Here is a 212,115-nt window from a genome sequence, read left to right on the forward strand (position 1 = left end):
TTCTTTTTTTTTTTTCTTCTTTTTTTGGCAGTACTGGGGATTGAACCCAGGAGCATTCTACCTCCGAGCTACACCCCCACCCCTATTTTTTATTCTTAATCTTGAAACAGGGTCTCAGCAAGGTGTGGAGGGCCTCACTAAGTAGCTGAGGCTGGTAGCAAACCTGTGATCCTCCTCTCTCAGCCTCCCAAGTACTTGGATTATAAGCATACACCAGTACACCCAGCTCAGAACTCACTATTAAAAGTAGGTTCTAAGTAGGACATGGTGATATACACCTGTAATCCTGGTATTTGGGAGGCTGAGACGAGTGACACACTTTCAAGGACAGCTTCAGAATGTAGTGAGACTCAGCCGGGCGTGGTGGCGCACGCTTGTAATTCCCGCGCTTGGGAGGCTGAGACAGGAGGATCGCACAGGTTCCAAGCCAGCCTCAGCTACTTAGTGAGGCTCTCAGCAACTTAGTGAGACCCTGTTTCCAAATAAAATATAAAATAGGTCTCGGAGTATAGCCCGGAGGTAGAAAGCCTCTGGGTTCCACCCCCAGTACCACCAAAAAAAAAAAAAAAAATGTAGTGAGACTCTAAGAAACCCACTGAGACCCTGTTTCAAAACAAAATATAAGAAGGACTGGGGGAGCTGGGCATGGTAGCACACGCTTGTAATCCCAGCATTTGGGAGGCTGAGACAGGAGGGTCCCACAGGTTCAAAGCCAGCCTCAGCTACTTAGTGAGGCTCTCAGCAACTTAGTGAGACCCTGTTTCCAAATAAAGTATAAAATAGGCCTGGGAGTGAGCCTGGAGGTAGAAGGCCCCTGGGTTCCATCCCCAGTACCCCCCCCACACACACACACACACAAGGACTGGGGTGTATCTCTCATATAGAATATGCCTTTGTGTTCAACGCCCAGTTCCTCACCCCACTACCACCCCCCCCCAAAAGAAGACAAAGTGTGTGCATGTCCTGGAACTTCATTGTTGCTAACCAACCAGTGAGGCTCCTGTACATCTAGGTGTGAGAATCAGTTGAAGTCAAGTCTCTGTGCCCTTACCATGCATCATAACCTCCTGGAGAGGCTTTTACAATAAAGATGTAAGACTGCACCCCAGAGACTGAGTTAGGCTCTGATTTTGATCATTCAAAGACATATTTTCAAGTGCCGGGCATAGTGGTGCACACTTGTAATCCCTGTGCTTGGGAGGCGGAGACAGGAGGATTGCGCAGGTTAAAAGCCAGCCTTGCAAAAATTTAAAAAAAAGGGGGGGGAGTGGTGAGTTGGTCCGGGCCACCCTCCCCCCTCAGGCCATTTTGGCATGAGGCTGTAACTGTTTTCTGTATTTCTATTTTCTGTATTTCTATCTTTTTTTTGTGTGTGTGGTATTGGGGGTGGAACCCAGAGGCTTTCTACCTCCAGGCTATACTCCCAGACCCATTTTATATTTTATTTGGAAACAGGGTCTCACTAAGTTGCTGAGAGCCTCACTAAGTAGCTGAGGCTGGCTTCGAACCCGTGCGATCCTCCTGTCTCAGCCTCCCAAGCACGGGGATTACAAGCGTGCGCCACCACTCTTATCTTTTTAATAAACTTTTTTAAATCTTAAAAAAAAAAAAAAGCCAGCCTTGCTGGCTTAAGAGACCCTGTTTCCAAATAAAAATATATTTTAAAAATGGGTCTGGGAGTGTAGCCCAGAGGTAGAAGGGCTTCCAGGAACCCCAGTACCACCAAAAAAAAAAAAAAAAAATTCAAAGCCAGGTGTGGTGGCACACGCTTATATCCCAGTATTTGGGAGGCTGAGAGGAAAGATCACAGGTTCACAGCCAGCCTCAGCTACTTAGTGAGGCCCTTTGCAACTCACTGAGACCCTGTTTCAAAATAAAGAATAAAAAATAAGCTGGGAGTGTAGCTCAGAGGTAGAATGTCCCTGGTTCCATCCCCAGTACCACAAAAAAATAAAAAAATAAAAATAATAGGGTTAGGGGTGTAGCTTGGAGGTAGAATGACTCTGGGTTCAATCCCCAATACCACACACACATACATCTTTTCATGCTAGATGTGGTGGCACATGCTTATAATCACAATACTTGGGAGGCTGAGACAGGAGGATCCCAGGTTCAATGACAGCTTCAACAAATAGACTCTCATCATCTTAGCAAGACCCTATTTAAATTAATAAAGGGCCAGGCATGGCCCAGCACTTGGGAGGCTAAGACGGAGGATCACAGGTTTGCAGTCAGCCTCAGCTACTTAGTGAGGCCCTCCACAACTTGGTGAGATCCTGTTTCCAAATAAAAAGTAAAATAGGTCTGGGGGTATTTCTTGGAGGTAAGAGGCCCCTGGGTTCAAGCCCCAGTACCACAAAAAAAAAAAAAAAAAATAATAGGGCTGGGGGTGTAGCTCAGAGGTAGAGTGACCCTGGGTTCAATCCCCAGTAGTGCACCATACACACACACACACACAATAAAAATAGAAACCTTTCTCTGGAGTAGCCAGAATTGAGGACTGCAAAGGTCCAAATGGAAGAGCAAGGTGAATGGTGCTGGGGCAAGCAGCTCTCGCCAGAGAGCAGAGTGTGGTGATGGACTTCACTAGTGGCCAGGCCAGGCGCTCCGGTAAACACTTCATCTTTTTTTTTTTTTTTTCCGAACTACGCCCCCAGTCCTGTTTCTTTTTATTCTTTAATTTAAAACAGAGTCTCAGTTGCAAAGGGCTTCCCTAAGTAGTAGCTACGTAGTAGCTGAAGCTGTCCACGAACCATAGTCCTCCTGTCTCAGCCTCTCATGTGCCACATGCCCAGCTTACCTCTTTTTTTTTTTTTTTTTTTGCGGTACTGGGGATGGAACCCAGGTGAACTCAACCTCCAAGCTACACCCCTTGTCCTATTTTTTTTTTGAAGGGGAGTAAAAGGTTTATTGGAAGCAGCAGGGAATGGGGAAGGGTGGCTGAACACCCCAAAGAGGCTGGAACTCTGGGTCCAGCAGCTGCCTTCAGGACAGTACTTGAGAGTAGCCCAAGCCGAATTGCCTTCAGGTGCAGGCTGCTTTCTTCCGGAGTCCACGCGATCTGCCAGAAGAGAATAGGAAAAGAGGCAGAACACCACTCGGGCTGTCAGATCTTCTGGTGTCCAGTAGTTGCCTTTAGGTCACTACCCGAGTGTCGCCCGAGCCAAGTGCCATCAGTTGCAAACTACTTTCTCCCAGAGTCCACACGATCTGCCAGAGAAGAGGTGCAGGTCACCCCTAGGGGCCCTGGTCAGTCTTGATGTCCAGCAGAGCCCTTCGGGTCACTACCCGAGAGTAGCCCGAGCCACGTGCCCTCAGTTGCACTCTGCCTTCTCTCAGGCTTGCCCTATTTTTTATTCTTTATTTTGAAACAGTCTCACTGAGTTGCAGAGGGCATAAGTAGCTGAGGCTGTCCGCGAACCACGATCCTCCAGTCTCAGCCTCCGGAATGCTGGGATTACAAGGGTGCGCCACCACACCTGGCTTACCTCATCTTGAGATGTAGTTATCCCCTCCTCTTCCCTTCTCTCCCCACAGGTAGAGAAACTAGAGTTCAGGGAATAAGTGTACCAAAGAGAACCCTGGCTTGCATTCAGGCCAGTGAATCCTGAGTCCAAATGGCCGCTGGCTAGGACAGAGAATGGGAGCCAGGGGCAGAAGTGCTGGCCTCATCCTGCTGCACTTGCTCTCCTCCCCAGGCTCTACCCCCAATGCTTGCCCCAGGAGCCCAGGTCCCTTCCCTAGGCTGGGAGTGGAGCCAGTGTTATTCTCCAGGGCAGCACTGTCTGCATGTGGCTAGCCTGTCAGCAGCTCTGCTGGTACCATTCTAGAATCTTGAGGTATTCCACGGTGGCACATGGCTGCTGCTGCCTCAAGCCATTCACCTGCTCCCAGCCAGTCCTGCCAAGACCAGTGCCCTTCTTCAGCCCTGCTCACCAGTGTCTGCCCAGGATGAGGTTAGCTGCTTCTCAGCACCTGCCAAGTGCTGAGACCAATTTATGTAGGTCTGTTGTTTGACTTGAGGGTGGAAACGAGAGATCTGAATCTGGGACTGCTTCTGCTCCCCAAGAGAGAGGTTGTGTCCACGGTGAGGGACACGTCAAGCTTAACTTAAATCATCCTTACCAGATTCTTGGGCAGGGAGACGTGTGCCTAGGACCCCTTAGTCTCTTAGGATACAGGATCTTGCTAGGTTGCTAAGGGTTTAAGTTGCTGAGGCTGATCTGTGTGTGTGTGTGGTACTGAAAGTTGAACCCAGGGGCATTCTACCTCTGAGTTACACCCCCAGCCCTATTTCTATTTTTTATTTGGAAATAGGGTCTCACTAAGTTGCTGACAGCTTCACTAAATTGCTGAGGCTACCTTTGAACCTGTGATCCTCCTGTCTAAGTCTCCCAAGTTCTCAAGTACTAGGATTACAGGCATGAGCCACTTCTGGCTATCCCTCGTGTGTGTGTGTGTGTGTGTGTGTGTGTGTGTGTGTGTGTGTGTGTGACTAAGGATTGAACCTAGGGGCATTCTGACTCTGAGCTACACCCCCAGCCCTATTTTACTTCTTATTTCGAAACAGAGGCTAAGTTGCAGAAGGCCTTTCTAAGTTGCTGTACCTCGCCACAAAGCTGCAATCCTCCTCTCTCAGCCTCCCAAGTGCTAAGATTACATGCATGTCTACCCTTTTTTTATTGGGGAGGGTGATACGAGGGACTAAACCCAGGGATATTCTATCCCTGAGCTATACCTGTAGCCCTTTTTAAAATTTTTGTTTGAAACAGGGTTTTTTAGGTTGCTGAGAGCCTCATTACATTGCTGAGGGTATCCTTGAACCTGTGATCCTCCTGTCTCAGCCTCCCAAGTAATAGGATTACATACATGTGCCACCACAACCCAGCTATCCCCCATCTGTGTGTGTGTGTGGTACTGGGGGTGGAACCCAGGGGCTTTCTACCTCCAGGCTATACTCCCAGACCTATTTTATACTTTATTTGGAAACAGGGTCTCAATAAGTTGCCAAGAACCTCACTAAGTAGCTAAGGCTAGCTTTGAACCTGTGCGACCCTCCTGTCTCAGCCTCCCAAGTGCTGGGATTACAAGCGTGCACCACCACGCCTGGCCCTATCCTCCATCTTTAACATCTTTCTTACGGTATTCTAAATTCTAAAGAAAGAGCCAGATGTGGTGGCCCACACTTGTAATCCCAGTGCTTAAGAGACTGAGACAGGAGGATCACACAGGTTCAAATCCAGCCTCAGCAGCTGGGCGTGGTGGTGCATGTTTGTACCACAAATAAATAAATAAGTAAATAAATAAATTCTAAAGAAAGCCCTCTGTAATGCCCTCTCTCTCCTCAGCTCAAAAGGTTATGTATTTATCTAAAAAGAAAATGCAGATGCTTGCCCTGAGGTTAACTGTGAGGTGAGGCTTAGAGACAGCTGAGATCGCCGGGTGTGGTGGTGCACGCCTGTAATCCCCGCGCTTGGGAGGCTGAGACAGGAGGATCGCACGGGTTCGAAGCCAGCCCCAGCTACTTAGTGAGGCTCTCAGCAACTTAGTGAGACCCTGTTTCCAAATAAAGTATAAAATAGGTCTGGGAGTGTAGCCCAGAGGTAGAAAGCCCCTGGGTTCCATCCTCAGTACCACCAAAAAAAAAAAAAAAAAAAAAAAGAGAGAGAGAGAGAGAGAGAGACAGCTGAGCTGACACAGAAAGATCCAGGTTTGTAGAGAGCTTCAACTACTTAGTGAGGCCCTTTGCAACTCAGTGAGACCCCATTTCTTTTTTTTTTTTTTTTTTTTGCAGGTCTGGGGATGGAACTCAGGTGAAACCCAGGGGCATTCGACCTCCAAGCTACACTCCCTGCCCTATTTTTTATTCTTTATTTTGAAACAGGGTCTCAGTAAGTTACGGAGGACCTCACTAAGAAGCTGAGGCTGTCCATAAACTGCGATCTTCCAGTCTCAGGCTCCTGAATGCTGGAATTATAAGCATGCGCCAACATGCCAGGCTTGAGACCCCATTTCAAAATAAAGAACAAAAAAATAGGGCTGGGGGTGTGGCTTGGAGCTAGAATGCCCCTTGGTTCCATCCCCAGTACTGAGAGAGAGAGAGAGAGAGAGAGAGAGAGCGCGCGCGCACTCTCTCTGAGCCATCTCAGTACTTGGGAGCTGAGTCAGGAGGATTGTACATTTGCAGCCAGCTTCAGCAATTTAGTGAGACCCTGTTTCAAAATAAAAGAATAAAATAGGGTTGGGGTGTAGTTTGAAGATAGAATGCCTCCTGGGTTCCATCCCCAGTACTGCAAACCAAAAAAGAAGAGCCCTGGGTGTCTGGCCACTATGATGTTCTGTCCAGTTTCACTTGACCATCCAAGCACTCAGAAGCCACTGCAGCTGTGGTCCCAGTGGACCGAGCTGCTTCTCCAGCCAGCAGCAGACCTTGGTGCCAGCCACAAGCTGGTGTTTGTTCAGGGGCACAGTATGCAAGAGTTGGTTTATGGAGGCTTCCATCAAGATTTCAAAGGAGGGCTGGCAGGCCAGGAGGGCCAGGGGCTCTGCACACAGCCCTGGGAGGGCCATGAGGAACCTGTGAGAGTGAAGTCCAAGCTGCAGCGAGATCCCAGGAAGGTAAAGATGCCAGGAACCTGGACTGCCTGCCAGGAAAGCTGTGGGCAGTGTGCAGAGGCCCTGCGAGGGGCTGTGTGGGCCGTAGCCCGCAAGGCCAGTGGGCGCCGCTGCCCGGCCCAGAGCCTCCCATCACCAGGTCCTGGATAAGGAGCACGGAATGTGGTGTTTGCCCTGTTGGATTTTAGTCTTGGTTTGGTCTGAGCCTTGGTATTCTACTCCTCCTTTTTGGAATGGGACTATTTACCCTGTACCATTGTGGAAGTACATTATTACTTATTTTTATGGGGGCTCTAGCTAAGAGTTTTCCCTGAGTCACAGAGGAGATTTTGAACTTGTTTTTTGTTTGTGATACTGGGGCTGGAACCCAGGCGCATTCTACCTCCAAGCTACACCCCCAGCTGAGGCTGGCTGTGAACCCAGATCCTCCTGTGTCAGCCTCCCAGATGCTGGGATTATAAGAGTGTGCCACCATGCTGGGCTTTTTTCCCTTTTCTTTATGGTGGTGGTACTGTAGGCTGGAGCCCAGGGACCCATGCATGCCAGGCGTGCTGTCACTGAGAGGTACTGGAGATTGAGCCCAGCAGCACTTTACCTCCGAGCTACATCACACCTGGGTTTCTTTGTTTTTGTTTTTGTTTTTTGGTACTGGGGACTGAACTCAAGGACATTCTACCTCCAAGCTACACCTCCAGTCCCCCTTTTTTTGCGGTACTAGGGATGGAACTCAGGGGCATTCTACCTCTGAGCTACACCCCCAGCCCCAGCCCTATTTTTTTTTTTATTCTTTATTTTGAAACAGGGTCTCACTGAGTTACAAAGGGCCTCACTAAGTAGCTGAGGCTGTCTGCAAACCATGATCCTCCTGTCTCAGCCTCCCAAATGCTGGGATTACAAGTGTGTGCCACCATGGCTGGCTTTCTTTTTTTTTTTTTTTTTTTTTTTTTTGGTGGTGGTACTGGGAGTAGAACCCAGGGACCTTCTACCTCTGGGCTACACTTCAAGACCTATTTTATATTTTATCTGGAAACAGGGTCTCACTAAATTGATAAGAGCCTCACTAAGTAGCTGAGGCTGGCTTCGAACCTGTGGGATCCTCCTGTCTCAGGCCACCACGCCTGGCTTTTTTTTTTGATTCAGGGTCTCACTAGGTGGCTGAAGCTCTTGCTAAGTGCTGAGGATAGCTGTAATCCTGTTTCAGCTCCCAAGTTCTGGGATTACAGGCATGCCCCACCATGCCTGCCTCCAGCCTTTTTTTTTTTTTTTAATAGAACTGGAGATTGAGCCAGGTGTGGTGGTGCACACTTGTAATCCCAGCATTTGGGAGGTTGAGACCCAAAGGATCGCGGTTCGCGAACAGCCTCAGCTACTTAGTGAGGCCCTTTGCAACTCAGTGAGACCCGGTTTCAAAATAAAGAATAAAAATTAGGGCAGGGGGTGTAGCTCGGAGGTTGAATGCCCGAGTTCCATTCCCAGACCCGCAAAAAAAAACCAAAAAAAACCGGCAGGGGGTGTAGCTCAGAGGTCGAATGCCCCTGGGTTCCATCCCCAGACCCGGTTAAAAAAACAAAACAAAACAAAAACAAAAAACTGGAGATTGAGCCCAGGGGCATTCTATCTCCAAGCTACATCTGCAGTCACCATTTTTTATTCTTTATTTTGAAACAAGGTCTAAATTGTGGAAGGCCTAAGTAGCTGAGGCTGGCCTCAAACCTGCAATCCTCCTGTCTCAGCCTCCCAAGTACTGGGATTACGTGTGTGGTATGTATCACAACGCCCAGCCCTTCAGCTTATTTTTGAAATGGTCTTCCTAAATTATTGCACACTCCTGCCCTTGAACCTGTGATCCTCCTGCCTCAGCTTCCTGAGTAGCTAGGATTACAGGTGTGCACCTGCTGGACTTGGACTTTTGAGCAATCCTGTTAGGCCTGTGATCACTCTTAGACTGAATGCACTTTGCCTTGTTCAATGAGTGTGAGTTTTGGGGTCAGAAGCAGAATGTCAGGGTGTGGATATGGACTGTCCCCAAAGGCGGGGACCAACCTCTTGGAAACCTTAGGAGGCAGGGCCGTGCTGAAGGAAGCAGGTCCCCGGAGGCCTGCCTGAAGAGCGTGTGGGGCCTGGCTCCTTCCTCTCCCTGCTTCCTGGCTCCTTCCTCTCCCTGCTTCCTGGCCACCATGGGCGGCAGCTCTGGTCTGCCACGTGCTCCCCACCGGGATGTCATCTCACCACAGGCCCAGGGTGATGGGGCCCCGCAACCATGGAGTGAAACTATGAGCCAAATAAACCTTTCCTCCTTTTAAGCTCTTTATCTCAGGTACTTTGTCACAGCAACAGAGGCTGACTCACACACCCCATAAGGCAGAACAGGAGCAGTCAAGGTGCTTTGGTCCATCTGGGAGCCAGGGGACCCTTGTCCCAACCTAGATGTCCACCCAGGAAGGGGATGCTGCTGAAGTCTCACTCCTGGGGTGGAGAAGTGGACATGGGCCAGGAGCCCTAGGCTCTAGAGTCCTGGCCCTCCCTCCTCTGACAAACCCCTTCCCCACTTCCTCCCTGCCCGTCCAAGGAATCCTCTGAGGAAACAGCCTTCCTCAGGGTCAGGGCTGCAGAATGAGCCTGGCCCCAGGGAACTGTGGGGTCAGGAAACAAAGTATATAAATATATAGGCTGTGTGTATATATTAGAAACGTATCTATATATGTATATATGTACATGCACAGCTGGAGGGTGGTGTTCAACTGTGCCCCAGGGCAGGCAGAGCGCCTCCTGGTGGCCTGGTGCAGTCCTAAGCCAGCCTCTTCCCCGGAGGCCGGGCTGCCTTGGGCCATCATTTGAAGTCCAAAGTCCTGTCGTTGGGGATGTAGAGGGACTGGGTCTGGCGGCCACGGCGGGATGTGGTGTTGAGGACGTCCATGCTCTTGCGGCTGGAGCGCACGATGTGGGCCACGAAGCTGGTGCACTCACTACAGACGTCCTTCAGGACGCAGCCATGGGCGTAGATGTGGGGGAACTCCTCTTCCACGCTCTGCCACTGTGTTCCCTGCAGGGATCTGAGGCAGGGTGGGAGTCGGGAGAGGACATCAGGGAGACGGACCAGCCACCCAGGTACCACCGGCCCTCTGGGATCCCACCCCCCGAGTTTTATGTCCACAGCCACCCCTCCAGGCTGCCTGCCCCTCCCTTCAGCATCACACCTTCATGGGATTTTGGCTCTTCCTTGAGGCACTAGAGACTTGGTCCTGACCCCCAGTTCAGTTTCCATCTCGACCCACTCTGCCTCCCAGAGCCCTCGAAAATGATCTGCATCTCAACAGCTGCCTCAAATGTCCATTTATAATTCCGGGGGGCATCTTCACTGCCCAGTTACCATCAACATCTGCCCCCCACCCCAGCAACACCCAGAGACAAAGCCAAGGAACATACTGGAAGACATCTCTCCTCTGCGACGGTGTAGGCTTGGCAGTCAACGCCTTCTGAGGGCTTTCAAAACCCAGTGTGTAGACAGGAATGTGTGCACACTTCTTGGAAGGCATCTTCATCTGCAGCAGAGGGAGGTGAGGCAAGGCCCCAGCAAGGACAAGCACACCTACTGCCTCTGGGTGGCCGCCAAGAGGCCCGAGGTCTGCGGTGGCTCCTCCCGCACTCGGGTCTGCACGCTGGGCAGGGCCTCCCTCATCACACCCTGGCTGGTTTTCTGTTTATCTAAACGGGAACTCCTCAGAGAGCAGGAAGCTTGCCTTTTATCCCACGAAGGGCCTAGCATCATGCCTGGCACACAGTTGACATTTAGCACTGACGAAGTGGAGGTTTCCCACCATCGAGGGCTAGGTTATAAAGGAGGGTCTGGAGCGCCCTTCAGCAGCACCTGACCTGAGGGGTGACTGACACCTCTCAGCATTATTGCCGGCTTTCCTCTGTGCATGCCTGCCTCATGGAACACGCACCCACATGCAAGAGAGCCTCACCAAGGAGCTGTGTAAGGACTCTTCTGCGAGGACTAGCCTACTCATGCAGTGTTTACAGCTTTTTTTTTTTTTTTTTTTTTGCAGTACCAGGGATCTGCCTCTGAGTTACACCCTATTTTTATTCTTTATTTTATATTTATTTATTTATTTATTATTTATTTATTATTTATTTATTTATTTTGGTGGTACTGGGGTTCCTGGAAACCCTTCTACCTCCAGGCTACACTCCCAGACCTATTTTTTATTTTTATTTGGAAACGGTCTCCTAAGCCAGCGCGCACGGCTGGCTTCGAACCTGCGCGATCCTCCTGTCTCAAGCGTGGGGATTACAAGCGTAATCTCTAAAATAAAGAATAGCCACCACGCCCGGCTATTCTTTATTTTAAAACAGGGTCTCAGTAAGTTGTGGAGTGCCTTGCTAAGTACCTGAAGCTGACCACAAACCTGCAATCCTCCCGTTTCAGCCTCCCAAGTACTAGGATGACAAGCATGCACCACCATGCTCAGCTTTAAAGCTTTTTTAAAAAAAGACCATTGGCAATGGTGCTTAAAAACTGCATGAAGGCTTGGAAAGTATAGGACAGGGTTCTCTGCCTAGAGGCAGGTGATAGATGAGGTGCCTGAGGGGGTGGGATTGTTCCATACATCCAAGTCCAATAGGAGACAGCAGAGCCCTGTCTCGCTTCACAGAGACCTGGAGATCTGAGGGGATCCTTACCTTTATGCTACAGGAAGTGCAGACAGCCCTGGAAGGGAAGAGAGTGCAATGAACGGGCCCAGGGGAAACACTGCTGCTGGTCCCACATCCACCCACCAGGCCCGCGTCCAACAAGCATGCTCACAGTGGCCTGGTGCCGGCCGCTGCAGAAGCTTGCTTGCTTGCTCCTTGTCTCCTTCCCAGTACACCTCTGCCCCTCAGCTTTCTCTCAGGAACATCTGCTGGATTTTCCTCATCCCTCTACACTGGTGGTGCCTGATGTCTCTCACCAGAGAAGCACCATCTAAGCAGGGGGCCTCAATCGAGATGCTAAAAAAAAATTTTCTTTTTGTTTTTTCGTTGCAGTACTGGGTATGGAACCCAGGGGCATTCTGCCTCCAAGATACACCCCCCAGCCACAATTTTTATTTTTTATTTTGAAACAGGGTCTCACTGAGTTGCAAAGGGCCTAAGTAGTAGATGAGGCTGTCCTCAAACGGCAATCCTCCTGTCTCAGCCTCCTAACTGCTGGGATTACAAGCGTGCATGAACACGCCCGGCTGAGATGCTCAATTTTTTAAAATTTACCTATGTATTCATTTATTTTGTGGTATTGGAGATTAAACCCAGATATATTTTTTAAAAAGGGCCTCACTAAATTGTTGAGTATTTGAACTTGTGATCCTCCAGTTTTAACCTCCCAAGTACTGGAATTACAGGCGTATACTACCATGCCTGGTTGAGATACTTAATTTTAAGCAGTAACTAACATTTTCTTATTCCCACACCCAGTTTTTTTGGTTGGAGTACTGGAGATTGAATCCAAGAGCTAACACTAACCTACAGCCACAGCCCTCTTTTGCACTATTGGGTATGGAACCCAGGGGTATTTTCTACCCCCAAGCTATACTCGTTTTTTTATTCTTTATTTTGAAACAGGGTCTCACTGAGTTGCAAAGGGCCTTACTAAGTAGCTGAGGTTGTCCATGAACTGGGATCTTCCTGTCTCAGCCCCCCAAACACTGGGATTACAAGCGTGTACCACCACGCTCAGCTTTCCCAGAGCTTAAAAATCATCTCTCCCTCCCTCTCTTTCCCCCTCTCTCCTTCTCTTTCTCCCTCTCTCCCTCCCTCTCTTTCCCCCTCCCTCTCTCCCTCCCCCTCTCCCCCTCCCTCCTTTTCTTTCTTCCTCCCTCCCTCCCTCTTATTCTCACACTTGACTCTGGGCAGCAGTTGAGGCACCTGGGGACAGTCTGGGCTTGCTCTGTGACTTGCCACTTGGGCCTGGGGGCGCTTGGTCCGGGGCTGCTCACTCTGCAGCCTTTCTACGTGGAACCTCATGAATCATGGTACTTTCAGTTACGGCTTGTAGAAACAGACACTCTTCTTGACCCTGAGCACGTTCCACACACCTGTAATCCCAGTACTTAGGAGGCTGAGACAGGAGGGTCACAGGTTCCAGGACAGCCTCACCAGTTTAGCAAGGTCCTGTCTTAAAACATGTATAAAATAGGGCTGGGAGTATGGCTTGGAGGTATGTCCCTGGGCTCAATCCCCATCCCATTCAGCCCCCCAAAAAGAAAGAAAAAACAACAAACACGGAGTTGTGGCTTTGGCCGCCCACCTGCAAGTCTACAAGAAGGGTAACAGACATAAGGGGGCAGGTACCATGAACAAGGGTGCCCCACATGCTGCCAGGCAAAACTCAAGAGGCTGCAGTTACCCAGCACAGTGGTACTGTTTTGTTTTTGTTTTTGTTTTGTGGTACTGGGGATTGAACCCAGGGGCATTCTACCTCTGGGCTACAAACCCAACCCTATATTTTATTATTATTTTTGTGGCACTAGGGATTGAACCCAGAGGATTCTATCACTGAGCTAAACCCCCAGCCCGATTTTATTTCTTATTTGGAAACAGGGTCTCATTAAGCAAAGGGTCTTACTAAGTTGTTGAAGCTGGCTTCGAACTTGTGATTTCCCCTGTCTCAGCCTCCCAAGTACTGGAATTACAAGCATGGGCCACCGTGCTCAGCTTGCTGGCACTGCTTTTAAGAAATGAGCTAAGGGTGGGGATTCTTTTTTTGGGGGGGCCTGGGGATGGAACCCAGGGGCATTCGACCTCCAAGCTATACCCCCTGCCCTTTTTTTTATTCTTTATTTTGAAATAGGGTCTCACTGAGTTGCGGAGGGCCTCACTAAGTAGCTGAGGCTGTCCGCGAACCGCGATCCTCCTGGCTCAGTCTCCCAAATGCTGAGATTGCAAGCGTGCCCACCACGCCCAGCAAGAGTGGGATTCTTGCTGGAGGATTAATGTATATCTTGAGCATATCAAGCATTCTGAGGATTGAGGTAGCTTCCTGAAATGCACGAAGAAAAACAAAGAAAGAAAGATGCCAAAAAGGACAGCCCTAGGACCAACTGAAGCCCAGCTTGCTCCGCCCAGGGAGGCGCACTTGGAGAAAACAAGAAGGAGCCTGAGCTGCTGGGGACTGTCCTTCTGCATTCATGGCATGAGAAACACGAGGAACCTTCAAGACTGTTCTGTTCCTCAGCTGCACTAACGATGTCTCGAGGACTCAAGAGCTACAGCATAGTGCGCGACAGAACATTCTGGTAACCAGAGCCGTTCCACCACACAGGTCAGTGCTGGCCTGGAGGCAGCTCACCTCCTCCTCGTTAATCTGTAGCCGAGTGCAGGCGGCAGGCTCACCTTTTGCAGAAGAGACAGGTGGGCGGCCAGGAGAACAGCGGGAACTTGGCTCGGCAGCAGCAGCAAATCTGCAAGGGAAGGACTGCCGAGGGCCCAGCTGCTTGGGCCCACTGAGGTCCAGCCCAGTCCTCGCCCGGCCCCAGGGTTCCCCACCAGCCCGGGAGCAAGCATGGAGAAGCCCTGCCGGCACGGGCTGCCCTACCTTCCCTCTCTTCAGGCTGCTGAAGAGCTCCTTGTCCTGGGCAAACTTCTCCATCTCGGCCTTCACCAGCACTCGGCGCACGTCCACCACCTCCTCCACAGTCAGAGCCAGGCTCTCCACAGGGTGCCGGAACTCCTGGGGTTGGGGTCCTGCTCGCTCAAGCCCAGGGCCAAGGCCCAAGAGCTTCTCTCCTTCCCCAGGGACCCTGGTCCAACAATCTGGCAACTCCCTGAACTGTGCTCACGGCTCACCCGCTCCCCACTCCCAGGAGTGGGCGTGCTCCCTGTTCTGTGAAGAGGCCCTGCTGCTAGGGCAAGCTTCCCAGACCTGCTGGCCTGGAGCCTGCCCCTGCTCTCACTGACCACTTTCCCTGAGCTGCACCCCCATCAGTTCATAGTGCTCCCTCCTGCAAACACACACCAACCAGGGTGGGCCGCAAAGCTCCCCTCCCCCTGGAAGCCTTAACTAAGGAAGCCCCCTCCCTTGCCACGCTCTCCCAGGAGCTCCTGGACACTCTGTGCTGCTTGACCCTGTGTGTGCCCTGGCCTCGGCAGGGGCATGGTCCTACTGGGCCTTTGCTCAGTGACCCAGGCTTCACTGCCCAGGGCTGGCACAAAACTTGATGTTGGACTTCACTAAGCTTCACTTTCTACGAAAAGGGGTTGTGTTTCAACTACACTGAGGTAAGCTGGGTGTGGTGGTGTATGCTTGTAATCCCAGCATTCGGGAGGCTGAGACCAGAGGATCATGGTTCACAGACAGCCTCAGCTACTTACTTAGTGAGGCCCTATGCAACTTAGTGAGACCCTGTTTCAAAATAAAGAATAAAAAATAGGGCAGGGGTATAGCTTGGAAGTCAAATGCCCCTGGGTTCCATCCCCAGACCCGCAAAAACAAAATAAAACAACTCCATTGAGGTAATACACATGATATCCTTAACATAGCGCCGGGCGCACAGAGCTTGAAATGTCAAATATTGTGACAGCTACAAGGCTGTCCCAAAGACAGAAGTTGAATGGTGCCCTTTGTCCTAGGTTGGCAGTGGGCTATCCTTGCAGGGCTCTCTGGCCAGAGGAGAGCATAGGGACCCTGTGTCCCTCTCCACCGACCAGGGGCATTGAGGCCCGTGGGCTCTAGTACCTGTTGCCAGGCCCTTGTGGCCAGGAATCCTCAGGCCAGACACAGAGGGAGCAGGGCCTGTCCCCAGAGGAGGTACAAGTACTGCTGCAGGCAGGACTGGAGACTGCCAAGAGCTTCAATTTGTTTTGTTGTTGTTGTTCTGTTCTGTTCTGTTCTGTTTGGTACTAAACCCAGGACATTCTACCTCTAAGATATACCCCCAGCTCTATTTTACTTTTTATTGTATTTTATTTTGGTACTAGGGATTGAACTCAGGGCATTCTACCTCTGAGGTACACCCCTACCCCTTTTTATTTATTTTTTGAAATAGGGTCCTGAGGCTGTCCTCAAACCTGCATTCCTCCTATATCAGCCTCCCAAGTACTAAAATTACAGGTGTGCACCCCCATGCCTGGCTTCTTTTTGGTGGTTACTGGGGACTGAACCCAGGTGCATTCTACCTCTGAGCTATATCATCAGGCCTATCTTTTCTTATTTTGAAACAGGATCTCACAAAGTTGTGGAGGGCCTCACAAAGTAGCTCAGGTTTCCCGTGAACCTGCGATCCTCCTGACTCAACCTCCTAAGTACTGGGATTAAAGGCGTACACCACCATGCCCAGTTGATTATATGTATGTGTGGGACTGGGAACTGAATATAGGGGCATTCCACCTCCAAGCTCGACCCCCAGCCCTTTTTTATTTTGAAACGGGGTCTCATCCGGTTACTAAGAGTCTCACGAAGTTGCTGAGGCTGGTCTCGAACCTGCAATCCTCCTGTTTCAGCCTTCTAAGTACTGGGATTACAGTATGTATTATCATGCCCAGCTCAGGTGCTCTGATTTTGATAACCAGGCTTTTCAGAAAGCACTTCCAAGATTTCAGAGCTAAAAGACACCATAAAACTTTTGGGGTTTCCTCCTCCTCCTCCTCTTCCTCTTCCTCCTCCTCCTCTTCCTCCTCCTCCTCTTTTTTTTTTTTCTCTCTCTCTCTCAGATTGAACCCAGGGTCTCTCATGTGCTAGGCAAGCTGGCCTTGAAATTGTGATCCTCTTGCTTCAGCCTTTCAAGGAGCTGGGAGTACAGTCGTGCACCCCTATGCCTGGTAGACTTGGGGAATGTGACCAAGATAGTGGTCCTTAATTTCCCTCCCTTGAGAATGAACTGCACTTGGTGACGCCCTCTCAGTGGGTAGTAAGTGTCAGGCTCAGACTGGGTCATGAGATTCACTATGGCTTCTTCTTGGCTTTCTCTTGCACCACTTCTCTGGAGGAAGCCAGCCACCATGTCATGTGGACACCTAAGCAGCCTGTGGAGGGTCTGAGCGGTGCGGAGCTGAGGCCTCCCACCCAGGGTACCTTCCAGACAAGGCTGCTGATGTCTGGCTGCAACCTCCCAGCTTACGAGTGACCATCTCAACAGAGAGGGTCAAGGTCTTGACCAACAACATGACCCTTGCCCGGGCTAGGCTGCTCAAGGGCTCTGGGCTGCAGTGCCAATGCGACCCAGCAGGTGGCAGCAAAGACCAACCTCCCCAGATGCAAAGGACAAAGCCAGGCCCATCACTATCCACTAGAGTCCTGGGAAGGACCATGGAGATGCTCCACATCCCCGGGGCAATCTGCACCGGCACTCACCAGCCACAGGTGCCTGGCGTTGGCGTCCGGAGCAGACACAGAAGCCTCAGGCCTGTCGGCTGGGCTGCGCTGGGTGGAGCTGGGGTCAGGTGGGGACTGAACACTCGAAGCACCGGAACCTGGAGGAAGACCTTAGGCAGTGAGGACCACTTAGCAGGAAGGCGTGTGTTCCCGTGGGTGGACAGCCAAGCTGAAGGTCAAGTGGAAAGCCAGTCAGTCACCCAGCTGGGAGCTGTGCCAGGCCTGTGTGGTCAGAGGGCACACGGGACCCTGCAGCAGGCTCTCCTCCTCTGGCCCGCACATACCAGGGGCTCCAAAGGCAGAGCTGAAGCCTGCCTAGGGCACGGGCTCTGCAGGGCCCAGGGGCAGCAGGGGAGGAAGAGACCTGGGGTGAGCCTAAGGCCTGGACCAAGGAACACTGGACACTGAATCACCACCACCCAGCTGGCATCTGAGCACGGACACAAAGCTACAGGGCTGCTTGGGTGACCCAAGGGCAGACCATGCCTGGTGAGCAGATGGCCCCTTGTCCCCAGGTTGGCCTGAGCGCCCAACCCTTCAATGGTGGACCAGCCCTGCACTGCCAGCAAGCACAGCCCAGGCCTTTGTGCTTCTGGACAGGAAAAGAGCTGTGGGAATGGTGGTGTGTAATAGGCGGGGTTCCAGCGATGCTGCAAGCCTACCTGCCCATGAGGGACTCTGGCTCTGTGCACCAGAGAAGCTCTGGAAGTCCTGGCTAGCCAGCTCTCTCCCCTGAAAGAGGTTCTTTTTTTTCCCCTTGTGGTACTGAGGAATGAAACCACAAATGTTCTACCTCTGAGATGCACCTCATCCCTATTTTATTTCTTATTTTTAAATGTTGCTGCCTCAAACCTGAAATCCTCTTATCTCAGCAAGTACTGGGATTGTTTTTGTTTTTAAAATGGAGGGGTTTTTTATATTTTATTTGGAAGCGGGGTCTCACTAAGTTGCCAAAAGTCTCACTAAGTAGCTAAGGGTGGCTTAGAACCTGTGTGATCCTCCTGTCTCAGCCTCCCAAGTGCTGGGATTACAAGTGTGCACCACCACGCCCAGCTTATACTGGAGTTTGAACCCAGGTAGAATACCCAGAGGCATTCTATCTCTGAGCCATACCCCCAGAACTATTTGGGTTTTTTTTGTTCTGTGGTCTTGGGAATTGAATACAGGGGCATTCTACCTCTGAACTACAACCCGAGTCCTTTTTTTTTTTTTTTTTTTTTTTTTGGCAGAATATGGAATTGAACCCTGGGTCATTCTACTTCCAAGCTATGCCCCCAGCCCTATTTTTTATTTTTTATTTTGAAGGAGGGCCTCACTAAGGCTGGCCATGAACCTGCAATCCTCCTGTCTTAGTCTCCCAAGTACTGGGATTACAGACATGCGCCACCAGGCCTGGCTTTCATTTTTATTTTAAAACAGGGTCTCTCTAGGTTGCTGAGAGTCTTGTTAAATTGCTGAGGCTGTCCTGAAACCTGTGATCTCCAGTCTTAGATTTCCAAGCACTGGGATTACAGGAGTGCACCACCATGCCCAGCTCCAGTATGTTGATAATACAATGTTTAGTAATCGAATCATGGGGATTTAAGTTCTTTGTAAAACTTAAGTTCTCAAGTCTAAAAGGGGATGCTTGCCCGAGGTAGGAGGGAACCGTAAACACCCTTCCCACAGGCACCCCTGGGTGCTGCCTGCCGAGGATGAGGTGCGGCTATGGCGGCACACAGCGCCGTGGGACGGCTCTGAGGGGCATGGCGGGCTGGGTGAATGGCGGCACTTGCCCTGGTTTCGGGTGCTGGGCCTCCAGGTGTGCATGCTGCCTGCTCGGGGCCGGGGTGCTTCTGTCCCTCCTGGGGGCTGAGGGGCTGGCTGCAGGCCAGAGGTCACCTCATTCCGGAGCTGGGCCAGGTCGTGCTCCGAAAAAGAGCGGTCCCGTTTCAGTGTCACGTCCCCACACGGAGATTCTTCTTCCTGCGAACATGTTAGACACAGCCCTGCCCTGGCTGTTCATTCTGCCCCACCACCTCTTGCCCAACCCTGCACCAAGGCCTCAGACCCAGAAGCGCTGCTGGTCCCCAAGACCCCAGGCTGTCCTCCACGCACTGCCGGTCTCTGGTCTTCTGGAACCTTCATAGCAAGTCCTGAACTCTTCCCTGAGGTCTTGGGAAAGCGCGGGAGAGGCCAGGCTGGGGTGGGAGGAGGCTGAGCTTTCTGAGAGGCCATGGGCTGAGGCCTCCCCCAGCCCTGAAGGGGAGGGCTAGGGCCCGCCTTTCTTTCCTTTCTTTTTTTTGGGGTTTGGGGATGGAACCCAGGGGCATTCGACCTCCGAGCTACACCCCTGCCCTATTTTTTTATTCTTTATTTTGAAACGAGGTCTCACTGAGTTACAGAGGGCCTCACTAAGTAGCTGAGGCTGTCCCCGAACCGCGATCCTCCGGTCTCAGCCTCCCAAATGCTGGGATTACAAGCGTGCCCACCACGCCCGGCTTTAGGGCCCGCCTTTCACACTGCCCGGAAGCGCTCTCCCTCCTGGCCACAGGACAATGGGTCACTTTTCTTTCCAGCTGGGAGAGGCCACTCTCCCAGAGTCCCAAGGTTCCCTCTGAGCTGCCAAGTGGGCAAGGACAGCTGCCCCGGCCCCAGCTGCCCGGTCCTGCCGGTGGCCAGATCACGGGCTCAGCTGAATGCTGCTGCCATGGCTTGGCTTCCCCCCAACCCCGCCAGGGTCTTCATGAGTCTGACCTCAGATGTGGTCATCTCTTCCATCTCAGCCAAGGTCGGTGCCTTGAGCAGGACCCGGGGCCGCGGGCGCTGTGCACCCGTGACAGACAGGTTGATGCAGGATGTAGACTTGACATCCCCGGAGCAGGCGCTGAGGATGCAGGGCAGGGAGCCAAAGCCTGGAGGGAGGACGACAGGCAGGACCCGACAGTGAGCAGGGAGACAGTGAGCAGGGAGAGAGGCTGGCAGGACATGGAGGGAACCTGAGGACTGACCAATGAGCAGCCAGCCTGAAGACAGGCCTGCCAGACACTGACCAATGAGCAGCCCAGCCTAGAGCAGGCCCGCCAGACACTGGCCAATGAGCAGCCCATCTTAGAACAGGCCCACCAGACACTGACCAATGAGCAGCCCAGCCTAGAGCAGGCCCGCCAGACACTGACCAATGAGCAGCCCAGCCTAGAGCAGGCCCGCCAGACACTGACCAATGAGCAGCCCAGCCTAGAGCAGGCCCGCCAGACACTGACCAGTGAGTAGCCCAGCCACACACAGGCAAGAGGACTCAGAGGTGCCTAAGCTCTTGAATTTACAAGGAAGGTCCAGTCTCAGTTATTTAGATAAATATCTGGTTTTTTCAAATCCAAATCTTATTCTGGCTTTGAGCTATACCCAAACCCTATTTTACTTTTTATTGTGTGTATGGTACTGGGGATTGAATCCAGGGGCATTCTACCTCTGAGCTATACTCCCAGCCCTATTTTTTATTTTATTAAATAATTTGTTTATTTACTTTTTGCAGGTCTGGAAATGGAACTCAGGGGCATTTGACCTCCAAGCTACACCCCCTGCCCTATTTTTTATTATTTATTTTGAAACAGGGCCTCACTAAGTAGCTGAGGCTGGCCAGGAACCTGCGATCCTCCTGTCTCAGCCTCCTGAATGCTGGGATTACAAGCGTGCGCCACCACACCTAGCTTTTATTCTTTATTTTGAAACAGGGTCTCACTAAGTTGCAGAGGGCCTCACTAAGTAGCTGAGGCTGGCTGCAAACCACGATCCTCCTGTCTTAGCCTCCTAAGTACTGGGATTACAAGCATGTGCCACCATGCTCAGCCATCTTACTTTTATTTTGAAACAGGGTCTCACTAATTTGCAGAGGGCCTCGCTAAGTTGCTCAGGTTATCCTTGAACATAAGATCCTCCTGTCTCAGACCCCCAAGTACTGGGATTACAGGTGTGCACCACCAGGTCTGCCACCAGATCATCCTTGTGTGCTCTTTTTTTTTTTTTTTTTTTTTTGTGGGTCTGGGGATGGAACCCAGGGGCATTCGACCTCCGAGCTAAACCCCCTGCCCTATTTTTTATTCTTTATTTTGAAACCGGGTCTCACTGAGTTGCAAAGGGCCTCACTAAGTAGCTGAGGCTGTCCGTGAACCCTCATCCTCCGGTCTCAGCCTCCCGAATGCTGGGATTACAAGTCTGCGCCACCAGGCCCAGCCCTTGTGTGCCTCTTGATAAAACTTTATGAGCTGCCAGAACTCCCTGAATCTACACTGCAGAATGAAAATGTCCTGTGTCCTCCACCCACACAGGAGCTCCCGAGGCTGACACCACTCCCTGAGCTGTGGCCTGACAAGGGAAAACTGTGTGGTGGTGGTGGGGGGGACAGGCAGGGCTGCTTGAGGGCTCACCGCGGGTGCCCAGGCGCTGGTCCCCCACTGGGCGCAGCCTCCGCTCCTGCTTGATTTCCTCCAGGATCTTCTCATGCAGGGTCCTCTGCTTCTGTGGCAACGGACGAAGCCTTCTCTCTGAGACCTGCAAGAGGATGGAGCACCAGGCAGAAGGGCAGGTGACTCCCTCCTGCTAAGAGCAGGGAGCTGCTCAGGGAATCCAGGAGGGTCAGCACTAACCCTCAGCTCAGCAGGCAGGAACCTGGCCCTGGGGATCCTGCCCCTGCTGTGGGGTCAGGGTGGCCAGCAGGGTTCTTCCTAGATGGGAGGGGCCTGTGCCAGGGCCCATGCCTAAACGTGCAGCCAAGAGAAAGAGAGAGCAGAGCCCCCTCCCGCAGCGCAGAGATGCGCTCGGACCCCTTCCCGCGTGGACGCAGGACAGCACAAGGCTCTCGGGTGCCCTGGGGAGGAGCAGAGCCAGTACCTGCTTCAGTGGAGGCCGGGAACGAATGAAGTCCAGGATGAGCTCATGTGCATCCTTCTTTACCCTGGGAGGGATGTCCCCATCCACCTGCCGGGAGGGAGCTGCAGCTCAGGACTGGGCTGGCCAGGGAAAGGGCTGGGGGGCTAGGGGCTTGCTCAGCCCCTGACACGCTCGGTCTTCACACACACCCCCCTCTGATGGCCTCTGCTGCCTGGGACAGGCACACAGCAGATACCCAGGCCACACCCTGTAGAAGCCTCAGCATCCAAGGTCTCTCACACCCCTAACCCGGCTGCCTGAGTGTTGTACACCTCAGATTCTTCTGGAAAAGAGGGTGGTAACACCTGCCTCATAGGGCTGCCATTAGAATGAAATGAACTTGTTCATTAAAATTCTGAGTGGCTGAATGTGGTGGCACATGCCTGTGATCCCTGTACTAGGGAGGCTGAGATGGGAGGATCACAGGTTGGAGGACAGCCTCATCAATAAGTGAGACTCTCATCAACCTAGTGAGACTGTGTTTCCAAGTAAGAAATAAAATTGGGCCAGGGGTTCTGCTCAAAGGTAGAATGCCTCTGGGTTCAGTCCCCAGTACCATACATACATACATACATACATACATACATACATACATACATATTCTAAGAGTGATGCCAGCCCAGGTCAAGGCCACGTGAGAATTGGTTAAATGGAAAAATCCTGCAGCCTCGATTCTCCTGGTCCCTCCTCCAAGGCCAGCCCCTGGTCCCGTGTCTTCCCCCCAAAGACATACCACATCCCCAACACAACACTGTGCTGTGGGAGGCAGGCGGCACATCTACCCACTCACATCCTACAGCCCAGCAGCTGCTCAGCGCCCAGCACAAAGCCCGGGGTGCGGGCTCTGGCAGGGGGGCGAGGCGGATGCCCGGTGCTCACCATGACCTTGCGCAGTTTGTAGTTCCGGGCACGGATGTCCTGCATCAGCATCTCAAAGGGGGTGAGCTGGAACTCTGTGGGCAAGGGGTTGAACTCCTTCTCCTGCACCTTCTTCAGCTTCACCCCGTGGCGCAGCTCCCGCATGAGCTGGACCCACAGCCGGGCCTGGCCCCAGGAGGAGATAAAATAGCCCTCAGCCCCGCAGGCCCCCGGCGGCCCGGGCGCAGCGGTCAGGAGGGGCCCCATCTTACCCAGTCCGTGTGTCCCAGGTTGTCGAGCTCGGCCAGCGGCTTCACCTGCGGTTCCTCCTCCCCCAGCTTCTGCAGCATCTGAGACCACACGTCTGGTCAGTCCAGGGGAAGAGGCCAACTTGGGCCCGCCAGCCCTGCCCAGCCGGGGCTCCCCCTTACCACATGGCCACCACTCACAGGCCTTCCGCCCCAGACCTTGGGGCTCAGAAAGGTATCTGGGGCCACCAGGTCACACCCAGGAACCACACAGAGCATGTGTCCATCTGCCGTGGTGGCTCCTCCGGGGCAGGAGCGGGTGAGAGCCTTGCACCCACGGGGCACGTCCTCCCATCTGACCCACGTACCCCAGGGAGGCAATGTCTTCACCATGGCCGACACAATATGGAGGCCCCCTTTCTGTGAGGAGCTCCCATTTTCCTCCAGATCCTCAGGGACACTGTGGCTGGGCCACAGACGTGCCCTTCTCCTTAGAGCACCCACAGCTGTTCCTCCACAGGACCTGGGCCTCGCACCCTGCTCACTTAGCCACTCCTTTGACTACCAGGCCTCGCAGTGTTGGACACACTAGGTCCTCAAATACTGGTCGAATGGTGGTGGGTGGGGTGTGAAGGGACCTGCAGGTGGCAGGAAGCAGCGCCAGGTGGGGAAGTGCATACATGGTGGTGAGAACCAGGAGGCTGGCCCGACTGTTGGGTAGCTTCTATGGTGAGAATTTGGGGGGAAAGTGGGACTTGCTGTCGCAGCTGTCCTGGGCCTCAGTGGCAGCTCGGCCTCTGCTCTAACTCCACTGCCCTGGGGAAGCATCTGCCCTTCCCACACAGCTACTCCAAGACAGAACCGGTTACCCTGGCTTTCACCCCAGCCACTTGCCAGACGGCTCTGAGATGCTCTAGAAAGCGCTGCCAACTCGGAGCAGCACACGGTGTGTGGTTCTAATAATAGTTCTAGCATGGGACCTGGCCAGCTCAGAGGGCAGAGGGCACGGAAGGTGGCTCTCCCATCCTGTCTGTCCCTAAGCAGCCCAGACTGGCCAGCTGTGCCCGTTGAGGGGCCCTGGTCTCTGTGCCCATGATCAGCACCCTGAGCTTCCGGGGCAATGCTTGGCATGCAGAGACAGTGTCCCCTAGAGCAAGGGCTCCTGTCTGGGTGAGAAGCTGACCCAAGAAAAAGCACACACCGAGTGCAAAGGACCAGAGCACCAGGACCACCACTGCTGTGGGGGACATCCCCAGGACATCAGGGAGAGCAAGGAGGGAGGCCTGAGCAGACCGGACAGGGTGAGGAGCCTCCCGATCTTGGCACATGAAGGCCGCAGGTGAGGCTGGGCTCAGGCCACCTCAGGCCCCATCAGTCAGAACCGCCCCTGCGAGCCTGGCCAGGCTCCAAGGGGCCAGAGAAGCTGTTCAGGAATCTTTCTAGGTTGGAAGAAAGACAGAGAAGGCACCAGATAGCGTCACGGTGGGATCAGAGACCGGTATCGGTTAACTCTGCGAATTCCTTCTGCCACCTGAGCAAAAGAGCAAAGCCAGTCTCCCCGCCCCCGCCCAGATCCCCTTCCTCTCACTGGGGAGGCTGAGGGGAGGCAGGGTCCACGCACACAGGAGACCCTACCCCACCGAAACACCGAGGCTCCCTTGGAGCAGGACCCAATCCTCCCGGGAGGCTGCTCCTGGACCCTCCTGGCCCCCTGCGACATGTCCCACCGTCAGCACCTTGCTGCCCTCGTTCCTGTCCACTGCTCACCTCCTTGGCCTCCCGGACCCGGGCTAGGAAGGCCCGCAGCTCCAGTGTCTCCACAAAGAGTGCCCGGCACACAGCTTGGTAGTGGGCCTGCGCGCTCCGGGGGTCGGTCAGGCGCGCCGCACAGAGCCGCATGGCCTGCGCCAAGGTGCGCACGGCTCGGGGGCCGCCCTCGGCCTCCTCCTCCTCCTCGGGGCCCCCGTAGCCCTCGTCCGCGGCCCCGCAGCTACCGTCCTCGCAGTCGCTGTTGGCCATGAGGTCGATGAGCCGCTCCAGCTGCGGGCTGAGCTCCCGCTCCTCGCTCTCGTCCAGACCCCAGTCCAGTGCGCGGTAGATGGCGAAGCCCAGGGACTGCACCATCTGCACAGAAGGGGTGGATGTCACTGCAGGGCACTGCCGAGAGGAGCAGTGGCCATGCCACAGACAGGTGGAAGGGGATCATGGCTTACAGTGTGTCAGGGAAGTAGCAGTTGTCAGAGGGCACACACTGGGGCACGAGAGGGAGCTCAACTGAACTACGTCCCCAAAAAGCACAGCCACTTTGGGAAATAAATGGGAGGATTTTTTTTTTTTTTGGTGGTACTGGGGTGGAACCCAGGGACTTTTCTACCTCCGGGCTACATCCTCAGGCCTATTTTATACTTTATTTGGAAACAGGCTCTCACTAAGTTGCTGAGAGCCTCACTCAGTAGCTGAGGCTGGCTTCAAACCTGTGCGATCCTCCTGTCTCTGCCTCCCAAGCGCGGGGATTACAAGCGTGCGCCACCACACCCGGCTTAACTGGAAGGAATTTTATAATCAAATAAGTCTCTTGCCAGGTGCAGTGGTGGCACCTGTGATTCCAGGGCCACCATGCCTGGCCACGTCTCCTCTTCCATGATTTCAGGTAGTAGTTACCAACACACCGATACATAACAAAGTCTGCCACTCACACTCACAATAAATGGGATCTATTCACTTACATGTTTTTTTTTTTTTTTTTTTTTTTGGTGGTGGTACTGGGGTTCCTGGAAGCCCTTCTACCTCCAGGTTTTATATTTTGAAACAGGGTCTCTTAAGCCAGCGCGGCTGGCTTCGAACCTCCGCGATCCTCCTGTCTCCGCCTCTCAAGCGTGGGGATTACAAGTGTGTGCCACCATGCCCGGCATTCCCTTACATGTTTTAAATGTGTGTATTTCCCAGTGTATATGAATCTACAAATATATATGAAAAATACTGACTGCTGGGTGTAGTGGTGTGTAATCCCAGTACTTAGGAGGATCACAGGTTCAAAGCCAGCCTTAGCAACTTAGTGAGGTCCTGTTTAAAAATAAAAAATAAGCCGGGCGTGGTGGCGCATACTTGTAATCCCCGCACTTGGGAGGCTGAGACAGGAGGATCGCACGGGTTCGAAGCCAGCCTCAGCTACTGAGTGAGGCTCTCAGCAAGTTAGGGAGACCCTGTTTCCAAATAAAATATAAAATAGGTCTGGGAGGATAGCCCGGAGGTAGTAAGCCCCTGGGTTCCATTCCTAGTACCACCAAAATAAATAAATAAATAAATAAATAAATAAATAAATAAATAAATAAAACAAAAAATAAAATATAGGGCTGAGACTATAGCTCAGAGGTAGAATGCCACTGAGTCAGTCACTGGTACTGCAATAAGTAAATAAAATAACATAAAGTGGGGCTAGGGGTATATCTTGGAGGTAGATGCCCCCACATTCAATCCCAGTACCAAAAAAAAAAAAAAAGATCTTCGCTCCCAGTGTCAGAGCCGTGCTGAGCCTGGCGTAGCCATCGACAGCCCACTGGCTCAGCCTCTGGTCTCAGGTGGGCATAGAGGCACAGGGAGGTCGGGCTCTTGCCATGGCTAGACTGGTTGTCGTGCCGTGCTCCAAGCTTTGGGTCTGGCTGCCAGGATAGGAGCCATGCCTTTGTCGGGGTACTGTCCACTGCCTGGGTCCACCTTGCTTCAGAGGCCTCTCCTCTCGTTTCCGAAGCCCAGGGAGTTTGAGCCATGCAAAGCAACAATGGTGCAGAGGGCAGAGCCAGGCAGGGGACAAGGGCTCTCAAACATGGCAACCCCAGAACCCACAGGGCCTTGCAAGGTCAGCCCCGGCTCGGGGCTGGTGGAGAAGCAAGGCAGCGTTGGGAGGGGGCCCTGGCCCGGGCTTCCCTCTGCTTTCCAGTCACACCTTAGAATGCAGGATCAGTGCCACAGGAACACTAGTCTAATGGCTGGTCACACTGACCCGTGATGGCAGGGCCCTGGCGGGCAGGGCGGAGCTCCCGGGCACGCAGTGGTGGGAGGCAGGCAAGAGCCACAGGGCACAGAGCCCCATGAGTTCTCTGGGGCCCCAGGGAGCGGTGCCGAAGGAGCAAGGTGTGAGGAGGAGATCTCGCTGCTCCAGGTAGCCTCAGAGCTCCCGCCGCCGGTCTAGTCAGGGCACTACATGCGCTTTCTAATGGAGTCCACGCCACCCCACAAGGCAGGACAGACGGAGGGCAAAGCTGGAGAGCCCTGCAGCATGCAGCAGCACCACGCCTGCCCCGCTCCCTCCCTGAGCAGCGCAGGGAAAGGGTTCACGGGAGTCCAACTCTTATCTGATAGCTGCTTCAGTAAAAGCTTTCCTGTGCCCCAGGTCACTGGAAACTTTCTCTGGAAGGCAACAAATGCTTGCTTTCCCATAAGGAGAGTCCTGGGCAGCTGGCCAGGCCCAGGACCTCCAGCCCTGTCTGCAAGTTCTAGGGCTCGTTAGATGCTGGGGCTCCACAGCCCGGAGGCTTGGCAAGCCAGCCTGGGAACCTGCCCTGTGTCTACAGGGGCTGTGAGGCACCCCTGTGTGAAGGAGCCAGAACCGAGACTAGATGTTGAGGAGCCCCCAAGCCTGGGGAAGTGCTCTCAGGTTAACCTCTGAGAAGGTTAGCCCATGCTGGACTCTGCCCAAATTGTGTGTGTGTGTGTGTGTGCGCGTGTGTGTGTGTGTGTGTGTGTGTGTGTGTGTGTGTGTGTGTGTGTGTATGTTACTGGGGATTGAACTCAGGGGCATTCTGCCTCCCAAGATACCACCACCCCAGTTCTATTGATTGATTGCTTGATTGATTGTGGGTCTGGGGATGGAACCTAGGGGCATTTGACTTCCGAGCTAACCCCTTGCCCTATTTTTTCTTTTATTTTGAAACCAGGTCTCACTGAGTTGCGAAGGGCCTCACTAAGTAGCTGAGGTTGTCCGTGAACCACGATCCTCTGGTCTCAGCCTCCCGAATGCTGGGATTACAAGTGTACGCCACCACGCCCGGCTTCATTTTTTATTTTGAAACAGGGCCTCATTAAGTTGCTGAGGCTGGCCACAAACCTGTGATCTTCCTGTCTCAGCCTCCTAAGTACTGAGGTTACAGTCATGTACCACCATGCCCAATTTCATACAAACATCTTTGTTATACACAACACACACACACACACACACACACATATATAATTTTGCCAGGCGTGGTGGCTCACGCTTGTAATCCCCGCGCTTGGGAGGCAGAGACAGGAGGATCCTACAGGTTTGAAGCCAGCCTTGCTGGCTTAAGAGACCCTGTTTCCAAAAATAAAAATACAAAAATAGGTGTGGGAGTGTAGCCCAGAGGTAGAAGGGTTCCATCCCCCCAAAAAATGTGTGTGTGTGTGTGTGTGTGTGTATATATATATATATATATATATATATATATATATATATATATTTTTTTTTTTTTTTTTTTTTTTTTTTTTTTTTGCGGTACTGGGGATGGAACCCAGGGGCATTGTACCTCCAAGTTACACACCCAGGCCTATTTTGTAGTTTTTGAAATAGGGTCTCACTGAGTTTCAAAGGACTTGCTAAGTAGCTGAGGACGTCCACGAAGGATGATCCTCTGTTCTCAGCCTCCTGAACACTGGTATTACAAGCGTGCACCACCACACTCAGCTGTAAGTTTTTTGGGGGTGGTACTAGGAATGGGACCCAGGGGCTTTTTACCTCCAGGCTACACTCCTAGACCTATTTTTTGTTGGTGGTACTGGGGTTTCTGGAAGCCCTTCTACTTCTGGGCTACACTCCCAGACCTATTTTATATTTTTATTTAGAAACAGGGTCTCTTAAGCCAGCGAGGCTGGCTTCAAACCTGTGCGATCCTCCTGTCTCCGCCTCCCAAGCGGGGGGGGGGGGGGGTTTGGGGGGATTACAAGCGTGCGTCACCACGCCGGCCACTCCTAGACCTATTTTATTTGGAAACAGAATCTCATTAAATTGCTGAGAGCCTAAGTAGCTGAGGCTGGCTTCAAACTTGCATGATTTTCTTGTCTCAGCCTCCCAAGTACTGGGATTATAAATGTGCACCACCACACCTGGCTCTGTAAATGTTTTTAAGACAAATTACAATGAGTATCCTTTGGAAAGTTTTTAGGTGAACTAAAGTCCTCTATTAGAAGACTCTGGACAGCAGGAGCCAGCTGCCCCCCAGGAACCAGGGGCATTCTACCTCTGAGCTATACCCCAGCCTTATTTATTTATTTATTTATTTATTTATTTATTTATTTATTGTGGTACTGAAGGTAGAACCCAGGGGCTTTCTACCACCAGGCTACACTCCCAGATCTATTTTATCCTTTATTTGGAAACAGGGTCTCACTAAGTTGCTGAGAGCCTCACTCAGTAACTGAGACTGACTTCGAACCTGTGTGATCCTCCCATCTCAGCCTCCCAAGTGCTGGAATTACAAGCGTGTGCCACCCTGCCCAGCTCTGCATAATATTTTAGATAATTGTCCCCAAAAGTCCAATGTTAAAAGCCGGGCGTGGTGGCGCACGCTTGTAATCCCTGCGCTTGGGAGGCTGAGACAGGAGGATGACACAGGTTCGAAGCCAGCCTCGGCTATTTAGTGAGGCTCTCAGAAACTTAGTGAGACCCTGTTTCCAAATAAAATATAAAATGGGTTTGGGAGTATAGCCCGGAGGTAGAAAGCCCCTGGGTTCCACCCCCAGTACCACCACCAAAAAAAAAAAAAATAATAATAATTAATTAAATAAAATATTATGCAGCAGTGAAAAAGAATGACTAACATCCTTATGGCAACAAAGATGAGTTTCGGAAACACACAGTTTTCCTCCCCCAAATTCCAAGAGCTATGTACAGAACAACGCCATGTTCACAGAGCTGACGAGCAACACTCAGCGACGACGTGTTGTCTAAATAGCAGCCTTAAGAGGTGATGGGGCCGGGCGTGGTGGCGCACGCTTGTAATGCCCGTGCTTGGGAGGCTGAGACAGGAGGATGACACAGGTTCGAAGCCAGGCTCAGCTACTTAGTGAGGCTCTCAGCAACTTAGTGAGACCCTGCTTCCAAATAAAATATAAACTAGGTCTGAGGGTGTAGCCCGGAGGTAGAAAGCCCCTGGGCTCCACCCCCAGCACCACACACAAAAAAAAGAGGTGGCGGAGGCTGCGTGGTGGCAAGAAGCTCACGGGCTCTGGGCTGGCTCTGCCAGAGTCAAGGTTCCCACCAACAGATGGTGCATCCTCTTCTGCGGGGCCTAGCTCCACCCACATGCCGCTTAGCTCCACCCACATGCCGCTTAGCTCCACCCACATGCCGCTTAGCTCCACCCACATGCCGCTTAGCTCCACCCACATGCCGCTGCGCTCAAGATATAAGTGGGGACGACATCAAAACTATGATCTAAAGAAGCAGTACCGGGCGTGGTGGCGCACGCTTGTCATCCCCGCGCTTGGGAGGCGGAGACAGGAGGGCCCCAGGTTTGAGGGCAGCCTCAGCGACTCAGTGAGGCCCTCTGCAACCTAGTGAGACCCTGTTTCAAAATAAAGAATAAAAAATAGGGCTGGGGGTGTAGCTTGGAGGTAGAATGACGTTGGGTTCCATCCCCAGACCCGCAAAAAAAAAAAAAGAAGAAGAAGAATGAGTGGAGAGATGCCATGAAGCGCAGGCGCCGCGGGCGGTGGGCAGGGCTCAGGGCAGGGGCTGGAGGCTGGGCTGCGGGCCTCAGGCATTCCTGGCAAGGGCCACTGGCTGGTTTCCTTGTTTGCCCCTGAAAGCCACACTGCCACAGGCCTTGTGCCCCGAGGCCAACGCAGCACCACTGGCTCCTCCCTCTGCAGGAACAGGCGAGGGGCTCCTGGCCACACCACCGCCACACCACCGAGAGGCCTGCCTGCCCTCTGTGTCCCCCCAGCTGCTGCAGTTAAGCTCTTGGAGTGTTCTGGGTCTTGTCTCCCTAAAACCACGGTATAACTTTATGTCTTTTTAATGTACATTAAGTGATATACGTAAGTTTTAAAGTGTATCAAGTAACTTCTAAAACTATTAGCCGGGCGTGGTGGCGCACGCTTGTCATCCCCGCGCTGGGGAGGCAGAGACAGGAGAATCACGCAGGTTCGAAGCCAGCCGCCCGCGCTGGCTTAGGAGACCCTGTTTCCAAATAAAAATGTAAAAATAGGTCTGGGAGTGTAGCCCGGAGGTAGAAGGGCTTCCAGGAACCCCAATACCACCAAAAAAACCACAAAAAACTATTTAAGTACCTGAGCTTCTGAGCTGGCTGGCGGCACCATGGTTGTAGGATCTGTAAGAGAAGACGGCAGGTCAAGTTGGTGTTAGTAACCCAGGACACTTTCCCTGAGCCCTGGGGCCCCTCTAGGACAACCCCAGTCTCCAAAGAAAAGCTCTCCCCAGGTTGGGCCATCTGGTCACCCAGACAGATGCTTTACAAGACCCCGCTCGAGCCAGCTCTGGACAGGACACCTGGTAACAGGGCCAAGAGTGACCTGGCCCCGTGAGGACTGACACTTCAGCACCCCTGCTCCCAAGTCTGCTCAGGGGGTGGTCAGGGCAGCCAGCGGGGCCCCCGGGAGGCTCCTTGGAGCCCAGAGGGAACAGCTAAGTCCCTTCTGCAAGGAATGCCCTATGGCTTGCAGCGAGATGTGCCAAAGGCCTAGAACTGAAGTTGTGGCCTCAGGTCACAGTAGCAGATGGGAAGCACCAGCTATAAGAGGACAGGCTGCTTGGCTGGGTAAGTCTATCTCCGTGAGACCCCTCGAGCTGGGGCGTTCCCTCAGCCGGAGTCCCTGCCTTGAAACACAGGTGGAAGCAGGACTCTGTCATTCCATCTGACTATGGCACCAAGCATGCCCCGTAGTGAGTGGCGTCCTATCGCTGTTCACCCCCATAACCCAATACAACCCGGGAGATGGGCGGCTCAGGCTCCCACTGCACAGAGGAAGAGACAGAGGCCCAGAGGGAGATCTTTGCTCCAAGGAGTCTCAGCTAGTGGGTGGTGGTGCTGGAGCGAGGCAGACGGGGACCCCAGAATCTGCTAGGAGCGGCTCCCCAAGACCCTTTCCTGGACTCCCAGGATGCCAGGAAGTGATGCAAAAACTCGCCCACTTCCACAGCCTCCCTGAATAATGAGCGGGTAGAGCCATGTCAGGATGTGAATTTCAGCTGTCTTAACTTTTCTGGAATGAGGTAAGACACAAAAACACAAACCATGAAGCTGTCTGCTAAGTGAACCTGCTAAGTCCACAAATATTTTCAAAATGCCATCAAGAACCAGGAAGATTGCCAAAGATAAAGGGAGGCTATGTGGTCCATTAAAGTAATGGAGAACAGTCCACCCCAGCCCAGTGAGACTGAACACTGCGTCAAGCAGGTGCCCGGCGTCCTGCCCTGGGGAACAGGCAGCTCCAGCCCCTTGGTGTGGGCAGTCAGTATAGATGGTAGCTGAGATTGGACCCAAGAATAGGAAGGGAGAAGAACGAGACCCAGGACAAGGTGCTCCTGGAAGAGGCCAGGGCCCAGTATCTCTGATGGTGGGGAGGGGCAGGAAAGGCAATGGGTGAGCTGGGCTTGGTGGTGCACACTTGTAATCCCAGCATTTGGGAGGCTGAGACAGGAGGATCATGGTTCAAGGGCAGCCAGTACCGGAAAAAAAAAAAAAAAAGGCATGGGGGCTTTCTGTGGTATTTGCGAACCGAGTGTGCCCAGTCCAGCTCTCTAGCCACAGGCAGCTTTCTGTTTGAATAGGTTTAGTTTATTTTATTTTGCGGTACTAGGGATGGAACCCAGGGGCATTCTACCTCTGAGCTATACCCTCTGCCCTATTTTTTATTCTTTATTTTGAAACAGGGTCTCACTGAATCGCAGAGGGCCTCACTAAGGAGCTGAGGCTGTCCGTGAACCTCGATCCTCCTGTCTCAGCCTCCTGAATGCTGGGATTACAAGCGTGTGCCTCCACACCGGGCTGTTGAGTAGTTTTAATGCTTGTGTCCCTGGCTTAAATAGTTCACATATTAACAACAACAAAAGTTGTATTGAGACCGGGCATAGTGGCAGAGACAGGAGGATCGCACAGGTTTGAAGCCAGCCTCGTGCGCTGGCTTAGGAGACCCTGTTTCCAAATAAAAATGTAAAAATAGGTCTGGGAGTGTAGCCTGGAGGTAGAAGGGCTTCCAGGAACCCCAGTACCATCACACACACAAAAAGTTGTACTGAAACTAAAATAATACTGGGGAGTCTGGGGTTTTGTTGAGCAAGCTGCAGCTTGGTGAGGTTTCAGGAGCGATGGGGGCATCACAGCAGGGCTGAACTCCGCAGGTGCTACACGATCAACCAAGGACGAGACCTGGTGCCATGATTCCTGCTCTGCAGTGAGGAAGCTGGGGCTCAGGCAGGTGGAGAGGTTCTCCTAAGATCACAAAGCCAAAAAATGGCCCAGGTGGCCCCACCAAGCCTGCAGACCCCAAAGCACCCTGTGTGTGTGTGTGTGTGTGTGTGTGTGTGTGTGTGTGTGTGTGGTACTGGGAATAGAGCCCAGCGGCATTCTACCTCCGAGCTATGCCCCCAGCCCTATTTTTTATTCTTTATTTTGATACAGGGTCTCACTGAGTTGCAAAGGGCCTTACTAAGTAACTGAGGCTGTCCACAAACCATGATCCTCCTGTCCCAGCCTCCCAAGTCCTGGGATTACAAGCGTGTACTACCACACCAGGCCCCAAGCCAGGCTTGGTGGCGCACGCTTGTAATCCCCGCGCTTGGGAGGCTGAGACAGGAGGATCGCGCAGGTTCGAAGCCAGCCTCAGCTACTTAGTGAGGCTCTCAGCAACTTAGTGAAACTCTGTTTCCAAATAAAATATAAAATAGGTCTGGGAATGTAGCCTGGAGGTAGAAAGCCCCTGGGTTCTATCCCCAGTACCACACACAAAAAATAATAATAAATAAATAAAAGAATAAAAAAAGAATAAAAAACAGTGCTGGGGAGGTAGCTCGGCAGTAGAATGCCCCTGGGTTCCATCCCCAGTACCGAAAAAAAAAAAAATAGTAGTAAAGTAAAAAAGAGCTAGGGCTGTAGCTCAGAGGTAGAATGTCTCTGGGTTCAATCTCCAGTAGAAGAGAGAAAAAGAAGAAAGAAAGAAAGAAAGAAAGAAAGAAAGAAAGAAAGAAAGAAAGAAAGAAGAAAGAAAAAGGAAAGAGAGGAAAGAAATCCATTTGTGCCAGAGGGCTTGGTGAATTGTGCCTGTCTCAGGGTCAAGCACCTCCTGTGGCTTTGAGCACCTTAGTTCTCAGAGCCCCTCAGTTCACTTTTAGATGCCCCAACCAGGAAAGTCACCATGAGGAAGCAAGGAAAACACGCCTAGTGTTCGGAGGCTACCAGCTGCCCACAGACATTCCTGCCTCTGTGAAGAAATGGACTTAAAATTCAGTTGTGCCCCAGGTCAGCGTCAGCCTTCAGGATCTGGCAGAGGGAGAAACACCCACAGGAAATGCAGCAGTTACAAGTCCTGTTTGTTTAGCAAACAGCGCTCTCTGGGGCAGAGGGATCCAGGCCTGCCCTCCCCCTCAGTGCCCTTCCAGCACTGCTCCTGAGATCAGCCCGACCTCCACAAACTCCCAACAGCCCACAAGGGTCGCCCTCCATCCACCAGGGCCCGCCTGAGGGGAGACGCAAGCCAGGGACTGTGCTGAGGACCTGCCTGAGCCGCGCGTCCATGCAGGTCTGAGGAGGCTGCACCTGGCTCTGCTCCTGCCGTCCCTCCACATTCATCCCTGCCCAGCACCCTGGGGACAGGAGGCCCAGCTGGTGACGGGAGGCAGCAGGTGGGGTGACGCCTTAGCTTCTGGGGTGTGCTCACCGGCTGCTGGAGCTTTTCAGGCTCCAGTTCTTGCCTTTGCCCATGATGAACCATACTATCCACGCACAGGGTGCAGAGAAGGGAGCTGGCCCTAGGTCACTCAGCTGAGACTCAACCCAGACGCAGCCCCCCCCCCCCACTAACCACCTGAGGCCTCTGCAGCCTGAAATGAGTCCCCTGGCTCACCACAAAGCTGGGCGTGGTTGTAATCCCAGCATCTGGGAGGCTGAGATAGGAGGATCCTAGTTCTCGGCCAGCCTCAGCTACTCAGTGAGGCCCTTTGCAACTCAGTGAGACCCTGTTTCAAAATAAAGAATAAAAAATAGGGCTGGGGGTATAGCTCTGAGATAGAATGCCCTTGGGTTCCATCCCAGTACAAAAAAAAAAAAAAAAAACTATAACCAAATGATAAGCCATAGTTAATAACATATGCTAAAGCATGTAGGGAAAAGTACTGCTGCACCAAAAATTAAAATGGATCTAGCAGGTGCAATGGTGCATGCCTGTGATCCCAAACTCAGGAGACCGAGGCAGGAGAATGACAAATTTGAGGCTAGCCTGGGCTAGTTATTTATTTATTTATTTTTGTGGGTCTGGGGATGGAAGCCAGAGGCATTTAACCTCTGAACTACACCCCCTGCCCTATTTTTTATTCTTTATTTTGAACAGGGTCTCACTAAATTGCAGAGGGCCTCACTGTTAGCTGAGGCTGCCCGCGAACTGCGATCCTCCGGTCTCAGGCTCCCAAATGCTGGGATTACAAGCGTGCGCCACCACGCCCAGCTTTAGCCTGGGCAATTTAGCAAGACCTCATCTGGGAGTGTAGCTCAGTGGTAGAGTGCCTTGGGTACCATCCTCAGGACCACACACACAAATCCCAGTGTAGAGCTAAGGAACAACCGGGTAGGCGGGGCCAGCAGGTAGGCGGGGCCATCTTTGGAAGGCCAGCCAGTGCAAAGGATTGCCTTCCTGTGAGGTAAGCCCTGCTCAGAGGCAACACTAAATCAGGACGACAGTCTGCAAACACAGGCTCACAGACACACCTGGCCCACACCCAGGCCCACACCCATGGCAGCTCAGCACCCAGCCACACCTCACACAACACCTGGCCCCTGCCCGCCCTTTCCCAGATGGCAGTGCTCAGGGAAAGGACACTTCAGCCATCAAGAAAAGCGCAGGGGAGCCCACAGCCCACACCCAGTCCCTTTGTGGGTCTCCCCTCCTCCCCAATCTCCTAGCTGGCAAGCCCCTCAGGAGCTGCTCGCGTGGACCCCGAATGCTGTGTCCTTTTTAGGAGTGGCCCCGGGTGCACAGGGGCAGGGTGCTGAGGCTGGCTCCCTGCCCACCGGCTCCCCTTCCCATCTGCGGAGTGCTGAGGCTGGCTCCCCTTCCCATCAGGGTGCTGAGGCTGGCTCCCTGCCCACCGGCTCCCCTTCCCATCTTACTGAGGGGTAAGCCCACATGCTCAGCGCCCGTCCTCTGAGCACCTTCAACATGGGCTCCAGGTCCCAGTGGGGATGGGAACCTCCAGCCAAGAGGGGTGGCCTGGTGTCACCCACAACCTTACGTGACCGAGCGGCCCTCAGTGCAGAGCCCCACGGCTCCCTGTATGCCCTGCAACGGCACAGCTGGTGGCACCAGCTGTGGCAGACACCTCCAGCCATGGCAAGCACCTAAGAAGCTGTGTGCGGAGCCATGAAGGAGAACCTGGTAGAACGAGCCTGTTTCAGCCGGGAACATCCTGACAGCCAGGAGGAGCCTTGGGGAGGTAAGAATTCTTCGAATGCAGAATTTTACCTTTCCAACCTGCTCTGGCTTCTCCCAGCAGGACTGAGGACACTGTGACAGTATCCCTTGAGACCTGTCTGCACACAGCTGAGCTGTTGCAAAGATAAAGGTGAGTGGTACAGGGTCTGGCCACTGGTGGAGGGTGGAGGGCAGGGCTCTGCAGCAGAGCCAGATGTGGGCTTCCTGATCCCACTGTCCAGTGACACTCCACAGGACCAGGATCCCACAGGGCCAGGAGGCTGGGAGGGAGCATCCACAGCTGGGACAGAGCCTGTTTACACGCAGTGACGGAAAAGCAGAGATGGCAGCGGGGTCCCTGGCTGTGTTTCCTGACAGAAGACACTTGCTGGTGTTCTCACTGTCCCAGCTCACCCCAGGTCACATGTGGACATGACCCTACGAGATGTCACAGCTTGCTCTTCAGCACTGCAGGGCAAAGACCGAAAGAGCACCCTGTGAAGGCACCTGTGAAGTGGTCCAGTTGCTTTTGTGCTGGGAACTCCAGGCAGCAACTGAGCAGAGCCAGGAAGCTTCCAGTTCACCAAGGAGCCCTGAAGTGAAGAGCTGGCCGCGGAGTCCGATACCACCCTAGAGGGTCTGGTGGGCAGCCAGCTTCAGACCCACAGTGCAGGAGGAGGGGCAGGTGTGAGCTGGGACACAGGAAAAGTAAACTGAGCATCAAAGTTGGCAAGGGCCAGGGGTAAAGCTGGACCGGAGATGCAACTCAGTGGCAGAGCAAGCACTCCGCAGGCCAAAACCTGGGTTTGATCCCCAGCACCAAAACAAAACAGAACAAAGTTGGCACACACAAAAAAATTAAAAATAGCCGGGCATGGTGGTATTCACTTGTAATCCCAGCATTTGAGAGGCCGAGACAGGAGGATCACGGTTCGTAGACAGCCTCAGCTACTTAGTGAGACCCTGTTTCCAAATAAAGAATAAAAAATTGGGCTGGGGGTGTAGCTTGGAGGTAGAATCCCCTGTACAGCAACAACAACAAAAAAATTAAAATATAGCTCTGTGAGCTAGGTGTGGTGCATATGCCTATAATCCCAGTATCTAGGAAGATCACAAGTTTGAGGCCAGTCTCAGCAATGTAGTGAGACATGCACCAACCTAGTGAGAACTTTTTTCAGAAACAAAAAACAAAAAGGGCTGGAAGGTGTAGCGTGGAGGCAGAATGCCCCTAGGTCAATCCCCAGTACCCGCCCCCCAAAAAAAGCAGCTGTGTGTAAATGAGCAGAGCAAGAAGCAGAGTAGAGGGAGAGAAGTGGCTGCCCTCTCCCTCTGGCCAGGACGAGCAGACCCTGTGGTCACCAGGCCCAGCCTCGACCCACCTAAGGGGCCCTTCCTGGAGGAGAGCTGGGGAGCCAGCAGGTGTGGGCCCAGGAGCTGGAGGCTCCAGGAGGTGACGCCACGCCCGCTGTGGAGAGTCTGTGCTTCAGGGCAAGGCACCTGGAACTTTGGGGGGACAGCCACGGAGAGCACTGTGGGGCCCCCACCCTGACCACGCTGTTTGAGGAACTGGCCTCACCTCAGCAACTGCTCAGCTCTTAAATCATACAGCTACACCAGATGGAGTTTATTGTCGCAGTTTAAAAAAGTAACCCTTAGCCGGGCGTGGTGGCGCATGCTTATAATCCCTGCGCTTGGGAGGCATAGGTCTGGGAGTGTAGCCCTGAGGTAGAAGAGTTCCATCCCCAGTACCACAAAAAAAAAAAAAAAAAAAAAAAACTAAACCCTTTAGCCTAGTGTGGTGACACATGCCTGTAATTCCAGTACCTGGGAGGTGGAGCTAGGAGGATAGCCTCAGAAACATAGTAAAACTCTCAGTAACCTAGCAAGACCATGTGTGCAAACAAAAAAAATTTAAAGGTCGGGGAGCTGGGCATGTAGCTCAGAGGTAGAAAACTCCTGGATCCAATCCCCACTATGATCAAAATAAATAAATAAGTAAAAATAAAAAGTAATTCTTTCCCCCTCATGAGGTTTTACTAACATCTTCTTAGAAATAATACCACATGTAAATGGTTGTAGTGGCACATACCTATAATCCCAGAATTGGGGAGGCTAAGACAGGAGGAGTGCAGGTTTGAGGCCAGCCTCAGTAATTTAGTGAGACCCTGTTTCCAAATAAAAAAATAAAATAAAGCCGGGCGTGGTGGTGCATGCTTGTAATCCCGGTACTTGGGAGGCTGAGGCGAGAGGATTGCGCAGGTTCAAAGCCAGCCTCAGCTACTTAGTGAGGCTCACAGCAATTTAGTGAGACCCTGTTTCCAAATAAAGTATAAAGTAGATCTGGGAGTATAGCCCGGAGGTAGAAAAGCCCCTGGGTTTCACCTCTAGTACCTAAATAAATAAATAAATAAATAAATAGAGTTAAAGGTGTAACTTAGAAGTAGAATGCCCCAGGTTCAATCTCCAGCACCACAACACACATACACAAAATAATAAAATAATAAAAAATAAAGCCGGGTGTGGTAGCACACGCTTGTAATTCCAGCATTCGGGAAGCTGAGACAAGGACAGCCTCAGCTATTTAGCAAGTAGTGAGACCCTGTTTCAAAAATAAAAAGATTAGCTGGGCGTGGTGGCGCACGCTTGTAATCCCCGCACTTGGAAGGCTGAGACAGGAGGATCGCACGGTTCGAAGCCAGCGTCAGCTACTTAGTGAGGCTTCAGCAACTTAATGAGACCCTGTTTCCAAATAAAGTATAAAATAGGGTTGGGGATATAGCATAGAGGTAGAAAAGCCTGTGTTTCTACCCAGTAGCACAAAAATAAATAAATAAATAAATAATAAAAATAAAAAAGACTAAGCCAGGCGTGGTGGCGAACGTTTGTAATCCCAGCACTTGGGAGGCTGAGACAGGAGGATCATGGTTTGCAGACAGCCTCAGCTATTTAGTGAGGCCCTTTGCAACTCAGTGAGACCTTGCTTCAAATTAAAGAATAAAAAATTAGGGTGTGTGTGTGCCCTGGAGGTAGAGTGCCTCTGGGTTCCATCCCCAGGACCAAAAAAAAAAAAAAAAAAAAAAAAAAAAAATCAACTGGCATCAAAAATAGATTAAAAATGCTGACAAGCAAAATGTGGCTGTTTCCCTGACTGCTATTTACAGGAAGAAACAACATGCATCTTTAGTCAACTTACTGGCCACTCACGTCCAGGAGAAATGCTGGGCTGGCCATTTCAGGGGAGATGGTCGATCTAAAGTTTCAGCTGATTCATGAAGCTCAAGGACAGAAGGGCAAGTGCAGGCCAATATGCTTTTCTTTTTAATCCTTTTGTGGTACTGGGGGTGGAACCCAGAGACTTTCTACCTCCGGGCTATATTCCCAGGCCTGTTTTATACTTTACTTGGAAACAGGGTCTCACTAAGCTGCTGAGAGCCTCACTAAGTAGCTGAGGCTGGCTTCGAACCGTGCGATCCTCCTGTCTCAGCCTCCCAAGCGCAGGGATTACAAGTGTGAGCCACCACGCCCGGCTCAATATGCTTTTCTTACTCCTTAAAGAGGCAGCAAGTGGCCGGGCGTGGTGGCGCACACTTGTAATTCCAGTACGTGAGACCAAGGCAGAAGGATCACAGTTTCATGGCCAGCCTCAGCAACTTAGTGAGACCCTTTTTCAAACTAAAAAGTAGGCCGGGCACGGTAGCACATGCTTGTAATCCCAGCATTCAGGAGGCTGAGACCTGAGGATCGTGGTTCGCAAACAGCCTCAGCTACTTAATGAGGCCCTCCGCAACTCAGTGAGACCTATTTCAAAATAAAGAATAAAAAATAGGGCAGGGGGTATAGCTCAGAGGTCAAATGCCCCTGGGTTCCATCCTCAGACCCACACACACAAAAAAAAAAAGGCTGGGGGGTGTAGCTTAGAGGCATAATGCCCCTGGGTTCCATCCCTAGTACTGCCAAAATATAATAATAATAAAATAGGGTTGGAGATGTAGCTGAGAGGTAGAATGTCAGCACCCCCCAAAAAAAGAGAGTCGGGCATGGTAGGGTACTCTTGTAATCCTAGTACTTAGGAGGCTGAGACAGGAGGATTGTAGTTTTGCAGCCAGCCTCAGCTACTTAGTGAGACAATCTGCAACTTAATGAGATCCTGTTTCTAAATAAAAATTAAAAATCGGGCTGGGATGTAGCTTAGAGGTAGAATGTCCCTGGGTCCAACCCCATACACACACACACACACACACACACACACAGAGAGAGAGAGAGAGAGAGAGAGAGAGAGAGAGAGAGAGAGAGAGAGAGAGAGGCAGGCAGGCAGCAGTGTCTGTAGTCCCAGAACTCTGGGGGCTGAGATGTGAGGATCACTTAAACCCAGGGGTTCATGAGCAGCCTGGCAGCACAGGGAATATGCAGGAGACTCGAAGAGACAGCAAGTAATAAACTCATCAACCACTGTGAAACACGTTTGTGAACAGCGACCAAACATCCTACTACACAGGAAATGAAAGTGGGTTCCTCAATCCCCAGGCTGGCACCTGCCCTTCAAGGTCAACAGAATGCCTGTGTGAGCTTTGACCCCAGCCAGGAAGTGCTCCTGGGTGTGACAGCCCAGGAGGAAGGAGCAGAGAGAGAGGAGGGGCAGAGAGAACTTACTCCCAGGGTGGCCTTCTCCATGCTCTGGAGATGACCAACAGGAAGTCAGCCTGGCTTGCCGCAGTTCAGGGAGACTCTGGGAGCCTCAGTCACCATCCACTGCTACCATGGTGCCAAACTGCTTTCCTCTGTGCCTCAGTTCCCCATCTTTATCAGAAAGTCAGACCAAGCAGGCTGCCAAGCGCAGAGCCAGACCCTGGCTTACGTCAGCTATTTCCAAAGGTTGGGTGGGCTAGGGGACAATCTCATGAGGCCAGAGCCTCAGGAGAAAAGCTCTGAATCTGCACTCCATGGCCCCGACGGGAGAGCAGCTCCCTGCCTACGCCCCTCAGCCCAGCCTTTGAAGACAGGGTAGCACAGAAGTTTGGAGCAGGAGCAACTAGTCCAGGTTCTGCCACTTTCTGAATAACTTTGGCCAAACTCAGGGCTCAGCTTACAAGAGCATAAAATGAGGAAACCCTGAGTCTCTACACTTACTGTTTCCACCTGCCACATGCATCGGTGCTTTTAATGCAAGGCATAGCAAGCTGCAGGAGCAGAGGCCTCGGAGAGCAGGATGCCGCGTGCGCACAGCAAACTCCTTTCCACCGATGCAGCCAGCCCCTGCTTCTGCCTGGCTTGCCCCTCTCCTGCCCAGCCCTCCACAGAAGCCTGCTCAAGAGGAATGCTGCAAACCCACGGCTCTCTGGGCTGGAGGGAGGCCAGCCTCCCCAGCAAACACAGCCCGCCTTTGTGCTCCCAATGGGGTATCAGCTTTGGGGTAATACCATCCTATGCTTCATACCTGTTCACGCCTGTTGTCCCAGGGAGGAAACAACTTAAAAAAAAGTAAATAACCACTTAAACTCATCACTTTGAGCGGACTTCGGAGGGCTTAATTGTTGGTTCTTAGCTAACAAAAAAGCAGGTGGTCCCCCAAACTTTACACCGGCTTGTTGCTCTCTCAATGAAACCCAGCAAACTGGTGTCCATCCCGCGCGATCCGGGCGAGCACAGCCCTCCCCCACCGCGGCAGGAGAGAGGGCCCGAGATGTCTCTGCCCTTTCCTGCCGAGCGCTGCGGTGTCGGGAGCCCGCCGGGCCGCAGCTCCCCCCGCGAGCCCTGGGCCACGGCCCGAGGCTGCGGACCCGGTGGAGAGGGGAAGGGCCGGAGCGCCGCCCCCCGCCCCCGAAGGCCCGCGGCCTGGCCAAGCCCCCTCCCCAGGGAGCGCCCGCAGCAGCCCGGCGGCCCGGGGCGGGGCTCGGCTCCTCGGCCCGGCGGGGGGGGCTCACCCGGCGCCCGCCGCGCGCCCACCGAGCCGTCCCTGCGCAGCAGGATGTCCGCCGTGTCTCGGATGCGCCGCCCGCCGCCCCGCAGCCCGCGGCAGGCCTGGAAGCACACGGCCCACGCCTGCTCCTCGTTGATGGGCTGCTCGTACACCTTCAGCACCTCCTCCAGGGACAGCTCCCCCGGCTCGGGCCGCGCCGCAGCCCCCGCGCGCTCCGGGGCCGCCGCGCCGCCGCCAGCCCCGGCCATGGCCCATCATCGCCGCCCGCGCGCGCCCCGGGTCTCCATAACAGCCGGCCGGCAGCGCGGACGCGGGGCGGGTCCTCACGGCCGCGCGCCTCGTCATCGCGCGCCCCGCCCCGGCGAGGAGCGAGCGGCCGCGGGGGGGGGGGGGCGTGCCAGGGGGGCAGGTGCAGGGGGAGGGCCGCCAGGGGGGCAGGTGCAGGGGGAGGGCGCGCCAGGGGGGCAGGTGCAGGGGGAGGGCCGCCAGGGGGGCAGGTGCAGGGGGAGGGCGCGCCATGGGGGCAGGTGCAGAAGGAGGGGCGTGCCAGGGTGGGGCAGGTGCAGGGGGAGGGCGCGCCAGGGGGCAGGTGCAGGGGGAGGGCGCGCCATGGGGGCAGGTGCAGAAGGAGGGGCGCGCCAGGGCAGGTGCAGAGAAAGGGGCGTGCCAGGGGGGGAGGGGCGCGCCGGGGTGGGTGGGCCGGTGGAGAGGGAGGGGTGTGCCGGGTGGTGGGAGGAAGGCCTAGCAGGGAGGGAGGGAGAAGCGCAGGGGTGGCGGAGCAAGGATGGGTGGGCTGGGCAGGACTGCAGAGGGGGAGGTAAGTACTGTGGGGTACGGCAGGATTGGGAGGAGGAACAGACCCGGCCCCCGGGCTTAGGCTTTCTCGGGGACTGGATGGGGTGACAGCCCCGGTGCCTCCTCCCCATCCCAGGACAGCTTCCCTCCAGGAGGGCCTCCAGCCCCAGCACACAGTGATTGTGGGGCCTTGGCAAGTTTGGGACTGGGCGGGATGCAGGAGGCTGTGAGCAGCTGCCTCCCACACTGGCTTGGGCTCCGAGAAGCGGGCAAGGCCTGCCGTGGTCTCCTTGGAGGCCCACGGTAAGACGAGCTCAGGTTGTCTGGGTGCTTACAGTGCGGTACCGCGCCTGCCAGTTTGAGGTACTTCATGCCCCTTTCTGGTGGGGGAGTGTGCCTCCAGTGTACACAGGAAGGCAGGCCAGTACTGACACCCCACTGGTCATCCCACTTGCCCTGGCCACAGCAGCTCCCTTGGGACTAAGTTTCAGAGGACCTCGCCAAATGCTGAGGCTGGCTTCGAACCTTCAATCCTCTGGTCTCAGCCTCCCAAGTATTGGAATTACAAGTGCTCGCCACCACATCCAGCTGAGATTTTAATTTTAGGAGGGAGTTTAAGAAAGATGAATTGTGAGTAAAATTTTTGTAACCAATAGCTGGGCAACTTTCATATCTTTCTCTGTTCTCCCACGCTTATGGGACACAAAGTGCCATGAACACTGGCGCTTGTAGAGGGAGACTGGGAGTGAGGGAGGCGGAGGGGGCATGCTGTGTTGTTCTGAGTGCACGTGGGATATCCTGGGGTTCAGGCTGGCTTCCCCCAGTCTTTGCCTGCCGCACATGGTGGCCAACAAAGGAGAAGGCAGAGATGTTGCGGTGCGCCTTGGAAGGCCGCAGGGGTGCCTTCCACCAGGAGCAAGCGTGTCTACCCAAGTAGTAAGGAATGCCTGGTGTGTGGGTGGCTTTCTTCGGGCCCACACATGGGGTGGTTTCTGTCTTTGGAATCCATGGGAATAAAGACTTCTCATCACAACACCTCTCACTGGGAGGTTCTCACTACCAGCTCATCAGAAACTGGGTCATGGCTCCCACTGTGGACTGAGCAGCCTCTCCCTTCCGGTGGCAAGAGCACCCTCAAGTGCAGCTTCAGAGTAGGCCGCAGCAGTATGGACAGAGAGATGGTGATCTCCGCAGTGGGAAGCCGGTTGGGATGTGGCAGGGACACCTGCCTTCTTCCTAAGGGTTTTGTTTCCCTTGCTGGCTACAGGGTTTCAGGGTCTCTTTTGATGAGCATAGGCCTCCAGCAGCTGCTGGTGAGATGAGGGCTGGGGATGACTCACACCTGGCTGCCCCTCCAGCCCTTGAGGCCATCTGTGTAGGAGGCCTGTGACCTGGACTCAGTCCCTGAGTCAAGGATCCCTGTGAACCTCCCAAGGTATCAGCCGTAAGATTTAGAACACTGGGGTTTTAAACACACACACACACACACACACACACACACACACACACACACAACAACAACAACAACAACAACAACAACAACAACAACAACTTGAAATTTGGGTTCTAGTTACTTATTTCTTGGTAGATGGGTTTATTCCCCTAGCCATGACCAAAATGAGGAAGAAGTACCAGTCAGTTCTGCAGACACTCATAGAAGAAACCATTCCTTTATTTCTGCCTAGATTGTCTGCCCACGCACCCCAAAGACATACCAGGTGAGAACCAGAAATGGACCTCAGGTGAGAAGGCAGCTTGGCTGTCAATGTCGATGTGGCAACAAGAAGGACTTCAATTTTATAGAATGGAGGCCCGAGATTGGGGTGTGTTCAAATGTAGGCCCTCACTGGGCTTAGTGGCGCACACTTGTCATCCCAGTACTTGGGAGGTTGAGACAGGAGGATCACAGGCTTACAGCCAGCCTCAGCAACTTAGTATGACCCCTGTTTCCAAATAAAAAATAAAATAGGGTTGGGAGTTTCTCTTGGATGTAGAAGGCTCCTGGGTTCAATCCCCAATACCACAAAAGAAGAAGAAAAAATGCAGGCCCTCACGCATGCTAGATAAGCACTCTACCACTGAGCTGTCTGGAAAAGGGCCTCTCCAGGTTACTCAGAGCTAAATTGCTTAGGATGGCTTTGAAATTGTGATCCTCCTGTCTCAGCCTCCCAAGTACTGGGATTACAAGCATGTGCCACCATGCCTGGCTTAAGAATGACTTTTTAAGATAATCACCAGAACTGAAGAGTAAATCCATTCAGTAACTGACTAAATTGGCCCAGGGCTCTAGTAACCAGCTGCAGCTGGGTTCTGATCTGGTTGGCAAGCATTCGGTATGATGATGAGTTCCATCAACTAGTAACTGAAGTCAGAGTTGATACTGTTACCTCCTAACTCCTGGCTAAACACTTAGCTATTTGTCCATGGAGATGAAACACAGGACCTCAGAATCAAAGAAATATCAGCTCTCCCACAACTTGAGCTTGTGCCTGGATTTTAGAAATAAAACAGCATATTCCCAGAGGTTAAAAAAAAAAAAACCTGACAGGTATAGTAAAAATGATTCTGGGCCAGTCATTAACCCATAATTTGGAAAGCTTTGGCTCCAGACCATTTCCACAATTCTTGGATCACCTGTGGCATGCTTTCTTTTCAGTAGATTAGGAAACGAGGTACCATTGGCAACCGTAAGCTGCTCTGCCTGGGGACAGACTAGAGTGACAGTGCAGTGATTAACCCATGGAACTGGATCATTACTTCATCAAGTTTAATATTCACAAAGACACTTCCAAGATAGTCACCTTAAGCTGGGAGTGGTGGCGCACGCTTGTAATCCCAGCATTCGGGAGGCTGAGACAGGAGGATTGCGGTTCAAGGACAGCCTCAGCTACTTAGTGAGGCCCTGTGCAACTCCGTGAGACCCTGTTTCAAAATAAAGATAAAAATAGGGCAGGCGGTGAGGGAGTATAGCTCAGAGGTAGAATGCCCCTGGGTACCATTCCCAGTACCGCAAAAAAAAAAAAAAAAAAAAAAGAAGTCACCTTAGATGCCAGGTGTCTGCTCACACTGCACAGCGCAGGCACCAGTGCCTTAGCCTGGAAAAGCCCAGTGAGAAGCCCCCCATCCACGTCCCTGCCCCTCTGTTAACAGAGGGAGAGCACTGGCGGGATACGACGCCACGGTGAGTGAGCAGAAGCCCCACCCGCTAGGCTTGCTTTTTCTCATGCTCTGTTTGGAGCTTTGAAAAAAATACTACTGTAAATCATGTGCCTGCTACGGCCTGCAGCAGGCGGGGCAGGGAGGAACGTGGCTGGTGACAGTGGCTGGCACAGTCTGAAGAGCTCTGGGAATTTACCTGAGCGTCTTTGCAGACGCAGAGGGTGGAGGGATCTGGTTAAAGGTTCCTGGAGGCCAAAAGTGTACGTGGGGACTGGATCCCAGGTGTCGTGTGGCTGTGATTAGAGATGATTCCAGGGTGCTGTAGTTCAGGAGTGCAGGACTCAGGACTCAGGGCCATGTAGCAAGAACAGGTGAGGTGCCCAGGCACAAAGGTCGGAGTGAGCCAGGATCAAAGCTCTGGAGCAAGGCCGGGAGCTCCTGGACACAGGGAGCACTTTACCTGCGGAAAGTGGAGTCCACAGGTTCTTGGCCCACACCTTGCCAGGTCCAGTTCAGCTTCAAAAGCAGGTCAGCTTCTCCCCAGGGATCCCGTGCAGCTGAGCTTCACCTTACCAGGACGCAGAGGACCCTGAATGTGCTCTTTGTCGGACTCTGTGCAGCCAGGCAGGCCCAGACCTCAGGGGTCTGAGAGGAAAAGCTGAAACCTGAGAAGCTGTGGTTTTGTGTTGTAGGTTTATTTTGGGATAACGATATGAGCCATTTATCCCAGGGGATGCCAGACAGAGGCAGGCTGTGCTTGGTCTGTGAAAGGGAACCCACGACAGCACGGAGGGAGGGCTCTGGGAAGGGGGCCACAGGTTTCTGGGCTGGCGTCTGAAGCTAGAGGTGAAATGCAGCTGGACCTGGACAGAGAGGATCCAGGGTGAGATGCGGCCTGGCGAGGTCTCCGGGCAAAGCTAAGATGAAGGGGGAAACCTGGAAGAGTGGGAGGAATAGTAGGTGGGCTTCTGCAAGACACAGACGGAGGGGGCCTATGGAGGTGCTCCCTCTTGAGGTCTCATCAGGGCTCTGCAAGTCCACGGAGGACATTCAAAGTCACTTGAAGATTTTGCGTCTGGTGTGTGTGTGTGTGTGTGTGTATGTATGTGTTACTGGGGATTGAGCCCAAGGGCATTCTACTTCTGAGCTATGACCCTAGCCCTATCTTATTTTTATTTTGAAATAATTGTGTCACTAAATTGTGGAGGGCCTCATTAAGTTGCTGAGGCTAGCTTGGAATCTGTGATCCTATTGTCTCAGCTTCCCAAGTACTGAGATTACAAGTGTGCACCACCACGTTTGGCTAAGACCTTGTTTCAAAATTTAAAAAAATTATCTGGGGGGCCAGGATGTAGCTCAATGCAGGTGCAGTGCTAAAAAATTAGCTGGGCCAAGGATGGTAGCGCATGTTTGTAATCCCAGTAATTGAAAGGCTGAGCCTGGAGGACCATAGGTTCGAAGCCAGCCTCAGCAACTTAGTGAAACCCTCTGCAATGTAGTAAGACCTTGTTTCCAAATAAGAAATAAAATCAAGCTGGGAGTAAAAAACAAGAGGTAGAATGCCTCTGGGTTCCACAAAATAAAATAAAAACACCTGAGCATGGTGGTGCACGCCTGTAATCCCAGTACTTGAGAAGCTGAGACAGGAGGATCACACATTTGACAGCCTCAGCAAGTAGTGAGAATCTCATCAACCTAGCGAGATCCTTTTTCAAAATAAAAATAAAAATAGGGCTAGGGCTGGGAGTTTCACTCAGAGGTAGAACGTACCTGGGTTCAATCTCCAGTATCTCTCACATACACACAAACGCACAGAATGGAACACATTGCCTCGTGTGGCTTAGACACCAGCCAAGAGCCTCTGGCTGTACCTGCAGGAAGCTTCGTAACAGCTGACGTTCCAGCTCGGATGGTGATCTGGGCCTTCGCTGCCTGCTTGGGGCCTGAACATTGGAAGATTAGAGGAATAATTGTGAAAACTCCTGTACAAGTTGATGTTGATGACTTTGACAGGATTTAGTGTTCAAAGGTGCAAAAAAGATATACACTGGAAGGTCCTGACCATAGTGCTGAGTTGTTTTTTTTTTTTTTTTTTTTTTTTTGTTTGGTTTTTTTTTTGGTAATGAGGATTGAACCCAGGGGCATTGTACCTCCAAGCTACACCCACAGCCCTATTATAGTCTTTATTTATTTATTTTAATTTAATTTTACTTTTTTTGGTGGTACTGGGGTTCCTGGAAGCCCTTATACCTCCGGGCTACACTCCCAGACCTATTTTTTTTTTTTTTGAAACAGGGTCGCACGGGCGGCGGGGGGGGGGGGGGGATTACAAGCGCCACTATGCCAGGCCTTATAGTCTTTATTTTTGAAACAAGGTTTCCCTAAGTTGCAGAGGGCAGAGGGCCTCACAAAATTGCGGAGGCTGACCTAGAACGATCCTCCTGTCACAGCCTCCTAAGTACTGGGATTTTTTTTGTGTGTGTGTGGTACTGGGGGTGGAACCCAGAGGCTTTCTACCTCCAGACTATACTCCCAGACCTATTTTTATACTTTATTTGAAAGCAGACTTGCACTTAGTTGCTGAGAGCCTCACCTGTGCAATCTTCCTGTCTCAGCCTCCCAAGTGCTGGGATTACAGGTGTGTGCCACCACGCCTGGCTTAGTGCTGGGTTTTTATGGACTGTTTTCTTTGGCTGCATTGGTTCCCTTCAGTTTGGGGTCTCTTCTAGCTAAATTTTCTTTTTGAGGTGCAAAGCAGTTCTAACTAGCCGTGTGATACTGCCACCTTCTGGCAGGCAGGGTGGACGACTCTGGTCCTTTGAAAACTTGAGGGTCAGGCCTGGCGCAGGCTCCTCCACTCTGGTTGGCCTTCCCTGGGAGGTAGCCTGAGTAAGGCAATGGTGGCCATTTCAGGCCTTTCTTGAGCATCTGTTTTCCTCTCGGGCTCCAAACATCTCCTCTCGGGCTGCATTCAGGAATCCGGCACTTTTATGTAACCACACCAGCCTTTTCTCTCCTACCTTTCCCCCAGCACCACTGATGAATCGTTTTTGCTGGAAAGAAAGTAGTTGGACTTCACTGGAATCCTGTGTGCGCACATGCATGCTCCATGTCTGTGCACACAAGTGTCATGTGTGCATGCTGTGTAAACACATAGTGTGTATGTGAATATTGTGTACATGTGCACGTGTGAACTGGCACTTACATACACGGTGTGTTTGTGTGTATACACTGTGGGTACGTGGTGTGTGTGCACCACACGTGTCTGCTGGGCTCTGAGCTGCAGCTTGCTCTAAGTGGGATGGGTGGCAGCTCCTACAGGGCTTCCCCACAGGCCCTCCCCACCCACCTCCACCTCCCCTAGCTCAGCTGTGCTCCAGGAATTTGGAGCAATGCAGCTTCCAAGTGTGCTTGTGAGTGGTGAGAGTCCACCCACCCATTCCTTGGAGATGAATCCTTCTAGGAAGTGTGGAGATACACTCTGCATGAGGGAGAGCGGCCTCCTGCTGTGCAGACTTGGGCCCCTCTGGCCCGGCCAGCTCCCTTTGAGTGCAGTGGGGACTCCCCGGTGGGCTTCCTGGACCTGCTCTGGATCCAACATTGGTCTGCTCCTCTAGACTTCATATACCTCCTAGTGTGGGGACGGGAAGGGCCCCTTGTCTTTATAAGGGAACCTCAAGCAGTCTGTTTGTGGGGAAGGGGTACTGGGGATTGAGCCCAGGGGTATTCTACTTCTGAGCTATACCCCCAGCCCTATTTTGTCTATTTTTCTTTTGTTTGTTGTCTATTGGCGTTGGAGATTAAACCCAGGGGCCTTCTACCTCCGAGCTACATACCCAGTCCTATTTATTTTTTTTATTTTTTTTATTTTTTGCGGGTCTGGGGATGGAACCCAGAGGCATTTGACCTCCGAGCTATACCCCCCTACCCAATTTTTTATTCTTTATTTTGAAACAGGTCTCACTGAGTTGTGGAGGGCCTCACTAAGTAACAGGGCTGTCCGCGAACCGCGATCCTCAGGTCTCAGCCTCCCAAATGCTGGGATTACAAGTATGCACCACCACACCCGGCTCCCAGTCCTATTTTTTAAATTATTTTTATTTTGAAACAGGATCTCCCTAAGCTGATGAGTCTCACTGCTTCCTGAGGCTGTCTTCGACCATGCAATCCTCCCAAGTACTGGATTACAGGTGTGCGCCGTGTGCCTGGCACGAGGTGTTCGGCATCCCTATCGGGTTCCTCCGACTATCCCTTCAGGACCACTCCTGGGTCATTCTTACCAGGAAAGAAGCACCAGGGATGTCGCGGTTTCCTCGCACTGGTACCACTGTCCCTGGGAACCGCCCAAACTCGCCACTCTACACCCAGCTCGAAAGTGCCCCAGTGGTCAAGGGGTCCTTGCGGGGTGGCCACCACCAACATGGCTGTCAGATATTTCTACCGGACGCCACTTCCAAGATGGCCGAGACGACTCCGCCCCGTGGGGTGTGGCCTTGAAGCCACCCTCCAATCAACGCGCGCCGATGTCGCAGCCAATGGGAAGGCAGCGCGGGCTTTGCGGCGCGCCAGCCGGGGTGGTAGGAGCCCTGGACATGTCCGACGCGTCAGTCCCCGGCGCGGCCCGGGCCGTGGGGCCGACTGGGCGCCGCCGATCCTGGGCCGAGCTCCTGGGTAGGGTCCCGGCCGCCCCTCCGGCGCCCCCCCCGGCCGCCCTCCCGGCCCCGCGGGTCCCGTGGCTGCCTGGCCGCCCGCGGGCCGTCCTCCCCGCGGCACCGCTGCCCGGGCCGCAGCAGGGCGGGGAGGGCTGTGTGGGACCCGAGCCGCGGGGGCGCCGAGGGCGGCGAGCCCCTCGGGATTGCTGTCGTGTTTTGAAACTGATTTCCCCCTTAGCGGGAAGGGTCACAAGGCAAAAATGCAACCCGGAAAGGGAGCCGCAGTTAAAGGAATCAGCGGTGCAGCTCCTGAGGCGCCACCAGAGCCTGCAGGACCTTCTGCTTGAGGTACGGGAAAGTCGGTTTGTCTTGCAGGCTGACCCAGGTTGGCGCTTTACGCCCAGCCCGAGGTCAGGCTTCTTCAGCAGGGCCTCGGGCAGCCTGGGTATCTGATGGAAACAAGTGTTAGGCGCTGACTAGCGGAGAAGAAGACGTGACAGTCTGTGTCTTTGAGATAAAAGCAGTTGAAAGCCGGTGTGGTGGCCCCGGGCTGTACGCCCGGTACTTGGGAGGCTGAGACTGAAGGATCCCAGCTTCCGGGGACAGTCGCAGCAAGTGGTGAGACTCATCTACATAGCGAGACCCTGCTTCAAGATAAAAAGAAAATAGTGCTGCTTGGAGGTAGAATGCTCCTGGGTTCAAACCCCAGTATCACACACACACACACACACACACACACACACACACACACACACACACACAGCAGTTGAAAAGAAATTAGTACGCCGGGCGTGGTGGCGCACGCTTGGAATCCCAGCATTCGGGAGGCTGAGACAGGAGGATCGCGGTTCGCGGACAGCCTCAGCTACTTAGGCCCTCTGCAACTCAGTGAGACCCGGTTTCAAAAGAAAGAATAAAAAATAGGGCAGGGGGTGTAGCTCGGAGGTCAAATGCCCCTGGGTTCCATCCCCAGACCCGCAAAAAAATAAAGAATTTAGTAATAATTCTCAAAGCCGGGCGTGGTGGCGCACGCTTGTAATCCCAGCATTCGGGAGACTGAGACCTGGAGGATCACGGTTCGCGGACAGCCTCAGCTACTTAGTGAGGCCCCCTGCAACTCAGTGAGACCCGGTTTCAAAATAAAGAATAAAAAATAGGGCAGGGGGTGTAGCTCAGAGGTCAAATGCCCCTGGGTTCCATCCCCAGACCCGCAAAAAAAAAAAAAAAAAAAAAAAAAAATCTCAAAAGGCTTTAGTAAATTGATTTTTTTTTTTTTTTTTGGTCGTACTGGGGATGGAACTCCGGGGCAGTCTACCTCCAAGCTACATCCCCTGCCCTATTTTTTATTTTTATTTTTTCGGTACTGGGGGTGGAATCCAGGGGCATTCTACTTCTGAGCTATACCCCCAGCTCTATTTTTTTTTTTTTTTTAGTCTTTATTTTTTTTATTTTTTATTTTTTTGGTGGTACTGGGGTTCCTGGAAGCCCTTCTACCTCCGGGCTACACTCCCAGACCTATTTTTGCATTTTTATTTGGAAACAGGGTCTCCTAAGCCAGCACGCGGGGCTAGCCTCGAACCTGCGCAATCCTCCTGTCTCCGCCTCCCAAGCGTGGGGATTACAAGCGTGCGCCACCACGCCCGGCCTAGTCTTTATTTTTTAATTTTTTATTTATTTTGTGTTGGTCTGGGGATGGAACACCCAGGGGCATTCGACCTCCGAGCTACACCCCCTGTCCTATTTTTAATTATTATTGTTTTAAACAGGGTCTCACTAAGTTGCACAGGGCCTTAATAAGTTAGCTGAGGCTGTCAGCAAACCGCAATCTTCTGGTCTCAACCTCCCAAATGCTGGGATTACAAGTGTGCGTCACCACGCCCGGCTTTTAGTCTTTATTTTGAAACAGGGTCTCACTGAGTTCCAAAAGACCTCACTAAGTAGAAGCTGAGGCTGTCCTTGAACGGCGATCCTCCAGTCTCAGCCTCCCAAATGCTGGGATTACAAGTGTTTGGCACCACGCCTGGCTCCCTGCTCTGTTTTTTATTCTTTTTTTATTTTACTTTTTTGCAGGTCTGGGGATGAAACCCAGGGGCATTTGACCTCTGAGCTACATCCCCGTCCCTATTTTTTATTCTTTATTTTGAGACAGGGTTGAACTGAGTTGCAGAGGGCCTCACTAAGTCTGTGAACTGCAATCCTCCTGTCTTAGCCTCTCAAGTACAGCGTTTATAAGCGTGTGCCACCACGCCTGGCGAGTTGCACTTTTTTTTATTTTTTTGCGGGTTTGGGGATGGAACTCGGGGGCATTTGACCTCCAAGCTACACCCCTTGCCCTATTTTTTATTCTTTATTTTGAAACCGGGTCTCAGTAAGTTGCATAGAGCCTCACTAAGTAGCTGAGGCTGTCTGCAAACCGCAGTCCTCTGGTCTGAGCCTCCAGAATGCTGGGAGTACAAGCCTGCGCCACCACGCCCGGCTTGAGTTGCACATCTTAACATAATTGAGAATGTCCAGTGGGCAAGCATTATATGATGCAGCTTGAATTTTTTTCTTCTTTGTTAAATTAATATTTTGCTGCTGTTTTTACTGAATGTGAACTCAGGGTCATTTACTACCTCTGAGTCACACCCCCAGCCCTTTTTATTATTTTATTTTATTTTATTTTATTTATATTTTATTTTATTTTTGTGATACTGAGAGTGGAACCTAGGCATTTTAACTATGAGCTATATACCTCTAGCTCTATTTTTTTTTTTTTTTTCTGTATTGGGGATTGAACCCAAGGCCATTTTACCTCTGACCTATACCTCCAGCACTATTTTTATTCTTTATTTTGAAACAGGGCCTCACTGAGTTGCTGAGGCTAGCCACAAACCTGTGATCCTCCTGTCTTAGCCTCTCAAGTATTGGGATTATAAGAATGTGCCACCATACCCTTCTCCCAGCCCTATTTTATTCTCTTATTTTGAAACAATCTTGCTAAGTTGCAGAGGGCCTCACTAAATTGTTAAGGCTAGCCACAAACCTGCCATTCCACCATCTGAGCCTCCCAAGTACTTGGGATTATAGGCATATGCCACCATGCCCGGCTTTATTTATTTATTTATTTTTGTGGTACTGGGGGTTGAACCCAGGTCTTTTCTACCTTGGGGCTACACTCACAGACCTATTTTATACTTTATTTGGAAACAGGGTTAGGGTTGCTGAGAGCCTCACTCAGTAGCTGAGGATGGCTTTGAATCTGTGCGATTCTCCTGTCTCAGCCTCCCAAGCACTGGGATTACAAACATGCGCCACCATGCCCAGTGGCTTTATTTATTTATTTATTTATTTATTTATTTATTATTTTGTAACGGGTCTTGCTAAGTTGCTGGGGCTAGTCTCAAACCTGCGATTCTCCTCTCTCAGCCCACGTTCTGAGATAATAAGTGCGCGGCACCATGCTTAGCTGTTAAATTGAATTTTAAAAGTGGCATTCTCAGCCAGGTGTGGTGGCACACGCTTGTAATCCCAGCATTTGGGAGGTTAAAACAGGAGGATCACGGTTCACGGACAGCCTCAGCTACTTAGTGAGGCCCTTTGCAACTCAGTGAGACCTTGTTTCAAAATAAAGAATAAAAAATAGGCCAAAGGGTATATCTTGGAGGTAAAATGCCCCTGGGTTCCATCCCCAGTACTGCCAAAAAAAAAAAAAAAAGTGGCATTCTTAGCCAGGCATGGTGTCTCAGGCTTGTAAAACCAGTACTTGGGAGGCTGAGACAGGAGGATCACAACCAGCTTCAGGAACATAGGCTTTCTGCAACCTAGTAAGACCCTGTTTCAACATAAAAATTTAAAAGGGCTGGGGTAGCTGGGTGTGGTGGTGCGCGCTTGTAATCCCAGTACTTGGGAGGCTGAGACAGGAGGATCACAGGATCACAGCCAGCCTCAGCTAGTTAGCGAGGCCTTCCACAACTTAGTGAGACTCTATTTCAAAATAAAGAAAAAGAAAGTAGGATTGGGGGTGTAGCTCCAAGGTAGAATGCCTTTGGGTTCAATTCCCAGTAATACACACACATACACACACACACACACACACACACACACACACACACACACACACACACGGTTGAGGGTACAGCTCAGAGGTAGAATACCCCTTGGTTCAATCCCCAGTACCAGGGGGAAAAAAGTGGTATTCTCTGTGTTTTGGTTTCAAGGTAGAAGATCCACCCTGTAAAAAATTGTGTCTCAGCAAATTGATTGATTGTGACAGTCACAAGGCCTCCACGGACCGTTCTAGTTCCTTTATAGGTAAGTTATAGCCTATCTTCTTAATTTGTTGAGTAACAGAGAGCTTTTTATTTTCTTTAATAAAAAATGGCATGATGGCACAGTACTTGGAGTACTTGGGAGGCTGGGATGGGAAGTTTGTAGTTTCTTTTTTTTTTTTTTAAATGGGTTTGGGGATGGAACCCAGGGGCATCCGACCTCTGAGCTACACCCCCTGTCCTATTTTTTTATTCTTTATTTGGAAACAGAGTCTCACTAAGTTGTGGAGGGCCTCACTAAGTAGCTGAGGCTGTCCGCGAACCACAATTCTCCTGTCTCAGCCTCCCAAATGCTGGGATTACAAGCGTGCACCACCACACTCGGCTTGGAAGTTTGCAGTTTCGAAGCCAGCCTCAGTAATTTAGCAAGACCCTCTTTCAAAATAAAAGTAAAATAAGGCTGGGGGTATGGCTTAGAGGTAGAATTCCACTGTGTTAATTTCCCAGCAACACACACACACTCATGAAACTCAAATTTCTTCAAATAGTGGCTTTCTGCTGTGTACACATCCTGTTTTTTGAGCTTGTTTTGTTCCTGTGTTTAAAAACTGACCAAACCTGGGGCTCAGAGGCACTAGGAACCAGAGTACTCCAGGGAAGAACAGAGCTGTGCAGCCGATTGTGTAAATGTGCCAGGTAATTGTCCTGTGCTAGATTAAGTAAGGAGGAAACCCAAAGTATGTTTCTAGATATGTTTTCCTTCCCCCATTTAAGTGTGAGATAGGGAAAGTTCTAGGGGGAATAACAAAAATGTAAGTTATTATCTCATCCTTCACATTTTCATTATGTAACAGCTGTTGTTTCAGAAAATTATCTTCATTCACTAATTTGTTCTAAGTTTTTTTTTTTTTTTTTTTTGTGGTACTGGGGTTCCTGGAAGCCCTTCTACCTCCGGGCTACACTCCCAGACCTATTTTTACATTTTTATTTTGGAAACAGGGTCCCCTAAGCCAGCGCGCGCAGCTGGCTTCGAACCTGCGCGATCCTCCTGTCTCTGCCTCCCAAGCGCGGGGAATACAAGCGTGCGCCACCACACCTGGCTTTGTTCTAAGTTTTAACCTTAAATATCTGGTAGCACATGCCTATACTCCCAGGACTTGGGAAGCTAAGACAGGAGGATAGAAGATCCAAGGACAGCCTCAGCAAGTAGTGCGATTCTCAGCAACCTAGTGAGACTGTTTTAAAGCAAAAAATAAATTAAGACTGGGCGTGTAGCCCAGAAACAGAACAAGGTTTAAAACCCAGTACAGAGCCGAGCGTGATGGTGCACACTTGTAATCCCTGCGCTTGGGAGGCTGAGACAGGAGGATCGCACAGGTTCAAAGCCAGCCTTAGCTACTGAGTGAGGCTCTCAGCAACTTAGTGAGACCCTGTTTTCAAATAAAATATAAAAATAGGTCTGGGAGTATAGCCTGGAGGTAGAAAAGCTCCTGGGTTCCACCCCCAGTACTGCATACACACTAAAAATAAAATACAGTACAACTCATGTTTAATTCCCAGTACAACTTTGTGAGACCTTGTTTCAGAATAAAAAGTAAAATGACTGAGGGCGTAGCTCACAGGCAGAACACCTTTGGGTTAAATCCCCCCCTCTAAAAAAATTGTGTTTGAATCTCACAAATTATGCACCATCATTTCAGAGAACCAAACTCAGCTATACACTTCCTTGTTGGGGTTTTTAATCAAGTCATAAGGACTCATATAGGAAGCCCTTTAACCTTGGCCATACAAATCTACATCGATCCTTTAACTCAAAGATTTAGTTTCCTGCTAAAGAGATGGCTACCATATTTACTTATATGAATAAGATAAAAGCTATACATAAACAAATTTTCAAAAGAGATAAATTGAAATACATGGCTAGAAATTAGTATCCCCCCCATCCCAGCCTTTCCATCATGAATTATATCTGGGCCACAGAAGGCGATCCTTTCCTTTTCCTTTCTTTCTTTCTTTCTTTCTTTCTTTCTTTCTTTCTTTCTTTCTCTCTCTCTCTTTCTTTCTTTCTTTCTTTCTTTCTTTCTTTCTTTCTTTCTTTCTTTCTTTCTTTCTTTCTTTCTTTCTTGTGGTACCAGGGATAGAATCCAAGGGCATTCTACCTCTGAGCTCCACTCCTAGCCCGATATTTTGTTCTTTGTTTTTGAAACAGGGTCTCACTAAGAGACTCTGCAGAGGGCCTCACTAAGTAGCTGAGACTGGCCATGAACTTGGATCATTCTGTCTCAGTCTCCCAAGTGCCCCTGGTTCTAATTCTTTCTTTCTTTATTTTCTTTGAGATACTGGAGATTGAACCCAGGGGCATTCTACCTCTGAGTTACACCCTCATTCCTGTTTTATTTTTTATTTTGAGAGAAAAAAATATTTTCAAACAGGTTCTTGCTAGGTTAAGTCTCATTACTTGCTGAAGTTGTCCTCAAACTGCAATCCTCCTGTCTCAGCCTCCCACGTACTAGGATTGTAGGTGTGTGCCACCACACCTGTGTTAATTATCTCATGTTTTTCTTACATCTGTGTTTTTTCTCTCTCTCCTAGAGATTGAACATTCTATCTCCGAGGTACACCCCCAGGCCTGTTTTATTTTTTTATTTGTAAACATGGTCTTGCTAGGTTCTAAGTAGCTGAAGCTGGCTTTGAACCTGCAATCCTTCTGTCTCAGTCTCCCAAGTACTGGGATTACAGGCATACACAATTGCCTGGCTTCTCTTTTCCCTTTTTTTTTGTGGTACTGGGGATTGAGCCCAGGGGCATTCTACCTCTGAGCTATACACCCCCAGCCCAGTTTTTTATTTTTTATTTTGAAACAGGGTCTCACTAAGTTGCAGAGGGCCTCACTAAGTAGCTGAGGCTGACCTCAAAAACTGTTATCCTCCTGTCTCAGCCTCCCAAGTACTAGAATTACAAGTGTGCACCGCCATCCTCGGCCTCTTCTGCCTTTTAAAGTCAATTTTCCATGACACTTCAACTTAAGAAGAGGCAGTGTACATCCAAATCTTCACCCGGCGTGGTGGGCACGCTTCCAATCCCCGCACTTGGGAGGCTGGGACAGGAGGACCGCAGGTTCACGGCCAGCCTCAGCTACTTAGTGAGGCTCCCCACAACTTAGTGAGACTCTGTCTCAAAATAAAAAAATAAAATAGGTCTGGAGTGTAGCTTGGAGGTAGAATGCTCCTGGATTCTTTTTTTCTTGGTGGTACTGGGGATGGAACCCAGGGACCTTCTACCTCTAGGCTACACTCCCAGACCTATTTTTATTTGGAAACAGGGTCTCTTAAGCCAGCTGAGGCTGGCTTCGAACCTGCATGATTCTCCTGTCTCCGCCTCCCAAGCATGGGGATTACCACCCCGGCCGGCTTCCATCTTCATTTATGCAAAGAAAAAAACCCCACAAATCTCTGGTTTAGCTTTTTTCTTACGTTTTCAGAGAAATCTGCTTTTTTTTTTTTTGTCTTTCAGGCTCTGCTCTGCGAGATCAGGCCTTGAGGCTGGGGGTTCCTGTAGGTATTCTCTCAGCCAGGATGGTTGCTTGTAGTTTGGAGCAGGTCTGTGAGGAACGCAGCCACCCTGTGCTGCTCAGCTCGGAGCAGAGGGTAAGGTGCCAGCCAGTCCCCCTTAAAGGATGACATGTTGCTCTTAAGCTCTCTGGGAAATTAGGACTTTGTTTTTTAACTATTGTTTTGGGTAATTTGCTTGTTTTTAAAAAAGATTTTATTTCTCTTTTCAGAAGAAATTGTTTCCCTTGTTAGAGATTGTTCAGTACTTATTAGCACACAGTATGTTCTCCCGTCTCTCCTTTTGTCAAGAACTATGGAAAGCACAGGTAATTTTGAGGTTGTGATTCTGACTAGTCTTTGCAAGCCGTGTTTGAGTTCTGTTGGTTTAGGTGGAGCCTATAGAGTCCCTGGATTTTATTTCCTTTCCTTTTTTTTTTTTTTTTTTTTTGTGGAACTGGGGATGGAACCCAGGGGCATTCTACCTCTGACCTACACCCCCAGCCCGATTTTTTATTTTTTTATTTTGAAACAGGGTCTCACTAAATTTGCAAAGGGCCTCACTAAGTAGCTGAGACTGGCCAGGAATCTGTGATCTTCCTGTCTTACCTTCCCAAGTACTGGGATTACAAGTGTGCGCCACCATGCCTGGTTACTAATAAACACTTTCTGGATTATTTTAAATTCATTAGGCTTACAGATCTTTTTTCTTTTATGGTAGTAGGGATTGAAACCAGGACATTCTATCCTCTAGCTGTACTCCCGGCCCTATTTTATTTTATTTTATTTTTTTGTGGATCTGGGGATGGAACCCAGAAGTATTTGACCTCTGAGCTACACCCCCTGCCCAATTTTTTTATTCTTTATTTTGAAACGGTCTCACTGAGTTGCGAAGGGCATCACTAAGTAGCTGAGGCTGTCTGCGAACCGCCATCCTCTGATCTCAGCCTCTCAAATGCTGGGATTACAAGCCTGCGCCACCATGCCCGGCTTATTTTTATTTTGAAACAAGGTCTCACTAAGTTGCTGAGAGCCTCACTAAATTGCTGAGGCTGACCTTGAAATTGTCATCCTCCTGTCTCTGCCTCCCAAGCATGGGGATTACAAGCATGCACCCCCACATGTGCAACCACACGTGGCTTAGTTTATAGGTTTTTTTTTTAGTTTAGTTTATAGGTTTTGAAGAATTGAAAGCTCTGTCATTTTGTTGCTGTGGTCAGCAAGTGTATAGAAAAAGGCCTAGGTGGTGCTCCTTGTCTTTTCATTCTTTTTTTTTTTTTTTTTTTTTTTTTGCAGGTCTGGGGATGAAACCCAGAGGCATTCCACCTCTGAGCTACACTCCAGCCCTATTTTTTAGTTCTTTTGAAACAGGGTCTCACTGAGTTTCAAAGGGCGCTGCTAAGTAGCTGAGGCTGTCCACGAACCGCAATCCTCCGGTCTCTGCCTCCTGAATGCTGGGATTACAAGCGTGCGCCACCACGCCCGGCTTGTCTTTTCACTCTTTTATCCCAAGTACAGTGCACAGCTCATTAGCTCTGTTACTTCGGGCGTTATGATCCCTGCACTTGTCGCCATGTAGCTGGGGAAAGGGCAGTGAAATGCACATGAATTGCAGTGGTACTGTGTTCACAAGTACGTAGAGGTGTGGATATGTGTATTGGGTCTGTCATTAGGAAAGCTTCCCCGGGGAGCTAGGGGCTGTATGGGGTGTGGAGGGGGGTGGGAGTTAGCTGGGTGAAGAAGGGGAGGGAATAGTAGGCAATGGGGGCCCAAATCAGCATGACCCTAGCTGTGTCCAGAAGGATGGTACAAGTTCCCACCTGGACAGGGAAGGTCCTTGTGTGGGAGAGGCTTGGCTGAGAAGGGCCTGTGTGCCACGCAGGAGAATTGGGACTCCTGCCAGCCCTGAGGAGCCGGTAAAGGCTTCTGAAGAAGAGATGGACACGTCCAGTGGGTCTCTTGGAATGCGGTGTTGACCACAGTGTGGAGAAAGGATTGGGGGTGCTTGGGGAAGCTTGCAGAAGCTGTTCAGGAGAAAGCGCAGTGGAGAGGAGAAGCCCGCGCAGGACAGGAAAGGGGCGTATCTGAGGAGTGAGGGCCGCACATGACGTGCATCCTTGGGTCATGCTTGTGACCACTGCGTTCCCAGGACGCAGGCCGCCTGGCCATCGGGATGCATGCACGGCACTCATAGCACTGTTGTTGTTTCAGAACTCTCTGTCGCTTGAAGCTGTGTGGCGTCTTCACGTGCAAAGTGTTGTGAGCCTCCCAGAGCTGCTGGAAAGGTAGTACATCAGTGACTTGGTGTCACTTTAATATTGCATGACTTGTTTGCTATCTAGTATGAATTGTTTATATTTCAAAGATTCAAAGCACCTGGAAAAACAATTGCTTTATCATTTAAAGAGAAGGTTTGTTGTGATTGAAGTCCTTACATGTGGTGTTTTTGTATGGGCTATCTGTGATGATAATTCTAAAAACTAAAAAGGTTTATCTAAAGCCAGGCATGGTGGCCCATCTTGTAATCCCAGTATTTGGGAGGCTGAGACAGGGGGATTGCGGCTGCTGAGTGAGGCCCTTTGCAACTTAGTAAGACCCTGTTTCAAAATAAAGAATAAGAAATAGGACTGGGGGTGTAGCTCAGAGGTAGAATGCACCTGGGTTCCATGCCCAGTACCTCAAAAAAAAAAAAAAAAGACTTGTCTAGGTGAATATGGTTGATAGACTCCTATGCAACTACTTTTATTTCCTCCTGAAATCCCTCAGGAGTCAAGAAAGGGACCTTATACAAAAGTACAACTCTATAAAGGCAGAAGAGTTTGAGAGGAGATAGCAGACCTAAGTGTGGATTACAAGCGTGCGCTACCACACCCGGCGCAATTTTTTAATTTTGAAATGGTCTCCTCAGTTACTGAGGCTGGCCCTGAATCTGTGACCTGCCTCTCAGCTTCCCAAGAACTGAGATTACAGGTGTGCATCACCACTCCCAGCTGGCCCACCGGACTTCTGGGGCACAAGGTTTGGGCGGTCCTGGCTCGTTCTCACTGGCCCTGGCACCCCAGGGAAGTACCTGAGAGGGGAAAGTAGCAGGGATTGGGCGCCCAGGTTGACCTGCACTTGGGTGTCTCCCCAGGCATCCCGATGTTCAGGGTGTGGCAACCTGGCTCTTCAGGAACCTGTGCCTTCTGTGTGAGCAAACGGAAGCGTCCTGCCAGTCCTCAGATGTGTCCAGGGCTATGCTTTCTGGTATGTTCATAGCAGGCGGTTCTCTGGGAAGTTCATCTTTATCAGTGGGGAATAGAACTGTCTCTCACACTATTGGTGTGGGGTCCCACATGATGTCGTCTCATCTGGGTCTGTCCTGGGCTTGCATTAACCTCAGCAGTTGGACATTGTGTAAGTCAGCCCATTGGTAGAAGCTGAGTTTTCCATTAGCATTTCCTAGCCCCTTCTGTTCTTTGAGCTGCAGACCTCTGCCTTGCTACTGATCCCTGAGGAAATGCACCAACACAGAGAAGTTAGAAGAGGCCCCCAGTGCTCCACTCAGGTGGCTCATTTTCCCTTTGCAAAAGAAAATCCTCTCTGGTAGCAGGCACGGTTTTTGATTACTGGACTCCTGTAATCTAGTTCCAGATGGGCAAAGTTTAAGTTGAGGATTAGACAGAAAGCCTCTTTAATTTCAAGTGTCTAAGCAATTTTTTTCTTTCCATATTGAGGATTGAATCCAGGGGTGCTGTACACTGAACCTTAGCCTTTTTACTTATTTTTTGCAGTACTGGGAATGGAACCCAGGGGCATTCTACCTTTGAGCTATACCTCCAGTCCTATTTTTTAATCTTTATTTTGAAACAGGGCTCACTGAGTTGCAGAGGGCCTCACTAAGTAGCTGAGGCTGTCCATGAAGCGCGATCCTCTTGCCCCAGCCTCCCAAATGCTGGGATGACAAGTGTGTGTCACCATGCCAGGCAGCCTTTTTATTTTTTTATAATAAGACAGTATCTCACTAAATTGCGCAGGCTGGCCTTGAACTTGGTATCCTCCTGCCTCAGCCTTCTAAGTAAGTGGAATTGCCTGGCAGCTCACACCTTGCCCAGTGACTCACACCTTTGTGTGTGTGTGTGTGTGTGTGTGTGTGTGTGTGATGCTGAGGATGGAGCCCAATGGCATTCTACACCCCTAGCCCTATTATTCTTTATTTTGAAACAGGGTCTTACTAAGTTATGGAGGACCTAAGTAGCTGAGGCTGGCCTCAAATCCAGATCCTCTCAAGTACTGGGATTACAAGTGTGGGCCACCACACCCAGCCAACTCATACATTTTTTTTTTGGTGGTACTGGGGTGGAACCCAGGGGCTTTCTACCTCTGGGCTATACTTCCAGACCTATTTTATATTTTATTTGGAAACAGGGTCTCACTAAGTTGCTGAGAGCCTCACTAAGTAGCTGAGTCTGGCTTTGAACCTCTGTGATCCTCCTGTCTCAGCCTCCCAAGCGCTGGGATTACAAGCGTGTGCCACTATGCTCAGCCCAACTCATACTTTTTAAAGATTGAAAGAACCAGGTACAGGTCAGGCATGGTGGTGCACACCTGTAATCCCAGTATTAGGAGGCTGAGACAAGAGCATCTTAGGTTTGTGGCAAGCCTCAGCAACTTAGCAAGATCCTGTTTCAAAATAAAAAATAAAATAGGGCTAGGGGTGTAACTCAGAGAATGCTCTGGGTTCAATCCTTAGTATCACAAAAACAAAAAATCAGGTACAATGGTGCACACCTGAATTTCCAGTGACTTGAGAGGATAAGCAGGAAGATTCTATGTTCCAGGCCAGCCTGGGCAGTTGAGTAAGACCCTGTCTCAATATTAAAAAGTGCTGGTGATATAGCTCAGTTGTAGGGTGCTCTTGGGTTCAATCTCCAGCACCAAAAATTTATAAAAAGTGAGTCTCAAGTTGGGCATGGTGTCACATGTTTGTAATCCCAGCATTTGGGAGGCTGAGACAGGATGATTGTGGTTTGTGGCCAGCCTCAGCTACTTATTGAGGTCCTTTGCAACTCAGTTAGACCCTGTTTCCAAATAAAGAATACAAAATAGGGCTGAGGGAGTAGCTTGGAGATAGAATGCCCCTGGGTTTTATCCCCAGTACCGAGAAAAAAGAAAAAGTAAGTCTCATTCCTCAGAACGTGATGCTTCTGGGTTCCTCTAGGTGGTGTTGGGGGCAGTGCATACGATATCCCTTCTGGGTCCTCTAGGTGGTGTTGGGGGCAGTCCATACGATATCCCTTCTGGGTTTTTCTAGGTGGTGTTGGGGGCAGTGCATAGGATATCCCTTCTGGGTCCTCTAGGTGGTGTTGGGGGCAGTCCATACGATATTCCTTGGAATCCACTTCTTTGTATTAGGAGAAAAAGTCCTTCACATAAGCTCCATCTAGTCTCAGTACTTCCCTCTAAACTAGGTAGAAGAAGGAACGTGGCTTTGGCAAGTACCCGCGTATTGCTGGCTGGTGGCTTTGGTGGTTCTCGAGGGCTTCCCTGGGGCCAGGTGCTCCATGTGGGCTGGTCAGTGTGGGCTTGTGCGACCTCCCCTCCCTTCCCCTGGCCCTGTAGGTCGTGTGGGTGGTTCACAGCTGTTTGGAGACTGTGGTTATGTAAACATTTTGGGTTTGTGGTCTTTCAGATTTTGTGCAGCTGTTTGTTTTGAGAGGATTTCAGGAAAATCTGGATCTGAGAACTGTGGAGACTGAAAAGATGTCCCAGGTAGGTGGAAAAGTAAAGTGAAGGGTTCAAAGAACTGCCATGGTGACAGTGGCCCCAGCCGACAAGCAGTTCTTGTCCCCTTTCTGAAGTCTCTGGGCCAGTGGCCAGCATTCTCCACCTTGGGATTTGCAGGCTTTGGTGAGGGAGTCTGTTTTGTTGTGAGTTAATCCCTGAGTAAGAGCCCTCTGTGAGTGCACAGATGGGAGGACCTTTTTGGTTTGGGTTTCCAGGGGAGGCTCTCCAGCACAGCAGTGAACACCCAGTGTGTGCTTGCTGGACAGAGGGACGGGCTGCGGTACAGCAGGCAGCCTCTACAGACCCATGTCCTCTGCTCAACAGGAGCCTTGAGAGCCAGACCAGCAGAGTATAGCCAGCCAGGGCCTCCAGGCGGTTCTGCCTTTTCAGAAGAAGTTATCTTAAAAATGTATTTTGGGCCGGACGTGGTGGCGCATGCTTGTGATCCCCGCACTTGGGAGGTGGAGACAGGAGGATGATGCAGGTTCGAAGCCAGCCGTACTGGCTTAAGAGACCCTGTTTCCAAATAAAAAAGTATAAAGTAGGTCTGGGAGTGTAGCTCGGAGGTAGAAGGGTTTCCAGGAACCCCAGTACCACCAAGAAAATAAACTTTTTTTAAAAAATTTTTTTTGCGGGTTTGGGGGTGGAACCCAGAGGCATTTGACCTCCGAGCTACACCCCCTACCCTGTTTTTTTTTGCAAGTCTGGGAATGAAACCCAGGGGAATTCGACCTTCGAGCTACACCCCCTGCCCTATTTTTTATTCTTTATTTTGAAACCGGGTCTCACTGAGTTGCAGAGGGCCTCACTAAGTAGCTGAGGCTGTCCGCGAACCGCGATCCTCCAGGTCTCAGCGTCCTGAATGCTGGGATTACAAGCGTGCGTCATCACGCCCAGCTCAAAATTTTTAAAAATAGAGAGGGGATTGAGGAGGGAGCTGGGGGAAGCCCACCAAGTGCTGTGTTCACATATGTCACTATCACCATGAACTACATTGTAATGTGAGACTATAGTACACCAGTAAAAGTATTTAAAAAGTGGGGAGGGGTGGCACACGCTTATAATCCCTGTTCTTGGGAGGCTGAGACAGGAGGATCTCAGCTTCAAGATCAGCTTCAGCAAGTATTGAGACTCTCATCAAAGTAACAAGACCCTGTTTCAAAGTAAAAATAAAATAAGGCAGGCTGGGTGTGGTGGGGCACGCTTGTAATCCCCGCGCTTGGGAGGCTGAGACAGGAGGATCACATAGGTTCAAAGTCAGCCTCAGCTACTTAGTGAGGGTCTCAGCAACTTAGTGAGACCCTGTTTCCAAATAAAAGTATAAAATAGGTCTGGGAGTATAGCCTGGAGGTAGAAAAGTCCCTGGGTTCCACTCCCAGTACCACCAGAAAAACAAGAAAAAATAAGGCTGGGGTTGTAGCTCAGAGGTTGAACACTCCTGAGTTCTATCCCAATACTAAAAAAAGGAAAAGAAAAAAAATGACTGTGACAGGATCTGTGTTCTGTTCCGACAGGTTGCCACTGATGTACTGCAGAGAATGCTGACTTGTAAGTCCAATGCTGATTTGGAGTCTGGGCCCGAGCCCAGATTGCAACTGCCTTTGCTTATTACCAACCCCAGCACTTTTCAGCCTTTCTGTTTGGAGTGGCTCACTTCTGGATGTTTCGCTGTTCAGAGCCCCGCTTCTGGGAGGCCCCTTTTGAGGTTGTAGTTTGATGGGAATTTACCCTGCACTTTTTGTTCTGTCAGTTCAGTGTGGCTTACATTCAAATTCCAGAACTATAAAGTGCTACCTACTTGTTGGAGAGGCAGCAGGTCGGTGTGTTTTGATGAATTTTAAAGCTTGCAGATCTCAGTGCATTGAGGTCGTTTAGGTGTCTTGATGGACGGGGGCCCTCTGGGGCTTTAGGCCCTTGTGGAGGCTGGTGACTTAGAAATTGGCCCCTTGTCCACATGCTCTTAGGGTGGTCTCTGGTGGGCTGTTAGCATTGCCGACACAGTTTTCTCCTCTGCTCTCTTGCCAGTTGCACTTGATGCTTTGGCTGCCGGCCTTCAGGAGGAGTCCTCAGCTCACAGGGTGGTGAGGAACTGGTACGCTGGGGAGGAGCCCTGGGCTCACCGGGGTGGCGACGCGCCTGTGTGGGGAGGACTTCCTGCTGCGTTAGGCTCCTGGTGTTTTAGGCAGAGTAGCAACAGCTCTCCTTGGGCACCCTCTGTCTGCCCCGGGGTCTGTCCTGCCTCCAGGATTCCTCAGGCACGGGGCCAAGGGTCAATGTCAGACTTCTCTCCAACCTCACGCGCTCAGCACCGGTGTCCCGGGGAACCAGTGCACAGCTCCCCTGCCCTTTCCTGCCCTCAGACGCCCCCTCCCTGCCACAAAGCTTTCTAGGACACGCTCTGTCACCACCCTTTAGCTCAGCCCTTCGCTGCGCTCCAGGGGCCTGCTTATCAGTCAGCCTTATTCTCCAGGGCGTCATGGAGACATGTAGACAGACCTGAGGGTAGGAAGGCGGGCTGTCAGGGTTGGTGTCACACTACCATGGCTAGGGCGCCCTAACGTGGAGTCTCACGGAGCCAGGCAGCGCCCATGTTTCTAGGACTTCAGTTTTACACCCCTAAACCTCCTCTTGGTTTTTTTTATATTTTTAATGTTACTTTATTTATTTTGCTGCTGGTACTGGGATTGGACCCAGGGACATTCTACCTTCAAGCAGGAACCCCCAGCCCCTATTTTAGTTTTTTTTTGTGTGTGGGTCTGGGGATAAAACCCAGGGACATACTACCCCCAGCCCTATTTTTTATTCTTTATTTTGAAACGGTCTCACTGAGTTGCAGGGGGCCTCGCTAAATAGTAGCTGAGGTGGTCTTTGAACCGTGATCCTCCTGTTTCAGCTGCCCATATGCTGGGGATTACAAGTGTGTGCCGCAATGCCCGGCAAAAATACTGCCTTATTTTCTTTTTTTTTTTTCTTTTAAATTTTTTTATTGGTGCATTATATTCAAACATATTGGGGTAAAAAACTTGTGTGTACAAACATGTACTCGTTGCTGATTTAACCCCTACCCCATTCCCACCCCATTCCCTCCCCGTCCCTCTCTCCCTTGCTTGGCTTAGTGATTGACTTCGATATGTTTAAGTACATTGTGTGTTTTAGAGATTTTCCTCTTCCCCCCTCCTTTCTCCTCCTTTAGGTTGTCTTGTTTGCTCCTCTATAGGATTTCCTCTTTCAAGAGTTCCTCCTATGACCCATTTCTCCCTAACTCTCACATATTAGGGGAAGCATCTGATTTCTTATTTTTTTTGACTGATTAATCTCACTTAGCATAATGCCCTCCAGTTCCATCCATTTCCCTGAAAATGATGTAATTGAGTTTTTTTTTTTGATGGCTGAGTAAAATTCCATTGTGTACATATCCCACAGTTTTGTAATCCATTCATCTGTTGATGGACATCTTGGCTGGTTCCATAGTTTGGCTATGGTGAATTGTGCAGCTATGAACATAGATACACATGCATTAGTCTGGTAGTTTGGCTTCCTATCTTTTGGGTAGATACCCAGAAGTGGTAATGCTGGATCAAATGGTAGATTTGTTCCCATTCTTCTGAGGATTCTCCATATTGTTTTCCAAAGTGGTTGTACTAATTTACAATCCCACCAACAATGTCTTAGAGTTCCCACTTCTCCACATCCTCGCCAGCATCTGTTGTTTGTGTTTTGAATGATGGCCATTCTAGTTGGAGTTAGGTGAAATCTCAGGGTAGTTTTGATTTGCATCTCTCTGATTGCCAGTGATGTTGAGCGTTTTTTCATGCATTTATTGGCCATTTGAATTTCTTTTGTGAAGTGTCTATTTAGTTCATTTGCCCATTTTGTTATTGGATGCTTTGTTTTCTTAGTGTTGAGTTTCTTGAGTTCTCTGTATATTCTAGATATTAGTCCTCTATCGGTGGTGTAGGTGGCAAAAATCTTCTCCCATTCTGTTGGCTCTCGATTGAGGTTCTTGACAGTTTCCTTTGCTGAACAGAAGCTCTTCAGTTTCATGCAATCCCATGTATTGATTCTCCTTTTAATTTGTTGTGCCTTTGGGGTCTTGTTGAGGAAATGTTTATCTGTGCCTATGTGTTGTAGTGTTGGACCTATGCCCTCTTCAAGGAGCTTCAAGGTCTCTGGTTTAATTTCCAAGTCTTTGATCCATTGTGAGTTTACTTTTGTACAGGGTGAAAAAGTGGGATTAATTTCCAATTTTCTGCATATGGTTAACCAGTTTTGCCAACACCATTTGTTGAAGAGGCTATCTTTTTTCCAGTGTATGTTTTTGGCCCCTTTGTCAAAAATCAATTGGCTAAAAGTGTGTGGACTTGTTTCTGGGTCTTCTATTCTGCTCCATTGGTCTATATTTCTGTTCTTTTGCCAGTACCATGCTGTTTTTATTACAATGGCTTTGTAGTATAGTTTAAAGTCAGGTATTGTGATTCCTCCTGTGTGGTTTTGTTGCTGAGAACTACCTTGGCTATTCTGGGCTTTATGTTATTCCAGATAAATTTAAGGACTGATTTTTCTATTTCTGTGAGGAATGATCTTGGTAGTTTAATGGGCATTGCGTTAAATCTGTAGGTCACTTTTGGGAGGATGGCCTTTTTTTTTTTTTTTTTTTTTGGTAGTACTGGGGTTCCTGGAAGCCCTTCTACCTCCGGGCTACACTCCCAGACCTATTGTTATATTTTTTATTTGGAAACAGGGTCTCCTAAGCCAGCACGTGCGGCTGGCTTCGAACCTGCGCGATCCTCCTGTCTCTGCCTCCCAAGGGCGGGGATTACAAACGTGCGTCACCACGCCCGGCTGGAGGATGGCCATTTTAATGATATTTATTCTGCCAATTCATGAACATGGAAGATCTTTCCATCTTCTAAGATCTTCTTCAATTTCTTTTTTCAGTGTTTTATAATTTTCTTTGTAGAGATCTTTTACCTCCTTGGTCAAGTTTATTCCTAGGTATTTTATTTTCTTGTGGGAGATCCTGAGTGGAAGTGTTTTCTGAATTTCTTTTCAGTGAATTTATGGTTGGTGTACAGGATAGCTTCTGATTTTTTAAGATTGATTTTGTATCCAGATACTTTGCTGAATTTGTTGATCAGTTCTATAAGCCTTTTGGTTGAGTTTGTTGGGTTTTCTAAATATAGTATCATGTCTTCTGCAAATAGTGAAAGCTTGAGTTCTTCTTTTCCTATTTGTACTCCTTTGATTTCCTTTTCTTGCCTTATTGCTCTGGCTAGAGTCTCTAGTACTATATTAAAGAGAAGTGGTGATAGTGGACATCCTTGTCTCGTTCCAGTTTTTAGGGGGAATTCTTGAAGTTTTTCCCCATTTAATATGATGTTGGCAGTGGGCTTATTGTAGATTGCCTTAATAATGTTGAGATATGTTCCTTCTCTTCCAATTCTCTGCAGTGTTTTTATCATAAATGGATGCTGAATTTTATCAAATGCTTTTTCAGCGTCTGTTGAGATGATTATATGATTTTTGTCTTTGATTCTGTTTATATGATGAATTACATGGATTGATTTTCGTATATTGAACCAGCCTTGCATCCCTGGGATGAACCCTACCTGATCATGGTGTATGGTTTTCTTGATGTGGTTTTGAATGCGTGTTGCTAGTATTTTGTTTAATAGTTTTGCATCCAAGTTCATCAGAGATATAGGCCTGTAGTTTTCCTTCCTTGAACTGTCTTTATTCGGTTTGGGTATTAGTGTGATGTTGGCTTCATAGAATGTATTTGGGAGAGTCCCGGTTTCTTCTATTTTGTGAAATAGTTTGAGTAGTATTGGGGTTAGCTCTTCTATAAAGGTTTTATAGAATTCACTTGGGAAACCATCTGGTCCTGGGCTTTTCTTTGATGGTAAGCTCTTTATTGCTGTTTCAATCTCTTTGATTGTTATTGGTTGGTTTAAGTGTTCTATATCTTCTTGACTCAGTTTAGGAAGGTTGTATTTATCTAGGAAGTTGTCGATTTCCTCCAGATTTTTCATTTTGTTGGAGTATAGTTTTTCAAAGTAGTTTCTGATAATCCTCTGGATTTCTACGCTGTCAGTAGTAATGTCTCCTTTTTCATTTCTTATCTTCATAATTTGGGTTGATTCTCTCTTTTTTTTAGTTAGGTTGGCTAGTGGTTTATCAATCTTGTTAATTTTTTCAAGAAACCAGCTTTTGGTTTTGTTGATTTTCTGTATTGTTTTTTTATTCTCTATTTCGTTAATTTCTGCTCTACTTTTAATAATTTCCCGTCTTCTGCTGGCTTTGGGGTTCAATTGTTCCTGCTTTTCAAGGGCTTTGAGGTGTGTCGTTAGGCTATTTATTTGAAGATTTTCTGTTTTTCTTATGTGAGCACTCAGTGCTATAAATTTTCCTCTTAATACTGCCTTCAAAGTGTCCCAGAGGTTTTGATATGTTGTATCTTTATTTTCATTTGTTTCTAGAAATTTCTTGATTTCACCTCTTAAATCTTCTATGACCCATTTTTCATTCAGAAGTGTGGTGTTCAGTCTCCACATGTTTATGTTGTTTCTCTGGGTCTTCTTATAGTTGGTTTCTAGTTTCTTTCCATTATGGTCTGAAATGACACAGGGAAGTATGTAACATTTTTTAAATTTGCTAGTGCTCATTTTGTGTCCCAGGATGTGATCTGTTTTGGAGAAGGTTCCGTGAGCAGCTGAGAAAAATGTAAACCTTGCTGTAGTTAGGTGAAATATTCTATATGTGTCCAACAGGTTCATTTGGTTAATGGTGTTCTTTAGTTCTGAGGCATCTTTACTGACCCTTTGTCTGGAAGATCGGTCTAGTATTGTGAGAGGTGTGTTGAAGTCTCCCAGTATTATTGTGTTGGGATTTATGTGTGACTTCATGTCACAAAGAGTTTGATTTATGAAAGTAGCTGCCCCTATGTTTGGGGCATAGATGTTGATTATTGTTATTTCCTCTTGCTGGATTATTCCTTTTACCAGTAAAATGTGACCTTCTTTGTCTCTTCTAATAAGTTGCTTAGAGCCTCACTAAGTAGCTGAGGCTGGTTTCTAACCTGTGCAATCTTCCTGTCTCAGCCTCCCAAGTGCTAGATTACAAGTGTGCACCACCACACCTGGCATATTTAAAAATCAGATATCTTGTTTGGTGTGGTGATGCACGCTTGTAATCCCAGCATTTGTGAGGCTGAGACAGGAGGATCTGGGTTTGTGGCCAGCCTCAGCTACTTAGTGAGGCCCTCTGCAACTTAGTGAGACCTTGTTTCGAAATAAAGAATAAAATATGGGGCTGGGGTATAGCTCAGAGGTAGAATGCCCCTGGGTTAAATCCCTAGCAATAATAATAATAATAATAATAATAATAATAATAATAAATCAGATGTCTCTTGCCATCTGGCTGTAGTGTTCCGAAGCCTGCCCTGTGAAGAACACAGTCCGGGCTGTGAGGCCAGCCCCCTGCCTGGGGTATTGCACGGGCCTCTGGATCAGAGAGGGCTGACCTCTGTGGTTGGGTGTGTGACCTTGGGGCAGCTTGTTGAACTGGAACTCATGATTCTCTCACTTGGTCGTTTGGGTACAAAGTGTCCCTTGTTGTGGGTTGAATGTCATGTCATTGCCAGGCAAAGTCTTGCCCAGCTACAAGCCACTGACAGCCCTGGGTGTCTCCAGTTCCAGGCTCTGCCCATCCCAGTTCACGCCATGGATGCTCATGGATACCTGCCGCTGATCTTACTTCCTTATCTCAAGGGGCGACATTGGGCGCTGCTGGGGTTGACCCTGTGTGCCAGGCACTGTCAGAGGCTTTGTTCCAGATTTGGCATGCCCCTAGGAGAGAGGTTAATGACTTCCTTCACGTGGTGAGGCTGGGCTTTGTGAAGTGGCTACGTTTGCTGGAACCCACCTCATCACTTTGCCCCAGTGCTTACGATCGGATGGAACCAGGGGCATTCAACCTCTGAGCTACAGCCCCTGCCCTATTTTTTAGTCTTTATTTTGAAGCCGGGTCTCACTGAGTTGCAGAGGGCCTCACTAAGTAGCTGAGGCTGTCCGCGAACCTCTGGTCTCAGCCTCCTGAATGCTGGAATTACAAGCGTGCCCACCACGCCCGGCTTTGGCCCACACTTTCTAAGCAGTTTCCAGTCTTCTCTGTGCTTCTGGTCTCTTGACTGTGTCTGTTGCTTCCTTTGTTTTCAAAACCACATTACTTGGATTCTGTTTAAAGCCTGTGGCTGGCCTGGCTCAGTGATCTATGCCAGTAATCTAAACCACTCAGGAGGCTGAGGCAGGACAATTGCAAGTTTGAAGCCAGACAGGGGAACTTAGCGAGACCTTGTCTGAAAGTAAAGAGGACTGGACTGCTGGACATGGTGGCCCGTGTCTGTAATCCTTGGGAGGCTTAGACAGGAGGATCACAGGTTCAAGGACAGCCTCAGCAACTTAGTGAGGCTGTCATCAACTTAGACCCTGTTTCCAAATAAAAATAAAACAGCGCTGGGATGTAGCCCAGCGGTAGAACGCCCCTGGGTTCAGCACCACAAAAAATAAAATAAAAAGGGCTGGGGAAGTATCTCAGTGGTAGAGCACCCATAGGTTTAATCCCAGTACCTGAAAAAGAAAAGCCTCAGTGGCCTGACTGAGAGCAGTTTGAAGGCTAGTAGCAAAGCCCTGCCCATGACCCCATTGCTGTTGGGACATGTGCTATGCAGAGGGCGGTATTTCCTGAAGCTTCCTGCTGCCTTTGCTGCCTTTGCAGGTTTGGTATGTTCAGTGCACTCCCACGTATGGTTCCCACGGATTCTCTGAAGAAGTTCTTCAGTCACACTCTGACCCAGATTCTCACCCACAGCCCTGTGCTGAAAGGTAGGCCCCAGTGCTTTGGCTGCAAGCCCCTGCACAGTCTGGGGGCAGTTCTCCGTGCCTTGGTGACAGTAATAGAGAGTACATGGACCTTTCCGCAGGTTTGTGGCTCTGCCCTTGACAGGAGCTTGGGTCCTGAGACTTGTGGGCACAATTTAATGCTCTAAGATACCGTATTATTAAATGCCCTTACATTTCAAAACAGTTTTCTGGGGTGAAGGTAGAGTATTTTCCTAGGATGTGAGGCCTTGGATTCAATCCCCAGCATCAACAAAGAAATTAAAAGAAAAAATATAGCCAGGCATGGTGGCGCACACATGTAATCCCAGTACTTGGGAGGCTGAGACAGAAGGATCTCTCAGGTTCGAAGCCAGCCTCAGTTACTTAGTGAGGCTCTCAGCAACTTAGTGAGACCTTGTTTTCAAGTAAAATATAAAAAATAGGTCTGGCTGGGCATGGTGGCGCACACGTTTAATCCCCGTGCTTGGGAGGCAGAGACAGGAGGATCGCGCAGGTTCGAAGCCAGCCGCGCTGGCTTAGGAGACCTTGTTTCCAAATTAAAAAGTATAAAATAGGTCTGGGAGTGTATCCCAGAGGTAGAAGGGCTTCCAGGAACCCCAGTACCACCACCAAAAAATAAATAAATAAATAAATAAATAAATAATAGGTCTGGCCGGGCGTAGTGGCATACACTTGTAATCCCAGAATTTGGGAAGCTGAGACAGGAGGATCATGGTTTGCAGACAGCCTCAGGTACTTAGTGAGGCCCTCTGTAACTTAGTGAGACCCTGTTTCAAAATAAAGAATATAAAATAGGGTTGGGGGTGTGGCTTGGAGGTAGAATGTCCCTGGGTTTCATTCCATCACTGCTAAAAAATATAAAATAAACTAAAATAAATTAAAAATAGGTCTGCAGTGTAGCCCAGAGGTAGAAAGCCCCTGGGTTCCATCCCCAGTACCACAAAAAATGGAAGAAAAAATAATATATATGAGACTAATTTCCTTGTTAGAAAATTCAGAGTTGAAGAGAGGACAGAAGAATTGTCATCTATTTTATCATTAATATAGAAACTTCTGGCCAGGCGTGGTGGCTTACACTTGTAATCCCAGCATTTGGGAGGCTGAGACAGGAGAATTGTGGTTCATGGCCAGCCTCAGCTACTTAGTGAGGCCCTTAGCAACTCAATGAGACCCTCTTTAAATAGGTCTGGCCAGGCGTGGTGGCACGCCCTGTTTAAAAATAAAGAATAAAGCCAGGCGTGGTGGTACATGCTTGTAATCCCTGTGCTTGGGAGGCTGAGACAGGAAGATCACACAGGTTCAAAGCCAGCCTCAACTACTTAGTGAGGCTCTCAGCAACTTAGTGAGACCCTGTTTCCAAATAAAATATAAAAAAGGTCTGGGAGTATAGCCCGGAGGTAGAAAGCCTCTGGGTTCCACCCCCAGCACCACCAAAAATAAAAATAAAAAATAAAAATAAAGAATAAAAAAGAGGGCTGGGGATGTAGAATGCCCCTGTGTGTAGAATCCATCTGCAGTGCTATTAATTAATTAATTAATTAAATAGAAACAATTTTGTGATACTGGGAATTGTTTCTTTTTATTTTTTTGCGGGTCTGGGGATGGAACCCAGGGGCATTCGACCTCCAAGCTACACCCCCTGCCCTACTTTTCATTCTTCATTTTAAAACAGGGTCTCAAAGTTGCAGAGAGCCTTACTAAGTAGTTGATGCTGTCCGTGAACTGCGATCCTCTGGTCTCAGTCTCCCAAATGCTGGAATTACAAGCATGCACCATTGCACCCAGCGTACTGGGCATTGAACCCAGTGGTATTTTGTCTCTGAGACACACACCCCCAGTCCTGTTTTATTCTTTTATTTTGAAACAGCTGAGATTACAAGCATGTGCCACCATGCCTGGCTCTAAAACAGTTTGATAAATTCTGACTTGAAGCTTGTGTTTGTTTTTTCTTCCAAAGCATCGGATGCGATTCAGACGCAGAGAGAGTGGAGCTTCACAAGGACCCAGCCTGTGCTCACTGCGCTCTACCGCAGGGTGAGTGTCCAGTGGTGCATGAGTGGACCACTGCTGCCCGGGGCTGGCCAGTTCAGGGCCTGATCTGAAGCTCTGGCTTTGTTGTCATGGTCACAGTGGCCCTTGTGGACACCCAATGCCCCTTCCAGACTACAGTCCAGGGTCAACAGACTGGACATGTCACTTGGCCAGAGTCCCTCTTCCTTCGAATGAGGATTCCTCTATCCAGTGCTGGCTACTGGCCAGGGCGTCCACTGTCAAAACTCCTCCTTGGCCAGGCGTGGTGGCGCATGCTTGTAATCCCCACGCTTGGGAGGCGGAGACAGGAGGATTACACAGGTTCGAAGCCGGCCATGCTGGCTTAAGAGACCCTGTTTCAGCTGGGTGTGGTGGCGCATGCTTGTAATCCCCGTTCTTGGGAGGCGGAGACAGGAGGATCACGCTGGTTCGAAGCCAGCCTTGCTGGCTTAGGAGACCCTGTTTCCAAATAAAATATAAAATAGGTCTGGGAGTGTAACCCAGAGATAGAAGGGTTTCCAGGAATCCCAGTACCACCAGGAAAAAAAAAAAAAAAAAGAATAAAATAGGTCTGGGAGCGTAGCCCGGAGGTAGAAGGGCTTCCGGGAACCCCAGTACCACCAAAAACAAACAAACAAAAAAAACTCTTCCTTGTATACTTGCCTGGTTGTAGAGGCAGCTGCTGTGGGCCCTGGTCTTGGAGGGAGGGAGGGAAGGGGCCAGCGCTGCCTGGCAGTGGTTGGCTCTGTATTGAAGGGAGCCGGGACTTTTGTTTTAGCTCTTTGTAGTGCTGAGTCCAGAGGAGTCGGTTCACTACTTGCAGGAAGTCTTGGAAACACATGAGGTTAACTGGCAGCGCGTGCTCTCCTGTGTGTCCACTCTGGTCATCTGCTTCCCAGAGGCACAGCAGCTGGTTAAAGGTACGCGCTGTTCTGAGCTGCGAGGTGCTGTGGAGGGCGTGCACATATGTGGTCTGTGTGCGTGCCAGCAGTGTGTGCTTGAGGGGTCCATCAGTGATGGCGGTGGCGAAGCTCCTCCTCACCTGCCTGGAGCCGGCTGCCGCTCTCTAACAGTGGAGCGTGCTCCTTCCTTTCCCTGCTCTGCTGGCTGCCTGGCCTCCTGGAAGCTGGTGTTGGGTGGGCACATCCTCCTCGCCAGACTCTGCATCAGCAGACTGCACGTTCCACCTGGGCTGCCCTCTGCCTGCTGACTATGCCATGGTCTCGTAGACTGGGTGGCCCGTCTGCTGGCCCATGCCTTTGAGAACTACCACCTGGACAGCATGGTCACGGCGTTCCTGATTGTGCGCCAGGCTGCGCTGGAGGGCCCTGCTGCATTCCCGTCCTATGCCGAATGGTTCAAGGTGAGTGACCTAGAAGAGGGTTGCCTAACCCACTGGCCCTCCTTGCTGGCTAGGCACAGGAACGGTTGGAATCCTCACCAGCTGCTGTCTGCAGTGAGGCTGAGTGAGCTTTAGGTGGTGAGCCTTGAGAGATGGCCCAGACCTTCCACAGGCATCTCCAGCAGCCTCTGGCTGTGTTCTGCTCCCCAGCAAGAGGCGCCCTGTCCCTCCTCCTTCCTCATCTGCTTGACGGAGCCTCTTCCTCTCTGGTAGGAAAGTCAGGAAACATGCTAGGCAAGAGTGGAAGCAGCCGCTGCTACTCGGCAGGACGTGCTGCTTGTTGTGTTCCTGAGTGTTTCAAGACACGCCTATTCCGAGAGGCCCTTCTACTCTCCCTTATTCTTTTTTTTTATTTCCGGGTCTGGGGATGGAACCCAGGGGCATTATACCTCTGAGCTACACCCCAGCCCTATTTTTTTATTCTTTAATTCGAAACAGGGTCTCACTAAGTTGCGGAGGGCCTCACTAAGTAGCTGAGGCTGTCCGCGAACCACAATCCTCCAGTCTCAGCCTCCCGAATGCTGGGATTACACCCACTTCCCTTGTTCTTTTGTTCTCCATAATACACCTACTTTCTCTCTGATAATTTGGAGTAGTTCCTAAGCCTAAATTGGCATCAGACTTGTGGGGGAGGAGCTTTGAAAGTGCAGGTGAAGATCAGTAACGTTTAAGTAACACCCATGTTACTTCTAAGGGTAGGTACACAGAAGAGTTGGCTGATTTTGACAGAATGTGGCCCTTTTAAAAGGGTAAGGCTGCCGGGCGTGGTGGCGCACACTTGTAATCCGAGCATTTGGGAGGGTGAGATGGGAGGATCTGGGTTTGTGGACAGCCTCAGCTACTTAGTGAGGCCCTTTGCAAGTCAGTGAGACCCTGATTCAAAATAAAGAATAAGCTGGGTGTGGTGGCGCACACTTGTAATCCCCATGCTTGGGAGGCGGAGACAGGAGCATCGCGCTGGTTTGAAGCCAGCCTCCCTGGTTTAAGAGACCCTGTTTCCAATTAAAAATATAAAATGGCTGGGTGTAGTGGTGCACACTTTTAATCACTGCGTTTGGGAGGCGGATACAGGAGGATCATACAGGTTCGAAGCCAGTCACGCTGGCTTAAGAGATCCTGTTTCTAAATTTTAAAAAGTATACAATAGGTCTGGGAGTGTAGCCCGGAGGTAGAAGGGTTTCCAGGAACCCCAGTACCACACACACACACACACACACACACACACACACACAAAATAATAATATAAAATAGGGTTGAGGGTGTAGCTCGGAGGAAGAATGCCCCTGTGTTCCATCCCCAGTACTACATTAAAAAAATAAATAAATAAAAGGTTAAGGCTCATGCTTGCTTTGGGCACATACACTAAAATTGGAACAAGATTAGGGTGGCCCCTACACAAGAATGACACACAAATTTGTGAAGCATTCCATATTTTGGGCAAGGCAAAACAAGAAAAAAAGAAAAAAGGGCACAGCTCAGGTTGCTATTCTGTTTCTCATGATGGGACCTTGTCCACAAGGTTTGAACACATCAAGTGTGCTGTGATTTCACGTGTGGTCCTATGCAGAGTTTGTGTGGTTTCTGCATGAGTTCTCATACGTGTGTTTATTTGTGGTGTATTCAAGGCTTGTGCTGACCTTCAGTCTCCTCTCACCACTCACTCCAGCATTGCCTTAGCTTGTGAAGGTAGGCTTGCTTCCGTCCTGAAGAGCTGCCTGGCCATTTTAGTGTCCTAAGGGTGACATCTTTGACCTGCGTCCTCAACCACTCTCCTGCAGAGTCCTGCCCTCTCAAGGCGGGTTTGGAAGTTAAGGTGTTCATCAATGAATGTTTGCTGAGTAAAGAGCCTCGTCAGGGAAATTGATAGATTGTGTCCCTCGGAATCACAAAAGGGTACCATAGTTGGTACAGCAACTTATTTCTGTGTTCTCCCCCATGACCCTTTTGCAGTGCTGGGGATGGAACTCTGGGCAAGTCTGTGAACCAAAATCACTCCGAGTCTCTCTTTTAGTAGCAGTTTTCTATTTGAGACAGACTGCAATAGCCCAGCCTATGCCAGATGGTGCAGCCTACAGGGTGGGAGCCCCTGAGCAGTGCAGGCCATGGGGGCTCATGTCTGTCTCTCTTCAGGCCTCCTTTGGGAGTACACGTGGCTACCATGGCTGTAGCAAGAAGGCATTGGTTTTCCTTTTCACGTTCCTGTCTGACCTGGTGCCCTGGGAAGCACCTCGGTACATGCAGGTAAGAGTCGCCTGCAGCAACCGTGATCCTGCTGCTTTCTGCTCTCCTCTTCACCGCAAGGGTCACCTACCACACATCATCTGAGCCTGCACGGCCTCTTCCCTTCCCAGGCAGCTCAGGGGGAGGCCTGGGATGTGAGTGCAGAGAGTTGACCTGCAGCCATGGAGAAGGATGAGCCAGCCAAGGTGGGAGCCTGGGAGGACTGCAGGAAGAGCAATTGTACAAAGAATCCAGTTGTGTTTTTAAGAAATGGTGTAATTTTTTTCCTTCTTTTTTTTTTTTTTTTTTTTTTTGGTACTGAGCCCAGGGGATTTTCTACCTCCAGGCTATACTCCCAGACCTGTTTAGTACTTTATTTGGAAACAGGGTCTTAGTTGCTGAGAGCCTAAGTAGCTGAGGCTGGCTTTGAACCTGTGCAATCCTCCTGTCTCAGCCTCCCAAGTATTGGGATTACAAGTGTGCACTACCACGCCCAGCACGAAATGATGTAATTTTAAACCGGGCATGATAGGAGGCTGAGACAGGAGGATCACAGGTTCGAGGACAGCCTCAGCAAATAGTGAGACTCTCATTAACCTAGTGAGACCCTGTTTCAAAGTAAACATAAAATAGGGGTGGGAGTGTACCTTGGAGGTAGAATGCCCCTGGTTCATCTTCAGTGCCCCCCCCCACGATGTATTTTTATATGTTCAAAGAGAAGAAAATGGAAGGATATACCCAAACTGCCAGTGGTCATCACTTATAGGAAAAGGAAAACAGAAATAGAACTTTACACTATCACTAGACTGTTTTTGTTTTTGTTTTGGTTCTGAGGATTGAACCCAGGTCATTTGACCTCTGAACTACACCCCCCAGCCCATTTTAGTTTTTTAAGTGGAAGGCCTTGCCGAGTTGATGAGGGCCCTCCACCTGTTGCCCAATGCTTGTGGGACCAATTTCATTGGCGTTCCTTCCTCGTTGCCCGGGGGCAGCCTTCTCGTTGTGTGATGTGATTTTGCTGTAAATGTTGCGAGTGCTCTGCTGCTGTCCCCGACAGCACCTGTAGCGGCTCTTGACTGACGCCACCACACTTCCTGTCCGTGCTCATGTGCAGGTACATGTTCTCCACCCACCACTGGTCCCCAGCAGGTACCGCTCCCTCCTCACGGACTACGTCACGCTGGCCAGGACGCGGCTGGCTGACCTCAAGGCAAGTTGGTGCCACCCTAGACCTATGGCAGCACCCAGTGCCTGTCTGTTTTTATACTCTCGTTCTTCTTTTCTGAAGGTTTCTCTGGAGAACATGGGGCTCTATGAGGATTTGTCCTCAGCCGGGGACGTCACAGAGGTAACGCTGCCTGGGGCTGCCCTGCATGTCCGGGTCCAGTTCTTTCAGCACTCATCGTTTTGTGTCTGGTTCACCTCTGAAGCAGCCAGGTGTTGGTTTTCCTGGGGTGTGTGTTCTGTGCTGTCCCACAGACTGATGGCCCTCGTGAGGGAGGAAATGTGTGCAGGAGTGCCTCAGGCCACGTGACTTTCTCCTCAGGTTCTCAGTGTGTGTAGGTTGAGTGGTCTGCCATGATTGTCCACATGAACCATAAATCAGCAGCCATGTATTATGTATGTCACTGTGTAAAAAACCCGGTTTTTTTTTGCTTTTTTTTTTTTTTTTGGTACTAGGGATTGAACCCAAGGGCATTCTGTCTCCAAACTACACCCCTAGTCCTATTTTTTAAATTTTGAAACAGGGTCTCTTTATTTATTTTTTAGTTTTTACGGTACTGTGGAACCCAGGGGCATTCTACCTCCAAGCTACACCGCAGCCCTATTTTTTTTTCTTTATTTTGAATCAGGGTCTCACTTATTTACAAAGGGCCTCACTAAACAGTAGCTGAGGCTGTCCGTAAACCACAATCCTCCTGTCTCAGCCTCCCAAATGCTGTCATTACAAGTGTGAAACAGGGTCTCTTTAGTTTGATGAAAGTCTCATACTTGCTGAGGCTGCCCTTGAACCTGTGATCCATCTCAGTCTCTCAAGTACTGAGATTAAAGGTGTGTGCCACCATGCCTGGCTCAACCTTCTGTTTCTTAAGGCTTTTTTTTTTTTTTTTGGTGGTACTGGGGTTCCTGGAAGCCCTTCTACCTCCGGGCTACACGCCCCGATTTTTACATTTTTATTTGGAAACAGGGTCTCCTAAGCCAGCACGTGTGGCTGACTTCGAACCTGCAAGATCCTCCTGTCTCCGCCTCCCAAGTGCGGGGATTATAAGCGTGTGCCACCACACCTGGCTGTTTCTTAAGACTTTTTACTTTAAAGTTGTGATTGCTGAAGAATTCTTACAGATGCTTTCATCGTAGATTCTGGCTGCTGCCAGTGTAGGTGAAAGAGTGTCATGCGATTTCCCATTCAAAACTTATTGGTGTTCATAAGTTGCCATTTCATAATTTTTTTGAATCCCAAAGATTAAGTTCTACTTCTTCTCGCCTTTCAATCTTTACTCCAACTCTTTACTCTCCCAGAAGGGGCAGCAGCAAGAAAAGGCAAGATAGCAGCTCACAGGCAGAAAAGGGAAGGGCGAGCTCTCCCAGGAGGGCAGTGACGTCTCAGAGTAGGGCTCAGCTGAACCCAGGGGCCTCCATCCCGAGCTTCTGAGGCAGAAAACAGCCAATGTGATCCCTTCCCTTTTGTGCTGGTATTTGGAGGGTTCGTGTGAATGATCCAGGTCCCCTGCCTGTCTTGGCTTTTACCTTTAATCAGTCCAGAGATTCACGGCAACAAGGGAGAGAGCAGGTCAGTGCTATCCTTAAGTCCTCGTGTTCCCCTCTTTCAACCCTTCTGTTCATTTCCCTGTTTGGAAACCAGCCCCACAACCAGGCGGCCCAGGATGTCGAGAAGGCCATCATGGTGTTCGAACACACCGGGAAGATCCCAGTCCCCGTAATGGAGGCCAGGTAGGGCTGGGCTTCCAGGAGCAGCTGTTGGCAGCAGCACACCCTAACCCGAACCCAGACCCCACCGTGATGGCCGTCAGCACGGCAGGACCTTTCACCTGCGGCCTGTGTCTGTCCTCATAGTACCTGGAGTGGGGATGGGTCCAGGGCGTGTGTGTGACACTCGGTGCCACCACGAGGCTACGGGATGGTACAGAGTGAGGTCAGAACCGTGCCCTGCCATGAGGCACCTGCTTCTGTGGTGGCATAAGGTGCCCTCCCTCCTAGAAACAGACAGCAGGCCCAGTGTGTAGGGACTGTGGTTTTTAATTAATGCTTTCTTAGTGACCAGTATGGAGCCGTGTCGGGGGGCACGTAGCAGAACACCCGTGAATTCAGTGTGATCCCAAAACATCTTAAATTCTGGCTACTGTTACTGTGGGCGAACTGATTCCAGCTTTTGGGAGTTTGAGAGCAATTTCAAGGAGAACACCCAGAACGGTCCCAAAGGACCTTTGTGGACTGATTGCCCCAGTTTCACGGCTACACTGGGGTGAGGGGACAAGGGCAGAGTCCCGAGAATGCAGAGCTGTTGCTAGTGAGACTGCCCTCCGCGTGACACATCCAGGAGAGTGCCCAGGAGCCTAAAAACATGACTGAGCATCCGAGCCTCACCCCTGGGCTGCAGTGACAGCGTGCCTTCCTTCTGTGCTGCAGCATATTCAGGAGGCCCTACTATGTGTCCCACTTCCTCCCCGCCTTGCTCACCCCTCGCGTGGTAAGTATGCATGCCTGCAGTTGCCTTTCTGGGAGCAGTGTGCCTCTGTCTGGGTCTCACTTGCTGCCTCTTTCTTCCTGCAGCTTCCAGCAGCCCCTGATTCTCGAGTGGCTCTCATAGAGGCTCTGAAGAGGTAACGCAAGAGCTGTTTCAGTGGGCGTTTTTGGATTTTGATTTTTGTTTTTGTGTTTTTTTGGTGTTGGGGATAGAACCCAGGGCCATTCTACCTCCAAGCTACACTCCCACTCCCAGCCCTTTTTATTATTTATTTATTTATTTATTTATTTATTTATTTATTTAGCAGTACTGGGAATTGAACCCAGAGCATTCTACTTTTGAGCTACACCCCCCCAGCCCTATTTTTATTTTTATTTTTTTCAGTAGTAGGGATCGAACCCAGGGGAATTCTACTGCTGAGTTATGCTACACCCCCAGACCTATTTTTTATTCTTTATTTTGAAACAGAGTCTCACTGAGTTGCAAAGAGCCTCACTAAGTAGCTGAGGCTGGCCACATACTGTGATCCTCCTGTCTCAGCCTCCCAAATGCTGGGATTACAAGCGTGCACTACCACACCCGCCCCCTGCCCTATTTATTTTCTTTCTTTCTTTCTTTCTTTCTTTCTTTCTTTCTTTCTTTCTTGCGGGTTTGGGGATGGAACCCAGGGTCATTCGACCTCCGAGTGACACCCCCTGCCCTATTTTTATTCTTTATTTTGAAACCAGGTCTCACTGAGTTGCAGAGGGCCTCACTAAGTAGCTGAGGCTGTCTGCGAACCGTGATCCTCTTGTCTCAGTCTCCCAAATGCTGGGATTACAAGCGTGTGCCACCACACCCGGCTCTATTTTTATTCTTTAATTTGAAACAGGGTCTCACTAAGTTGTAGAGGGCCTCACTAAGTAGCTGAGGCCAACTGTGAACCTGCGATCCTCCTGTTTCATCCTCCCAAGTTTGTGATTACAAGTGTGCGCCTCCACACCTAGATCTTTATTTTTTATTTTGAAACAGGGTCTTGCTATGTTACTGAGGGTCTTACTACGTTGCTGAGACTGGCCTTGAACCTTTGATCTTCCTGTCTCAATCTCCCAAGTATTGTTATTACAAAGTACACCACCACACTTCATTTAGTTTTTTTTGTTTGTTTGCTTGTTTTAGGGGTGTGTGTGTGTGTGTGTGTGTGTGTGTGTGTGATAGTGAGATACTGGATATTGAACCAAAGAGCCTTCTACTTCTGAGCTATACCCCCAACCCAGTTTTTGTCTTTTTTCTTCTTTTCTTTTTCTTTTCCTGTGTGTGTGTGTGTGTGTGTGTGTGTGTGTTACTAGGGATTGAACCCAGGGGCATTTTACTTCTAACCTATATATCCAGTCCTTTTTTTTTTTTTTTTTGAAACAGGGTCTCACTAGGTTGATAAGAGTCTTACTACTTGCAGAGGCTATCTTCAAACTGTGATCCTTCTGTCTCAGACGCCCAAGTATTGAGATTACAGGCAAGCACCACCCTGCCTATCTAGTTTTTTTTTTTTTTTTTTTTTGGTGGTACTGGGGTTCCTGGAAGCCCTTCTACCTCCGGGCTACACTCCCAGACCTATTTTTCCATTTTTATTTGGAAACAGGGTCTCCTAAGCCAGCGCGCGTGGCTGGCTTCGAACCTGCGCGATCCTCCTGTCTCTGCCTCCCAAGCGTGGGGATTACAAGCGTGCGCCACCACGCCCGGCGCTAGCTAGTTTTGATAGTGCTTCAATGAACATCTTTGGAGTGTGTGTGTGTGTGTGTGTGTGTGTGTGTGTGTGTGTTGTGTGTTGTGTGTGTGTAGTACTGGGAATTGAACCCAGAGGCATTTTACCTCTGAGTTACACCTCTAGCCTATTTAAGTTTTTATTTTGAAATAGGGTCTAAGTTGCTAAGGCTGGCCATGAACTTGTAATCCTCCTATCTTAGCCTCCCAAGTACTGGGATTACAAGTGTGTGCCACCACGTCTGGCTGGCTGGAATTTTGTTGTTGTCACACTGAGGATTGGACCCAGAGGCATTCTACTTCTGAGCTACACCCCCAGCCCAATTTTATTTATTTGGAAACAGGGTCTCGCTAGGTTGATGATAGTCTCACTACTTGCTGAAACTGTCCTCAAACCTGCAATCTTCCTGTCTCAGCTTCCCAAGTACTGGGATTAGAGGCACGCACCATCATACTTGGTGTAGGCTATTTATATTTAGTATTTTGAACAGAATTTCATTGATTTTATAGATTTAAGGACCCTGGATTCTGATACTGAGTTTTCCATCCTATAGTGTATCTTTTTGTTATAAAGATTTTGTTAAGCTGGGCGTGTTGGCGCATGCTTGTCACCCCCGTGTTTGGAAGGCTGAGACAGGGGGATCGCGCAGGTTCAAAGCCAGCCTCAGCTACTTAGTGAAGCTCTCAGCAACTTAGTGAGACCCTGTTTCCAAATAAAGTATAAAATAGGGCTGGGAGTATAACTTGGAGGTAGAAAGCCCCTAGGTTCCATCTCTAGTACCAAAAAAAAAAAAAAAAAAAAAAAAAGATTTTTTAAGCTTACTAGTAAGCACCTAGATTTTGTTGCTGTGGTGAACAGCATATTCTCTTGAAATTTTTTCAGTTTTTGCTGCGGTGTAGGTGTCTTGGTATCCGGTAACTCTGCTGACTGTAGTTCTAGTCATGGCTAACTGGTAGGTAGGGTTTCTTTGTAGATAATCACATTACCTAGAAGAACAAAAGTTTGTCTCTTCCAATTTTTATACTTCTTAACCTTTGTCTTATTAGGAAGGATTTTTAGTTTAGTAGGGAATTATAGGGCTCATAAAGTGGCATCTTTTAACTACAGTAAGCAAAGCTCAGCTACACAACCATCTGCTCTTGGTGATTTGTGGTGACTTTTGGCCCCCACTCAGTTTTGTAAATTGTTACTAGTTTAGTCGGGTATTTTATTCTTTCTTGAATCATATAAGTTTTTAGAAAAATTTCCATTGCATGAGTTTCAAATGCTTTGACCCATTATTTTGTGTACAGTGGCATAGGGTGCTCACAGAGCTGGTGTTGCCTGGTGCAGGTGCAGCAGCCACAGCACAGGAGCCAGGGGGCAGGCCGGGGGCTGTGCAGGCACCTGCACCTGCAGACGCGGGCACCAAGCCTCCATAGAGAGTGGGACCGTCCTGTGTGCATGCCTGCTCAAGAGACTTCAGTGTGCACCGCATGCTCTAGGGAACGCACTGGCAAGGCTTGAAGAAGGCCAGGTGGATGGCTGAAAGGCTGGAGCTGTGCAGCTCCCCCTTCACTGCAAACAGACTGACAGGAAGCAGAAAAGAACAAGGACACAGTCACGCTCCAGGTTAAAGCCTGATATGCGGCCAAGCACGGTGGTACATGCCTGTAATCCTAGTACTTGGAAGGCTGAGGCAGGAGGATTTCAGGTTAGACCTGCATGGGCATCATAACAAGACCCGGTCTCAAAAGTAAAAATAAAAAGGGTTAAGTCCGGCGTGGTGGCGCACACTTGTAATCCCAGCATTCAGGAGGCTGAGACAGGAGGATGGCGGTTTGCGGAAAGCCTCAGCTACTTAGCTCTTTGCAACTCAGTGAAACTCTCTTTCAAAATAAAGAATAAGAATAAAAATTAGGGCTGGGGGTATAGCTTGGAGGTAGAATCCCCCTGGGTTCCAGTCCCAGTACCGCAAAAAAGAGGGGTGGGGGAGTTGGGAATGTAGCTCAATGATAGAGCATGCCTGGATTCAATCCCCAGTGCCACACATACAAAACAGTGTCAGTGTCCTTCGTAGTATTATTCATTACTTATGACTAATGTATGGCATATTATGAAAGAGCAAGTACCATACATACATTTTAAATCATATATATGTGTTTTTCCTCTAAAACCAGGACACCAATATACAGTATTGCAAAATTTATTTAAATTTAATATGTTTATATAAATAGTCTTGGAGTTAGACACTTGAAAGTTAAGTTGTTGTTGATTTGGGGATTACTGTTTTCTGATCTAGAGCAGATAAAATTCCCCAGTCTCTCTACGCCACCTACCGCCATGCCTGTTCTGCTGCTGAGGAAAAGCCACCAGTAGGTAAGTCTCGTTTTGCTGGTGCTGGGCATTTCACCTGACAGCCACATCGGTGACCTCCATGTTCAGGCCATGTTTGCTCAGCCCAGGGCCACAGGTTCAGACACCATCCGCGGCGTTGACACCAGGTCAGTCACAGCATCTGGGGCCAGCCAGGGTGCCATGGGCTCAGGTCCTCACATTGGGGGCCTGGCGCTGCCTACCAGTGTACTCTCTGGGAGTGCAGCCTGCTGTCTGGAGCCCACCATCTTAATTGTCATCTGTGCCGTGATGTGGAGGCGTGTTGTGGTGCAGTTGTGTGCAGTCATCATCTGCCTGTTTAGACAGTTCTGCTAGTGGTTTTGGTTGGGGAAGGACTCCCGTGCCTGGGGCAGTCCTGCAGGTTGTTGCTGGCACATTCCTGCCCACCTCACGCATCAGTGCCTGGGGCTCTGCCGACTGACATGAGATGTGGGGATAGCTAGAGATGCCGGCAGGGCCTAGTGTTTTTGTGATGTCACTTCGTCAAGGAGCCAGCCCGTGGTTGTTGAAGCCATGGTGTTTGTTTGTTTGTTTTGATTTTATAGTACCAGGAATTGAACCCAGGGCCACCTTACCACTTAGCTATGCCCCAATCCTTAATAAGTTGCCCTTGAACTTGTGATCCTCCTGTCTCAGCTTCTTGAGTCTCTAGGATTACAGGTATGTACCACTGCGTCCCACAACCCGGGGGCTATAGAATGCTTTCTAATAGTTATTCAATTGGGCTTATAAATAGAACCTGTGATTTCTAGTTTTATGTGAGAGGTATGTGCACAGCAATACGTTTCTGTGTGTGTGTCTTTTTCAGATATCCAGAATTTGAACTCATTTTGTTTGTTTGTTTATTTATTGTGGTGGTAGGGATTCAACGTGGATGTAGTTCTACCTTTGAGCTCTACCCCAGCCCTTATTTTGTTTTTATTTTTATTTTTTATTTTTTATTTTTGTGGTTTTGGGGTTCCTGGAAACCCTTCTATACCTTCTACCTCCAGGTTACACTCCCAGACCTATTTTCATACATATATATATATTTTTTTTTCATATATATATATTTGGAAACAGGGTCTCTTAAGCCAGCAAGGCTGGCTTCAAACCAGCGCGATCCTCCTGTCTCTGCCTCCCAAGCGCGGGAACTACAAGCTTGCGCCACCACGCCTGGCTTGGTTTTATTTTGAAACAAGCTCACTAGGTTGATGAGGATCTCACTACTTGCTGAGGCTGTCCTTGAACTTGCAAACTTCCTGTTCCAGCCTCCCAAGTACTGGGATTATAGGTGTGCACCACTGCTTGTTTTGCCTGTGTGTGTGTGTGTGTGTGTGTGTGTGTGTGTGTGTGTGTGTTACTGGGGATGAAACCCAGGGGCATTCTACCTCCAAGCTACGCCTCCAGCTAGGATTAAATTTTTTATTTTGAAACAAGGGTCTCACTGAGTTGTGGAGGGCATCACTATGTTGCTGAGGCTGGTCTTGAACTTGTGACCTTCTAGTATATGCCTCCCAAGTACTGGGATTACAAACACCCAGCTTGTTTTGCTGTTTTGTTTTGTTGGTACTGGGGTTTCTGGAAACCCTTTTACCTCTAGGCTACACTCCCAGACACCTATTTTTTATATTTTTATTTGGCAACAGGGTCTCTTAAGCCAACAAGGCCGGCTTCACCTGCACGATCCTCCTGTCTCCACCTCCCAAGTGTGGGGATTACAAGCGTGCGCCACCATGCCCGGCTTGTTTTGCTTTTAACCATGCAGCAAACTTTCCTTTTTAATAATGAAAATAATATGTGGGAGGTTTGAAAGGTTATCTTTTACAAACATATAAATACACCTTGTTTCTTAGTGAATTTGCTAGTTGTAGGTGGAGAGCTGGTGATTATCTCTTATATTCTTGTATTCTAATGCTCAGTCTCTTGCGTTCTGTTCTAAGGACAGCCGTGTCACGTAAACTTTTGAGAACAAGGACTGTATGTCACCCATCCATACTGACCTTTACTTTTCTCGTTCTGTCCTCTTTTTTGTCTGTTTTTGGTGGTGCTGGAGATTGAACCCAGGGGTATTTTACTTCCTAGCTACACCCAGCTCTATTTTATCTTTATTTGGAAACAGGATCTCAATAAACTACTGAGGGCCTTACTAAGTTGCTGGCTTTGAACCTGTGATCCTCCTTTCTCAGCCTCAAAAGTACAAAGATTATAGGCATGTGCTCTTTTATTATTATACATATGAATTTCTTTATTGCAGTACTTAGGATTAAACCTAGGAGCATTCTACCTCTGAGCTACACCCCCTGCCCTATTTTTTATTCTTTATTTTGAAATAGGATCTCACTAAGTTGTGGAAGGCCTCATTAAGTAGCTGAGGCTAGGCGTGAAGCTGTGATCCTCCTGTCTCAGCCTCCCAAGTGCTCTGATTACAATTGTCCACCACTATGCCTAGCTTATTCTTTATTTTGAAACAGAGTCTCACTAAGTAGCTGAGGTTGGCTGTGAACCTGCAATCCTTCTGTTTCGGCCTCCCAAGTACTAGGATTATAATCATGCCCAGCTATATATGAGCTTTTGAAAGTATGGCAATGATGTGTGTAACTACTTTTTTCTTAAACTTGTTTACAAGTAGTGTGTGTGTGTGTGTGTGTGTGTGTGTGTGTGTGTGTGTGTGTTTACTGGGGATTAAGCCCAAGAACATTTGATCTCCAAGATACACCCCAAACTCAATTTTATTTTTATTTTGAAATAGCATCTCCCTAGGTTGATGAAAGTTTCACCATTTGCTGAGATTGTCCTCGAACCTGCAATCCTCCTGTCTTAACCTCACAAGTCCTGGGATTACAGGCATGCGCCACCATACTCGGCTTTGTGTTTTGTTTTTTAATAGGACACATAGCATCTAGTGTTGGAGAAAGGATCTATTTGCCTCCTCCTTGACTCCTAGGGCCTGGCACCTGCACACAACCTGTACATTAGCATCTCCACACTCAGCCATGTGAGGTTTTTCCTCTTGTGCTGAACAGTGCTACTGAGTGTGTTTGACATGTGGCCTGATTGTGACAGTTTCTCACCCCTCTCAAATGCAGCTCCAGGAATGAAGGCAGAACCTGGCTGTGCCCAGGAGCCGCTGGGGCCACTTACAGCCGCACTGGGAGAACTCAGAGCCCTGATGACAGACCCTACCCAGTATGACGGTGAGGATGGGGTATTCGTGGTGGGTGTCCATGTCTGTAAGAGTGTACAGCCTGCAGCTGCAGCCCACAGTAATGGAGACTGGGGTGTCCTCCCATGCCCAGTGATGAGCAGTGGAATTCGCTGCAGCACGGGTGGGTGCAGAGGGTGAGGGACCCTGGGCAGAAGATGAGTGTTCTGCTGTTGGCACCTCAGTAGGGCAGATGGTGCGAGGAGGAGAACCGAATGAAGCTAGTAGGAGGTGTAGTTTTATTTCTTACCCTGACTCTGTGTAGGAGTAACATTGAGCATGCCAGGTCTCTGCTGTAACCCTGCTTCTGCATGACTTCTCTAAAATAGTGTGCAGTGGTCCTCTGTGGAGTAGGAACATGTGCCGTCTCAAGGCACTCTGAGAACAGTGGCCTGCGACATAAAATACTACTTCCAGTACTTTCAGATTTTTATTATAGTGCATGTAGAATCTAAAACAAGTAAGCCACTAGATGTGGTGGCACACACCTGTAGTCCCAGTACTTGGGAAGCCGGAACAGGAGGAAGGAACGATCAGAGCCAGCCCTCAGCAATGTATTGAAACTGCTTCAAAGAAATAAAAATCACTAAGGGTGTAGCTTGGAAGTAGAATGCCCTCGGGTTAAATCCTTAATATCAAGAAATAAAATAAGCCACTTTCTTTTTTTTCTTCATGATGCTGGGGTTTGAATCCAGGCTCATTCTACCTCTGAGCTGTACCTCCAGCCCTATTTTATTTTACTTATTTTGTGTTACTTCCACAGGGCCCTCTACCTTTGGACTATACCCCCGATCTATTATATTTTTTTTATCTGGAAATAGGGTCTCACTAAGTTGATGCAAACCTCACCAAGTTACTGAGTGGCTGGCTTCGAACATGCAATTCTCTCTCAGCCTCCTAAGGACTAAGATTACAGGCATGCTCCACCATGCCCAGCTTAAGCCACTTTTTTTGTTTTGTTTTGTTTTTTGGTGGTACTGGGGTTCCTGGAAGCCCTTCTACCTCCGGGCTACACCCCCAGACCTATTTTTACATTTTTATTTGATTTGGAAACAGGGTCTCCTAAGCCAGCGCGCGTGGCTGGCTTCGAACCTGCGCGATCCTCCTGTCTCTGCCTTCTAAGCACGGGTATTACAAGCGTGCACCACCACACCCGGCTTTTTTTTTTTTTTTTTTTTTTCTTTTTTGGTGGTACTGGGTTTTCTAGAAGCCCTTCTACCTCCAGGCTACCTCCCAGACCTATTTTATATTTTTATTTGGAAACAGGGTCTCTTAAGCCAGCACGGCTGGCTTCAAACCTGCATGATCCTCCTGTCTATGCCTCCCAAGCATGGGGATTACAAGCGTGCGCCACCATGCCCGGCATAAGCCACATTTTTTACTGAGTGTTTACAGTCTAAAATACCTAGAACTAGGTAATTTTGTAAAAAAGAGGTTTATTTAGCTTCTGGTTTGTGAAACTAACAATCCATGACCAGGTGGCCCTATTGGCTTGGCTGTACCACACTCTGATGGAGGGTTAGGAGGACAGCGCTGAGAGCAGAGCGCATCACAGGCTACAGGTGCCAGGAGACCTGGGAAGCCAGGCCAGTGTCCTGTGAAGACCTCTGTCCTTCACCTACAAACTTCATCCTTTAAAGGGCCCCCTCCCAACACCACCATCCTTGGACCAAGTTTCCAGCTCCCAGCATGTGAACCCCTGGGGGATAAACCACATCCACCCTTTGTACCAAATAGCTGATGTTAATGCATGATGAGCACAGTTCACTCAAGCCAAGATAGGGCTTGTCGAGGAAATATGGACAAACCTGCAGGGCCTCTTGTCTTGCTAGGACAGCAGCTCCTCCACACACCCTCCCTCTGGCCATGTGCACACATGTCAGAAGCTGTGCTTGCTCAGAACACGAGGTCTCACTATGCTGCTCAAGCTAGGCTTGAATTCCAGGTTCAAGCGTTCCTCCTGCTCAGCCTCCCACCCACGTGCTGGCACTGCAGGGGTGTGCTAGTGCACCTTGCTCAGAATGTTTCATTCGCAGGCATTAGGAAGGCCTCTACTTCTTTTTTTTTTTTTTATGGTACTGGGGTTCCTGGAAGCCCTTCTACCTACGGGCTACACTCCCAGACCTATTTTATATATTTTTTTATTTGGAAACAGGGTCTCTTAAGCCAGCAAGGCTGGCTCCGAACCTGCGCGATCCTCCTGTCTCCGCCTCCCAAGCGCGGGGATTACAAGCGTGCGCCACCACGCCCGGCAGGCCTCTACTTCTGCAGCAAAAGATTGACAGCTGTCAGGTCACAGAAGCAGCAGAGAGGTTTGCATGCTCAGCTAGGGTTGTGGGCCTCTGGGTCATCCCAGGATCTGGCACCTGGAGGCCTTGTGCTGGGCAGATGCAGTATGAAGGGGTTTCAGATGGGGAAGGTCAGTCAGACTCTCAGCTGATCCAGAGAGGTAACAAAGACATCAGGCCTGTCTCGTCCACACCACGTGCTGCGTCACAAGCAGCAGGTACCCTGCGTGTCGATGGTCTGATGGTGTGCACCTGCAGCAAGAGCATGCACTGGTTCTCTCTCCCTGGCTGGGCCCCAGGCAGCTGGTCAGGCTGCCGCAGGCCCGCCGCCCTGCCCGCCCCGAGGAGCAGCTCTGGGTCCCAGGCAGAGAGTGGCTGCTGCCGTGTGGTTTCTGTGAGGCTGGCAGCCTCGCTGGGCATCACTCCTGGCCACATTTCACCTCTAACTGCTCTTCTGCTTGCAGCTGTATCTGCACAGATGGCTCTGGTTTCTGAAAAACTGAGTGCTGCCTTGGGTCACAGTAAGGATGACAGCTTCTGTGAGAGAACGAAGGTTCGGCTCAGCGTCCTCGCTCCAGAGCTCAAGCAGCAGGACCAGTTGGTGCGTGTGGACGCCCTAGATTCAGGCTGTGGGTTCAGCCACTTTTCACTGTCCTTTTGTTTTGTTTTGTAGTACAGGAATCCAACCCAGGGTCATTCTACCTTTAAACTACACCTTTAGCCCATTTAATTTTTATTTTGAACATGGTCTCGTTAAGTTGCTGAGGCTGGCCTCAAACCTGCAATCCTTCTGTTTCAGCCTCCCAAGTACTAGAATTATAGGTGTGTGCCACTACAACCTGCTATCCCCAGCTCTTTTTGTTTTTTATTTTGAGATAGGGTCTCATTAAATTGTATAAACTGACTTTGAACATGGTCCTTCTGCTCAGCCTTCTGAGTAGGTATGATTACAGGCCTGTGCAAACATGTTGACCTCAGTTATTTCTTTGGTTATACAAAAAGTGTGGGGTAGATGGGCGCAGTAGTGCATGCTTGTAATCGCAGCACCTTGGAGACTGGGACAAGATGATCACAGCTACTTAGTGAGGCCCTTTACAACGTAGTGAGACCTTGTTTCAAAATAAAAAGTAAAATAGGTTAGAGTTGTAGCTTAGAGAGAGAATGCCCCCGGGTTCAATCCTAATCCTAGTAACACACACACACACACACACACACACACACACACAGTGAGTTAAAGTCGGGTACTGCCAGCTTTTGGTAACTTGTTGGTACCCTGTTTCAAAATAAAGAACAAAAAGGGCTAGGGTTGTAGCTTTAAGGTAGAATGCCCCTGGGTTCAATTCACAGAACCATAATAAACAAAATATGGGGTAGATGTTGAGGGCCTGGATACTGCTCTATAATTAGGCTAGCCAGTTCATTTGTGTAGAAAAGGCCCTATTTTAGTTTAGTTTTTAAAAATTAATTTATTAATTATACTAGGGATTGAACCTAGAGGGCATTCTATCTCCAAGCTACACCCTGAGCCTGATTTTATTTCTTATTTGGAAACAGGGTCTCACTGGGTTGCTCAGAACCTTACTAAGTTGCTGAGGCTGGCTTTGAACCTGTGATCCTCCTATCACAGCCTCCCAAGTACTGGGATTACAAGTACCATGGCCAGTTTATTTTATTTTATTTAATTAATTAATTAATTAACTTTTGTGGGTCTGGGGATGGAACCCAGGGACATTTGACCTCCAAGCTACACCACTTGACCAATTTTTTATTCCTTTTTTTGAGGGGAATCTGGAAATGGAGCCCAGGGGCATTGGACTTCCAAGCTACAGCCCCTGCCCTATTTTTTATTCTTTATTTTGAAACCAGGTCTCACTAAGTTGCGAAGGGCCTCACTAAGTAGCTGAGGCTGTCCGGGAACCGCAATCCTCTGGTCTCAGCCTCCCAAATGCTGGGATTACAAGCATGCGCCACCACGCCCGGCTTTATTCTTTATTTTGAAACCGGGTCTCACTGAGTTTTGGAGGGCCTCACTAAGTAGCTGAGGCTGTCCACGAACGGCGATCCTCTGGTCTCAGCCTCCCAAATGCTGGGATTACAAACGTGTACCACCACGCCTGGCTATTTTATTTTATTTTATTTTATTTTTATTAGGGATTGAACCCGGGCCATTCTACCTCTGAGCTACTCCCCCAACCCTGTTCTTTATTTATTTTGAAACAGGGTCTCACTAAGTTACTGAGGCTGGCTCTGAACCTGCGATCCTCCTGTCTCAGCCTCCTAGGTACTGGGATTACAAACATGCACCACGACACCCAGTACCCCTAGACCTTTTTATTTTTTTTATTTTTTTATTTTTATTTTTATTTTTTTTGGTGGTACTGGGGTTCCTGGAAGCCCTTCTACCTCCGGGCTACACTCCCAGACCTATTTTTTACATTTTCATTTTGGAAACAGGGTCTCCTAAGCCAGCGCGCATGGCTGGCTTCGAACCTGCGCGATCCTCCTGTCTCTGCCTCCCAAGCGCGGGGATTACAAGCGTGCGCCACCACGCCCGGCAGACCTTTTTATTTTTTTGTTTTGAAACAGAGTCTTACTGGTTGTTGAGAGTCTGGCCACGTTGCTGAGGCTATTCTGAGCCTGTGATCCTCCTGTCTCAGCTTCCCAAGTGCTGGGATTACAGGTGTGCGCCACTGTGCCCAGGCCTCTTTCCATTAAAGAAGCACACACAACAGATCGTTTGCAGCCCCGAAGTGTAAAACTTTTTCTCTTTTGCCCTTTGTAGTCAATGTTTGCTGACCCCACTCACCTGTACACGCCAGGTTTCCAGGTTGTGCAGGATATGTGCTCTGGTGGGATCTGGCCTCTGAGGGCACCCTCAGTGCCCACTTGCGCTGTGGCCTCCTCTCTGCAGCCTGGCCTGCAGGCAGGCCCAGCGTGTAGCTAGGTGTGCCTGTGTCTCCCCAGGTCGTGGACCTCCTGCTGTCAGCCTTCTGTCAGAACCTAATGGCAGCCTCTAGCTTTGCCCCCCCAGAGAGGTAAGGGCTCAGATGGTTTGCTGAGTTGTCTGGAGGTGTCCTGGGGTGCTGATGGCCAGGCTGAGTTTTATCCACTGGGGACTTTCTGACAGGGTACTTGTCTTGGTTATGGGCAAGCCACTACCCTTGTGTCAGCCTGGATTGGTCATGGGAAGGACATGAAGGGCCGTGAGCCACCAGTGCTTTGGTCTCTGGTACCTGCAGGCAGGGCCTCTGGGCTGAGCTCTTCGTGAAGACCCTGTGTGGACACATGCTGTTCCCTGCAGTCCTCACCCGGCTCTGCCAGCTGCTGCGTTACCAGGTAGGCTTCTATTTCATGCAGGCTGTCCCTGTGGGGGTCACTGCAAGGGCCAGGCTGCTGCCCAACAGTCCTCGGTTCCTCAGGAGTCCTCCAGTTGGGTCGGGGGCTGCTGTCAGCTCTGCCACACCCTTCCTTCTTACTTCAGGGCCCAAGCCTAAGTACACCACATGTTCTGGGACTGGCTGCCCTGGCTGTTCACCTCGGGGAGACCAGCTCTGCATGCCTGCAGGTGGGTCTGGATCCTACTGGTCCTGTCAGTGACCTTCCCGTCCCTGAGTTCCTCGACAGCCTCCTGACCTGCCGCACCAGGGAGTCCTTGCTCTTCTGTCTCAAGTGAGTCTCCCCTTCCTCCGTCACTGCCCTTCTGTCTTGAGAAAAGCAAAAGTACTCCAGATACAATTATTATTTTTTGTTTATTGTGGTGCTGGGGATGGAACCCAGGGTCTTTCTACTTTCGGGCTACACTCCCAGACCTATTTTCTATTTTATTTGGAAACAGGGTCTCACTAAGTTGCTGAGAGCCTCACTAAGTAGTTGAGGCTGGCTTCGAACCTGTGCAGTCATCCTGTCTCCCAAGTACTGGGATTACAAGTGTGTGCCACCACGCCCGGCTCCAGATACAATTATAAAAACCTGGGGCTGGGGTGTAGCCCAGTGGTAGAGCGCTTGCCCAGCATGCACAATGCCCTGGTTCAGTCCCCAGTACCACATTCACACACACACACACACACACACACACACACACACACACAAACACAGATGTACAGAAAAATCAGCCACCTAAAGAGAGAAAGAACTTCTTTTTTTTTTTTTTTTTTTTTGGTGGTACTGGGGTTCCTGGAAGCCCGTCTATCTCCGGGCTACACTCCCAGACCTATTTTATTTTTGGAAAGAGGGTCTCCTAAGCCAGCACGGCTGGCTTCGAACCTGCGCAATTCTCCTGTCTCTGCCTCCCAAGCACGGGATTACAAGCGTGCGCCACCACGCCCGGCTGAGAAAGAACTTCTTTAACATTCTAGTATATATCCTTTCAGACTTACTTTTTTTTTTTCTTCAGTACTGAGGGTGGAACCCAGGGGCATTCTACCTCCGAGCTATACCCCCAGCCCTTTTTTTAAATCCTTTATTCTTTATTTTTTGAAACAGAGTCTCACTGAGTTGCAAAGGACCTCATTAACTCATTAAGCAGCTGAGGCTGTCCACGCACCCGGATCCTCCTGTCTCAGCCTCCCAGTGCTGAGATTATAAGTGTGCCCACCATGCCCAGCTTGCTCCCTTCTTCTGAAGGGCAGAGCGACGCATGTGGCTGAGGTTGTGCTCGGAGCAGTGTTTACTCAAATGCCCTTTGAGCATGGTTTTCTCTATAGTTCTGCAGATTCCTTTTTACAGTTACACAGGTAGCACAAACATGAGCCAAAAGGGCCATTTGCCTCATCCTTGGCTGTGTCCCCATCTGTTGCCCTTGTCTTCTGACTGGCCCGAGAGTCAGACTGCATGAGCGTTACGCCTTTCCAGTTGGAGCATGGCGCTTCATACATTCACAGGGAGCACAAGCCCTTTTTAAACATGTTTGCCTCTTGCTGTGCACCTCTGCCTTTGTGTGGGTGGGGACTCATTTGAGGCACAGCTTGGGCTCGGTAGAGACGGCCAAGCTGGGAGCTAAGGCTGTGTGAGGATTTTCCTAAACCAAGGTCTGATGCTCATGCCGTCCAGTTCAGAATGCACTAAATTCAATTTGGTGAAATTCAGACTTGCTTTTCTTTCCTCCTTGATTTGTGGACCTCGTTGTACATTGTCTCTGTTGTCTCCTTGCAGATTCTGTACAGCAGCGATCTCTTATTCTTTGTGCAAGTTCTCTCCCCAGCCCAGCGATGCCACCTACAGGTGTTTATCTCCAGGGCTTATCAAAAAGGTAGGTCTGGTATGCCGGGCGTGGTGGCGCATGCTTGTAATCCCCACACTTGAGAGGTGGAGACAGGAGGATCCTGCAGGTTTGAAGCCAGTCTCGCTGGTTTAAGAGACCCTATTTCCAAATAAAAATATAAAAAATAGGTGTCTGGAGTGTAGCTCAGAGGTAGAAGGGTTTCCCGGAACCCCATTACCAACAACAACAAAAAAGTAGGTCTGCCGGGTCATTTCTCTTTCTCAGGTTTGTGCAGCTTTCAGGCACTTTAATCAGCATGTGGTGTCATGATGTGTCAGGCTGGGCTGTCTGCCCAGGAGGTCACATGCTGAACACTGCTGTCTCTGCGTTTAATTGGGATATAAGGTGGCAGCTACACAAGTCTGCTCCTCTTTTAAAGAATCTAACACTGAGCTGGGTACTATTGCACACAGCTGTACTCCCAGTTCTTGGGAGGATAAAACAGGAGGATGGCAAGTTCAGAGCAAGACTTGGCAACTTAGTGAGGCCCTAGTATGTTACTTTAAGTAACTTGGTAAGTAACTTAGTAAGAACCGTTTACAAAATAAAAACTATACCAGGTGTGATGGCTCATGCTTGTAATCCCAGCATTTGGGAGGCTGAGACTGGAGGATCATGGTTCATGGCCAGCCTCAGCTACTTAGTGAGGCCCTTTGCAACTCAGCGAGTCCCTGTTTCAAATTAAAGAATAAGCCGGGTGTGGTGGTGCACACTTGTATCCCAGCATTTGGGAGGCTGAAACGGGAGGATCCTGGTTCATGGCCAGCCTCAGCTACTTGGGCCTTTGCAACTCAGTGAGACCCTGTTTCAAAATAAAGAATAAAATATAGAGCTGAAGGTGTAGCTCAGAGGTAGAATGCCCCTGGTTCCATTCCCAGTACCGCAAAAAAAAACCCTATATATATATATCTCCATCCATCCATCCATCCATCCATCCATCCATCCATCCATCCGGATGTGGTTGTACTTGCCTGTTACCCTGGTACTTAGAAGTCTGAGACAGTAGCACAGGTTTGAGGACAGCCTTAACAGATAGCATTACTCTCAGCAACCTAGTAACACCCTGTTTCAAAAAGTACAAAGGGCTGGGGTGTAGCTTGGAAGTAAAATGCTCCTAGATTCTATCCCCAGTACCCCAGCACACACACAAATAACACACACAAATAATGAAAATTTAAACAAAAAATTTTAAAAATAAAATAGGCCTGGGGGGTGTTCTAGGTAGAATGCCCTTGGGTTTAAACCCCAATACCACACAAAAAAGAGTATTTTCCTTTAAAGAAAAATTGTAATCTCGTCTAGTAAATGCTGCTACACTTAATCAGAAAGGCAGAAAGTTCTCAGTGATCATTCAAACCTAAATGCCAAAGTGAAGATAAAGTTGCATTACATGCCAGGGTTGCCCCCGCAGTCTGGCCTCCACGGCCCCGCCTACCAGTCTTGATCCTCCACAGTCTTGCCCTCAAGCATCCTTGCCCTTTGGGGCTGAACCCAGAGTCTCGCGCATGATAGGCAAAGGGCTTTACCACTGACCCATACACTGGCCCTCTTTGTACAGAATTTTCGTGGATACCTCTTCTGTATAAAATGGTGGAATTTTGTTTTTTGTAGTACTGGGGATTGAACTCAGGAGAGTTATATCTCAGAGCTGCACGCTCAGCTCTATTTTATCTTTTATTTTGAAACAGTCTTTTTTGCTGAGGGCATTGCTAAGTTGCTGAGGTTAGCCCTGAACCTGCAACCCTTCTGTCTCAGCCTCCCAAGTACTGATATTACAGACTTGCACCATAACTGCTGGATTAAGACACCGTACTTTTTTGTTTTTTTGTTTGTTTTGTTTTGTTTTGTGGTACTAAGGAAGGGACCCAGGGGCATTGAACCTCCGAGCTACACTCCTAGCCATATTTTTTAGCCTTTTTATTTATTTCTTTATTTTTTATTTTATTTTATTTTATTTTTTGCGGGTCTGGGGGTGGAACCCAGGGGCATTCGACTTCTGAGCTACACCCCCTGCCCTATTTTTTTGTCCCTTATTTTGAAACCGGGTCTCACTGAGTTGCAGAGGGCCTCACTAAGTAGCTGAGGCTGTCTGCAAACTGCGATCCCTGTCTCAGCCTCCCGAATGCTGGGATTACAAGCGTGCGCCACTATGCCCGGCTAGTCTTTTTATTTTTGAAACAAGTTCTCGCTGAGTTGCAAAGGGCCTCCTTAAGTAGCAGAGGCTGTTCACAAAACACGGTCCTCTGGTCTCAGCCTCCTGAATGCTGGGATTACAAGCGTGCACCACCACGCCTGGCTCAAAACACTGTTTTTTTATTGTAAGCTCCACATTAGATTCAACTGAAAGTCAAGACAGTCTGGCACTCCTAATCTGGAGCCCTACCCAGATCAGTTATATCAGAATTGAGGAGCAGCCCTGGGTATCTAGGCTGTACCTGTGCTTCCAGTCATCTACTTTGAGGAATATAGTCCCAGGGGCCAGGGGCCAGGGTTTTAAAGAAATACGGGCTACAGGCCGAGTCCACTCAAGTAGCCAAAGGCTCATTAACTGGGCAGTCAGACCTCCCTCACAGGTAGCTAACATGTCACTGATAAGATGCCTCTCTCCTGTGGGGGCATACGTGACAGGCCTTGGAAAGCAGCATGGATCAGCTCTGCATGGAGGTGCAGCCATGAGATGGGGTTGGGTGTGCTCAGTGTACACATGGGACTGCCCACTGGTGTGCCGCGGGCAGCTGTGAACGTGGAGACGCCGCCTCGAGGGGCTGGGATGAGGCCGCCTGGTGGGCGTGAGTGCTGGTGGCCTGTTTCTTCATGAGCATTTTCCTCACCTCTTACCTTGCACATGTCACCGTGTGTTTCAGTTCCAGTTCCTTGTGTTCAGATTGTTCTCAGAGGCCCGAGCAGCTCGCCCTCAGGAAGACAGAGCCGGCCTTCCCTGGAGACCCTTGTACCTTCCTTCCGGAGACTGGCCGACCGCAGCGCTCTCTCTGTGGAGACAGAGTAGCTTCCAAGTGCTGTTGAAGGAGAAGGAGTTTCTTGTAGGTCCCTCTCTCCTGCGCGTCCTGCCGCGTCCTGCGTCTGGGGGGTGTGTGTGAACTCTGTCTCCTGGGAGGTGTGAGCCGCGAGGTGTTTTGGTTAAAATCTTCACTGAGGCCTTGCCTCTTCATGTGTAGCCGTAAGAAGTACTACAGTCTGTGGTAGAGCGCTTGCTTAGCATGCCAGGGCCTGGGCTCAGGTCCCCGCACCAAGAAAGAAATGCTATGATGTGAGCCTGGTGGCACACCCATAATTCTAGTACTTAGGAGACTGCAACAGGAGGTTTGCAGGTTTGAGACCAGCCTCAGCAACTTAGCAAGACTATCAGCAACCTAGCCAGTCCTTTTTTCAAAATAAAAAAGGCCAGCCAGGCATGGTGGCACATGCTTGTAATCCCAGTACTTGGAAAGCTGAGACAGGAAGATCCGGGTTCGTGGCCAACCTCAGCTACTTAGTGAGGCCCTCTGCAACTTAGTGAGACCCTGTTTCAAAAATAAAGAATAAAAAATTGGGCTGGGAGTGTAACTCAGAGGTAGAATGCCCCTGGGTTCAATCCCTATTACCACAAAAAATAAAAATAAAAAGGGCCAGAGTGTAGCTTGAAAGTAGACCAAGTACTATGTAAAGATCCTGTTGTGTATTGCCCAGTTTCTCCCAACAGTGACTTTTTACAGAAAAAAAAAAAAAATTTTTTTGGTACTGGCTATTAAATCTAGGAGCATTCTACCTCCAAGCTGTACGCCCAACCCTTTTTATTTTTTTTTGAAATAAGGTCTCACTAGGCTGCTGAGAATTCTAAGTTGATGAGGCTGATTTTGAACCTACATTTCTCCTATCTCAGCCTCCCAAGTACTGGGATTACAAGTGTGCGCCACCATACCTAGCTAATAAAAACATTTCAGATGTGGCTGTGAAGCCGTGCGATGGGGTGCTGGTATGTGCATGTCCCAGCCTGTGCCTGCCACTGGAGCCCGGCCTACCTGACAGTGCTCCGCCATTGGCCCGCCACATTACTGTTTCCTTGGTGTCTGCACAGTTGAGGAGGAGAAAGATCTCACAGCTGTCTTGTGTAACTTTTCCAGGTTATTTGCCACTAGCTCTAAGTTTTATTAGGGTAGGTGGCGTGTTGAGTATTAAAACTGTGAGCCTGGGAATAGTTGTGTGCCCACTCACGGCGCAGGAGGCATATCATGTTGCTGGTTCCTTACAGGGACCCGCCCTGTCTTGGCAAAGTGGCAGCCTTGTTCTGCTTGTTGCAACACTAGTGCACAGGTCGTGAGCAGAGTACTCTTGCCTGGCTCTGGCCTTTGCCATGTAGGAGCATGCTGGCAGGGTGTTGTGTCAGGTGTTTGTTTGTTTGTTTGTTTTTTGTTGGTACTGGGGTTTCCGAAACAGCGTGATCCTCCTGTCTCCACCTCCCAAGCACAGGGATTACAAGGTGCGCCACCACGCCCGGCTAGTGTGAGGTTTTGAGATTAGCTCACATTGATTAGTAGAATTGTTGTAGGAAGAGCTGGGCGTGGTAGTACACACTTGTAATCCCAGTACTTGGATCGCAGTTTCAAGACCAGCCTCAGCAATTTAGGGAGACCCTGTTTCAAAATAAAAAAAAAATAAATAAAATCAGACTGGGCATGTAGCTCAGAGGTAGAATGCCCCTGAGTTCAATCTCTAGTAGCAAAAAATAGTATAAAAAAAGAAGAAGAAAACTGTTCCAGGACACACACACACACACACAAGCGCGCTCTCTCTCTCTCTCTCTCTCTCTCTCTCTCTCTCTCTCTCTCTCTTGTGGTACTAGGGATTAAACCCAGGGGTAGCCCTATTTTTTATTCTTTTTTTTTTTTTTTGGTGGTACTGGGGGTGCAACGCAGGGGCTTTTTACCTCCGGGCTATGCTCCCAGCCCTATTTTATACTTTATTTGGAAACAGGGTCTCGCTAAGTTGTTGAGAGCCTCACTCAGTAGCTGAGGCTGGCTTTGAAACTGTGCCATCCTCCTGTCTCAGCCTCCCAAGCACTGGGATTACAAGTGTGCACCACCATGCCTGGCCTATTTATTATTCTTTGTTTTTAAACGGTCTTACTAAGTTGCAGAGGGCCTCACTAAGTAGCTGAAGCTGGCTGCAAACTTGTGATCCTCCTGTTTCAGCCTTCCAAGTATTGGGATTAAAGTGTGCACCACTGTGCCTGGCTTTGTAGGAATTTTCAGATAAGAAATAAGCTACCATAAATATTTGAGGCAGGTTATTATATCAAGACTTACTTTCCCCCAGGCAGGGTGGCACATGCTTGTAATCCCCACGCTTGGGAGGCGGAGACAGGAGGATCACGCCGTTTCGAAGCCAGCCGCGCTGGCTTAAGAGACCCTGTTTCCAAATAAAAATATATTTTAAAAATAGGTCTGGGAGTGTAGCCCGGAGGTAGAAGGGCTTCCAGGAACCCCAGTACCACCAAAAAAAAAAAAAAAAAAAAAAAAAAAAAAGACTTACTTTCCCAACTAAAATGGCCCATAAAATCATTTCCTGGTGTTTTTGCATAGTAACCTAATGGAGTGCTTTTAGAGCTGCCACAGGTTAACTGTTCAAAACTATAGGCCACATGCAAGTTGTAAAGTACCAGTCTGCGCAGTGTTAGCTTGCTGGCTTCGTGGAGTTCATGGACAGTGTCGTAGTGCCCACATACATCAGCTTTCATTTCTCAAGGATCAATGTGAACTCCATTTCATAAAATTAACTTTTATTTTTGGGAAAGAGTGTTTTACTGGTTGAACATGCCTAACCTGAAAAATTCTAATCTGAAACACTTCTGATCTCATGCATTTTAAATCAGGGATACTGGGCCTGTGGCACTGACATCTTTGTGTTGGAAATCTTTGGGTTTCGTGCAAGGGAAATGGTATAAGAATAGAAATGTCCTTGAGAAAAACAGGGTTGGTGTCTTTCCTGTGAGACTTTTAGCTGCAATTTCATTATAACCCAGGACACAAATCTTTGTTTTTAAAATAAAATGACAAGTTTATAAACTTGACATGGGATTTATGTATTGCTTCTTATCTCCCAGTTAACTTACAGAGACTGGTTAAGGCTGGAATTGGAAATTCAACATGAAGCTGACATTCTCTCAGATACAGAAAGGTAAGTGTTTCAGGGGAGCTGCCCTCTAAAATGGTATCACTTTTGCCAGGTTTGGTGGCGCACGCTTGTAATCCCCACGCTTGGGAGGCTGAGACAAGAGGATCGCCTAGGTCCAAAGCCAGCCTCAGCTACTTAGTGAGGCTCTCAGCAACTTAGTGAGACTCTGTTTCCAAATAAAATATAAAATAGGTCTGGGAGTGTACCCCAGAGGTAGAAAGCCTCTGGGTGCCACACCCAGTACCACCAAAAAAATTAAAATAAATCCAAATAAAATATAAAATAGGTTTGGGATTATAACCCAGAGGTAGAAAGCCTCTGGGTTCCACCCCCAGTACCACAAAAAAAAATATATATATATATAAGTAAATAAAATGGTATCACTTTTGACATGGACTGGCCTTAGTCTGTCTCATCATTACATCTTCAGTGTTGGGTTAACTACAACCTTTGAGCACCATTTCAGTTAATCCTTTATTCAAGAAACATTTATTATGCTGGGCATGGTGGTGCACGCTTGTAATCCCCGCGCTTGGGAGGTGGAGACAGGAGGATCGCCAACCACACTGACTTAAGAGACCCTGTTTCCAAATAAAATATTTTTAAAAAAATGGGTCTGGGAGTGTAGCCCGGAGGTAGAAGGGTTTCCAGGAACTCCAGTTCCATCAAAAAAATTAAATAAATAAATAAATAAATAAATAAATAAATAAATAAATAAATAAATATAAGTATATATAGCCAGGTGTGGTGGCGCACGCTTGTAATCCCTGCGCTTGGGAGGCAGAGACAAGAGGATCGTGCAGGTCTGAAGCCAGCTGTGCTGGCTTAAGAGACCCTGTTTCCAAATAAAAATATAAAATAGGTCTGGGAGTGTAGCCCAGAGGTAGAAGGGCTGCCAGGAACCCCAGTACCACAAAAAAAAAAAAAAAAAAAAAAAAAAAAAAATATATATATATATATATATATATATATATATATGACTACAATGCCCAGTTTAAAAAAAAAAGTAAACAAATATAAAAAAAGAAACATTTATTGAGCCCCTACTATGCAGACATTTCTAGAATGTTCTAGAAGCTAGGGGCGGAGCGTGGGTAAAGCCAGCCTGCCTGTGTGGCCTTTCTGTACAGACAAGGCAGCTGAGGTACACAGAGGGCCCTGCATGCCAGCAGGGCTGTCGAGGGATGGTGCACTCTGTGTCCTGTCAACCAGCAGCTGGACACAAAGATTAAAGGTGGGTGAGCATTCTGAAGACGACACAGCCCTGTGAGAGGGAGTGACAGGCAAGGGGATCAGGAGCCAGGTACATCAAGGTCCTGTGCGTCCTGGTGCTGATGAGACACCTTCAGAAAGGCCAGCCTTGCTCAGTGGGAGTCAAGAGGGTCCTGGGTGTGGAGAGTTTGAGGTTAGGGCAGGGAGGGAAATGTTGCTGGTCACCACAGAGATGTGTAGAGAACGTGGAAGGCCAGGCGTGGGAGCCGGCACACCCAGCCTTCGGGGAGGACCAGCTCTGGCTAGCCTGCCTCCTGTCTCCTGACCCTGAGGGCAGGCAGTGCTGTCTCCATGCACCTGGATCAGTGTCAGATTCCAGATGGAGCACATAGAAGTCAAAGGAGAGGAGAAAGCTGAGGTGGAACAGCAGGCTGCTCTTCCCACAAAGCTGGTGCCGGTTTGCCCTCGGGCCCTTGCCAAGCTGGCTTTGCGAGGGGCTTCCCGCTCTCACTCCTGCAGTGGGAATATGGGTGCACTAGAAGAAAAGGACATCAGTGGGGATTACTCTTCTGGAATGAAGAGTCACAGTCACCTCATTCCTTTACACTCAGGTCACTGTCACCGTGAAATTATGTATAGACGTGTTCCTGGGATTTCCTTTCCCTTCTTTCCTGATTACACCAGTGAGACTCAGGTTCCAGACTCTGAGGCGACATGCCCGTGGCCATGTGGCCCGCGGCTCGCAGTTACATGGCATGTAGGGTGCCTCCCTGGTTCTTTCCCACCAGCAGGGCGTGGTCTCCTTGTTCTCGAGGCCACTCCCACGGGTGCATACAGGCAGCAGCCTGCAGTCTGTAGTGTAGAGCCGGCTTGGTGGCCGTGCCCGCTGGCGTGCTGGGTGTAACGCAGACACCCTTGTGTGGCTGAGCCTGCGCTGGTGCAGCTGTCTGCGTTGCTCATCGGGTTCGTCAGCTGCACAGCCAGCGGTCACCTTGTGGAATGAAACCCTACCTGGCCTTTGCTGGTAGTAAAGGAGGTCAGCCCGTCCCTGAGAGTGGGCCTTTCCTATGGCCCCAGGTCCCCTGCCTTGTAGCAGGGAGGCCTTGCCTCCCCAGAGGTCCCAGGCTCCTGGTTCCAGCCGCACCAGTGTGCTCGGCAGACACACACTGGGCCCATGTCCAGGTTACGGAGAAACCCTCACCATGGGCATCTCTCAGAGGTGGCTTCTGTGTCCGCTCCGCAGGCAGGACTTCCACCAATGGGCAATCCACGAGCACTACCTCCCTGCATCTTCTGCTTCCGGGGGCTGCGATGGAGACCTGGAATCGGCCTGCTCAGTTCTTGTCGACATGCTGATGGACTTCCATCAAAGGTCAGTCACACGGTGCCGGAAAACTTGATGATGATACCTCTGAGATTGCATTTTGATTCCTCTGAGTCCACTTGTATTACAAAACACATTTGGGCAGATGGTGGTGGCGTGTCTGTCTGAGAGACAAGCTCGCAGGCATGGCTGCGGCTTCACCTGCGAGCCTGTCAGGAAGAGAGGTTCTCTGCTTTGCACCTGGTGTTTAGGGCCAGCACCACCTCTCACCTTCCAGGGACTCAGCGATGTGAAGCAGTTGTGAACCGCAGTGGCCCCTCACCGGGCTGTGACCGCCTCCTCTCCCAGGGTTCCGCTCAGTGACTCGGGGTTGCTTGTGCCTGTGTAGAGCCATGGAGGCTGAGACTTCCCCAAGTTTTCTGATGTGTCATGTTACCTAATCATAGAATTTGAGTACTGTTGTCATACTGCCTAGGCAGCTGGTACTGGTGACAGTGTAGGGCAGGTGCCTTTGTCATCCACAGGGTCTGTGGAGACGCAGCGCAAACCTGCAATCCTGTCTCAGCCTCCCAAGTTCTGAGATTACATGCGTGCATCATCATACCCAGCTTATTTAGGTCCCCCCCGCCCCCATTTTGAGTTATTTTGTATGTGGTGTGAGGAAGGGATCTAACTTAATTCTTTTGCATGTGGCTATCCAGTTGTCCCAGCACCATTTGTTGAAAAATATTTTCCCCCCATTGAATGGTCTTGGCACTTTGATTAAGGAGCAGTTGACCATTCATGTGAGAACTGGATTCTCAGTTCTATCTGTTGGTTTATTTATCTTTCTATATGCCAGTTCTGCAGCATTCTAATTACTAGAGCTTTGTAGTAGGCTTTGAAATTGAGAACTATGAATCATCCAACTTTGTTCTTTTTTTGTGTGTTTGTGGTACTGAAGATTGAACCCAGGGGCATTCTACTACCTCCAAGCTACACCCCCAGCCTAATTTTTTATTTTTTATTTTTTTGCGGGTCTCGGGATGGAACCCAGGGGCATTTGACCTCTGAGCTATACCCCCAGCCCTATTTTTTATTCTTTGAGACCGGGTCTACTGAGTTGCAGAGGGCCTCACTAAGTAGCTGAGGTTATCTGCGAACCCTCCGGTCTCAGGCTCCTGAATGCTGGGATTACAAGCATTTTATTTTTTATTTTGAAACAGGGTCTCCCTAGGTTGTGGAGGGCCTCACTAAGTAGCTGAGGCTGGCCAAGAACCCGGATCCTCCTGTCTCAGCCTCCCAAGTACTAGGATCACAAGTGTGCGCCACCATGCACGCTTTCAACAGATATTCTATGGTTTCTGGTACACACGAATTATACTTTATTGGTTAATATTTCAAAGTGTTTTATTCTTTTTAATACCATTGTAAATGGAGTGAGTGCCTTAATTTCACTCCAGGTCACTCATAGTCAGTGTTTAGAACTTCAGCTGGTTTGTATGCCTTCCAGACTCAGCATTTATCTTAGAGCTCTTCTGCACAGGTTTCTTATGGTTTGCTGTATACCAGACTGTGTTATCTGTGCAGAGAGACCACTTAACTCTCCAGTCTGCATGCCTTTACTTTTTCTTTCCTATGAATCACTCTAACTAGAACTTTCAGTACAGTGTTGAATCGAGAGGGACATCTTTGTATATTTTATTTGAAGTAGAATCTCACTAAATTGCTGTGGTCCTCTTGGCTCAGCCTCCCAAGTCCTGGGGTTACATGTGTGTGCCACCATGCCTGGTTTTGTTCCCATACTTAGGGGGAGAGCTTTCAGTCTTTTCTTGTTAATATGTTATCTGTGGGTTTTTTGTAGATGTCCTGTGTCAGAAACAGGAAGTTCCTGTCTGTTCAGCTTATTTTTTTTTTTTTATCATGATAGGGTATAAAATTGACAAATGCCCTGACTCTTGGGTTTTTTATTTTGTTCTATTGTTAAATATATTATATTGAGTTTTAGATATTTAACCAACCTTGCATTCTTGAGATCAATCCTACTTGGTCCTAGTAAAAATTCTTTTACACCTGCAAGTATTTTTTTGGCTTTGTCATTGATTGCTAAGCACACAGGCCTGCTCTGGAGGCAGGGGAGGACTTGGCGTTGCAGCTGTCGGGAACCACTGAGCTGACAGTAATTCCCATCCTGTTTCATTTTCAGTCCAAGGAGTTGGGACCACTCAGGGAGCACTGACTGGATCCTTGGAGGCCGCACAGGAAATGGGGATCTTCTTTCCAGGCTGCAGGTGAGCTGGTGGACACCAAAATGCAGCTTATCCACTGCTGAGGTGTTCGTGACAGATTTCCCTGACAGTGCCTGGCCCAGCCAAGCAGAGTGGAAACTCACCACCCACACCAAGGCCGCAATCCAGAGCAGCAGTGCGCTCTGAATTTACACCACAGAAAACTCAAACACAAGGCTAGGATGCCGTAACCACCCCCAGGCTTGTGGCAAAACGCCAGCTTTGGCAAGAGAATTGCTATTCCTCCATGATCTGCTTTGTGTGTGTGTGTGTGTGTGTGTGTGTGTGTGTGTGTGTGTGTGTGGTGCGGTGCTAGAGATTGAATCCAAGAGCATTCTTTTCTTTTTGGTGGTACTGGGGTTCCTGGAAACCCTTCTACCTCTGGGGTACACTCCCAGACCTGTGTTTTATATTTTTTTTATTTGGAAACTGGGTCTCCTAAGCCAGCAAGGCTAGATTCGAACCTGCACGATCCTCCTGTCTCTGAATCCCAAGTGCGGGGATTTCAAGTGTGTGCCATCACACCCAGTGAATCCAAGGGCTACACCCCCAGACTGATTTTATTTGTTATTTGGAAACAGATCTCACTAAGTTGCTGAGCCTGGTTTCAAACCTGCAATCCCGTCTCAGCTTCCCAAGTACTGGGGTTACAGGTGTGGCCACCGTGCCAAGCTCATATCTGCTTCTTTTTTTGTTGTTGTTTTTGTTTTTTTTGTGGTACTAGGGGTGAACCCAGGGGCTTTCTACCTCCACGCTACACTCCCAGACCTATTTTATATTTTATTTGGAAACAGGGTCTCACTAAGTTGCTGAGAGCCTCATAAGTAGCTGAGGCTGGCTTCGAACCTGTGTGATCCTCCTGTCTCAGCCTCCTGAGCGCAGGGATTACAAGCATGTGCCCCCAAGCCCAGCCCACATTATCTGCTTTTAACTTGAGCTGCTCTGTTGACTGCTGGGCTCTGCGAAGTGACCAGCAACCCCCCACTCAGCAGAGGACGCGTGCGTAGAGTTGGAAGGTTGTGGCGGTCGCAGAGCACCTGAGAGGGCACAGCAGAGCTTCTCACTCCATGGAGTGGGCTTTCAGTTCCTGTCTCATGCGTCTCTGGGCCCCCTGCGGCCAAGCAGAGGCACAGCTTCCCTCCTACCTCCATGTCCACTGTGTCCTTGCTTGTGTGCTCGGGAATGTACTGTGGTTTTATTTTGCATGATTTGGAACCAGATCTGGAGGACACAGGGTAAGACAGGGCGAAAGGAGGAAGACGCAGAGAAGCTGACCTCACAACTTGACTTTTGTGTTCGTGATGATGAGGGCTTCAAGCCTAGACTGTGAAAATCAGGTTCTTCTTGGAAGAGAAATATTTGCTATGATGTATTTTTGAAGAATAGGGTATGAGATCTGAATGCAGTTCCTAAATGGAAGTCATAATTATTTTTGGCAGATTGAGCATCTTTGGCATTTGAAAAATCATGTTCATTTTCTTGAAAAGTGTGTCATGAAAAAGTCAGTCTGTGGAAACGTTCAAGTAAAGTGTGCTCACAGCTGTGACAAGAAGAATGCCACCTGACCTGGCCAACGCCATCGTGGGGCAGGCAGAAGTATGGCCACTCCATGCTGATGGGTTGGCATGGGCCAGCCTGAGACTTGCACACAGTGTGGCATGAGAGCCTTGTATGCTAATCCACCCTTGGCTTATCCCTGCATGTGGACATATACACCTGTATACCTGGGGAGAAATGCCTGCCATAGATGAAAACGGGTGAATAGTGTGTGGTAGGGCCGGTGTGGTGGCGCACGCTTGTAATCCCAGCAGACCGGAGGATTGCAATTTGTGGACTCAGCTACTTAGTGAGGCCCTTTGGAACTCAGTGAGATGCTGTTTCAAAATAAAGAATAAAAAATAGTGCTGGGGTGTCGCTCAGAGGAATTCCATCCCCAGTGCAAAGTATGTGGTATTCCCTTGAACTATTAGTTTTGCAATATTTTTTGATAGTACTAGGGATCTGCCTCTAAGATACACCCCCGGCCATATTTTATTTTTTTTATTTGGAAACAGGGTCTCAGTAAGTTGCAGAAGGCCTTGCTAAGTAGCCGAGACTGGCTGTGAACCTGTGGTCCTCCTGTCTCAGCTGCCCAAGTACTGGGATTATGGGTGTGCACCACCACATCTGGCCAGTTTTCAATTTAAAAATTATTACCAGGTGGAAGAGCTTGTCTCAGTTGTTCTCACTGTAGCCTTGGTGGAGACCTCTCTCCCAAGGATCCCTGAGTGGGCCCACCCTAAGCCCAAGGACCCTATGCCTCCATACGTGGGTCGAGTCTCACTTGGGACTGGAATTGAAGGCCAGAGCCTCTGCCCTCGCTCTTTTCCAGGAGATGGCTCTTGATGTGGCACTGGAGCAGGACACAGCCATGCGCCACAGCCCTTCCAGCTCTCGGGGACACTTCCTCTTCTCTGTGTTCCGCAGACGGCTCCAGACTCTGGGGCATGAGGGGAGCGTGGCCGCCAGCCTTCGGAGACAACAGGAGCTGCTTGTGTGCAGACGGTAGCATAGTGTTCAGGGGCCTCAGCAATCACCCCAGCACCCATGTTTCTTCTCTGTTAGTTACTTCTCTCCCCTCCTGTCTTGATGGCTTCATCTACTTGGTGGCTCCTGTGGAGAGCAGGCCTAGAGGTGTGAAAGGTGGTTTGGAGGCAAACCTTCCTCTTCAGGCTTGGGGGTCCCCCTGTCAAAGGTGTATTGGGAGGACCTTGTGTCAAAACAAGGAGAACCACGTGCTCATGGGTGTGTGTGGGTGCTGCTGCTGCATCTGAGTGTAGTGGTGTGGCTCTGTAGTCATGGGGACCGCTTCCTTACACCGGTGCACCCTCCTGCTTGGTATTTATACAGCTGTCAGCAGTCATTTTCTGGTAACACATTTTCAGTACCCACAGCAGCCTAAGCATGGGCCAGGAGCTGGGGACAGGGGCACATGTGTATTCTCTGAACACAGGCCTGGGGCAGGGGCGGGGGGAGGGGCTGCCACCGGGACTCTGGTTCCAGCAGCGGTACAGGATTCGAGGGGAGCATTGCACTCAGTCTGAGCTGGGCAGGCCTGCAGAGAGTCTCTGCCTTCAGATCTGACTGGGCCCTCTTCCCCAAGGCTCCTCCTCCGCCTGCCTCCGTCCCTTCTCCTCAGCAGCCTCCAGGCCCAGCAGCAGCCCACCACCGCCAGCTGCGAGGACTTCTTCCACTTGGTCAACTCTGAGTTGGTAGGTGCCATGTGTTTACTGTCTGGGGGAGGGGCGCTGCCGAGGGGCTGGCCCAGGGGCTTCTGAGGAAAGCAGAGCCATGTTGATGCAGAGCCATGCCCTGAAAGTAGAGCGAGAGCTCAAGCCATGCGCAAGAGCCTTTGCCCACAGCCAGGAAGGACGTGGCCTCCAGGCCGTCAGTGGTAGCTCCCTTTTTCCACAGCGTGCCTCCTAGGGATCATCACCCTCCAGCTGAACGGTTTGGACCATTGGATTTCGCATCTTCCTGCTCTCCTCTCCCTGGCTCTGCTGCAGGGCGTGTGCAGCCCTGTGGGGTACTGGTCCACCGCGTCTGCCAGGCAGCCCTGGTTCCTTAAGTCTTAGACACTGTGTTCTTACCCAGTCAACAAAAGGAGGCGCTGGCCGTGTGATCAGCAGGGGCCACGTGTCATCAGCTCAGTCCATTCTCAGGAGAGCAGCTTCTGCATCTGCAGACCTTTGTCTTAATCCTAAATCGGTACAAGTGTGACTAGATGTCAGGCTTGGGCTCTGCTTCAGCTGTGTAGCACTTCAACAGGTGACAAGGAAAGCAGAGGCAGCAGACCAAGGGGAGCTTTAAAGTCCCTGTGAGGCTGCTCACGGGGACACACCTGTGATCGCAGCTACCCAGAGGCTGAGGCAGGAGGAGCACAGCAAGGGTCATGAGTGGGGACCAGCCTGGGCAACTTAGTGAGTCTTCGTCCCAAAGAGGGATGGATCATAGCTTAGTTTCTGGGGCACTTGCCTAGCATGCCCAAAGACCTGGGTTCCTCACCCAGTACCATAAGAATTATGATTTCCTCTAAATTCTTAAAAAGAGTTGTTTCTCTTAAAGCTCTCTGAGCAGCCTGTGGGAGCCAATGTGAAAACAGGACTGTGCTTGGTTAGCAGAGGGCAGCAGAGAAACAGTGGGATGGCACTGTTGTCATCCTCAGCCCTAGAACCACCACCCAGCCACCCTCCCTGCTCCACCTGGAACCCAGGTCTGTTTGGGCCAGATTGGCCTGGGGGTGGGGGTGCAGCGGCACAGAGAAGCGTGCGGAGGCTCTGGGAGAGTACAGTGCACCCAGGACCATGGCCGGTGGCTCTGACCTTCAGTGTTGATTCACAAGTAGGTTCTCACAGCACACTACGTGCTGGGTCTCACTAAGTTGCCCAGGCTGCTGCCTCCCTCTCAGGCCCCTTCTCACTGGCCTTGATAAACTGTTTTACAGAGAAACTTCTGCTCCCAGGCAGGCGCCCTGACCCATGACATCACCGTTCACTTCTTCAGGGTAACCTGGCTTCTCCCATGTGACCTTCTAAGAGCCCCTTGGGGTGGATGCCTTTGCTGGGGGTGCCCTTCAGGGTCTGGGCTCACAAGTGTGCCCGGCTTTGGGCAAACTGCTGAGTTTCTGGTGTTTTCTGCTACAGGGGCTCTTGCATGTCTGTGTGCGTAGCCGAGAACCCTCGCTGACAGCCAGCATGGTCCTGACTGAGTGTCAGACCAAGTGCCCCATCATCCTGACCTCTGCGCTGGTAGGCCTGTGTCTCGGGGGTGCGTGAGGGGCTCTCAGCTGCCGCTTGTCATCTCTGACATCTCCATCCTGGTCGTTAGGACTCGGGAGGTGTGTGAGGAGAGACGAGGTGAGCGCAGCACAGGGTGCGCGTGCAGCAGATCAACAGGTCCTCAGCCCTCGGAGCTGCCACCCGGGCGAGTGCCTCTCATGCCTTTCTCAAGCTGTGCTCCCCAGGGCATAGCTGCGTGTCTTGTCTGACCACGCCTGGAGAGAGGTCACCTCCGCTCCTGTAGGAGGGAAGGCAGCCGTTGCCAGCTCCACTTCACCTGGTGTATTGCTCCTTGACTGGAACTCACTGGATGAGCTGTTCTCTTTAATACCAGCTCCTAGAGGGCTCCCTTGTCCTGTTCCTGAGAGCAGTCAGTGATTGTACATGAGCCAGCGCTCTTAGAAAACAGCTGATGGTGCTGAGGGCCCTGGCTGTCGGCTGTGTGGAGCGTTTCTGCCCCAGTCTGTTTACCACTGACCTTCTCTCCCTTCGAGCTGTGGTGGTCGAGCCTGGAGCCAGTGCTGCACAGTCGGTGGAGGAAATGCTCCCAGAACACGCTGCCCGGGGAGCTGCAGAAGCTGCAGGAGGCCCAGCAGTTTGCCAGCAAGTAAGTGAGGGAGAGCCTGGGCTGTTGCTGGGCGTCCCCCGACGCAGCCTCTGTGAAAGAACCAAGCTGACAGGCTCCTTCTGCGCGGACTTAGGAAGTCAGGAGCTGGTTTCAGTAGGCCTCACCCCAGCCCCATCTCCTGTGCCAGGTCTGACACAGGGCCGTTGACTGCCAGTGTCCCTCCGGCCCCCGTGGGGATCTGCTAGGGTGCCAAGCAGTCCTCAACCTGCCAAGCCTCTGACAGTTGGGCCGCCTGCCCCTGAGGCTATGCTAGTCACACCCAACCTGCATGGACAAGTCTTTATTGGTGCCTGGTTTTGACTTATGATGCCTTGGGGTTCCCTCAGGGTCAAGGACTTAAACATGCTCAGCAAAGGTGTCGCCTACTGACCCTAATTTTACAAACACCTATCAGGTTGCTTAGTTTAAGTGCCAGCATTCTGCCAAAGCGTACCCTGCTGGAATCTGAAGTTCTGTGTTGGTGACAGACTCCTCTAGGCCTCAGCCATAGGCCTGGCCAGTCATTGCCACGGGGGCCGACTCCCTTATGGTCCTGTGACCTTGTCCTCCGAAGCTCTGGCACCTGGGCAAGGTGGGCTGGCACCATGCCTGGCAGGCAAACCTCGTTTCTGATAACTGAAGCCACTCTGTGCCCTCTGTTGGAGACCCCATGCTACACGCGCACCCTGTGCTGCGCTCACCTCGTCTCTCCTCACACACCTCCCGAGTCCTAACGACCAGGATGGAGATGTCAGAGATGACAAGCGGCAGCTGAGAGCCCCTCACGCACCCCCGAGACACAGGCCTACCAGCGCAGAGGTCAGGATGATGGGGCACTTGGTCTGACACTCAGTCAGGACCATGCTGCTTGTCTGCTTGTCTGACACTCAGGCAGACCCCATGCTGCTAGACCCAGCACCATGACAGGGAACAAGCCTTGGCTTCTGTGCTGCAGCCCTAGGGTCCACAGTGACGAGTTTCTCTGTGTCCCAGCTTCCTCTCCCTGGACTCAGCTTCCTCTGCACCCAACCCAGCCTGGGTCTCAGCCGCCGCGTTGCACTTCGCAGTTAAGGAAGCCAGAAAAGAGAGCATTAGGAGACAGCTGAAGAAGCTGGATTGCGAAAGAGAAGAGGCAAGACATGGAATTCTTTTCTGTTTTTCTTTTCTGGTGTTTTTGTTGTTGTTGTTGGGTTTTTGTTTGTTTTTGTTTTTGCCGTACTAGGGATGGAACCCAGGGGCACTTTACCTCCAAGCTACACCCCCAGCCCTATTTTTTATTCTTTTCTTTGAAACAGGGTCTCACTGAGTTGCAAAGGGCCTCACCAAGTAGCCGAGGCTGGCCTCCAACCACAGTCTTCCTGTCTTGGCCTCCCAAATGCCGAGATTACAAACATGCGCCACCACGCCCGGCTAAGCTTGTTTTTTAATGAGGGGATTTCAAAGGTTTGCCTAGTTGACTGAGCCTCTCCAAGGGCAAACATGAAGTTTGAAGTTCCTGTCATTTTATTTGCAACTAAAATTGTTACTGAATTTTACTAGACTTTCAAGTTTACTGGTTTTAAAAAATAATTGTATTTTTCTTCTGAAGCGCCTCTGTTGGGCTTGCTTTTGGCCTCATCACAGCCCAGTGTAGAGCCACTGGATGGGCCATATTGTACCTTCTGTGCTCACGGTGGCAGAGCTGCGGCTCGTGCTGACGGGGCCCCAAGGTAACACAGTGAGAAGCTCAGTGCTGCAGCTCAGGGATATGAGGCAGGAAGGGCAGCCATTTGCTGCTTACCTGCAGAGGTGCTGGGATGGGGTGCATGCACACTGGGCTTTGTGCCCCCTTGGGTGGCCAGGCCCCAGCTATTCACTGCCACCCACCCCCCATCAATAGCGCCCACATGTTGTGGTTTGGGTTTTTTTTTTTTTTTTTTTGGTAAAGTATGTATGTGTGTGTATGGTACTGGGGATGGAACCCAGGGTCATTCTACCTCCAAGCTACACTCTCTGCCTTATTTTTTATTCTTTTTTTTTTTTTTTTTTTTTTTTTTTGGTGGTACTGGGGTTCCCGGAAGCCTTTCTACCTCCAGGCTACACTCCCAGACCTATTTTTACATTTTTATTTGGAAACAGGGTCTCCTAAGCCAGCACCCGCGGCTAGCTTCGAACCTGCGTGATCCTCCTGTCTCAGCCTCCCAAGCGCGGGGATTACAAGCGTGCGCCACCACGCCCGGCTTATTTTTTATTCTTTATTTTGAAACAGGGTCTCTTAACTAAGTTGCAGAGGGCCTAAGTAGCTGAGGCTCTCTGAACCATGATCCTTCAGTCTCAGCCTTCCAAATGCTGGCATTACAAACGTGCGCCACTATGCCCAGCTTTGATTTTTTATTTCTTATTTGGAAATAGGGTCTCACTAGGTTTCAGAGAGCCTCACTAAATAGCTGAGGCTGGCTGTGAACTGCAATCCTCCTGTCTCAGCTTCCCAAATGCTGGGATCTCAAGTGTGTGCCACCATGTACGGCTTCTGCACATCTCGTGACGTGTTAGGCCATGGTGGTATATATAGAAAGCCATGATATTCTGAGGGAGGGATAAAAGAGAACAGATACTGAAACCAATGCCAGAGAGGGAGCTGGGGGTGAGCCACCCTACTACCTCCTCTACTCCCTAAACACAGAAGACCCCATGTCAGCTTGCAACTTACACACTGACTTGAAAACCAGATCAAAGTGGGGCCAAGGTTTTTGGTCATTATAATATAAAAAACCTACAAGAACTCTTCTGAACTCATTTTCAGGGGGGTGTGTGTGTGTGTGTGTGTGTGTGTGTGTGTGTGTTGTTTTTGTTTTGTTTTTTGTTTTGTTTTTTGGTGGGTGTGGGGATGGAACCTAGGGGCATTAGACCTCTGAGCTATACTCCCTGCCATATTTTTTATTCTTTATTTTGAAACAGGGTCTCATTGAGTTGCGGAAGGACTCATTAATTAGCTGGGGCTGTCTGCGAACCACGATCCTCCTGTCTCAGCCTCCCGAATGCTGGGATTACAGGCATGCGCCACCACACCCGGCTGTTCTTAAGATGTGATTCAGTAGCTCCAGAGGCCAGCAGCCAGGCCCGAATGCTGATGGAGCTGTGGGTTGATCCTCAGAGGTTGTACAAACGCACTTTGGACAGGAGACTTTTAGGAGAGCAGGCTGAGCCAGTTAAGTACCATCAGGGGACGCTGCCCCCACAGTGCCTGGCACCTAGCTACCTCACTGTCTTGACTATATTAAAGGCAAATATAGAATAACTCCAGCAGTAATAATGTACTCTGTGTGGGGAGTCTGGGGATTGAACCCAGGGGCATTCTACCTCCAAGATATACCCCAGCCCTATTTTTTTTTCTTTCTTTGTGTGTGTGTGTGTGTGTGTGTGTGTGTGTGTGTGTGTGTGTGAGAGAGAGAGAGAGAGAGAGAGAGAGAGAGATACTGGGGATGGAACCCAGGGGCATTGAACCTTCAAGCTATAACCACGGCCCTAGTTTTTAGTATTTTCATTTTTATTTATTTATTGCAGATCTGGGGGTGAAACCAAGGGGCATTCAACCTCCAAGCAACACCCCTGCCCTGTCTTTTATTCTTTATTTTGAAACAGAGTCTCACTAAGTTGCAGAGGGCCTCAGGCGATCCTCCGGTCTCAGCTTCCTGGATGCTACATACAAGTGTGCACCACCACGCCTGGCTTGGTCTTTTTATTTTTATCTTTTTTTTAAGATTTAAAAAAGTTTATTAAAAAGATAGAAATACAGAAAATAGAAATACAGCCCCATGCCAAAATGGCACGGGGAGGGGAGTGACTCGAAATGAATACACCCTGGTCTTTTTATTTTTTATTTTTATTTTTTTTTTATTGTGGTACTGGGGGGTGGAACCCAGAGGCTTTCTACCTCCGGGCTATACTCCCAGACCTTTTTTATATTTTATTTGGAAACAGGGTCTCACTAAGTTGCTAAAAGCCTCACTAAGTAGCTGGGGCTGGCTTCGAACCCATGTGATCCTCCTGTCTCAGTCTCCCAAGCGCAGGGATTACAAGCGTGCACCACCACGCCTGGCAAGGTTTATTTTTGAAAGAGGGTCTGAGTTGCAAAGGGCCTCACCAAATAGTTGAGGCTGGCCATGAATCTGGATCCTCCTGTTTCAGCCACCCAAATGCTGGGATTACAAGTGTGCACCACCACGCCTGGCTAATAGTAATGTATTCTCTTTATTTTTTTTTTATTTTTTGATGGTACTGGGGTTCCTGGAAGCCCTTCTACCTCCGGGCTACACTCCCAGACCTATTTTTTAAATATATTTTTATTTGGAAACAGGGTCTCTTAAGCCAGCGCGGCTGGCTTCGAAAGGGCGTGATCCTCCTGTCTCCACCTCCCAAGCGTGGGGATTGCATGTGTGCGCCACCACACCTGGCTGTAATGTACTCTCTTTAAAGAAAGCTCTGTTTTAAGCCGGGCGTGGTGGCACACGCTTGTAATCCCCGCGCTTGGGAGGCAGAGACAGGAGGATCGCGCAGGTTCGAAGCTAGCCGCGCTGGCGTTAGAGACCTGTTTCAAAAATATAAAATCGGTCTGGGAGTGTAGCCCGGAGGTAGAAGGCCTTCAAGGAACCCCAGTACCACTAAAAAAAAAAAAAAAAAAAAAAAAAGAAAGCTCTGTTTTAGCCAGGCATGGTGGCGCATGCTTGTAATCACCACGCTTGGGAGGCTGAAAAAGGAGGATCACGCAGGTTTGAAGCCAGCCTCAGCTACTTAGTGAGGCTTTCCGCAACTTAGTGAGACCCTGTTTCCAAATAAAATATAAATGGGTCTGGGAGTATAACCCAGAAGTAGAAAGCCTCTGGGTTCCACCCCCAGTACCACCATAAAAAAAAAAAAAAAGCTGTTTTAACTGGGCGTGGTGACACATGCTTTAATCTCAGTATTTGGGAGGCTGAGACCTGAGGATCACAGTTCGTGGACAGCCTCAGCTACTTAGTGAGGCCCTCTGCAATTTAGTGAGACCCTGTTTCAGAATAAAAAGAATAAAAATAGGGCAGGGAGTATAGCTTGGAGGTTGAATTCCCCTGGGTTCCATCCCCAGACCCACAAAAGAAAAAGAAAGTTCTGTTTTAAGCCAGGTGTGGTGGCACATGCTTGTGATCCTAGTACTTGGGAAGCTGAAACAGGAGGATGGCGGTTCATCGACAGCCTCAGCTACTTAGTGAGACCCTGTTTCAAAATTAAGAATAAAAAATCGGGCTGGAGGTGTAGCTCGAAGGTCAAATGCCCCTAGGCTCCACCCCCAATACCTTAAAAAAAAAGCAAGCAAGCTGTATTTTATAAAGTGGTTGTTAGATGACTTAAAGGACCTGGGCTCTAGACGTGGCCTGGCTCAGCTGGACGAGTATGTCTGGCCTCGCCAGGGCCAAAGCGGGCTGATGTGCACTCCTGACTTTGCCTGTTCTCGTTGCAGCTGTTGGTTCCCCTCCTTTTCTTCTCCTTGATGGAGCTGCTCTCATCACATCTGACTCCAGATGTAAGTCAGACGTCACAGCTGAGGTGGCTTGCTGTGCTGGCCAGGCAGTACACCCTGGGCCCAGACCTCAGTCCTTGAGTCGGGTTCTGGGCATCTGAGGAAGTTCCATGTGTATGGATAGCTTCACTCTTGATGTCTTATTTCAGAACTTGGTGTGTGTAAGGGGGAGTCTGAGGGGCCTTTATCTGAGCCCTTTCTATATAAGTTGTCATCAATTTTAAGGTTTTGAACAAGCCGGGTGTGGTGGCACAAACCTGTAACCCCAGTGCTTGGGAGGCTGAGACAGGAGGATCACATTTGGGAGGCCAGCCTCAGCAATTTAATGTGTTTTTTTTTCTTTCAAAATAATGTTTTTATGTTTCAAAATAAAAAAGGCTAGGTGTGTAGCTTAGAAGTAGGATGGGTTCGCCATGTGTGGTAGTGCATGCGTGTAATCCCCGCACTTGGGAGGCGGAGACAGGAGGATCGCGCAGGTTCTAAGCCAGCCTCCTCTACTTAGTGAGGCTCTCAGCAACTTAGCGAGACCCTGTTTCCAAATAAAACATAAAATAGGTCTGGGAGTGTAGCCCGGAGGTAGAAGGCCCTGGGTTCCACCCCAGTCCACACACACACAAAAGAAAGTAGGATGGGTTCAATCCCTAGTACCACGCAAAGAATAAGACCGGTGGGATGATGCACTCATAATCTAGCGCTTGGGAAGGTCACAGGTCCGCAGCCGGCCTCAGCAACTTAGCAAGGCCCTTGATTTAGTGAGGCCCTGTTTCCAATAACAAGCCAGATGTGGCAGCGCACACTTGTGATCTCAGCGTTCAGGAGGCTGAGACCAGAGGATCACGGTTCGCGGACAGCATTAGGTACTTAGCGAGGCCCTCTGCAAACTCAGTGAGACCCTGTTTCAAAAATGAAAAGACTAAAAAATAGGGCTGGGATGTAGCTTGGAGGTGCAATGCCCCTGGGTTTCATCCTCAGTAGTAAAATAAAACAAAAACAAAAGTAACAAATAAAATCAGGTTGGGGGTGTGTATAGCTCAGAGATAGGATGCCCCAGGGTTCAATCCTCATACTAAAAAACAAAACAAAAAATACTAAGCGAGCAAAAAGGCACTGCCCCTTTGGAACTGAGGTTGGACCCTCATGTCCATATAAGCACAGCAGCTCTAGGAACCTAGCACAAAGGTCAGCTCTCCACTCGGCCCTGCGATGGGCTCTTCTGTGGGTCACAGGACACCGCCGGCTCCCTGAAGGCTGTGGAGGTGTGTGCTGAGGTCCTCTCGTGTCTGCAGAAGAGGAAGTGTGGCTGGCTGGTGCTCTTCCAGTTGACAGAGACAGGTGAGAAGCTGAGCTGGCAGGAGGCTGGCTGTTGGGCCACAGCTCCCCGAGGCGAAGCAGCCGTGCACTCTTCACAAGCAGCTTTCTAACTTGAGGAACACGTCCTCCTGGGGCCTCCTCCCACTCATTTTCATGAGTTTTATCTTTTTGCTGAACTTTTATTTATGTACTTACTTGAGGTACTGGGGATGGAACCCAGGAGCATTCTATCTGAGCTACAACCCCAGCCCTATTTCTTATTTTTATTTTGAAACAGGGTCTCACTAAGTAGCTGAGGCTGGCCTCAAAAATCTGTGACCATCCTCTCTCAGCCTCCCAAGCACTGGTTGGCTGAGCTCTTAAACTCCTGTTTAGGCCGGCATGGTGGCACACATTTGTAATCCTAGGACTTGGGAGGCTGAGACAGAAGGATCACAGCTTCAAGCTACTTAGAATCCTTCACGAATTAGTGAGATCCTGTTTCAAAATAAAGAATAAAAAATAAGGCTGGGGTATAGCTTAGAGGTAGAATGCCCCTGGGTTCAATCCCAGTACTGCAAAATAACAAACAAAAATACCGTTTAGTTGGGACAAATACAGTACATGCTTATTTTTTGTGTACGTGGCACTGGGGATTGAACCCAGGGGTATTCTACCTTGGAGCTACTAACCCCAGCTCTATTTTATTATTTTTAGACAAGGTCTCACTAAGTTGCAGAGCGTCTCACAAAGTTGAGGCTGGCTGTGAACCTGTGATTCTCCTGTCTCAGACTCCCAAATACTGGGATTACAGGCGTGCACCACCAGTCGGCTATACTTGTTTTAAAACCAAGAATGTTAGTCAGGCGTGATGGCACACGCTTGTAATCCCCGTGCTTGGGAGGCTGAGACAGGAGGATCGTGCAGGTTCGAAGCCAGCCTCAGCTGGCTTAAGAGACCCTGTTTCCAAATAAAATATGAAATAGGTCTGGGAGTGTAGCCCGGAGGTAGAAGGCTCCTGGGGCTCCATCCCCAGTATCACCCAAAAATAAAATAAAATAAAACCAAGAATTTTGGAAGCACTGGGAGGTCTGAAGGTGCTGCTGGTCCGGGGCAGTGGATCCACAGGTCCACTGCGTTGGTCTGCCCAAGCCATCTCTGCTCTGCATCGCCCCGTCTCCTCAGAGCCAGGGAGGAGGGCCTCTTTTCTTGCAGCTCTGACGGCTGTTCTCAGTGCAGGCCACACTCCTCCCAGAGCACAGGGCACTCCGCACCCAAAGCACCCCGGCCCTGGCACTGCGTGGTGAGCCCAAGCTGACGGGTCTTGGGTATTGCAGATGCCGGGCTGGGCCACCTCCTCCGCTTGGCCCCAGATCAGCACATCAGGTTGCTGCCATTTGCCTTCTACAGGTAACCCTTCTGCTGGGCTAGTCCATGGAAGGTGGGCTTGGTTTGGTGTGGTCAAGAGGGTGGCACTTCCTAGACATGCTGCCTGCAGCTCTGTTCCAGAGGGCTGGCTCTTCTCTGAATTGTCACTTACCTTTTCAGGATTCAAAGTCCTCTGTTGTCTTTTCTGCCTCTAGCCTTCTCTCCTACTTCGATGAAGACGCTGTGATCAGGGAAGAGGCCTTCCTGCATGTTGCTGTTGACATGTACCTCAAGCTGGTCCAGCTCTTCGTGTGTGGGGAGACCAGTGCTGTGTCAGCACCGGGCAGCAGCCTGCAGCCCCAGGGCCAGTCCTGGCTCCGGGTGAGTGCTCCCCAGCTGAGTGGTGGTCCCACCAAGGAATGCCAGGGTGCACGCTAATCCTGGGTTGGTATGCCCCAACCCACGACTGCCTACCTCCTCTCTAGGGCAACCCGGTAGAACTGATAACAGAAGCTCGTCTTTTTCTGCTGCAGTTAATACCTCGGTGCTTGGAAAAGAGCTTCTCAAATATGACAGAGGTAATACCAAGATGCCCTTCTTCATCTGACACCCTAGCTGCATGGCCACCAAACCACCAGGCTGGCAGTGTGACCTGCAGCTGTGTCCACCAGACCCCATCCCTGTGATCTTGGGGTTCTCGGCTGTGTGTCCCAAGACTATGGAGCTGAGCAGTGTGTTTCCTTCTAGCTGCTGGCCAGCCATGGAGACTGTGACCCCGAGTTGAGCAGCGCCCTCCTGAGCAGGCAGCATGCTGTGCCCAACACTGACCTCTACGAGGAGCCCCATCTCTTCTGACTGGACTGTCTCAGTGCACCAGCCTGACTCCTTTGTAAATAATTTATTGCAAGCATAACACGGAGCTCTTGTTGCACTAGAAAATGGATTACAAATCTTGATTGCTTTAGTTGGGAAAGGAATCAATTATTCATAATCTGTGTTTGGCCCATGTTACTCAGTATTGCAGGAAAGTAAACTGCTGGTCCTAGAGCAGGTGTCAGGCCACATGGCCCGTGAGCCCACTCCACTGCCAAGAGCGAGCGGCTGCACAGGGGCACAGCACCAGGCGCTGAGAAGCCCGCAGAGCGAGCCAGGGTGTGCAGGACATGAGACACCTTCGCACCGTGTCACACCTGCTGAGTCCAGGCTGCTTGTCGCGCCACCGTCCCATCTGTGGCCCTCAGGTAGGCTCTGGCTTCACAGCCCGGCCCTCCATGGTCCCCGAGGAACTCAGGGGCCCAGGCAGTGGTTCCACTTCCAAGGGCGGGCCCTTGTCCTGAGTCTGTGTCAGAGGATGGACCATGGACATGTGCACATTGAGGTTGTGGGCCTTCTCGAACCTCCGGCCGCACTGGTCACAGGCAAAGTCCAGCTCAGTCTCCGCCTTGTGTTTGGTCATGTGGTACTTGAGGGACGCCCGCTGCCTGCACTGGAACCCGCACACTTCACACCTGGGGACAGAGGCAGGTGAGGATGGATGCACGCGGGCCCCAGCCTCCAAGCCCAGCCCACACTTACTGCAGTGGCTTGGCTCCCGAGTGGCGCAGCTGGTGGACCAGAAGGTGCTTCCGCTGCTTGAAGGTCTGCCCACACTCATCACAGATGTAGTTACGCACCTCTAGAGACCAGAGTGAGGGTCAACACATGTCCCCAAACACACCAGCCCCACGAAGGACAAGGTCGGACCTGGGAGCAGTTGATGACCCAGCACAAAAACGATGTGCCCGAGCAAGGGCCTTTTGGTGCCTAACCTTCTTTACAGAAGAAAGACCCTCTCGTGAGTGTGGTGCTGAGGACTGAGCCCTGGGTCTTCCTACCTCCAAACTACAACCCACCCCAATTTCATTTTGAAACAGGGTCTCACTAAGTAGCTGAGGCTGGCTGTGAACCTACAATCCTCTTATCTCAACCTCCCAATCACTAGGATTACAACTGTATGCTACCATGCCCAGCATGAAAGACGCTTCTGATACAAAGAATTTCACAAATGAAAGCTTCTCAAGCGCTTAGAAATTGTCACATGGCCATGATTCCTCCTTTGTCAGTGATATACATTTAAAGCCTATTTGGTGTATGTGGCATTGGAGATAGAACCCAAGGGCACTATACTTCCAGCCCTTTTTATTTTGAAACAAGGTCTCATTAAGTTGCCAAGGCTAGCCTTGAACCTGTGATCCTCCTGTCTCAGCCTTCCAAGTACTGGTATTATAGGTAAGGTAAATGCCACTGCACCCGGTTTAAAGTCTTTTTTTTTAATGTATGTAGTACTGGGGATTGAAATCAGGGGTATTCTATCTCCAAGCTATATCCCCCAGCCCTTTTTAAAGGTGTTTTATTTTGAGGGGGGCCAGTTGGGTGGGGCATGCTTATAATCCCAGCATTTGGGAGGCTGAGACAGGAAGATCAAAGTTCACGGACAGCCTCAGCTACTTAGTGAGGCCCTTTACAACCCAGTGAGACCCTGTTTCAAAAATAAAGAATAAAAAAATAGGGCTGGGGATGTCACTCAGAGATAGAATGCCCCTGGGTTCTCCTCAGTACTTCAAAAAAAAAAAGTTCTTAAACAGTCTTGCTAAGTTGCTGAATTGGCTAGGCTGGCCTTCAACCTGTGCTCCTCCTATTTCAGCCTAGTACTCAAATACCAGGATCACAGGCATGTGCTACCATGCCCCAGCTTTTGAAGCCCCCCCTTTTTTTTTTGCAGGTCTGGGGATGGAACTCGGGGGCATTTGACCTCTGAGCTACACCCCCTGCCCTATTTTTTATCCTTTATTTTGAAACAACATCTCACTAAGTTGTGGAGGGCCTCACTAAGTAGCTGAGGCTGTCCGCGAACCACAGTCCTCCAGTCTCAGCCTCCCGAATGCTGGGATTACAGACGTGAGCCACCATGCCCTGCTCTTGAAGTTTTGTGGTTTTTTTTTTTTTTTTTTTTTTTTTTTTTGGTGGTGGTACTGGGGTTCCTGGAAACCCTTCTGGCTCTGGGCTACACTCCCAGACCTATTTTTATATTTTTATTTGGAAACAGGGTCTCTTAAGCCAGCACGTCTGGCTTTGAACCTGCGCAATCCTCCTGTCTCCGCCTCCCAAGCGCGGGGATTACAAGTGTGCGCCACCACACCCGGCTTGAAGCCCATTTTTTAAAGATAAAATTGAAGCACCCCTCAATTGGTCACAGATTCCTAGAGAAACTAAACCAACATGGCTTTACAGACAGCTTCTTGTCAGAAGTTCTGCACTAGTGGTCCACACTGCACAGGAGACCACTGATGGAGTATGGTGGCTTTACCCGCTCCGGAAGTCAGCTTCTCACATGAGTAGAGCCAGTGGCCACGCTGTGCACCCACTCCACCTGGGGCTGTGGACACCTAAGGCAGCTTCCTTTTTTTTTCTCCAGTACGGAGAATTGAACCCAGGGGTATTCTAACTCCAAGCTACACTCCCAGCTCTATTTTTATTTTGAAACAGGGTCTCACTAAGCTGTGGAGATCCTCACTAGTACCAAGGCAGGCTGACCATAAGCCTGCAGTCCTCCTATCTCAGCCTCCCCAGTACTGAGATCATAAGATTGTGCCCATGCCCGGCAGCAGCTCCTGAGGTGCACTCTAATGCTTCACCTACTTAGTTGGCTGTGACCACTAGTGGCTGGCTGGCCTCATACGCCGTTTGAAGCCTCTTAGCCACCTAGGCACAAGCCCAGGAGTGTAGCCAGGATGCACTGCCTAGGCCACACAGGCTTGGGCCACGCCTCACCAGCGCTGGCCTGTGACAGCAGGTACCTGTGTGAATCAGTTTCACATGACGCTGCAGGTAACGGTCGATCATGAACACCTTGTTACAGCCAGGGTGGGGACAGGGCCTCTCTCGGACCTCCTCGTGGTGCTCCTTAATATGTTTCTGCAGGAGGAAGCAGGCCAGAGACCCCAGGTGCTTGGTCTGCACAAAGTCCCAACTAGCAACCTCCCAAGGAGTCCCCTGGGCAGGTGGTGGTGGGCCCTCCTGGGGGCAGAGCCAACGTTCACCCCATGTATGACAGGGCCTTCTGGGCCTTGCACATGCTGCAGAGGGCCTCACTCAGTAGCTGAACTGGCTGTGAACCTGTGACATTCCTGTCTCAGCCTCCCAAGTCTAGGGTTACAAGTGTGGATTGTACTACGCCCAGCCTCCTCTGGCTCTTGAAACTTTACTCTTGTCACACTTTGGACCTACAGGGAGCATCTCCCCTAGCCTAGGCTCATCTGAGTCCTTGGGCAGTCTGCACCTGGCTCTGCAGAAACACCTGGTGGCTCCCAGGCTCATGCTAACACCCTCCACACCTGTCAGACAGCCAGAAGCCGCAAGCCCTCACCTTCATCCCGTCGGCCCCTCTGTACACAGCTGTGCAGCCCTGGTGAGGACACTTGTAGATGGGGGGCAGCTCCTCCCTGCAAGGCACAGCACACGTGGGGACACTGCATGGCAGCCAGGGCATCCGTGCCGCTGCCACTCACCTCTCACAGCGGGGCTTCTTTTTCCACCCAGGCTTGGGCCCAGGCTTCTTTCGAATTTTTGGTTCTGCATCCTTCTTGGCTTCTTTGCTTTCACTCTTCCTGCCAGAGACCCTGAAAACAAAAGAAAGCCCATTCATAACAATTCTTTATTTCTCCCGCTTCTCTCTTCGAACACTAGAGGGTGTTCCTGAAGCTCCTGTGACTGTGCTGCTTGTGTGCAAACCAGCTGCCTCAAACCTGCCGAGAGTCCCAAACCCAGCACAACCGTGGGAGGCTGCGGCTGCCCAAGGCGGGGCAGAGGCTGGGAAGCAGAGCACAGTGCATGTGACATGTCTGCAACCTGTCTACAGTTATCACAGCGCCTGCCTTAGCGTGCACGAGGTCTTGGGTTCAATCCCCCCCACAAAAACACACAAAATGGCACCCATTTAAAATTTAACATGAAGCCGGGCGTGGTGCCGCACGTTTGTAATCCCTGCGCTTGGGAGGCTGAGACAGGAGGATCGTGCAGGTTCGAAGCCAGCCTCAGCTACTTAGTGAGGCTCTCAACAACTTAGTGAGACCCTGTTTCCAAATAAAATATAAAATGGGTCTGGGAGTATAGCCTGGAGGTAGAAAGCCTCTGGGTTCCACCCCCAGTACCACCAAAATAAATAAATAAATAATAAAATAGGTCTGGGTGTGTAGCCCGGAGGTAGAAGGGTTCCATCCCCAGTACCACCAAAAAAAAAAAAAAATTAAATTTAAAACGGAGCCTGGTGTGGCGAACACTTGTAATCGCAGCATTTGGGAGGCTGAGACAGGAGGATCACAGTTCGCGGACAGCCTCAGCTACTTAGGCCCTTGCAACTCAGTGAGACCCTGTTTCAAAATAATAAGAAAAATAGGGCTGGGGGTGTGGCTCAGAGGTAGAATGCCCCTGAGTTCCATCCCCAGTACCGCCAAAAAAAAAAAAAAAATGGTCCGAGTTGTGGAGGGCCTCACACTAAGTTGCTGAGGCTAACCACGAACCTGCAACCTCCTGTCTCAGCCTCCTAAGAACTAAGATTACAAGTATGGGCTACCATGCCTGGTTCAATCTACTAATTTTTTTGGGGGGGAGTGGTACTAAGTTGCTGAGAGCCTCACTAAGTAGCTGGCTTTGAACCTGTGCGATCCTCCCGTCTCAGCCTCCCAAGTTCGGGGATTACAAATGTGCACCACCATGCCCAGCTAATTTTTTTCTTTTATTTATTTGTTTGTTTATTATTATTATTATTATTATTTGCAGTACTGGGGATGGAACCCAGGGGCATTTAAACTCTAAGCAACATCCCCAGCCCTATTTTTTTATTCTTTATTTTGAAACAGGGTCTCACTGAGTTGCAAAGGGCCTAAGTAGCTGAGGCTGTCTGTGAACCACGATCCTCCTGTCTCAGCCTCCCATGCAACAGGTCTTTAAATATAACGCCAAACACACATACAAAAACAGGCAAATTAGACTTTATCATCAAAATTTTGTGTATTGCCGGGCGTCCTGGCGCACGCTTGGGAGGCGGAGACAGGAGGATCACGCAGGTTCAAAGCCAGCCACACTGGCGTAAGAGACCCTGTTTCTACAAATAAAATAGGTCTAGGAGTGTAGCCCGGAGGTAGAAGGGCTTCCAGGAACCCCAGTACCACCGTAAAAACAAAACAAAAACAAAAATTTTGTGTATTACTGGATGCTACCAAGATAATGAAAAAACAAAGAATAGGATAAAATATCCATTATTCAATTAGCATAATTTAATATACAGAATATATAAAGGACTCCTACAACCTTTTTTTTTCTCCCAGCACTAGGGATGGAACCCAGGGGCATTCTACCTTCAAGCTACACTTCCAGACCCTTTTTTTTTTTTTTTTTTTAGTCTTTCTTTTTTAAACGGTCTCACTGAGTTGCGAAGGGCCTCACTAAAGTAGCTGAGATGCCGGGTATGGTGGCATACGCTTGTAATCCCAGCATTCAGGAGGCTGAGACTGGAAGATCATGGTTTGCAGACAGCCTCAGTTACTCAGTGAGACCCTCTGCAACTTAGTGAGACCCTGTTTCAAATTAAAGAATAAAAAACAGGGCAGAGGGTGTAGCTCAGAGGTCGAATGCCCCTGAGCTCAGCCCCAGTAACTAACTAGCATACACACACATACACAGAATACTTAGATTAAGGGCTGCCAGGATTTAAGGAGTAGAGGAAATCGTTGCTTCATGGGTGTATAGTTTCTGGTGTGAGGCGATGAAAAGTTTGGAAATAGTAGTGGTAGTAATGGTGATTTTGTGAATAGACCTAATGCCACTGAATTCTATGCTTTAAAATGATTATTATTATTTTTTTTGCCGAATTAGGGTTAAAACCTGAACTAGAGCTGCACCCCCATTCCTATTTTTTATTCTTTATCTTGAAACAGGGTCTCAGTTGCAGAGGGCCTCACTAAGTAGCTGAGGTTGGCCGTAAACCTTCCATCCTCCTGTCTCAGCCTCACAGGTACTGGAATTACAGGCATGCGCCACCACGCCCTGATGTGCAAGCTGCCTCTCTTCCTCCTGACCTGCTTCTCCAATACCAGGTGTCTCTTAAGCAGGAGACTCCAGAGAGCCTGCACCTCTGTTTGTGTCTGACAGTGAACACCTGTCTCCACCCTGCCTGACTGTCCTATGCCCTCGAACTTGGGTCTGGGCTGTCACTTCTGGCTGAGACCATGATGCTCTGACCAGCACATCGCCAAAGGCCCTGCTTGTTTATCCTGACATAGGACCTGAACTGCCAGACCACCATCTGAAGCCAGATGGACTTCGACAAAGAGGACTGAAGAAGCTCACTCGTGGACCAGACACACATGCCTGCTGGCTCTTGACCTCACAGGTTGCTGGTGGGGACCTAGCACCCGAGGAGCTGAGTGGCCTCCAGGTCTATGCATGTCATGGTTAGCAGAGGCCCGTGTCCGTTGCTACCTTGTCCTACCACTGAACTACCAGCAGTTTCACCATAGGCCTCTTAAAATAGATCTCAGGTATCCCAGTCCAAACCATGTGCCCCTGGGTTCCCAGAGGGGGAAATGGCCCAGCAGGGCCTGCTGTCCCATCTCAGCAACAAGGATCCAGCAGAGCAAACTCCCCTCCCAAGCCTGCTGGGAAGGGCACCTGCCAGCCCCTCCTACGCCAGTGCTGCCCACACTAGTGGCAGCAAGCGATGCACGTGCGCACTCCAGGATGTGTCCCAAGACTCAACCTGTGGAGGCCACTCACCAGGGAGCCGGCACTTAGAGCAGCCCAGGCAGCATCCAGCCATGCTTCCTGGGAGCAACAAGAGTCTCTGCGTTCTCTTGGCCCCTGGCCAGCTTTCTCCCACTCGAGCATTTCTGCTTGGGACTGTGTTCTGATTCTGAGCATTTCCCATGCCTCCTACTCTCCTATTTCTCTTAATAACAACTGTCAGAACTCACCAGGCGCAGTGGTAAATGCCTATAATCTCAGTACTTGGGAGGCAACAACAGGATGATCACAGGTTTAAGGCCAGTCTCAGCAAATAAGCAAGACTGTTTCAAAATAAAACATTAAAAGGAATAGGGGTGTAGCTCAGAGATAGAATGCCGCTGGGTTTAACCCCAGTATAAAAACAAAAACCTCTGAACTCCCTTGAAAAAAGGACACCAAGTTTACTTCTCAGATCTTTGTTGCAAGGCTTTCTTGGCTGACAGCGTGGCACCCTGAGTGGTGCTCTCTGGGTTTGCATGATGACTGGATGCCTGGCATAGGTCAGAATAAAGGGGCACCAATGAAGTGCTCTCCTTGCAGCGCCCTGTCTGCCTGGCAAGAGGAAACAAGTTCCTGCAAAGGAGTCGAAGCAAGATCACAGAAGCCACTCACAGCGAAGCCGGCAGAGGCCACCTGGCTGTGGAAATCAGCGCCAGAGAGAGCAAGAGGTCACCAGGCTGGGTCCCAGCGACTTGAAGGAGGCAGGCCCAGGGAGCAGAGTGAGCGGCTGGGTGGGTCCAGAAGACACTGGTATGCACGAGGAATGGGTCTGGCATTCCCTGGGATGGGGCCACCTGCCTCCTCACAGTGAGCACACAAGCCAGATCCAAAGCACCAGGCGAGGCATGACCAGTGACAATGGGACTGCCCTTCCAGACTTATTAGTCCACCTGGCCCCTCAAACTGCCTACTCAGAAGCCATCTCCTGGGTTTGGGAGATTGGGACAGAGGCGAAACGAAATGGTCACATGAGGCAGATGAGGAAAAGTGGCCCTGCATGCTCAACCCATCCCATCCCTTCTTGGGCAGTGATTCAGGCTCACCCCTCTGATGCCACCCGCCAGCCCATGTGGCAGCGGGGCTGTGCCCTTACTTCTTTTCTGGGTAAGGCTCAAAGGACTCATCCGAGGACTGTGCGTTTTGCTTCTTGTCACTTTCGTCTTCACTCAGGAAGTCTCTAGGAGAGACCAGAGAACCTTCAGCGAAGGCTGGCTCAGGCCAGTGATGGACCCACAACCTCCTGTCTTAACAGATCCCACAGCCCACACTCGTATCTACTGAAAATGTCTTAGGAAATCTTAAAAAACAAAACACCCAAATCTCTAATCCCATTTCTAGCAGAGGGCAAGCCAGGGTTACTGAGCCAAACAAGCCAGCAGTCCCCATGGGCCGAGTGCTTCCTACCAGGACTCAGAAAGGGTTTCCTGTGGGCCTGAAGTCTGCAGAGACTCCAATGAGGTGGGCTCCCTGGCAGGTAGACACTGAGAAAGCTGCCACCTCTCACAGTTAAGCATGGCCAGCTGTGTACTGGTGAGCTTGCTGGCAGCCACTTCACAGAGGCAGTGAAGGGGGCAGTGACCTCCACCCTAAAACATGAACTACAACCATCTGGTCTGTGTTGGGCAAAGAGAGCCATGCTAGCAAGCCCCGGTTCGCCCCAAGACTGCCACCCACTTGGACAGAGAAGGCCTGGGGGCTGCAGCTCAGGCACAGACTGCACCACACCTGGTCTCCTTACTGGATTCCAACCAAAAACTGTGCTGTCCTTCCCTGTTTGTACGAGGGATAATCTGGGTTCCAGCCAAGGACATGGGGGAGGACAAAGAGATGAACAGCAGAGTGGCTCGTCTCAGAGTTACAGGCCCTGTCTGTGCCCTTCCAAGGGAGGCCTGTCCTCACCACCGCCTGCACACCGCCTCTGCTTTAAGCCTCGAGAGCAGCACACAAAGGGCCAGAAGCCAGCAGCTTCTGTTTTGTGACGTCTGCAGCTGGCACAGAACCATGGCCTTTTGTAGGGATGAGCAAGCGGGAGCTTATCAAAGCAACCCACCCTGCCCTGGTCAGAAGCTGCACTACACTTCTTCTGCAGATGCGTCAGGACTGGGTGCCTGTGGGACACGGAGCCCCAGTCAGGAGCAAGAAGCCGTGGAAGATCCCCGCCATTCCTCTCCTCCCGACCTCAGAGGAGAACCAGAAGGGGCAGCAGCCTCAGGGGAGCCGAGTAGTTTCCGAAGAAGAAATGTGAGGCTATTTAAACCCACTCTTCTCTCACCCCTCAGAAAGGTCACTGAACTCGTCTTTTACCCGATCATCCGAGGTTGAAGATGGGACCTGCTTCTCACCCAGTTGCCCTGGGAAATAAAAACAGACTCTTGTTACCAAAACAAACCACAGGCAGTGCCTCCCTTCATCTGATGACAGAGCCTCCCTTGTAAGGAAGAGGAGTCCTCCGCCTCTAGCTCCACTTCTGGCCACAAAGGTCCTGCGCAGCCCCAAGCGCCTTGATGGAAGGCACGCACGGCACCACACATCGAAACTGAAGGGACTGCTACCATCAGCAAGCCAACCCTCCTGGACTCAAGCCACACGGTCCAAGTGGGGAAGACCCACACCTGGTGGGTGTTTGGGGCATTTTTAAATTACTGGGTCTTTGTTTGTTTTAGTGAAATGAGGTCTTGCTATGTTGTTCAGACAGGTCTTGAACTTGTAAGCTCAAATGATTTTCCCAATCAGCCTTCTGAGCAGCTGGGACTACAAATTCCACCATGCCTGACTTAAGATCATCATTATCGCCAGGTGTGGTGGCGCACGCTTGTAATCCCAGTACTTGGGAGGCTGAGACAGAAGGATCACAGGTTTGCAGCCAGCCTCAGCTAGTGAGTAAGGCCCTCCGCAACTTAGTGAGACCCTGTTTCAAAATAAAGAATAAAAAAATAGGGCTGAGGATGTAGCTCGGAAGTAGAATGCCTCTGGGTTCAATCCCTAGTTCCACCAAAAAAAAAAAAAAAAAAAAAAAAATTATCATTATCAAGCTAGGCATGGTGGCACACCCTTGTAATCCTAGTACTTGAGAGGCTGAGACTGGAAGGATGACAGGTTAGCAGCCAATCCCAGCAATTCAGTAAGGCCCTCCACAACTTAGTGAGACCCTGTTTCAAATAAAAAATAAAATAGTGCTGGGGTGTAGCTCAGAGTTAGAATGTCCCTAGATTCAATCCCCAGTACCAAAAAAATTTTTAAAAGGCTATTATCAATGGATTGGACACAGTAGTACACGCCTGTAATCTTACTCCTAGTATTTGGGAGGCTGAGACAAGAGATTCACAGCAACTTAGGGAGAAGGCCCTCAGCAACTTAGTGAGACCTGTTTTTAAATAAATGGTAAAATAGGGCTAGGGATGTAGCTTGGAGGTGAAAATGGCCCTGGGTCCAATCCCAGTAGCAAAAAAAAAAAAAAAAAAAAAAAAGGCTAATGTGTAGCTTGAAGTAGAATGACCAGGGTAAAATCCCTAGTACCCTCCTCCAAAAAGGTATTATCATTATCAAACTAGCTAAAGCACGCAGTTTACAAAGCCCAAAACCCTGACATACTCCGTCTCGAGCTCCTTCCTGGAGCTATGCTGTCTGGGCTGGGCTTCTCCATCCAGCGGAACCACCCTGCTAGCTGTGCCGCTTTCGGCCCCACTAAGGCTAGCTGCACAAGCCCACAGGTACAGGTACACATGCACACGGGAAACCAGAGGGGGACGGGAAGCTGGTCCGGCCTTCCCAACACAATGTCCTGAGCAGCTGCATGAAACCCACAGAAGGGCCATGTTTCCCATCAGCCATCAGCAATGGAGACCACCACACTGGCCCACAGGCAACTAGCTGATGCGCAAGACATGGCCTGTAACTGGCCTCAGGCTGTGGCCTTTTTCTTCCCCCAGGTCCTAGAGGAAGACTGGATACCAGATGAGAGCCTTCAGAGGCTGCTGAGGCAGGTTCTGCCTGTGAAGGTGCAGGACACGGAGCCGGCACCCCCAAGAGGAAGCACTGAGGGTGCTCCCTGTCTCTTCCTGCCAGCTCCCTCTGTCCACTGCGCCACAACCAATGCCCAGCGAGTAGCAGAGCCATTCACTTTCAACTGAAGACCCCGCCCACTGAGGAATGCGAAATCCTCGCCTAGCACAGGCCAAAGGTGCCTCCTACCTGGGGCCTCACTGGGGGGAAGGCTTGGCTGTGGTGGGGGGCCCGGGCCAGGCCCCACAGGGCTGTCATCTGAAGGAGGTGGGGCCACATCCATGCTGGGCATCTTGGTCTCAGCCCCAACTGTGGTCCCTCTGCCCTGGGAGAGCCGAGGGGCAGCCCGAGTGGGGCTGGACTCCCAGGTCTGGGTGAGTCGTGGTGCTGTTTCCTTGTCCCATGCCCACTTGACCGCCAAGGCACTGTCCAGCAAGAGGGCTCTGCAGCTGGAGTCGGTGTCCATGGTGTAGTCGTGGCCCTGATCGCAGCCCCACACAGCCTGGATGGTGCCGCAGTACTCGGAGGACAGCGTCCTCTGAAGGCTGGGCAGGGCCCTGCAGCTGGCTGCATGTCCATGCACCCACCCCACCAAGCCGTGCAGGCACCGGGGGCTTGAGGTGATCAGATCCACTGAGGAGAGTCAACAGAGACATCAGCCCACGTCTGGCCAATACCCGGCCCAAACTTGAGAGCCCACCCTCACACCAGGGGCGGACTCACCCAGACATGCTCCTTCCTCCACCACTGCTGGGGGCTGAACAGGGAGTCTGCAAAGGATCAGAGTGGCCATAAGCAGGATGAGGAGTCCAGGCCTCAAAAGGCTCCCTATGGTTTATTTGTTTATTTGCTAGTTTACTTATTTATTTTTGCGGTACTGAGGATGGAACCCAGGGTCATTCTACCTCCCAGCTACACCCTCAACCCTATTTTTTATTCTTTATTTTGAAACAGGGTCTCCTAAGTTGCAGAGGGCCTCACTAAGTAGCTGAGGCTGTCCGCGAACCACAATCCTCCAGTCTCAGCCTCCCAAATGCTGGGATTATAAGCATGCTCTGAGGCTGTGAATGTCTCACAGTAAAAGAGCATTTGCCTAGCATGCACGGTGCCCTAGTATCATATCCTATTTGGCAAAAAACAAACAAAAAATACCCCGCCTACTTTGCACAAGGTTTCCGCTGTCCTGGTGGGGAGACGTTGACTCTCAGCAGGAAGGACCTGAGAAGGCTGTGGCACTGGTAGAACTGAGCGTGGCAGTTCTTGCAGACAAACTGAGACAAGGAGGGGTCCTGGTGTACAGCCACACCCAGCAGCCGCTGGAAGTCCCTGATAAAGATGCGCTCCCCTGGGGCTGGCCTCTCTGAGCTCTCTCCAGGTACCCGGTCAGAGATGCTGCGGAGACTCCGCAAGGAGAACTTCCCATGGCAGAGGCGACAGTGCCCCATAGCAAGAACCCGGCCTGTTCCTGGGCAACACAGCAAATGTGAAGAGTCAGCAAAAAGCCCAACAGGTGAGCACAGGACATCGGTGAAAGCCTACAACCCCGAAGTCACCCAGTGTCTGGGAGAGACAGCCTCCCTGGGGCCTCCCAGATGACCGGGCACCAGAGGCAGGCTCAGGTGCTGGGCTCAGCTCAACACTCAGCCTTTGGAGAGCCACGAGTCCAGGAAACCTTCCGAAGAATTCTAAAAATCTCCTCAAGGACACAACTCCACTTCTGGTCACATCATCCTTGTGAGGCCAGAAATGAAGTTGTTGTGGCCAACTGTGCCCTCCAGAAAAGGGCTTGCTGTCCTGCCTAGGTTTCCCGTCTGCCGCTGCAGACAATGCCACGTCCTTTCCTGCCCAAGGGTGACCTAACAAGACCATGCACAGGAAGTGTTCTTAAAAAAATGGGCACAAAGCTCTACACAAACTCACAGTGAACTGCTGTGAGTACCCTAGCCAGCGACTGTTTACACACAGACCACCAGCTAACCACACCAGTGGGTCTGCCTTAACCAAAAGGAAGCTAAGGTTCAGAAAGGCTAAGTAATTTTCCCAAGGGTACACAGCACAAAGAAAGAACTAGAGACCAGACCAGTATGACTTCAAAACCTGGACACTAAGTACAGCAGGGACTTAGAGACAGGACTCTCCTAAAGGTCACAGCCATACAAGCAGCGAGAGCAGCCCCTGAGCCGAGAGCCGGCCGGGACCCGCGGCCTCGCCTCCGCCTTACCCAGCCCGGGCCCGTCCGACCCACCTGCCGCGTCCGCGCCGTCCTCGCCCGCGTGCCCGCAGGCCTCCGGCCCGTCCGCGCTCGGCCCGCGGCCTCGAGGCCTGCCGCCGCCGCCGCCCGAACCCCCAGGCTGCCCGGCCGCCGCGGGCGAAAGGAAGCGGCCGAGCCGGTCCCGCCTCATGGCTGCGGCCGCCGCTTCAGCCCGGCTCGGCTCCCCGCGGCTCTGCTCGCTCGACTCCCAGCTCCCTCGGTTCCGCTCCGCCCCGCTAGACCGCACGCTCGGCCTGCGCGGCTCCTCGGGACTCAGGTCCGTCCGGACTCCACTCGCCCCGTCCCGCTAGACTCCGCCCGCCCGCCCGCCTCTGCTCGCCGCGCTCGGTCCTCCGCACGACGCACGCTCGGCCCCGCCCCGCCAGACTCGGCCCGCTCCGTTCTGCGGGGATCGCGCGCGCCCTCCGGCTCGCCGCCGCCCAGCCCGCTCGTCGGCCGCTCGGTTCGGCCCGACCCGGCCGTTGGGCACGGCTCCGCTTTCACCCGAGGCCGGCGAAGTGGGGAGCGCGCCCCCTCCGGCCGAAGGCGGCCGTGCCCGCTGCTGCCGCCCGTGAGCTAGCCGCGGGCGGACGAGGGTCCTTACAAGTCGCGGCCAGCCCGGAGCCTGGCCCTCCCCTCACCAGGGGAAGCCGAGGCGCCGGCCGACAGGCCCAACGGCCACCGACGTCCGTAGGCGCGGGCGGCTGCACTTGAAGGCTCTCGGCAACTCCGTGCCCGGGTTCTCTCCGCCAATCCCCTCGTCCAGATGTGGAGAGGACCCGCCCCCCGGCCACTGACAGCTCCCGGCGGGCGCCACCCCTTCCCTCCGCCGGGCCGAGGTCTGCGCGGCGCGGAGGGCCCCGGAAGCGCGCGCGTCACTTCCGGCGGGGTCCGCTGCTCCGGCGGCTCCCGCGGCCCCGCGCTTCGCGTTCCGCGTTGGCGGTGCCCCGCCCCGCCCCGAGCCGCCGCCTCCCCGGCCCGGCGCCATGGCCGCTGCGGCCGGGGATGGCGCGGCGAAGCCGCTGCAGAATGCCATGAAGCTGGCCAACGGCGCCATCGAGCTGGACACCGGCAACCGGCCCCAGGTGAGGCGGGGCGGGGTCGGCGGGGGCTGCGGTGCGACCTGGGGCGGGGCCGGCCCTTCAAGGGATGAGACTCAAGCTCTGTGTTGTAAGGGGATTCGGGAGGGACGGCCTGCGGAGCAGCGCGCAAGGGTGACGTGACAGACACATTCCGTGTCTGCTTGTGTTTTTCTGGGCAGAGACTAGATTTAACGGAAGGAATCAAGATATGGCTGACTGGGAGCTCTTTTGTGACAGCGGCGGTTCGCAGTCGCCTTCAGAGGTCGCTCGGAAATGCAGGGAGGGAGGGGTGTGACTTGTCTCTCTCTGGGAATGGTTGTCTGCTCAAGGGATGGCGGCCAGGTAGAAAAGCCGGCTAAGCCACACTGGACTGCCAAGCAGGGAAGGAGTCTGCATATGCCTAGGAAAAGTACCCTGGTACCCCAGATGGCTTTCTGGGGCAACAGACTCCCTATGGTCAGAAATCCTGCCTGGAATCCATTTCGCCCTTACCTCAGAAGTGGCAGGCTTAATTAAAGATGGGTAATTTGACAACTGGGATAAAACAAAACAAGCGCAGCATGCTGTGGGTCCTGATGCTCTGAGCCCCGGCCAGAGCCTTACCACCTTCAAAGTACAACGTACAGTGTTCCAGCTCCCCTGGGAACAGGGAATACTTATTTAGTTTGATGAAGGGGATTTCCCTGAACCCAGGCCAGAAAGCAAGTCTGAGATTTGCAACCTTGCTTCCCCTCTAACTTGTCAGGAAGTGTTTTTCTTAAGCCACAGAGGAAATGATAGGAAAGAAACGTGTTGCACAGAGTGAAAAATGACACCAGCTGCTGAGGCTGCTTTCCCAGGCCCACTGGATGAATAACTTCCTTCTTCTGCTGGACAGAAAGCAGTGAGGGAGAGCTTGACACCCAGCCAGCCAGTCTTCAGCTCCCACTGCCTGTGCAGGAGTCCGAGAAGGAGGAAGTACTTTGATGGTGGTCTCCAGGGCTGACATCTTTCCCTTTAGTCGGGAACCCCAGAGACACTGTCTTTGCTCCAGCAGAACACACTGAACACCTGAGGGACACCAGGCTAAATGGCTAACACTGCAGGCTAGGTGTCTCAGGGATAACCAGGCACTGCTGCTCCTGGGTCACACAAGGCACCCAGGCCTGATGTGCCCCCCCCTCTGCTGGCCTGACCCCTGCTGCTTCTCTCCCCTGGCTACAGGAAGCATATACGGAGTACCTGAGGAGCATACACTACATCTCTCAGGTGTTACTGGAAGAAGCAGAAGTGACTAGAGGTATGTCTCAGCCTTGCTCCCCTCGTGAGGGCCATGCTGAGAGAGCTTGGCCCTGGGCCCAGGATTGCCTGTCATTCTAGCCTGGTCAGTAGAAGAAGGTGGACCATAAGCATACACTGTCAGAGTGTGATGTATGGGCAAGGGGATGAATGCTGGGTGGACAAGACACTTCCCCAGGGCAGGGAGGTGTGAGCTGCACAAAGGTGGGGGTTCCCAGCAGAGGGGCATACTAAGGCCCTGGGAAAGGAGTGGGTGTGAGCGTGGCTCTGTGGGCCTTGGTTGGAACAGAAGCTCCTGGAGGCTCTGAGCTTTGTGGGAGAAGCCAGCATGGGAAGCTTGAGGAGGCACTGCAGGGAAGACAGCAGGTCTGGGCCACAGGAGGTGGGGCCAGTGAAGGGCCTGGGATGTGCCTTGCAGGTGGGACTGGCCAGACCTGCTGGGCTGAGGGTAAGACATGGGGGCAGGGCCAGAGCTATGTGTGAGGCAAGAGTGGAGAATTCTACTGTGCACACTAAGTCGGAAGGGCAAGCAGCCTGCTGGACATAGGATCACAGTTAGGAGGAGCTAGTGGTCACCCTAGTTCCCTAAGAAGTGAGTGGGCTGTGCTGGCCCCTGGCCTTTCCAGAGTGAAGCACTGTGCAGGAGGAACCCAGGGGAGGAGACAGAAACCTAAGTGACTTGCCACCTTTGGCAAGGTGGGGATGTCTAGGGACAGTTCCAGGGGGAGCTGGGAGCTAAAACAGGAAGTGGAGTGAGGAGAAAACAGGGTGAGGGTTGTGCCGTGAGGGGAAGCAGAACAGTGAGTCTCAGAGCTGGCAGGGCCCAGGGGACAGTGTGCCTCTGAGCGGAGCAGTCCCCTGAGGGGCACAGCACAGGAGCCTCTGGGCAGGCGCGGAGTAGGGGAGGTGCGTGCCGCTCCCTCGGGGAGGCAGGGCTGTGCTGGGGCCGCAGGTGGGAGATGGGCCAGGAGAGCCCTCAGCATGTCTGCTTTGTGTGACGGCCCTTGAAGACTGCATGGCCTGGTGTCATGGCTGCAGGTGAGGCCCGCAGTGAGGATTGGCAGCCTCACATAGGTACAGCACTGTGACGCCCGGGACTGATGCAGACTGAGGCTCAGTCTGATGCTGGGCTGACAAGTTCAGGCAGGTACATGGTCATGAGCCCGGGGCGGGGCCCCATCAGGTAAGGTTTGGTTTGCCCTGCTTTTTTTTTTTTTTTTTTTTTGGTGGTACTGGGGATGGAACCCAGAGACTTTCTACCTCTGGGCTACACTCCCAGGCCTATTTTATACTTTATTTGGAAACAGGGTCTCACTAAGTTGCTGAGAGCCTCACTCAGTAGCTGAGGCTGGCTTTGAACCTGTGCGATCCTCCTGTCTCTGCCTCCCAAGTGCGGGGCCTGCGCCACCACGCCTGGCTTGCCCTGCTTTTCACTTACTCATTTTATCCTGGCTGGCAACATCTGATTTGGGGTGGAGCTAACTGTAACTGGCCTTTTTGTGCCTTCCCCAGAAGCCAGGGAAAGTGTGCCCCCCGACACCTCAAAGATGCTGAAGCTGGCTGAGCAGTGCCTGGAGCGGGCCCAGTCCACAGCTGCCAAGCTTGGTAGGTACCCAGAGAAGGAGGCTCTAGTCTGCATCTGATTTGTGGGGTGAGGCCTACCCTTCTGACCCCTAGCTATACATGGCTTTCAGGGAAGACACGCCTGAAGCCTGCTGTGCCAGTGGCTGCTCCAGCTCCCTCACCTACCAGCCGGCACCGCCGGGTGTGTTCAGATGAAGGAGGGAAGCTCTCTCCTTTCCTGCCTCCTGAGATCTTCCAGAAGCTCCAGGTGGTAGAGTCACAAAACTCCAAGAAGTAAGATGAACAAAGTGGGGTCAGGGTGCCCTGCGCCTGGGGGCTGGCATGGGAAGGCCAAGCAAAGTGCACCTGCCATGGGGAACGTATGGGGAACGCAGTTAGATGGGTCCTGAGTCTGGGGGCTGGGATGGGAGATGCCCTGAGCCTGAGGACCGGGATTGGGTTTCCCTGAGCCTAGGAACCGGGATTAGAGGTGCCCTGAGCCTGGGGGCTGGGTTTGGAGGCCAAGCACAGTGCGCCTACGCTGGGGAACATGGTTAGATGGGTCCCAGAGCCAGACATGATGGCACGTTCCTGTAATCCCAGTACTTGGGAGGCTGAGACAGGATGATGGCAGGTTCAAGATCAGCCTCAACAACTTAGTCAGACCGTCTCCAAATAAAAAATAAAACTAGGCCAGGGTGTAACTCAGTGGCGAATGCCCCTGCGTGTTTCATGTTGTCGCCAGCTGATTTTCATAGCATTCCAGAGGTCTGGCTTCTCTTGAGAAGTCAAAAAGTCCTGGCAATATTGAAGCTTGTGTTTCAGTGGATCTTAGCAAGACAGCATTCCTAGCTTACCCAGACCACCTCTGCATCTCCTTCCTGCCCCTTCACGACCTCCTGGTCGCAGAGCAAGGTCGGGAGAAATATGAGGGAGGCTGTTGGAGTCACTGGAGCACTTCTGGGCTTCCTGGAGTCTACATAGCTGCTGGTCCCCATTTTCAGGGAGCTGACACCACTAGAGGAGGCTTCCCTGCAGAACCAGAAACTAAAGGCCACTTATGAGGCCCGGATGGCCCGTCTGGACCCCAGCCAGGCCATGCAGAAGACATCGCTGGTGAGCGGGGCCTGGGGAGGACCTGGGGGAGGTTGGGGAGGGGCCCAGGGGTGGGTGAGGAGCCGATCTCATTTCTCTTTCCTCTCATAGACTCTGTCTCTGCAGAGACAGATGATGGAGAATCTGGTGATTGCCAAAGCCCGAGAGGAGACGGCATCCTTTCTGCCCACCCTAGTCAACCTTGAGAGGAGAGTGTGTGATCTTGAGTGTAGGGCAGAGTGGGGAGGAGCAGCCAGGGCCCGAGTCTGTGTGGGACTGAGAGACCTTCCAGCTGTGGGGGGATCTGTCCTCAAGGGGATGCCCTGTCCTGCTCTCATCCCTGGGCCCTCCTGGCCTCTGCGTGAGCTGGCCTCCCCTCTCCAGCACCACTGAGTCCTTCATCCTCCAGGCCTGCTAACCTGCCTCCCCAAGAGGACTTTCCTGGGAACTGGCCCCTGGGCCCCGGTGGAGCCTGGCCTCCTGGCCTTGCCCACTGCTGGACTGTACCTCTGGAGGGGAGTAGCAGCCTTCCCTACTTGCTGGACCCTGGGATGTCTCAGGGGTGTGTGGAGCAGACAAGGGATGGGGAAGGGGTGGAGGCCCTCTCAGGTCAGGAATGCTGGCCCCTAGCCAGGTGTGGTACACACACCTCTTATCCCAGTACTTGGGAGGCTGAGACAGGAGGATCACAAGTTCAAGGCCAGCCTTGGCACATAGACTCTTAGCAACCTAGAGAGACCCTGTTTCAAAATAAAAATAAAGTAGGGATGGGGTATAGCTTGTAAGTAGAATGCCTCTGAGCTCGGTTCCCAGTACCAAAAAGGAGAAATGCTGGTCCCTTGACCCTGCTGTCCCAGCTCCAGCGCAAGATGGAGGAGCGCCGGCTGCGGCTCCAGGAGGCTGCCAACAGGTGCATCTCCTCCCCACCTCGGGGTCGGGGTGGAGCCTGGTGGGGGATCCCCGTGCCCATAGGTCCAGCCCTGATCCCTCAGCTTGTCTTCTTTCCCAGGAGGTTCTGCAGTCAGGTCGCCCTGACCCCAGAGGAGCGGGAACAGCGGGCTCTCTATGCTGCCATCCTTGAGTACGAGCAGGACCACGTGAGTCCTGCTGAGGAGCGGGTGGGCGCAGGGCCAGGGTGCGCGGGCCTGCTGGTGTTGGGTCTTCCCCACACCCCAGGGGGTGGGCCCCAGCACAGCCTTGGCAGGAGATAAGGGGCGTCCCATCGTGGGAACCACTGTGCTTTCCTCCAAGGCCCCCTGTCCTGCAGGATTGGCCAAAGCACTGGAGGGCCAAGCTCAAGAAGAGCCCAGGGGACCTGTCGTTGGTGACCAGCCTTGCCTCCCACCTGCTCAGGTACCAGGGCCCACAGACCCCACCCATCAGCCTGGCTCCTCCCCCAGCTGGAGGGTTAGAAAGGGAGATTCACCCAGGCATGATGGCCACACTCGTAATCCCAGTGCTTGGGAGGCTGAGACAGGAGGATTGGAGGTTCCTGGCTAGCCTCAGCTGCTTAGTGAGGCCCTGTTTCAAAGTAAAGAATAAAAAACAAGGGCCAGGCGTGGTTGTGCACGCTCGTAATCTCAGCATTTAGAAGGCTGAGACAGGAGGAGCGCGGTTCGTGGACAGCCTCAGCTACTACTTAGTGGGGCCCTTTGCAACTCAGTGAGACCCTGTTTCAAAATAAAGACTTAAAAATGGAGTTGGGAGTGTAGCTTGGAGGTAGAATGGCCCTGGGTTTCATCCCCAGTACTGCAAAAGATAAATAAAAACAGGGCTGGGGATATAGCTAAGAGGTAAAATGCCCCTGGGTTCCGCAAAAAAAAAAAAAAAAAAAAAAAAAAGAATGATTGATGAGGACCCAGGAGTGGCTGCCAGGGGCAGGGCTCCGCAGAAGGACCGGCGCTGTTGACGCTGCCTGCAGCCCAGGCCGCGTTGCTGGAGCCAGGTGCAGGCCTCAGCGCCCCTCGCACTGGGCCGACTCTGCTGGCTTCCTACAGTCAACACGGACGGAGGAGGTTACACAGAAAACACAGGAGTCCCTTCTCTGAACTCTTGTGCAGCATGGCCTCTGTAGGCAGGAAGATGCTGCATACAGGCAAGGGCCCGCAGCCAGGGTTGAGCCTTCTCAGCCCCCAGGCCACAGTTCAGCAGGTAGATGGTGGTTATGTCCGCTGCGATGGTGGCTCTGTGGCTCACTTCTCTGCCAAGGGCAAGGACAGTGGGCAGGCCAGGGCGCAGCCTTCTTGCTGTGCTGCGCTGCATCTCGACATCAGCCCACCACTCTCCTTTCAGCCTCCCCGACCACCCGATCTCTCAACTCCTGAAGAAACTCCAGTGTGCAGTGTACAGCACGTTGTACCCTGTCGTGAGCCGGGGCGCCCTCAGCACTACGCCTGCCCCTGGCTGCTGCTCCCTGCCCCCGGACACCGATGTGCTGCTGGCTCCTCGTAGGCTACGGACCTCTCAGAGCCTCTACTGTATGCTGTCCCCTGCAGAGCCCAGCGTGGCTCCAAGGACCCAGGATGGGCCCCCAGCTGCTACTCCCCCACCCCCACTCCACTCTGGCCCCCTGGACAGAGGAGCAGATGGCAGCCCAGCTGGGCCTCCCTCACCCCTGGTAGACGCCTCATCCTGCCTGGCAGACAAGGACAGCTCCTTTGAAGACCTAGAACAATTCTTGGCTACATCTGAGAGGTGGAGCCGGGGCCCCGGGGGGCAGCCCGAGCAACAGACCCCAGGAACGAAGAGGGAGCCCTTGCCGGAGTGTCTGAAGAGCATAGCAAAGGACATACACAATGCCATCGGTGAGTCTGCGAGCCTGGTATGGGGGTGTAGGCCTTGGTCCTCGGCTGTGCCCTGGGGGCGGGTCACCCCTTTAGCCCTTGCTGCTCGGCCCTGTCCTTTCTTCTCTCTTTGTTTTTCTGTTTGTTTGTTTGTTTGTTTGGGTGCTGGGGGTTGCGCCCTGGGGCATTCTACCTTTGAGCTACATCAATCAGGCGTGGTCATGCACACTAATAATCCCAGTCCTTGGGAGGCTGAGACAGGAGGATTGCAGGTTTGTGGCCAGCCTCAGCTACATAATGAGGCCCTCTGCAATTGAGTGAGATTCTGTTTAGAAATAAAGAAAAAATAGGGCTGGAGGTGTTGCTCAGAGGTAGAATGGCCCTGGTTTCCATCCCCAGTACTCCAAAAGAAAACTTAAACAAATAAATGAGACAGGGTCTTGCCAAGTTGTGGAGGGCTCACCAAGCCGTGAGGCTGTCCTCCCCTCTCTCTGAGGCTGTGGGCAGCAGGAGGTCCTGGTTGCACCACTGGGCCAGATCCATGCTTCGCTAGCCCACACACTGCCAGTGCACGCAGCCTGCAGGTCTCTGGGCTGCCCCGCACAGGGGTCCTGGGGCCCAGAGTGCAAGGTGGCCTGTGAGTTCCTTCTAGGGATTAAGGCCTCCAGGGTTTTGGAAGAGCCAGGGAGGAAGGGCCAGGAGCCAGGCCCTGGCCATTCTTCAGAGGGACTCTGATGCTCCGCAGGCTTCTGCAGTCTTTTCAGAAGGGGTCACGCTCCCCTCTCCCTGCAGGCCTGTCGTCCCCAGGGTGGGGGGCTGGGAACCAGAGGGGGCTCCGGTCTCAGACTCCCTGGCCTGGCCCCAGGCTGCGCCACATGGGACGGCAAGGGATGGGGGTATTTGGAGGCAACTGGCAGGGCAGGCAGACCCTCCCGCCCAGGTGTGGACACGGCCTGGGGCTCGGCCACAGGCTGGCTCTGGGTTTGGAGCTGCAGAGGTGGCTGAGCTGAGGGCCCACCTGGCTACCCCACCTCTGCCCCTGGCAGACAGGCTGCTATCACTGACCCTCCTGGCCTTTGAAAACCTGAACACGGCCACCTCCAAGGACCGCTGCCTGGCGTGTATTGAAGAGCGCTTCTTTTCCCCACTCTGGCCCCTGCTACTGGCCCTCTACAGGTGTGTTCCCAACCCACTGACCACCACTCACCCACATCCTGAGTTCTGAGGCCATGTTGGGTGTCCTTGGTTTGCAGATGGCCCCATGCCTGCCTCTGTGATTAGGGTCTGGGAAATTGTTGGGCAGCTTGCTTGTGCACATTGCTGGCTCTCCCAGGACTGGTCTCCAGGGACCCAGCCACAGCCCTGCATCTGTCCCCCAGGCTGGGTCCCTGAAGTGGCCCAGCTGGCTTCTCTCTGCCCCAGGAGCGTGCACCGTACCCGGGAGGCCGCTCTGAGCAGGAGCATGGAGCTCTACAGGAATACCGCCCCCGCTGCCCTTGGCATCCCCACCAAGCTCCTGCCCCAGCAGCCTGAGGTCCAGGGGGCCTCCACCTTCCCCTACTGCACAGCAGCCCAGGAGCTGGGACTGATGACCCTGGAGAGCTGCCCCCAGAAGAAGCTGGAGTGCATCGGTACGGGGCTTTACTGGGTGGGAGATGGACCTGGTCAGGTCAAGCAGGCTCCCTGCAGAGTTGTCATCGGGCCTGTGACTTCCCCTCTGGGCTACAGACCCCTGTTACGTCAAATGTGGGAGTGATGCCCCTAGAGGGTAAGGCTCAAGGTCTTACCAGCCAGCCAGGCATGGTGGCACACATTTGTAACCCCAGCATTTGGGAGGCTGAGACAGGAAGATCATGGCCAACCTCAGCTACTTAGGCCCTTTGCAATTCAGTGAGAAAGACCCTGCTTCAAAATAAAGAATAAAAAATAGGGCTGGGGGTATAGCTCAGAGGTAGAAGCCCCTGGGTTCCATCCCTAGTACTCCCCCTAAAATAAAAAGGTATTACCAGCCTTGCACATGAGGAGGGATGGATGGGCAGTGCCAGGGAGAACACAGGCCCCTGGGTGGGCGGCAGCAGGGCTCTACCCATCCTGGGCCCCTCAGTCTCCCTGTCTGCCACGCCCTGTGCACATGCCCTACCTGCTAAAGCCATGCTTCTGTGCCACAGTGCGGACCCTGCGGGCCATCTGTGGCTGTGCAGAAGAATACTGCCGCTCCCAGGAGGCCACGCCCACGTCTGGAACCCAGGCCCCTGCTGCTGCCATGTGAGTACTAGGATAGCCAGCGGCAAAGGGGACACGAGGTGTGTGGGCTAGCAGGAGAAAGCTCTCCCTGGGTGTCCTGCAGCCCTGCCTCTGGCCAGCCCAGAGCAAGCAGGCCCTCAGGCTGAGCCAGGCTAAGCTTTCCTGGCTAATGAGGGGAAGGGCAGACTCCAGCCTCCTCGGCTCCCCACCCTGCACTCTTCTCAGAAGCTGCTGGGTTTTGAGACCTCACAGAGCTGCAGGAACACTCTCCCTGGGTAAGCAGGAACCCTCTTGATGTGGTCCCCTGCAGAGCTGAGTGCTCCTGATCTCAGCCTCCTGCAGGACCAGAACCACTCTGCAGGTTGACCCTGTGGATGAGAGGGCCTCACAGGGAGCGAGGCTGCTGGGAGAAGGACCATCCCTCCATCCTCATACCCCAGGTTCCCAGGCGCCTGTGAGCCTGAAGATGCAGGAGGGTCTACATGTTTCTAGCCCCCTCTGTCACACAGGAGCTCCTTGAGGGAGAGCCTTGCTGGAACAGGAGGTCTCCTGTCATGCTGATGGGCAGGCAGCATGGGGAGCAGCCTGCGGCCAGCCCCACCCAGCCAGCCTCCCAGGTGAGGGGGCCAAGGCTGCCCTGTGTTCTGCCCCGCAGTGGTGCCGATGACCTGCTGCCCATCCTGTCCTTCGTGGTGCTGAGGAGTGGCCTCCCCCAGCTGGTGTCAGAGTGTGCGGCTCTGGAGGAGTTCACCCACGAGGGGTAGGACATCCCAGCAGGGAGGGCGGGGACGAGGGAGCCGCACCCATCCTGAGCGATCCAGGCAGCCCCACATCCTCCTGGGTGGGGGGCCTCACTTGGCAGAGCCCAAGTGAGCTCAAGGACCATCTGCTGGGCAGCAGCCTGGAGTATGGGCGCTCTGCTAAGGACAAGGACAGAGGGGAGGCAGTTGCTACTTCCCCAGGCCCCGGCCTCTGTCGCCCCCAGGTGACGTTTCCGGTGCTGCCTCTGTGCAGGTACCTGATTGGAGAGGAAGGCTACTGCCTGACATCGCTGCAGAGCGCCCTGAGTTACGTGGAGCTGCTGCCTCGGGGGGCCCTGGGCAAGTAGTGGAGACCAGACCCCAGGGGCTAAAGGAGCTGCAGAACCACTGAGGACCATCCAGGCCTCCACGCTGCCCTGCACAGCTGGCGCGGCACTGGGCACTGGAGGGTCCCGCTGTGGTACACCCTCCTGCGCGTGCCTCCTCCCCACCCACATCTGCCCCTTGTCCCAGCAGGATGGTGAGTCAGCTCCTTGTGCGCCCCTGGGCCTACACACCCCTGACGGCCCCTGGCCGTGGGTGCAGCCAGCATGGAGCACTAGTAGGCCTAGCCCTAGTAGGCCAGGCTCCCTGCACAGGGGCCCTTGCAGGCCAGTGGGGAACGGGAAGCCGAGCCTGGCCAAAGGCAGAGGCAGCTGGCTGGCTTTGCTCCCATCTGTCCTCTGGGACAGTCAGAGCTCTTCTGAGAGAGGGTCTTGTCAGAGTCAAGAGTGAGAGCCGGACCTCTACCCCAAAACTTGGGCACTGGTGGTGAAAAACTGAGCTATTTATTTATTGGACAGTGACTGGCTGTCCCTGTTAGCCCAGGGGCCCTTGCTCTGTCCGTCTGTGTCTGGGCCTCTGAGCTCCCACCATTACCCACCCCTGCCTGGCTCACCTGGTGGTGGGCGACGAGCCCCAGAGCCCCCGGCCAGCTTTCCCTCCTGTGCAGCCATCCCCAGGTCAGCGTGGGCCTGAGGTCAGCACCCCTGACTGTTACAGGCCCTGTGCCCCCACCAACCTGGCCTGAAATAAAGAGGTCATGCTGTCTGGCTCCGTGTGGCTCACTCAGTACCCAGCTGCTGGCCATTGTGGAGACCACTGCGCCCCAGTTCTGGGTAGCCACAGCCCAACCCAGCCCCTCTGCACAGGAGCAGGTCCTTCTGGGGCTGTCCCTGCCAGGGATGTGGGCCTCACTCCCAGGGCAGAACAGCCGTGGTGGGGCAGGGGGCGTCGCTGAAGCACAGGCACTCGAGGAAGCCCTCATGCACACTCGGGGTGCCCAGGATTGCCGAGCTCCTCCGGGGCACATGCAGGCTGTTCTGCATGTGGGCACGCACACACATACCCCACGCTGTGTGATCCCACACACACACTGCCTGTGACAGTCGTGTCTACAAGGACACACCATGCTTGTGGATCTGAGCTCCCATGTGTGGGAGCTCACACACATGGCCAGGAGTACCTAGAGGTGGCCATGCCCCACGGACCGAGTGTGGGATACATGCTGTCCTGGGGCCAAGTGCTCCACATGTGAAGTGAGCCCATGTTCCACACGTGGCACACAGGTGAGCCCCGTGGTAGCCCTGTATTTCACACAAGGCATACAGGTGTACACCCTGCAGTGGCAGTGCTCCCCCACGCCTCCTGATGGCTGTCACCCCTGGACACATGTGGGCACTCACAGTGGTTTTATGTGGCCCCAGAGGAGGGAAAGCAAGTGGCCAGGCATGGACAGGAGGCCTATATCAAATGGAGGCACATGGCACCCTTAGGAAAGGAATGACCCAGCAATGTGGGCCACCACAGAAGGCGCGTGGCAGGTGCTGAGGGAAGGTCCCAGCCCAAGTCCAGCAGGGGCTGGCAGTGGGGCGGAGAAAGTCGCTGTGGGCATCTGAGGCACAGCTGGTGGTCAGCTAGGACTTCAGCCACAGCCGTCCATCAGAATGACTCCACCAGCCGGGCGTGGTGGCACACGCTTGTAATCCCAGCCCTTGGGAGGCTGAGACAGGAGGATCTAGGTTCGAGGCCAGCTTCAGCTACTTAATGAGGCTCTCAGCAACTTAGATTTTTATTTCCAAATGAAATAGAAAATAGGTCTGGGAGTATAGCCCGGAGGTAGAAAAGCCCCTGGGTTCCACCCCCAGCATGACAAAAAAAAAAAAAAAAGAATTAGGTTGGAGTTGTAGCTCAGAAGTAGAATGCCCCTGGGTTCAATCCCCAGCACCACCAAAAGGAAAAAAAAAAAAAGACTACACGAGGCCTGTCCCGTCCCCGCAGTTGCTGTAATAAAGCACCACGCAGGGCCAGGAGGGGTGGCTAAGACAAGAGGATCACAGGTCAAGGCCAGTGCTCAGTACTGAGACCCTCGGCAGTTTAGCGAGAACCTGTTACAAATAGAAAATAAGAAGGGCTAGGCCAGGCGTGTTGGGGCACCCTTGTAATCCCAGCACTTGGGAGGCTGAGACAGGAGGGTCCCACAGGTTCGAAGCCAGCCTCAGCTACTTAGTGAGGCTCTCAGCAACTTCGTGAGACCCTGTTTCCAAATAAAGTATAAATAGGTCTGGGAGGATAGCCCGGAGGTAGAAAGCCCCTGGGTTCCACCCCCAGTACTACAATAAGTGAATGAATGAATAAATAATAGGGCTGGGGGTGCAGCTCAGAGGTAGAAAGCCCCTGGGTTCCACCCCCAGTACCGCCGAAAAAGAAAGAAAATAAGCCGGGCGCGGTGGGCACGCTTGTCATCCCCGCGCTCGGGAGGCGGAGACAGGAGGGTCGCGCAGGTTCGAAGCCAGCCGCGCTGGCGCAAGAGACCCTGTTTCAAAAATATAAAATAGGTCTGGGAGTGTAGCCCGGAGGAAGAAGGGCTTCCAGGAACCCCAGTACCACCACCAAAAAAAAAAAAAGAAAGAAAAAGAAAATAAGAAAAGCTGGGGGGGTAGCTTGGAGGTAGAACACCTCTGGGTCCAGTTCCCAGTGCCCTACACACACACACACACACACACACACACACACGCGTGGGCTTACAGCAGGGGTTACTCCCATGGTGCTCATGCGCTCCTCTGTCTGAGGCTCCAGGAGGCACCCATCTTGTCTCTTCCAGCTCCTGGTGACTGAAAAACCCCTGGTGCTCCTTGGCCCTTTCTGCAGGCTCTGACCCCATGTAGCCTGTGTTCCACAAATATATTTATTTATGTGTGTGTGTGGTACTGGGGGTGGAACCCTGGGGCTTTCTACCTCCAGGCTACACTCCCAGACCTATTTTATACTTTATTTGGGAACAGGGTCTAAGTATCTGAGGCTGACTTTGAACCTGTGGGATCCTCCTGTCTCAGCCTCCCAGGCTCTGGAATTACAAGTATGCGCCACCATGCCTGGCTCACACGTGTATATTTAAAACTCTTCCTGTAAGGATGCCAATCATCTTGGATTCGGGTCCACACCGTCCAGAGTAGCATCAGCAAGTCGCATCTGCAAAGGCCAGCTCCCGGGGCGGACGCCCAGGCAGCAGTGGGGTCTGGCCTGGCACTCTGTTCTAGCCCTGGAAATCGCCAAGAGTTGAAGCAGCCCCCAACCCACCAGGGTGAAGGGAGGGAGCCAGCAGATGCAGGGAGCAGCTCATGACCCCTTCACTTAACCCTCTTCTGCATAAGACAAGCCAATGAAGGGCTGGGGCAGTTGATGCCGGCTGTTCCTTAGGGCTGGCGTGGCCCTTGGGTGGCACTTGGCACCATGGCTAAGTTCAGTAGACACCGAGCAAAAGTCTTGCTGTTCAGTAGTAGCCAGTAAAATGCTTCAGGGAGATCTGCCCACTTGGTTACAATATTTTTAAATTTTAAGCTGTCTCCTTAGAAACAGCTAAAAATAAACAGGTGAGAACTCAGAGAAGGCAGGCACAGGTCCCTTCTCAACACACTCGGGCTTGGTTTGGGTGGCCTGGAGAGGTGGGGAGGGAGCCTGCTTCAGAAGCAGGGTCTAAGAGAAGACCCACCTGCACGCAGGTGGCACTTGGGCTGTCACCTCCACCCTGGGACTGAGAAGGTGCTTTGAGTCCCGAGCAGCACGTGGGCCCGCTTGCTTGCCTGCGATCACTGTGCTTGCGAGGCTGAGCTGGAGTGCAGGTTTGAGGCCAGTCTGGGCCTCAAACTTGTGAGACCCTGTCTTAAAAAATAAAAAGGGAGCGGGGCGTGGTGGTGCATGCTTGTAGTCCCAGCTTTCAGGAGGCTGAGATAGGAGGATCCTTGTTTCCAGCCAGCCTCAGCCATTTTGTGAGGTCCTCTGCAACTTAGTGAGACGCTGTTTCAAAATAAAGAATAACAGCCGGGCGTGGTGGCGCACGCTTGTAATCCCCGCGCTTGGGAGGCAGAGACAGGAGGATCGCGCAGGTTCGAAGCCAGCAGCGCGCTGGCTTAGGAGACCCTGTTTCCAAATAAAAATGTAAAAATAGGTCTGGGAGTGTAGCCCAGAGGTAGAAGGGCTTCCAGGAACCCCAGTACCACCAAAAAAAAAAAAAAAAAAAAAAAAAAAAAAAAAAAAAAAAAAAAAACCAAAAACAAAACAACAAAAACAAAAAAAAAACAACAACAAAATAAAGAATAAAAGCCGGGCGTGGTGGCGCACGCTTTTAATCCCCGCGCTTGGGAGGCAGAGACAGGAGGATCGGGCAGGTTCTAAGACAGCCGAGCTGGCTTAAGAGACCCTGTTTCCAAATTTCATATATATATATACACACACGGGTCTGGGAGTGTAGCCCAGAGGTAGAAGGGTTTCCAAGATCCTCAGTACCACCAAAAAAAAAAAAAAAAAAGAATAAAAAATAGGGCTGGGGGTGTAGCCCAAGTGTGTTGAGAAGGGACCCGTGCCTGCCTCAGTGTCCTCTGGAGGACACTCTTGTTAAGGATGAGATTGAGGTCTAGCCGGCCAGGCAGCTGAGCCACTGGGAGTACATTCCAAGGTCGCCCCACCTACCCTGGGTTTTGTTTGGGGGTGTGTGTTGGGTTTGCGTTTGGATTTGTTTGGTACTGGGAATTGAACCCAGGGGCATTCTACTTCTGAGCTGCACCCCCAGCTCTATTTCTTTTTAAAAATATTTATTTATTTATTTATTTATTTTGCAGTAGTGGGGATGGAACCCAGGGGCATTCTACCTTCGAACTACACTCCAGCCCTAATTTTTATTCCTTATTTTGTAACAGGGTCTCACTAAGTTGCAGAGGGCCTCACAAAATGGCTGAGGCTGCCTGCAAACCCAGATCCTCCATCTCAGCTTCCTGAATGCTGGGATTACAAGCATGTGTCACCATGCCTGGCTTCCCAGCCCTATTTCTCCTTCCTTCCTTCCTTCCTTCCTTTCTTCTTCCTTTATTGCATGTCTGGAGATGGAACCCAGGGGCATTCAACCTCCGAGCTACATCCCCTGCCCTAATTTTTATTGTGAAAAAGGGTCTAAATTGTGGAGGGCCTCACTAAGAATCTGAGGCTGTCCTCAAACCGCGATCCTCTGGTCTCAGCCTCCCAAATGCTGGGATTACAAGCGTGCACCACCATGCCCGACTTAATTATTTCTGAAACAGGGTCACACTAAATTGCAAAGGGCCTCACGAAGTAGCTGGGCTGGCTGCAAACTTAGGATCCCTCTGTCTCAGCCTCCTAAGTACTGGGATTACAAGTGTGTGCCACCAGGCCCAGCTTTTGCTTTTGTTTTGTGTGTGTGTTTGGGGGAGGTTGTTGTTTGTAGTCCTGGAGATTGAACACAGGGCATTTTACTTCCAATCTACATGCCCAGCCCTTTTTAAATTTTTTATTTTGAAACAGGGTCTTAGGAGGTCGCTGAGGTCTCGCTATGTTGTCAAGGCTGGTCTTTTTTTAAAATTAACTAATTTATTTATTTTTGGTGGTACTGGGGTTCCTGGAAGCCCTTCTACCTCCGGGCTACACTCCCAGACCTATTTTTACATTTTTATTTGGAAACAGGGTCTCCTAAGCCAGCGCACACGGCTGGCTTCGCGATCCTCCTGTCTCTGCCTCCCAAGCACGGGGATTACAAGCGTGCGCCACCACGCCCGGCTGTCAAGGCTGGTCTTGAAGCTACGATCCTCCAGTTTCAGCCTCCCAAGTACAGGAATTACAGGTGTGGAGCACCACACCTGGCTTATTTTTTATTTTAAAACAGGGTTTCACGTGCCAGGCTTGGTGGCGCACGCTTGTAATCCCCGTACTTGGGAGGCTGAGACAGGAGTATCGCACGGGTTCGAAGCCAGCCTCAGCTACTTAGTGAGGCTCTCAGCAACTTAATGAGACCCTGTTTCCAAATTATATATATATATAGAAAGCCTCTGGGTTCCACCCCCAGTACCACCAAAAAAAACAGGGTTTCACTAAGTTGCTGAGGGTCTGGTTAAATTGCTAAGGCTGCTTCAAACTTGCAATCCTCTTGTCTCTACTTACCAAGTACTGGGTTTATACACATCTGCACCCCCGCGCTGCAGCTGGATTGCAGTTTAGAAGTGCTCAGAGGCCTCTCCTGGAGCACACCTGGAGCACGCAGTACCTCCAGCCAGAGGACAGCCCCGCCCCACCGCGCCCCTGCCGCTCCCGGTTCTGCAGAAGGCCAGACCTCAGTCGGGAGAGGGCGCTCACCTGCTTCCCCGAGGCCTGGGAGTCTGTCACAGGGAAGAAAAGGCTGGAGCGACAGCTCCATCCTCGGCCGCGGGAGGGTTGGGGTCACAACTTCGCTGGGACATTTACTAAGTGCCCGCAGTGTACTGGCAGCTTGGCCCGGGAGCTGGCCACGCACGACCCTGCCCCTGGGAGGACCGGCGAAGCGGTGCCTGAGGGCCTCAGAGGCCCAAGCAAGCGCCTGGCGCGGCCTGGCCCAGCCCTGGCCACGCCCTCGACCGGAGGCCCCGCCCCTACGTGTCTTGGGCGTAGCTCGGGGAAACTGCCAGGCTCAGGGGCGGAGCCCGGTCACGCCCCGCCCCCGGCGTCACGGCCAGGCTCGGGGCGGAGCCCGGTCACGCCCCGCCCCCGGCGTCACGGCCAGGCTCGGGGGCGGGGCCCGGCCACGCCCCGCCCCCGGCGTCACGGCCAGGCTCGGGGCGGAGCCCGGTCACGCCCCGCCCCCGGCGTCACGGCCAGGCTCGGGGGCGGGGCCCGGCCACGCCCCGCCCCCGGCGTCACGGCCAGGCTCGGGGCGGAGTCGGCTCCGCGGAAGTGCGGCTGCGGAGAGGCCCCCGGAGTGGTGGCGGCTCAGGGCGGCTGGACCGACGGGTGGCGCCACCGGCGGCGGGTCCACAGTGCGGGACGGTGGGCGCGGGGCTCAGCTGGGGGCGGCGGGCCTCGGCATCGGGGCCGGGCGGGGGCCGGCGCCGGCCGCCAGCATGGGCAGCAGCTCGCTGTGCGAGGACTACCGCCTGTGCCTGGAGCGCGAGCTGCGGCGCGGCCGCGCGGGCGTGTGCGGGGACCCCTCGCTGCGCGCCGTGCTCTGGCAGATCCTGGTGGAGGACTTCGACCTGCACGGGGCGCTGCAGGACGACGCGCTGGCGCTGCTCACCGACGGGCTGTGGGGCCGCGCCGACCTGGCGCCCGCGCTGCGCGACCTGGGCCGCGCCTTCGAGCTGCTGGAGCTGGCCGCGGTGCACCTGTACCTGCTGCCCTGGAGGAAGGAGTTCACCACCATCAAGGTAGCCCCGCTCGGGCCCAGCGGGCTCGGGGTGCAGACCCGAGCGGCACCGGTTGCCGTGGGAACCCGGGGTAGAGGACCCGGCGGGAGGGGCTCTCGGAGGGGCAGGGCCGCCCGCTGCCCCGGGCGTGGGAAGCGGCGACGTCAGCGCGCACGTGGGCGAGCGCGCCCCCGCCGTTGCCATGGCGGCGGCAGCCTGCCCGGCCGAGCGCGGGAGTGCTGCTCGCGGGACGCCGGCTGGCGTCCTCGGACCTGGAGCCCTCCTTCACACAGGGTGGGTCGCCCGCCCACCGGCGGCGTGGCTCCTGCTGGCTGCGCGGCCTTGAGCGAGGGACCCACGGGCGAGGAAGTGCTGGGCCCGTGTGCCGCACCCGGAGGGGCTTCTGTTGGGCCCCAGGGCCTGGAGCCAAGGGGTCTGAGACTTGGGACAAGCACATGGTCATGATCTAATAATTCCTCTTCTCCACCCGTTACCCAATGGCTCTTAGCCAGCTGCACGCTAGAACGTATAGCGGGCTGGGCGGCAGCTCACGGTGGAGCGCTCATCTAGCATGCGGGGGGCTGGTTCCGTTCCCAGTACTGCCCCAAAGACACGAACTTCTGCAGAGGTTAAAAAATGGTATATGCACTATGCACTCAGTGGAATACCATACAGCAGGGGAAAATGACAAACGTTCCATCTAGGGAAAGCTCTCCAAGAGGTTTCTTTTTTCTTTTTCTTTGTTTGTGTGTCTGGGGGTGGAACCCAGGGGCATTCTACCTCCAAGCTACACACCCAGCCCTATCTTTTATTCTTTATTTTGAAACAGGATCTCACTAAGTTGTTGAGGGCCTCACTAAGTAGCTGAGGCTGTCCACGAACCATTATCCTCCTGTCTCAGCCTCCCTAATACTGGGATTACAAGTGTGTGCCACCACACCCAGCTCCAAGAGTGTTTTAAACAGTGTTTTAGGACACTGTTTAAGAGGCTATTTGCAGCTGAACATGGTGGCACACGCCTGTAATCCCAGTACTTGGGAGGCTGAAACAGGAGAATTGCAGGTTCAAGACCAGCCTCAGCAATTTAGCTAGACCTTATTTTAACATAAAAAATAAAAAAGGCTGGGAGTGTGGCCCAAAGGTAGAACACCCTGGATTCCATCCCCAGTATTTGTGTGGTGGCTCAGCTTGTAATCCCAGTACTTGGGAGCCTGAGACAGGAGGATCGCAGGTTTGCAGCCAGCCTCAGCTTCCTAGTGAGGCCCTCTGTAACTTAGTGAGACCCTGTTTCAAAATAAAGAATAAAAAATAGGGCTGGGGGTATAGCTCGGAGGCAGAATGCCCCTAAGTTCCAATCCCTAGTCCTGCAAAAAAAAAATTTTTTTTTTTTTTTTTTGCAGGTCTGGGGATGGAACCCAGGGGCCTTTGACCTCTGAGCTACACCCTCTGCCCTATTTTTTATTCTTTATTTTGAAACCCTGTCTCACTGAGTTGCAGAGGGCCTCACTAAGTAGCTGAGGCTGTCCATGAACCGCGATCCTCCAGGTCTCAGCCTCCCGAATGCTGGGATTAAAAGCGTGCGCCACCACGCCCGGCTTTTTTTTTTTTTTTTTTTTGGTGGTACTGGGGGTGGAACCCAGAGGCTTTCTACCTCCGGGCTGTACTCCCAGACCCATTTATATTTTATTTTGAAAACAGGGTCTCACTAAGTTGCTGAGAGCCTCACTAAGTAGCTGAGGCTGGCTTCGAACCTGTGCGATCCTCCTGTCTCAGCCTCCCAAGCGTGGGGATTTACAAGCATGTGCCACCACGCCCGGCTGTACTGCAAAAAATTAAAAAAAAAAAAAGAATTATTAGAGTGGTAGACTTCTAGCCTAAGAGGAGGTGAGGGGGAGACTGCAAGAGTGGACTTTCTCAGCATAGGACTTTATTTTGCATTATGAGCCATAATACGTATTAGTTCTTAATTATTAAAAACAAATCCTAGCTGGGCATGGTGCCACATGCTTGTAATCCCAATACTTGGGAGGCTGAGGCAGGAGGACTGCAGGTCCTCCATAACTTAGTAAGACTCTGTTTCAAAATTAAGTATATAAAGCTGGCTGGGTGTGGTGGCGCACGCTTGTAATCCCCGCACTTGGGAGGTGGAGACGGGAGGATCACGTAGGTTCGAAGCCAGCCACGCTGGCTTAGGAGACCCTGTTTCCAAATAAAAAAAGTATTAAAAAAAATAAGTCTGGGAGTGTAGCCCAGAGGTAGAAGGGTTTCCAGGAACCCCAGTGCCACCAAAAATAAAAAAGAATATAGAGCTGGGCGTGGTGGTGCATGCTTATAATCCCAGCATTTGGGAGGCTGAGGTAGGAGGATCTGGGTTTGCGGCCAGCCTCAGTTACCTAGGCCCTCCACAACTTAGTGAAACCCTGTTTCAAAATAAAGAATAAAAAATAGGGCTAGGGATGTAGCTCAAAGGGAGAATGCCCCTGGGTTCCATCCCCAGTACCGAAAAAAAAAAAAAATCCTGGCATCCAGGGCACCCCAGACCACATAGCCAGTCTCTGGGGTGGGCACTGGTTCAGCACTGCCAAGGTTGGGGGTAAGACTGATCCGCTGCCCGCGGCCGTGGCCGCAGAGAGCTGCTGACCAGGCCTTTCCCTTGCAGACCTTCTCGGGAGGCTACGTGCACGTGCTGAAGGGCGTGCTGTCCGAGGAGCTCCTCATCCAGAGCTTCCAGAAGATGGGCTATGTGCGCAGGGACAGCCACCGGCTGATGGTGACCGCCCCGCCGCCGGCCTGCCAGCTGGTGCAGGTGGCCCTGGGCTGCTTTGCCCTTCGGCTGGAATGTGAGATCCTTGGTGAGGTACTGGCTCAGCTGGGCACCAGCGTGCTGCCCGCGGAGGAGCTGCTGAGGGCACGTCGTGCCAGCGGGGATGTGGCCTCCTGTGTGGCCTGGCTGCAGCAGCGGCTAGCCCAGAACGAGGAGCCGCCGCCCCTGCCCCCCCGGGGCACCCCTGCCGCCTACGGGGCCCCGCTGGACCTGTACCAGGACCTGCAGGAGGACGAGGGCTCAGAGGAAGCCAGCTTGTACGGGGACCCCTCGCCAGGTCCCGACTCACCTCCCCTGGAACTGGCCTACAGGCCGCCGCTTTGGGAGCAGAGTGCCAAACTGTGGGGTGCCGGGGGTGCAGCCTGGGAGCCCCCGACTGAGGAGCTGCCGAGGGCTGGCAGCCCCCCCTACAGGGCCCTAGAGGAGGAGCTGGAGCCTGAGCCCTCTGCCTTCTCCTTCCTATCTCTGCGCAGAGACCTGTCTGCCCAGGAAGCCCCAGGGAGCCCCGGGAGGACCAGCCCCCGGCACATGCGGGCAGAGGCGGAGCCTGCCTCTGCCTATGGGCCCATCCCTGAGCCCCTGGGCTACCAGGCGCACAGTTGCCTGGCCCCTGGCACCCTGCCCACCCTCTGCTGTGACACCTGCCGCCAGCTACATGCTGCCCACTGCGCTGCCCTGTCTGCCTGCCGCCCTGGGCACTTGCTGCGTGCACTGCTAGGTGACGCCCAGAGGCGCCTATGGCTGCAGCGTGCACAGGTGGACACCCTGCTCTATGACAGCGCGGGGGCCCGTCCCTAGGCCAGCAGGACCCCAGCCTGGGGCTTCAGGGGTCCCCTTGGTGCTTCTTCGGGGAGGGGTCTGGGCCACTGGCTGCCCACCCTCCTGGCCCTCCATGCTGGGAGGTCAGGGCAAAGCTTCCCATGGAAGACTGCCACCTGGGGCCGGTGCCAGGCCCTCCTCCCCAGTGTCTCCGGCCTCAGGGCTGGCCAGCAGCAAGTGCTGGGCTGGACCCAGGCACCTCCCTGCGCATCACTGTCCGCAGGGCCAGACCCATGCCCATCCGTGCAGCTAGGGTCCAGCTGATGTGTCCCAGGGAGGACCCCTCCGTTTGAGGCCCATTGACTGCCTAGCTACTGGTAGCTCCTGCCTGCTCTGAGCCTCACACCCGTGGGGGGACTGCTGGGCACAACTGAGGTGAGGTGCCGGCCCGCAGGTGACAGGGGGCCGACAGTCTGCCCGTGCTCCAGGCAACTGCTGCAGGTGGCCAGGAGGAGGAGCCACAGCCCCTCTCCCCACCGAGGCACCTCAGGCCCTTAGACCAGGTTCCCCAAAGCCCACTGAACGGGGAGAGGGAGGGGTGGCTGGCCCTGGCCCACGTGTGGAGGACAGGAGCAGAAGCTACTGCTCCCTACCCTCCCTCCGGCCCCCGTCAAGCCAGCCCCTGTGCCCCTCTGCCCCACCCCACACACTCAGAGGATACCGTCCTTGTCACACAAACAAGCACCCACGGTACATTAAACAGTGATGAGACCATGTCTATTAGGGAAGTTTTTTTTGTTTCAAACTCAGGATGGGAAACAACTGTTCTTTCCTTGGGAGCCTCAGGGTGCCCCCGCATGGCTCCCACACCACGCTGGACCCTCCTTCATAAACAAGTCTTGCCAGCCCTACTTGGGGTCACCACAGCCGTCTGTGCTCTGGGCAGCCCTTGGTGACGACGAGGGAACCAGGGCCTACCCATTCCAGGCCAACACCAACCCGTTCCAAGACCCGCTGAGAAGTGGCCATGGCTAGCCAGGCCTGGAGCCCCTGCCCTGCAACCCCGCATCCCCATGCCTGCTTCTGGTGCAGCAGAAACAGCAGGGCAGAGCCTGGGGGGATGGCAGCAGGGGAGCGGAGGAGCCGGTTCCAGGACCCCTCAGCAGGCAGGCCCTGCTCTCCAGCCCACTGCTGGCCTGCACCTGGTGAGGACACGTGTGCCGTGCTGGGCCAGCTCATGGCCTGCTTCGCTTGCCCTGTCCCTCCGCGGTGGTCGGGGCAGCTCGCTTGTTGCGGTGATGGGGGAAGGTAGGCATGAGCTCTGGCTCGCAAGCTGCGGGAGAGGGGCAGCTCAGCGCAGGCCAGGGAGGGCTCCAGGTCTGAACACCACTGTACTCGACCTGGTCCCCTCCTCCCCACCCTGATGTCCACACCCCACCTCCACCGGGAGCCCCTACATGAACAAAACTGGCCAGGTCCCCAAAGAACAGGCCAGGGCCTGGGGGACTCACGCAGGGGCTTCTCCTTGAAGTACGAGCTCTCCAGGCAGTCGCTCGCGGTGGCTCTGCAGAAAGGCAGCCCGTGAGTGGGGCCCTGGGTCTCTTCCCTCACACCCTGGCCCAGCTAGGTTAGACTTCCAACAACATAAGGGAAGAGGTGAGTAGGGGCTTGAGGCCCAGAAACCAACGGGAGTATCAGAGTGGTTTCAGGGCGTGTGTGTGATCAAGGATTGAACCCAGGGACACTCTACTCCAAGCTACACCCTTAGCCCTATTTCTTTTTTTCCAGAACTGGGGATTGAACCCAGGGAAATTCTACCGCCAAGCTGTACCTCCAGTCGAATTTTTTTATCCTTTATTTTGAAATGGGGTCTCGCTAAGTGGCAGCTAAGGCTGTCCTCCTGCAGGTGGGGTCTGTACCTTTTCTTAGGGTCGTACATGAAGAGGAAGTTCAGGAGCCGCAGTCCGGCCTCCGAGAGCCACGGGAACTTATGCTTAAGGTTGTTGTAGGGCTGCTTCCTCAGACTGTACTGGCCGGCCAGTGGCAGCTTGGAGAAACCCTGCGGGGAGCAGGAGCTGAGGCCCGGCGGGGCTGGCCACGGGCAGGACCCAGGCGCAGGACACCCACCGGCCAGATGTTATCACTGGGCGTCCCAAGCAGCTGCACAATCAGGTCGATCTGGTGGATCTCAGAAGTGCCAGGGAGAAGGGGTTTGTGGGCCAGCAGCTCTGCCAGGATGCAGCCCACGGCCCTGCAGGGGAGAGGCCAGACTGCTACCGGGCAACATGCCGATGTGCCCGTGCTGGGTCAGAGGCTGCCAGATGGAGCGAACAAGTGACCACGTGGCTCCCCACAGGCCATGACAGGACCTGCCGCCTCCTGCAGACCTCGTGCCAGAGGCCTGTGAACCCTGAAGCGGGGACCTCAGGTCCCAGGTCAGGCCTGCCCTGGGAGCGGGGAGGCTGGCCAAGACCCCAGCCCCACTCCTGCGCACCAGGCTGAGCTCAGGAACGGGGGACGGTCACTCACCACATGTCGATGCTGGTGGTCTGGGTGGTGGTCCCCAGCAGCAGCTCAGGAGCTCGGTACCTGCAGACAGAGCACTCCAGCTCACCTCCGGTCAGCTGAGCTCCCTGAAGGCTACGTGGCCTCAGACAACTGCCCTCAGCGCTAGGCCTAAATCCCAGGCAGAGGCTGAGCGTGGCCTCATAGCCGCCATTCCCAGAGCAACCAGGTGCATAATCTGTCACAAGGACCAGTGGCCCAGCCCTTTCTCAGGAGCTGCAGGCATGCGGTGAGGCACCCCAGAGGTCCTGACCTGGGAGCCAATGGCCTGCCCCTGACCACACCCTACCCTGCCCTGCTGCTGGAGGCAGAAGTTGCCACCCTTCCAGGGTGGAGCACCCTCCTTTCCCTAGGTGCTTGGTAGCCAGCAGCCATCTGGCAAGGCAGATTTCTCCAGGCCACTGTCTCCCTCCCCTGGGAAGCTGACCAAGAACCAGCCTTGAGTGCGCACAGCCCCTGTGGTTTCCAGCCTCATATCCCTCCCCAGAGCTGCAGCTCTGAGGGGACTCACCAGAGGGTGACCACCTTGGGGGTCATTGTCTTTACCGGGACACCATAGGCCCGCGCCAGGCCGAAATCCGCTGCAGCAGAGGCAGAGAGGACAGGGAGAGTCACAGCGAGGGCTAAGGGGTCAGTCTGGGGCCAGCTGGGCTTCGGGTCCTGAGCCCAGCAGTCTTTGGGGCACACATGAGGACTGGCCCACCCCCACCACGGTGTGCTCCAGAAGCCAGTACCACGTGTGCACAGCCAGCAGCCCGCACCCACCTGTCTTCACACAGCCCTTATCAGTCATGAGCAAGTTGGAGACCTTCAGGTCCCTGTAACAGAAAGCAAATGCCAGTGTTCCCAGGAAGCCGCCCCACAGACCAAATGTCCCACAGCTCTGTCCTGCTCTCCCCTCCCATCTGGGCTTCCCAAAGCAGAGAGCGGCCAGCAGCAGGGACAGTAGCAGCTAGTGACCCTAAGAGGCAGAGCCAGAGCACAGCAGCGGGGCTTCTCAGGCATGCAAGGCCCCGGTCTGGTCCCCAAGAACAGTCCCCAAGAGCAGTTAGAGCCGCCTACTGCATCTGTCCCCTCCTACAGGACACTGGAGGAAGGCCAGGGCCGCCCTTGCTGTGGGGAACCATAACTGCCCCTCCCCAGACCACGCCACCACCACCAGCCCAGCGCACTGGCCACCTGTGGATGATGAAGTTCTTGTGCAGGTACTGGAGGCCCCGGAGCACCTGCAGCACGATGCACTTCACCTGTGTGGGGGCGGAGGCAAGGTGAGGGGAGCCCAGCCACGCCACACGTGACCTGGCGGCCAGGACCAGCAGCCACCACGGAAGGCTCCGGTGAGGTACCACTGTCCCCTCCTTCCCACGGCTCCTCAGACCTGCGGGCTGCGGCCCGAGGCTAGCTCCCAGGCCCTGGACTCGTAGGCAAGAATTCCCCTCCCCGAGGCTGGCTGAGCAGCAGGCCCACGCCCCCGAGGCAGCCACGCGGGGCACAACCAGGCCTGACCGGGCCGCGCAGCGCCTCCCACCACACACCTGGGCTTCAGAGAAGGGTGTCGGCATATTCTCCAGGAGGCTGGCCAGGTCTTGTTCACAGTAACCCATCACCAGGAAGATGCTGGAAGAAGGGGAGAGGCGTGCCACCTCCCATCTACCCGTGCTGCCAGGGCGACCGGCGGGGCAGAGCCCAGGGACCACACACCTCTCCAGGTGGTCCCCCACCACCACCTCCTTGAGCGCCACGACGTTCGGGTGGCGGAGGCGCAGGAGCAAGGCGATCTCCCGCAGGCTGCTGATGGGGATGCCTGCGGGCAGAAGGCCCAGTGAGCTCCCCTCAAGCGGGGTCTGCAGACCCGGTCTCCACCCCAGGGAGTTGGTGCCGTCCAGCACCCAGGGATGGCTGTCCAGGGAATGGAACCCAGGGGCAGTCCACCTCTCAGCTACACCCTCGGGCCCCCATTTTTTATTATTTTGACAAAGGTTCTCACGAAGTTGCAGAGGGCCTAAGTATAACTGAGGCTGACTGCGAACCGCGATCCTGTCTCAGCCTCCCAAGTACTGAGATTGCAAGCATGCGCCGCCACGCCTGGCTTATTCATTTTTTTGTTTTCGTGGGGTTTTTTGTTTGTTTGTTTGTTTTTGCGGTACTGGGGATGGAATCCAGGGGTATTCTGCCTCTGAGATACACCCCCAGCCCTGTTTTTTCTTTTATGCTTCTTTTGAAACGGTCTGAGTCGGAAAGGGCCTGAGTATTAGCTGAGGCTGTCCACGAACCGTGACCCTCCTGTCTCGGCCTCCTAAATGCTGAGAGTACAAGCACGCACCACCACTCCTGGCTCTATTTGTCTTAATGGTGCTGGGGAATGGATCCAGGGGCATTCTACCTCTGAGCTATACCCCCAGCCCTATTTTATGGTTTTTTGTGTTTTTTTTTTTTGAGACAGGGTCTCACTAAATTGTTGAGTCTGCCCTCTAGAACCTATGATCCTCCTGTTACAGCCTCCCTAAGTCCTGGGATTACAGGCATGCACCACAACACCGGCTGCCCTATTTATTTATTTTTGGTGGTGCTGGGGGTTGAACCCAGGGGCATTCTACCTCCAAGCTGCACCCCCAGCACAATTGTTTTATTTTTTACTTATTTATTATTTTTGTGAGTCTGGGGATGGAACACAGGGACATTCTATCTCTGAGCTACACCCCCTGGCCTATTTTTTATTCTTTATTTGCAACTGGGTCTCTGTGTTGCAGAGGGCCTCACTAAGTAGCTGAGGCTATCTGCGAACCGCGATCCTCCGGTCTCAGCCTCCCGAATGCTGGGATTACAGGCGTGCGCCACCACGCCCGGCTCAATACCACTCCTGACTCTTGGCTCATGAATTACAAATGAGCACCGTCCAACTGCTCTTAGGACAGGGCACACATTCGTGTGGACCTGAGGCAGGTTCTGCTGGGTGGGCAGAGGTGTGGGCTTGGTACGGAGGGTGACAGCTGGGCTGAGAGTCCCCAGACAGGAGAGAGAGAAGCAACCAAGTCGATTCAGAAGTCTCTGGGCAGAGGGTGGGGAGCTCTGGCTCAGGCTGGGCCAGTTCTTTTCCCGGCTGTGTGGATGCTCTCTGGGGGGTTGTGTTGGAGAAACCTCAGGTCCCTCACACCCTCCACCCCTCCCGCTCCGAGGTACCAGGGGCATGGCCGACACCCCTCTCACCATCCTTCTCCTTGTCCATCCGAACCTTCTTTAGGGCGACAATCTCATCTGTCTGGGTGTCCCGGGCCCGGTCTGGAATGGAAACATCACAAGGAAGTCCAACCCAAGCCTGTTACAGCGGCCCCACAGGGTTCCTTCTCCTCTCTGACAGCCTGCTGCCCAGCAGCACTCAATCCCCCGTGTGCCCCCAGGACGTGAGCTCCGGGGCCTCCCCCACGGGAGGGATGGGGCTGCTTTGCTCTCTGCACTGGGTCCTGGCCAGCTTACATGCTCAGTGTGCAGAGGAATGCTTAGTGTGTGCTTGTGATACATTCTAACAGAAATAAGGCACTGTGTCTACAAAAAGCACCCTTATTTTCTGTGAAGATGGCTCCACAAAGCATTTTGCCAATTTGTGCAGCTTCCAAACACCTGGCAGAATGACTCGCACCCATGAAGCTGGTGCAGGCTCTGGGTGCTTTGGGGAATCCTACACTTCACTAATCTGACAGCTGTCGCTGCGCCATGGTTACATATTTAAATTACTGATGTGGCCGGGCGTGGTGGCGCACACTTGTAATCCCCGCGCTTGGGAGGCTGAGACAGGAGGATTGCACGGGTTCGAAGCCAGCCTCAGCTACTCAATGAGGCTTCCAGCAACTTAGTGAGACCCTGTTTCCAAATAAAATATAAAAAAGGTCTGGAAGTACAGCCCGGAAGTAGAAAGCCTCTGGGTTTCCACCCCCAGTACCACCAAAAAAATAAATAAAATAAAAAATAAATTACTGAAGTTAGCAACCTGATGCTTATGTTTAGACAGACACGACGTAAAGTGTGAGGAAATTAAAAGTTCCTGAACGAGCCTTTTCCTGGTTTGGAGCACAGAGTCCAGCAAACCGTCGTGATGACCCTTCCCTGCACTCACCAGGGCCGCCTGCAGCCCAGGCCCCACTCTGACCACTCACACACAATGCCATAGGTGCCTTCGCCAATGCGGTTCAGCTTCTCGAACTCCTTCACGCTCCGGCATTTTCCCAGCTGAAAGAGAGAGAAGTGCTGCCAGTGTGGGGTGGAAGCCAATGGGCAGCTGAACCTGAGCGTGGGAGTTTCACACTGGACAGGTCTGCTCACCAGACAGGAAGGCAATCACACACTGGGCTTCTCTGATGGGAAGGTGAGGGTAACACTGCGTCACCCTGAACTGCAAAGGTGGCTACCCATTCCCGACCAACCCCATGGTCCATGGGCCTGCTGCCTGGGAACAGCAGTCAACAACCATGGATGCAGGCACCTCTGTGGCACAGAGGGCCATCTCCAGCACCTACAGCCACTGCTTCCTTGTGTTAAGAACTGGCCACTAAATGTGAGGCATGCACCTGCCGTCTCAGCAAGATGGGACACAGAGGCAGGAGGTTCACAAGTTCAAGGCCAGCCTGGGATAGATATCTGAGATAGACCCTATCTCAAAATAAAAAGAGCTGGGGGTCGAGTTCAGTGGCAAAGCACCCCTGGTTCAGTCGTCAGTACAGGACGGAAGGAGAGGCTCTGCTCAGAGACGGGAGCTGGCTGCCCCTCCAGGCAGAATTAGAACGCCAGGTCCACTTTGTGGGAAATGGACGCCTCCCTAGAACGCTAGGGGAGAGAGAAGTAAAGGCTTTTCTACACGAGCCACTGTATTTTCCGATCTGCCCCACCCGACAGCCTGTCCCCCAAAACACCTCCACCTGGCGGCGCCCGTGTTCGCGGACTGGTGGAGCACTCTCCCTGGACCCCCAGGCACCTGCTGCAAGGTGCCCTTCCAACCGCCCCAGGCGGCTCCCTCCGCGGGCCGGGCATCTGCTGGCGCCCTTCTGCCCCCCGGCCCAAGGCCCTCCGCGTTCCGCCCTCCGCCGGGGCGTCCTGAGGCCCGTGTCCTGCCTCCGCGCCCAGCACGGCCTCCCCCGCGCCCAGTCCCGCCACACTTCCCGGTGCAAAGGGGCCGCCAGCCCTGCGGCGCGCTCCCGAGCGGCGGGCGCGCTCTCCGTCCAGGGCCCCGACACACGGCCCGCGCCCGCCGCCATGCCGGGCCCGCAGGGAGCCCGCCCGCGCCGCGCACCCTGTGCTCCGGCGGCACCGTGAAGAAGCCTTCCTTGCGGATACACTTGAGACGGATCTGCTCCGACTCGGGGTCCGGGTCGGCCATGACAGCCCGCCGCGGCCATGCCGGGCCGTCGCGGCCCGAGTGCGCAGGCGCGGGGCGCACTTCCGGTCGCCCTGCGCCTAGCAACGGTTGCCAGGGGAAGTTTCGGACACCCTTTCTGTGAGCCTTCCGCGCTCTTGGGATCCGCTCCGGCTACCGAGGTCCCGTCAGTGCTTTGGCGGAGGCGCAGGCAGCTGACTCAGCCGGGCTGCGGTCAGAGAGGGAGGCCACCGGGCTCCTCCTGGGGCTGGGGAGGTGAGCATGCACGTAGGTACGAGACGGCGTGCAAGTATTACGTGCGTGTGCATGCGCCTTGCCAGGAAGGGTTGAATAGACCACATCTGTGTGTGTGTGTGATTTGTACAAAAACGCTAGGCATGTATGTGTGTATGTCCTAGAGAAGCCTACACGCGCGCATGTACTAGGTAGGACTGCATACAAACACACTAGGTTTGTCTTGTGTGTGTGCTAAATAGGACTGCATATGTGTGTACGTATGGACCAGAGGGTTGCATGTATGTGTATACTCGTTAGGCTCACATGTAGGCACTGGTAGGCCTGTATGTATGCATGTACTAGATGGGTCTGTACACCTTAAAGTTTAGCTCTGACTGGCGGCTTCCCCACGCTGGGGTCAGGCCATTCATTGTAACTTCCAAGTACTTACTTTTCCAGTAGAAAAGACCATTTTTTGGCGGTTTTAGCGATTGAAGCCAGGGCCATTCTACCTCCAAGCTACACCCCAGCCTGATATCCTGTTTTTAATTTTGAAATAGGGTTTTGCTAAGTCTGTTGGTCTCAGCCTCCCAAGTACTGGAGTTACAGGCCTGTGCCACACATCCAGCTTGGACAGGACTTTAGCTGCCCATCTGAGCCGGAGCCCAGGTGCTGCTGCTATCATTCCGCACAGCCAGCCATTTCAACAGGGGTATGCTAGTTTATTCATTTAGTACCACAAAGTCCACTCTCCGATCAGCTCTCACTCCACCAGGCTGCCAGCAGCTCTGGAAAAGAGAGCAAGGTGGTCACTATGGTGGAGTCTAGTGGGCTGAGGGCACCTCAGCTCCCCCAGGGTCGGTACAGCTGGGACTGAGATCACCGTGAAGAATGGCAGTGCTAGGGCGCCCGTTTATTCCCTGGCATGGAGCTCGTAGGCATCGACCGTGCTGGGTTCCCTGTGCCGATAGTAGGGGCCCCATTCAGCCTGTTCCCGGATGGTTCTCTGCTCCTCGCTTCCCGTAGAGCAGTAGCTGATGAGGGTCTCGTTAGAGGCCCGAGTGATGATGATCTGTGGAATGACAATTCTCTTCTTGGACGGCTTTGGCTTTACGTCAGGTTTTTCTGGAGGGAAGAAAACATCCAGGCATTTAGTGGGTGTGTGGGGAACTTCTCCCACAACGTGGGCAAGGCCTGTCTTGGGTCAGAGCAAAGGAATTAGATGTGGAGTGAGCAGAGCCGACTGCAGGGACATTCCAAAGCTAACGATCCACAGCCCAGCTGTGGGTCCTCAACACGGACACCTTGCAAGGAGGAAGCAGGAGAGACTGTGGATTCCGTGTTCCCTAGAAAAACAGGTAGATGAAGCCGGGCGTGGTGGCGCACGCTTGTAATCCCCGCGCTTGGGAAGCAGAGACAGGAGGATCGCGCAGGTTCAAAGCCAGATCCGCTGGGGTAAGAGACCCTGTTTCAGAAATATAAAAATAGGTCTGGGAGTGTAGCCCGGAGGTAGAAGGGCTTCCAGGAACCCCAGTACCACCAAAAGAAAGAAGGAAGGAAAGAAAGATAGATAGATGGCTTCAGGGTGACAGACACAGGAAGGAGGGCATGTGTAAACACAGGCTGGCCTCAGAGGCTGGGGCTCAGATGCCCTGTCTCTAGAGGACTCTAACTCTGGAAAACACCTCTGTAAAAAGCTTTACCAATCTGAACGCTCTGGAAATGGACATTTCTGATACTGCTAATATTCCCATGCACGCACAGTGAAGGTTACAAGTGATGTGCACGCCCTGTGAACCCACTGAGCTTGTCAGACATTACAGAGTACAAAAGCAGAGGTGCCCTTGGCCTGCTCCCTCCACCCGCTACAGGGCGGCTGGGCAGAGGGGCCTCTGCCTACATCTGTGTGGACCTACAGAGAGCACTCCGTCACACGCTTCTTACAGAGCCGCAGTTACGCGGGTCATGTTCGTGTTCAGGCTCCTTTGCTCCTCCTCCGCAGACACCAGAGCTGGGTACGTGGTGGGTGCGTGCTCAGTGCGACAGCGCGGGTGTATGTACACGCTATGAACCCACCTGCAGTGCTCAGGGTCGGAGCCAGGGCTTCACACACGCAGGCGCACTGAGCGTATTCACTCAGCCTTAGCTGTCTTTTATTCATAGACCCGATCCCCACCCTTTTTTTTTGAGACCAGCTTGGTCTTGCCTCCCAAGCAGCAGGGATTTGAGGTGTGCACCACTGTGTCAGGCTTGGGGAAATGCTTTAAGTATCAATGTAGTCAGATCCTTCGGTATTTCTTTGTGATATCTCATAGTTTCCTCTTCTTTTTTTTTTTTTTTTTTTTTGTGGTACTGAGGATGGAACCCAGGGGCATTCTACCCCCGATTACACCCCCAGCCCTATTTTTTATTCTTTCTTTCTTTTTTTTTTTTTTTTGGTAGTACTGGGGGTGGAACTCAGAGGCTTTCTACCTCTGGGCTATACTCCCAGACCTATTTCATATTTTACTTGGAAACGGTCTCACTAAGTTGCTGAGAGGCTCATAAGTAGCTGAAGTTGGCTTCGAACATGTGCGATCCTCCTGTCTCAGCCTCCCAAGCACGGGAATTACAAGTGTGTGCCACCACGCCCAGCTCTACTTTTTATTCTTTATTTTGAAACAGGATCTAAGTTGCAGAGGGCCTCACTAAGTAGCTGAGGCTGTCCACAAACCGTGATCCTCCTGTCTCAGCCTCCCAAATACTGGGATTACAAGCGTGCGCCACCACGCCTGGCTTTTTCTATTCTTTCTTTTTTTCTTTTTCTTTTTCCTTTTTTTTTTTTTGGTACTCGGGGTGGAACCCAGGGGCTGTTCTACCTCTGGGCTATACTCTCAGACCTATTATATATATATATATATATATATATATATATATATATATATATATATATATAGTGGGGGGGTACTGGGGTTCCTGGAAGCCCTTCTGCCTCTGGGCTACACTCCCAGACCTATCTTATACTTTTTTAATTTATTTTTGAAAACAGGGTTTCCTAAGCCAGCGCTGCTGGCTTTGAACCTGTGCGATCCTCCTGTCTCTGCCTCCCAAGCACGGGGATTACAAGCATGCGCCACCACGCCCGGCCTATTTTATATTTTATTTGGAAGCAAGGTCTCACAAAGTTGCTGAGAACCTTACTAAGTAGCCGAGGCTGGCTTTGAACCCGTGCGATCCTCCTGTCTCAGCCTCCCAAGCGCTGGGATTACAAGCGTGCGCCACCACGCCTGGCTTCACTGTTTCTCTTCTTATCCAACTAGAAATTGTGTGACAAGAGGCTAGAGTCCACTGCTCCCCTCAAAGTGTTAGGCATTTTTCTTAGCACCACTTTATTATATATCATCTTTCCCTTTCCCACTTGTTTTTCGTAGTATACTGTACACACACACACACACACACACACACACACACACACACACCACACACACCACACACACACACACACACACACACACACCACACACACACCACACACACACACACACACACACACACACATACACACACGGTCCTTTTCTCCTTATCATCAATTTCATTGATCTGCTTTATACTGAAACTACATTTTTTTTTTTGGTACTTGGGACTGAACGTAGGGGCATTTTACCTCCAAGGTATACCCAAAGCCCAGTTTTATTCTTTATTTTGAAGCAGAGCCTCACAAATTGCAGCAGCTGGTTGTGAACCTGCAATCCTCTTGTCTCAGCCTCCCAAGTACTGGGATTACAAGCATGCACCACTACACTCGGCTTGGAACTACATTTTAATTTTGATGCATTTTATATTTTTTATTTTAAAATTTTATTTTTAAAATATAAATTCACAGAAAATAGTAGTACAAAGAGGTCCCTCGAGCCCTTCACCCAGGTCTCCCCAATGCTGATATCTTGTATAAGTACAGCTATGCAGTATTAACGCCAGGAAGGTGCCCTTGGTCCAGGGCGTGGACAGATGTGTGCTATGGGGTCACCCGTGCCACGCTGATTGGGGCCAGGACTGTTCCATTGCCACAGAGGCCCCTCCCTGCAGCCCCTGGTAGCCACCAGTTCCCGGGCTGCCCATCATTAGTTTAGTAACCACCAGTGTCTTCTCCACCTCTGTCCTATGCGGAGAGCCATGTAGATGGAATCATAAATGTGACCATTTGAGATTGGACTTTGTTGTGCTCAGCTTCCCCCTACCCCGTGGTGCTGAAGTGGAACCCATGGCTTGAGGCAGACCAGAAAGGAATCGTACCACTGAGCTAGACCACAGCACCATATATGTATGTATATGGGGATGGAACCCAGGGATTCTACCTCCAAGATTCACCCCTTGCCCGCCCGCCCGCTCGCTCCCTCTCTTTCTTTCTTTCTTTCTTTCTTTCTTTCTTTCTTTCTTTCCTTCTTTTTTTCTTTCTTTCTTTCGTCTGGGGATGGAACCCAGGGGCATTTGACCTTCAAGCTACACCCTAGCCCTATATTTTTATTCTTTATTTTGAAACCGGGTCTCACTGAGTTACAGAGGGCCTCACTAAGTAGCTGAGGCTGTCTGCAAAGTTTCCCAAGCAGCTGTGGCCAGGTGTTTTCTGGGCTGTGTCCTCTGAAGGTTTGACTGGGCTGAGTATTCAAGATGGCTCACTCGCCGGGCTGGTCACTGAGACTGGTTGCTACCTGCTGTCAGGACTCAAAGGCCAGGCTTAGAATCATCACAGGGCTCACTCACTCACAAGGCCACAGGGTATGCCTGTGTGGCCTTGCAGGCCTCAGAGCTGGGCAGCCACTGATGCAGTTTGGCTTTTTTTTTTGTGTGTGTGTGTGTGTGTGTGTGTGTGTGTGTGTGTGTGTGTGTGTGTTTTTCAGTACTGCGGGTGGAACCCAGGGGCATTCTACCTCCGAGCTACACCCCAGCCCTATGTTATTTTTATTTTGAAAAGGGGCTCCCTAGGTTGATGAGAGTCTAACTACTTGCTGAGGCTGGCCTTGAACCTGTGATCCTCCTGTCTCAGCCTCCCAAGTACTGGGATTACAAGCGTACTTCCATCAACCCAACAAGTCCCCTTGTGCTCGATGTGGCTAGTCCCCGTCCCCACCTCGGGCCCAGGGGCCATGGATCCGCTTTGCTCTGTATGAGTGCCCTTCCTGGACACTTTATGTCCAGGAGCCACACACTGGGCTCCAGGCCGGCTCTTTGGGTGCACATGTTTCAGGCTGCTCCACTGAGCAGGACGTGAGTGGCCGGCTCCGTGCTGCCGCTGAGCACGCTCCCCTGTGTGAGCCTCCAGCTCCGACTTGGACCATCTTCACTCCTGCCCCTGCCAGACCAGCCTCTTCACACCGCCTTCTCCACACCCCTGAAGTGGTGCTGCGTGCAGGCGCTGCTGTGGCCGCTCCAGGAGACCGTCCCTTTCCGCAGACGTGCTACCACTCCAGTGATTCATGGCTTCTCAAGCCCCGTGAATCTGCGAAGCTCAACCCATCCTACAGAGGCTGGGCAGATGAAGCCCACCTAGGAAGGTTTCCTAACTAAACAGAAACGGGAGAAATGCCTCCTGGGGGTCAGTGCGGCTCTGTCTGCGCATGGTACGGAGTTCTCCAGCTCCCGGGGCACCAAGGAGGAAGACATCCCTGACACCGAGGGTGGTGAAGACCTTGATGTCACTACTGTGCTGCCGGATGCCATGAGCCTGCCCCTTCATCTGTGAGGTGGTGAACCCTTGGTGATAAGGTTGCATTTAGTTGGCTTCTCTGTGGCTAAAAGCATCCTGAGAGGCAAGCAGCCTTTTCCAAACCTCAGCCGAGGACTCTGGCCCTTCCTGCAGCCTTCTACCCTCAAATGAGGAGCTCCTACACTTCAAGTCCAGGCTCTCCTACGCCCAGGGCTTGCGTGTCACACTGCCTCCCGCTCGCAGCCCTTGATGGGCCCACAGAGCTCTGTGCAGCTGGCCAGCCCAGCATTCCAGGTGTCTTCTGTCTTGTCCGACCCATCAGCTGTGCCCCCGCCCTCCTCCTCCTCATCAGAAGCAGGTTCTGCTACTTCTACCTCCTGGTCCTTCCAAAGTGCCTTCTGCCACTGCCTCTTCCTGCCTAGCAGAATAGAGCAACAGGCCCGGGACAGGCGTCCTCCCTCAGGCTCTGTGCTCCCCTAACTCGCCTTATCATGGAGTCAAAGGAGACCTCCCCATGGCACAGACCCTATCATAGCTCCCTGTTTTAAATATGTGATGGCTCCATCCGCAACCCCATGATAATAGGCACTGAAGCCTCTTTTGACTTTTTCCTGCTTTGGTGCCCCTCACACACACAAGGTGTGGCCTTGGCTGCTATGAAGTACACCAGTTTGCCAAATGTTTTACTTTGTCCCACCCACACTGCACTCCAGCCTGGGCAGCCACCCTGCGCCTGGCCGCAGTATGTTTTCTTTGTGTGTGTGGGAAATGAACCCAGGGCATTCTGCCCCCAGCCCTATTTTATTTTTTCGTTTTGGAACAGAGTCTCACTAGGTTGCCAAGGGTGTAAGTATGGGGCTGGCCTTGAACCTGTAATCCTCCTGACTCAGCTCCCAGTTACGGGCATTACACATACGCACCACCACACCCTCGTGACTGTGGGATGTCTAAGGGTCAGTGACACCCAGTTACCCAGCCCTCTTCACCAAGCCCCTCTTGACTCTTCGTTTTGCATTTGCCACTTGGGAGCTCACCTAAACTCTCCCTGAACTTACCTATTCCACCAGAAATTCTAGATTTTTGCCTCCTATGCAAAAGTCCTGGCGACCCCCCTCCTCATCAGGACCCCAGAAATAAACTCCTGCTCTCCCCGAGCCTCCTGGGGCCTCCTACCTTCTGACGAAGCAGAAGGCCTTTGATGCCTGAGCGTCCCTGTCCCCAGGAGGCTGTCGGCGGCCTTCTCCACCTCCCTGTCTGACAGCTTGACCTCCTGCGGGTGCTTCTCTACCAGCTTCTCGGATTTTGGATTTGAATAGATGGAACCCTTCTTTTGCTCCTCACCTGAAATACACAGGTCATCCATGAGACCCCTGAGTGTTTTACTGAGTCGGGGGCGGGGCGGGGGCTCCCACCCTGGGTCCGGAAGGAAACCCGCAGCCAGGCAGCCGGGCGTCACGCCCCTCCTCGGCGCTCCGGAGCGAGCCTGGCCGGCGGGGGCGCTCCTTACCTTTCCTGGGTTTGGGCTTGCTTTTGGAAAGTCCCATAGGTGAGCCCACCGCCCGCCGGCGCGGGCCGGGGTCCCTGAGCTCCGCCGCCGCACAGCCTGAGTGACTCACAAAACCCGCCCTCCCGCGGCGGCGGCGCCGGTCACCACGGCAACCGCCGGCTCGCCCGCCCGCCCTCCCGAGGCCACGCCCACACAGGCTGCGGCCTTGGCCACGCCCACAGCCGCGCCCGGCCAGGCTCCGCCCCGAGCCCCGCCCGCGGGCCGAGCCGTCCTCTCGCGAGAGCGCGCGCGGCCGGAAGCGGCGGCGACCCCGGAAGCTCCCGCCGGCGCCGCGGGTCCCGTGGAGCGTCTCCTGGCCACCCCGAGGGGCGCTGCTGCCGGACTGGCCATGGACGGTAAGGGGCGCCGCCCACCGAGGTCGACGGGCTCCCGCGCCGGCGGGACTCGTTCCGCGGCCCCAGCCCACATCCGCACCGCCGTCACTCCCCCGGGCGCGACCTCACGTTCCGACCCGGCCCCGCAGGCCGGCCCGACATCGCCCATCAGCTGGACCCAGACCCCAACACGACAGCCGCTCCCCAGACCCCCTACGAGCCCTCCGCAGCCCCCTCCCTGCGAGCTCGCCGCGGAGGAAGGACAAGGGTGCCCGAGTCGGCCTTCGGTGCCCAGAACGTCTGGCCAGAGGGTACCCGAAAAGGCGATAGATGGTTGCACTCCCCGACCCAGAACACCACCCAGAATAGGAAAAGAGTTTTAGTGCCGGGCGCGGGGGAGAACTGCCAGCTCACCACAGTTCTGAGACAGGAGCTACACACCGCGTCCCACGGATGGGGAACAGGTCGGGAGGGGACCACCCCAGGCAGTCTGACTCCCGGATCCACCTCCGCTTCCGGGTTCCCAAAGAGCTAGCGAATCGGTGGCAAAACGAAGGTGGTTCCATTTACAGAAGCATTGAAGGGCTGCCATAGATTAAACGCAAAACGCAAAAGCACCTGCTCTGAGAGATGGCAGATTGGTAGGTGGACAGAACTCACTTGAAACTCCAGTACCCTCAGCGGGGGGCCTTGTTCTGCTTCCGTGGACACTTAGCAGCCTTCATTCTGGGCTGGCGGGTGAGCTGTTTGGGAGCCAGGGGTCACAGCCCCATCCCTCTCAGATTTAGAAATTGAGTGAATTATGCCGGGCGTGGTGGCGCACGCTTGTAATCCCCGCGCTTGGGAGGCTGAGACAGGAGGATCGCGCAGGTTCGAAGCCAGCCTCAGCTACTTAGTGAGGCTCTCAGCAACTTAGTGAAACCCTGTTTCCAAATAAAGTATAAAATAGATCTGGGAGTATAGCCCGGAGGTAGAAAGCCTCTGGGTTCCACCTCCAGTACCACCCCCCCCCAAAAAAAAAAAAAGAAATTGAGTGAATTGAGGTCAGTCTGAATTTGCCTGGTCTTCAAGATTTGGTGACTGGGACAAGAGGTTGGGTCAACAATGGGTTTACTCAAGACACTGTCTCATTGTTTGCTGAGTGTGGGTGGGAAGGTATCCTGCAATGAAAAATGCCTCAGAATTAGCAGCTTCTGAGCCAGTTTTCACTTTGCTATTTTTATCCATTTACCTTTGAGAAACTAGAGTATATAAAAATAGCAGGGTGTGGTGGTACATGCCTGTGATCCCAGTACCTGGGAGGTTGAGACAGGAAGATTGCAGGTTTGAGACCAGCCTCAGCAACTTAGCAAGACCGTTTCAAAATAAAAAGGGTTGAGGGTATAGCTCAGAGTTAGAATGCCCCTGGGTTCAATCCCTAGAGCCACAAAACTAAAGAAATAAATAAAAGTTCTACTTGTCATGATTCTTAAAATCCTCAAACCATTTCCTTTGTCTTTCAGATACTCTGTTCCAGTTGAAGGTATGTACTGAATAACCTTTTGCCTCAGCCATGTCCTGGTGACTAGCCAGTGAGGACAGAGAGCAGAAGTCACACTCAGACCCTAGATTAAAACAGCAGGGCTCAGACTGCTGACCAAGGCAGGACTGTCGAGTTGGCCAGATGACATGTTAATTCTGTCTTTGCTTCTGGCTAGTGGAAGCAGATCACTCAAGCTCATCCGTGAAAGACTGCGTGTATTATCTTCATGGAACACAGCCTGGGTGTCATGTGTGTGCCTTGATGTTCTGCCAAGTGTTAATAACTGTGGTCTAAAATCTTTAAAGAAACAGGGTCTGTGAGTCTTTTCCATCAGTTAAAAGTTCCTCTATAAGCAGGAATAGAGGTCTGTAAGCAGCCGTTTTAGCCTTCTGCTCTAGGGGAGAGTTTGAATTAGTATGTTCATTAGTAAGACAGGCACTTAGAAAACCCGTCCGAGCCCCCTTCTGTAGAGGACCCGAGAGGCAGGCGTCTCCTTCCTTCATCTTCTGAGTCTCAGCACTGACAGGCTTCCTCCCTTCTCAGCGTGGGTCCTGGTGGGTGGGCTCCAGGTGTCCAGCCCAAGACCTTATGGTTTCTGCTCAGTTCACAGCGAAACAGCTGGAGAAGCTAGCCAAGAAGGCAGAGAAGGACTCCAAGGCTGAGCAGGCCAAAGTGAAGAAGGTGCGTGCCATCTCACGTGTCCGTTCCTTTGGACCCTTATTATTTTAGTTTTGTTCCAGTGTCTTATTTTTGCGTGAGGTGCTTTGGGGGAGGAGGATGGTACTAGGGACTGAGCCCAGGGACATTATACCTCTGAGCTACCACCCAGCCCTGTCTTATTTTTTTTTTATTTGGAAACAGGGTTAGAGTTGCTGAGGGCCTTGTTGGGTGGCTGAAGCTTTCCTCAAACTTATAATCCTCCTATCTCAGCCTCCCAAGTACTGGGATCACAGGTGTGCTGTGTGAGATACCTTTTTTTTTTTTTTTTTTTTTTTTTTTTTTTTTTGGTGGCACTAGGGATGAAATAGAACCCAAGGGCATTCTTCCTCCAAGTTACACCCCAGCCCTATTTTTATTTATTTATTTATATTTATTTATTTATTTATTTATTTATTTATTTTTTGTAGCACTGGGGGTGGAACCCAGGGGCTTTTCTACCTCTGAGTTACACTCCCAGACCTTTTTTTTTACATTTTTTAAAATTTGGAAACAGGGTCTCCTAAGCCAGCGCGCACAGCTGGCTTCGAACCTGCGCGATCCTCCTGTCTCTGCCTCCCAAGCGCGGGGATTACAAGCGTGCGCCACCACGCCCAGCCCCCAGACCTATTTTATATTTTATTTGGAAACAGTCTCACTAACTTGCTGAGAGCCTCACTAAGTAGCTGAGGCTGGCTTCGAACCTGCGCAATCCTCCTGTCTCAGCCTCCCAAGCCCTGGGATTACAAGTGTGCGCCACCACGCCCGGCTTGTTATTTATGTTGAAACGGTCTCACTGAGTTGCAGAGGGCCTCACTAAGTAGCTGAAGCTGTCTGCGAACCCTGATCCTCCTGTCCCAGCCTCCCGAATGCTGGGATTGCAAGCGTGCCCACCACGCCCGGCTTGTGTGAGGTGCTCTCTGCATTGTGATTTAATCCTCGCTGTGACTCTGAGCCTTGCAGTATTTGCCTGTACACCTGAGACAAGCAGACACAGGGAAGGGTGCCTGGAGTGGGTCCCTCCTCCACCCGGCCCGGCCCGCAGTGCCAGCACAGGAGGACCGCTGTGTAGCCTTCACGCGCTTTCTTTGCATAGCGACTCGTCGTGTCTTTCTGACACCCTGAACTAGCTTTGCCCTAAATTGTGTAGAAAGTGAGCTCTGGCTGTCCCTGTCATGAGCTGATCTTTTTAGCATCTTTCTTTTCAGAGCTGGTACCTTGGGCATCAGGGTCTGAGCAGATGGGCCTCCATGGGGGCAGGCTGTGGCTCGCTGGGGGACTCTCCTGGCGAGGTGGGGCAGTGCCTTGGCAGAGACTTTGAGCTCAGCAGTGCACCTGTCTGTAGTGTGGCCTCATTGGTAGTGCAGCTGCAGGGAGCGAATCCTAGCGATCCTCACTCACGTGCAGGCTCCAGGGCAGAGGGACTGGCAGCTCTTGTGCGTGTGCGAGGGCTTGCGCCGCCTTGCCCTGCGCTCCTGCACAGCGGTGGCTGGGAGGAGCCGTGCAGGCCGGGCGCTGGCGGGACGGAGCCTCGCCCTCCTTGGATATCTCTGTTCCTGCGCGGGCTGAGGCCTGCGCATTGTGTTTACAAAGCTTGCAGTTGGTGTGTGTAGCAGTACAGGACATTCTACCTCCAAGCGACACCTCGGGGCCTTGCGCATGCGAGGCAGGGGCCTCCACTGAGCGCTAGGCCTCCACCCCTTTTTATTTTTTATTTTGAGGTAGGATCTCTCTGAATTACCCAGGCTGGCCTCAAACTTGTGATCCTCCTTCCTTAGCCTCCCAAGTTACCGAGATTATAGGCATTTGCCACTACGCCTGGCCTCACAGATTTCTTTTTTCTTTTTGTTTTTGTTTTTGTTTTTGTTTTTGTTTTTGTGGGTCTGGGGATGAACCCAGGGGCATTTGACCTCCAAGGTACATCCCCAGCCCAATTTTTAATTCTTTATTTTGAAACAGGGTCTCACTAAGTTGTGGAGGGCCTCACTAAATAGCTGAGGCTGTCCACGAACCGTGATCCTCCAGTCTCAGCCTCACAAATGCTGGGATTACAAGCGTGCGCCACCACGCCTGGCTCCTCACCAATTTCTTATTTTGGTTTGTTTTTGTGGTACTGGGGTTTGAACACAGGGATACTCTAGCCCTGAGCTATATCCTCATTTCTGTTTACTTTTTGTGTGTGTGTGTGTGGTACTGGGATGGAACCCAGAGGCATTCTACCTCGGTGCTACACCCCCAGCCCTATTTCTATACTTCGTTTGGAAACAGGGTCTAAGTAGCTGAGGCTGGCTTCGAACCTGTGCGACCCTCCTGTCTCGGCCTCTTAAGCGCGGGGATTACAAGCGTGCGCCACCACGCCCAGCTAGCCCTGTTTACTTTTTATTGAGACAGGGTCTTACTGAATTGCCAGGATGGCCTCAGACTTGCAATCCTGCTTCAGCCTTCTTAGTTGCTGGATCGCAGGCAAACGCCACCATGCCCAAATCTCAGATTTTGTGGGGGATATTGAGGATTGAACCCAGGGTCATTCTACCTCCGGACTACACTTTCAGCCCTTTTTATTCTATTTATTTATTTATTTTAAATTTTTTGTGTAACAGGGGTTGAACCTCGGGACATTCTACCTCCAAGCTGCATCCCCAGTCCTATTTTTTAGTCTTTATTTTGAAACAGGGTCTCGCTGAGTTGTGGAGGGCCTCACTAAGTAGCTGAGGCTGGCTATGAACACGGATCCTCCTGTCTCAGCCTCTTAAGTAGTGGGATTACAAGCATGTGCCACCACGCCCAGCTAATTTTTTCTTTTAAACAGGACCTCACTATGTTTTTGAGGCTGGCCTCAAACTTGTGACACTCCTTTCTCAGCCTCCTTAGTACTGGAATTACAGGCATGCACCATTGCTTCTAGCTTCTTAGATATAGATAGATAAATAGATAGATATAGATAGTGTGTGTGTGGTACTGGGGATGGAACTCAGGGGCATTCTACCTCTGACCAACACCCCCAGCCCTATTTTTTTATTTTTTATCTTGAAACAGGGTCTCACTGAGTTACAAAGGACCTAAGTCGCTGAGGCTGTTTGCGAACCGTGATCCTCCTGTCTCAGCCTCCCGAGGGCTGGGATTACAAGTGTGAGCCACCACGCCCAGCTCTTACAGATATTTTTGATGAGTACAATTTTGGAGGACTGAAAGGGCTCTGGAGAGGCCAGCACCAGGCTCCTAGCAGGGCATGCAGTTATGCAGACAAACCACTAAGTGCACCCTGAACATATTGCCCTGAATCTTAGGCCCTTCAGCAGAAGAATGTCGAGTGTGCCCGAGTCTACGCCGAGAATGCTATCCGCAAAAAGAACGAAGGGGTCAACTGGCTCCGCATGGCCTCTCGTGTGGACGCGGTGGCCTCCAAAGTGCAGACAGCTGTGACCATGAAGGGGGTGAGTGCCTGTGCCTCCGTGCTGCCCAGGAGGACTGGCCAGCGTGGGCCAGGGGCACCGAGGTAGCGGGAGCACTCCAGGGTGCGGGAGGGCCACGTGGTGGCGGGGCCTCGTGGCCTCCCACCAGGTGCAGAGTGGCATGCCCGGCCTGAGGAGGCGCGGCACAGCCCTGGTTCCACGGCGGGAGACCCGGCGTGCCCTGGCGTGGCTGCGCGGGGGCTCCTGGCCTCTGCTCACTTCAGCGCATTTCCTGAGGACCTGTCCTTTGTGGGCCACCCTTGCTTGCCCTTTTTTTTTTTTTTTTGGAGGGGGGGGTTCCTGGAAACCCTTCTGCCTCTGGGATATATATATATATATATATTTATATAATTTTTATTTTTTTTTGGTGGTACTGGGTCCTGGAAGCCCTTCTACCTCCGGGCTATACTCCTAGACCTATTTTTACATTTTTATTTGGAAACAGGGTCTCCTAAGCCAGCGCGCGCGGCTGGCTTCGAACCTGCGCGATCCTCCTGTCTCTGCCTCCCAAGCGCGGGGATGACAAGCGTGCCCACCACGCCCGGCTCCTTGCTTGCCTTTAATCCTCTTCCCTCCCCCACCTCTCCTATCCCAGGTGACCAAGAACATGGCACAGGTGACCAAAGCGCTGGACAAGGCCCTGAGCGCCATGGACTTGCAGAAGGTCTCTGCAGTGATGGACAGGTTCGAGCAGCAGGTGCAGAACCTGGACGTGCACACATCGGTATGTGGCTATCGTGGCCGGACAGCGCACCAGGAGCGTGGTGGCCGGCCTGAGCTCACTCCTTGGTGCCACTAGAGTCCTCGACCTGGGCCCTGCCAGTCCCTCCAGAGGGAGGGCCCTGGGGAGGCCCAGATGGGAGAGCAGCACGTAGCAGAGTGGGCTTGGTGGGTGCTGGGGAGGCGAGGGGTGAAGGGCTGGGGAAAGCGTGCCGGAAAGATTGGCTCAGACACACCCCTTCCCCAGGTGATGGAGGACTCCATGAGCTCGGCCACCACGCTGACCACGCCCCAGGAACAAGTGGACAGCCTCATTGTGCAGATCGCCGAGGAGAATGGCCTGGAGGTCCTGGACCAACTCAGCCAGCTGCCTGAGGGTGCCTCCGCCGTGGGCGAGAGCTCCGTGCGCAGCCAGGAGGACCAGCTGTCTCGGAGGTGGGCCTGGGACAGCTGTCCTCAGCGCCCTGCTCTGTGCTGGGGGCAGGGGTTGGAGGCCATGAAGACAGAGTGGGCTGGGGCTGCAGCGCAGCCAAACCATCTCCCTCCCTCCTGTGGGTTGGCAGGGAGGGTGGCAGATCTTAGCTCCAGGGAGACCTGTTGGTTGGACCCTGAAACACCGCCTCGTAAGCATCTGACTGTTGTGGCCAGTCTCGCAGAGCGGGCAGGAGGCGTCCCATGCGTGGTCACACTCATCAGTCTACATACAGCTCACTTCAGAAGGGGAAGTTGCTGGGGCAGCAGCTCACACCTGTGATCCCAGTTACTCAGGAGGCAGAGGCAAGAGGATTGCAAGTTTGAGGCCAGCCTGGACAACTTGACTTCACGAGAACCTGTCTCAAAATGAAAAGGGGTGGGAATGTAGTGCGGTGGTAAAGTGCCCCACGTTGACCCCCAGTACCAAGGAAGAGAGAAGGAGTGGAGTGGGGAGGGAGGTGCTTGCTGTTCCTAAGAGTGGCACCTGGTGCATGGCCGTTTCTGCTGTTTTCTGCTCCTCAGCCTTGGAAAGCTGAACAGGTGGGGCACGTGAGCGTGGGATCAGGAGGAGCTATGGCTCCTGGGTCGGCAGCAACACGAGCGCAGTGTGTCAGACAGCCGCTTCTTGCCGTCTCACCAGGGTCTTGTTGATTTCCAGGCTGGCTGCCTTGAGGAACTAGCTGCGCCCTGTGTGCACCCCCGCCCGGAGTGCGCTGGAGGCTCCGTCCCTCTTCCCACACCTCGCCTTCCGTGACCTGCGGAGCCACAGCTCCTCTCGGCTCCTCTCACCACCGAGCCTGGCCATCCTCACAGCCACTCCTACTCCTCTTAGGTTGGGCGGTGGGTCTGTGTCTGGTGGTGATGACTTCTGTGGCTCTGGTGACAGCTGGGGCTTGGCAGGCATCCTCCCGCTCTGCTGTGTGTGTTGATGTGGAATTGCCTGACGGGGACCGGCCAGAGGATGTGTATGGACTTCAGCCCTGTGCGTGGGGCCTTCAGATTCCAGGACTGCGCCCTGCTGCCTGCTGACACCCAGTAGGGTCAGGGTCCGCCCTTTGCCAGGCAGCCCTGGAGGCCGCTCCCCTCCTCCTCCGCAGACAGGAGGGCCCACCATGTGGACAGACCGCCCAGGGAGGTGCCTTGGACCTGTGTGCTGGGTGTCCAGGGCCCCAACGCTGTCCTGGACCTGTCCAGTCACTGGCCCTCCGTCATCCCATGGCTGGGGCCTTGGCCCCTGCTGCCAGCTGCTGAGCCCAGCTGGGGCCTCCTGCCCTTCTCCCTCAGTTACAGGGACAGCTGTTGCCCAATCCAGTCCAGGTGTGCCTGCCCTGGGGTCCTTGTCCTCAGGCAGCACCCCCAGAACCCGGGCGTCTCCAGCCACCTGGCGCCTTTCCAGGCCTTCCCAGTGCCTCGCTCCTCAGTGGGGTGCCACTGTGGGTCTGCCGCTCTGGATCGTGGGCCCTGGCCGCCTCAGCCAGAAGCCGGAGCGGCCGTGAGGGAGCTGGACCGTCCCCTTGGCCCACAGCCCGCACTGCAGCCCTTTGAGGACAGGTGGTTCTGAGACTTGCTGGGTGGCACCAGAGGACTGGGCACAGGCTACTGTTTTGTTTCCGTTTTCTAAAGTTTACTTCATGTTCTCAAGGCCCCAGGGTTTTTGTTTTTTGCCAAAGTAGCAGGTGGCAGGTGGGGCCTCCCGGGTCACAGCTCTTCCCAGCACGGGTGTGTGGCCAGTGCTGATCACACAGCTGCGGGCCTTGCGGCCCACCGTGCCTGGCTCTGACTTCTGGGCCCAAGAGCCCGTGGTGTTGTATAGGGTGAGTGGGTGGTGGAGGGGGTGGCATGGGCAGGTCCTGGCTGTGGCCCCTGAGGCTCCTCCAGAATCCTGGGCGCTCCCTTGCCCCTGAGGCTGCGGAGCTGTGTGGAACACTCGTGGGATGGGACGCTGGGTTTGTGGGGAGACAGCCGCCCTTTTCCTAAAATGCCATTGTAAGTAAATAAATTGATGTCTGGAAACTTTCTCACGCTGCGCTGTGGTGGCCTTGGGCAGGGCTGGGGAGCCAGGGCCAGCCCAGGGCCAAGGGGGCCTGGCAGCTCAGCTCCGGGAGCGTGGAGGGCACTGGTCTGTGAAGCCCCCCAGGCCACGCAGCCCTGCAACCAGTTGCACCATTTCCTTTTGTATGTTGAAATATATTTTTTTCAGTACTGGAGATTTAACCCAGTGGCATTCTACCTCCGAGCTTCACCTCCAGCCCTTTATTTTTATTCTTTATTTTGAAACAGGATCTCACTAAGTAGCTGAGGCTGGCTATGAACCTGCGATCCTCCTGTCTCAGCCTCCCAGGTATTGGGACTACAAGCGTGGGCCTAACCTAAAGCTAACATGAAAGTTGAAGGTTGCTCACACCGGGTCTGAGTTGGGGTGTTCCTTCAGACTGTCTACTGGCCCAGCCTTTGCTCCAAGAGGCCCCGGCGCCTTTCCAGGGTGGACCCGTGTCACCGCCGCCGGCCTTCACGCCGCCTGGAAGTGTCTGTAGCTGCCACGAGCCAGACTAGGCCCTGTGTGTGTCCGAAGCCACGAGTCCACACACCTCTAAGAGTGAGCCTGGCTTTCCTTTGGTTTCGTGCTTGACACTAGAAGCCTGGCTCTGTGGTCACCACATGGTTTTCAGCTGAGGACAGCCCTGCTCGTGTCCTGATGGCCACGCCCATCCAGCCGCAGCCCTCTGCCGCAGCGCCTTTGGGGCGGCCTGCAGAGGGGAAGAGGGCTGTTCAGCCCCAGCAGCCCTTGCTTCAGACCTGCCCCTTTCCACCAGAGAGCTGCTTCCGAGTGAGCATCACCCTGCTTTCAGGGGACCTCCTGTACCCACACTGCCCTCTGGAGCCTGTTTTCAGGATTTCCTGACCCCGTGGGGGCTCTGGAAAGACCTGTGTTTCAGAAGATGGGTCTGTCAAGCCGGGCGTGGTGGCGCACGTTTGTAATCTTGCTCTTGGGAGCCTGAGACAGGAGCATCGCACGGGTTCAGCAACTTAGTGAGACCTGTTTCCAAATAAATTATAAAAAAGGTCTGGGAGTATAGCCCGGAGGTAGAAAGCCTCTGGGTTCCACCCCCAGTACCACCCAAAAAAAAAAAAAAAAGATGGGTCTGTCACTGGTCATGAGTTTGGGGAGTTCTCTAGAGACAAGGAAACCTCCACTCAAACCTTTCCGTCCAGACTCTTGTGTGTGTGTGACGGGATACTAGAGATTGAAGCCAGGAGTATTCTATACCCCCAGCCTTTTTTTTTTTTTGTACTGGAGATGGAACCCAGGGGCTTTCTAACTCCTCCTGTCTCAGTCTCTCAAGCGCTGGGGTTACAAGCGTGCGCCACCACGCCCGGCTTATTGCTCTGTTTTCAAACGGTCTCACTAGGTTGCTGAGAGTCTGAATGCCTTGCTGAGGCTGGCCTTCTGACTCAGCCTCCCAAGTACTGGGATTACAGTACTGCTCCGCTGGACTCACTGAATGCCACACCCGGTCTTTTCAGGTTCTTGACCACATTGCAGAAAAGAATTTAAGGATGCTTAAGGAAGAGCTCTCTGGAACCACATGTGTGCTAGGATGGCAGGGCAGCTTGTGCCCTTTTCTCTGGATGCTCTGGTCTGCTTTGGATGTAGTTAAGATGATTTTAGACCAGTTTCGCAGCTTTTCTTGTGAAAAAATGTCCCATTTAGCAAAGTAAGGCATGATGATGCTTCTGTGGCCCGCCAGGGGACCCTTTCCACAGCATCCAACCCCCTCACCCCAGCTGGAGTTTTCCCCTTCGGCTCCTAAGTGGTCAGCAGATGTCCTTCCAGGTGCCCAAGTGCACCTGGTGCAGTGGGACTGCTCGCTGGACACACTGTAAAGGGTGCGGAGGCAGAGCCCGTGCCAGTGGCTACAGCCTGCAGGTGGACAGGCACCTGCTTTCCCTCACTGTGGGTGTCCTGGCATGCAGGGGACTGCAGAACCTGGGTGACCCTGCATCCAGACTCCGAGGGCTGTAGTCAAACTCCACTGGCCTTCTCCCAGGGAAGCCGAATCTGAAAAGGACATGTGGCCGGGAAGCTCCACCTCCCAGAGGGCACTCGGGGCCAAGCCACTTCTGCCCTGTGTCCAGGCACAGTGGTCTCAACAGCTCAACACACACTTGGGTCCTGCCCCCATCATGTCCCCACAGAATGCACCACAGGACACGCCCCAGAGGGCCTCGGGAGGCACTGAGCCTGTCCCCACCAGAGAAGAGCAAGGTGCTGGCAGCGGGTCTGCAGGGCCTGCCACTGAGTGGGTGAAGTGGCCTGGAGCCTGCTCCATCCAGAACTCACTCAGCCACGAATCCAGAGAGGCAGGACCGAGGGATCTGCACTGCCAGTGCCAACGTGTGGACTTTCCCAGGCCGCAGAGCCGCAGCAGGCAGGGGTGGGGATGTGCAACCTGATGTGTGTGCGTGAGCCCATGTGTATATGTATATGTGTGTGGGGGGATTGGCCTGGAGCATGGCCGTAGGGTTTTTTGACACTAGAGATTGAACCCAGGGGCATTTACCTCAGAGCTACACCCTATTTTATTTTTTTTGTGTGTGGTACTGGGGTTCCTGGAAGCCCTTCTACCTACAGGCTACACTCCCAGACCTATTTTTTTAATACTTTTTTTTTTTTTAATTTGGAAACGGTCCCTTAAGCCAGCGCGGCTGGCTTTGAACCTGGGCGATCCTCCTGTCTCTGCCTCCCAACCGCGGGGATTACAAGCGTGCGCCACCACGCCCGGCCTTATTTTTATTTTGAAATAGAATCTTGCTAAATTGCTAAGCGCATGCTTGTAATCCCAGCACTTGGGAGGCTGAGACAGGAGGATCACACAGGTTCAAAGTCATCCTCCGCTACTTAGTGAGGCTCTCAGCAACTTAGTGAGACCCTGTTTCCAAATAAAGTATAAAATAGGTCTGGGAGTATAGCCTGGAGGTAGAAAGCCCCTGGGTTCTACCCCTAGTACCCCCCCCACACACACACACAAAAAAAAAATTGCTAAGTTGCTGCGTGGCCTGGGCCTGCGATCCTGGCTGTACCATACACTTTGAAAGTCCCTAAGCAAGGTGTGCAGAGCCCTTTGTTAGACTTCCTGGGCTCTCTCTGGCCCTTTGGCCCCAAGCTTAGGCACGCCCATGCCAGTGACCACCCCAAGGCCATGCTAACACCACCTGCCCTCTGGATGTTCCGGAGGGCCCACCCTAGGGCCCAGGAGCTGACTGCACACTCCCTCAGGACTTGAAGGGTCATTTCTTTTATTGTGGGCCCACTGTGTGCCGTGTGCTGAGCTGCCCCCCAATAAGCCCAGCTGCCTGCTCAGGAGACGTGGGCCTTGTGCATGGGCAGCAGGCTTCTGAGGCCTTGGGCTCCTGGACCAGCCAGTCTTCCCTGAGCCCGGGGAGCCCTGACGGGTTCTGATTCCCAGGTGTTAAAGAGAACACAGGCTGAGAAGCAGGGGTGTTAGAAAGGCCAGCAGGGCCCCGGGCTTGCGGTGCAAGCTGGGGGCTTCCGAGTAGCCGTATGACGTCCTGCAGGAGCCGTCCAGCTGGTCCAGTGGGATGGGCTCCTCCTCGGGACTCTTTGAGTGATCGCTGGCCTAGGGGCGGACTCGGGTCGGCAGCTTGCCCAGCAGGTGGGAGGGCAAGGGAGGAGTGTGGGACCTCCCTGTGCTCACCTGCTCCACTGCCTCAAAGACCCTCAGCAGGTTGTCAGCCAGGGCGCCCCTGACCTCGGCCTCTGTCCAGTTCCTCCTGAGCAGCTCGGCGATCAGGTCTGGGTACTTGGAGACGTCCTCCAGCCCCACAGGGAGACTGTCGAGGCCAAGAGAGCTGGGCTGCCCCGCGGAGTGGCCCCCCGAGCAAGATGCCCCTCCCCTGCCCCCTCAGGACACTGGTGGGGTCGCAGGCCCTCCCGCTCCTCACAGGACGAGGTCTCAGTCCTTACCTGGAGACGCCGTCATAGTCCCCTCCGAGGCCCACGGCCCCAGGTCCTGCCACCTTCTTGATGTAGTCCAGGTGGTCTGTTTGAGTGGCAGGTGTGGGTCCCAGGTGAGGCCCCTGGCCAGCCCCCAGGGCAGCTCACGCCCCACTTACCGGCCACCTGGGACAGGGAGGCCCTGGCTGAGCAGGAGACGTACTCAGTGTAGAAGTTTACCATAACCAGGCTGCCAGTGTCCTTCTGCTCAGGAAGAGAGGGGGGCTGAGTGCGGTGAGGACCCCGAGGCAGGGGCTCCCCCACCAGCTCCTCACCACCATCTGGAGCACATCGTCAGGCACGTTCCGCCGGTGCCTGCATAGGCTGTAGGCCGAGGAGTGGCTGAAGATGACTGGGGCCTTGGACAGCTGCAGAGCGGCCTTCATGGTGGCTACAGACACGTGGGCCAGGTCAATCATGACACCCAGGCGGTTCATCTCCTTTACCACGTGCTGGGGGAACAGAGGCAGGTCCATCTCAGGCCGAAATGTGGGCTGCACAGTGTCCCTAGACTCTTCCGTGGCTGGAAGCCGGAGCCTCAGAGCGGATGGGCCCCTCCTCTGGGCCTGTGGTCTGTGTCCCGCTCACCTGCCCAAACAGAGACAGCCCTTGGCTCTCGGCCTGGTCATCCCCTCTGTCCACCAGCCAGTTGTCAGCCCTGCAGATCAAGGAGCAGACGTCTGAGGAGTGGAGTGGGGGTCTCGACATCCCCACTGCATGGCAGGCAAGACCTGGCTGGGCCCACAGGAGAGGGGGTGCTGACTCGCCCTCCCGATTGCAGACCCCTCACCAGGGCGTGTTGCAGCTGTGGGTCAGGGTCAGGTAGCGCATGCCCAGATGGTAGAGCGCCCTCAGTACACCCAGGCTGCTGTCGATGGAGTGGCCGCCCTCCACGCCAATCAGACTGGCCACCTTCCGCTCCCGGAAGGCCTGCCGAATGCCTGCAGAGAGCCGGAGAAACAGTAGAGGCAGCGCCAGGGGCCCCTCTGGGAACCAAGCCTGGGTGGGGGCTCCGGCTGGCTGGGCCTACCTGCACTGCTGGTGACGCACAGGAAGGTCTCAGGGTACAGTTGGCACATGCGATGGACGACGTCCATCTGTTCCAGCGTCCGCTTCACAGCATCTTTGTTCTGGGTGTCGCAGGGTACGTACACAGACCAGAACTAGGGCGGCAGAGGTGCTGATGGTGCCAGCCCTCCCCCCAGGAGGCACACTGCCACCAGAGACGATCACCCCAGCCAGCCCCCAGGAGATGGCTGGGCCCCAGAGCAGGCGAGGGACAGCGGGGGCCTACCTGGCCGCCCACGAAGCCAGCCTCCAGCTTGGGGATATTGGTGTGCGTGTCAGCCAGAGTGGTGAGGTTGGCCCTCTCGTCTCGCAGCTGGTTGTTGAACAGACTCAGCATCTGCCAGGGCAGGTCGTTGTGTCTGGGGGACCAAGCAGGGGCCCAGGTGGGTCTGAGCGCCTGCTCTGACCTGGGGCCCGGGCTGCTGGCTGCAAGCTGTCAGTCTCTACTTCCTGCTTCTCCGGCTCAGGATTAAAGCCCCGGCATAGGAGTGAAATCGTGCCTGTTACCCAGACAAATCTATGCACAGGTGAGCATCCTGTCCCTGCCCCCAGGCCAGGTAGCCCTGAGCTGAGCAAGCCTCCCTTCCAGGGCTGGCGGAGGGCGGGCAGGGACCTGGGGCCATCTCTGGCCACTCCTTGCTAGAGGGCTCATGCTCCAGTGTCTGGTGTTAAATCACTCCCCAGGAAAGGCAACTGGGCCTCCCACTAGTCTTTTTTTTTTGGGGGGGACACTTTTTTTTTTGGTAGTACTGGGATTCCTGGAAGCCCTTCTACCTCTGGGCTACACTCCCAGACCTATTTTTACATTTTTATTTTGAAACAGGGTCTCCTAAGCCAGCGCGCACGGCTGGCTTTGAACCTGCGTGATCCTCCTGTCTCTGCCTCCCAAGCGCAGGGATTACAAGCGTGTGCCACCATGCTCGGCTTGGGAGGGGGGGCACTTTTTTTTATTTTGCAGAACTAGGGATTGAACTCAGGGGCTTTCTGGGCATTGTGAGCTACACCCCTGGCCCTACTTTTTATTTTTTATTTTGAACAGGGTCTCATGAAGTTACCGAGGGCTTCACTAAGTAGCTGAGGCTGGTCATAAACCTCTAGTCCTCAGCACTGGGATTACAATTGTGGGATTTGACTAACAGACCAGGGACTGGGATGGGCTCTGCCTGTCCCCAGCACTTGGCACAAGTGGCCATGATGTCAGAGTGGGTGGGAGAGAGACTGGGTGTGCTCAGCAGGTGTGGCTGGCAGGGCTGGGGAAGGGACTTCAGTCCTCGCGGATGCAGCACCTGCTAGGATGCCATTTGCGGGTGGGCTCTCCCTTCCTCAGACCCAGTAGAAGCAGCAGCCTGTAGGGCTGTGCTCAGGCCTCCTGCCCTCTCCCCCTCCAGAGAATGCAGGATGGGAGGGCAGGGCCTGCCCCTCAGGGACTCCCACCTTGCCTAGGGCCAGGTCAGGTGCTGAGGTGAGCCAGGCGACCCACCCCCATCTGTTTGTCCCACAGTGTCCAGAGGGTGAAAGACGGCCAGCTCGGCCCAGCTGTGGGTAGGAGCCTGCTGGCCCTGTCATCTGGCCTCTTTCCTTGGTAACGACTCATCTTAGCAGGGCACTTGACCACTTGGAATGAAGAGTCTTCACTGCCCCATAGCTGGGTGTGGCCTGTGACTGGTCACAGAGACAGCCCTTGACAGATGGCTGTTTGCTCACCCCGGCCCCTCTTTGCGACGGCTGAAGCTGGCGCAGCCATGTTGAGCCGTAAGGTGATGGCGCCGAGTCTGGGCACATGGATGCCACGCCAAAGCCCCTGGAACGACTGGTCTGGGTCTCTTACCAGCAAGAGTGGCTAAGGCAAACTGAGCCCTACGGCTGGTTTTGACTCTGACTCGGGTGCCCTTGGCTCTCTGCTTCTTTGGACCAGCCCAGGTGCCCAGGTCCTGCTTCTAAGCACCCTGCCTCTCTCTGAGCCATTGGACCCTCACAGGGGCCCCTGTCCTGAACGCGGATCCCTCTGTGTGCCCAGCCACCCTGAGGCCCTAGAGTGAAGGACAGCACCCTGGCTTCCCTGGGCCACATGGCTGGAGTCCCCGGCCTGGGTGCCCAGTCCCTGGCCCAGATGGCTTCCTGCCACCTAGCAGGGATTCTGGGGAGGGAGGCCAGGGAGGTGACTCAGAGGCAGAGCTCCTGACTCTCCATGGCCAGCAGGAGACGCCAGCGAGCTGGGCCAGAGCTTGGAGGAAGGAACAGAGCAGGCGGATGGCAGCCGCCTCCCTAGCTAGCTCGGTGGCCTGAAGAGCACAGCACCAAGGCAGCTGCGTGCCCACTAGCCCTTGTTTTGGTACTGGGGATTGAACCCATGGGTATTCTACCTCCAAACTACACTCCCACTCTATTATTTACTTATTTATCTATCTTTTATTTATTTATTATTTATTTATTGTTGCGGGTCTGAGGATGGAACCCAGGGGCATTCTGTGTGTGTGTGTGTGTGTGTGTGTGTGTGTGTGTGTGTGTGGTACTGGGGGTGGAACCCAGGGGCTTTCTACCTCTGGAGCAGGTACTGGGCGGGCAGGAAGCTCGAAGTGTCCCAGGGCAACAGAGGTGGGGCTGGATGCACTGCAGCAGAGGGGACCCGTGACCCCAAGTGTGAGACAGGCAGTGGGGTCAGGAGCCAGAGGAGGAGCAGAAAGATGTCCAGGGAGAAGCCCCACCTGCGACCTCCAGGGGAGGAGGCTGAAGTCGACAGCCAGGATGTGGCCCCTCCCTTGGACACACAGCGAGTGAGGGGTGGGAGCCAGGATCTCAGGGACCCCCCAGCCCTGGGAACCTGGTCCCTACCTCCTTCCTGCAGTGAAAGTACAGTTGGAGAATCTGAGTCCCACCAGCTCCAGCCAGACTCCTCCCGAGGTGGCCACTCACCCGTCAATGACAGGTGTGTCCTGCATGATTCTCTCTGCCTGCTCCCGGAACGAGTCTGCAGCACAGATGGCCACCAGGGGCCAGAGCCACCAGCTGGCTGACATTACGAGGCCCCGAGGATCTGCTTTCATGGCTCCTGGTGGCTCAGTGATGGCCTGGCTGGCCTGTGCGTGGGGGACACCGCTCAGGACTGTGAGACGGCTCTGCCTGTCAGGAGAAAGTGCGGAGGCCTTTGGTCTGGCAATTGATGCTGCGAGCTCCCCTGTTTACAGCTTCCCGTGTTCAATGAGTAACCAGCGCCTCCCTCCAAGGGTGGGTAGAATGGATGGCCGCAGACCCAAGGGCTGGGCATCGCTGTCCAGGCCAGGCTGAGGTGTAGCCAGGCTGGGATTCCAGACCCAGGGAGGGGCCGGAACCCACGTGGAGTACACTGGCCTAGGAGCGTCAGTGGCTGGCGAAGGTTAGCCACCCGCAGTTCTGTGGCCGGCCTGCCAGTGCCTTGACCCTGGGTGGCACTGAACCCTGGTGCAGACCCACCCTGTAGGTCCCCACTCCTGGCAGGTGGCAAGGCTCCAAAGACCAGAGGCCAGGGCAGGGGTCAGGGTTTCCAGGTGTCCCACTCCCATGCCAGGGCGGCACCAGCTCCTCTCCCTTCCTCCTCCCTGCGAGAAGGAAGGCTCTGCACCCCGTAGCCGTTGCCCGGGCAGGTGCCTGGACTCTGAGCTCCAGTTTCACTGCGGTTGATAGCACCTTCGGCTGCTTGGCGGGTGGCAGCTGACCTCTCCACTCTTCCTCCCCCATCGCTGTCATACCCGGGGAATTCAGGGGTCTTCAGTGCCAGGCCCTCCCCCAGTGCCCTGGCCAGGAACTGATCCAGGTCATCCCCGCACTAGCCCCTGTGTGACCTCTGACCCTGAGCCGGAAAGACCCCATCGACGGCCCCCTGGTCTGAGTCTCGTTTGGGCCTCAAAGGAGGCTGCTGGGCTTTGACCTAATCAGAGCAAGAGCACAGCATCAGAGTGCCTGCCGGACACCCGGACGCGGCCTCTGCCGCACTTGGTATGCCTGGTCTCTGGGGGCAGTGGCGGTACCTCCGCCTGTGGCCAGCAGGTCCTCCTCCAGTGCCGGCGTCCACTCCTACTGGGCCGCCCTCACCTGCCTCTTGGACAGGAGGGGCAATTTTCCTGCTAAGGCTGGACGTGGTGGCGCAGGCTTATAATCTCATTTTATTTGGAAACAGGGTCTCACTAAGTTGCTGAGAGCCTCACGAAGTAGCTGAGGCTGGCTTCGAACCTGTGCGATCCTCCTGTCTCAGCCTCCCAAGCGCGGGGATTACAGGCGTGCCCACCACGCCCGGCTTCTAGCCTGTGTTCTTGATCTTTTGTTTTTTTGGGGGGTTGGGGGGATACTGGTGGTTAAACTCAGGGACACTCTACCATTAAGCTACATCACTAGCCCTTAATTACTTATTTATTTCATGTTTGGTACTGGGCATTAGAACCAGGGCATCCCACCTTTAAGCTACACCCCAAGCCCTTTATTTATTTTATTTATTTTATTTTTTAATTTTGAAATGGGATCTCACTAAGTTGCTGGGAGTCTTGCTAAATTACAGAGGGTGGCCTTGAACCTATGGTCTTTTTTTTTTCCTGCAGTGCTGGGGATCAAACCCAGGGACATTTTACCTCTAAGCTACATCCCCAGCCCTATTTTTAACTATTTTGAAACAGGGTCCCACTAAGTTGCAGAGAGCCTCACTAAGTAGCTGAGGTTGTCCACAAACGGTGATCCTCCTGTCTCAGCCTCCCAAGTACTGGGATTATAAGCGTGCACCACCACACCTGACTAACCTGTGGTCCTCTTTTCTCAGCTTCTGGAGCACTGGGATTGCAGGTGTGTACCACCACATCTGACCTTTATATTATTATTTTTTGCAGGTCTGGGGATGGAACCCAGGGGCATTCGACCTCCGAGCTATACCCCCTGCCCTATTTTTGATTCTTTATTTTGAAACCGGGTCTCACTGAGTTGTAGAGGTCCTCACTAAGTAGCTGAGGCTGTCCGTGAACCGTGATCCTCCGGTCTCAGCCTCCCAAATGCTGGGATTATAAGCGTGCGCCACCACGCCCGGCCCCTAGTCCTATTTTTGATAAGGGTCTCACTAAGTTGTGGAGGGCTTTGATAAATTGCTGAGGCTGGCTTTGAACCTGTGATTCTTCCGTCTCAGCCTCCCAAGTACTGAAATTATAGGCATGCACCACCAGGCCTAGCTATATTTTTATTTTGAGATGGTCTTGATAAATCTCCCAGGCTGGACTTGAGCCTGAAATCCTCCTGCCTCCTCCTAAGCCTCCAGGGTTGCAGTCTGACCGTGCCCGCGTGGCGGCCGCGGGTTCCCTTCTGCAGTGCTGGGCAGGGAAGCCAGGGCTGGAGTGTGCTGGTCAGCACTCCACCGCTCCACCCCGGCCCCTCTGGCCCTGAGAGTCCCGTCGCATCGTCTGCCTCCTCTGACAGTGTCTGCAACAGGGTAATCTAAGCCATCCTCGCCTGCTCCAGAGCGGCTGTTTCTCATACTCTCCTGGCTCCAGCTCCATTTCTTGTTCTTGCTACATTCTTGGAGTTGTTCTTTTCCCAACTCCCCAAATCAGAACATTCTTTTTTTTTTTTTTTTTTTTTTTTTTTTTTTTTTGCGGGTCTGGGGACGGAACCCAGGGACATTCTACCTCCGAGCCACATCTACATCCCCAGTGACCCATTTATTTTTTATTTTGAGACTAGGTCTCACTAAATTGCCTAGACTGGTCTCAAATTTGAGATTTGAGCCTATTTTTTATTCTTCATTTTGAAACAGGGCCTCACTAAGTTGCAAAGGGCCTCACTAAGTAGCTGAGGCTGGCCTCAAACCTGCAATCCTCCCTGTCTCAGCCTCCCAAGTACTGAGGTTACAAGCTTGTATCATCATGCCCGGCTTTATTTTTATTTTGAAACAGGATCTTGCTAGGTTAACGAGAGTCTTACTACTTTCTGGGGTGGTCCTCAGACTTGTCCCCTCTCAGCTTCCCAAATCCTGGGATCACAGGCGTGAGTCACCGGTGCGGTCCCTGTTTTCTCGAGGCACTCGTTCCGACTTCTGTCTCTGCTGTCCTTTCTTGGGCAGTTTCCCCTGAAATGCTGGTGTCGGTTCCGTTGGGAGTCAGCCGTGAGCACTCTTTGGCCTGGCAGTGTTTCAAGCACAGTCCCCAGCTTCTGGGACCGCAGGGCCTCTGTGTCTGAGACTTTCTCTCTTCACCCCTGATCCTTCGCCAGCCCTGGTCAAGTTGTCTGTTTAGAGCTGCCTGGACTTAATTTCTACCTTCTTTCCATGTTTTCCAATATAGTTTTAAGCCAGGCGTGGTGGCGCACACTTGTAATCCCAGAATTTGGGAGGATGAGACAGGAAGATCGCAGTTTGTAGACAGCCTCAGCTACTTAAGGAGGTCCTTTGCAACTCAGTGAGACTCCGTTTCAAAATAAAGACTAAAAATTAGGGCTGGTGGTGTAGCTTGGAGGTAGAATGCCCCTGGGTTACATCCCCAGCACCCCCCCCCCCAAAATCAAATGCAGTTTTAAATTGTTTGTTTATTCTTGCCAGGGGCTATGCCAGTAATCCCAGGCTGAGGTAGAAGAATCCCAATTTTTTTTGTGTGTGTGTGCGTGGTACTGGGGATGGAACCCAGAGGCATTGTACCTCTGAGCTACACCCCAGCCCTAATTTTTAGTCATTTTTATTTTTTTTAATTTTTAAAATTTTTGAATTATTATTATTATTTTTTTGTGTGTGTGTGGAACTGGGAATGGAGTTCAGGGACATTCTACCTCCCAAAGAATCTCAAATTTGAGACCAGTCTAGGCAATTTAGTGAGACCTAGTCTCAAAATAAAAAATAAATGGGTCACTGGGGATGTAGTTCAGTGGCAGAGCATACCTGGGTTCAAACCACGATAGCAAAGAAAAGAAAAAAGCCAGGCATAGTGGTACACACTTGTAATCCCAGTACTTGGGAGTCTCAGACCGGAGGATCACAGGTTTGCGGCCGGCCTCAGCTACTTAGTGAGACCCTCACAACTTAGTGAGACCCTGTTTCCAAACAAAGAATAAAAAATAAGGCAAGGGGTGTAGCTCGGAGGTAGAATGTTCCTGGGTTCCCACCCCCAGTATCACAAAAAATAAATAAATAAAGGGCCTTTTATTTTTTCAGTACTGGGGAACCCAAGCTCTATTATTTATTTATTTTATTTTGTGTGTGGTACTGGGAATGAAACCCAGGGGCATTCTATCTCCGAGCTATACTCCCAGCCCGATTTTTTTTTTTTTTTTTTTTTTTTTTGCTGGTCTGGGGATGAAACCCAGGGGCATTTGACCTCTGAGTTACACACCCTGCCCTATTTTTTATTCTTTATTTTGAAACTGGGTCTCACTGCATTGTGAAGGGCCTCACTGAGTAGCTGAGGCCATCCGTGAACCATGATCCTCCGGTCTCAGCCTCTCAAATGCTGAGATTACAAGCGTGCGCCACCACGCCGGGCTCTATTTGTTATTCTTTATTTTGAAATTGGGTCTCAGTGAGTTGCAAAGGGCCTCACTAAGTAGCTGAGGCTGGCGGCGAGCCTGTGCACCTCCCGTCTCAGCAGTGTCCGATGGTCTCTTCTGCACCCTGGAGCCTGTCGCTCCCTCTCCCTCCCTCCTCGGATCTGAGTCGGCCACCTCACCTCTCAGCTTGGCGTCTGGCTTCCACTGACTCTGGCCCCGGTCCTCTTTGGGCCCAGTCTTATTTCGAGGAGCAGGGCCTCGCGTCCTCTGGCAGAGCGTGTGTGGAGTTCACCTTCCAGCCCTCGTCTGCCTCGTCACACCTGGACAGCACTTCCGCTGCATGTGCAGTTCTGGGCTGTAAACTCTCCGCACCCGTGGAGGCTCCAAAGTCTGTCTCGCTTGAGCAGCCAGTGGGAGCAGCGTGGCAGCAGCCTGGGCCCAGCTCTGTGGGACCTGCTCTCCCGCTCCGGTCTCTGCCTCTCTTCCCTGTGGTTCAGTTTCTCAGTGATGGCGTGAGTTGGTGACCATACTCTTCTTCCAGCAGGGCTGAAAGTTGGTCTGGAGATGCTTTCTAGGACGGGGATGTCCCTTTCCCATTGTTTTTTGTTTGTTTGTTTGTTTGTTTGTTTGGTACTGGAGATGGAACCCCAGGGCATCCTACCTCCAAGCTACACCCCTAGTCCCTATTTTTTATTCTTTTTTTTCTTTTTTCCTTCTTTATTTTATTTATTTAATTACGTATTTATGTATTTATTTTGAGGGCCTGGTGATAGAACCCAGGGGCATTCGACCTCTGAGCTATACCTCCTGCCCTATTTGTTTTTATTTTTTATTTTGAAACAGGGTCTCACTAAGTTGCAGAGAGCCTCACTAAGTAGCTGGAGCTGTCCGCTAACCGCAATTCTCAGGTCTCAGCCTCACGAATGCTGGGATTACAAGTGTGCGCCACCACACCCGGCTTTTTTTTTTTTTTTTTTTTTTTTTTTGGTGGTACTGGGGTTCCTGGAAGCCCTTCTCCCTTTGGGCTACACTCCCAGACCTATTTTCTATTTTTTTATTTGGAAACAGGGTCTCTTAAGCCAGCACGGCTGGCTTCGAACCTGCGCAATCTTCCTGTCTCCGCCTCCCAAGAGCGGGGATTATAATCGTGCAACACCATGACTGGCAACACACCCAGCTTTTATTCTTTATTTTGAAACAGAGTCTCACTGAGTTGCAAAGGGCCTCACTAAGGAGTAGCTGAGGCTGCCCATGAGCCATGATCCTCCTGTCTCCGCCTCCCAAATGCTGGGATTATAGGCATGTGCCACCACGCCCGGCTTCCTCTCCTGCTTTTATTCAGTGCACAGGTGCATTGTCTCCATTGTGTGTGCGTGTGCGTGTGCGTGTGTGTGTGTGTGTGTTTAATAGTGATGCTTCAATCCAGCGATTAGTTGCAGAGGGCCTCCCTACATTGCTGAGGCTGGCCTTGAACCCTCAATCTTCCTGTCTCAGCCTCCCAAGTCTGGGATCACAGGTGTGTGTGGCCCCGCCTGGCCCGTCTCCTCGTACCCGTGTTTTCCTTGGGAACTGCGCGCCTGATCCCGAGTGTGCGTCCTGTGCTTGTCTTTCCCCTCGGCATCGGCTCTGGGAACCACATCCGGCCAGGCTGGTCAGCAGCTCTGTTTCCTCGTGTTTTCTTTGGTTTACTGAACAGTTCCAGACTCCCTTTTCCTGTTTATCTGAGCCTTTTGTTGCAGTAACAGCTTTTCTCAACCAGCTGGCAGGCCTGGCCGCTTCATACTTGGTGACTGAGGCCGTCTCCCCTGAGGCTTACGTGTGCCTGGGGTCGGCACAGGAAGGCCACGCCAGCAGGGCTGGATGGCCCTCCTCGTTCTCAGACCCCTGGCCGCAGGGCCCCCTCCTGGCCTGCTCAGCCCACGGCTGGCGAGGCTGGCGTTCCTGGGAGGGGTCCTGGCTGCCCATCGTTCTCCGCCAATGCATCCCAGCTCAGCCATTCGTCTCACCCGCCCACCACGTCTGAGTGGTGCTGCCCGTGTCCGCGGGACAGGCCAGCTTGCGCCCAGCCCCTCTGCGGATACTCCGCACACCTTCCCTACTCTGCCCCGAGGGCTTCCTCCACCCTGTCTCTTTTCCAGAAGCATGTTGAAGTCTGTCTGCTCACCATCATTCTAGTCTCTGAAGCTGCAGCTGCGGCTTCTTCTTCATCACCATTTATGTGTGTGGGCGAGAGTACTAGGGATTGAGCCTGGGGGCACACTACCTCCAAGCTGCACCCCCAGCCCTATTTATTTATTTATTTATTTATTTATTCATTTGGTACTAGGGATTGAACCCAGGGGCATTCAACCTCCAAGCTAAACCCCCTGCCCTATTTTTTATTCTTAATTTTGAAACAGGGCCTCACTAAGTTGCGGAGGGCCTCACTAGGTAGCTGAGGTTGGCCTCGAACCTGCAATCCTCCAGTCTCAGCCTCCCAAGTCTGGGGCTTACAAACATGTGCCACCATACTCAGCTTCTTGAGGGTCTTGCTAAGGTGCTCAGCCTGGCCTTGCCACTCTCCTGCCTCAGCCTCGACGTAGCGGGCATCTGGGGCACCCCCACCTCGCCTCGTTGCTTCTGGTGGTGGTTGCTTCTCCCGCTGGCTCTGGGTGTCCTCTAGTGTCTTGAGTCCTTCTTGGCGCTCACCCTGGGTGCCATAGTGAGGCCGGGGAGAGCCAGTGCTGAGCCGGCAAGGCCCCTCATGGAGAAGCACTGGGCGATGAAACTGGGCCAGGAGCACTGGCAGCCCTGGTTCTCCTCCCTGGCTGTGGCCGACAGCATGTTCCAGACATGGCCGCCCGAGGCCTCCCACCCTACCCCACCCCTTGCGACCTCAGTCCTGTGCTGGCTGGGCCTGGGAAATTCCTGGCCTGCAGCAATGATGGATGGTGCCGTGTGTCAGCTGCTAAGTCCTGGGGAATCGCGCAGTGACTGAGACTAATACTTGGGCCGTTTTCCCACACTAGTGATTTGGTGTTCCTGTCTGCAAAACAGGGTGGGGAGCCCTAACCTCGTGGCTGCACATCTGTCTTTGGGATACTCCCCACAGCTGTCCCCTCACATGTGACTCGTGGCGGCCATCTCAGCGGCCTCCTCAGCTCTCGGGTCAGCTTGGTCTTAGCAGATGGGCTGAGCTGATGCCTCTTCACCTGCCCGTGCTGGGGCCCTCAGCCATACGCGGGCAGCTGGTACAAAAGCCCCTGAGCGGACTGTTTCCCACGGCAGGGACCCCAGGCACTGACCCTCCTGCCGGGGGGACACTTCCTCAGGATCAGCCCTGCACCACCTTGACTCAAGCCCTGCTTTTTTTTTTTTTTTTTTTCAGTACTGGGGATGGAACCCAGGGGCACTCTACCTCCGAGCTACACTACCAGCCCTATTTTTTATTCTTTATTTTGAAACAGAGCCTCACTGAGTTGCAAAGGGCCTCACTAAGTAGCTGGCCACGAACCCCGATCCTCCTGTCCCTGCCTCCCGAATGCTGGGGTTACAAGTGTGCACCACCAGGCCCAGCTTTCAGACTCTGCTTTCAACCACTGAATAGCATGCCTGGAATTGAATCGCCTTTAATTTAAATGCAGAGCGTAAGCTGGAAGGGGCAGAGCAGGCTTGTAATTCCAGTGCTTGGGAGGCTGAGACAGAGGGATGGAAGGTTTGCAGCCAGCCTCAGCAATTTAATCCTCCACAATTTAGTGAAACCTTGTTTCAAAATAAAAACTAAAGTAGGATTAGGGAGGTAGCTTTGAAGCAGAGCACCCCTGGGTTCAACTCTCAGCACCAAAAAACAAAACAAAACCCAAAGAGCACAGCGTTATTAACTGGAAAATCAGCCTCACCTGCCATACACAGAAGGAGCACCGTGAATGAAGACAAGCTGAACCATCCCGGAGCGCAGCCTGTGCACAGCTACGCGGGCCCTTTGCCACCGCACAGCCGCCTCACAGGCTCCACCAGGGCGGCGCTCCGGGCTCATGGCAGTGGCTGGAAGGAGCTGTCCACCAGAACCCACCGTGGGCCATCCACCACGCCATGCTGTGACGGCTTTGCCAGCCACCTGTGACCACGGTGGCCAGGCCCAGAGGCCAACCAGCGACGGGTGCTGGAGACGCCGCGATCCCCCACCTGCGCCCTTCAGGAGCACATATGGACAGAGGCGTGCACACGCCCCTCCATGCCCCACCAGCACAAGAACACCCCACACAGTCAAAGGCACACAAAGCAGAGACTCGCGCGGTTGTTCACACGCGACGCACCCTGTAAACACCATCCACGGCAGGCCCTGTCTCATCACCACTGCACAAGCAGACACACGCAGACACGTGGATCATCAGACCCAGCGCCCAACCACACCCCAGACCTGTGCAGTCGAGTGCGGGCATTCTTATGAACACACGCAGACTTTCCGTGCACCCCACTCCTGGACACATGTGCACAGACACACACGTGCAGAAAGCACCCACGTGCCCACAGGGGCCCTCCTCTCTCAAGGCAGAATGCAAGCCGCAGGCTCAGAGCGCGGGGCAGGAGCCACACGCTCAGCGCCGCTGGCTATGTACAGGGTGGCGAGGCGTGTCCAGCCCCTGCAGTCCCCTTGCCCTGGCACCCTCAACACCGCAGGGCCTGCAGACCTGCCCTCCAATCCAGCGGCCACCGTGGACTCTGGCGTCCAGGGCCTACGCCAGCCTCTAGGAAGGAATGTGTGCCGTGGTGAGGTGTCTGGTGCTGGGCCTCCACCCTCTGCCGGGGACCCAGTGGTGGCCTCGCCTTTCTCCCGGCTGCAGAGCAGGCTGGTGTCTGCTCTGGGGACCTCAGACCCCTCCGCCTTCCAGGCTCAGGGGTGAAGCCCCAGCCTGCCTCTGCCCCTCCAGCTTCGCACTTCCGCCTCCAGGTCGGGGGCACCTCTGGCCACCGTGTCCCTGTGCACTGCCCTCCTCCCCTGCAGCCACCTGGAATCTGTGGCTTCTGTGCATCCCTCTTCATCCCTGCCAGGGTCCGGTTCCCCCAGGATGACTGCACAGCCCCTGTGGCCCCCCACGGCTCAACACTGTCCCAGCTCAGCACCCATCAAGGCTCCCTGAACCTGCTCGAAGGGGCCCTGGCCCTCCCCCACGCTCCAGACACGACACCTGAAGCCCCCTGTCCCGGGCTGATGTCCCCTCTCTCCATCACCCTGGAGCCCCAGCCTGCAGCCCCTCAGCCCTCGTGGTCTCCCACAGTGTCACCTTGGGCATACAGTAGGCACCCACTGGCGGTCCCCTGTTCAGGGGGTGTTTCCAGCCAGGGCCAGCAGGAGAGGGGCTGTCTGCGTGCCTCGTTACAGCCTGGCCTGCGCCCAGCTCCGGTTCTTGGGCCCCCCAGCACTCACCAGGCGGGATCAGGGTTCTAAATGGCACTTCAGTCTCCGCGGCCAGGACCAGTCTGCTCCCCGGGCCAGGGACACCAAGCCGCCGGCTCCGGAGCCTCTAGCTGCAAAGAGCCACCTCTTTAAAAGAAAACTCCTGGTGCCTTTGCGCTGCGCCAAGGCGTGGACGAGGCTAATGCCTCACACATGTCAGCTGGTTCTCGTCCCAAGACACGCCAGCCCTCCACAAGGCTGCGCGGCCAGGGGGCCTGGGGCTCCTCTGTCCCAGGGTGGGAGGAAAACGGGTGACCAGCCTTCACAGGGTTGTCTCAGGAGGCTGGAGCATCAGATGGAGCACTGAGTTAGGAGGTGGGGAGGAGGGTCGGGGCTGGGCGCTCCTTGGGAAGGGTCCCGCGGGCCGCCCTCCTGCCAAGCCTGGGGCTTTCTGCCCTACCTGCTTCTGCTCCACTGACCTTGTCTGGCCCCTTATTTCCTGGGGCCAGGGCAGACTGTCTGGCCAGAGCGGCCTGCTCTGCTCGCAGTGGGCCACAGCCTCTCCCTGACCTGGGAGGGAGCAGGCTCTGCCTGGCTTGGGCTTGGGGGCCTGGATCCTTTATCTGAGCTGGGGGAGGGTTGATCTCCCCCACTCCCAGCCACAAGGAGAGCAATCTTGGTTGGAATGTCCTTTGGCAGAACCACAGGACTTTCGAAATCGAGGAGGGTCTGGTGGCCCGGCAGAGCTGGAGCCTGGCTGCTCTCCAGTGGCTCCCACACTCTGAGGCTGGGGGATCCCTGAGGGCTCCAGTGGGCGGGAGGGGAGGCCAGTCATAGCCCCAGCTGTCCTTGGGCCTGGCCGCAGGATCTGCTCCTGGAGCTGCCCTGGCCTGAACAGCCAAACCCCCTCTAGTGATGTCATAAGAGTTCAAACCCCTCAGAGGTGTCTCAGAGGGGTCTCACAGTGGTAGAGCTTAGGGGCAGGCACATGCCTGCTCTTGCTCTGGAGTGAGTCGACCCACCCTGTGGACCCCAGCAGAGACCCTGCCCACGTGGGCTGGGCACCTTCTCTGGGTACCCAAGACCAGGGCCCGGGAGGCAAGCCAGCCTAGAGCCCTGGCCTGGGGGATGAGGAGGGCTCAGGGCAGGCCAGGTGAACTAACCCAGCCCATATTTGCTGGTGGTTCTGGGATCCCCACTGACTCCAGGCACCTTGAGGTTCCCCAAATTTACCCTGAACCCTCAGTCCATTGGGAGGTTGTCAGGTGAAGTGCTCTCCACCTTGGGCACAGCCTCCCAGGGGGAGGAGGGAGGAGAGGGGAGGACTAGACGTGGTCAGATCAACATAGCCCCAAGACGCACCTGCCAGCAGGACGCAGCAGGGCCCAGCCTCTCCTGGTGCTGCTCTCCTGCGGGGAGACAGCCACTACAAGAGGCTCCCTACTGCCCAGGTGGGCAGCACCGCGGAAAGCCCCCCACGCCCCGCTCAGCCCCACTCAGCCTCTGCTGCCCGCCCCGGGGCTCTGGGTTATAGCTGACAAGTCTGGAAGTGCAGGCAAGGGACAAAGAGGCGCCGGAGGGCAGCACGGGCTTGCAGAGGCGTGCCCAGCACAGGGCAGCCCTGGTCTTCGTATCCGCAGCGCTGGCAGGTCCAACCGCTTTCTTTTGGGCAGCCTGCCTCTTTAAACACGCACAGTCCTGACAGCACAGGGAGAAGGAGCAGTTGTCACACACAGGACGGGCCACTCCTCTCCCCTAGGACCCAGAGCTGCAGGCACTGGGAGGGAGGCTGGGGTGCCCAGGTGCTTCCTGCCCTCTTCTGACACACACCTTGGCCCCACAGCTTCAGGCGAGGGCACCTGAAGCTCCAGCCCTGGCGCCCAGGACACTGTGCCCCACCCGGCCCTGCAAAACCACCGCTCCTCATGGTCCGTGTCCGCCTGTCCTCCCGCTGCCCTGACCACACCTCTGGTTCCTGAGTGCAGGCCTTGGGAGTCAGGGAGCCCCCTGGGACAGCAGCATGATAGCCCTGGGTGCCAGCGGGGTGTGGAGTCTGCGAAGTGTCTGCTGTCCTAGGGGGCACCCTCCGGCCCCGCCCCACAGGCTCGGCTGCACAGCTCCTCGGCGTGATTCCACACTGGCATCTCTGACACTCTTCCATCAAGCTCTGCTATCCCCCTGCACTGAAACTCAGCCCCACGGTGGCCCCGGGACCCCTGCTCCCTCCCCCGAGCATCTGCGGTTCCGGGCTCCTCGGCGCCCACCTCAGTCCTCCAGGGTCCAGCCTCTCCTGTTTCATCCACAAGGACAAGGTGGCCTGCCTCAGGGTTCTAACCTGTCTCCACTTAATGCCTCTCCATGCAGCGGAACCCCCCACATCCTTTCCAAAGTTGTCCCCAACCCAGCTGTCTCCCGGCACCTCTGGCTGGAGGCTGGGAGCTTCTTAAACCCACCCTGTGTAAACTGAGCACCCTCCCACCCCTGCCTGCTCCCAGTTCTCAGGAGGCTGCAGTGGAGGCCCAGGGAGCTCTGACTCATCTTTCCCAGGCAGATAAAGTGTCAGCATGAGCCGGGCATGGTGGTCGATGCCTGTAATCTCAGTGCTTGGGAGGCTGAGATAGGAGGATTACCGGTTTAGAACACCCTCAGCAACTTAGTGAGGCTCTCAGCAACTTAGCAAGACCTTATTTCCAAATTTAAAAAAATTTAAAAATAGGGCTTGGAAATCAAGCATGGGATCGAGGGAAGGGTAGGGAATGGGATAGGGGTAGATAAAGGCTAATTGGATGATGTGTGCTTGTATATCCTCACAAATCGTGTATTCCATTGTGATGACTGACTACAATGCACCAATAAAAATATATTAAAAAAAGACATACTTACATACAATACCTTTAAAAATTAAAAAATTGGGAGGCTGAGACAGGAGGATCACTCAGGTTTGAAGCCAGCCTAAGTTACTTAGTGAGGCTCTCAGCAACTTAGTGAGACCTGTTCCCAAATAAAATATAAAATAAGCCTGGGATAGCCAGGTGTGGTGGTGCACGCTTGTAATTTCAGTCAGCATTTGGGAGGCTGAAACCTGAGGATCGCGGTTTGCGGACAGCCTCAGCTACTTAGTGAGGCCCTCCTCACCTTAGTGAGACCCTGTTTCAAAATAAAGAATAAAGCTGGGCATGGTGGTGCACACTTGTAATCCCAGCATTCAGGAGGCTGAGACTGGAGGATTGCAGTTTGCGGACAGCCTCAGCTACTTAATGAGGCTCTTTGCAACTTGGTGAGACCCTGTTTCAAAATAAAGAATAAAAAATAGGGCAGAGGGTGTAGCTCAGAGGTCAAATGCCTCTGGGTTCCATCTTCAGATCCGCAAAAAAAAAAAAAAAAATAGGGCAGGTGTGTAGCTTGGAGGTCGAATGCCCCTGGGTTCCATCCCCAGATCTGGGAAAGAAAGAAAAAAGAAAAAAAAAAAAAAAAACAGGCCTGGCAGTGTAGCCCAGAGGTAGAGGTAGAAGGTCCCTAGTTTCTATCTCCAGTAACACACACACACACACACACACACACACACACACACACACAGAGCCAGGTGTGGTGGCGCACGCTTGTAATCCCAGCATTTGGGAGGCTGAGACCAGAGGATCATAATTCGCGGACAGCCTCAGCTACTTAGTGAGGCCCTCTGCAATAAAGAACAAAAAACAGGGCGGGGGGTGTATCTTGGAGGTCAAATGCCCCTGGGTTCCATTCCCAGACCCGCAAAAAAAAGGGGGGGGACTTGGGATATAGCCCCTGGGTTCCACCCCAGTACCACAAACAAAACAAAAAGTGTCAGCCTGATAGGCCACACAGGGCTCTGGGTGTGTCCCAGGTTGTTTTCCACTGAGTGAAGCAGATGTGGCTGGGACCGCCCCGGGTCTGCAGAACACAGGTGTCAGAGAGAAGACCCTCTGCCAGCCTCCAGCAGGGCTGCCTCCTCTGCTCCCGGCCTCCGGCTTGCCAGCTGCCGGCCTCCGGCTGACCCAGCCTCCACCCTACAGGAGTGATTCCTCATGATAAAGCTCTTCACATACGTCTACTGGTTCTGGTTCTCTGAGCACTCACCCCCATGAACACGCACGTGCGCACACACACGCATCCTTCCCTGCTCTCCAGCCTCTGCTCAGGACTCCCACCCCAATAGAGGACACCCCAGGGGACCCTCCAGGCTCGGCTAACCCATAGTTTCTAGCCCTCCCCCACCCAGAGCCTCAGGACCTTACATTGCCTGGATGTTTTCTTCCCAGGAATCCGGCCTGGCCCCCGCCAGCCTCCCCGCACAGGCTCTCACGCCCGTCTTCCCAGCTCCAACAAGGCAGATTGCTCTCGTCTGGGCCCCCCGAGGGAGAAGCCCTTGACCCTGAGGTCCGCTGTATGCGTTCCAGTGCGTCTCCGCCCAGAGTGAGGGCAGACCATGGCCTCTCAAAGCCTGTCCAGCAACCCCGCTGGTGGCCCAGCTCTGCCTCTCGGGGCGGTGGAGACCTGCAGCCTGGTGGACCCCGAGTAGCACGTCCCGGTGCTGGCCTGGCTCTTGTCTCTGGCTGCGCAGGTCGCACCTGTTCTGAGGTGGGCGCACGTGGTCCAGGCTGTGGGGACTTTACATCCCAGCACACAGATGTGGCTAACACCTCTGCCTTGCCAGGGCTCTGCTGGCCCAGGGCAGTTCTGAGGCCAACCCGGGTCAAGGACCATTAAGGTAGAGGCAGGCCGCTTCTCTGAGCCCAGGGCAGCTGAGCCCTGGCTGGCCATTATCTCTGCTGGCATCTGCTCCATCAGCAGATTCCTTCCAGATACAGAGCGCCTGGCGGCTCAGCCTGACCTCCAAAGCACCACACACAGAAGCTCCTTCATGACGGCTGGGCAGGAGCAGGAGCAGGAGCAGGAGCTGGGAGCGGGCAGCAGACAGCCCCAGGCAGAGGAAGAAGGGGAGTGTAAAACCCCAGACAACAGACACGGGCCAGCAGGCATCTCCAGCCTTCCCTGGGCCTCTGCCACTGCTGCCCTCTGCTGGTCATGCCCAGATAAGACACCAGGGGCTGGTCAGCGCCTCTGGGCTCTTGCCAGGTGTGGCCCAGGGTGGGCCTTCAGGCTCTGCATTCCGACACACACCTTTGCTCCCAGGAGCAAGCCAGCCATCTCCCCATTACCCGGGCTCTGTAAACTGAGGCGCAGATGGTGCATGAGGGCCTCAGGGCTCATAGGAGGTGGAGCTGGGATTTGCACACTGGCTGCAGGGTCCAGAAGCTTCCAGAGTGGCTTTATTTTTTTAATTTTTAAATTTTTAAATTTTTTGTGGTACTGGAGATGGAACCTAGGGGCATTTTACCTCCAAGCTATACCCTCTGCCCTATTTTTTTTTTTTTTTTTTTTTTTTGCGGGTCTGGGGATGGAACCCAGGGGCATTCTACCTGCGAGCTACACTCCCTGCCCTGTTTTTTTTTTTTTATTCTTTATTTTGAAATAGGGTCTCACTAGGTTGCAGAGGGCCTCACTAAGTAGCTGAGGCTGTCCGCAAACCGCGATCCTCTGGTTTCAGCCTCTCAGATGCTGGGATTACAAGCATAACCACCACGCCCGGGTTCTTTAGCCACTGTGATTGCTCTAATGTCTTGGAAACTCCCTGCCCGGGAGGATAGGGTGCTGGAGCCCTAGGTCCAGCCTCTGAGGCTCCTCTGCCCATCTCACACCAGGCCTGAAAGTGGCCCCCCAGAAGGATCCTGCAGCTGGACATGGAGCTCAGGCTCAGGCATACACCACAGGCAAGAAGACTGCAAGTTTAAGGTCAGCCTGGGCAACTCAGCCAGACCCAAAGACCCTGCCTCAAAAACTAAAACAAACCAACAACAAGAGGAAATGCCCCGCTGCTTCTCACCTGGACCCAGGGGTGCTCCTCCTCTCAGTCCCCTGTCCTCAGTGGTTGGAGCTGACACCAACCTGGGATTTGACCAAGATTCACCAGTGAAAGCTCCTTTTGCAGGCAGGAAAGAGCATGTCTGGGGATATTTGCTCACAAGGGGCTGCCCAGGACGCTGAACCGCGCCTCCCTGGGCCAGACACCAATCAGCAACCCTGCGCCAAATCTCAGGGGAGAGGCATGAGTTCCTTCACACCCCTCCAGAAACTGCTACTGCAGAAGTACGTCCATCCAGGGGGTGCCCCAGTGCCTGCCCCAGCCCCGTGTGTGTGTGTGTGTGAAGCTGGGGATTGAACCCAGAGGGATTCTACCTCCAAGATATACCCTCAGCCCTATTTTTTTTTTTTTTTTTTTTTTTTGGTGGTGGTAGTACTGGGGTTCCTGGAAACCCTTCTACCTCCGGGCTACACTCCCAGACCTATTTTAATTTTTTAAAATTTGGAAACAGAGTCTTTTAAGCCAGTGCGGCTGGCTTTGAACCTGCGCAATCCTCCTGTCTCAGCCTCCCAAGCGCGGGGATTACAAGCGTGCACCCCGGCTCCCCAGCCTTATTTTTTATCCTTTATTTTGCAACAGGGTCTCACTAAGTTACGGAGGGCCTCACTAAGTAGCTGAGGCTGGGCTCGAACCTGCGATCCTCCTGTCTCAGCCTCCCATTTGCTGGGATTACAAGCGTGCGCCACATTACTTGCACCACACCTGGCTTCCCAGCCCTGTCTTCAGACCCAACTTCCTGGCCAGATGAGGTTTCTCTCTGGAATGTCCCCATCTAACCCTGAAGCCCCCATCTGACTTTCCCCTAGCACATGGGACCTGGAGCTGTTAGGGGCTGTGTCCCTCCAGTGTCAGCCACAATAACAGTGGAGATACATCCAGAAGGTGGAGCTTAAGTGAGCAAACAAAATAAAAAGAACACAGACTGGCAAAAAAAATAATAATGATTATAACTTGCCGGGCGTGGTGGCACATGCTTGGGAGGCGGAGCCAGGAGGATCACTCAGGTTTGAAGCCAGCCTTGCTGGCTTAAGAGACCCTGTTTTCAAATAAAAATATAAAATAGGTCTGGGAGTGTAGCTCAGAGGTATTAAGAGTTTCCAGGACCCCAGTACCACCAAACAAACAAAGAAAAAAAAAAACCCTTTAAAGCATTACTTAACTTAAGATAAAATCCGAGTCACTGATATCCACAGTAACGAAACCATGTTTTCATTCTGGGCAATTTTTAACTATATCAATGTGAAGTCCCGAGGCCCCCCGCGGCGCAGGAGCCAGGCTCAGCACAGCTTCAGGCATGCTGGCTGAATCCTAACCTCGGTCTGGGTTCCCTTAGGAGAGGGAGTATCCATCCATATTAGGTGGCACCATCTTGTGCTGCTATTGCAAGAAGGTCGCTGCCAGAGGACAGAAAGTTCTGAGCTCAGCTGGAGTCAGGAGCCGGCACCTGGCTGCTGCCTTCACCTCCCTTTCCACCTGTGCGGCCTCCTAGCGTGGAAGCAGCTGTGGCCAGGAGAGAGCCTCCCGCTTTCTGCTGGGTGGGGAGGCAGAGGAGCGAGCAGACAATTTCAGAATGGCTGAGGGTGTCCAGGGGCCTTTGCTCAGCCTCCAGGAAGGCTTCCTGGAGGAAGGGTCAGATGGGCTGGGGGAGGACGACTGCAGCAGGGAGCAGGGAAGCCAACTGCAGGGCGGAGAACAGGAAGGCGCAGGCCTGAAGGAGCCTGGGATGGCGGAGAGGACGGCACTGACCCGCAGACGGAGCCTCCGTTTCCCCGCCGTGAAGGAGGGTCTAGGGCAGGTCTGTTGTGTTTAAAATTTTAGGTAAAAGCTTTATAACAAACTGTGCTATGAGAGTGCAGTGCGGTGCAGTTGCTAAGAAATTGCTCAAACTAATAATGTTGATCAATAGTATTGTGTGTATTAATTATAAGTCGCAGGCAGGCATCGAAGCCGGAAAAGGCTTACAGGAGAATTCCTGGAAAAGCTAAGGGCATCGCCCTACCTGAGAGCAGCTGCCCAACCCAAGGTTGCATACCTTAGATAAGAGACCCTCCCTCAAGTGACCTTCTCTCCTGTGACCCTGTTATCTTAAAAACAGGCTGTACAAGTTATCTTACTGGATGGAAGCTATAAATTCAAAAAGCATCATCAATGATGACTTGCAAAGTGTTGTACAACTGCATAAAAATTCCCCCAAAGGGCGATCCTGGCCCTTGCCGCTCATGTGGATACACATGCGCTTGGGTCCAGGTTCGAACCTGTCATCAAGTGTGGCTTGACGGACTAACAATTGGTTATGGACAGTTATTCTCGCCTGAATAGGTTACAACAAGGTCTCCCACCCCAGATCCCCTTCCACGCACATCTGTCTCCACTCCTCCGGACAGCAGCCCCCTCAGGCCTCTCCAGCCCTCCCAGCCCTGCCCACTCACCCTGACCTCCTCCGCTGCAGCCTGTTCCAGTCTGGCTACTCAGCTGGGCCAGCTTCCCCAGGGCCCACAGCTGTGCTGGTCCCAGCCTGACACCTGCCTCTCCTCCCAGCCTCTCCCAGGAAGGCGGAAATGCCCCTTCCTGCACTATGGAAGCCCGTGTTTCTGAAGTTGACAGGAGGGTGGGTTGGACAGACAGGCAGAGGGGCAGGGGCCCTGGGAGGGTGGAGAGAGCAGAGCTCAGCCCTCCCTCCGCAGAGTCCTGCCTCCCCTGCCCAGCCTGCCTGTCCCTCCCCAGGGTAGAAGCTGCTTTAATCAGCTCTCCTGTTTGCTTGGGCACCCCAGAGGAGGCCAGGTGGTGTTCTGCCAACAGGTATGAACACGCCGTACCCCACCTGGGGGCTGGGCACCATGGGCCACCAGCTTGTACCATGACCCTGTCCGCTCTTAGAGACTGGACGATTCAGGACAGGGAAGCAGCTTAGTGCTCCTTGTTTCATGTTTTTAATTGTGAAGATATAACATATATACTGAAAATAGGTCAATGTAAATCCATACAGAAGCCTCTACACAACTATCCATGGCAGCCCCTTTCATACTGCTCCAGAGTGGGCTGGGGTATTCACAGAAGGAAAGGAGGGAGGAAAAGAGTCCGTGGATCGGGTGTGGTGGCCGGCACCTGTAATCCCAGTACTTGGGAGGCTGAGACAGGAGGATCGCAGGTTCACAGCCAGCCTCAGCAATTTAGCTGAGGCCCTCCTCAGTTTAGTGAGATACTGTTTCAAAATAAAAAGTAAAATATGAGCCTGGTGTGGTGGCGTATGCTTGTAATCCCAGCATTTGGGAGGCTGAGACCGGAAGATCACAATTCACAGACAACCTCAGCTACTTAGTGAGGCCCTCTGCAACTCAGTGAGACCCTGTTTCAAAATAAAGAATAAGGGCCGGGCGTGGTGGCGCACGCTTGTAATCCCCACTCTTGGGAGGCTGAGACAGGAGGATCGCATGGGTTCGAAGCCAGCCTCAGCTATTTAGTGAGGCTTTCAGCAACTTAGTGAGACCCTGTTTCCAAATAAAATATAAAAAAAGGTCTGGGAGTATAGCCCAGAGGTAGAAAGTCTCTGGGTTTCACCCCCAGTACCACCAAAAAAATAAAATAAAATAAAGAAAGAAAGAATAAGGCCAGGCATGATGGCGCACACTAGTAATCCCCATGCTTGGGAGGCAGAGACAGGAGGAGCACACAGGTTCAAAGCCAGCCTTGTGGGCTTAAGAGACCCTGTTTCCAAAAATAGTATAAAAGCTGGGAGTGGTGGTGCACACTTGTAATCCCCGCGCTTGGAAGGCAGAGACAGGAGGATCGCGCAGGTTCGAAGTCAGCCGCGCTGGCTTAAGAGACCCTGTTTCCAATTTTAAAAAGTATAAAAATAGGTCTGGGAGTGTAACCCATAAGTAGAAGGGTTTCCAGGAACCCCAGTACCACCAAAATAAATAAATAATTAAAATATAAAATAGGTCTGGGAGTTTAGCTGGAGGTAGAAGGGTTCCATCCCTAGTACCACCAAAAAATAAATAAATCGCCGGGCGTGGTAGCGCACGCTTGTAATTCCAGCATTTGGGAGGCAGAGACAGGAGGATCGCAGGTTTGCGGACAGCCTCAGCTATTTAGTGAGGCCCTCTACAACTTAGTGAGACCCTGTTTCAAAATAAGGAATAAAAAATAAGCCGGGCGTGGTGGCGCACGCTTGTAATCCCCGCGCTTGGGAGGCAGAGACAGGAGGATCGCACAGGTTCGAAGCCAGCCTCAGCTACTGAGTGAGGCTCTCAGCAACTTAGTGAGAGCCTGTTTCCAAATAAAGTATAAAATAGGTCTGGGAGCTGGGGGTGTAGCTCAGAGGTAGAATGATCCTGGGTTCCATCCCCAGTACTGTGAAAAAAGAAATAGGGCTGTAAAAAGGGTTCCAAGCTTGGCACAGCGGTGCATGCTTGTAATCCCAGTACTTGGAAAGCGGAGAGAAAGGAGGATCACAGGTTTGCTGCCAGCCTCACTAAATTGCTGATTGCTGACACAAACGTCTAGTCCATAAAAGATGGTATGTGAATTATAACTGGGAATAGCCTTAATGTCTATCATTGGGAGAATGGATCAACCTGTTGCAGGATACCCACAGAACACAATGCAACACAATATATACAGGGATTTTTTTTTGTGGTACTGGCAATGAAACCCAGGGGCATTCTATCTCTGAGCTACACCACTACACCTCCAGCCCTATTTATTTTTAATTCTGTGTGTGTGTGTGTGTGTGTTACTGGGGATGGAACTCAGAACCATTCTACCTCTGAGCTACACCCCCAGCCCTATTTCTTATTCTTTATTTTGAAACAAGGTCTCACTGAGTTGCAAAGGGCCTTACTAAGGAACTGAAGCTGTTCACAAACCAGTATCCTCCTGTCTCAGACTCCCAAATACTGGGATCACAACCTTGTGCCAACATGCCTAGCTAAGGAAACATTACTGATACATGTAATAACAGAATGAATGTTGTAAACCTTTGCCCAGGACAGAGGTTGCTGAAAATGAAACCCAGAATCTTATCCTGAGAAGGAGGAGGAGGAGGAGGAGGAGGAGGAGGAAGAAGAGG

The 212,115-nt window shown here is 52.5% G+C and overlaps 8 protein-coding genes across 9 annotated transcripts; 4 read left to right on the plus strand and 4 right to left on the minus strand.

Moving 5' to 3' along the window:
* Positions 1-9,445: 9,445 nt before the first annotated feature.
* Positions 9,446-42,801, minus strand: SPIRE2 (spire type actin nucleation factor 2; the record flags this gene model as incomplete). Its single annotated transcript, XM_080702042.1, has 15 exons — positions 9,446-9,668; positions 10,042-10,157; positions 11,302-11,329; positions 13,990-14,057; positions 14,192-14,326; positions 16,946-17,024; positions 18,684-18,931; positions 19,703-19,860; positions 21,373-21,496; positions 21,836-21,922; positions 22,754-22,918; positions 23,005-23,082; positions 24,748-25,104; positions 31,285-31,325; positions 42,558-42,801. The coding sequence occupies 15 exons, from the start codon at positions 42,799-42,801 to the stop codon at positions 9,446-9,448; spliced, it is 2,151 nt and encodes a 716-aa protein (XP_080558168.1).
* Positions 42,802-51,030: 8,229 nt separating this feature from the next.
* On the plus strand, positions 51,031-123,275 carry FANCA (FA complementation group A; the record flags this gene model as incomplete). Its single annotated transcript, XM_080702852.1, has 43 exons — positions 51,031-51,178; positions 51,398-51,507; positions 55,359-55,452; positions 58,923-59,056; positions 59,191-59,286; positions 61,169-61,242; positions 62,091-62,203; positions 64,629-64,708; positions 66,238-66,271; positions 66,749-66,815; positions 73,499-73,605; positions 75,581-75,657; positions 76,433-76,574; positions 76,884-77,017; positions 79,187-79,297; positions 80,391-80,486; positions 80,565-80,624; positions 82,140-82,228; positions 82,925-82,985; positions 83,069-83,118; positions 87,005-87,099; positions 90,168-90,275; positions 93,036-93,172; positions 95,536-95,606; positions 95,811-95,907; positions 96,053-96,240; positions 97,723-97,819; positions 100,696-100,872; positions 103,932-104,005; positions 106,458-106,586; positions 108,724-108,808; positions 111,177-111,349; positions 111,948-112,056; positions 113,289-113,348; positions 113,488-113,592; positions 114,117-114,229; positions 115,223-115,361; positions 119,703-119,762; positions 120,989-121,094; positions 122,390-122,462; positions 122,636-122,801; positions 122,906-122,998; positions 123,168-123,275. 43 exons carry the CDS (start codon positions 51,031-51,033, stop codon positions 123,273-123,275), a joined length of 4,440 nt encoding a protein of 1,479 aa, XP_080558978.1.
* A 382-nt stretch (positions 123,276-123,657) lies between these two features.
* On the minus strand, positions 123,658-136,645 carry ZNF276 (zinc finger protein 276; the record flags this gene model as incomplete). The annotated part of the gene is made up of 11 exons (XM_080702701.1): positions 123,658-123,928; positions 123,996-124,095; positions 126,257-126,374; positions 126,826-126,901; positions 126,968-127,078; positions 131,335-131,418; positions 132,514-132,592; positions 134,433-134,876; positions 134,967-135,013; positions 135,405-135,708; positions 136,489-136,645. 11 exons carry the CDS (start codon positions 136,643-136,645, stop codon positions 123,658-123,660), a joined length of 1,791 nt encoding a protein of 596 aa, XP_080558827.1.
* An 835-nt stretch (positions 136,646-137,480) lies between these two features.
* VPS9D1 (VPS9 domain containing 1) lies at positions 137,481-147,647 on the plus strand (the record flags this gene model as incomplete). The annotated part of the gene is made up of 15 exons (XM_080703136.1): positions 137,481-137,579; positions 138,780-138,855; positions 140,367-140,459; positions 140,549-140,711; positions 141,422-141,533; positions 141,624-141,686; positions 142,370-142,422; positions 142,522-142,609; positions 142,780-142,865; positions 143,805-144,316; positions 145,342-145,471; positions 145,718-145,926; positions 146,464-146,560; positions 147,195-147,299; positions 147,554-147,647. 15 exons carry the CDS (start codon positions 137,481-137,483, stop codon positions 147,645-147,647), a joined length of 1,980 nt encoding a protein of 659 aa, XP_080559262.1.
* A 7,071-nt stretch (positions 147,648-154,718) lies between these two features.
* Positions 154,719-158,622, plus strand: SPATA2L (spermatogenesis associated 2 like; the record flags this gene model as incomplete). Its single annotated transcript, XM_080703371.1, has 2 exons — positions 154,719-155,021; positions 157,660-158,622. The coding sequence occupies 2 exons, from the start codon at positions 154,719-154,721 to the stop codon at positions 158,620-158,622; spliced, it is 1,266 nt and encodes a 421-aa protein (XP_080559497.1).
* Positions 158,623-159,772: 1,150 nt separating this feature from the next.
* CDK10 (cyclin dependent kinase 10) lies at positions 159,773-166,516 on the minus strand (the record flags this gene model as incomplete). 2 transcript variants are annotated; one of them, XM_080704128.1, is made up of 13 exons in its annotated part: positions 159,773-159,916; positions 160,095-160,147; positions 160,503-160,642; positions 160,711-160,834; positions 161,113-161,172; positions 161,660-161,729; positions 161,914-161,966; positions 162,328-162,395; positions 162,684-162,765; positions 162,850-162,952; positions 164,356-164,427; positions 165,300-165,372; positions 166,430-166,516. In XM_080704128.1, 13 exons carry the CDS (start codon positions 166,514-166,516, stop codon positions 159,819-159,821), a joined length of 1,083 nt encoding a protein of 360 aa, XP_080560254.1. In that variant the 3' UTR covers positions 159,773-159,818. The 2 variants fall into 2 exon arrangements, with proteins under 2 accessions (XP_080560254.1, XP_080560255.1); XM_080704129.1 differs by lacking the exons at positions 165,300-165,372; positions 166,430-166,516 and having other exon boundaries at positions 160,521-160,642; positions 164,356-164,374.
* A 7,791-nt stretch (positions 166,517-174,307) lies between these two features.
* On the plus strand, positions 174,308-181,837 carry CHMP1A (charged multivesicular body protein 1A; the record flags this gene model as incomplete). The annotated part of the gene is made up of 8 exons (XM_080702853.1): positions 174,308-174,314; positions 174,443-174,604; positions 175,796-175,815; positions 176,419-176,496; positions 179,799-179,945; positions 180,559-180,687; positions 180,931-181,118; positions 181,816-181,837. 8 exons carry the CDS (start codon positions 174,308-174,310, stop codon positions 181,835-181,837), a joined length of 753 nt encoding a protein of 250 aa, XP_080558979.1.
* A 4,791-nt stretch (positions 181,838-186,628) lies between these two features.
* Positions 186,629-191,258, minus strand: DPEP1 (dipeptidase 1; the record flags this gene model as incomplete). The annotated part of the gene is made up of 10 exons (XM_080702043.1): positions 186,629-186,796; positions 186,875-187,010; positions 187,144-187,219; positions 187,293-187,377; positions 187,449-187,625; positions 187,762-187,831; positions 187,964-188,114; positions 188,204-188,336; positions 188,468-188,600; positions 191,155-191,258. 10 exons carry the CDS (start codon positions 191,256-191,258, stop codon positions 186,629-186,631), a joined length of 1,233 nt encoding a protein of 410 aa, XP_080558169.1.
* Positions 191,259-212,115: the final 20,857 nt, after the last annotated feature.

The sequence above is a fragment of the Muscardinus avellanarius genome (genome assembly GCF_963383645.1).
Source record: "Muscardinus avellanarius genome assembly, chromosome: 10".
Classification (NCBI taxonomy): domain Eukaryota; kingdom Metazoa; phylum Chordata; class Mammalia; order Rodentia; family Gliridae; genus Muscardinus; species Muscardinus avellanarius.